At 43.2% G+C, this 288,358-nt stretch overlaps 1 protein-coding gene and 2 long non-coding RNA genes across 7 annotated transcripts; 1 reads left to right on the forward strand and 2 right to left on the reverse strand.

Annotated features, from left to right (window-relative positions):
- Nucleotides 1-58,439: 58,439 nt before the first annotated feature.
- LOC146042903 (uncharacterized) lies at nt 58,440-88,007 on the reverse strand. Of its 3 annotated transcripts, none has more exons than XR_014464052.1 (4): nt 87,866-88,007; nt 86,092-86,288; nt 63,037-63,120; nt 58,440-58,541 (listed from the first exon to the last, which is right to left on the reverse strand). It is a non-coding gene; the product is annotated as an uncharacterized LOC146042903 (long non-coding RNA). The 3 variants fall into 3 exon arrangements; XR_014464054.1 differs by having other exon boundaries at nt 63,033-63,120; XR_014464053.1 differs by lacking the exon at nt 87,866-88,007 and adding an exon at nt 87,729-87,858.
- LOC146042901 (uncharacterized) lies at nt 64,487-183,499 on the forward strand. 3 transcript variants are annotated; one of them, XM_083163185.1, is made up of 42 exons: nt 64,487-64,633; nt 72,717-72,892; nt 74,242-74,403; nt 76,496-76,678; nt 78,606-78,723; nt 79,298-79,390; nt 80,457-80,577; nt 83,461-83,623; nt 85,841-86,029; nt 89,889-90,087; nt 94,053-94,189; nt 97,499-97,636; nt 100,083-100,297; nt 103,052-103,209; nt 104,913-105,140; nt 105,319-105,648; nt 110,373-110,783; nt 116,628-116,798; nt 119,758-119,909; nt 120,021-120,161; nt 120,337-120,475; nt 121,729-121,919; nt 122,816-122,941; nt 124,072-124,252; nt 133,434-133,584; nt 139,280-139,427; nt 142,546-142,794; nt 143,708-143,857; nt 144,897-145,124; nt 154,494-154,697; nt 157,182-157,337; nt 158,334-158,465; nt 158,590-158,763; nt 159,253-159,457; nt 160,668-160,757; nt 161,101-161,223; nt 161,449-161,600; nt 164,723-164,809; nt 166,897-167,043; nt 177,994-178,191; nt 180,034-180,146; nt 182,847-183,499. In XM_083163185.1, exons 2-42 carry the CDS (start codon nt 72,791-72,793, stop codon nt 183,082-183,084), a joined length of 6,993 nt encoding a protein of 2,330 aa, XP_083019311.1. In that variant the 5' UTR covers nt 64,487-64,633; nt 72,717-72,790; the 3' UTR covers nt 183,085-183,499. The 3 variants fall into 3 exon arrangements, with proteins under 3 accessions (XP_083019311.1, XP_083019313.1, XP_083019312.1); XM_083163187.1 differs by having other exon boundaries at nt 124,195-124,252; XM_083163186.1 differs by having other exon boundaries at nt 121,732-121,919.
- Nucleotides 183,500-201,478: 17,979 nt separating this feature from the next.
- LOC146042052 (uncharacterized) lies at nt 201,479-202,713 on the reverse strand. Its single transcript, XR_014463723.1, has 3 exons — nt 202,552-202,713; nt 202,280-202,466; nt 201,479-201,586 (listed from the first exon to the last, which is right to left on the reverse strand). It is a non-coding gene; the product is annotated as an uncharacterized LOC146042052 (long non-coding RNA).
- Nucleotides 202,714-288,358: the final 85,645 nt, after the last annotated feature.

Consider the following 288,358-nt stretch of genomic DNA (forward strand, 5'->3'; position numbering starts at 1 on the left):
TTCCTTTGACTATTCTCCTGCCTTATCCCTGTGTACTGCGTATAGTGATCTTCCGTGTATGACCCAGAATTAATTTGGATTTGTCTCCATTTACTTTACTTTGGTACCTGCAGTGTCCATTAGATTCTGACCTGGCGAGATGACTACGAGTTTTCAGACCCCATTTTGTTACCATCAGGGTATACCAGCCTCTAAAGGGGAACCTGAACAGGGGACCACAACCGGCATGTCAGTCACAGCAAAGCCCAAATCCCAGGGGTCACTGGTGAAAACTGCTGATACAGTAAGATTATGCACCCCTGTGCCAGTTCTCTAGTATGAATTTCTTTGGAATTTGGGGAGAGAAAGATGGGACGCTCCTTGGTCTCAGCTGCCTTTCTTATGCACCGGGATCAATCCCTTTGATCCCAGAAAGAAACAATAGATAGGTTGGTGAAGAGGTATGTATACAGGGCGCTGAGAAGGTCAATAGGATGTATACTTATCTTTTGGAAAGACCTTTACTTGCGGATATTCCCTCTCTCCAGTATGTGATGGTAGTTTCCAAATATGAAAAATAAAAATATATCCAACGAATATGAAGTATTGTTTTATGCAATAAATAACTATTGGTATTAGTTTGCTAGTATTCGTACCTAACTTACACATAAGTGTAGTCAGGAACACTTATAAAGGTTTTTTTAAAGGTGTGTTCCCATACTCAAGATGTTAACAGTATATAAACTCCTCAAATGGTATGCACAGACTTCGTCATGTATAAATAAATGTTTAATGGAGAAAATAACAAGTGACCAGCACTGTTATCAGATATTCAATCAAGGATGACCTAACAAATTAGGCACACTGGCCCTTTAAGAATACCTCTAGTGTGGTGCGTGCTCCCACAAGACTCAGAGGAGGCCGGCCGTGCTGCACTTGTCCCCACCGCTCTATGGGACCCCTGGTGCTGCAGGTAGCTACCTGCTCGGACATCACTGCTGCCCAGGATCCCAGTCCTGGGAGAAGCAGACACCGATCCGGTCCCCTGCCGCCATCGCCCGCAGCTCCAGTGCCCTCGGACCCGGTAAGAACACTCTGTGGTCCAAGGTGCTGTGTCACTGGGGCTGTGAAGAATAAAATGCATTTTCATAGCAGAACCACTGACCGTGATGCAAGGTCTTCTGGAGCAAGTTTGGACATCTGGTCTGGACTGAAGGAGCTGCCTACAATTACTGGCGTGTCTACTGTCACTGCATATGATGCTGTCACCATTGAAAGAATGGTTAATGATTATATCAGTGACAGCATCCAAGAAGATATGTCAGACAGTTCGTATCTGGCAGGATAAAGAGGCAATTTGGAGGCCCTTGCACCAACTGGCTTTATATTACTTAAGTTGCCGCCGCTCCAACCCCCCTGCCCCCACCCCCCAACCCCGAGTGTTCAGCGCAGCCGGTAACCTTGTCAGTGATCGGCGGACAGGGCCGGCGACAGGGGGGGTAAGTGTGACGGGCACGGCAATCTGAAGGGCCCCAGAGCCCGGCCGCAGCCCGTCTGTTAGCTGTATGAACCTGTGACCTCCGAGGCCATCTACTGTGCATGCTGCCGTCCCGCCTGTGACTCCTGTCCACCCGTCAGACCTCCCTCTGTGCCGCACTGCTACGCGCCGGGTCCCACCTGCGTGTGTCCAGTGCGGTGCAGGCCGCCACTTAACACTCGTCTGTCTCCTGTCTTCTGCACTGGCACTATGCACAGATGGCCTTACTGCGCATCTGTGATCTTCTCCAATATGCACCTGCCTTCTCGCCACAGGCGCAAAGCAGGAGACGGAGGTCACGAGGGGGGGGGGAGACTAACACAGTAGCAGTTGGAGGCTGGAGAAGAGAAGTGACTGTGAATTTTTTAAGTCTCCAGCTGAACAATGGCCTTGGATCCTCGAAAGTATAGGTGAGGTGAGGAGGTCCAGGAGCTCATAGATGTGAGTTTGGGATTCCGTGGGGGGGGGGGGGGGGGCAGAAATGTCAGTGGACAGGGCCTGTTGCCGGCCCTGTCGGCGGATGAGAATACTTGTGGGGTTTTTTTTGTTTCTTTTTTTAAATACAGATCCAAAGACCAACATTTTATTTGTAGACATTTTTTTATTTAATGGATTGTATTGATCATTGTTCTTCTCATGGGTAACTCTCGGTAATCGCAAATACTGTGGTTAAGTGACATGGGCCATATTTGCTAGAGGCCTAGAAAAACCTCTTTCTGTTTAATCCTTTTAGCAGCAAAAAAAAGTATAAATCAATTTACGGGGGAAATTTACAGCAATATGTCAAACAGGCTTGTATTGTCAGGCTGGGGGTCACAGTGTATGTATATGGGTTACAAAGCAACACCTGATTGCAAGTATCATTAAACAACTTACACGTTTCTTCTAGTCAATCATTACTTTCTTCCATTTTTTACTGTAGTTAAAGTCTCATCTAACAATTGAAACTACAAATAGTCTCTCTTATACTTTATTGTGGTGCCACCTAGGGGATAAATTAGGCTTTGCTACAAAGCATTTTTCCAGTTTCACTGTAAATGGAAATCTGTGGATGTTATAGTTTTTCGAACAACTAGATTCAGAGGGGTGATTCCGACCTGTATGTTCAGGTCCGAATTCGCTCCCTGTCCAATGGTGGGGATCTGCACATGTGCAGACCCCCACAGAGAGTGCCTTCAATGATATTTTCAGTTGCCAGGGTGCTCGCTGCCTGCATGACAAGCAGGGTGCGTTCCAGGGAGATCACCCGGCATTTCAGGGGCGTAGCCACAAAAACGTTGGGCACACCCTTAGGAGCGCGGCGGGCTCCAGGGAATGCAGGCGTTCACTTGACGTCAGCGCCTGCTCCCAATTTGCAGAAGACAGTGCAGCTGTAAAGTGCAGCTGTAAATCTCGGCTTCCTATTGCATACCTCCCAACTTTCAGGGAGACGGAGGAGGGACAGAATGTTGCGCGCTGGAAATTTTTGGGAGACGTGGCCTATGCTCGCGGCTCCCCTGCGAGGCCACGCCCCCATTTTGATGCTATGGTGGCATGGCCCAGAGGCTCTGTGAGCGTCTAGCCATACCCCCTGCCCCCTGGCTGCAGGAATAGAGACAGTGTTTATTCACCACTGCTGAGCAGCCGAAAGGGGGGACTCCCAACAGCCCCCCCCCCCCCCCCTCGCCACAGGACGCTGCCAGCTGCGGGAGGGACGCAGGAAAGTCCCCGAAAACCGGGACATTCCTGCGGTTTTCGGGACTGTTGGGAGGTATGCTATTGGGTGTGAGCAATTACGAGCGAATGTGTAAGCATCCACTTCACTGACACTGGTGCGAGCGGTCGAAGTTCATAACAGTTTTGATTACATTTTTGCTAAATCGGATGTTGCTGGCTTTCTAATACTGCAGGGAGGGAGCCGGAGAAGGCAGGGAAGGAGCCGGGGGCCTGCTGGGGGAGTGCTGGGCCTGCCCCAGGAGTGACAAAAATGGGTCTCATTGCGCTAGATCCTGTCCCCTCTGCTCAAGGTCACACCCACTTGGCCAGTACTTCCCCCCTTCTCGGGCCGGCCATGCTGCAGGTCCCGGTTTTAAAGAAGTTAAAGTTGGGAGGTATGATTACGTTATAGTTAGGAAGTTACTGTAAATCACATCATATGCCTTGTGGAACCGTACAGTATATGTAAAAGTTAATAATAATATAGCAGCCATGGCCAGTTGAAGTCAGTACCTTAGGTATTAAATTAAATTGAATACATACAGTACATGGGTCATTTTCTAAGATTCATGTTTTCACACGCTCGGAATCTTCGGTGTGTGCGGGCATTTTTGCAAACACAGAAATTTACCATAGACAAAAAACACGTGTGTGCTGCATCGAACAGAGCTTCAAAACAAGGATACACATTTGAATATGATGAAATACGTCAGTGGCTAAACTCTGAAGTACTTTCCATAGACAACACAGAAACATGGGAATTTACAGTCGCACTTGCAAACACCGGTGAAACACGGGTGCAAATGAGTCAAACTTGGTCCAAAATAGAAGAATATAATACACCAAAATTTCAAAGATTTTCACATATGTCACCTCTCTTTTTTGCACTGTGAGTAGAGGGGCCAATCCTGGGATTTGGCTCCAAAATTGCCAGGATTTTAATCCCAGGATTGGAGTTTCCAATCCAGGGATTTCAGAATTATATTGCGCATGCAGTCTAATGCCGGGCAGCACGTGAGCACCCACTTAGACTCTGCCGGCTTCTTCCGTCCCTGGCTGTGCGGCTCGGCGCAGCGTGACGCGGTCAGAGGTCACGCTGCGCAGGTCACACTGCTCACAGCCCGCCTCACTCCCGGATGTACTGTATGGCTCCCGGCTGCACCGTCCACCCAGCTCCCGGCCACACACCACCCAGCTCCCGGCCGCATCCGCTCATGTAAGTAAATATGTGGCACTTCTTTTATTAGGGAGATTCGCATCCCTAACTGTATTTCTACCAAAACAAAAAACAACATATTTCAACAATAACAGATTTAAAAAATAGTAACATACAAAAATGTTGTTTTCAAGTTTTTACTGCTTCAGAATTTACAATTAAACAACTAAAGAACAGACACTGAAGCATTTCAGCCATGCAAATATTGACCCTGTAAGTATGTCTGTAAAAATGATAACAAAAGGCAGATTTATCACTGTCTGCATCCTTAGATGAGGATGTTGGGGGTTATTCGAATTAGAGGTGTCTCAGATCTGCGAGCGCTGAAAAAATCATTCGATGGTCACCAACCATCAAAATATTTCTCCCACACACCCTAGACTGTGAATGGATGATTATGCAAATCAGCCATTTGCATGTCTGCAGGGGTTCGGAGGGGTGGGCTGCTGTGTGTGCGGTATCTGGAGGACTTGCAAGATCAACCAGAATAAGGACCGTTATGTGATAATATCAGCCAGATTTGCAATGTGTGGATTGCATTGCATGGATGTATCAATCAGAGGCAGATGTACCAGTAGGTGACAAAACGGTTGTTTAGGTCTGGGGGTCCCAGGGGCATGCTGACAAAATGGTCGATGCTTACTGGTTGAGGGGGTGGCACCAATATGTCCCTGCAGGAGGGGAGGGGAACTGGCTGCTGCCACAATCACGAACTCAGTGCGTGTCCAGTATCCGGCTTTTAGTTAACTCTAATCTCGCTGCGCTCACTTCGCCACGCTTTGGGCTCGGTGGCTCGCTGAGCTCGCCACACTTTATAAAATCAACTCCACGCCAATGTGGATAGTGGGGGTATGAACAGGTCAGGAGGACGCGTACCGCGTGCGCTCACCACCCTTCGAGCTGACGTGGATAGTGGGAGTTTGAAATGGAGGCATTTGCCCGTATGTAATATGGAGCACTGGCAAATGCGTCCTTTATTGTGCATGAGACGCACTTGCGCACCGCACACACACCCCCCCCACACACACACTTTGTGCATGAGACGCACATGCTACCGAACTCCTAACCCAGACCATCTCCCTGAAGCGGACACGGGCAGGGTTGCCATACCCTGCAGCAAGAATTACTGAGACGTACAAGCGTATGAGACTCTCGTGCGTCTCAGGCAGATGGAGCGCCTCTCTGCCGGCATCCACCACCGCAGGGGATCTGGTGGTTACCCGAGCTGTGTGAGAGGCGCTCACTAGGCTTGCCAGGGATGCCGGGGACAGAGCTGCAGCTCGTGGGGACAGTACGGTGACTACGCCGCCTGATGGGGACACTACGCAGGGCTGCCGCGGGGACACTACGCTAGGCTGCCGCTGGGCTATGCTGACAGTGTAGCATGCCGCCGTGAAACCACACAAGTACCATTTTTTTTCATAAAGGAATTTCAATATGGATGAATGCAATCATAACTTAAGAGAGAAGTCTAAGTAGAGAGGATTTTGTCCCTCCTGGTAAGGGTTTAACATACTGTACATGCAATGTTGTACTGTATGTGATATGGATCTTATTCTGGTCCGTTCTCAGCCACATATCATTTCTGCACATGTGCATAAGCCGGGAGCGTTTCATGGGCGTTCCCTTGTAAATGCTGGGCTTTCCCATGATAATTGAGCCGTGATGTTGGTGGGCAACTGACTTCACTGCCCGTCGGCTGCCCGTCCACTTCCTCCCAAGGGTGCAGGTAAATCTAAGTGACCTGACCTTAGATATGCGTACACGTTCCACATCATTCGATAGTCGCCGACCATCGAATGATGTGTGTGTTCACCCACAGGCTGCGAACGGATGTTTACGTTAAACATCTATTCGCAGGCCCTGCATGAAACACATGTTGTCAGCGGACGAGCATACCACCATTTGCAGGATGGGTACTGGTTGACTGGCAAGGGCGCGAATTCGCATCCGGGCTAATCAACCAGAATAACCCCCTATATGTATTTCCAGGGAACAGCAGCCGCTGAAGCATGCAGCATTCGGCTTCACTTGTCCTTCTAAGCCCGCCCCTAGACTCCCATTGACTACTTTGCAGGAGTCAGGGTGGGCTTAGAAAAGCAGCTGGATGCTGGGTTATTGATGCTGTTGCGGCTCTGATGCACAGTGCTGCCAAGCACATACTGTATATTATATACAGGGCAAGTCAGCCAGCCCATATATTATATACAATACAACATTGCATGTATGTTTATGTACTGACACCCTTTATATGTGTTGTTTCTTGGGGTTACACCCTAGTAATCTCATTTAGAATATAATTTTAACAAGAGTCATGAAGCAATGTTATTTGGCCCAGCCTTTTGCATTATTAGCAATGACTATTTGGAAACTGGTTATTAGGGTTATATTTAAGTTGTTTTGACTTATTTGTTTCCTTTTATGCAAATTTAAAATAGCCTTTGCCATCACTAATCATCTTTGTAATTTTTAGGGTACTTCCAGATGGTCATTTTCTTATATTTAGTTATTATATCTGATGAGAAATACCCTTCTTAAACACCTCTCCAATGATTGTCATATCCATGCCAAAGTAAAGGAATGGACATGAAGATTACTCTGTTTTTAATACTATTGTACACAGCAGCAGTGGAAGCCATTGCCATGGACAACTCAAGTTTGCTGGAAATACCCTAAAAGTTAGTCTGTGTTAACATATCTGATAATCTGATGTATGCAGCTTATTCGATTATAGTCACGACCCTGATTGATTGCTTTGTCCTGTGAATAGTACATAAGGCCCCACAACTCCCGGGGTCCAACAACTCTAGGGGCATTTGAGCAATGGTGGGTGCTGGTCACACACTGAGCCTGATTCTGGTTGGTTCGCAAAACTCCTTCTTTAATGGACAAAACCATGTTGCACTGCATGTGGGGCAGATGTAACATGCGCAGAGAGTTAGATTTGGGTGAGTTATTTTGTTTATGTGCAAGGTAAATACTGGCTTCTTAATTCGTACACTGCAATATAGATTTCAGCTTGAACATACCCCGCCCAAATCCAACTCTTTCTCCACAAGTTACATCTGCCCCACCTGCAGTGCACATGGGCCCTTATTCTGGTTGGTGCGGTAATATCCGCGTGCGTTCGTGCCGCCGAGGTTTGGTGTCTGCGCATGTGCAGAGGCGTCTCTGCGCATGTGCGAGCGGGGCATACGGCCAAATTCCGCATGAAATGTGTACACTACGAACAGGGGGTGGAGAGGGGTGTGAAGGGCTGTTTGGCCTCATTACCATATGTTTACACCCCGCGTTTCATGGGCGTTCCCATGAAAACGCTGGGCGTACGTATGGTAAAGCGGCCGTGACGCACGTGTAGGGGGTGGACATATGACATTGCCGGATGTCAGCTGCCCGGCCAGATCCCTGCTTTTGCACGGTGAAATGCCCGTGTGATCCCAGGTTGCGGGATCTGCCTGGCCACTCGGCCCTGCCAGGTTCCCTGAGATGGAGGAGGTGTATTCATGAGAAATACACGTGCGGTCCGTTCGGACAGCTTCTTACCGCGTTCGGACGGAGTTGGCGATCCGTATGGAAGGCGGGGTTTAGGACGCACGGTCCTGGCCGCATATTCGGATCCGGCCGCACCGATCAGAATAAGGCCCATGGTTTTGTCCATTAAAGAAGGAGTTTGATTTTGCAATCCAACCAGAATTAGGCCCAAGAAGAGCCGCTAGGCCGCATTCTCTACCTGCCTCCTGTTTGGGTCAACAACATAAAGTAGTGATCTCAGAAAGTAAAATTAGGTATTATATATACAGTATGTATATAAGTTAAAGAAAGCCTAATTGTACTTACTTAATAACCACAGCAGAGACAGAAGAAGAAAATGACTTTGAATGCAGTCCACAAAATAAATGCTGAACTATGGACCTGATTTACAGTCATAACGTGACTGTGTGCCCCCCCACACACACACATTATTGCCACTACTGCTGTAGCCATAGATACAGAGACCATGGGTCTTATTCTGATTGACTCGCAAGGCTGCGAATGGATGATTTACATAATCATCCATTCGCAGATCAGGAGAAATCATTCGATGGTCGCCGACTATCAAATGATTTCTCCCATGCACGCAGTTCAGAGTGACCTATACACTCTAAACAGCTTTGGGAGTCCACCAAACGCCGCTAACAGGCACATTAGCATGGGAACGCCCTTGAAATGCTCTGTGTTCCCCTGGAGGCAGTCCATCGCTGTCACACCCCCAGCCCGCACTGCTAGGTGCGAACGGGACGGCGATCAAGCAGTTCGCCACGCCCGCTCCCGCCAAGCATCTTCATATGCGCATAAATGCGCATGCACAGACACCAAACATCGCTCAAACAATCTAGAATAACCCCCTATATGTCCAGAAAAAAACAATTGGTACTTGTGAGTTATCTGGGCGCCCGATTTTTGATCGTGTACGCATCGGATCGCATCGCGTCGCATCGTGTGTTAACCAAATTGCATGCGATGCGACGCGACGAGATCACCACCCGAACCCGATTTTACATCGGGTACCATCTAATCTGATCACGTCGCATCGCATGTTAACCACATGGCATGCGATGCGATGCGACACCCGATTTTAGCAGGGCAAAACCCCCAAAAAGTGACACAATGTAAATCCCATCCCCATTGTTAACGCCACTCCACTATCAACGTAAACCCGAAGCGTGGCGATCGCAGCGAGCCCGCGAGGGGCGGCGGTATGCGTCCTCCGACCTTTTCATGCCCTACTATCCACTAGGGCGTGGAGTGAGAATAGAATAGTGTGGCGAGCGCAGCGAGCCACCGAGGCCCGAAGCGTGGCGAGCGCAGCGAGCCCCGCGAGGGGACACGGATACCTTCACAGGTGAGCGCATACCTTCGTGGGCTTCACAGGTATCCGTGTCCCCTCGCGGGGCTCGCTGCGCTCGCCACGCTTCGGGCCTCGCTGCGCTCGCCACGCTTCGGGCCTCGGTGGCTCGCTGCGCTCGCCACACTATTCTATTCTCACTCCACGCCCTAGTGGATAGTAGGGCATGAAAAGGTCGGAGGACGCGTACCGCCGCCCCTCGCGGGCTCGCTGCGCTCGCCACGCTTCGGGTTCACGTTGATAGTGGAGTGGTTGTGAACATCCAATATCATTCATCAATATCATTCATATCTGACACATTAAGGACAACTGAATTTAAGGAATAACTGTAATTAGATATCTCAGAAATAAATTATAATAACAAGCAACACATAGCACACAATAATTAATCAGCGTAATTATTTATCTAGCAAACTGAGCGCATGTAGTATGCGGTTAAATGGGCTGTCTCCCGCCAGGCACTTTCGCCACACAAACTCCTGCATATAAGAGTCCAGGTGATGGCGGGCTGTGCCCCGCTGGCGTTTGTTGCGCCATTTTGCACATCCCCACAGTCTTTTGATGTTTTGGGTGTGTGCACCAGTGTCCGGGTCAACAAAATTGTAGCGATGGTTGACTCTCAAGTGACTGTAACCAGCCCGCTCCAATTCAGCAGTTTTGTATGCCCGCCAGCAATCGCTGACAATTGTGCTTCCAGGCGCGATGTGCTCCACAATTGCATTAATCAGAGTTGGCACATCTCGCTTCTCCACTGGTAGCATAAAACAGTCCCCTGTTTCACGGCACACTCCTCCAAACACCCACTGCTGTGGGAGAACTCTGTCGACATTGGCTTGTCTTTTCGCAAAGAGTGTCTCATCCACTTCCACTATTTTCCCTGGTCCACCAATCTGGCGTTGAGGCTGGGACATCAGGTCGCATTGACATGCCTCCCGCATCAATGCATTATAAAAGATCGTACTTTTATTACAGATTTTCAAATTTTTTGTGCAAAACTCTATAGTAGTGAGTTCATCACACCAACAGTAAATGAAGCGCAGTATTGTCATAAACGGCAGCCTGCATCCGGGATAAAATAGCGAAGCCCACAGACTCTGCTTTTTCTGACAACTTTTTATGTAGCAGCGCCATTTGCGCTCTTTTATAGACAGGCGCATAGGGTGGCCATTTAGACATGTAGCTGTAGATGGAAGCAGCCCATTGTCCTGCAGGAATTGTACTGTATCCTCTTCAGTTTTAGGGAGGCTGAAGATACCATCCACCAAAGCCATATTGGGAAATAGGGTGTAAGGGGCAAAATGGGGCAATATTGGGGCAAATGTCAGAAATTTCACCTCACAAATAGTCTGCGACACACCAACACTGTAAATCACTTCTTTTCTCCTGTCAAAACTACCTCACACTGATTTTCTGCCAGATGTGGCAGAGGGCGGGTTTAAAAATGGGCGGGAAGTGTTAAAATCGCGTCGCATCGCATCCCATTGTATACCATACAATAAGCATACGATGCGACGCGATACGACGCGATGGAAAAATCGCGTCGCATCGCATGCTTATTGTAATGACATTCAATTACCACATCGGGCGCCCGGATAACTCACAAGTACCAAACAATTATTTTGGGCCAGTGACATTGGGCTAGAGTTCACTCTTTCTGACAAAATCCTTCTTAGATGGACAAAACCATGTGCACTGCAGAATAGACATTTCTCCAGCACTCCTTCTGGCCTGTGTAAATAACGCTGCCACCATACTTTGTGCACTTACTAAGTAATCAAAAGCCGAGTATGTTATTGCTTGTCACCTATGGCGCTTTGTGTTACTTAACAGTCCTGTACCCATAGGCATGCGCAGCACATTTTATTAGGGTGTGCACCGTCAAAGGGGTGTGTCTAACACCACCAATCATGCGTGTCTACCATCATCTATTGGCACTCACTAAAATATGAACATCTCTCAGCCACACCATTATATCCATAATCTCCTGCCTATTTCTGTTTTAATCTTCTAATTACTCTGTGTAACAGTACATGCAAATACAGTCATAAACATATATGGATGACACAGATATGTAGTGATATGACAATGGTGAAATACAATTAACAATGCAAGCACACATAATTGATTGATGGGTGCTTCTTTAAATTGAATACAGTTCTAAAAAGCAAAAGTCTTTGGTTAAAGGTATTGCTGGTATTGCTAGCGGCAGAGGTGTTCATAAGGGTGGGCACAGCATTAGGGGGTGCCTGTGCACCCCTAACACTCAATGTGCGCACACCTATGCCTGTACATGACTCCAGACTTACTTGGGGTTGGACTGGAGTCATGATGGAATGCATGATCGCTAGTCTGAAATGCTACCGGACTTGCTGAGATGGTACTTGTGTAGTTTCACGGTGCCACCTAATGCTACGCTGTCAGTGTAGCCCAACGGCAGCCTAGCGTAGTTAGCGTAGTGTCCCAGTGGCAGCCCTGTGTAGTCAGGGTAGTATTCCCGTCAGGCAGCGTAGTCACCGTACTGTCCGCGCGAGCTGCAGCTCTGTCCCCGGCAAGTCTAATGAGCTCCTCTCACACAGCTCCTCTCACACAGCGCCCGTAACGCCAGATCCCCTGTGCTGGCGAACACCTGCGAGGAGGCGATCATACATTACTGCGTCTCAGTAATTTGTGTGGCCCGTGTCCGCTTCAGGGAGACGGGCAGGGTTAGGGGTTCAATGGCGCATGCGTCCTGTGCACAAAGGGGGGTGCGGGCGCAAGTGCGTCTCATGCACAATAAAGGATACTGGCAAATGTCTTCTATTCAAACCCCCATTATCCACTCCAGTCCGAAGCGTGGTGAGCGCAGAAAGCCCCGCGAGGGGACACTATGCGTCCTCCCTTTCATACCCCCACTATCCATGTCGGTGTGGAGTTGATCTTATAAAGTGTGGCAAGTGCAGGGGGCCACCGAGGCCAAAGCATGGTGAGCGCAGCAAGGGGACTCAGAAAATGAGCCCGAAGCGTAGCGAGGCCCGCGAGGGGACGTGCAATACACGTCAAGTAATCCATGTGCGGGCTCATTTTACACGTCCCGTTACGGGGCTCGCTGCACTCGCCACGCTTCGGGCTCGGTGGCTTGCTGCGCTCACCACACTTTATAAAATCAAATCCACTCCGACGTGGATAGTGGGGGTATGAACAGTTCGGGAGGACGCGTACTGCGTCCACCCGCCACGCTTTGGGCTGACGTGGATAGTGGGGGTGTTTCAAGAACACATACACACCTGTCATGTCAGGCAGGTTAAAAATGGTCAATGGTTCTCACATAATGTAAAAAGAGCTCACAAAATGTTGATTGACTACGCTAACTGCGTAAGCTCCTGTTAGGCGCGAACGTACACACAGTCGCAGACACAAGCTGACTACGCTGGCTGTGGGAACACAATGCTGATACTGACAGGGACGCTGGCCACAGGAACACTACGCTGATGCTGACAGGGACACTACGCTAACTACGTAAGTAGCACCGTGAAACTACACAAGTACCGCTGAGGTTTCCATAATGGGGGGGGTTTATTACCTCTTGGCACAATTCATTACTTGACGACAGAGAAGGACAAAACCAGTAGTGATAAGTTGAACATGAATTATGTTTCTAACTGTATGATTGAGAATGGTAAGCTATGGTAAGCCAAGTGCATCGGTAGAGGAGCGAGCCATGCAAGGGGGCGTAGTACAATAATTAGGGGTCTATGGGCTAAAAGTTGAAAATCGACCCCTCTAAAATCGAAAAAATAATAATAATGTCGGCCTTTAAATGTGTCGACCAATTTTATGTTGACCTGGCGCATGTCACTTTTTGGGGTCGATCTAGACACAGTCAACCATTTACTGTCAAATGGATGAACCATGCCCTTGTATTTATAGTATGTTGTTTTTCTGTGTGTGTAATAAATTGATCTTGTATCTGTGATTATAACAAGCACTGTTGTTTATTTGTTGGTACAGTAGCAGTGTTATTAGATTATTATTACATTCAGAGGATAGACCATACAGATTCTGGAATCTCAAATATATGTAGTGATCTGTATTTTATGTTTAACTTGAACAAATAATACTTTAAATAATGGATACTACAAGACGGCCTTTCTGTAGTATGAGCACATTTTCCTAAATACACTTGGCAGTAGACCTTCTTATTCTCTGCATCCTATGTAGAAGCTTTAGCTTGAACAAATTGTATGCATGGTAACTTTGGCGGCGGAACATGTATTCTCATCACTGCACAAAAGAGTTTGCCAATGTACACATACTGATAAACAATGGGCAGAAAGGGCAGACTGCTGCTGGTACATCTTCATACAGAAGATAAACATCTGTTTTACTTTGCATAAGACATTTTTCTGAAGTACACCACCTGCAGCAGGTAAATTCCATAGTAAAACACACCCAAAGTAAAGTCACAATATATATATTATATTCTATATAAACAAAAGGTATGAAACATCTTCAGTGTCTCAGGAAACAGGCTACCTAAACAATTCATATATTATCATGTTTTTCATTGTTTTATTTTCTACTACTACTACCACTGCTACCACCACTACTTCTACCACCACCACTACTACCACCACCACCATTACTACTTCTTCTACCACTACTACTACCACCACCACAACTACTACTACCACCACTAGCACTAATACTACTACCGCCACCACTACTACTACTACTAGCGGTGCTTTCCATACAGCGCATCTGCACTGTGGGTGCACCGCTGGCACACACCTAGTCTGCAGAGCAGGGAGACGCCTGTCAGGAGAGGCGCTCTCCCCTCTCTGCATCATGTTGCTGCAGGGGACTTGGCAGGTGGAAGAGCTACACTGGACTATATGGGGCAGAGCTAATGGGAATCAGATAGATAGAGCACAGGTGGCTGGGATTGCATCAGTGTGATAGAGCATAGGCCGCAGGGTGAGGGAGTGCTTTAGTTTGATATAGCGCAGGCCGAAGGGTGAGGGAGCGCGTCAGGGTGATAGAGTGAAGGCCGTAGGGTGAGGGATTGCATCAGTGTGATAAAGAGCAGGACGGACAGTGAGTGAATATTTCAGTATGATAGAGTGCAAGCCACAGAGTGAGGGAGCACATCAGTATGATAGAGCGCAGGTTGCAAGGTGAGGGAGTACGTTAATGTGCTAGAGTGCAGGCCGCAGGGTGGAGAAGTGTATCAGTGTGATAAAACACAGGGTATGGGGTGAGGGAGCGAGTCAGTGTTATAGAGCGCAGGTTAGATGGTGAGGGAGTGTGTCATTGTGATAGATACCTGGCCATGGGGTAAATAACCAACACTACTGTGTGGTATTATATGAATTGGTACTATTATGTGACCATGCCCCTTCCTCATGGAAGAACGCCCCTAAATTTCTGCCTCGCCTCTGCATCGCACACTGTCCCTGTTTTAAGTATGGGGGTGTAATTTCCATTTGTGGCACAGGGCACCAAAATGTCTAGTTATAGCACAATTACCACCACTACTACTACTACTACCACTTCTACCACAACAACCACAAAAAGCACTAATACTACTACCATTACTACTACAACACTCCAACTACCACCACCAGCAGCACTAATACTGCTTCCACCACTACTACTAATAATAATAGTATTATTTTATTATTATAATCGTTTCTTTAGATAGCGCAACAAGGGTTCTGCAGTGCCGAACATAACCTAAAGGAGCAAAAAATTAGAAAACAATTAACTAAGGCAACGGCATCATAGAAATTGCCCTTACGCTATTAATATATATTGAGGCTTTTGGTTTTTGGCTTCTATTCAAGACAGAGGCAGTTGTCTAAAATCCAGAAGCGGCAAGTCTTTATATACAAATACATCCAGTAACAGTATGACAATAGGACGCATCCATGGCAGGCGCAGTCAAAGGGGCCCCAAAGGCTTAGATGTAGACCACAAGAACATACACACAACTCATTTCTTAAAATGTTTTCATAGTTAAGAATACGATGAATGATAAATGCAATGAATGGTTATAGCAAGTGAGTAAATAGCCCTTTGTTCTGTTGTACTACAAGTTCCTATTTTAGCTTCACAAAACCAAACTATCACCTGCAATTTTTTTGTGTGTCAGGGTTTAAAGGGCTTATGCAAAGTAATCTCTAAGGGTCAAATAGAAAAAAGTGATTGCTAAGTATTTAAGCTGAAAGGTGGAAAAAAACACAACCACTTTGGGACGATGCATTAAGGATAAAGGGATCTAGACAAAAGTTCAGTTTTAGCACAATGTGGCCACATCGCAAACTGAACAAGTATGTCTACATCAGTGCTAAGCCATCAGTAGAGAGAGATATCAAGGGCAGATAAAAGTTGTCTGATGAGAGAAGAGTGAAAAAGGGGAACACGTGAAGGGGTGCAAAAGCTGCATGATGGGGGGCACAGAGTGAAAAAGGGGGCACATGGAAGGTTGCAAAAGCTGCATGATGGGGGCACAGTGTGAAAAAGGGGGATACATGAAGGTCAGCAAATGAAGCACAATGGGGCAACAGTTTGTGATCTGGCTTTCACTTGTGTAGGGAAAATTACATCCTGAAAACCATTGACCTCAAGCCAATTCTAAAGCAATTATTTGATCTCTGCTGTACATCATGTTTTTATGTTAAAACACTGATTTGCTGGCACCTATAAATAATGGGCCAAATGTAGTAGGTTTTTAGGATCGTTTCCGAAACACAGCATATCCTTTTACTGTCCAATATTCCCAGCTGAGTATTATTACCTGTATCCTGGTTACTCCAATAAAAATCTCATATGTACAGTAGTAAGTATACTGTATCTTCAGATCAGACAGCAGATTTGCTATAACTTCTAGAACAGACAAGAGGCATGTTATCCATAGCATCCAATCATATTTTAGCTATCATTTCTCTTTCGCATTCCAGGAAATAATAAACAGACTCTGATTGGTTGATATGGCGAACTCTACCACTTCTCTGTTTTATACTTTAGTAAATCTACCCTGAGAAGGTGTAACTATAATACACCCCACCCCACCAAATGCACATACCACCGCTGCCCGAACCCCCACGCTATGCTGCAAGCGGATGTGTACGCTTCCACTCGCATGTGCCCTGCACAGTGGAAAAAAAATCATTTGATGTTTACTTCCCATCAATGATTTTTCCTCTGTTCGCAGGTAAAAGTAAGCCAGGACTTACTTGTAATCTGCACGCTGATGGCGAGTCAGCAACGGGCGATGACATCATCCACCCAAACCTGAGCAGGTTGGGTCACGCCTGCATTGACTGGGGTCCGCCCAGCGTTTCTATGGGTACTCCCACCGTTTGTGTGGGCACGCCCATGAAATGATGGTTGGACACCAGCGACCACCCCCTGCCTGTCACTCAGGCCACGAGCACCTGAGCAAAGAGAAACTTAGCCAAAGACTCTTGTAGTTGGGGCCTGCACATGTGCATTGGTGACAAAGTGCATGGGCAGACCCAAAAACAATCGTAAATTGGTCCGACTTTGGATCTGAACGAACAAGTCTGAATCATCCCAAATGTGATCTGTTTACAAAAAATTGCAGACACATTATAAGAATCTGAGGGGTAGATGTATGAAGCGGTGATAAGGGAGGAGCAGTGAGCCATGGCAACCAATCAGCTGCTCTGTATAATTTAATATTATGCAAATTATAGATGTTACTTCACTGCTGATTGGCTGCCATGTGCCACTTCTCCATTATCACTGCTATATACATCTGCCCCTCAATTATTACAAAAATATAGGACACTGCCATGAAAATTGCAACAGTCAAAAGTCTTGTTGGAACAGGAGGAACACAGCTAATCTGTACTGGCCATAAGTAGACTATTTAGTTAATAGAAAATATGATGCATTAACTGTTTACTGATTTTTATTTTTTAATTGCAAACACAAAATTAAACAATACATTCAGTTAGGAATTAGAGATGTGCGCCGGGGCTGAAGATTTGGATTCATTGCCGGGATTTGGATTTTGCTTTGTAGAGCGGCGGTGAAAGGCTTTGGATTATTTTTTTTTAAATGGTCAAAAAATGCCCAAATAGCGTAATTTTTGCTTTTTTTTTTTGTCCCTAGAGTAATATTAACCTCAATAACATTAATTTCCATTCCTTTCCAGACAATTTTGACCACTTTGTAGCTCACAATGTTGTTTTCATTTAATTTATTTTTAATGCGCAGCTTGTATAATGCTGCGTGAAAGCTGAACAATCACACACGGACCTTCTGACAGTATACTATGGGTGCAGTACACACAAAAAATGAATAAAGAAGAGAAAAATGTATTGGATTTTTTTACTTTCATTATTTTTAATGAGCAGCTTGTGTAAAACTGTATGGACGCACAACAATCACACACGGAACTTATGGTGTATGTTACTATTGGGGTGCAGTATACACCAAAAAAATAAAGAACAGCAACATTTATTTTTATATTGTATTTTATTTTTATGGAGGGGGCTTGTTTAACACTGCGAGGACAGTGGAGGCAAAACAATCACACACGGAACTTGTCCTGACAGTAGTAAATTAAAAATGAAAAGCTGACTGACACTGTGTATTACTGTACCCCACTACACTGACTGACAGCCTGCCTAACACATGACCAGTACAATTACTACAAAATAATTAAGTATATAAATAATATATAACCCAGCACACAAACCCCTCTGCACAGCACAAACCTCTCTGCACTGCACAACACCACTCTAAGTCTGCACAGCACAAACCCCTCTGAAGTCTGCTCAAGCACAACACACCTCTGCACTGCACAGCACTCTACTGCACAACACCCCTCTTGTCTGCACAATGCCCAGACCCCATTGCAGAGCTGTGCCCAGTTGGAAGTGTGACTGTGAAAAGGCGCCATATTCTTGGGACCCAAAGCTTTTATATACTCGCGAGAATCCATTGCCAGATTCCCTCCAGCCGTGCTCGGGTTTCCGAACAAAGCTGGAAACTCGCGGCTGTGTTCGGAGCTGTTCAGATTCCGGAGAATCCAGACTGCTCATCTCTATTAAGAATACAGTTCCAATTTTGCCTTTCTAGAATCTATGGGTACATTCTTATTGACAGATTTTATAATCTAAGAATAAATATTGGATGGTCATGAGAATCAAGTGAATAATTTGTGATACAAGTTTTATAATATCATTCATTCCTATAAAGGAGCAAACGCATTGAATAAATACAAATGTCTCAAGCTCAATATAATTGTTTAAGCAGTATCAGACTGGGGTATGAAGGGTCTACCAGGGAATGCAGTGGTTGGGGCCAAACATCAGAGGGTGTATGGCCAGCCACCACTGAGGGACTTGGCCAATCATTAGAGAGGCCAAATAAAGAACAGAGCCTACAGTATATATAAAGAAGGGGATAAGGGTGTGTCAGGACCACCCACTTTGTCAATGTGCAGACATTAAACAACCACGTAACATTGAGGAATCACCAAAAATCAGCATGTTAAAATCCAAAATTCACTGATACCAATCATTTTTTTGAGTTGGAATCAGCACATTGAAAATGTACAACATGTTGGATTTCACCGATCCAAAAACCAGGTATCAGCAGGTAAAGGAATTCCCCTGATACCTGCATTATATAGAGTATGAATACTTTTATTTAAAATAAAAGATTGTTTCCCTATAGTACCTACATTTCGGACTCGTCTGATTCTTGCTATTACTGAGTTATCTAAGTGAGTATTTTATTATTAGTAGTAGTCGTCATAGTAGTAGTAGTATTACAATGAAACACATGCAGTAAATACAATATAAAAAGGCTCAAATGGACAGTACAAAGGAGAAACCTTAAGATATTGATATGATCGAGTAATAGTAATAGTAGCAATCAATTACCTGTACTATGGGATCAATGGGCAGAAAGGATCATTTAATCTGTGAGAGTAGGGACAAGAGACGTGTATAGTAAAAACCAAGAGGTTAAAAGACACTGCTAATGAGAGCTTACAGTCTTGGTGTGTATGGGGGGGGGGGGGGGGGGGGCATAAATAAAATGTGACTTAAAAAATAGAAGGTCAAAGGGTAGAGGGCTATTTTAACAGAGTCAGGTGGGCTTTAATGAACATGTCATGTTGGAAACCATGTATTGTAGGCTAGAAGACATTCTGTTGGACTGAATGAGTTGGAAGCACGGAAGAAGTCATGGTTAGGGAAGTGGTACAAATTCATTAGTGTGTAGCAACAATCAAAAGAAAAGCAGAGAAGGCAAGAGGCAGTATGGACTGAGATGAGGATGAAGATGTAGGAGGGAAAAGGCATGCTTCGAATGTGAGGAGGAAGAGCTTTAACTGAATTCTGTATGGGAAGTATTAAAGAGGAGGAGAGGTCAAATCATAATAATAATATATGAAGACTCAATGAGTAACATTTAGACCAGAGAAATGGAGGTTGCAAGATTGAAGATAACTAGGGCATGATTATGAATCTTTCATGTTGCGGTAGTTATGGTCTTCTTTATCCTACACATTGCTTACATTGATCCGGTCAGGCTCAATGGATAAGCAATCATTATACACTGCATACTGTGGCACTCTACTGGGGATACTCACAAGGGATGCTGTCCTTGAGATTTAAACAATACAAAAGTCAAAAGACCTACACTTTCTTCTAACATCAACGTATCTCCTCAGCTAGTAGTACTGTACTGATCTCAAGACCATCTTTTAATGCTTTATAGGTTGCTATCATTGTTCTGATTGGTTTCCTGGTACAATAGCACCCTTTTCAAAGTTAAGTATTCAAACTACCACTACTAGTCAGCTATGGACTTCCACTGTTTTCCCGTGCACACCTATGTCTCACTGACAATTATATAACCAGAATGGATGTGTATAGCTTAGTCTTCCTCAAATTGTCTTCTGCCCAATCACTGAAACTCGCTGTATCTTGGTGGACCAACCAATAGTATAAGGATGGCAAAGCTCTTTCAATTCCCTTTACAGAATTGTGCCATTCTCAAACATGCATTAAAGTGGCATAACCTTCATAATTCTGGTACTGAGGCTTCTATACAATCTTTACCATATTGGGTCTTCCTGGTAATCTGGAGAAAGCGCATTCATCTTTGTTTCAATAATTACCTTTTTCCACAATGACCCCCTAGGGTGTGAAGAGCTCCAGATTATACACACTGTTTTTCCTTTTACTTGGTGTCAGTCCAGAACCATGTGCACTGCAGGGGGGGGGGGGGGGGGGGGCAGATGTAACTTGTGCATGGAGAATTAGATTTGGTGAGTTATTTTGTTTCTGTGCAGGGAAAACACTGACTGTGGTATTTCTACACTGCAATATAGATCTCACTTTGAATAAAAACCCCACCCAATCAAATACGACTGCTTTGTAAACCCCGATGTTGTATCCATTCATATTAGTATAGGCAGTCTGCAGTCAGATCCGTGCAGGCTGCATTGTGTAAAAAAAATAGAAAAATAAATAAAAAAAACGGCGTGGGGTCCCCCCCCCCCCACGGCCATAACCAGTCCAGGCTCAAAGAGCCGGGGCTGGTTCTAAAAAATCAGGGGAAAAAATGCATAGGGCTCCGCTGACTTTTTAAAACCAGGCCCAGCAGGGTAATGCCACAGCCAGGGGGGGGGGGGGGGGGGGGGGAGACTTTTTATACAAGTTTCCCCAGCCAAAGCATTAACCCTACCGACCAGTCAGCCTGGCCAGGAGTCATGGGGAAGTGGGGACCCCCCTAATAAAGGGGTACCCCATCCAGGACTTACCTGGCCAGGCTGAAGCCTGGTACTGTCCCCGGTACCCCTGGGCATTGGGTACCGGGCTGATCTTTGTGTAAAAAAATAGAATCAAATACCATTGTCTAAAACTGTGGAACTATGAGTCCCAGCAAGCCTCCCCCACATGCTGAGACTTGGAGAACCACAAGTCCCAGCATGCAAGGCATTAAAGGACTCACTGGCACTTGTAGTTCCACAGTAATAGTTAAAAACACACACACTGACACACATGAAAAATAAAACTTTAATACATACATAGCCCACACATACTGATACTTACATTTCATGAACCCGTAGGTAGCTGTGGGTCCAGGGGTCTGCTGATCCTGGGTCCGGGGGTCTGCTGATCCTGGGTCCAGGGTCCGGCGATCCTGGACCAAAGCGGACTGATCTTCCCCGAGGACCTTGGTGAGTAGGATTTACTTCCACAGGTCCCCCCAAAGAATTTCTACGGACCCTGAACCCAGGATTAGCAGACCCCCGGACCCAGGATCAGCAGACCCTTGAACCCAGGATCAGCAGACCCAGGATCAGCAAACCCCTGGACCCAGGGCTACCTATGGGCTCAAGTATCAGTTTGTGTGGGCTATGTATGTATAAAAGTTTTATTTTTCATGTGTGTCAGTGTGTGTTTTTTTAACTATTACTGTGGGACTACAAGTACCAGCGGGCCATTTAATGCCCTGCATGCTGGGACTTGTGGTTCTTCAAGTCCCAGCATGCGGGGGAGGCTCATCCGCAGTAATGTTCAATACCGCAATACACCTACTCTTGTGTAGTAATATACCTAATTAATGGGTGTACAATCTTACCATCATCTGAACAAACACCTAAGGCATGATACCTTACCAATGCTTCAAGAAGTAAAATCAGGAGATACAGTATTTATTTGATCCATCAGCAGTTCCCAACCCCTCCCTTTACCCGTGTGTCAGCAGGGGGAAGATGATCGCTAATGTCTGAGGGCAGCTCCCATTGGATTGCTGGTTGGGCAAAAGCACAAGGAGATGATGAGGATGCTGCATACAGAACCGGAGGTGACAAAACATGATTAGTCTCCATGGCAATGGGAGCCTTTTTCAGCCTAAAGAAGACTTCTTCCACCATTACCAATATAATTTTCAAGTACTCCCAACTGGTCTGCAGTGAACCCCCAAGTAAAACTCTATTGGTGAAACATGACAAAAAATAGTGAAAAACTGATGCAATTTCAACAAAAATACATGGACCCCCGAGTAATTCACCAATCCATGTGTTTTTTGGGCCGTGTCGGAGTTGAAAATGTATCACTTTAGGGGGCGCGTGGCTTGGACGGGCGTCAGAACATTCGGAGGGTGAGTGGGCTCCATGATACCTTTTCTACATATCCTGCCTGTGTGACCCTGGGGAGCCCCTCACCCACTCACCACTGCTGCGGAGGGTCCCCTGCATCTACTGAGCTGCCCGGCGAGCCAGCTTGGAGTGTCCGGGTCAGGCTTCCTGGCCTGGCGTCTTCTTCTCTGGACGGATCCTGTGCAGGCGCCATCTGGGAATCCTGGTGTGTGGCGTCTTCTGCAGCTGGGGGACCCGTGGGTGCTGATTGGCGGCGGCTGCTCGCTGGAGGGGTCTGGATGCTGGACTTTGTCCCTTGCTGGGGAGGCGGCCTGGAGATCTGTGAGTGATTGTGATTGTGGAGCAATATTGAGCGTGGGCGTGTGCCTGGCGGCCTGGGCTGAAGCGTGAGCGCTGGTGCAGAAGACCTGCTGTGTGCTACACGCAGCTTCAGTACATAGCAATAAGAGCCGTCCCCTATACCTGCTCCAACGATCTCTGCATATTTGCTGAGCGGACAGCCACAAATGTATTTATAACTATACTGCACTTGTCACCTGTACCTTGTACCCGCAGTCTAAGTCAGGGAGCACCTTGGTTATACAACATTTAAAGGCACCCTTGGACTCACTCCGGTGATATCCTCAGCTGCCAGGTGGTTTAGCTGTGTACTACCTTACAAATACAATACCTATTCTGTGTGCCCGTACTCTGCCTGCAGGGCTACCCTGGGCACTATTGGTGCCTCAAGATACCCATTGTTACTGACCAGGCTCTGCAGTCTGCCTGATACCCTCCTTTGGTTGCTGGAATCCCTGTGTGAAGTCGGGATAACTGTTCCTGCTTTTCAAATCTGTTGTGAGGGCGGTGTGTGGTGTGCTAGCCACCACTTATCTGCCATATACCTTAATTATACTACATCAGTGATGTCTGCCTGTTTCCAGCAAGTACTTGAGGCCATTACTCTCTCCACATGGAGGATTCTTGCCATGTTTGGAGATGTGGAGACTGTATCAACAACTCTGGTAACCCATACCGTAGGTGTACTCTACACCTATGGAACCATCCTGCCGTGAGGAGATATCACCTATGTCTCATACTACGGTTAAAGCCCCTGATTTTGGGAACTCCCTCAAGATTGGTCCTATTGTTTCGTTGGCTATGTCATTGTTAGATGGCTCATCATTTACCTATGTCTATTTGGATCCATACCCTTGGATGGATGAGACAACCCTAGTGCTACTGTTCCTGTGCTATCGACTCCTTTATCTGTGTCATAAAGTGTATAAGGGTGGGACTGCTGTCCATATGCCTCCACAGGAGAGGAGAGCTTGGCCGGACTAAACTTTTATCCTGTCTACACTAATGAAAGGTTACGACATCTGGCCGGATTAATATACTGTGTTGTTTTTCTAAAACAAAGGACCTTTCATATGCCTATGTATCTGCAGTCTGATTTTGTTTTCCCTTTTTGTTTTTTAATTTCTACTTACATTATTTGCTGCCATTCCCTATTTCACTAATGTATGTATTATCTATTTGTGACTATATAACAATAAGGTGTGTACAGTTGACCTAGGCGGGAGAGTCACTTATCACAGTTCTGGATCTTTATGTTTTACTTTTTGTTTTTCATACCATCCTATTACATCCTGTTTCTAGAAATTTTTTATCCCATTTCTGCTACTTCACGCCGTAAAATGTAGCCTCTTCTTTATGCCCCTGGTAGTTCTCCTTTCAACATCCTTTATTTTGGTGGGATAGTATGGGTGGGAGGGTATAGTTAGTGGGATAGTCGATAGGTGGGGTAGGGGGGGAGGAGTAAGTTAGGCTTCTTTTTTGGCTAGAGTAGCTGCTTCGTCAGCTAAAGGCCACTAACTTTTTCTCCTCTGTGGTTAATGTTAGTGTAGGATTAGTGGGGGTATGGTTACAGGGAATAAAGAACACCTAAATTGGGGGTGGGTAGTACAGGGTGGGGGGTTTTCTGGGTGGGTTGTTTTGGGCCTTTTGGGAGGTTTTCTTTTATTACTGTTAATTGGTATAATAGGTTTACTTTAGTTCAGACAGTGATATTTTTGATATTTGATTATTTTGAGCTACAGATTTAGGGTGCTTCATGGTTTCTCATGCCTTATGTCCCTTTGATCGTGCCTTCTTACACTTTTTTCTGTGCTCGTCTACTCGGATGGCGCCTCCGAGTGGATGAGTAAATGTGTACCTATCCTTATTATGGAGGGGTGACGTCCATCATACTCATTCCATTATTGTAAGCATGAACTTGTACGTATATTTTTCCATCTGCCTGTATATATCCTAATCTGGTTCTTGTATATCTCCTTTTTTTTATTGTTTTCGTTTTCTTTTGAAAATTAATAAAAAATACTCAATTTTAAAAAAATGTATCACTTTAATTGAATACAGTAGGTGGAATGTAAATTTGACCTAAAAATCGCAAAAAGCTTTGATTTTTCGACTGTCGAAAAGTTTTCTAATAAAGTAGCAGAAAATATGACACAAATAAACAGTCAAAGAGAAATGAGGTAAAGAAATACAGATACTGAAATATAAATTGCAATTTTACCTAAAAAATGTTTAAATATTTAAATATCAGTAAATGAAAGGATGAAGATGGTTAGGACATTTGTGGAGATAAGGAAACATACTCTTTTCATGTGTGTTTACAAAGGACAAAACCATGGGCGAAATGTAATAGGGTGCGATTTTTTAGACTAAAAAAAAATCGCACCAAATCGCACCTTTAAAAATCGCATTTTTTGCCGCGAATTCGCATATGTAATGAGATGCGAATTTGCGGCAAAAAATGCGATTTGCCGCGATTTCGGGCGATTTTTAGTCATGAAAATGTGCGCATTTTCAGTCATGAAAATGTGCGCATTTTCATAAATGCGATTTTGTGCTAAAAAAAAAAGTTTAAAAAAAAACGGCGTGGGGTCCCCCATCCTAAGCATAACCAGCCCCGGGCTCATTGAGCCGGACCTGGTTCCAAAAATACGGGGGACAAAAAATCTGGGGGTCCCCCGTATTTTGAAACCAGCACCGGGCTCCCACAGCCCGCAGTGTCATGCCACAGCCGGGGGACACTTTTTATACAAGGTCCCCCGGCCAAAACATGAGCACCGTGGCTGGTCAGCCTTGGACGGGGTACCTGGAGGAGTGGGGACCCCCCCAATAAAGGGGTCCCCCCCCCCAGGCTTCACCCGTCCAGGGCTGAAGCCCGGGGCTGTCACCGGCGTCCGTGGCCAGTGGACGCCGGCCTGATAGGGTTAAATCGATCATACGTTACATTGCTTTATACCGGAGAACTACAAGTGCCAGCAGACCTCCCCCGCATGCTAGGACTTGGAGAACCACAAGTCCCAGCATGCGGGGCATTAATGGGCCCGCTGGGACTTGTAGTCCACCTGTAAAAAGAATGTTTATAAAAAACACACACACAGAGAAGTAAAAGTTTATTACACACACACCTCACTTTTACACCAGCGTTACTTACCATTCCTGGATCCAGCGCTGGTCTGGCTGCTTCTCCTGGATCCAGCGCTGGTCTGGCTGCTTCACAGCCGGCTCCCCCCGAACTGACAGGCAGCGGGGAGAACCGGCTTTCTCCGTTGCCTCTAACAGCTTCTGTAGCGCTGTTCCAGCGCTACAGAGGCTGAGAGCGCGATTGGCCGATACGTCTCCATGGAGACGCATAGCTCAGTCCTGATTGGCTGAGCTATGCGTCTCCATGGAGACGTATCAGCCAATCGCGCTCTCAGCCTCTGTAGCGCTGGAACAGCGCTACAGAAGCTGTTAGAGGCAACGGAGAAAGCCGGTTCTCCCCGCTGCCTGTCAGTTCGGGGGGAGCCGGCTGTGAAGCAGCCAGACCAGCGCTGGATCCAGGAGAAGCAGCCAGACCAGCGCTGGATCCAGGAATGGTAAGTAACGCTGGTGTAAAAGTGAGGTGTGTGTGTGTGTAATAAACTTTTACTTCTCTGTGTGTGTGTTTTTTATAAACATTCTTTTTACAGGTGGACTACAAGTCCCAGCGGGCCCATTAATGCCCCGCATGCTGGGACTTGCGGTTCTCCAAGTCCCAGCATGCGGGGGAGGTCTGCTGGCACTTGTAGTTCTCCGGTATAAAGCAATGTAACGTATGATCGATTTAACCCTATCAGGCCGGCGTCCACTGGCCACGGACGCCGGTGACAGCCCCGGGCTTCAGCCCTGGACGGGTGAAGCCTGGGGGGGGGACCCCTTTATTGGGGGGGTCCCCACTCCTCCAGGTACCCCGTCCAAGGCTGACCAGCCACGGTGCTCATGTTTTGGCCGGGGGACCTTGTATAAAAAGTGTCCCCCGGCTGTGGCATGACACTGCGGGCTGTGGGAGCCCGGTGCTGGTTTCAAAATACGGGGGACCCCCAGATTTTTTGTCCCCCGTATTTTTGGAACCAGATCCGGCTTAATGAGCCCGGGGCTGGTTATGCTTAGGAGGGGGACCCTACGCCGTTTTTTTTTTTATAAAAACACTTTTACACATTTTTATTAACAGGACCATGCACAGATCTCAATGATCTGTGCATGGTTCTGTCAAATTCGCCTGTCAGAACCTGGTCTATTTTTTTTGCGATTTTTGGTAACATTTACCAAAAATCGCACCCTATTACATTTGCGAGTTGTATACTTTATAATGGGAAAACATCTGGATGCGATTTGAAATGTGACTAAAAATCGCACTTCTAAAAGTGCGATTTCGCGGTAAAAAGTGCGATTTTTTACCGCGATTTTCAACCTATTAAATGTGCGATTTTCGGAAAATGTGCGATTTCGGCCGTTTTTGACCAAAAATCGCACATGTCTAAAAAATCGCACCCTATTACATTTCGCCCAATGTAGGAAATGTTGTGATGAAATAACTCACACATACCGTTAGATATCATTGGTCCAATTTTGAAGGAAATTAATTTACAACCAAACAAAATGAAGATTGATCTAGCAGCTGGCAAGCATTGTGCTCTCCTCCCTGTGCTAATGGAGTTATGTTCAGATATAGCTAAGACATTATTTATTATATTGAAGGAGTCTTTCACTATGAGGTCAGTACAACATGAAATTTATATTAGTAACCTTTTTAATGTTATAATATACTTAAAAGAATGTTAGTTTTGCACCGATGGTAAAATTGCACCTGTAGAAGCAGCCAGAACTAATTAATTATTAAACTCAAAGTATACAGTACTGTAAGGATTTCACTGTATGAAGCAGTTTAACAAATAAGGGGGCCAGTGTGCATCCCTTCCTCTCCCCTACCCCCTTGCAGCCTACCTGACCCCCATTCCTAATTAATTCTGCACCATCTTTGTTACAGTGAGTCCAATGCACCAAGCTTTCAAATTTGATACAGTGGAGAGTGAAAAACAACTAGCCAATCAGCTCTTTTAATTTTTTAAACCCAGCCTCTACTATGGCAGTTAGGAGCTGATTGGCTGGTTGTTTATCACTCTCCAATGTATAACTTTTTGTAGCTTGGTGCATCTAGCCCAGGGCTGGGCAACCCCGGCCCTCCAGATGTTGATGAACTACACATCCCAGCATGCCTTGCATCAGTTTCAGCATGGCCACATAGCAAAACTAATGCAAAGCATCCTGGGATGTGTAGTTCATCAACATCTGGAGGGCCGGTGTTGCCCAGCCCTGATCTAGCCCAATGTCTTTAGAAAGATAGTGCATGTGCTGAAGTCATCAGTAATCCATTAGGGGTTTATTTACTAAGATGGGATGTTGCTATGGGCAACCAATCATAATCTACTTATTATTTATTAAGCACCTTCTTAGAAGATAATAGATTTAATCTGATTGGTTGCCTATAGCAATATTTCATCTTCAACAGAACTCCCATTTTATTGAATAAATGGTACTTGTGGATTATCACGGCTCCCATCGCATGCCATTGCATGCCATATATAGTGGCATGCGATGCGATGCGATTTTTACAGATTTTTGCAGGTTTTTAGTCAAAATCGCATGCAATCGCATCACATGCGATCGCATCGCATGCGATCGCATACGATTTTTCACTGGAAAGCACCCAAATGCATTGGAATTAGTATGAAACATGTTCAATGGCCCCCAAATGGCATTTTTGAGGCTGTACCACCCCCACTATCAACGCGAACCCGAAGCATGGCGAGCGCAGCGAGCCCGTGAGGGGCGGCGGTACGCGTCCTCTGACCTTTTTATACCCCCACTATCCACGTCGGCGTGGAGTTGAGAATAGAAAGTGTGGCGTTAACAGCGAGCCACCGAGCCCGAAGCGTGGCAAGCGCAGCAAGCCCCGCGAGGGGACGCGGACACCTGTGAAGCCCGTGAGGGGACGCATATACCTGTGAAGGTATCCGCGTCCGCTCGCCACGCTTCGGGCTCGGTGGCTCGCTGTGCTCGCCACACTTTCTATTCTCAACTCCACGCCGACGTGGATAGTGGGGGTATGAAAAGGTCGTAGGACGCGTACCGCCGCCCCTCGCGGGCTCGCTGTGGTCGCCACGCTTCGGGGTCGCGTTGATAGTGGGGGTGGTACAGCCTCAAAAATGCCATTTGGGGGCCATTGAACATGTTTCATACTAATTCCAATGCATTTGGGTGCTTTTCAGTGAAAAATCGTATGCGATCGCATGCGATCAAATCGCATGCGATGCGATTTTTTAGCATACGATGGCCATCGTGGGAGCGGTGATAATCCACAAGTACCGAATAAACCTCTCAGTCCTTGCACTCTTTACTAATTATAGATACACCGCTCTAATCGCTAAGAATATTTTTAGTCATTTAGGCCTTATTCTAGTTAACTCTTTCTGACAAAATCCTTCTTAGATGAAAAAAACCATGTGCACTGCAGGGGGCAGATGTAAAATGTGCAGAGAGAATTAGATTTGGGTGAGTTATTTTGTTTCTGTGCAGGGTAAATACTGGCTGCTTTATTTTTACACTGCAATTTAGATCTCACTTTGAGGTAAAACCCCACCCACATCTAATTCTCTCTGCACAAGTTACATCTGCCCCACCTTCAGTGCACATGGTTTTGTCCATCTAAGAAGGATTTTGTCAGAAAGAATGAACTAGAATAAGGCCCTTAGTGTGCAGTGACACATCAATGTTATTTTGTTGTTCATAGGTGAATATCAGCAGGTTATTTAAAGCTGTCATGTTAACGATCAAAGTCCAAAAGACCAACCAAAATGAAGTTTTATAAGCAAGAATGAACCAATCTTTTATGTTCAAAAATAATTCCTGCTATACCACACAGTATGCTTCAGTGACTTATTAAACTAAACCAAGGCAGTAGAGTAAATGTTAGATCCAAGTAGGCTAAATGACCTATGACATCACAATCATGATACGTGCAATGGCATGGGGAGGGGCAAGGTCCGCCAACTATAACTTATTATCCACGTGGATATTTTTTGGGAGTGGTAATTTGCCCAATGTGTGGCGAGAGAAGCAGGCGCACAATGATACACCTTGAGTTGGCCTTGCTTCTCCCCCTGCCATCCCAGATCACGCATAAAGCGTCTGTTCACAGGACACAAAGGCACTGGTGGCCCCCACAATGACGAAACCAGGAGGTGTGGCTACCAACTACATTCATGTGAAGCCACACCCTTTTTGCCAAAGCCAAACACCTTTTTCAGTTACGGACAGCGATCCTGACTCCCTGGTTTAAAATGTTGGGAGTCATGCTTTATATTTCTCCACTTTGTCACTCTCCAAGGCAAGTATATCTGCCCCAAAGAGTGAAGACATGTGACCTTTAGAAATGCTTCCTGGTTGGGTTCTGTAATGTAACTGGGCTGATTCAGCATATGGATGACAACTGTACATCATACTTGCCTACTTTTAAAAATGAGTTTCAGGGAGATTATATTTGGTAGTAGAATTTTGCACAGTGCAGCATTGAGGGGGTGTGTCATGCTCCACCCAAAGGGCGTGGCTAGTTCCATATATGGAGAGATTGTGAAAAGAGATTGTGAACGTGGCACCTAGAAGCGTGGCTGTGTAATGCTACATCTGAGAGGAATCTTTTAAAATGACTTATATCCTAATGTAGATGAGCCCCAAAGCAGTTAGTAAGAGCTACTATACTTGCCAAAGTGCTGGGAAATGGCGCTGATGATACAATGTAAATGTATTTCTCATTCCTTTTTTCCCTAAAAATGTAACAGTGCGATGTGGGCTAGGGGAAATGAGGGAGATTGCTAGACTGATGAGGGAGAGAGGGAGATTGCTGCTATTTCAGGGAGTCTCCTGCAGACTGCAGGAGGGTAGGCAACTATGCTGCACATACATATTATCCATGCACGCAGTGTGGAACAGTACAGTATGTTTCCAGTTTCTGTCCATCTATCCGACAGGCTCTGAGGGCAGACAAAACAAAGAAACACTATCGTCTGTTAAAAAGTTTGTCTTTCAGAAACTTGCCATTTACTTGGAGTAATAATTGAACAGCAAACACTGTACAAGTAGAAGATAGTACACAATACAAATGTTTTGATGACAAATATCTTTCAGCATATGCTTACTAATGCTGGAACTGTTCTTATGAAAAGGTCTGGATTGGTGCCTAACTCTAAAGTGGACTTTGGATATTTCTTTGGAAATAATTAACATACTGTATGGCTCATTGCAGCTGCCTCAGTTACCAAGAATAAATGGCTTAATAGCTCCCCCTAATGGTGCATCGAACATACTGATACATTTGTGCTAGCCTAAGCCTGCCTACGGTAAATTAAAAAAGCATGTTCAATGTATTGTACTGTAATATTTTGTGGAAATGTGCATGATGCAAGTGGTGTGAATCATTAGGCCGACAGTCAATAGCCCGACCACTATTGGTCGACAAAGAATCATGGTCAAAAGGTCAACATAAGGAAAAAGTAAACATAGAAATGGTAGACATGAGTTTTTAATTTGTTTGGAGGGACACATCCATGTTTCTTTGCCTTGTTACATTTGAGGAAGGGAATTAATTACACAATTAAAGGGGTAATGAGTACACTTATTTACAGGTCCCCACCCCTGCCCAAAAACTGTTACTGTCACGTGAAAATCTGGTCAGTTGGGAGGTACGTGTAATGTGTTTTTCAGGAGACCTGGACGGGCAGGGCCGGCGACAGGGGGGGTCAAGGGGGACAAGTGTGACGGGCTCCAGTGATCTGAAGGGCCCCATCTGTGTGTGGCTGAGTCTGACTGACTCACCGTGTGCCACCATACCTCCCAACTTCTGCTGAGCTTGATGCGGGACGCAGCTGCGTGGCCTAAATTCGGGGGCGTGGCCTATACTCGCGGCTCTCCCGCGAGACCACGCCCCCATTTTGCCGCTATGGGGGCATGACCCAGAGGCTCTGTGAGCCTCTAGCCATGCCCCCAGCCCCCTGGCTGCGGGAATAGACGCTGTGCGCATGCGCACAGCGTTTATTCCCCGCTGCTTAGCAGCCGACAGGGGGGACTCCCAACAGCCTCCCCTCACCGCGGGACACTGCCGCCCGCGGGTGGGACAGCGGGACAGGCCCTGATAATCGGGACTGTCCCGCTGAAATCGGGACTGTTGGGAGGTATGTGCCACTGCTGTCTACTGTGTGTGCACCCTGCCGTTCGGTGCTCAGAGCAGTCTACTCTGTGTGTGCACATGGCCTGGGGCCACAGGGGCACAGCCGTACCTGCCGCTGTGGCCTCAGTCTCTGGCCCCTGTACTTTTACTGCGCCTCCACATGTCGTCTGTTCTGCACTCTGCAAATGACCAGCCTTGGCTGCTCGTAGTGCTCGGCATACTATTGTGAAAGTGACAGCCCAACAGCAGCCGGAAGCCAGCAGTAAGCAGGAGCCAGGTCAGCAGGACTTAGAACGAGAGAAGTCTGCACCTGAAAGCAGGCTATGGAGCAGCGAAAGATTAAATGAGGCTCATGCAGAAGAGCATTGTGTGGATTTGGGATTAGGTGAGGGGCCCCAGAAATATTATTGTACAGGGCCCCAAGATTTCTGTTGCCAGCCCTGTGGTTCTGCTCAGATCCTCAATATTTGTCTGGATTCAGATTCCTGGAGAACCGAACCACACATCTCTAGTTAGATAAGGATAAAAATGATAAGGTGTGCGGCTAACTGCAGCTGGTTTAAGGATGGTCAGTCCTTATATAATTAACAATCAAAGAAGAAAAAGGCAACCATAAACATAAAAAACATAGCCAGCACTGGTTGCCTTTTTCTTCCTTAATCTCTAGTTAGATAACTATTCCATAAATTCACGCATTGATACTCTTCTGTGTACACAACAAAACTCATTCTTCCTTTAATTTAATCTAACCTCTCCGCTGGAGGAGATGCCAACGGGAGTGTCATCCGACGCAGAGTTACCGACCTCAGCAGCACAGATGAGATGGACAAGCCTTAAGGTGGCCATATACCTACAGATTTATCTTCAGATTTGGCTGGTTGGAACAAAAATCTGATAATATATGAATGACCAACTGTCATTTGCTCTCATCAATAACCATGTTTTTGTTCCAACCAGCCAGATCTGAAGATAAATCTGTAGGTGTATGACCACCTTAAAGCTTACTCTGAAGGACAATGACTGATAGTCACTATGGTTATTCCAAAAATGCATCCTTGGAAGCAGCACTCAGCCCCATGACGCCAGCACTAGGCATCTTTATCCCTCAGATGCCTCCTGTGACAGTAGCCTAGATTAGTATTACTGTCCATTGCTGAATTGCTCCCTTGTTTCATTACTGGGTTTCTCTGTTAAATCAACATTTCCAAGCTATGAATGATAAAACTGTAGCATAAGTAATCATACTTCTTAGCTGACATTTGAGGTGAGTAAACCGCACAGCCGGTGGCCACACTACTCAACCTCTTATGCTTCAAGGGAAATGTGATCTTTGTTTATGACAAATTATACTTTATAGACTCCCATCCTGGGCCCCCTTTCTGTCTTGGCCCGGGACTGGAGTCCCCGATGGCTGTCCTATGTTCAAAGTTAAAGTTTGAATAAATCTACAATCTATAAATACTTTTGGAATGAATAAAATATATATTTTTCTCCATCTCACTCCGCTTCTAGAACCTGTGTCCCTTCTCCTGGAAACATATTATTGTTCTTATCACAATTCCCAAGTCTGTACTCTTCCTGTGAGTAGGTCTGAAGCCTGAGAGCACAGCCCACAGAATAAGCAATACCAGCACTGAGCCTGTAGAACAAAGGAAGCATTATCGCTACTTGTTTGTGTAATCAGATCAGCAGATGTAATACCGGAGCCTTGGCACGCGTATACCTGGGAAAGCGATTCCTGGTTGTCGGCAAAGCTTTCTCCTACACCCATAGGAAATGCAGATTATTAAACAAAAGACCTTTTGTGAAGGGGGGGGGGGGGGGAGAAGAAATTAAAGGTAACTGGATCAATGTAATGTTTCCCCTGTGGCTGATCAAAAAGTTTTACTGTGTCTTTAAGTCTGTTGCTAAAGCTGTGATTTTAACACCTGTGGCCATGCCAGGATTTCCAAATTGAATTATTCTTTACAGCCTTTTGGCTGAGATAGTGTTATAGAAGACAGGACCCTGAGTGGTCTTATAGTTCAAATGTGAACAATTACAGAACACACGCCTAACTTTGCAGCAGAGACCCTTGTTACCTGGAGGTCTTATAGAGCAGGTGGTCAGGAGGTAATGACCACATTTATTTTGGGAAAGTCCTGCAGATAAAGAATTAACAAACATTTTACATGACTCGTCCATGCCGAGCGTCTTTCTTGCTCAAATTGTGCATGTTATTTGCATAAATAAATAACTAGCAGAAACAAAACTACTTTGCTAGATCGTAGTGGCATAACTATACATATTGCACCCCTCACTGCATGGGAAAGCTTCAGCCCCTCTGCTACCCCCCCCCCCACACACACACACACACACTCACTCTTCAGCCAACAGCCGAGTTGACCCCCCCTGCTCGCCAACCCCCTGCCCCCGCTTGTCATACGACACCCAACCAACCACGAACTGATGCCCGCCAGCCAACCGACAAACCCACTTCATGATACCTGCTTGGTGACAAAAGGATTCCTTCTCACTTCTACCCTGTTAATCCTGTGCCTACAAAAAATGGCTGCTGCACTTCTTTCATCCATATATACTGTCCACTATAAGGCGGTGGACATTTTGGAAGGAACATTTTGAAAGGGGGCAGGCACGACAGGGCCGCAAACCTGTCTGCAATTGCAATCCAGAATCTCTAGTACACTCTAAAGGTGCATACATACTGTACAATGTTTTTGACCAATTTCATTGAAAGACGTTGATGACCAATTTCCCTTGAACCCAGTGTCCTGGGCGAAAGATGTTGATGAAAGACGAAAGATCTAGCTACAGTATATAGGCTTTTTTTGAAAGATATCCAAATTGAGCTGCAACTGGCGGGTATGCGCATCATTATTCATTGTCAGGTGCTTGCACACTGAAAGATATTTTGAATAATATCGTTCAGAAGGGCCAAAATTAAGAAATTGGTCCAAAAAATTGTACAGGTTGTATGGACCTTACGTGGTGTTTTGCTGCATCTGCAATGTGAATAAGATGCTACAGTGTGCTACTCCTCTCGGAGCATCTCAGTCGCACCTTACATACAGTATGGCATATAGGATTTAGATGTAGGAGGACACATCTGTATGACAAGCCTACTCTACTGTACAAAATTTCCAAGTTCAATAAAGGAGTACTGTATGTTTAATGAGGCGTTGTCTTCTATTCTATGAGCTGAGCAGAATCCCAGCTGGCCCAAAGGCTAACCTTGGTGGCTCTAGAGGATGGGGCTGCAGTACACTTCAAAATTCAAATAGGAGAGAAACACCAACTGCCAGTGAGTCTGTTTGGAATGGTAGTTGGTGGCAGTGGGTGTGGCTTCAGTATTTGAATTTTTAACTGTGCTGTAGCCCCCCCCCCCCACTCTGAATCCGCCACTGGACTGGAAAGTAATTTTGGCTATCTTTATCAAGCTAGCCAGCTGATTAAATTTTTCTGAGCAAAAAGTAATTGAGTTTTAATGTTGTCTGCAGAAAAGCCTTATAAACAGCTACCATGTATGGCATTACGATAGATAGAGAAAAGTTTTGCAATATTCAGTTGTTGGACCATTGGGAATGTTTGTATGTTATTAAGAGTTTCCTATCCAAAAGTCACACCACAAACGTAAGTGGGAGAATGTTTATTGAGAACACAAACATTCTGCCAAAATGCACCAACCGTTGTTTGGGGATTAGGGACATTTGGGGTGAGGTTGCCCCACAACCACTCGCACGTATTTGCTGAGGTTAAACAATGTTATCATTTATATTTTGCAATTTTAAGGAATTTTTCCTTCAGCACATATCGGCTTAATATAAAACGTGTCCATGCCGCTGTTATTTATTTAATGGAAGCATTTCAAGAATGCATCATTTCTTATCTAAGATCTTACCGAGAGGTTAAGAAGCAATCTGGTCTTTTTGTAAAGGATATGTCTGCAAAACTGTAAACCTATAGTCCCAGAAGTAACTGAATTTAATTTTATTAATAGAACTGTATTCTTTTTTAAATCATGCACCTACTCTACACATAGAATATATACGTATAACATCTGAGAGATTTTAAAACTTTCACGTGTAAATATTTCATTACTCAAAAACATTCTCTGAACACATATTGGTGAGGGCTCATAGTGATCAAAATGAGCTTTGTGTCACAGGGACGGATGTAATGATGCTTGAGCCTTGCATGATCCCATCTGAACTCGGATGTTTCTGTTAAAGGGGCAATTACTTACAATGCAAAACCATGCCTTGTAAATTACTGGGGAACCCCTACTCATTTTTTCCCCTGTATTTTTAGGACTAGCAGCGGCCCAAAAGCCCGGGGCTGGTTATGCTTAGGAGGGTTGGACCTCACGCCCATTATGAATTTTTTTTTACTTGCACGGATCTGACTAAGCAGTGCATGCTTCTGCGAACTCGAATGACAAACGGCGGTCTGTTTGCCATTCGTGTTTTGAGCTGAATTAACTGCCAACTTTGCTCATACGAACGATTGTAAATGTGTCCTGTTCCTATGTAAAGTCCTGTCGAGTTGGGTTGATGGACTATTGATTCATATGTGTTTTAACTGTGATTTATATTTCTAAAAGTGGAGTTTTTTGCTTTGTAAATTTGCCCTTGAGCGATTCCCAGTCGAGAATTGGTAAGAATGCGCCAGTCGTACCCATTCCATCCTAGTAAATTTCCATTTTTTCCTTTTGTCAATGTCAAACTTTTGACTGACAAGGTTCCCTGAGTCCTGTGCATGCACAGTCAATTCTGGATCAAAGTCAGAGTCTATAGTACTGTAGCCACTGAAAGAAAGAAGGAGGAACACACTGGGCCTGTACAAGGGTCCTCTCCTCTCTCAATTAACTGGATTCTGGATTCAGAGCAGTGGCATAACTCCCCGAGGTAATGGAGACTTTTGCCGGACATTAGCCATCAGGGGGGCACAGAGAGCAGGCACCAGTCCAGGACCACCACTGCGGATAGGGGGGGGGGGGGCTCTGGGGGGTAAGTAGCCCCAGGCCTCTTGCACTGAAAGGGCCCCCACCACTCACTATGGATCGGATATCTATTATGGATCCGATGCGTGCAGCTGCGCTTCCCTATCAGTTCTCTCTGCAGTGCAGCCGCTAGTATGGACAGTTGAGGGACGGCTCAGCTGTCCAATGATATTTGAAACTGCAGCCTGCGGCATCCTGATTGACTGGTGTGCAGGCTGCAGGGAGGAAGGAGGTTGGTTCCCTGCAGCACAGACTCGGCAATGGCGTGCTGCACAGCCGTGAGTGAGTAATGTTGAGGTGAGCAGTACAGGGGGTGAGAGGTGCACAAGTTAGAGGTGAGGGGTATAAAACATTTTTTATTCGATAGTATACAGCGGGGGTGCAAACCGGTCCCCGAGATCTACCAACGGTCCACGTTTTCCAGGTTACCTAGCTGGTGCACAGCTGTATTCATTACTAACTGTCACATTTTAAAACATGCAGCATTCATTCCTACTATAGATCCACAGGTTGCCTGGAAAACATGCACCGTTGGTAGATCTTGAGGACAGGTTTGGCCACCCCTGGTATACAGTATGGTGGCCCCAAATACTGGGGGGGGGGGGGAGACACCACTATCAATGCTGCCTCCGAGCGCGTCATAGAAATGACGCCACTGATTCAGAGGCCCTCCTCCCTCAAACATTACATAGCACCATATTTTTGCTGCTGGTTGCAGGTGGTATCAATAGAGTACCTTGGTACACATGTAAACATCGGTGTTACTTACAAATCTGAATCAGACTCCAGGACTTTTGGAAGTAGGCTGAATACCTGTGTCACATCTAATGTAAACTGACTGCCCCACTACAGTTGATTAAATTATTTTGTGTGTCCAAACATTTTTTTTATCCTATCAAAGAACATCAAAGGGACTTTGGGAATGTGGGCGAGTCATGTGATGTCATGACATCAGGCATAGTCGGGCAATGCTCCTCTAAGATAGTTTTGGACAGCCAAGATATCTTTATGGGACCTGTTGCAGGTGCCTAGATTGCCTTATAAACATTCCACCTATGACTGGATTATGCCATCATTTCAAAGCCGACAAATTTTTACAAGGATATTGCCAGTTAAAACATAGAAGTAGCTATTTGACTTTGTCCTAAAAAAAATGCTGTCGACACCTATCATTGTTTAAGCTCCTATCCTGCCCAAAATCTGCACAAATCTTCTGCAACCTACTATTGTAAAAGTTATGAAAATATGCAAAAATCTTTTTTTTTAAAGGCTGATAGTGAAAAAATCAGGGAGACAAAATGTGTGGTCTCCCCTTGATTTTTCTGGTAGGCAGGTGTGTTCTAATTGGTTCTCGCAGCGCATCTTTATATCAAATCATCATTCAGAAAACAGCTGAGCTTGATTGGCAGGCCCACTGTGTTGTCATCATTACACATGAGATATTAGTGTACAGAGCCCCAAGATTATTCTTGCCGGCCCTCCCTAGCAGAGCCAGATGCTCTGATTCATAGGTGCACATAGTGACGCCTGATTCAGAGGTGCACATAGTGACGCCTGAGTCAGAGGTGCACATAGTGACGCCTGAGTCAGAGGTGCACATAGTGACGCCTGAGTCAGAGGTGCACATAGTGACGCCTGAGTCAGAGATGCACATAGTGATGCCTGATTCAGAGGAGCACATAGTGATGCCTGATTCAGAGGTGCACATAGTGAAACTGATGCAAGACATGCTGGGGCTCTGTACATGAGATATTAGTGTACAGAGCCCCAAGATTATTCTTGCCGGCCCTCCCTAGCAGAGCCAGATGCTCTGATTCATAGGTGCACATAGTGACGCCTGATTCAGAGGTGCACATAGTGACGCCTGAGTCAGAGGTGCACATAGTGATGCCTGAGTCAGAGGTGCACATAGTGACGCCTGAGTCAGAGATGCACATAGTGATGCCTGATTCAGAGGAGCACATAGTGATGCCTGATTCAGAGGTGCACATAGTGAAACTGATGCAAGACATGCTGGAATGTGTAGTTCCTCAACAGCTGGAGGGCCTACTCTACGGTGTGTGTGTGACCCCCCCCCCCTTGATCCCCAATCATCCCTGGTGTATTACCTCCTGCACCCCCTATTACCATGTGTGACACCTTGTCTCCTCATCCCTGGTTTGTGCCCTCTCCCCCCTCATACCACACATCCACTGTGTATGACACCTTCTCCACCCTCTACCTCCTTTTTTACTCTGTGTTTGAACCCCCCGCCATCCCTGGTATGTGACCACTGAACCCCCAATTCTGGCTTATGACACCTTCTCACCCCTTATCCCCAGTGTGCCCCCCTGTATCACCTTCCTTTGTGTGTGACCCCTCACTGTAACCTTGTACCTCCTACATCCTTCTGTGTGTGACCCCTTGCCTCTGACACCATGTACGTTCCAAACATCCCCCTCCCGTATAAGACATGTTGTACCCTTTTATTCCCCGCTACCCGTGTGTGTCACACTGTACAAAGGGGGGGCCCCTTTTCATATTTTGCTATGGGGCCGAGAGAGTTCTAGTTATGGTTTAAGCATACAGTAGCTAGCACATGTTGTATGAAGTTCTGTTTAAGAGGTAGACAGCAAAGAGGAAGTTATGGCCAGTGGCAATGCAGGCTTTAAATGCTGTGCGCAGTGGAGTAACTACTGTAAGGCAGCCCCAGCAACCGCTTGGGGGAGCAAGCAGCAGCAGGGTCTGTGCGTCAGGGTCTCGATGCACCGACATGCTGCTGCCTGCCGCTGCCCACTGACTGAGCACTGGACACGAGTCAGCTGCAGCGCGGGTGGGGCCATGGCAGAGATGACAAATTCCCCCACTGATTCAATTGACTGTACACAGAGCCGGCTATTGGCTACTGTGTACAGGATGGGCAGGTGGATGGGCATGCAGGGTGGCCTGGGATGTGTCGGAGCCAAGGGAAGCAGCAGTGTTTGCTGGCCTCCGTTATGCGTTTGACGTCATCACGTCACACGCTGGGGAAACATGCTGGACAGGAGCCTGGAGGGGGCACACACTTTTTGGCAGGGGGGAGCTAAATTTATAGTTATGCCACTGGCCATTACAAGTGTTCTGTGAATCACTGCAAGAAGCAAAAGGTAATTATAAAGATGTCAGAGGAGCACAAGGTGGCCCTTATGGTTGGTTGTGGTCTCAAATTTCTTGAATACAAGAAGCCAAACATCAATGATCATGAGAGGAATACATTTCATTAAAGTTGGTTACATTTTTTATGTACCTCAGAAATACATGTTGTTCTTAACACAAAATGTGTTTCTACAATCCAATGATTACAAATAGTACATCCTGACTAGCACCACAAAAGCAAACATTGTGGCATTCCACTATGGTAATATAAATATGCTTGAACATGCAAAGTAAATCATTTAATTTAATGAAATGTTATCTTCAAGTTGACTTTCTGTAAAACTCAGACACTGACGCAGCACACACCTACAGTAGGTGTACTCTAAAGTTATGGTTGTAATTAGTTTGGTAGTAGTACAAAAGCATTTTGTCACATCCACCATGGCGTTTGCCCTAAACCTCTGTGTAGTGCTCAGCCCTGGACCCTCTGGGTACGCTAAAACCATGGCGCTCACCTGTGCTCATGTCTCTGGCTTCACAGGGGTACATATGGCCGCGCTGTCATCCCGTGGTGACACCGGCGTGTTGTGCTCCAGTGTCATGCAGGATATAAGTAGCATGCCACCATGTGTGTTTGTGCCTGGTCGGCGTCTGTGTAAAGGCCGGTTCTTGCACAGCTGCGTATCATCAGGGCCAGCTGGAATCTGTCGCCCTCTCTGGCGGGCGCCATCTTCTTGGTTTCCCCAGCCTCTCCTGCACGGCTCCGCCTCACTCCCTGATTGCCTGACCAATCCCGGCACAGCTCACCTGGTAAGTACTGACTGCTCAGGCTAGTCCGGCAGTCAGTACAATGATGTCCTCCCTGCAGCATCATTGCTTCCATCTGGCTCGGTAGCACTCGCTACGCTCCTGAGCTTACTCGCTCCTATCTGGTTCTATAGTCCTCACTACGATCCGAGCTTCTCCCTGAAGAGATCCTGCTGGCCGTTCACTGCTTCACGTACCATCGGAATCTGCTTACCGCCAATGTGGACCATGCAAGGTCAGGGTCTCACCTTGCTACACTTCCGACGGTTACTTCCACGGTTACCTCTGGCAGCAGCCACGGTCTCACACAGCAAAGGACAACTCTTCTTCATCATTCTTCATTTGCCATTATTCTTCAAACAACCATCCAATCCTACAATCATCCAATCCTCCATTCTTCAAGCAACCATCCAATCATCCAATCAGTCATTCTTCAAGCAATCCTCCAATCTTCAACCAATCATCCAATCTCTCAATCTTCAACCAATCATCCAATCTCTCAATCTTCAACCAATCATCCAATCTCTCAATCTTCAACTAATCATCCAATCTCCCAATCTTCAACCAATCTCCCAATCTTCAATCAATCACCCAATCTTCAATCATTCATCCAAACTTCCCATCTGCAATACAATCTTCATTCGTTCTTCAACCCATCCAATCTTCAATTCCTTCAACAAGTATTTAACTTCAGTTTATATTCAGATTCCACTCTTCAATTATATTGCAATATTCTTCAAGGACCAAGCTTCATCATCTATTACAATAACTTACTGGACAATTGACTTTATATTTGCATCTCTGCCATATACCGTTTATACCATCATTATAACTGTTTGCAATATCTTTATTAAACCCATTATATTTGACTCTCATTGTTTACTCTATTCTGTCGTGGATGCAACCTCCATACGTCAAGGCACTCAGCTTACAATATTCTCCAGCTGGTGCTACTCCAGACGTGACACATTTAAATATATGATGTATACCATGTGCAAAATGTTGTAGATAATTGTTTTCCTGACCTGTGTCCCGTTTACGGTGCTCTAAGAGTTGAGGGTGACATTACTACCTGCTCACGGTCTATTGAATAATTGGGTTCAGGATGTTTGTGCAATGCCAGAATTTGAAATACACAGCAGCAGAGCGCAATGTCTGCAGTATCAGAGTTTTTCTGGATTATACAACAATATAATATCAGATGAATCAAGACACCATTACCCCAAGCTCACTGACACAGAAATCATGCATGCCTACTCTAACCTGCAGAAATACTAATGCTATTAATTTCCCACAACTTTCCACCTCCCTGCAACAACAGCTCTCACTAATTTCTACATTTACCTCTACTGACTCCTGTTTTTTCCACCTCTACCAGACTCTTGAAACAGCCCTTGATGAAGTGGCTCCAGCTACCCATTATACCCCACGTAGGCTTAGATGCCAACTGTGGCACTCCAAAACAACAAGACAACTACGAAATCAGTCACATAAAGTAGAACGCCAATGGCGTAAATCTCTTAATACTGTATGACTGAATTCCTCGCATATAAAACTAGCTACCACTCCTACTGCAATGCTTTGGACACTGCCAAACAAACATACTACCAATCTCTCATCTCTTCTCATGCCACCAACCCTAAGCAACTTTTTAACACATTTAAGTCTCTTCTGTACTCTCCCCCTCCTCCCCCCACCGGCTACCATCAGTGCACAAGAACTTGTCTCCTACTTTAAGGACAAGATTGATAACATCCGAGATGAAATGGTTTGCTCTTCCACTACCTCTAACCCACCCTCTTCTCCACCTGAACCCTCTGACACTTTCTCGTCATTTGAGCCCACAAATGAAAAGGAAGTATCCGCACTCTTCTTATCCTCCTACTCTATTACCTCTCCTCTTGATCCTATACCTGCACAAGTCATTAAAAATCTATCTCCTGTGCTTATTCCAACTTTAACTAAAATCTGCAATTTCTCTCTTTCTACTGGTACTTTTCCATCTCTGCTCAAACATACAGTGATTACTCCCATTCTGAAAAAACACAATTCTGACCCTAACGTCCTATCTCTCAGCTCCATTCTATTTAGGTGTCGATCCTATTAACCCTGAAGGGTGCAACTTGCTGTTCGGGTGCCATTTTAATTCTGAAAACAGCACCCGAATTAACCCTAACTCGCACCCTTCGCAGGGTTGAATTAGCTGAAAATTGCTTGCACCCCTATGGAGGTGAGAGCACTTATCAGCTAATTTGGCATGCCGTAAAGAGCGCCCGGTGTTGTCATGATTCGCACCTCGGGTTAATACCCTCAGTGACCTTCAGTCTGCAAGTAACAGTGTATCTTCTACTAAGGGTTCGATCCTATTAACCCTGAATGGTGCGGATGATTCTCCACTTTATGGCATGCCGAATACGCTGAAAAGTGCTCGCACCTCCATAAGGGTGCAGGCACATTTCCGAGGACTCGGCCCTGCGAAGGGTGCAAGTTAAGGCTAATTAACGCTGAAAACGGCACCTGAACGGCAACCCTTCAGGGTTAATAGGATCGAGCCCTACATGACATATCGGGGGAAATTTACCAATATGAAAAACCTAGTTTTTCGTATTGGTATTTCCCCTACGGTTGCATACGACTGTTTAAGTCGTATGCAAAGTCGTGTTCCGGAGGGGAAATTACAAAGCAGTCAGATACGACTGCTTTGTAACCCTCCGATGGTGTAACAATTCGTATTAGCTGGCCATATATACGGCTGCTAATATGAATTATTTGTAGCAGTCTGCACGAATCAGTCAGATCCGTGCAGGCTGCAGAGTGTAAAAAAAAATAGAAAAATAAATAAATTAAAAAAAAAACGGCGTGGGGTCCCCCCCACAGCTGTAACCAGCACCAGGCTGAAGGAGCCGGGGCCGGTAATTAAAAATCAGGACACCCGACAAATAGGGGTTCCCCGATTTTTAACAACCAGCCCCAGGCTCCAGGTCCGGGGCTGGTTCCCAAAATACGGGGGACAAAATGACTAGGGGTCCCCCGTATTTCAAGAACCAGTCCCAGGCACAACCAGCCAGCATTGTAATGTCACAGCCGGGGGACACTTATTATATAAGGTCCTGCGGCCAAAACATTAACCCTACCGACCAGTCAGCCTGGCCAGGGGCCCTGGGGGAGTGGGGTACCCCCCAATGAAGGGGTCCCCCCCCCTCCAGGACTTACCTGACCAGGCTGAAGCCTGGTACTGTCCCCGATGCCCCTGGACGGTGGGCATCGGGCTGATTATGGTGTAAAAAATAGATTAAACTATTGTTTTTTACTGTGGCACTACAAGTGCCAGCAAGCCTCCCCAGCACGCTGGGACTTGGAGAACCACAAGTCCCAGCCTGCTGGGCATTAAAGGGCCCGCTGGCACTTGTAGTTCCACAGTTAAAAAAATAGTGCACAAAACACACTGACACACTTTTAAAATAAAACTTTAATACATACAAAGCCCACACATACTAATACTTACCTATCTTCTTCCCATAGGTCGCCCTGGTCCTGTGTCGTCGTCTTCTGGTCCTGTGTCGTCTTCTGCCTCCATGTCGACCGTCGCTGTCGCCGTCCGGATCCGACGAAATCCATTTGAGAAGCTGTGGAAGGAAACCATACTCACCTGTCCCAGCGCGACGTAGTCCAGGTAAGTGTCTTGGCAAAAAAACAAACCGACAGCCTGAAACCAAGCGGACAGGGAGACGCACGGTGTTTGTTTACATTGTGCGGCTCCGCCCCCGAATGCCGCTATTGGCCGCCTTGCGGCCTAGCGGCCCCTGATTGGCCGCTAGGCCGCAAGGCGGCCAATAGCGGCATTCGGGAGGCGGAGCCGCACGATGTACACAGAGTACCGTGCGTCTCCCTGTCCGGTCTGGTTTCGGGGTGTCGGTTTGTTTTTTTGCCAAGACACTTACCTGGTGCGGGAAGTGTGGCATTTTGCATATACTGCAAAATTAATGGCAAAGTCCATGACAAAGTTCCCACTGTATTTCAGCCCTGCCACATAAAGGCCCAGCTGACATCATGCCAGTGATCTCTCTGCTGATTGAGTTAGAATAAAAGATTGGAAGCTTTAAAAGGAGGATGATGCGTGAAATCATTGTTCTTCCTCTGTTAACCATGGTTACCTCCAAGGAAACATGAGTAGTCATCATTGCTTTGCACAAAAAAGGCTTCACAGGCAAGGATGTTACTGCTAGTAAGATTGCAATCAACCAGGGGGTGTGGCTTGGCCAAGCATGGAGTAGGCAGCAGTTTCTCTGTGCTCCCTCCATCCATCCTGTATTATAATCCTGACAGCCTGACATCAGCAACCTACAGCTACCTAACTGGCGCTGAGACTCCTTCCTGCCTACCTTGTTCCCCCTTTGATGCCTGAATAAGCCTGAGGCTGTGGCTCCTGGGTTCACGCCAGAAGCGGCCTGTCTGCAGTCCGTAGTTTGGGCGGTGCAGAGTTCGGGACTGCACTGCTGTCGGGTCATCTGTGGTGCCCTTCTTTGGATATATTCGCTGGACGCCGCTGTGCCCCGTAGCGGCTCTCCAGTGGCTGCTGCAGTACAGTTAGGCAGCATTATCTGGTGGCTCGTGCTGCATGGAGGTGCCGGCACGATCTTTTCCACATAGCTTCCCGGACTGGGCATCTGCACTCGGTGGCTGTTGCTGGCAGCTATACATATACAGAACCTCTGTCCCTGTTGGTTGTCTATACGTTTTACATTCTCCCTGATGTGTTGTCCGCACTCCGCAGCCATCTTCAAATATCCTGCTTTGTATTAGCTGTGAGTATTGGTGGCGTGCTAGCCGCTGCCATCTTGCAGCTTTTCTACTTTAAGGAAAGTAATTTGGGCTACCTGTTGTGCTGATGCCTTTGCAAAGGGTCACATCTCTTGGGCCATGGGGAGCCGTTTACAACAGATCCTCCATGCCATAACTGCTTCAACTCAGAGGGCAGTATTCAATGAGAATTTTCTCCGTGCACGGCGAGAGGTTTTTTCTCTCGCCATGCATTCGCCGTGTTCTTACGGAGATTCTCCATGTTTGGAGATCTCCGTCACGGGTCTTTATACACTATTCAATGTCGCAGGGGCTCGTTGCCCCTCGCAGCGAATCTTAACCCCTGCAGCGGACGAGCGTCCACTGCATGGAGCCGTGGGACAGTGGCAGGCAGGGAGATTGAAGTCTCCCTGCCTGCCCCAGAACGTATGTGGAGGGGAGGTGGGCTCCCCGGGTCCCAGGCAGCACAGGCTGCCCCCCCCCCAGAGCCAGCAGGGGACCGGGTATATTCACTGCTCCCGATCGTGCATATGTAATGATCTGGTGCAGTGAATATATGAATATCTAATGAGCGGCTCACTGTTCCGGTCCCCTGCTCGCTGTTATGGGTAAAAAAAGCATGCCCCTTCACAGAATAAAATTCCTGATTTTTTTACACCAAAATTAAAAAAAATTTAAAAGTTCACTTGCCTGTATGCACATATGAACTATTAATCCGTTCACCTAGAACATACAGTGATACAGTATAAACCAAGTCATTTAGACTACTGATCCTAGTACTATGTCAACACTGTTTATTTAAAACAGTAATAACTGTCATAAAAAACGATTCTTTTGTCTCTCTCATAAATTTACACCCTGCACTTTCTGTGCATCAGATTACTCGCAAGCAGAGGCTGTATAAACAACTCACTGCTAAACGAGATATTAAGCAGTGAAAAGAAGTGTAACAACACTATTGCAACATTGTATAAAATATCTTTAGAGAAAAAAGCCAGGCTCTGTGCCTAAGAATTCAGAGCAAACTACATGTAATAAAAGCAATTAGCTACAAATTAAATTACATTGGCTTTTCATCTTTTGCACTAAGTGTAACTCACTTAGGCTATTGAACTGAGATCTGACACAGGACTAATACGTGTCATTAGCATACAGCAAATGTGGTAATAGAGAGAAGACCTTTGACACTAGGTGACCAATTAATTTCCACAAAGGTCAATAGGAAGACAGTACTAGAGAATTGTTTAATCTGACTGCTGATTTCAGCAATACAATATAATATTGTCAGAACCAGGTATACATGACCTGTATGTATATATATGAATATTTAAAAATTGTTGGATTCCTGATAAACTGACTTGAAGTGCCCTGAAAGAATATTGTTATATATTAAAACTGATTCTTGAATAAACTGAAATCCTATATAAATCCTGGTACAGTTTACTGCCAATCTAGGCGGAAACCATACATACTGTAAGGATTATATTAACACACTAACGACAGGAGAGGATATATGAACCTTCTGCAAATCTAAAAAACAAAGCAGAGAAATAAAGGTTACATAACTACACAATACTCTCTGGAGAGAGATTAATAAGCCAGGCTCTGTGGTAATAACTCAGAGCGAAATACATGTAATAAAAGCATTTAGCTGAACATTATATTACATCGGCTATTATAAAAAGCCTAACCAACTCTCCATCCGAAATTTAGAATCAGTATAAAATATATACAAACTTTCAATAACCATCTGAAATGCACTGTCAGGATTACTGTGAGTCCAAGTGAAGTGAATATAAAGTAGAATCCACTGTGCAGAATAAAGACTAGAAATTTCTATAAGCCACCCGAGAGGCGATAACAAGCTGGGCTCTGTACTAAACACAGAGCAGCAATACCTAATATAGGCAATAAAAGCCACTAAGAAAGGTTAAAATATACCAGCACTTATCCCAGAAGGTGAAAACCACCAAAAGATTACATTAACAGCCCCAGCTCAGTACCAACCTTTTTAATCCTATTAATCCTATTTTTCTTCACACTAAAATTTCCTTGTCTCACTATATGGTTATGTTGTTAAGTGTATGTCATTTTTAACCTCTATAATTTCACAGTGTCTAAGAATTTACATGTCCTCCAGTTTCACATAATAAAAGAAAAACTTGAAGGACATTTTTAAATAAGAAAATACTCTTTAAAATAACAAAAAAATCTCCCTCACAAAAAAAAGGTGTGCGTCCCAATATACAACTCTTTCCTCCTCTTGTGTGCCCATATAAGTTTACTTAGTTGTAAGGACAGCACCCGCACCAAAACCTAAAAATAAAATTGGTGACAAGACCTACATCGATAGGTTGACAAGTAACAAAGTGTGCAGACTTACAACCTTCTTTCTGCCTTGTCCCTTCACAGAATAAAATTCCTGATTTTTTTACACCAAAATTAAAAAAAATTTAAAAGTTCACATACCACTTCTCAATGAAAAGATGGAGAATTGCTACATGGAGAGACACAGCGAAAATCACTTAGAAAGATGGCAAAAATATCACATTGAATAGGGTGGTTATCTTTTTGAGACCAAAATTCTCCGTCCATTGCGAAAAAAGCACAAATTCTTTCATAAAGCACAGAGAATTTTTCTCATTGAATACTGCCCAGAGGCTTCTCAAAATATTTGATGATGCACCAGTGCATAGTACAGTGATGGGGTTCTGCAGGATTTATACCTGACATCAGCCTCTGTAGACCTTAAAACATCAGTGCAGGGCCGGTGCAAGGCACCGGAGCGCCCCAGGCGAGTCGGGTTGGGGGCACCCCGGTGCCCGGGGGTGGTACCTGTATTGCCCGTCCCTGCAGTGCTGGAGCGGGCAGGGGTGTCCTGCGGCGCTGTCACTGTGATAAAGCTGCTGCTTTCGGCGGCGGGATCCCTGGAGTGTCCGTGCGGCGCTGTCCTGTGTAAAGCTGCTGCTGGCGGCGGCGGGATCCCTGGGGTGTCCGTGCGGCGCTGTCCTGTGTAAAGCTGCTGCTGGCGGCGGCGGGATCCATGGAGTGTCCGTGCGGCGCTATCCTGTGTAAAGCTGCTGCTGGCGGCGGCGGGATCCCTGGAGTGTCCGTGCGGCGCTATCCTGTGTAAAGCTGCTGCTGGCGGCAGCGGGATCCATGGAGTGTCCGTGCGGCGCTGTCCTGTGTAAAGCTGCTGCTGGCGGCGGCGGGATCCATGGAGTGTCCGTGCGGCGCTGTCCTGTGTAAAGCTGCTGCTGGCGGCGGCGGGATCCCTGGAGTGTCCGTGCCGCAGGGGTACCTGCGGCGCTGTCCTGTGTATAAAGCTGCCGCAGCTTTATACACAGGACAGCGCCGCAGGTACCCCCACGGCACGGACACCCCGGCCAGCTATATGCACATGGGGGTCAGATGAGGGGCGAACTGCCGCCCTCCAGGTGCCGGCGCCCTAGGCAAATGCCTAGAGCTGCCTAGTGGTGGCACCGGCCCTGCATCAGTGACTGATCATGCTCTACTTCCTTTGTTGTCTGTGCCTATGCTCAGAGCTGAAGATTTTTGCTACCATACTTCTGGATGTTTGGTTGTGGATTCAGTCCCATTCAAAACTACTACAATACCTTTATTAGTTGCACCAAGTCTGCACAATATGCTCACTATATATGCTGGATGTGCCCCTGTTTATACCTGTGCAAATTGGGCCAGTACTAACTTTATGACATTCTGTTTCAGTGATGCGGAATATTGGCCAGATTACGTATATTCTATTATGCCTTGTTATCTTGGATGACATTCCTATCATTTTATAACCTTTTTCTGTTTCTCACTTCCTTTTTTCACTCTGCAATTGTACCTTTAATTATCCTGTTTGCGTAAGTTTTGGATTTGTGTATGGGTTTATACGAAAGAATATATGTCTGCTGTGGGCTGTTTATTATATTTTCTTTTCTCTGGAGGAGAGATGTCTGTAAATCCTGCCCTTGGGTCTTGGAGTACTCTGATCCTGTTTTTTTATTTTTTTATTTATTTTTATTTTTGCCCATGTCAGTCATCTGTTTTCTTATCCTTTATATGGGTGGGTAGGGGGAGGGGTTAAGGTAGATACTGTAGTGTAGAGATGGGGGTGAGTTTGGGATCCAAAGTATGCCTAGGTTGGGGGTAGGGGTACTTGTGAGTTATCCGGGCGCCCGATTTCTAAATCGGGTCGGATCGGGACATCGCATCGCATGCGACCATCGGATGCGATGCGATGCGATGACCCGATTTTTCCATAGGAATCAATGTTAAAATGGACTGAGTCCATTTTAACATGGAATTCAATGGGAAAAAGGGGTCCTTTTCATACCCCTACTATCCAAGTGGGCATGGAGTTGGATATAAACCTGTGGCGAGCGTAGCGAGCCCCGCGAGGGGACACGGAATACCATCCCCTCGCGGGGCTCGCTTCGCTCGCCACGCTTCGGGCTCGGTGGCTCGCTACGCTCGCCACAGGTTTATATCCAACTCCATGCCCACTTGGATAGTAGGGGTATGAAAAGGACCCCTTTTTCCCATTGAATTCCTATGGAAAATAATAATTTAATTTATTTCATTTAAGAACTGTGACATATAAAAACAATTACCATAGAGGTAGAAAGATAGAAGAATTTATTTTAAAAAGGGGATAAATATCCTCTTATGGTGAACCCCAATGTCAAATTGCCCTGTAATAATATTAGTAGGTGTGTCTTATAATGTGTATCCGCTAATTGCGGGAGACTTTATAAAGTAATAACTGTCAATATACAGTCCTTTGCTAATAGCAAAGGTTATTGGTATGTGTCTCCTACTTGGGCAGTTTTAAAAGTCAAGCTGACTTGTATTGGAAAAAGAATCATATACTGTCTAGAAAACTGCTCCAATTAGAGGCAGTGGGAAGCACAGCAAGCGGTTGTATGTAATACATTTCAGCAAAGTGTTTGAGGATTGCAGTCAAATATAACTGTAGCCGCATGTATCAATATATGACTCCTATAACAACTATTCTCCTGGGCAGAAGGGAACACCGGCTAATTTCTTATTGCCGTGTTTCTGCCTCCAATTTGTCTGCACAAGTGACGGCGTCTGAGGGGTAACTCCGCGACTCTCACTCTATCAGGACCGTCTTGTGTCACACTTGCTGCTTCCCAACTGTGTCAGCAGGCGCCGGAGTTTGAAGGGGAATCGTGGTCAGTATGTGACGCTACGATTCTTACCCTGTCAGACCCATGCTGCGCTCCGTTGCAAAGTCGCTCCACAGAGGGAGAGCGCTAGTGTAGCTGTGCCTGCACTCTCGTGCTGCGCTCACAAGGCTGTACAGAGTTCGTGGTCAGGGTCTGACCCCACGACTCCAGCCTAGTGCCTCTGTGTGCGGATACCACACATGACAGTCTTTTCTTTCCATGCAATATTGTCCAATTCCTGTCTTAGTGGCAGCACACCCCACAAGAATTATCTCATAACAGATTATTTGTAATATAGGGGTGATAGAAAATTTTCCTCCTGTGCGATTGGCTACAATCTCCCTTTTTTTTTGTCTCCATACAGGGTGGGGGGTTATGGGGAGGTTTGTTTTAGGTAGTTTTGTTCTGTTTATTTTATTACTAGCTGACCCGCCCGGTGTTGCCCGGGAAAACCTTGGTTTTATTTTTAATTTCTAGAATTGCTGTAAAATGTCATCTTATGCTGTACCAGAGGCCCAAGATTGTAAATTTGTTAAAACCTCCAACATAATGTTAGAATGTGTTTGCATTGATACTCAATGCCAGCAATGAAATCAGGTGTGGTATTGTTGTTGTTTGAAACGCACCACTCCTGACTTGATAGCTTGTTTGTGTTGATGAATTCCACATCCACTCCTGAGATTTAGCATCTATTATGCATATTTTTGTGTGTGTTTTTGTGTGTTGTACTGTTTTTGTGTGTGTTGTAGTATATGTGGGTGTGTGTACTGTGTGTGTTGTGTGTATCTGTCAAATGTGTAAGTGTGTGAGGTGCGCTATAAGTGTGTGTGCAGTGGTCGAGGTGGAAATTTTGAAGTGGGGGTATGGGAAATTGAAGGCTGAAGTTATGTGCACACTCCAAAAAAAGAGGGTGCTGCCACTCAAAAGGGGGCATGTCCTTGAGTGCAGTGTACCATGCCATATGCCCCTTATACACATTATGCAAAACAGTAATAGACCCCCTAACACTTGCCCCTTAAACATTATGCCACGCGGAAAGAGGCAAAATTATCCTTATGTGACACAGAATGAGCAAAAAAATTCACATGGAATGAGCCAAAATTCACATTATACCACCCGGATTGAGCCAAAATTCATGTTATATAAAACTGAAAGAGCCAAAATTCACGTTATGCTACGTAAATTGAGCCAAAATTCACATTATGCAACATGGATTGAGGCAAAATTCACATCATTCCACCCGGATTGAGCCCAAATTCACATCATGCCACCTGGAATAAGCCCAAATTCACATCATGCCTCCCAGATTGAGCCAAAATTCACATTATGCCATACTGAAAGAGCCAAAATTTACTTTATGCCACACGGATTGAGCAAAAATTCACATAATGCAACCCGGATTGATCCAAAATTCACATTATGCCACATGGTGGGGTGACGCATGAACAAAGACGGTGGGGTGACACAGGGACAGAGACAGCGGGATGATGCAGGGACAGAGATGGTGGGGTGGCGCATGGACATGCACCTCTATTTCACACTACATGTCACATTCCTCCCACCTGCTACCTGTTACATTCATCTGACCCGGCTCCTGTTTACATCAATAGTGGGAAGCCCAACCTCCGGACCGTAGCGTCCTGCGGTCGGTATGGCGGTTGGGCTGCTGTACTCTGCAGACTGCAACGAAGGCAGGGAGGAGATGAATGGATGCCTGTGTGCAGCATCCATTCACCTTGTGGACGTGGGCTGGGGGGGTGCAGGGGGGCTGGGGGCAGCCCAGCAGCTTACCTTGGTGCTGGGCTTGCCCCCAGCGCGATGATCGGCAGTCCCATCAGGGGTGATCGCGGTCCCAGTGCTTGAAGATGATGTCATCTTCAAGCGCCACCTCCGTCTACACTCCAGGAAGGCACCACTGTGTAAACGGTGCAAATCCCGGGTCCGACCTGGCTTGGATCTGTATTCCAAATGCTGGGATGGATCCGGGATTTTTGGTGTAAAAGGGGTATAAGTGTGTGTGTTATGTGTTTGTGTGTGTTGTAATGTTTTGGGTGTGTTGTAGTGTATATGGGTGTGTGTTGTACTGCTTGTGGTGTGTTATGTATGTGTGTGTGTTGTGTGTATCTCTCCAATGTGTTAAGTGTTTGAGGTGTGCTACGTATATATATATATGTGTGTGTAGTGTGCTGTGTGTGCATATATGGTGTACTGTGTGTGTGCAATGTGTACGTGTGTGTGATGTGTGGTCTATGTATTTCCCTTACAATTATTCCCAATTGTTGAAAGCCTCCACCATAATGCTAGAATGTGTTTGCATTCATACTCAATGACAGCAATGTCAGGGGCCAAATGTAATAGGGTGAGAGTTTCAGAAAGTGAGAGATTTTGGGAGAGTTTTCCCATGTTTTTTAAAGCAGCAATCAATTACATGGCAAAATCAACCTGGTTTTGCAGTGTAATTGATTTGGGAAAACTCTCCCAAAATCTCGCACTTTCTGAAACTCTCACCCTATTACATTTGGCCCCAGGTGTGGTGTTGTTCCTTTGTCTTCAGTTTCCCAGATTGTCGATCTTTTTTCCAGATTATCAATTAAGGCAAATTAAACCTTGGTGTTTTTTACATTTCTAAGTGAAACTTACCAAAAACGGCTTCGAGGTGCACACCACCAGGTCCAGAGGTACATTGTTGCCAAATTTGACGGCTCTGAGTGCCACGGTGTGCCCGCAATGCGCAACAGACACACACACACACTCTTCAACTTATTATATAGATTATATATTTTTCTTTTGATAGTTAGACGTTACAGATGGAGCCAGTCTCTTCATTACAGGGGCTGGCGAAAGTATCTCCAGCCCCTGCCAGCGGCCGGTTCCCGCCAGGGGGCACGCGCGCACGAGGCGCTCGTGCACCCAGTGGCAATGGAGCTTGCCCCAGGTCCCCGCTGCCTCCCCTGCCATCGCCGCCGGGCCCCCTCGCCGCCCGACCCCCCCCCCCCCCTAACCCTGCCCAGCTCCCTGAAGCGGAGACGGGCAGGGACTCGCAGCGCCGCCGCGAGATGCACGCTCGTCCCAGTTCAGTGTAGCCCCTGTCTGCCGGCGTTCGCCAGAGGGGAGGCTCTGGCGAGCCCTGGCCAAGGATGACAGGGGCTACATCTGTATTATTTGGTTGTGCTGCTGGAACTTCATTCAATATGTACCTGTTCTGTGCAGTATTAGTGCAGGTTGATACTCTATAATATACTATGCAAATAATGTTCCATTGGACAATGCTGTTTACCTCTATTTTGAGATACCCGAATGGTGTCTTCGGGTATTATGTTACTGGAACTTTGTCATAGGGAAAACCTAACTATACTGTTTGCCATAACTGTCCTGTCACTATCCGTATATACTGATACATGTTACCCGATTGTTACATTTCGCATATGTCTAATAAGTTTACATTAGTCTTTGTTTTACTTATGTTTTTATGGGTGATATGCAAAAATAAATAAAAATTACTGAATTTAAAAAAAAATTGCAATAAACCATTTATTGGATTATCAAGAACTTCAAGGGGATACAATAGTTGTGAGGAAGGCTTCAGGATGAGCAGTAACTTCCTGCAAGTGCCAGTACCTAAAGATCAACTGTGGGATCAGGGCATCTCTAGTAAAGTGCTTGGTCAGGAATGGCTGCCGGCAGGTGTGAGTGCATCTGCAAGCACAGTGAGGTGAAGACTTTTGAAGGATGGCCTGGGGTCAAGAAAGGCAGCAAAGAATCCAGTACTTTTCAGGAAAAACATCAGGGACAGACTGATATTCTGCAAAAGGTACAGGGATTGGATTGCTGAGGCCTGGGGTAAAGTAATTTTCTCTAATGAATCCCCTTTTAGATTTTTTGGTACATCTGGAAAAACACTTGTCCGGAGAAGGAAATGTGGGCATCAGTCCTGTGTCATGACAAAAATAAAGCATCCTGAGACCATTCATGTGTGGGTCAGTCAAGAGTACAAACATGAATAAAGAATGGTACCAAAACATCTTCCAAGAGCAAATTTTCCCAACCATCAAGAACCCCCAGGGAAAATGGCTGGGCAGAGGAAAACCCATACCTCCCAACTGTCACGATTACAGCGGGACAGTCCCGATTTTCGGGTCCTGTCCCGCTGTCCCACCCGCGGCAGGCATTGTCCCGCTGCGGGGGGTGGCAGTTGGGAGACCCCCCAATCTAATAGAATAGACGCTGTGCGCACGCGCACAGCGTCTATTCTCAGATGAAAATGAGGTTGCGGCTAATTAGCATAAGCCGCGCCCTCATTTGCATACGCCTGCCCCCTTTACGGCCGTGCGAGTGTCCCTATTTCATCATCACATAAGTTGGGAGGTATGGAAACCCACTCAGTGTGTATGTACTGAGCGTTATACAGCCAAGCTATTTTCCCCATCATCGTGCACCATTCACACTGGGCATAATTGCAAAAACTTCTGATACAAACTAGAACACAAACAAAAACCTGTCTAGACATGCAGACCTTTCCGTGTGAAAATGCCCTTTGTATCAACACTTTGCTAAAAGACAAGGGTAGGGAGTGTCACATGGTAGTGACACTGGTGGGAACAAGACACTTTGGGCCCAATTCAGGTTGACTCTGTGAACATCAAAGCTTACCTAAGACGCCTTGTTCTCAAGATGCCAAAATTAGCAGAAAGTGTGCAACTTGAATCATATTCATAATCATTTATTGTGAATTAGTTGTGAACAGTTATCTGGAATTTGAACAGGGGCGGATTGGGAATTAAAACCAGCCCGGGAAATATCTTGAAGCAGCCTCAATGCGGGTGTGTGTTGTTGCGCGCCAGAGGCGCGCCCGTTTTTTGACGGGGCGTGGCCTATCAATATGGGGTGTGGCCTATTTCAATGAGGCCACGCCCGATTTTGCCGCTGAGTTAAAAAAAAGCTAAAGTTCACATAATGCAACGGAATGAGAAGACGCAGGGTAAGAGGGATTGGTAATGAAGGGTGACGAGGGGTGAGAGTAGAGTGGCAGGGTGGAAGAGGAGGGAGGGGGGAGGGAGTGTAAGGGGGGCATGGTGGCACAGGATGCAGGGTAGGAGGGGGAATGCAGAGTATGCAGGGAGGGGAGTCAATAAGTGGTGGAGGATGCAGGGAGGGGAGACAGTGATGCCCATTATACATATGCCGCACACCGTGATGTCCATTATACATATGCTGCACACCGTATGCCCATTATACATATGCCGCACACAGTATGCCCATTATACATATGCCGCACACCATGATGCCCATTATACATATGCCACACACCGTGATGCCCATTACATATGCCGCACACCCTGATGCCCATTATACATATGCCGCACACCCTGATGCCCATTATACATATGCCGCACACCCTGATGCCCATTATACATATGCCGCACACCCTGATGCCCATTATACATATGCCGCACAACCTGATGCCCATTATACATATGCCGCACACCCTGATGCCCATTATACATATGCCACACACCATGATGCCCATTATACATATGCCACACACCTTGATGCTCATTATACATATGCCGCACACCGTGATGCCCATTATACATATGGCGCACACCGTGATGCTCCATTATACATATGCCGCACACCGTGATGCCCATTATACATATGCCGCACACCGTGATGCCCATTATACATATGCCACACACCGTGATGCCCATTATACATATGCCGCACACCCTGATGCCCATTATACATATGCCGCACACCGTGATGCCCATTATACATATGGCACACACCGTGATACCCATTATACATATGCCACACACCGTGATGCTCCATTATACTTATGCCACACACCGTGATGCCCGTTATACATATGCCACACACCGTAATGCCCATTATACATATGCCACACACCGTGATGCCCATTATACATATGCCACACACCGTGATGCCCATTATACATATGCCACACACCGTGATGCCCATTGTACATATGCCTCACACCGTGATGCCCATTATACATATGCCGCACACCCTGATGCCCATTATACATATGCCGCACACCCTGATGCCATTATATATATATAAAAAGTAAAAAAGACTGTGCAGCTCCCACTCACAAGTAGATAGGCTACTGTAGGTCAGAAATAAAAAAAAGTACAAATTTATTTCTAAATATACAGAAATAAAGTGTATTAATGTGCGGAAGATTGCGCTCACTACGGATGAGGTAAAGACTCATGGTGAGGCCTGTATGTCTGCACCGGGTCGAAGTCCTGCTGTTGCTGCGGGAGACCGAGCTGCTGCTGCTGTCTGCCACTGGGGACGAGCTGGGGTCCTGGGGCGCCGCCGCCCGCAGGTTGCTGAGGACCCACAGCCTGGTTCATGGGCGCCGCCATTGTAACACCAGCGTTCCGTACGGCAGCGGCTGGCCGGGAGGAGGACCAACTAGTGACCCCGTCGGAAGTAGGGGGGCGGGGATACCAGCTCCCGTGGCCATTTTGACTGTGGTCTGTGGAACAACTAGAGGCCGGCCGCGGCCTTCTTTAAACAGGGCAAAATACACGGAGATGCCGCGGCCGGCCCTGTTAAGCAGGGAGGCAGCCCTTTACTCTAAAAATATGCCAGCCCACAGGGAAACAGCCTGGTTTCCAGGTGGGCCAATCCGCCCCTGAATTTGAATTACCAATTGTTCTCCTGCTTCAGAAATAAACCCTTCCCCTAAAGGTGGCCATACACTACTGTGATTTCTCGCAGAAGAACAGCCATCTGATCCCCCTTGAGCCGTCTTGGACCTGCCTGGGCAGCAGGATCCTGTGCAATATACTGCATGTAGTCCTTTTGCATGTTATGTATCACATACGACCCTGTTACCCGCCATCGGGAGGGGGTCCATTCGGAGGTCGGATGTGCAAGCAGGTCCCACCTCTGGATCCGATCCAATGCGCACAGGGCCTTGCCACGGATTGGATGTGATGTCAAACACATGAGATTTTGGCCGATTTCAACGTGATTACTCAACCCGATCTGTCAGAATCTGGTGACATCAGCCCAAATCACATAAGTCTATGGGGGGCTTTGCTCCTATGCTATACTCCAAACTGTGGGAATATAACATTTTATTTTTCTTACTATAAATAGGCAAAACTTTTTTATTTTATTAACAATAGTTAGAGAGAAAGCTGAGAAATAGTTGAATTAAAGGAAATAGATTGCAACACTTTTGCATAAAGTACATTGGCAAGACCTCTTTTCAGATACTGAATTTCGGAAAGAGATTGCAACACTGTTGTATAAAGTACATTGGGGAGACCTCTTTGCAGAAATATTTTAAATTATTTAAAAAAAAAAAAAACTTTCTTAAACTTATGAGCCTCTTTTCTGCCTTCCGCACATCCTCCAGCATTCCTGAAATATTTTAGTTGCAGTACATACTTTTTACTTTGATTCCAAATTGATTTAAATCAAATAAAATTGAATAAATCTGACTAAGTTCAGAGATCAGAAGATAGAATAATGTTGTATTGGAACACTCTTTTTTTCCACAAGCTTTGATAAGAGCCAGACTTTGAAGGCATTATCGCCACCTTGTGAAACATTTCTGATCTGCAATAAAAATCAATGTGCATATATTAATATACAATCAATCAAATTAATATATGGAGACATTCAGATTAAATATATATTAATATTTAAGGGACACAGTTCCTAACTCCAGTTGTCAATTACCACCAACAGATCATGTTTTGTGGCTTTCTTTAACCCTTTGAGTGCCCACGTTGCTGGGAGCGATCCTCAAGATATCCGCTAAAAATGTGACTGTTATTTTGGTATAAATAAATACAAATACAGCAAAGTCAATTAATTGAAGTTTAGTTAAATATTGCACCCAAAAAAGTACAGTCGCTGTGAGCGGCACTGGAATTTTTAGCGTATATTTGGAGGATCTCTGGCCTCCTTAAGGCCCCCATACACTAGCCGATTTTGGTCAGATTTCGGCCAGATCAGTCAGATCTGGCCGAAATCGGACCAAAATCGTCTAGTTTTGATGTCCCCTCAGATCCGATGCACGGTCCTGTGCGCATCGGATCTGCGTCGGGTGGTCGGACCTGCTGCACGTCCAACCACCCGACTTGGGACCTAGTGGGGCGGCGCGGCGGTGGAGAAAGCAGGGGGGCTGCGGGGGACACAGGCGGCATAGCCATAGAGCCGGGCAGGGGGAGCCGGGAGGTGTCAGTACTGAATTTAATAAAAAGCCCATACAATGAATGGGCAGCCTGTGATTGGCTGAGCGCTCTCTCAGCCAGTCAGCAATTGGCTGAGAGAGCGCTCAGTCAATCACAGGCTGCCCATTCATTGTATAGGCTTTTTTTCTAGCACTGACAGCTACCGGCTCCCTCTGCCCGGCTCTATGCCGCCTGTGTCCCCCGCAGCATCCCCAGCCCCCCCTGCTCCCACCAGCAGCCCTGCTCTGTAGCCCCCCTGCTCCCCGGGTTTTTTACATGTGATAAATCGAGACGATTTATCACATGTAAAAAATGGCACATCAAGTGCCAATCTAATCAAGCTCCCCCGGCAGTGGCGTAGCTACCGCTCCGCAGCCCCAGCGGTAGCGGGGGGGAGCCGGCACCTCCGGGGCGCATGGTCACGGTTCTCCAGTCTCACTGAGGCTGCCTGTGTGACAGCCCGGAGCTGCGGGCTGTCACACAGGCAGCCTCAGTGCGACTGGAGGCACTGTATTTCCCACGATTCCTTCTATCAGCCCTGCCGCCCACCCGGTATTAATTCCTCACACAGGGAGGGGAGATCCGTCTCTCCCCAGCCGGTGAGCTAGCCAGACAACCCACCTGCTTTCCCCATCGGCTGCCTTGCTCCAAATTCTTCCAGCACGCTCAGAGCGTGTGCGCCCAGGGGAGAGCAGTCGCCCACCGATCCCCGCTCATCTGCAGGCAGAAAGCTCCGTCCGCACCACCAGCAGACAAACAAGCGGCAAGCTCCCTGCACCCTCAGTCACCATCACCCGCCTGTGACACCGCCAACATGGACTTCAACTTGAAGAAGCTGGCGGCAGATGTCATGTTCCTGAGCCGCGCAGTGCAGGTACGGGGGGGGGGGGCGCAGAATTATCGTGGCAGGGGGGAGCGGATTTTCTAGTTACGCCTCTGTCCCCCGGGGAGCAGCTGGGGAAGCTCAGGGGGAAGTTGGGGGCGACTTGTCCTAAGGACAAGTCGCCCTAGTGTATGGGGGCCTTAACACTTGTAAAATTTTGTCAGATTTTACCAAATTCAGATGGATTGGGCCAATTTATCTGACAAAATCTGATGTGCCTGTCTGACAAAATCTGATGTGTAGGACCCGATACAGGTTCCCATGTGCATTGGATCTAACCAAGAGATTGATCCTCCTGTACATAGGATCAAGTCAATCAGGTCCAACTTGTCCCTGCCCCACAAGTTGGACTAGTGTAAGGGGGCCTTAACAGCAATGTTGGTACTCAAAGTGTAAATAAAGATCTGCTTGCCAATTTTCACACCTATATTGACAAAATCCCTTGGAATTCAAAGGGTTGATCATGCACAGATGAGTTAATCTATGTTTCTGGGTCAGTAATAAGAATCCAAACTGATTCTGCAGACAGAAATCCTCCAAACACATGACCTGTTGGAGAACTTGAGGGTTAAGAACCACTGTTGTATTGTATAGTTCTTTTAAAAGATAGTACTAGCGATGTAGATTTCAAATAAATACATAATTACAGTTTTATACTGTAAGGACCTAATTTGTATTGTCGCTCCTATGTACAGCTGCCAAGGAAATCTATTATAAAATGTGGCTGTGTTCCTGTGTCTACCGTCAGCTCAGGGCTTAAAGTGGTCCAGGAAAGTTGGTGGAACTCATTTCCTCTGCCACTGACCCCCACCCCATTAGGCAAGCTCAGGCAAATTATAGGGTTTTGACAACCTTTGGCAAACTATACATTTGTGCCCTACATCCCATACTTTATAAAGGGATCATGGTCACACAATAGTACTCCCAATTTAAATTACTCCTCACAGTAGCACAATCTCATTCACATTACACAGCATGTAGTGACACTGATTCATATTATGCCACATAGTAGTGCCCCTTACTCTCATTATGACACACAGTAGTGCGCTACTTAGCAGTACTTGTGTACATGTATGCGACACAGTAGTGTTGCTTATACACAATGCCCAGAGTAGTATTGCCCCTTACACATAGGGGGTCATTCTGGTTGCCTCGCTAAGCAGTAGCCTTTAAATGCCGCCCGCCAGCCGTGCAAATGACCACCCCCCACCTCCCAGCAAATATACCAGCCGCAACGTGAATAGATGATTTGCATATACATCTATCCCCATGCTAGCATGTGGGCCCAAAATCATTCAAGGGTTGCCGACCATCAAATGATTTCTCTCCTGCTCACAAATCTAAGTCAGTCTCTGCTGAGTTGTGGTGTCCTGCTCGGAGAACTGGGCGAGGGGCTGACGTCCTGTGACATCAGCCGTCCACCCCCGGCGGGCAGGTTGCCACCTGCCTTCATATGGGGACACTCAGTGTTTTCCTGGGTGCATCCGGCGTTTTGGTGGGTACACCTAGGAAACACCCCCTGCCTGTCTCCTTCACGCCCCACCCCCACCCCTGTGCGAGCGCCATGGAGACTATGCAAGTCTCCGAAGGTGCCTGCACAGAAGATCAGTCCCCCATGCGAACATGCTTCACCTAAGAATTTGCACACTTCACCTAAGAATTTGCACACTTCGCCTATGAATTTGCACACTTCACCAAAGAATGTGCATACTTTGTATTTGAATTTGCACACTTAACCTATGAATTTGCATACTTTGTCTGTAAATTTGCATACTTCGTCTATGAATTTGCACACTCCTAAGAATTTGCTTACTTTGTCTGTAAATTTGCACACTTCTATGAATTTGCACACTTTGCATATGAATTTGCTCAATTCGCCATCATGCGTGCACTCGAGATTTACACAATTCACCTAATAATTACAATTTGCACTACTCCTTGGGTGCTTAAACTAATAAAAAATCTTATTTTGGTGTACTCTGAGGCATATATTTCACCCTAAATTTTATATGTAATTATTGGCCTTATTACTCAGTGTGTGTAATTGCAATGAATTTGCCTTGTGGGACCACACTAGCATCTAAATAAAATACTCCCTAAAAATCTTAAGCAGGACTGATTATTGCAAAAAGTGAATGCCCATTGTGCAATTCTCCTACTAGCTCCATACAAAGGGGAGTGTTTCTTGAGTAATCGGAGATTTATTAAGCCTGGTGAAGTGATAAAGTGGTTGGTGATAACGCACCAGCCAATCAGTTCCTAACTGTCAAATTAGAGGCTGGATTTTAAAAATGACAGTTAGGAGCTGATTGGCTGGCATGTTATCACTTGTCACTTCATCACTTCACTAGGGTTCTTAAATCTGCCCCTTTGTAAACCCATCTTTGTCTCGGGATACGGTCACTAGGTCAACAAGCATTAGGTCGACCACTGAAGGTCGACATGACTGAAGGTCGACAGGGACATTTTTAAGATGACATGTGCCGACAGGCGGTATTTCATGACCTACCATCCACTAGGGCGTGGTGAGAGAATAAACTAGTGTGCCAAACGAAGCGAGGCACCGCGCCCGAGCCATGTGCGGGGACATGGTGCATTTTTTTAGTATCCATGTTGACTCTGTCGACATTCGGGTAAACAAAGTAAAAATCCCCATGTAGACCCTTTGACTGTTGACCTTCCCCATGTCCACCTAATGCTTGTGTCGACCCAACGACACTGTCGATTTTACGCATGTCGACCTTCAGTCATGTAATGCTTGTAGACCTATTGTCTGCCTATCCAATGATCCATACCCCATTGCCTATCATAACAAACCATGTGGTGCATTCCCTCAGAGATCACTTATAAATCCTCCTCCTATATTAAGGCAATGCATTCCTCCAGTTACCCTTATGATGTAAGAAATCGTTTATTGCATAATAGAGATAGCTATCTGCAATAGGCTCCATTTAATACTAAAGTAAGATAATAATCTAATTAGAGTACTTGCAGGCTCTCTTTGGCGGTCCATTCGCATTGCTGTCGTTTGCATGTTAAACTGTATTCTGATCAAGGGCGCTCTTCTGTTTCCTTCCTGAAACAAGAGATTATACTGTAAGGCTCGGTTACTGTGTCGCTGATGTTCTGTTAAGTCACTCTTAGAGAAAGGGGCATTAATGCTCTTGGAATAATATATGTTAAATCTGGAGTACACTGAAAGGGGATGCAGTCAGCAGGTCAACAATAATAAGGTCGGCAGTGAATAGGTTGCCCACTATTGGTCTACCTGCCATAGGTTGAAAAATAAAAAGGATCAATATACCATATGTCGACATGGTCACACAATCAGTAGAGTTGAGCACCGCTCAACTAGCTCCACGGGGGGGGGGGGGGGGGGGGGGCAGCAGGCGCAAGTGCCTAGAGCTGCCTAGTGGTGGCTCCGGCTCTGCTCAGGATTATACCACAACAGTCAAATCGAGAGCCTATAAGTGTGTAGCCAGATCTACCTACATCCTAGTGGGGTGTCACAGCAGCGGCCTCCTTCTCCCCATGGCTTTTGCTTAGCCAAGTGGGTTCTGGCTCACTCAGCGCTGCAAGCAAGGAGAAAATCTTTCGATGGTGAATGATTTTCCTCCTGTGGCAGAGAAATGTGGGGGGCCTGAATTCAGTGGGGTCAGGGCTGCCATTAGGAATTTTGGGGCCCGGGACTCACTTCCAGTCTGGCCCCGGGCCCCCACTTCCTCACTTGACTTACCATAACCCAGCTCCTGCTCCCTTATCTCCACTTCCACTGAGCTGCAGCCCGGAGGGTCCCGGAGCGCAGGCTTCTTCAACTCAGGATGCTGGTAGACATGCAGGATGCGGCACCAGCTGGTGAACCAATCAGAGCTTGTGTATCTAAAGCTGCTCTGATTGGCTGCCTGTACAGGAGCTCTGATTGGCTTTAAAGCCAGTGCAGCAGTTAATTGGCCGCCGGCATCCTGCGCTCAGGGACTTGCTTTGTTCAGTGCAGCGCAGCTGAGGCAATTGGGGGGGGGGGGGTTTGCAGTGGGCAAAATGAGCTGCCTGGGCCCTTCCAGAGGCCGGGCCCTGGGACAGCTGTACCCACAGCACCCCCCTATTGGTGGCCCTGACGTGCATGACTATAGCAAACACAGGCGTTCCCAGAGCTACTTACTCATCATTTCCCATTCATCAGTGATTTTCGGTTCCATGGCTTAGGCATACATGCTACAATATCCTTGTGTTTCCCTATACAATCAGATACTGTACTTTCCATTTAATGTAATTGTATAATAAATCCCATGTTCCTGGTAATAATATTTTGTAACTACTTCTCTGTACCTGTCTGCACTATCCATAAACCAGACTAAGTGCAGATGTGTATCTAACAAGTGTACTCTATTTCATTCCTTTTGGCAGGAGCATTGCTGCAGGGTATGACCCCGCTATGAAATAAAGGAGTTTTACAGCCAGCTATAAAGCGACTCCATCAGTACAAGATTCAGCATTGATTTTACACTGTCACAGACCATGGCTCACATAGCACGTACTTCGGGTTGTGTGCTTAAAAATACTAAGCCATCTATATAGCTGTTCAATCTAAGGTAAGTCTAAAAAATGTTCTTTCATTACAAGCTAATCTAGTGGTGTCCAATCAAGGTCAGAAAACATCACCTATAAAGTATATCAGATATTAAGTGCACTGGTAGCTTCTTTCTCAGCAGATGCCAACCAGCACTATCAGTTCTGTAAAGCTTATGTTTATAGGGTGGTTGTAAATGTAATGAAAAAAAATAAATATAACTGAATATTGAACTTTTATTCTAGTGAAGTGAAGTGAAGCTAGATGGGGTGGGAGACAAGTGAAGTGAAGCTAGATGGGGTGGGAGACAAAGAGGGTGTCGAGGAAAGAGAGAAAAAGAGAGAGGTGTGAGGGAGAGAAGGGTGGACAGAGAGAGACAGGGCTTCATAGAAAAGGTGGAAAGAGAGAGGAGTGAGAGAAAGAGGAGTAAGAGTGAATGTTAGGGAGAGGGAGCAAGATGGGAGTAAGAGAGAGTGATAGCGGGGGGGGGGAGAGAGGGGGAGTCAGGAAAAGAGAGAGATAATGAGATAGTGTGTGTCAGAGAAAAATGGGATTTAGATGGAGTGAGAGACAGTGTGAGGGAGAGACAGATAGCACCAGGTAGAGAGAGTGGGGGGAGGGAGAGACTGTCAGAGAGGTAGATGGAGGAAAGAGAGAGGGGAAGCATGAGGAAAAAGGTGGGGAGTAGAGATAAGTGACTAGCTATGGTGACAGGAGACTATGTGGCCCATTTACGAAGGATCTCATTTACAATGTGATCTGGGCGGAATATTACCGCCCAGGATAGTATTGTAAAATGCAATCCCATCGGCAGTGTGTATCACCCGGTGGCGGTGAAGGGGATTGCAGCAGGGATTGAAGATTCCTGCTTTGGTCCCCCTTTGATACATTGGGGTGATACTTAATATTTGCGGCTAACCCCCAAAAACTGGAGTTTGAGGTGAGAGAAAGGTGAGAGGGGTTGCGGTGTCAGGGTGAGGTGATGGGGAGGTGAGGTGAGAGGGGTGAGGTGACAAGGAGAGAAAGGGGGTGATGGGATTAAATGACGGGCTGAGGTGACCACCGGTGAAGTTATAGGGGAGAGATGGGGTAAGTTAACAGGAGGCAAGGTGGGAGAGGCTGAGGTGACAAGAGATGAGATGAAAGAGGGAGGGTTGAGACGAGGTGCGGTGACAGGGAGATAGAGGGGGTGAGGGGACATGGGGTGCGGTGAGGGGGGAGGTAATGTGGCATGGTGGGAGAGGCTGAGATGACGGGGTGAGGTGAGTCAGGGTGCGGTGACGGGGAGATAGAGGAGGTGAGGGGACGGGGTGAGGGGACATGGGGTGCACTGATGGGGGGAGAGAAGGGAGGTAACAGGGGGCATGGTGGGAGAGGCTGAGGTGACAGGCAGGGGAGGATATGACAGGGGGTGAGATTATGGGGAGAGAGGAGGTGCAAATAAAGGGGGTGAAGAGTCAAGATGACACTAGTCTAATTCTCACCAGAAGTCAGCGAGTCTCCATTTCACTAGTCTCTCCTGCTCCCGCTGCTGCTGCATTGAATGGTCTCTGTGCTGGCAGCCGCTGGGTCCCTGCTCCCACCACTGCAAACAGTAAACGGTCTCCGAGACCGCAGCCACAGTTTACCCGGCTCCCACCACAGCCGCCGCAGTAAAGGCATGGTATTCGCAAGGGAAGCTGCTGGGTCTCTGCTCCTGCCGCCTCCAGAGTAAAGGCAGGATCTCCCTTGCTGACAGCTGATGGTTCCCCCCACTGCTGACGGGGGTCACAGGACAACGGTGCAGCCATGGCCAACACTGCACTGTTTTAAAAATCTAAATGTAAAAAAAAAGGCAAAAGGGTGCAGGCGATTGGCTTGGGCCCACCCCCAAGCTGCCGGGCCCCATAGCAGTTGCACCCCCTGCACCCTCTCTAGTTATTCCACTGCTGCACTGGCTTCACTGTGACTGGCAATGACTTCCTATTGGCAGTTTGACCTGCCAGTCACCCAAGGCAATCCCATTGGAAGGTGTTTTGTCTCTCTGGGATGCCTCTATGGGCTGCTATAGCCCATAGAATCCGGGGTCTGCACATGTGCAGTAACAAGGTCGATACTGTCCATGCGCCAGTCCAAGTGCCTGTCACCTGCACTGTACAGGATCCGGGACAGTATTTTAGCTTGTATGGGCTGCTGCCGACAGCCTACTGCTTTGGAAGTGTTAGGCACGCCCCTTGGCATGGTTACACCTACTGTTATATGTACACATTCCTTGGGTTCACATTCCTTCCTTTTAGGATTTCACAATATTGGGAGGTAGGCCTACTAGAGGTACTTGGGCTAGCACTCCACTGCCTCACCAGGGCTATTTTTCACTATAGCAGAGGCAAATGTGGGGAATATAATAGGGTGTGAGAATCCGAAAGTGAGAAAATTACATAACAATGCAAACCATGGTGAGCACATTACACCATCCTGACGTGACACTACTCTGTATCTCACCCCCCTCCCCATCCCCGGTGCTTCAACGTACCACTGCAAGTACCGTACCCATTCCGCTTTGCCCATACCATCACCCACATGCCCCCACCTGTTTTGTGCCCACATTTTTGTGCCCGCATATACCAGGGTTGCCTACTTTTAAAGTTTCCTCTCTGGGAAGCATGGAGAGGAGACTATCAGCAGCACTTCAGGGGGTGGGGGCTGATTCGCGGGTCTTCGAGGAGGGGGTATATATATATATATATATATTTATATCTCACATATAATCAATCCATTTTATGTAATAAATGTACTGACTGCCCGACCTCGGGGATCATCAGCGGCTGCACTTATAACACAGCTTGCAGCTTCATTCTCCTTCCTTAGCCCGCCCCCAGACTCCCATTGGCTAGTTTTGTAACATTACATGTATATTTATATGTGTTAACCGCCGCTATCTCTAACCGCTCAAGTTTGCACTTTTCCAAGTGTTCAGTAAATCTGAAAGAATGGAGGGCAAAAAAATCCAGATCACCTAAAAAAAGAATCCGGATGAATGCATTGCAATCTTGGCCTTTATACGTTCCATGTAACAGAATACATTTACAATACCATGTCCGTGCCAGAAAAATGAAACGTTAGGTACATAAAACAAAGCGACTTCGCCGACAACATGTACACCCGTGGGCATATTATTTTTCACACATACCCACTCAGCATGTTACACTAACGAATGAAAGTTCCCTTTCCCATTACCTTCATCAATATTGTAAAGGTGTGTTTTACCTTTCATTCACAATTAATTATTAAATGGAAGTGTCCGCAGAGCTCATATTGCGTTATTCTTCCCTAGCAGCTTAAAATGAATCAGCTGCTTCACTTAGTAACTGCTTATTTAACATTATCCTGCAACATTGGGCATATTCAGTCTCTCCAGCGGAATCTTAGCTGCCCATATGGAAGTAACTGTGCCAAAGGTTCTACCAGGCAGACCATGTGCCCTCCAGGTAAGCAGCCCTGCAATTGTACATGATATCAGATGCTTGCATGGATTCAACAGGTTTTTCGCTTTCAGTAATAGTAGTAGTATAGTAGTATTAGGACATGTAGTAGGAGTTGTTGCAGTAGTAAATGTTAAATTACTAATCTATTTGTTTTAACAAGTGAAACATAATGTATGGAAGTAGAGCCTATAGAATGTCATTTGAGTTATTTAGAATATTAGCTGAGGTACCCGGCATTACTATGGTCTGGTTGTGCAATTAGCATTACTTGAACTTTATCCTTCTTTTGTTTTAAGCTTAACCACTCGCCATGCCCATGGTGTGACTAGCATACACCTGTCAGTTGTGGGCTCCCAAATCTGAGAATTTTTTTTTCTGAAACCCCATGTCCTCCACACCCTGTATGTTATGCAACTCTGCCATATCTGGCATCTCTGACCACTTGGTAGTGGCCAGACCCCGTCTTTGGGCCCTCGGGACCCCGGTGGTGCCGGGATTGCGGGTGTTAACCTAATCTTGACCCAATCAATGTTCTCTCTGTTCTCTTGCTGCCCTGACACACTTTGTGTAGTGGGCTGACCCCTTTTTGGGCCCCCGGGAACCCCACATGGGTGCTAGGGGTGTAACTGGCACTACTGGGGACATGATATGTAACTGGCACTACTGGGGACATGGTATGTAACTGGCACTACTGGGGACATGATATGTAACTGGCACTACTGGGGACATGATATGTAACTGGCACTACTGTGGGCATGATATTTAACTGGCACTACTATCACCATCTGTAACTGACACTACTAGGAACATGATATGTACAGTAACTGGCACTACTGGGGATATCTGTAACTGGCATTACTGGGGACATGACATGTAACTGGCATTACTGGGGACATGATATGTAACTGGCACTAATGGGGACATGGTATGTAACTGGCACTACTGAGGACATGGTATTTAAATGGCACTACTGGGCACATATGTAACTCACACTACTGGGGACATCTGTTACTGGCACTACTGGGGACATGATATGTAACTGGCACTACTGGGGACATGATATGTACAGTAACTGGCACTACTGTGGACATCTGTAACTGGCCCTACTGGGGATATTATATGTAACTGGCACTACTGGGGACATGGTATGTAACTTACACTACAGGGCACATCTGTAACTGGCACTACTGGGGATATCTGTATATGGCACTACTGGGGACATGATATGTAACTGGCACTACTGTGGGCATGATATGTAACTGGCAATTCTGGCGACATCTGTAACTGACACTACTGGGAACATGATATGTACAGTAACTGTCACTACTGGGGATATCTGTAACTGGCACTACTGGGGACATGGTATGTAACTGGCACTACTGGGGACATGGTATGTAACTGGCACTACTGGGGACATGGTATGTAAATGGCACTACTGGGGACATGATATTTAAATGGCACTACTTGGCACATCTGTAACTTACACTACTGGGCACATCTGTAACTGGCACTACTGGGGACATCTGTATATGGCACTACTGGGGACATGATATGTAACTGGCACTACTGGGGACATGATATGTAACTGGCACTATTGGGGACATGGTATGTAAATGGCACTACTGCGCACATCTGTAACTGGCACTACAGGGGACATGATATGTAACTGGCACTACTGGGGACATGATATGTAACTGGCACTACTGGGGACATGGTATTTAACTGGCACTAAATATGTGCAACAAAATGATTGCTTGGCATACAAATGCAGTGCCTGAGATAGTACACAAACTTTGTTTCTTGTTTTGAAACCTTGTATTGTGTACAAATAAAATGTATTTGTGAGCATTTCATGTATTTGATGTGTTTATTTATACAACATAAATGCATTTTGTGTTCACACGTGGGTCCCGTCCTCATTATACCTCATTGAAATATAAAAATATTCAGAAATACAAAATAATCCGTTATTCATATTGCTTATGGTACCAAGCCTTTTGGATAAGGGATACTTTCCCTGTATGCACATTTAGAATTATTTACTAACACATTTGCAATTATTTACAAACTCTATGACCATACATTAGGAATTTAAGCTCAACACACATATCGTTTGCATTAGGATAGAAGTGTGTGAGTGCATGAAAGTCCATAGAGATGAGACAGCACAAAGAGTCAAATCAATAAGTAATATAACCACAAAATATGCTGATAGGGAAGGGACACAGTCAAGTTAATTTTCTAATTTTTTAAGTTATTATATCAATATCTTTAAGTTATTAAAACTGCATTTACAACAAATGATCTGGGTCTGATCTGAGATTTGGAACATGGTTCCTAACCAAGTCAGATCCAGGACACATGGGTGTAACTACCGCTCTCATCAAAACGGCTCCCATCCGCCACATTGTGATGCCGCCAGCTGGCCCCTGTCTCCACAATTGATGCGTGAGCATGTGAGGTGCTGGCTCATCCACATCTGCGCATGCTGGTAGCAAAGGGGAGAGCGGCTCCATCTGTATAGTGGGTAAAAGGGTTGCCTTTGCTATGGGGTCTTGGACCCAGATTATAAAGTTGCACACCAATTTCTCATATAAGCCTGCTAAGCAAATAGGTCTGATCCCTTGCCCAGCTTGAATTGTGGGACATTACATTATAAGTGAGAGGTGTGTGTAGTAGATGTCATGATGATAAAGGGGCACTGCAATGCGGCATAATTTGAACTGGATGTAACTGTAATGTGTCATAATCTAATCTATTCCTAGTAATGTAGAGAGCACTATAATGTTACATGCTAAGAACAAAAATGTGGCATAAATTGAAATGGAGGCACTATAGTGTGGTATAATATAAACTGGGGCACTGTAATGGGGCATAATTTGAACTGAAAGTAATATACAGATGTAGCCACACTAATTGTTGCCTCTTTTCTGCTGCTCATGCTTATATGACATGTGGAATCACCGTGCTGCCATATTGCCAGTCAGGGCTTTTCTATGAGCCATGGGAGCGAATTAGATGCACGCACGTGGTGAGGGGATTGCACCACTTGCCACAAAAGTTGCACATGGCGATTGGTGACTGGCTACATCTGTAATATGGCACAGTATTAAGAGGAGACACTGTAAAGTATTTCATAACGGGAATTGGGGCTACTGTGTGGTATTATGTGTACTGGCAGCCTTACCATGTCACATAATGTAAGCTAGGGAAATACTATGGTTCATAAAATAAATCAGGGAACTATAATGGGGCTTAATATTAATTATTAGGGTACTACTATGGTCCAGAAAATGTATTAGGGAACTATTATGGGACATAAACTGCTGCGGAGAGGTGCCACTCAAGAATTATTGGGACCCTTCAATAACTACGCTATGGGGCCTACAAAGTCTTGGACACGCTACTCCTCAGGCAGACTGTTTTCACACCGCAGTGCCAACCAGGATAATCAAAGGTCATCGCCATTGACACTACACTGCAGTCCTGGTGCCCTAAGCGGCAGCCTAAACAGCCTCTTGGTTGATCAGGTACTGGAGACCAGCATTGTCTGCATATGGTAGGGCTGGACAGGTCAGATTTTACATGGGGGTTCAGGGTAGGTAGGGCTGGCCATAGTGGGGGGTGGCACAGGGCAGGGAAGGCTGTACCTTAATTGTGGCACAGGTGCTGGGTTTGGAATGGAATAAGCAGGGGTGCCGACAGTTTGGCCGTCCTTAGTAATGAGAGGGGGTGTGGCCACTCCCCCCTCATGTGAAAATAGTGTAAAGTATGTAATATGTGCGGCCACAAAGCATTCGCGCGGTCGGCACAGTGGGCACCAGGAAAGGTACGATGGGGGGTAGGGGTGGAGATATGATTGTTGCCCTCACCTCCCGCACATGCAGGGATAGAGGACTGAATGCTTTTGCAGCTGCCTCTCGCTTGTGTCCTGGTGAAGTGATAAAGTGACCAGTGACAATGCAGCAGCCAATCAGCTCATACTGTAATGGTCATTTTTCAAACTCATCCTGTAACTTGACAGTTAAGAGCTGTTTGGCTACTGTTTTATCACCTTCCACTTTATCACTTCACCAGGCTTAACAGATCTGACCCTAAGTATGTTATTACCTATTACATAAAAAGGTACTAACATTTTTGAGTGTAATACCCTTGCACACCTGGTTATTGCCTGGTTGATAATGTATCAACCCAGGTCGAGGTGTGATGTGAAAGTGCCATTTTCAATTTCCCGGGTCCAGCAACCTGGCATTCTAACCTAGGTTAAAAGAAGGGTTAATCCCGGATGAGACCCGGGTTGCTGTGCAGTCTGAATGGGTACCCTGGGTCGAGTGACCCGGGTCTTGTTCACACTATGGAGGAGGCAGCGCTTGGAGACCGCGTCAGCTCCAAACTCTGCTTCCTTCCCCACTCCCCATGATGCACCACCGCTCTACTCTGCCCCCATCTAATTTCTGCACTGTGGGGGACTAAACATCACAAATGCCACGTTGCTCCCGGGATGGACCCGTGTCCAAATCCTGAATGCGACCTGGCATTTGCGATGTGAAAGGGGTATAATACCTTAAAACTTAAGAATCCTGAGCTTATATATGTGTAATCATTATGATTCTCTTGGAGTAATTCTTCTTCATCCAAAAGGATCTTACAGACCTGGAACAGAACTGGAGGAATCACATCAGTGTCTGAAATGTCCTGTCCATTTCTTTAATCACATGGTGGGACAAAAGGCCTGTTTTTCTTGTGGATCTGAAGCAGCACAGCCGGAGGAAGGTCAGTCCACCTGTATATGCCATGGCGAAGGAAGGCAATTTCAGGTAATATTCCGTTTACATTTCTATTGTCATTATTTAGCTGAAGGAGTAATTAGAGTGCACGCTGTAGTAGTGAGTATAGAGATAGATGTCACTGTGAGGAAGGGATGCGGTTCTAGTTTATCCTCCATTGTCTGTTACTACTCCACACACCTTTATACAGGGCCTCATTATTTAATCACCATGTGAATGTAGGGTTCCTTTGCTTCTCCCACACCATAAACAGGGTTGGGAACCTCTGGACAACATACTTCACAATTGATGAAAGACGTTGGTGCAGTTACAACATACCGAAGATACTAGGTATTTTAGAGTAAATTGTCAGACAGGGCTTTGGGCGAATTCACCTTCGTATCAGCAGTAAATGCCATTGCAAAGGGTCCGGTAGGCACACGTTAGTTGGATGCAACTAACAGGAATAAAACCCAACCTAATCTATTAAGCCTTCAGACAGGGTTGGACTGGCCCACAGGTGTACAGGGGAAACCCCCAATGGGCCCCACTGGCAGGGGGCCCATCTCCTCTTGGGACTATGGCGTATTTCCTGGAGTGCATTTCTGTTATTAATCTGGTACATTATCATGCATGCACTAGCAGTATTTACTATATATATTTATCAAAGGGCCCAGCCCATGCACTCTCTAATGGTTAGTTAAACCTCTGTGACAGTTGGTCACACCCATACTGGAGACTGGCCACACCCCTAAACAAGGGCCCCTATCCCTGCTTTCCCCTGTGGGCCCATCATGCCCCAGTCCGACACTGCCTTCACAAAGTGCAGGTCTCTTGTCCCCTTTTATTCCTATATCGCTATGAGAGGCTAGCCCGCTGTTAGAGACCAGCAGCTATAGAGATACCCCCATTAGGTGAGCGCTAACGATCCTTCCATAGTTGGATGCATGATTGTTGCGGTAGAATTGGATTATATAAGTTTGGGGAGTGCTTCATATACAGGTGGTTTGTACATCGCCTCTCCAAAATCTGACTAAATTAACCCTCCCATTTGGGACTTTGGAATCTCCAGCTAATACTCATTAACCTTTCTAGATGGGACTGTCTATATTGCAATAGTATTATTCTGATTCTGTGTCAGAATGGTATATGTTACAGTGAATATATTTATATCAATGCATTTCTCTTTTGCTTTATTTTAAATGCAATTACTCAAGTTTTTATAGAGAAAATAATTGTAGAAAATGTAAATTGCTCACCCGTCTTAATGCTATTACCCCTGAGAACAGATATGGTTTAATGTGTATTTTCTCTAGAGAGTTTGTCATTACGGAGCCATGTCTCTTTGCTGCTGTCTTTTCTAAACAATGGTCTTATAATACGGCTTTGTTATGCTTCAGCCCAGCGACCGCCAGTGTCCCTGTTCTCCGGGATATCACCTGACAGATGATGGGGTCAGTTGTGTACAGATGGTGCATGACATATGTAGAGATGGAACCAATCGTAACAATGAAAGGAAGTGCTTGACCAAACAAGAATGGACTGACTATTGTTCTAACCAGGTAACCTGTTCCAGGTAGTCTATTGTGTATTGCATGAAGGACATGTGGCGGAATTTTTTTATATAACCACTACCTATAAATAGGGAACAAAGCACTTTAGCGTGTAGTAATTTACAAAAGCACTTAAGTCAGAAGTAAGCGCATTTTCTGTGCTTGATGGTTTGGCCCAACCCTCGACTTAATGCACTTTTCAGCCTCACTGCACTCTTCTGTTGCTACTCTGTCCAGTCCTCATGTTGCAACAGACATGACATGCATGTAAACGTCCTTTCATATGCTAAGCGCCAGTTGAGAAATTGACACTCCAATTCTGACCCTGCATTAACTTAAGGTGTCTATGTAGTAAGCTTTGAAGAGAGACAGAGATAAAGTGCAGCCAATCAGCTCCTAACTGCCCTGCTACAGACAGGAAGTGGGCATACTTCCCTACTTTATTTGGGACCTACAATGGCAGAAGTGGGGCCTGCCTGAAAGGGGCGGGGCCTCTGGAGGGGATGCAGTCAAAATCCCGAATGGGTCAAAATACCGACAAGTACAAGATCCAGACAAGGTCAAAATACCGACATATAGAATGTACAGGTGAAACATGACTTTGTGTCGACAGGTCGCGAGGTCGACATGGTTTTTTTCACTGTTTTATAAAAAATGACAGTAGCTGGTTGGTTGGAACTTTATCTTAGTCCATTTTTCTCTCTCTCTGATTGTCAGGTGTACTAAGCCTTGAAAAATTATAAAGTTGAAACATATAAAGTACCAACCAACAGGCTCCTAACTAATTTTTCAAACACAGCCTGTAACATGGTAGTTAGGAGAAATGATTTGAGATCAGCCAGTATCACGCACCTCCATCAAACTCGGACCCTATTACATATACCCCTAAGGCTTCTAACTGTTCATCTGCCTCAAAGTCTTAAGGCCCCCGACTTGTCCTTAGGAAGACCATTTTGCTCTTGAAAGACCCCGGCAGCTCCTCGGGAGTCTGCTTATGATTTGGCACTTGATGTGCCAAATTATACATGCAATGAATCGCACTACTCACTCAGTTCCCATCTGCCAGATTCGCTGACCAGCGCTGCAGAGGGACCCCGCTGCCCGCACCACGCCACTTCTCAGCCGCCGCTGCCCGCCTCCGCCACCTAACCAGCTGGCTGGACCCTGCAGCCCGCCCCCAACTGCACGCGTAGGAGGTCCCAGGAGGGAATCAGCTTGTTTTGATGTCCTCTCACCCAAACAGGTGGTCGGACCTGCTGGCCATCCGACCACCTGTTTGGGTGAAAGGACATCAAAACAAGCTGATTTGGGACGATTTCAAGGCCAGATTCGTCGCAATTGTCCGAAATCACCCCAATCAGCTCGGTGTATGGGTGTATGTACATTTAGTACAAAGACCCCTAACTTACTTAAAGTCGAAGCCATTCTTCGTGCTTTGAACAGGTAGTAAATGTATGGTTTACTATTAATGACATTAATGACACAATGACATTGTTTACTATTAATGACATTTCATTACTTCAATCTGTATGGTGATTTTTTGGGATTGGAAACCCAGGAAAAGTATGGAGGAATGGGATGGCAGTTTGAACAGATCATCCGTGCTATGGCTCAGACTAACATACTAATCTAATCATAGAGATCTATGGCAGGGAGTTTGAACATTTTCATTTCTCTTTAGTTTCTTGCTCTATAGGAAGGCTTAAATACAATAAAATAATTAAATACATTTACTGTATGAGGCTATTAGTTTTTATGTACTGTGACAAGAATCACAAACACAGGGATTCACATCAAAAAACTTTGTTGTTTATTTTGAACAGCAGATTACACCATCTCAGGTTAATCCATATGTAATCATTATTACAGGCAGTAGCATACAGGCAACCTCAGCATCCCAGGCGCTGCTGATTACACACCTGGGAAAACCTGGTCTGGATCCTATACATTACTTTGTGGGGAGATGCTGTCTCTGCCACAGTACATATAAATATGAATGTGAGAATCTCACTTATACCATGAATACATTGACAATGGGACATAGAATATAATGCTTAGACATACTGTATTCCTGTAGTAGTACATGTTCTATTTTCTGCAGGTCTGTGCTCTCCCAGAACATTACCAAGGTTACGACAAGTTTCTAGGAATTTGCATTTGTCAGACAGAGGAACTTGATAGCATCTGCAACGCTGAGTGTAGGAGAAAGGAAAAGTTCTCACTACAAGTAATCTGTTTAGACGATACTCCTCAGCTTATGGCTACTGATTCAGCTGGAGAAAAGGTACTTTCTATTAATGAGGACTAAGCAAGCAATATGTAATGTATTCAGCATGTTTATCTACTATAATGTAGTCCCATATGTGTAAATATTTCTAAGTGATTGTATTGCTATTAAGAAGATTAGTGCTCCCCAATAGTTGGCTTCTCACCCCAGTCGTCTTCCTCTTGAACAAGCATTAGTCAAAATCAATGTAAGCTGCTGGTGCCAGGATTGGACTAAGCTTTGTGGGGACCTATGGACAAAATCTGGGGGCGATGGGACAACTGAATTTTTGGTACCCTCACATTGTGCATACCCACCCTCCCCCAATATTGCCACATTACATCCTAGACCAGTGCCGGATTTGAGTGCCAGGACACCCTAGGCACCATATCCTTGACATCCCCAGACCTATTTTAAAATAAGGAGAAAGAGAGATAGGGAGAGAGAGAGAGGGAGAGGCTGAGGGAGAGAGACAAGGGGAGAGAAAAGAGCTGAAAGAGAGAGAATGGGATCTTAGCGAGAGAGTACAGAGAGAGCGCATAGAGGGGGTGATTCACGTTGGCTCAGCCAATTGCAAATTCGGTCCTTGGACCGATTGTGCGGCTCTGCGCATGCGTATGGGAAATGTCCAGGGCCCCTGTGTGATCAAACAGAGGGGGGCAGCCAGTGGGCAGACAGGGGGCTGGTGCATGGGGATGCCCAGAAAAAATGTAGGTGTGCCCAGAAAAAATGCTGCGCATCCCCATGCCAACGCAGGTGCGTCAAAGCATGCACGTCAAAGCATGCACGGGGCGGGTGCCTGATGTCACAGTACGTCAGCACCCACCCTGTTCTCTGACATTTCCAAAGCAAAAAAAGACCGTCCAGACCCAGTGCAAGGGAGCACAGAGAGAGGGGGCACAGAGAGGGGACACAGAGAGAGGGGACACAGAGAGAGGGGACACAGAGAGAGAGGACACAGTGCAAAGGAGCACAGAGAAAGGGGGCACAGAGAGAGGGGACCCAGTGCAAGGGAGCACAGAGAAATTGAGCACAGAGAGAGGGGGCGCAGAGAGAGGGGGTGCAGAGAGAGGGGGCACAGAGAGAGGGGACACAGAGAGAGGGGACGCAGAGAGAGAAGACACAGAGAGAGGGCGCAGAGAGAGGGGGCATAGAGAGAGAGGGCACAGTGCAAGGGAGCACAGAGAAAGGGGGCACAGAGAGAGGGGACACAGAGAGAGGGGACCCAGTGCAAGGGAACACAGAGAGAGGGGGCACAGAGAGAGGGGGCGCAGAGAGAGGGGACACAGAGAGAGGGGGCACAGAGAGAGGGGACACAGAGAGAGGGGACACAGAGAGAGGGGACCCAGTGCAAGGGAGCACAGAGAGAGGGGGCGCAGAGAGAGGGGGCACAGAGTGAGGGAGCACAGAGAGAGGGGGCGCAGAGACAAAGTAAGGTCAGAGAGAGAGAGAGAGAGCTCCCTCACCTTCAATTCACTGCACCCTCCCCCACGATTTACGGTCCCCCTCACAATCCCCCCCTCTCACGATTCGAGGTTTCCCCATGCCCCCCACTATTCGTGTTGACCCCCCACACCTATAATTTATGGCTCCCCCATGACCCCCCCTCCGGTGAAAGATGGTCAAATTACCCTGTGGGGGCCCTAGGACATCCAGCCCTGGGGTCCTTTCACTATCATATGCTGCCTTTTATTAGAACTCATAATGTGTAAATTCACAATTGTGGTGAACCCAGTTCACCTTATGCAATGCAGTAACCCCAGGTCACATGTGACAGACCCTCAGTGAGCAGGACCACTGACAGGACCACAGACAGCAGAAGTGGTCCAGGGGTATCCCCTGACAGCGAGCAGGTACCAAGGGGGAGAGAGGATGGCGGGTGCCATGGGGTAACCTGAAAGTTTCCACAGTGCAACACAACATACATTACAGTCTTGCCTTTCAGGTGCCTATAAGAAGGGAGGACACAGATGGGGTTATTACTTTTGACAATCCGTTGGAGAAATTGTCTTGTTCCTCCAAGCCTAGCGGTGTTTTCTCAGTGTATGTAGTCAAATCCACAGGTAAGCATTTTCACCTTTAATTAACTACCCATTAATGTAACTACAGCAAAAACATGGGCTGCATATTGGCATTAAATATAAAATACAAGTTAATAAATTACATGAATGAGGTAAGTTTTCCCTTAACCATATCACCCAACTATCCTGATTTTTTTGTTAGCACAGCGTCTATTCACTGGTACAGAGGGACAAGGGGCATGCCAAGAGCACTGGCCATGCTCCCTCAGTGTTGAAAACTGCACAATCACAGATTCATCCTTCCTAGGCAAGGCAGCCAATATCTATAATTGTGTGTCTACACTCTACACCTCCTTCAGTGCTGCTAGTAAGACTCTGTCCATGCCTGCAGGGGTTAAAGTACAGTCCCTCTACCCATGGGACACAATGTTGCACACAGCATTCACCCCATCCAATAATAATGGTACATGTGTGGTATTGACTGATAAAGTGACATCACATGGTTTTTATATACAGTATACTGTATATATAAAATGCTTCTAGAACTGTGCACTCACAATAAATAAGTGGGAAACTTTAGATTTATAGTATAATAACGATTCTGATTTCCTTACAGAACAAGGATTTTGGGGTGTTTACAATAGTGACCCAACAGAAATAAAACACCTGTTGAGCAGGAACGCCAATTTATCACTTTCTAATGTCTCAGGTAAGAATTATGCTTGGCCATTAGAACAGCTATATACCATTCTGACCATAGATTGTAATAGAATGGAACTACTTGAAAAACTGTATGGAAGGGCTACCATGGCTGTTGTGATCAGGGCTGGCATCATTTTCAGCTGATGTTGTATAATTTTGTGTCTCCAAACAAGGCAGTTGGCTTGTTGTATTGTTATTTGTGGCACTGCACTCACTGGCGTGGTATCTATAATGGATGCAGGGTGTGCGGTCCGAGTTACAGCCATTGAATATTCTTACCTTCTTAGACCAGTGTAGAAATCACTGGGAACAAGAAGGCAGGTATATGGCTCTGACACAGTGCAAGAGTTTTCACAGCACAGTGCCGGAACGAGTTATGGTCCCCCAGAGAGAGTGCACATCCTCCCTCTGGTAAAGTGGGCCGAGAGTCGGGATTCCGACAGGTACTATACCAACATCGCAATCTGCTGTCGGGACTCCAACAGGGGGGTCAAGCGTATCGAGGCCTCTTTCAGGCTTGCTGCGCTCGCCACACTACAGGCTTAGGTTCTATTGGGGGGAGACAGATTAAGGTTTGAGTTGACCCCAGACAACTAACTTGTAAGATCCGTACATGAAGCCTTTAGATGGTGTCCAGTTTCACAGTCAGTGCAGTAATCTCCCTTCTGATTGGGTTGGTACACAGGGAGGTCCTAAGTAGAGATGTGTGGCTACCAATAGCTGTGGCCTGACTAGCAGCTCTGTGATAGCTGGGCTGTTATTTACCTGCCCCCACAGCTGTAGAATGACTTACTGTTGAGTGTGTTATCGATGCCCCTTGAAGACTGGCAGCAAGACTGCCACTATCTCCTGGAAGATGCCTCCTCTTGTTTCAGCTGTCCGGCCATCTTCCTGCAGATATGTGGCTCACATCAGAGGTGACAGGTGTGCTTGTGTGTGTGTGCTCATTTGTGTGTGCTCGTGTGTGTGTGTGTGCGTGCGTTTTTGTTTTGTGGCTAAGAAATATCATTTTCTCTATATACAGTATGTTATTTTAAATGACATTATCTACACAGTAAGTATTTTTTCCACAGGAGAGGATATACCATACAGGTCCGATAAGATCGGTGGCATCCTGAACCCTACCGCATGTATACATGTTAATGACTTCATCCTGTTTATAGTCTCCCAGAATAACTATCCCGTGTATGATGTGTAAGTACTGTTTGGTTTTACAAAAAAAAAAAAATTACAAATCTTTCATATTGTAAACCCATTGCCCATTGCTTCTTAATGCCATAACATTTATTAATAACTAATATTAAATGCTCTCATTTGCCTTCACTAAAGTTAAATCACTGGCACTGATGTCCATTGTGTACTGCACTAGTTGGCTAAAGGCCTCTATCTGTACATGTAGGTCACTGGCAGGGCCGGTGCAAGGCACCAGAGCGCCCCAGGCGAGTCGGGGTGGGGGCGCCCCGGTGCCGGGGGGGGGGTACCTGTCCTGCGGCGCTGTGTATTTAAATCTGGCGGCGGAGGCAGCGGGGGTCCCTGCAGTCCATTAGAAATCACGAGCGCTATCCGCCGGGCTATGCGGAAGCGCTTCTAGTGTGAAAACACTGGCAGCACGCTGATTGGCTGAGATCAGCGTGCGCCGTGCTGCCAGAGTTTTCACACTAGAAGCGCTTCCGCATAGCCCGGCGGATAGCGCTCGTGATTTTTAATGGACTGCAGGGACCCCCGCTGCCTCCGCCGCCAGATTTAAATACACAGCGCCGTAGGACAGGTAACCGGGTGGCACAAAATGCCGCCCTCCAGTGGCCGGCGCCCTAGGCAAATGCCTAGATTTGCCTAGTGGTGGCGCCGGCCCTGGTCACTGGGTACATACTGTATGACATGGGAAGGTTTTCCTTCTTACAGGCTTTGTTAGTTTAATCAGTGCATACTGTAGGAGGACTTACTGGTTGAATGAGGAGTGCAAATGGAAAGGTCACAGAAATCAATAACTCAGATCCCCATCATGCCCTTACTCTACATGAGATTTATAAGTCAGTCCCTCAACATGACCCTTTATTTTCCTCAGAGCCCCATCATGCCCATTCATATGCCAACTGCTGTACGTGCACCTTTTATGTCAGAGCCCTATAATACCTTTTGTATGCTTCAAAGACCCTCATGCCCCCTTATATGGATTTAGAGCCCCCTCATGCCCTCTTATATGTCTCAGAAGTCCCACATGAACTTATATGCAAGGCCAGATTTAACTCATTCCCCTTTGGTTCATTCATCTGTATCCTGCACTACACACTGTACTACATCATTTAGCTCTCCATATTCTGTATATACACTGCAGTACATCCTCAACCATCCTTAGTCATTACTACATCCCCACTACAAGACCCCATCTAAAGACTTACATCACTGATCCTCTATACCCCACACTACATCGCTGACCCTCTATACCCTGCACTACATCACTGACCCTCTATACCAGTGGTTCTCAACCTCGGTCCTCAGGACCCCCCAACAGTGCACGTTTCCAAGGTTACCCAGCAGGTGCACAGATGCACTTATTATTCACTGACACATTTTAAAAGATCACAGGTGGGGCTAGTTATTTTACCTGTGATTCTGTGCGGAGATCTGGAAAACGTGCACTGTTGGGGGGTCCTGAGGACCGAGGTTGAGAACCACTTCTCTATACCCTACACTACATCACTGACCCCTCTGTACCCTACACTACATCACTGACCCCTCTATACCCTACACTACATCTCTGACCCCTCTATATCCTACACTACATCTCTGACCCCTCTATACCCTACACTACATCATTGACCCCGCTATACCCTACATCTCTGACCCCCCCCATACCCTACACTACATCACTGACCCTTCTATACCCTACACTACATCACTGACCCCTCTATACCTCACACAACATCACTGACCCCTCTATACCCCACACAACTTCACTGATCCTCTATACCCCGCTCTACATCGGTGACCCCTCTATACCCTACACTACATCACTGACCCCTCTATACCCTACACTACATCACTGATCCCTCTATACCCTACACTACATCACTGATCCCTCTATACCCTACACTACATCACTGATCCCTCTATACCCTACACTACATCACTGACCCCTCTATACCCTACACTACATCACTGATCCCTCTATACCCTACACTACATCTCTGACCCCTCTATACCCTACACTACATCTCTGACCCCTCTATATCCTACACTACATCTCTGACCCCTCTATACCCTACACTACATCATTGACCCCGCTATACCCTACATCTCTGACCCCCCCCCATACCCTACACTACATCACTGACCCCTCTATACCTCACACAACATCACTGACCCCTCTATATCCCACACAACTTCACTGATCCTCTATACCCCACACTACATCGGTGACCCCTCTATACCCTACACTACATCACTGACCCCTCTATACCCTTCACTACATCACTGACCCCTCTATACCCTACAATACATCACGACCCCTCTAAAGCCTACACTACATCGCTAACTCCTCTATTCCCCACACTTCATCATTGACCCCTTTATACCCCACACTACATCACCGACACCTCTATAGCCTGCACCACATCACTGACCCCTCTATAGCCTGCACTACATCACTGACCTCTCAATACTTTGTAATTCAACACTGACCGTCAATACCTGGCTGCAGATAGGTCTTCTGATATCTGGATTGTCATCCCAGTCAGTAGCCAATAGAGCTACTAATCACCATCATCAAATCATCATTAGCAACAATCTGACAATTTATTATAGCTATCTTTACATTTTATTGCCATTATATAAGCTAAATCATGGAGAGCTGCGCTTATTGTTACACTTATTGTTCTGTACACTGGAGGGTGCTTCATTCCTTACAATACACCCATTTCCTAATGAACACTGCATGATGACATCATCACTTACGGATTAGAATTGATGGCATTAATCTTATCTGGTTATTCAGATGTACACAGGAGTGGCTACACAGTTATTGCTATAGGTTGGTCAGGTGCTTTCTATTAATCTACATTGTTTGTTCATGTCCAGGAACAATTTGTACAACACCAACCCTGGATTTGACTGGGGGCCATTCCGGGCCCTAGCAGAGGAAGTATGGCTGTCCTCAAAGCCCCTGTTTTCATTTTTGTTCCAGTTTGAGGATCCAGGAGTCTATGTCCTGAGGCTAAGCAGTAACCATTATAAAAAGATGGTAAGTACTGCTCCTGTCCAATCCTAGCAAGCAGAGAAATGGCTGATCCAGGTGCTGAGTATCAAAGAGCTGCAGGCACCATGCTCAGGGAGTGGCACTAGCATCCAACTGGGGGGGTGGGGGAATATGTCCTTCCTCTGGGGAAATAACTAGTGACGCTTCATGGTACTGATATATAGTACTGATATACCATCAACAATAGCACTGGCCAAGGAAATATATTTACAGTATCCACATTACTAATGTAACAAACTAAAAGTAGTCAAAATTAAATAAAAAACACCAAAAACAAAAATTATAAGTAACACTTGTTGCAATGTATCATACTAATGGGGTTATACAGACCTGATCACAGTGGAGAGATTTAGCAGAGCCCTGCGATTAGGGGTGTGGTACAGGATTCCGACAGTCGGGATCCCGACAGTCATTATCCCGATGCTGGGATCCCGACTGGCTGGACTCAGACAGCGTGGCAAGTGCAACAAAGCCCCTCGGGGCCAAAGCTGACGTCACACACCTGCCACGCCTGCAGTTTTTCCTGACACTCGTCCGGTTACCACCCACAAACACCGGCTTCCTGTCAATCAACAGGAAGCCGACGATTATATAAATTGCTGGATTTTTTCACTGAATGGCATTGCGCATGTGCGCTACAATCCATATGCATGTGCACTAGATTGATGATCATCCGCCTTGGGAAATCGCAGGGCTGCGGTCAGGGCTGAATAGCCCCCTTTATCCTTATTGCGAATAGAATGCAATTAAAACCTTATGCAGCTGAGTGGAAAGTGTCTGTACCAGTAAACGGTAAATAAGATGTCTGATAGAAGCAGGGGAACATAAAGGTTAATCATAAATATTTCAGATCCCACGGTTGAAAAGAGGAAAGAGTTCAAGTTAACCTGAGGTCAGTGTTTCTCCAGATATGAAATGGTGATATAAATGGGAAAGTGTTGGTTCCAGCTGGGGAGAGTTATGTCAGCAATAATCAGTGCTCACATCCACGATGTTAGCAAATAACATCTAACCGTCCTTCTGCCAGTGGGATAGAGGAGTGATAAAGGCAGAGATTCTTCCTGTTCATATATGTCCAGATCAATGACCAAAGCAGAGTATCCAAGGATATATTCCAGAACTTAGACAAAGAGCTGGGCAATGCCATCTTTAGATAACATTACCAAATAGAAGCCTAAAGGGTGCTTACAATGTTAAATGCACCCCCACGCCACCCTCCCACTATAAACGTGAACCCGAAGCGCGGCGGTACGCGTCCTCAGACCTTTTCATACCCCGACTATCCACGTCGGTGTGGAGTTGAGAATAGAAAGTGTGGCGAGCGCAGCGAGCCACCAAGCCCGAAGCGTAGCGAGCCCCGCGAGGGGACGCGGATACCTTCACAGGTATCGGAGTCCCCTCGCGGCCTTCACAGGTATCCGCGTCCCCTCGCGGGGCTCGCTGCGCTCGCCACGCTTCGGGCTTTCTATTCTCAACTCCACGCCGACGTGGATAGAGGGGAAAATTGCGCGGGCTCGCTGCGCTCGCCACGCTTCGGGTTCACGTTTATAGTGGGGGGGTGCATTTAACATTGTAAGCACCCATTAGGGTGCTTATACAATGTTTAATCACATCGCATCGCATTGTATGGCATTGTATGCCATATACAATGTCATACAATTTAAAAATTGTATGGCATTGTACAATATAGCGCGATATTGCGTCGCATCACATACCATCGTATGCCTTATGGTATGCGATGGGCGCCGCCAAACTACACAAGTACCGGTGAAGATATATTGGTGCAGTTCTCAATGTTTTCACTTGAACGCTTTCAACTTGGCAATATATTCAGATAGAGCTACATGCACGACCAACCTGAAGAGCAAGGTACGACTAACAGGAGTGCGCAATAATGTGTACACACTGGACAATGTAAAGTCCCAATGCATCGGAATTGGGCACAGCATTAAAAGAAATCATCTAATGTGTACCCAGCTTTACTGTGACCCTTTTTTATACATGTTTAACTTCCATTTAACTTCAAACTCTACTGTAAACTAAACTGACCACACGGTGGCGATGCAGCATCATAATTCACAATTGATATCGCTTTTATCCATTCATGGTCAGAGAGCAGAGAGAACTTTTACAAACAATTGTAATGACTGTTTTAACGCTTTATCTTGTTCTCATTATCCCTCTTTGATATTTATTGTCTAGTACATTAGGGTAATGCTTGTTGGGGGCCAATGCTATCAAGATGGACCATTTTTCCCTACAACTCCCAGGCATGTCATCCGCAATGGAATTGCACAGATGCCTCCTCTACTTCTAAAGCCAGACTGGCCGGCTGTTGTTGGCATTATAACAGGACTAGCGTTGATCCTGATCACCTGCATTTTGTCACTGGTAATTAATTGATCATTTTAATTTTGTTTTCTTTATTAATAGCAGTTTCACATGCTTTTTACCTTGTGTTAAAGGAGCATTCCTTAGTACCTACTGTAGCTAATTATTCCAAATACTTATTTTTATGTTTTGGGGGATACATCTGAATCATCTGCCAGAAAGGAGTATTTCCATTGTTCTTGGATGCAAAATCAAGTTGCTATTGAGGCACACTTGTATCCCAATGCTGAGCGCACTAGTTGAATAGTACAGCTGGTACCTAGTAAAAAAAAAAAAAATCATGATGATTTGTTCAAGTACTGTAGCAGGAAAGAAAAAAAGAAAGTTTAAGAAACCTGTCAATCACAGTGCCGAAGGTCAGCAGTGAAAAGCCATCCCTGGCTTTCATCACATGATGGCCTAAGGCAGTGGTCTCCAACCTTTTTTGGGTCGGGAGCTACTCGCGACAAAATAAACCGCCCGAAGAGCTACTAAAATAAAAAATGTAAAAAAATCTGCATAATATAAAAAAAAAACACACTGCAATGCCCCAGACATAATATGGCACACACTGCAATGTCCAATATGTCACAAATATACCTCTCAACACTGTAGGTAGAGGAGAAGAGACATCTGCGCGTGCCGAAGGCACGCGCCAAAAATTAGAGGGTTCAGCTACTACCGTGGAACTCCTGCGAGGCTACATCCCCCATTTTTTCCGCTATGGGGGCATGGTCAGCTCTCTAAGAGCTGTAGCCACATGGGGTGCGGCCATGGAAAATGGGGGTGTGATACACATATGCCCTCAATAGAGCAGTGCCAGATACACATGACCCCAATAGTGCAGTCCGTGATACCCATTATAAATATGCCCCACACCGTGATGCTCCATTATACAAATGCCCCACACCGTGATGCTCATTATACATATGCCACACCGTGATGCCCATTATACATATGCCCCACACCGTGATGCTCCATTATACATATGCCACAATGTGAAGCTCCATTATACAAATGCCCCACAGCGTGATGCTCCATTATACATATGCCACACACACAATGCCCATTATACATATGCCCAACAACGTGATACTCCGTTATACAAATGCCCCACACCGTGATGCTCCATTATACATATGCCACACCGTGATGCTCCATTAATCATATGCCACACACCGTGATGCACCATTATACATATGCCACACCGTGATGCTCCATTAATCATATGCCACACACCGTGATGCTCCATTAATCATATACCACACACCGTGATGCACCATGATACATATGCCCCACACCGTGATGCTCCATTATACATATGCCACACAATGTGATGCTCATTAAACATATGCCACACAAATGATGCCCATTACACATATGCCCCACACCTTGATGCTCATTAATTAATAATCATCAAGGTATCTGGGGCATATGCCACACACATGATGCCCATTATACAAATGCCCCACAGCCAGCGTGAAGCTCATTATTAATGAGCATCAAGTGTGTGGCATCATGTGTGTGGCATATGCCCCACACACATTGATGATTATTAATTAATGAGTATCAAGGTGTGGGGCATATGTTTAATGGGCATTATTTGTGTGGCATATGTTTAATGACTCATTAAACATATGCCATACACATGATGCCCATTATACCTGCCAGGGCCTGACTGAGGGAACATGTCAGAGACTCAGCATCACGCTGTACCTACTTGTAGAACTCAAACAAGACCCCCTCAGTCACGTAGCGACAGCCAGGCCTGACACCGATCCCCGCCGCCGCCCAGTGGGAGACGTGACCGCGGGTAACCCGGGGACAAACAGTGCGCGGTGACAGGCAGGAACTCACTCAGGTCCGTGCGGCTGCGCTGCTGGGGAAACCTCTCCCTTCGCTCCCGTTCAGGGGCTGCTGCTGCGCCCGTGCCGCTTGATCGCTATAGAGGCGGTCGCGCTCACCCAGTCACCGCCATTACACGAGCGGCAGCGGGGAGTCCCCGAGCTACTCTAAATCACCCGGCGAGCTACCCGTCGCTCGCGAGCGACGGGTTGGCGAACGCTGGCCTAAGGCATGCACACAAGGATCCATCCACATGCGCAGATATTTAATCATTACTTGTGCAGTGTAAAGGTCTGAATCAGGCATGTAGTTGCAACCCACAAGCAGGAGCAGATTGGGAACGGAAAGTGGCCCTGAAAATTTTTGTAAAAGAGTCCTGACATGGGCAGCACCAGAGGTGTAATGTGCGATGTACAGTCGCCATGGCAGCATCACTGGATGGCAGAGTTACTGTACTGAAACAGAATGAATGGGCACAGTGCAGTGTAATGAGTACAGTGGGCAGTCTGCGGGTGGTGGGACCACATGCCGGTAAACAAAACAGGCATTGGATATATGTCAGCCCACCAGGAATCTTTCCGATGGGACATATGGCTTCCACAAGTCAGGCAGCTCTGTGCTATTATGCTGTCCCCAACCCAAAACACCCAAACACACAGAAAGATGAATCCGGCCAAGTTCTGTACCACTCGTAATTGAAAAGACATACACAAAGGTGCATAAATTGGCTTCTGTACATGCCCTCTATAAAATAACTCACCATTTGTGTCCCTGAACCGATGATAGGCATGTGTAACCTTTATGCACCGCCAAACTGGAATATCAGTTGTTAAACTAGGGGAGGTGGGGCAGGAAGGCATTGGTGTCAGCAGGCACTCCAATCAAGCACTGCCACGTCATCAGATGGCCACCAGGAATTAAAAGAGTATGAGTGGCAGTAATGAAATTTTGAACTGAACAAGCTCATGATGATGAGTACCGTTAATAAGCCTATGAGCAATAACCAGGAATAGTAATAAACTTTAACCAATATGCAAAAGCATTGTTAATGCCGTGAATAACACAATATGTGCGTTACCCATACTTGCCTACTTTTGAAAACTAGTTTCAGGGAGATTATAGTTGGTAATATAGATTTCCATAGTGCCCCATTGACTGTGCGTGTCATACTCCACCCAAAGGGCATGTCTAGTTCCATATATGGAGAAAAAAGATTGTGAACGTGGCACCTAGAAGTAGGTATGTGCTGCTACATCTGAGAGGAATCTTTTAAAATGACTTCTATCCAATTTTAGATGAGCCCAAAGCAGTAAGTAAGAGATACTATACTTGCTAAAGTGCTTGGAAATGGTGCTGATGATTCATTGTAAGCGTATCTATCTCTTATTCCTTTTTTTCCTCAAAAATGTAACAGTGTAATGTGGGCTAGGTGAAATGAGGGAGATTGGTAGACTAATCTAGGAGAGAGGCAGATTGCTGTTATTTCAGGGAGTCTCCTGCAGAATGCAGGAGGGTAGGCAACTATGGATTTACCGCAACAGTGAGACCCATCAACTTGTAGATTCTCTACTATTTGTACAGCACTTTTTATGTGCTCCCAACTTAGCATAAGCCCTTTACCATACATAAAAACATTACTGGTTAGTGGTAACTTGAATAATGGATTTCTTCTTATGGGTCCAAACATATCCTAGCCCAGGGGTAAACAACTTAGGCTGCTCCAATTACGGAGGAACTAAACATCCCAACATGACCTATAACAGTTTTAGCAACCAAACTGTGGCAGGGCATGCTGGGATGTGTAGTTTTACAGCAGCAGTAGTGCCACATATTGCCTATCCCTGTCCTAGCCCAATAATTATTGGTGCCACATTTAAGGGGTGATGTTCCACATGTCACAAAAGAATCAATAGGCTTTGACCTTAAAAGGTTTTTGAAATATTTATTTTCTTATAATGATTGTGCAACATACTGTAGTTGTAGTTGTTATCGTTGTGGTTGTTGTGTTGTTACTAATACTTGCCATGTGTTACAGGTTTGGTTCCGAGGCTTGGGCTGGGCGCCAAAGAGTGTTAGTTGGCCAAAGTTCCGAAACTTGCAGCTGAAATTTAACATGAGTAGTTACTCATCTAAAGGATCAACCGTAATGACCAGTAAGAAGCTTCATCCTAAAATGAGAATTAAAGGGCAGCTGGACAAAACTTGGAATGAGACTGATAGACGGAAATGTCAAAGTAAGTTGCTTTTTAAAGTAGTAGTAGTAGTAGTAGTAGTACGTTTATTTATAAGGTGCCACAAAGTGTCCGCAGCGCCGTACATAGCAAACAAAAAACAAATTACAAGGTAACGTACAGGGTGTGTTGAAAAATACAGTATAAATAGGGGTATAGCTGGTAGAACTAAAATCAGCATCAGTTCAGAAGTAGGTGTCAAAATTGTCGAGGAGACTGAAGATGAAGTAGAGGAAGGGAAGAACAGGACAGTAGCACAGGTGAGGTAAAGAGGTAGGGTGAGTACGTGAGGAAGGAGGGCCCTACTCATAAGAGTTAACATACTAAAAGGAGGTGGGTGGACGAACAAAAACAATAGGATAAGTAGGAACGGATGGGAACGAAGGCAGGATAGGAGGATCAAAAGAGGTTAGGAGGAGGGATAGGCTTGTCGAAAAAAGTGGGTTTTGAGGGAGCGCTTGAAGGAGGTAAGGGAATCAGAAAGCCTGATGGGTGGTGGGCGGTTGTTCCAGTGCAGGGGGGCAGCGCGAGAGAAGTCTTGGACATAGGAGTGGGAGGAGGTGATTAGGTGAGAGGACAGTCGGCGGTCAGCAATGGAGCAAAGAGGACGGGAGGGAGTGTGGATAGAGATCAGTGAAGAGAGGTAAGGAGCGGTGGAGGAGGAGAGAGCCTTGTAGGTGGTGGTGAGGAGTTTAAAGAGAACTCGGAAAGGAATGGGGAGCCAGTGACAGAGACAGACAGAGGGGGGAGGCGGAGGTAGAGCGGCGGGAGAGGAAGATGAGCCTAGCAGCAGCGTTAAGAATGGATTGGAGAGGTGCGAGGCGGGTTAGAGGTAGCCCAGAGAGAAGGATGTTGCAGTAGTCAAGGCGGGAGATGACAAGAGAGTGAATGAGAATTTTGGTTGCGTCAGTGGAGAGGAATGGTCTGATGCGTGAGATGTTGCGTAGGTGAAAGCGGCAAGACTGTGAGAGAGCACGAATGTGGGGGGTGAAAGAGAGGGAGGAGTCAATGATGACACCGAGGCAGCGCGTTTGGTCGGTGGAGGTGATCTCTGTTTCACCAATGCTGATGGAGATAGTGGGAGAAGAGGGGATGTTCGGGGGTTGGAAGATTAGAAGTTTAGTTTTAGCCATGTTTAGTTTCAGGAAGCGTTGGGTCATCCAGGCTGAGATGGCCGTGAGGCATTCGGAGACCTTGGACAGGAGTGATGGGGATAGGTCGGGGGAGGAGAGATAGATTAGGGTATCATCAGCATAAAGGTGGTAATGAAAACCATAGGAGCTGATGAGGGTGCCCAGAGAGGTGGTGTAGAGGGAGAAGAGGAGAGGGCCAAGGAGGGACCCTTGGGGAACACCGACTGGAGAGGAGAGGAGCTCGGAGAGACGGAGAAGGAGCGATCGGAGAGGTATGAGGTGAACCAGGAGAAGACCGTGCCAGTGATGCCAAAGGAGCAGAGGGTGTTGAGCAGGAGAGGGTGGTCAACAGTGTCAAAGGCAGCCGACAGATCAAGCTGGATGAGGATAGAGAAGAGGCCTTTGGATTTAGCCGATAGTATATCGTTAGCGACTTTGGTCAGGGCAGTTTCAGTGGAACATAATGGGCGGAACCCGGATTGGAGGGAGTCTAGAATGGAGTTTGCAGTAAGGTGGCTTAGGTGACGATTATAGGTCAGACGTTCTAGGAGCTTGGAGGCAAAAGGGAGGAGGGAGATGGGCCTGTAGTTGGATGGAGAGTTGGGGTCCAGATTAGTTTTTTTGAGAATTGGGGAGACAAGAGCGTGTTTGAAGGAGGAAGGGAAGATCACAGAGGATAGGGAAAGATTAAAGAGGTGAGCCAGGTGAGAGGAGACTGACGGACTGAGACGACGGATAATATTGGAGGGGATAGGATCGAGCGGGCAGGTGGAGGGAGAAGCGGATTGAAGAATAGAGTGGACTTCAGCGGCAGTGGTGGGGTAAAATGAGGACAGGGGTTGGAAGGAGGGGAGTGGAGATGTAGGAGGGGAGGCGGGAGAGGGTGAGGCCATGGCAGCAGTGATGGCAGTCCTGAGAGAGGAGATTTTGGTTGAAAAGAAGTAGGTAGCAAAATCAGCGGCTACGATGGAGGACGGAAGAGCTGGAGGAGGGGGGGGGGAAAGCAAGGAGTTGAAGGTGGTGAAGACCCTGCGGGGATTGGATGATTGGGAAAGGATAAGGGACTTAAAGTAGGATTCCTTGGCCAGAGCAAGGGCAGAGCCGAAGGAGGAAAGAATGAATTTGAAATGGAGATAATCCGCGAGGGGAGTGTGATTTCTTCCAGAAGCGCTCAGCAGTGCGAGAGCACTTTTTAAGAAATCGGGTGATAGGCGAGTGCCACGGTTGGGGGTTGGAGCATCGAAGGGGGATAGAGGAGGGAGGGCAGGCAGAGTCCAATGCCGAAGATAGGGTGTCATTATAGAGGGAGGCGGCGAGGTTCGGGCAGGACATGACGGCGATTGGGGCGAGAAGAGGACACAGCGTGTTTGAGAAGGCAGCAAGATCAAGTGTGTTGACGTTATGCCGTGAGACAATGCGCTTGGGAGGGGGGGTGGGAGAGGGGGAAGCAGTGAGGGAGAAGGAGATGAGGTGATGGTCAGAAAGAGGAAAAGCCAAGATAGTGTAGTCAGTAAGGGAACAAGAGCGAGAGAAGACGAGATCGAGGGAGTGTCCTTGGATGTGGGTGGGAGAGGTCCATACACACTGGCCGATTTTGCCCAGTGTGTACGGACAGTGATGATGTGAACATCACTGGCCTGAAAATTGCTCAGTCATTTTTGCCCTCCTGATAATGTTTTACAGGAGGTGGATGACGTTCCATAGCAGTTCGCTACTGAAAGCCTTCCACCCCATCACTCATCTACTGGTAATACCAGCAGATGAGCGGCGGTGGCCGGCGTTGATGCGGTACAGATGGGGCAGGTCCCATCTTGGCAGGGGATGGCGCTGGCGTCGCCAGCCGCCATCCCCGGCCAGCGCCATGGCGATGGTGAGAAGGGGACGCGCGCGCACGAGAGGCGTGCGCGTCCCCTTCCGACGGCGCTTCCATCCGTTCCCCCGGGTCCCCGCCGCCTGCCCGCATCCCCCCCTAACCCCCCCTAACCCTGTCCGTCTCCCTGAGGCGGAGACGGACAGGGTTTCCGTTGCGCTGGCGACGGAGACTGAGACGCGCGTGCGCGTGAGACGCACGTGCGTCTCAGTGTATTCGCTGGCGCGGCTGCTGGCGGGTCGCCAGCGCAGACGTTCTGGCGATCCGCCAGCCAGGATGGGACCTGCCCCATCTGTAGCTCATCAGCGCTCATCGCTGCCCTGTACACACTGGGCGGCTTTTGTGCTGAAAGCGGTTCAACAACAAAACTGAGCCACTTTCAGCTCAAATCGCCCAGTGTGTATGGGCCTTAAGGCTATTATGATGTATGTATAAGAGTATATAACACAAATGATGGTAATGTATAAACTCTTGTAATTTAGAACTGTAAAGCACATAGTGGTAATGGTAGCATTTAGGGGTCTACTTATGTAAAATACAATGGCTGAACACAAAAATGAATGTTTGATATCACTAATAAGAACATAAGGCCATTATTGCGTCATGGGTTCCAATGAGAGTCTGTCTTTGCAATGAGAAGGGGCTGGTCGCTTACAGTATGTATTCTTTTTAATTCCTGGTTTGGGCCAGCTTATGGGCCATCATCATGTCAGGTATCAGGAACCTTTGGCACTCCAGCTGTTGCTGAGCTACGCATCCCAGCATGCCCTGCAACAGTTTTAGTATGTCTAAATAGCAGAACTGTAGCAGGCCATGCTGGGATGTGTAGTTCAACAACAGCTAGAGGGCCAAAAGAGTTCCCCATCCCTAATGTAAGCGGTAGAGTATTAGACAATGTTCTAGAGATGGACAGATGGCTATGGATATTTTATAACGAAAATAATATTTGTACCTATCAAATTTAGAATTTATTGCAGATGATGAGTTTTGGGACTATGAACACCAGATAGACATGGAAAGTTTTAACTCCCACATGTTCTATGATATTTTGCTCAAGCAGTCCTTTCTGGTGACGTCAAAACTTGGTCAACTAAAAGAAGAGGTACGTAAGCAACTAATTATTCTGAATATAATGAATGAGACGAGAAAGCAAGAAATACTCAAGTAAGCATCAAATGCCGTAGTAGATTGGATAACTTGGTGGGACTGCTATGTTATTACCAGTGGTGGCTCGTACCTTTTTGGGGGAGGGGGCTGCCTCTGGCTGCAGCCGGTGCGGAGGTACCATAATGCAGGCACCTCCCCCTCTTTATCGCCGCCGGTCCCTGCAGAGTTTCCGGTGCCTGTGCTATGATGACAGGTGACAGGACTGGCGCATGTGCAGTACAAACATCTGAACACATGCATAATATCGATATAGGTACTGCGCATGCGCAATTGTTGATTTTACGTGGCAGCCCGCAGAAAGGCGTCCCAGAGGGAGGGAACACCTCCCAATGGGACTGCCTTGGTGACTGGCAGGTCGGACATCCAATAGGAAGTCACTGCCAGTCACAGTGAAGCCAGTGCAGTCTTACAGACTGTATCTGGCTTCACTACAGTGGCGGATTTTACCTGGGTGGGCTGCAGCACTGCAACCCATAGGTAATAACCGCCACTGGTTATTACTGGGGCCTGTCCTTGTGTTTCATTCCTATGTCCCTATAGATTGTAAGCTTGTAGCAGGACTCTCTTACCTCCATGTCTGTCTGTTGTTACCCAGTTTGTTTTATGACTGTCTACAATTGTAAAACGCAACAGAATCTGCCGTGCTATATAAGAAACTGTAAATAAATAAATAACAACTGACCTTACATACAGTAATAGTAGTAATTCATTGTGTTTCTATCAGTTATGGTATAAAGGGTCAACAGTCAAAAGGTTGACAGTGTCTAGGTCTGCCCTAATGTTCAACTTAAAAAAAAAAAATTCTACACATGGTGCTGATCTTAATACAACAGAATATAAAAAAAAAAACCAGTGGTATGCAAGGGAAAATTTCCCTAATAAAATCAAGCAGTAGAAAACAGCGATACACCTGTGTATTCTCAAAGAGAACCAACAAAATAACACTAAATTGGAGAATTCTGCACTAATAATTTAGAAACAAGGTCACTACAGGTATAGACAGACGCTACTACAAAATCATTTTTATTTTAAAACATATATGTATTACTAAACAAAGTCACAATTAATATAAAATATGTGTCTATTTGTAGATTTCATAGCTTGGATAAGTGTATGACATTCCATCACTGTAGCTCATCTTGTTCGCCATGCTTCGGTCAAAGTGCAACGCTCCACTAACCTTGGGAACAGCACCGTTCACTGTTCCCAATTGGAGTCTACAAAGTTTTAAAAGTTTAAAAAATAATGCAAATGCAAAAAAGACCTTTTCAGTTGCCGACCATTTTAACATGTCGACCATATGAGGTCAACCTATTGACGGTCAACCTATCAACCAGATTCCATTTCTATCATCTACAGTAAACATCAATCAATATCCATGATTTGTAATCAATGTGAAACATGTCGAATGGAAAGAATTGCAGATGTTCCCTACTTCATTTTATTGCTGGACAAACATTGGTGTGATATGCTAAGCCACTCAAAGTTATATCTAGTTGTATATTTAAAAAAATATTGAATCTAGTAGAATCCACATTGGTACCTTTAAATAAAAATCGTTCTCACCATCCCTTCCTGCGAAGATCGTATCCTTTTCAGTCCTTGTAGCATCTAGGGATCGAAAAACCAAACCTAATACCCAGCTTCAGCGGAACAAGAGGCTGCTTGTTTACACAAGTAGCCCCTCCCCGAGAATGAGGGAACTCTTATATCACCTGGTCTTCCCTCAGTCAATCAGGAGTGGGCTCCTGGTGTGCTCCTTGCCTAATAGGCTCTGTGTGGCTCCATAGAAACCCATGTTATGACTTTAACATGGGCTTCTGTGGTTGGAACCGGCTGACCACAAGGTGACCCCATTGAGGACCCTTGCGGTCAGCCTGAGTTACACGCTCCTGATTGGCTCTGGGAAGATCCAGTGACGGAATTCCCTCATTCTCGGGGAGGGGCTGCTTGTGTAAACAAGCAGCCTCTTGTTCCACGTGAGCCGGGCATTCAGTTTGTTTGTTTTTTCATTCCTGGATGCTACCTGGACCAAAGAGGACACAATCTTCACCGGATGGGATGGTGAGTATGATTTTTATTCACGTACCAATGTGGATTCTACTGGACAAAAGGACAGGCCTACCTTGGACCCGATAGATAGGTCAGTATGTATGTAGTATTGATTCAAGTTTTATTTTTATAGGTGTGTGTGTGTTCTTGGGGTATTGGTTCTGTAATAGGACTACAAGTCCAAGCGGGCCCATTAATGCCCTGCATGCTGGGACTTGAAGTCCCAGCATGTGGGGGAGGCTTGCTGGGCCCTGAGTTCTATTACAGAACCCAATATCTATTTTTAACAATTTTATTTTTATACTTTTTTCAACATCAGCCCGTCACCCACAGCCCAGGGGTGGCAGAGAGAGCCCCAGGGCTGATGCTTTGGCCGAGGGACCTTATGTAAAAAGTGTCCCCTGGCTGTGGTATCACCCTGATCGCTGTTTGAGCCCGGTGCTGTTTTATGAAATACGGGGGACCACTACTCCTTTTGTCCCCCATATTTTGGGAACCAGGACCGGGCCAAAAGCCTTGTGCTGGTTATAGACATACATGGGGACCCCAACAATTTTCCCCTTGTATTCCTGCAATCAACACCAGATCAAAGAGCCCAGGGCTGGTTATGCTTGTAGGGTTCGACCCCACACAGTTTTTTTTTTATTATTATTTATTTATTCAGCTAGAACTCTATGGTCATATTCAGCCAAGTTCTATCAATGGTGTACTCATTCATACAGCCAAATTTGGCTGTTTGTAAATTTGCCGGGCACCAGGTCCCAGTTGTATGTCACATTGAACTTAGTAAACCCATTTGAACTTAGTAAATTTCCCCCATTGATTGAATCAAAGAATTAAAATCCCCACCAATTTTCAAACCCAAGGCGTTATTTATTTTAGGTGTATATTTTGTTTAAAAAAATACGGTCGCGTATGACATTTGAATAAAAAAAACTCTAGTTGAGAAGATGTCACCATCCAATGAAGGTTCTGTTTGCTGCACTTTAGCTGCAATGCCAAGTTATTGCTAGGTCGCACCTTTACCATTACTATAAAAATATACTTGAAAGAGGAAATTACTTCTAGTAAACAGAGACAAACAAAAGCCTTGTCACGGTCACATCTGGTTTCTAGGCCTCTTCAGAAGTAATGTACTACATTTACTTTGATATGCTTGCACCAAGAAAAGGTTTCCATCTTCCTTTTGCAGGTAAAGGTGTTCTATGAAAAACTTGTATATGAAGTGAGCACTTTAAAAGAGACGTTTGTGAAACATCTAAGTATTGCTGGCTACCCGAAGCGATACTCCAGTTCTATAGTGGAAAACTACATTCAAAATAAGCAAGAGGTATTACTTTAACTTGTATATTGAATAATGCATTGAAAACTACTTTTGAAATTAAAATATCAAATGTTTAACTGAATATAAGTGAACATTAATAGAGGTAACACTGGTGCTATGTTAAAGAGCTTCTTGAATAATTATCCATAAATGCTCCAGTCAGATGGACTAAGGCAGGCAGGACCAAAGTCAGGCCCGGGGGCCAATTGCGGCCCGTGCTGTCTTTTCAAGCGGCCCGCAGCCTCCATCTGGAAGCGGGCAGAGCATCAGATGTGGGAAGCACAGCACAGGACACTAAAGGTGGGGCCCCGGCGAGTGCGCCTTTACCTTGCTGTCTGCTGCAGTGAGGAGGTGCCGGCCGCCACAGTCAGATGTGTTTGGCATCCTACCCCTGCTGCTGCAATCGTATATCACCCTACTCCACAATCACAGTGACAGCAGTGTTTGGGGAGGGGGTGCAGCAAGGGGGAAGCTTGCTCCCATAACATGCAGAGCGGAGGAGGGCAGCAGCAGGAGCCCAAGCATCTCCTGTCCTTGCAGTGCCTGCTTTGCCTCTCCTTCCTCTGGCTCACACAAGGGGCGCAGAGTGGGGGACATACAGTGAAGGAGGGTCAGGCTGGGGGACATACAGTGAATGGCGGCAGTGATGGCCATTCAGAGAAGGGGGAGCATGGGCAGGCTGGGGGACATACAGTGAATGGGGGCAGAGTGGGGTACATAGTGAATGGGGGTCATACAGTGAAGGAGGGTCAGGCTTAGGGACATACAATGAATGGAGGCACTGATGGACATTAGGAGAAGGGGTGCAGAGTGGGGAACATACAGTGAATGGGGGACATACAATGAAGGAGGGGCAGTCTGGGGGACATACAGTGAATGAGGGCAGAGTGGGGGACCATTCTGATGTGATTAATGATTCAAAGAATGTCAGGCTGAATGGTCGGCCCCCATACACTTCACCAAATCTGGCCCTCGTCGCAAAAAGTTTGCACACCCCTGGACTAAGGGATCTACTTATGGGTATTGAAGGTTGTCAAATATCTATTCGCTCTGTGGACAGGACACATTCTATACAGTATACAAAAATGCTTTCTTGCACGCCTTGACAAATGGTTGCTTTCCTTTGCACTAAAATTTGACTTTAATAATCACCGTGGAGTGCAGCTGTCTCGATTTCGCTATCATATATAAAAGGGCATAACTACCATAGCTGCAGGAGGTGTAGCTGCTATGGGGCCCAGAGCTGAAGGGGGCCCATCTTTACTGTCTAAGTAATATGTTTTACATATATTTATCACCATCAGTTGCTAAATAGGGGGCCTGTACAAAGTTTTGCTATGGGTCCTACGAATATGAAGTTACGCCCCTGTGTATGTGTATATATATATATATATATATATATATATATATACACAAGGCTCCGACAAGCGGGGGGGGGGGGGGTGGGGGGAGCGGCACTCGGCGGTCTCCAACAGTGGAAATAACAGCAAGCTGATAAACGATCGTTTATCAGCTTGCTGTTATTTCCACTGTTGGAGACCGCCGAGTGCCGCTCCCCCCCCGCGCGCTTGTCGGAGCCTTGTGTATATTGTGGCCACCAGGCCTCTTGGAGGTGGCACCGGGGCACCTATTACATCATGGATTGGAGTGTCTGATCATATCTGCTTGTATATATATATATATATATATATATATATATATATATATAATAGAATAGAATAGAATAAACTTTATTGGCCATGTATGCTTGCGCACACTAGGAATTTTTTGTGGATTACAGTGCAGCATCAAGCATATATATAGAGAGAGAGGGCGCATAGTACTTTACTGTAGATTAATGTACTATATTATTATCACTTGTGATTTTGTAAATCTGTTATTGTCTTAAGAGTGCTAGCAATAGGAAAAAGACCATCATTGGGATATTATGATCCTAAATTCCCACTGCCAGAATTTCTTCTCTTTGGGCTTTAATACATTGGTGTTTCTATAGTTGGTTCAATGGATCCAGGGAGGCCCACACCACATACACTGCAGCTACATTTTATCACTTACCTTTCCGGAGTCCCGCACAAAAATCTGTCTCCTGGACATAGGTGACACCATTTTTCTGGAGACCTCCTCATGGGCAGTAGACTGGGAGACTACTGCACCATGAAGCGGAGGGGGCCCACCTGGAGGCTGCACACGAGCCCGCCTCCTTTGTTCAATTTCCCCTGCTTCAATAGGTGGTATCATTATCAGATAAAAATTCCTTTTAGTGACAAAAAGGCTACAATTGTTATTGTCTTATGTGTAATAAAACTCTGGCAGTACTGACATTAATATCACTTATATACTGAATACAGTACATATGGTCTTAGGACCAGCAACAGGATCTTTTATAGATGGCACCATGGAGTAATACTGCTTATTCATCCTTCTAATACAAGTCTTTACTGTTTGACATTAGGTTGAACTAGAAATAGCTAAGAGAAAGCTGCTGGCTGCAGAGTACGAAGACATCCTAAATAAGCAACTGCACATGTTACAGGAGGACATGAAATCCCAGGAGGAGCATTGTGTTGTCTTTAAGGCATCACTTAGAGAATCTGCCAGATTGTTGGAGGTGATTAAAGAGAACACTTTGGAGTCTGGAGGAGATGAATTTGCAAAAAAATTGCAAAAGTAAGTGAATTTATGGCAAATATATATATATATATATATATATATATATATATATACATATATATATATATATATATATATATATATATATATATATATATATATATATATAAAGCTAAATCCCCCTTCACTTTTTGACATGAAGTACCACCAGTGGCCAATAGAGGCCAGGCAATGGACCAAATTACTCCTTAACAGAAAGTGAAAGCAAAATGATATATTTCGCTGGATATGGACAAAGGTAGGAGCAGATAGGGACTAAGCCATCATTTTGATGGGCCTTTAACTAGTAATATATAATACATCATGATCAATGACAAATCCGGCAGCAATCTCTCATACCTTCTCCCATCCCAGTCACCTTTATCCAAAATGTAAATTTTCTTGTTGTATTAGGTTAAATCTGAGGAAGAACCCAACATAGCCTGTTTTCCTGAACACTTTTATGGGCAAAAGAAAAATTGTCAATGTTTTTTGTCAAGAAGTACCACGGTTCCGTTGGCACTCCATTTTCACAAATGATTTGCCCACTAAGGGCCAGTGTGTATGAGAGATATGAGTCAGGTGCTGCCTACAGTACATGAGTAGAATGGTAGAGTACACCTCAGTACAGGTGGCACTACACTTATTATGTAACTGTTTAACCAAGGCACATACTACATACCATAGTGCCTACAAAAGCTTAATTGACCACATCATTACTTTGATGCTTCTAGTTTTGACTTCAATTGAGCTATAGACCTCATATAATACATAAACAGTAGCCACCTGCTTTTACTTTTAGTAAGACCACATATATATCTACATAATAAGGCTGCCCCATTCTCTCAATAAGCAGTCACCAATGTCTCCTACTGCCTGGGAGACTGAGCATCTATAGGAGAGGAGGACCAGCTGCCAGTGAAAGTATGACAAAGGGAGTGTCACTGGAGGCCATAAGAGGGGATGAGTATGTATGTATACAAGGAAAATGTGAGAGGTCCAAAAATAAAACTTTAGGGGACCTCTAATGGTAGAGGAAATGTGCAGGGAGAGTGGAGTCATAGGAGACTGTCTGCCAGCCTGCAGGATCGCCAGATGTCCTGATCTGGAGCAGGCTGGCGGACAGGAGCACCATCTGACGGGGACGCGCAAGCATCTCACATGCTCACGTGTCCCCGTCAGCTTGGCAGCGGTGGAGTGGAGGCAGCTGGAGGAGACAGGGGAGCAGCGGGCTCCAACAGATCGGGGCACATGAGTGCCTGTCAGATTGTGCCCAGTGGCAATTGGCAATACTATCGTCAGGAGCAGCTCCATTGAGAGCTGCTCCATCTGTACCTGTAGGAGGACAACCAAGAGATGGCAGAATCATTCAGACTGAGGGACTCTAGGATTTCCAAGAGGCGAGGGTGGCTTACTATGTCAAAAGCAGCAGAAAGATCAAGAAGAATGAGCAGAGGGTAGGGGTCCTTGGATTTAACATCGAAGAGGTCATTGCTTACTTAAATGAGGGCATTATCTGAGGAGTGGTGAAGATGAAAGACAGATTTAAAGGGGTTTGTGAACACTTGTGCATGTATCTAGTGCATTTGAAATGCCAAGTAGTAACTTCCAGAACAACAGAGCAGAAGTAAGTGTGGCCTTTTGTAAGGGTAAAGGCTCGGTCTGGGTAGGAGAAGACAATGGAGGAGAGAAATGTGTTGAGCAGGGAAGATAAGGATATGGTGTCAACAGCCTTATGGTTACACTTAGAGACGCAAGCCTGGGAGGCAGAGGTGGAGAAGGAGTGAGGGATAAGTTAATCGAGTGAAGATGGTCAGTGGGAATGGGGAGGGCATCAATATCGTTGGGGTGAGTAAAGGCAAGATCAAGTGAGTGTCCACTCACATGGGAGGGTGAGGAGAGCCATTGAGAAAGACCAATGATCATATGATGATAAGATGTATAAGATGTAGAGATGAGTATGGGCACGATAAGGATACTGATTACATAAGAGAGGACATTTGAAGAAAAATGAGAGGAAGACTTAATGGGAGAGATGTGTATGATATTTTCAGGGTTGCTGTAGCTGAAGGTGAAGGTAAGAATAAAGCGAAGGACAGAGATGAAGCCAGTTTAGTCATGGTGTGGTGTCCTCAGCTAGAAAAGGAAACTGCAGAGCGATAATTTAGTGTGATGCAGACGGAGATGCAGAGAGGAAGAGACGGGAGGGAACAGAGCTTAGTGGTGGGGTAGTAGGACCATAGTGGGGAGAAAGGGGGGGGGGGGTGAAGGGGACTAGGGGAGAAAAATAGAGGCAGGAACAGCAATGAGATCAACTATTCACCTCTTGTCATCTCTTATTATGTTGACACTGTTTTAAAAAAGGTAAATTTATTCTCAATCTGATATAAAGCTTTTCTCGCCTCCTTGAATAATGTGTGGACACCAGTGCTGTTTTTCAGTACTTGTATTGTAGCCTTAACGGAGGCCTAATCAATATTATTTTTTCAAGAAAAACCATTACAATTTTTCTATTCTCAGCACAAAACTATCGTTATAATCCTAATTACATTGCTAAAAAAAAAATTAGTCTAATATTCTTAAAGAGAAGCAAATCAAGTCAGAATTATTTAAAATGTCGATATAATCTAATTAAACATTTCAGTCTCTTTCATATGGTAAGCAGTTTTATTGTTATTGGTTTTCTTAAGTAAATATACTCTCATTTCCAAGATTGTGTTTGCTGTATTTTTTTTTCCATATGAAGTATTAATATGAAGATCTAATTTGCAGGTATGGAGCTCTGTTTGATGCATCTTGCAATACAATGTACAATGCAGTGATGAAGGAGAGCAACAGACTTAAAGCGTGGGGGGTGCTGGGGGAAGAAACTGGAGCATACCTCGTTAACAAGGACAGGACAAGGCTGCTTTCAAAAAGGGATCTTATAGGTAAAGATTCATTCTCAATACTATTTTAATGTGTTTAATTTTGGTAAATATGTCTAGCCCTATGTTGAAGTGTATATCATAAAGCTAATGGTGTAAGCAACATTGCCACTTTCAATGTAAGGGGATGATTCTGGTTCACAACTAGTGAACCAAAGTCAGTTCCTGCTTCAATGGTCGGGGTTTGTGCATGCGCATTTCTGCGCATGTGCAAACCTCCACTGCGATTTACACTGTCGCCAGGCCATTCGCAGCAGGGAGGGAGGGACAGGGGCGGTCAGGTGTTTTGGCGGTGCTGGGCCATGAGAATGCCCAGCATTTTATGGGCATCCCCATGAAAATGTTGGGCGTTCCCATGGGTACATGAGCAGGCCAATGCTGGGGGCGGGTCTCAACTGACTAATATTTGTATCAAGGTGATCACATAGGTGTATAAGGGATAAAAAAACCTTTGGATTTAGAACACCAAAGATGAAGACGAAGACAAAGATAAAATTACTGTAGACAATAGTTTTTGGATTAGGTAGGTAAATAAAAGATGTTCAATGTTTATCGATATACAGTAAAGACGAATTTAAAGGTTAAGGAGCAGTTTGTAAGAGAAGAAGGAACATGAATGTATCTTCAGTGATGGGTTCATATAAGGAGAGGCCACATGATAAAGCAGTCTGTTATCAGGACAGTCATTGCTGTGATATGGTGATAGTTTTTCCAGACTGATAGTGCCATGTTGCCTTTGAAAAGTTTGCCATCTTATCATGTCTGTTGGGTATCTCAAAGTTGTGAATGGTGACACTGAATTTGGTATGGACTTGTTTGTTCAGAGACAGATGTTGTTATATGATCATGGACATAACAGCGATAGACAATAAACCAGGAAGAATATAGCAAGGACAAAGCCATCTATGTGACATAGCAGCAACATTCACAGATTTGAAAGAATGATGTGAAGGCAAAGTTGCCAACTTATAGACTGCTCTCTCCACGAGAGAGCTGTCCAGTTTGCTAAGCTGCGGGACAGAACATGGTGTGATGTATAAAACAGGGGCGTGGTAGAGGTCTAACAATAAATGGAGGTGTACAGGTCCGTGTTGCCCCACACTCAATGTAGCCACACCCCTTGTTTTACAATGGCAGCATTGCAAAGTAGGGGGCATGGCTATGGTAATGCAATTCTGTGAGAATCAAGTCAACTGACACCACTTAATTTGTTAAGCACATGGTTGAGCAGGGAGGTCCTTTTCAAAAATCGAGACACTTGCATGTCCTTTCATGGGACAAGGAGGGATCTTCATGGCCATTCAAAGAGAGTAGACAAGTATGTATCAAATATCAGTTCATCACTTTACTTTGCAGTTCATCTATAAACATATCTGTTTTGCTAATATGGTGTAATACCACCTGCATTTTCCATATCCACAGTGGGCTCTTATAAAAAATATTATTACTGTATATGCAGATAACTTCAAAGAATCAAACATTTCATAAGATAGTTTACTATGTAAGATTTTATTACGGCCAAGATCATGGAACTAAACCCTTATACACTTCACTTCCAGAAAAACAAATTAGTTGTATATTGGATTTTCAGTATTTATACTTAGGACAATTAAACCAGTTTTTTGATGCATTAAAAATAGTAGAGAAGCAGATTAATGAATACACACCACAAAACTTTAACTGTGTTTATTTCTCTCTGTTTTAAGCTCTGGATGGTTCAGTACAGGACAGTGAGTATGTGTCGGTAGACCCTGTACTTGGACTTATCACACCTAAACCGCACTCCACCATGCTGCTGTCCAGTCACTACCTAACGCCTATTCCGAGTGGTTTCTTCCTGCACAGTGAGACAGGGAAGGTTCTTCCTATAGCTGGGAATGTTGGATATGACCCAGCTACCTCTCAGCTGATCTCTACTGTAGACTCAGCATTTGGTAAGAATCATTAACAAGTAAAATAGAGAAAGCACGGTCACAAACTGAACTTTATATACAGGCTGTTTTTTAGAGAAGATTATTTAAATGGGGGTCTGGAGACTTTTACAAGGAATTGCTTAGATATATTATTGTTTATTTACATTTTATGCTACAGCTTCATCTTTTTATATCCTAGGTAAAATTTGGAAGACAGGAGGGCCAATATTGCCGTATGTCAATTACCCTGTAAATCCAGGTACTGGCTTACCAGTGGACTGTAAACTCTCTGATATAAATCAAACTCAATGTGAAAACTTCACAAGAATGGTGGATCCAATATCAGGTCTGGAAGTTCCAATCCTTGCGGTAACGAGACATCCCAAAACACGCCAGTGGCTGGCTGTAGCAGGGACTTATATTCATCCTCTAACAAACATACTGTCACCCATTGAAATTGGAGGTCCTATGGTGGGAGCTAGAGGAAAACTCTATCCAATTCTTGGTGCTGGGATAGATAATAGCACAGGTATATACCATAGTACTGTAACTTGTAGAGCCTTTTTTTTTTACAATTATAAGTGTTTTGAGCTTATTGAAGCAAGAAAATTATGTTTACTATAATTTGTCCTTTTTTATTATATCAGCAAATATAACTTTCTACACTATATATGAAAAAATTGTATACATATTAGTATTGTATAAATCCACAAAATGTTGAACAATGTTGAATGTATCAAAGCATATAATCTTCTATCTACAATGTACCTATTTATTAGAGATGTTTGCAGATCATGTGTTTGATTTTTCTTTGAATTCATCATTGCATTTTGATTCTAATTCATCATCGTGTTTTGGTTCTAATTCATCATTGCGTTTTGGGTTGGGTTCTAATTCATCATTGTGTTTTGGTTCTTATTCATCTTTGCGTTTTGGTTCTAATTCATCTTTGCGTTTTGGTTTTTAATTCATCATCGCATTTTGGTTCTACTTCATCAATGCGTTTTGGGTTGAGTTCTAATTCATTATCGTGTTTTTGTTGTAATTCATCATTGCATTTAGGTTGTTATTCATCATGGTGTTTTGGTTCTAATTTATCATTACGTTTTGGTTGTAATTCATCATCACGTTTTACTTTCGGTTCTAATTCATCATCGCAATTTGGTTCTGATTCCTCATCGCATTTGGTTTTGATTCTAATTCATCATTGAATTTGGTTTTAGTACTAAGTCATCGTTGTGTTTTGGTTCCAATTCATCATCGCATTCTAGTTCTAATTCACCATCGCATTTTGATTGTAATTCATCGTGCCATTTTGGTTCTACTTCATCATTGTGTTTTGGTTCTAATTTATTATCTCATTTCGGTTTTGATGCTAATTCATCATCACGTTTTGGTTCTAATTCATCATCGAATTTTGGTTTAGGTTTTAATTCATAATTTTGTTTTGGTTCTAATTCATCATCGCATTTGGTTTTTGTTCTAATTCATTATCATGTTTTGGTTCTAATGCATTATCACATTTGGTTTTGATTCTAATTCATCATCCTGTTTTGGTTCTAATTCATCATCGCATTTTTGTTGTAATTCATCTTAGCATTTTGGTTTTAATCATCACACTTTGGTTCTACTTCATCAATGAGTTTTGGTTCTAATTCATTATCGTGTTTTGGTACTAATTCATCATCGCATTTTGGTGGAAATTCATCATCGTGTTTTGGTTTTACTTCATCACCTCATTTTTCTTTTAATTCTAATTCATCATCATGTTTTGGTTCTAAATCATCATTGCATTTTAGTTTTGGTTCTAATTCATCATTGTGTCGTGGTTTTAACTACACCACGCTCAAGTGTTTTGGTTCGGATTTTTTTTGGTAATATTTGCAATCCAAACCCCAAATTTAGATTTTAAATCTGAATTCCGAACCTCGTGAAATTAAAAATGGGACTCGGATTGGATCCTGAGGAGATCCAGAATGGACTCAAAATTTAAAAAAGCTTCTAAAAATTGGTGATGGTTGCCCAGAGCAACCAATCAGATTTTGTCTATCATTTTCTAGGATGCAATAGAGAAACAATAGAATATGATTGGTTGCTATGGGAACCTCACTTCTTTTCATTTTAAGAAGCTTTAGTAAACTTACCTCTTAGTGTACATTTGGATTTCTGGAGAACCAAATTGAATGTCTACACTGCACATTTCATTACCCCGCCCTACATCAGGAATAAAGGTTCTGCTGAAAATGGGCTTGGTGACAGATTAGAAATGTAATTAATATATCCATCCTATTACCACTTTAGTATAATTTTTTATCATTGTTGCTAAAAAGTTCTTCAGTAAATTAATCATGAGTGGTGTTTTTGGAGATAACACTATGCCTGACTCCCCTAAATTACAGTGTTTTTTTACATTAGAGTCCCTCTATATGGTGGGCCTAAGCGCAGCTCTGGATTAACAACAAGGCAGTTGTGGTGGTTACCCAGTGGTCCCCACACACAGGGAACCACCACATAAACTTACATCACCAGTGAAGGGGGCAATGTGGCATAATGTGAACTAATGTTTCTGTCTGCCATGTTAACTAGGGGCACAACTGTGTTTTTAATACATTAGTTATTCTAGGAACACTTACACATTATACTAGTTAATAACATCAGCAACCAGTGGTGATTGCTGCCAAGGAACAGCAGCCGCCACTGTCACCAACATATTTTATAGAAAATGTTATTGGTATGGGCCCCGACAAGTTAGCTGCCCTGTAGCCCAACCCTCATCCAGCCTTGCCTGAAAGATGCCTATGCCACTAATTTAATAGACCATGTATAATCTTTTTGAGAAGAAATAAATAGTTTCTAGGCTTTCTAAACAGGGAAAACCCGGTGCACTGTCAAACCCAGTAAACTCATGTGTACCTTGTTCCACAGAGAAGATAGCATTTTGCGACTGTCAAATACATGAGTGAGACTTAGCTTTGCATTTACTTAGCCCAGCCGGGCTGTTTGTGCTTCCACCCATTCAAAGAAGGGGTTACCATGGAGAAAACTCATATTTCTTCAGGGGTTCCCCTGATTAGTGTATACCATTCCCAAATATTGCTCATTATCAGAGAGTACCATTGTTGAACTATTTCTTAGCTTTGGAGGAGCAGCCCTGGAAACTGAGCAATCCTGAGTGTCACCAGTATATTGGTATCTGCCAAAGTAACTCGTGGCGAGTTGGATGCTTAATTAACATAAACCATCAGGGCTTAGTAAATTAAATACAAAAGGGCCAGAAATTACACAGGAAAAATAATTATAAATGATAATGCGTTTATTAACATTGTGCCCTTTTTTTTTTCATAAAGAATGAAGGCTCCTTACATATACCATGAACAAAAGTTACAAAATAGAGATCATATGATTTGGATAAAAATATATAAACTATTAAAATAATACTGAGGTTTAGATTTGTTCCAAATACAGAGACCAGGAATAAATTACTGAAAATATACATACATGTGTGTTTTTAGATATTCATCTATATTATTTGATTTTTATTATAGAAAAAAATGTTAAGCATTAAATGATCATTAATCAAAATTCACTCTATTGTATATGTAACCGCAGGTTACGCTATTAAAGTTACATAGTGCATGATTATGTTATTTTTTGGTATCTCTTGAAGAAAATATTCATTTAATGAGCTTTTAAGGAATTTGTATAATGAAGTGTCATCGTTACCGCTCTTTTATTGATTTTTTAAAGAGTGCCTCGTACTGATTTTGTTTATAAAGTACGTACTCTGCTGTAGAAAAATCATTGCTTGTTCGATTGCCAGAGGAAAGAAGATATTTCAGCATTCTTTATATCTTTTTGCTGCGATCAAGAATTCTGTTCTTATTAACTCCTTGGATACTCAGATTGACCAATAATTCACTGTGTGATATTCATGTAGTTGCTTTCTGATTTTTAGAACATTAGAATGTTCTACTGCACTTTGTCAATGTAATCTTTAACACTCAGAATGCAAATCAGAACTGACTTCTCATAGTATTTTAAGAGCAATGATGTAAACCAATAACAAGTACACAATTACAGCACACTGGCAACAAAACAATATTTAAAAAAAATTATATGTATCCTTAAAAATTCCAAAATATACTTTGATTTGTCAAAATAGGTCATGTGCTGTACATGTAATTTCACTATGAGCAGGGGTTAAAGTGGGCGAGAATGAAGCGGAACTGTATTACGTTATACCTCTGCCCGCGCACAGCACACCAAGAGCAGTGCAGCAGTGGATAGGGAGAAGGCAGCCTAAGCTTCTCTCTGGTCAAGGGGGTGTACTCTGCGCCACAGACACATGTGCCAATAAATGCGATATATCAATGAGTATTTTCAAAATAGAATGACTTTACTAAGAAATAAATGTATGTACATACAATCTAAAAATCTATAATGGGGGGCATATTTATGACATTTGGTTGGGTGTGCTCAATAAAACCATACTCTAATACCGGTATACACACTGGGGTAGGTTTAGACTCTACTCCTAAGGTATTTGTAGTATACCTGTACTCAGCAGCAACAACACTTTGGGTTATAGCGCACACCTCTATCCCCCACCTAAGCTTCTCTCTGCTCTGTGCCACCCTCAGGCTCAACCATGGTCATGCTCAGAACACTGCTCTCTACTCCCTCCCAGCCATGGACCGGAACACTACCGACCCACTCCCTCCATCCCTGGAGAGTACAAGCTCATGGTAGTGTCTGTTATTCACATTACACAGCACAGTAGTATCTACTATACACATTACGCTGCACAGTAGTGTCTATTATTCAGACTACACTGCACGATAGTGTACGTTATTCATATTACAATGTACATTACTACCCCTTATACAAGTTACACCACACAGTAGAGCTGCTTATACACATCATCATTATTCCTCCTTCTCCTTCGCCTCATTGTTCCAACTCCTCATCCCTCATCATAAATCCTCCTAATTCATACACATTCCTCCTCCTCATTATGCCTCCCCCTGTGAATCATGTGAATGCCAGTAAATCATTATAATTCCTTTTTATCATTGCCCTTTCTAATTTTTCCTCCTTCCGCAACCTCTCCTTCCCTCTCTTGGGAGCTACTGTGTTGCTAAAGGTACCTTCCTTGTGCCGGGCCATATAAAGAAACCAAAGACATTGTGTACTGTATATGTAATGACTTGGATTTCTCTCATTAATTTTATCATCTGCTTTATATATTCATAGGACATGTGGTTCCACTGGGAGGTCTGGTGTCTTCCTCAGGCTCTGTATCGGTTTTGGGAGATATCTTCCATGAACCACTGAGTGGAAAGAAGGTTCGATTAAGGGGAGCAGCTGTCCAGCAGGATACGGTGGCACCTCATGCTGGGGGTTACCAGGCCCTGTTAGACTCAAACCAAATGATGGCCCAAATTGCTGTCATTGACACGCTGAAGGCACACAGAGACTTGTTCTCAGAAGAACTACCTGTTGTAAAGGCAGAATTTGAGCATGCTTACACTTCGCTAACTAAAGCATTAGAAAGTATGAAGAAAGCTATTACATTAAGGAACCAACATGTGATGTCCACGTTGCTCAATGTTACTTGCCAGCTGAAAATGGCCATAGACATTAAGTGTCATGGTGGGAACTTGGGTGAGTTATTCAAGACAGCACTTTTCATCCTGTTGCCCCTGTAGTAAAATATTTGCTAGAAACTCCCTACTATATATATATATATATATATATATATATATATATATATTATGTCCCAAATGAAGCAGCACATCCACCGATAAGGATACTTTAAAGGGTGCTCGCCCAGAAGACCAATGGTGGTCCCCAATACAAACGTCCAGACTCGGTGGCACTCCTCAATAAAACGCAATACGCACAGGTATATAGATAACGTTTCGAGGCTTTATTGCCTCGTCATCAGAAACGTTATCTATATACCTGTGCGTATTGCGTTTTATTGAGGAGTGCCACCGAGTCTGGACGTTTATATATATATATATATATATATATTGAACGGATAGGAGAGCAGCAGTCGCGTACAATCGTGCAGCAAATAGCGGGTGCCAGCCAATGTAATCCTCACAGGATACTCTTGAACAGCAAATTCTTGCGGCGGCATACCAAGTAATAAACGACAGAGGCTGTTGTAACTGCAGTTACAACAGCCTCTGTCGTTTATTACTTGGTGTGCCGCCGCAAGAGTTTGCTATATATATATATATATATATATATATATATATATATATATATAATTATCGATGTAGAAACATATACTATTTTGATGTCAACCTTTTTACCTTTTTTAATACCTCAATTATCAGTTACTCCTCTCCCTCTTACCCCCTTCCCTTCCATGCCACTCATGTCTCTCCACATGGGAAAAATGTATGTGGAAAGCAGCTCTGGGAAGGGAGGGGAACACACATGCAAATAGGGTTGTCAATAAAATTTACAATTTCTTAAAACACACAAGAATAATAATATTTTGAAATCATTTTTAAAAAATAAAATATCAGCAAAAAAGTTCCTTAGAACATATTTGTGAATGTCCCCTTAGGCAGTTAACAGTTCTGTGGCAATAATTTGAGTCCCTTTTCCAGAGAAATAGGCAGTATTGATATGGCAATGATTTTTGCAAGGTAGTCTCACCACTTATTGATGGGTATTTTTCCAAACTTGGGTCCTGTTGTCCTCACTATGGTGCGGTTGAGCTCTGATGGTATGATGCCGCTGGAGGAATATCTTAGGCCTTTTACAGTGGTAGTAGTCCTTTTGGTGGTAAAATATGCCAAATGGATATCCTGTCAATATAGGTGGTCAGGGAGTGGGGGGTCCAGTACATTCAAAATCCCATTAGAAGCCACTCATACCAGCGCCTAGGTCTTTTTCCATCATTTTGGTAAAAAAAAAAAACCACAATGTCTGTCCACATACCTGCCCCAACATATTGGAGTACCAGAGAGATCTCATATCAGTAATCTAATATTCACTCATTAAATTAATAATGTAAATTAATTCCAGAATAAAAGCAATTGTTTATCTAGTCACTGAGTCTGGAACCTGCTGAGAAGGGAAGATCACATGGTGTAGATTGTGCTGTATTCCTATAGATGCATGACCGTGTGGTGTGCAGAGTCAGCTGCTCCCATGTCATTCAGTCCCATTTTCTACTGTACACGTTGAGTATCACTGATCTAATATGCTCGGGACCAGAAGCATTTTGGATCATGGATTATTCCATATTTCTGAATATTTTTAAATGTTAATAAGGTATCTTGAGGACATGACTCATGTGTGAACACAAAATGCATTTATGTTGTACTAGTATTAAGGTCCGTCCAGGCGAATGTTTATGCTTATGCAGTTCTTGATCCACCTACCCTTCCCAGCCACAGCAGGGCAGTAGCTGCTGCAGCAGCCATAACAAGTCTCCAACTATTGCACATGGGTTTTTTTGCAGGGTTTTTCCTGGGAATTACACGTGTCCACCATTGTGAACAGGTGTGACCCAGGTTTTTAACAGAGGATGTGAAAATGCAAGCTTATTGGGGAATGAGGTCAGGTTACATGTGGAGGGATGAAGAGGTGCTGGAGCTGCTGGCTGTGAGAGTGGAGGAGGAAATAAAGAAGAAAGTGACTGGCACTGTAAAGGATTCAACAGTGTACTAAAACATATAAAAAATATTGTCTGCCCATGGCATCCATAAAACCCAGCAACAGGTTGTGAACAATCTTAAAGCACTTCATAAGAAGTATTCCAAAGTGCATGATCTCAACCAGAGGAAGAGTGGTGGTGCCCATATGGACAATCAAAGCTGCTCTTTCAACAGCCAATAAAAGCTGCCCTTAGATGCCTCAAACTTGTTGGCAGGGCAGACACAGGAACCAGTGTGAAAGGGGCAGACCCGGGGATTTCCTGGGCCCAAGGTGCAGTGTGAAGGGGATCTGTGAGCTGAGATGATCTGTGCCCCGGCAAAAACCCAGGATCAAAATCCCAGGTTTTTGCAGGGTTGGCAATGAGAACATGGTATGACTGCGAATCGATCTCAAATGGATTTCACAAAGAAATCTACAGTGTTTGATTCACCGATCACTCTGCCAATGAGTCGCTTATGAATTTCAGTTTGTCAAAAGTTTTGTAAAGTAAAAATGTTTTTCATTTAATGAACCCTTATAAGGGTCCACTTAAGGGAGTCTGTTTATTGTGTTGTATTCAGAAAGTCATAAGTTTTCCAATGACATTTCACAATGCATGAAAACAATATAAATAGCATGGACCCTTATGACAACACCCTTAAGGACTCATCCGATTAAACCCATCTTCGAAATTAGATTGTCCCTTAAGATGATAAGGTATTGAGCAAAGTCTGAAGACAATTAGTTAAAGTGTTTGCGAGTTATCGTGAAACATTCACACACACACACACATATCGTTCAATTATACTTATGTAGATAAACACAACAAACACATGAAATACACACAAATATATTTTATTTTTGCATAAAACAAGGTTTCAAAACATGAAATAAAGTTTGTGTACTGTATCAGGCACTGATTTTGAATGCTAAGCATTAATTTTCTTTCCCCAGTAGTGCCAGGTACAGATGTCTCCAGTAGTGCCAGTTACATATCATGTCCTCAGTAGTTCCAGTTACATATCATGTCCCCAGTAGTGCCAATTTCAGATGTCACTAGTAGTGCCAGTTATATATCATCTCCCCAGTAGTGGCAGTTACAGGTGTCCCCAGTAGTGCCCATTACATATCATGTCCCCAGTAGTGCCAGTTACATATCATGTCCCCAGTAGGGCCAGTTACATATCATGTCCCCAGTAGTGCCAGTCAGTTGTGTAGTTAGGTGCCATGGCGCCCAGAGCAAGGGCATGTTTTGCGCCCCCCCTCCCCCCCAATATGTCATAGATGAGGCTCCTGCGCAGTGAAAAGTTGGCACAGACCAACATTATACCACACACCGTAATGCCCATTGCACATTTTAGTGAACTTTGTCATTCCAATTACACATAAGCCCACACATGATGCCCATGACATACTATATAACACTCCGCAATGCCCATGACATACTATATAACACTCCGCAATGCCCATGACATACTATATAACACTCCGCAATGCCCATGACATACTATATAACACACCGCAATGCCCATGACATACTATATAACACACCGCAATGCCCATGACATACTAGATAACACTCCGCAATGCCCATGACATACTATATAACACTCCGCAATGCCCATGACATACTTTATAACACTCCGCAATGCCCATGACATACTATATAACACTCTGCAATGCCCATGACATACTATATAACACTCTGCAATGCCCATTGCATACTATATAGCACACCATATTGCCCATTACACATTTGACACATAAGTGCCACTTACCTAGATGCTCAATGCCAGGGGCTTCATGCTCAATGCCAAGGGGCTTCATGCTCGATGCCAAGGGGGACTGAATTTGCTCGTTGCCCAGGGGTGCAGAACTGTGCAGCGGCCCGCTCCCGGCCGCTGTGCAGCAAGGTGGGAAGATGGGTGCAGCAGGGTGGTAGGGTCGGTGGGTGGGTGCAGCAGGCTGGGAGGGTTGGTTGGTGCCGCAGGGTGAGTGGGTGCAGCAGGGTGGGATGGTTGGTGGGTGCAGCAGGGTGGGTGGGTGTGTGCTTGCAGCAGGGTGGGTGGGTTAGTGCAGCAAGGTGGGTGGGTGCAACAGGGTGGGTGCAGCAGGGTGGGCGGGTTGGTAGGTTGGTGCCACAGGGTGGGTGGGTGCAGCAGGGTGGGACGGTTGGTGGGTGCAGCGGGGTGGGTGGGTGTGTGCTTGCAGCAGGGTGGGTGGGTTTGTGCAGCAGGGCGGGTGGGTGGCTGCTTGCAGCAGGGTGGGTGAGTTTGTGCAGCAGGGTGGGGTTGTGCAGCTGGGTGGGTGGTTGCAGCAGGGTGGGTGGGTGGTTGCAGCAGGGTGGGTTGGTGGGTGGTTGCAGCAGGGTGGGTGGGTGGGTTTGTGCAGCATTTGGGTTTGTGCAGCAGGGTGGGTGGGTGGCTGCTTGCAGCAGGGTGGGTGGGTTTGTGCAGCAGGGTGGGTTTGTGCAGCTGGGTGGGTGGGTGTTTGGTTGCAGTAGGGTGGGTTGGTTTGTGCAGCAGGGTGGGTGGGTGCGCGGGTATTGCAGGGTGGATGCAGCAGGGTGGGAGGGTGCACCTTACCTCACCCCTCCCCCTGCTGTGCTGTGCTGCGTCCACCCCTCCCTCCCCTCCTCCTGGCTCCCCGCTCCCCGCTGTGTCCGGGAGAGAGACGTGCACTGCTGCTATGTAAAATTCATATCTCCCGCTGGACCGCTAGCCAATAGGCGCTCGCGGTCCAGCAGCCATCAGTTGATTGGCTTTTGGACCGCAAGCGCCCATTGGCTAGCGGTCCAGCGTGCGGGAGACGTGTTGTGAATTTTACATAGCCGCCGCAGCAGCACGTCTCTCGCGGGGGAGCGGGCAGGGCAACGGCGGAGGCGGGCGAGCGAGCTGGCGGTGCCGGCACAGCTCCGGCGCCAGGCTAGCTTCCTGCGCCCGGAGCGTGTGCTCCGCCGGCTCCGGGCTCGCTACGCCTCTGGTGCCAGTTACATATCATGTTCTCAGTAGTGCCAGTTACATATCATGTCCCCAGTAGTGCCAGTTACATATCATGTCCCCAGTAGTGCCAGTTACATATCATGTCCCCAGTAGTGCCAGTTACATATCATGTCCCCAGTAGTGCCAGTAACATATCATATCCCCAGTAGTGCCAGTTACATATCATGTCCACAGTAGTGCCAGTTACATATCATGTTCTCAGTAGTGCCAGTTACATATCATGTCCCCAGTATTGCTAGTCACATATCATATCCCCAGTAGTGCCAGTTACAGATGTCCCCAGTAGTGCCCATTACATATCATGTCCCCAGTAGTGCCAGTTACATACGGTATCATGTCCCCAGTAGTGCCCATTACATATCATGACCCCAGTAATGCCAGTTACATATCATGTTCTCAGTAGTGCCAGTTACATATCATGTCCCCAGTAGTGCCAGTTACATATCATGTCCCCAGTAGTGCCAGTTACATACTGTATCATGTCCCCAGTAGTGCCCATTACATATCATGTCCCCAGGAGGGCCAGTTACATATCATGTTCTCAGTAGTGCCAGTTACATATCATGTCCCCAGTAGTTCTGAAAACTATGTTTTTTTTTTTAAATATTTGGATAACAGATATATGGATAAGGGATACTCAATCTGTATTTCAGTCAACATTAAGCTGATAGTCTCATATTAAGGTTTACTGAGCCCCCTTACTCCTGTCACTGATATATACCCCTTAATGTAAGAAGCCATATACTGTAATTATATAAGTGCTATTTGTATTTATGTGATTTTTTTATAATTAAAGTGAAAATAGCCAATTACTGATTGTTTCGTCATGTATTACATGCAATAGGCTTGATAAAGTATCACAAAACCGAGCTGTGGATTCCAGCTGTCCTTGGAACAGAGATCCCAGATCCTGGACCTTCTGATCTGATGGTTCCAATCCTTGGAGTTGAACATGATTTTAGCAAAGGTCACCTAGTTCCACTGGCTGGGACAATGGAAGACTACCAGGGCACAGGTATAAGAAATGGTAACCCACTCAGCGCTGTGTCTATATATCACATTATACAGTATGTATATGTAGTTCAGATCTGCAGGAGGAGAAATGGTAGCAAAAATTGTCTAACTTAAAACATCACTAGTGGTCCCTATGACATCCATTAAGCATTTATTTTGAATATTACAGATTCAATAAACACACACAGTGAACTTGGCTGACTTATATAGGATCCTACTATAGGTACGATCCACAGAAATGTATTTCATGAGGAAGAATTTTATTTAAATCCTAGTCTATGCGACATAGTTACATATATGGACCAGGGATTGCACCAGTTACACTAAATCTGGGTACACACTATTTAGTACAATATTACTAAAAGATTATGCAGATTCAGATGGGTTGGAACAACAAAATCGAAATATTGTCTAGTGTGTATGTACTATATTTCTAATGATGCACACTGCCGCACAGTGTCAGTTGACATCCCCAGTTGGCATACAGGGCTGACACGAAACATTTCATATGATGCCCATGCTTCTGAATGCTGCATGGCCTGCCTCCCCCCACCGTCGCTTGTTGCAGCCAGCATCACCATCCGATCCATCAACCATTGGGCACACATCTTTAATGAAAGGAGTATATTAAACAAACATATTTGTTCTATTAATTGTGGATTACCACTAGACACGTGAGGCACAGGGGGTGGCACTTGCTAGGGGGAAATAGAGTATGATCCCTGGAATGAGATCCCTGCTCATACTTGCCTACCCTCTCGGGAGCTGCAGGATTCTCACTAATTTTGGTGCGGGGGGGGGGGGGGGGGGTGCTGCGAGTTATCATGTATGACCCTTACTGTACATAGGCAGAACAGGTTCTGTGGATGCACAGTTCCCGATCATTGGGATTACATACTAACTTAAATCAGGTTCATTATTTCTGAGCATTTACTGTGACTTAATTTTAGTAAATACATCACTCTAAAGAGTAAAGGGGAGTGGTTGTTATTTTAATAATTGCTAATAATGCCATGTTACATGTATAATTATCTCCAGACAATTTTCACAAGGAACACATTATCCTTACAAAAATCTATCTATCTATCTATCTATCTATCTATCTATCTATCTATCTATCTATCTATCTATCCTGTATGTATATATATATATATGAATTTTTGGTACTTCTGTAGTTTCACGGCGCCGCCGCGCGCACACTCTGGCTCAGAAACTTGGCAGACTGCCAGAGGCTCTGATTAACCGTGCGCGTGCCGCTCTAGCTCAGACAGAGTGTGCTCGCGCCGCTCTAGCTGTACTGACAGCTACATAAACAGCAGCAGCAGCAGCGCGCTGCCCAGGCGCTTGGCAGGTCACTGTGGTACCTGTAGTTCCACAGTGAAATAGGCAGCGTACACGCCTGCAAGCCGCTAAGAAGGAGGGTGGCGCCTGGATTTAGGCGCTGCTAAGAAGGAGGGTGGCGCCTGGATTTAGGGGCAAAAGCCAGGCTCCCTGGGAGCCGCAAAGGTGGTTTAGCATCTAAATTTAGACGCTAAAGCGCCTGGATTTAGTTGGGTGTAGGGGTACATCTAAATTTAGACGCAAAAGCATCTAAATTTAGCTGGGTTTAGGGGTACACTATTAAAGCCCATCCACAGTGGCAGTAGTCGACGCAACAGCTGTCGACCGTGTAAATCCCACTATCCACGCCCACCCGAAGCGTGGCGAGCGGCGGCGGTACGCGTCCTATGACCTTTTCATACCCCCACTATCCACGTCGGCGTGGAGTTGAGAATAGAATAGTGTGGCGAGCGCAGCGAGCCACCGAGCCCGAAGCGTGGCGTGCGCAGCGAGCCCCGCGAGGGGATGCGGATACCTTCACAGGTAAACGCGTCCCTTTGCGGGCTTTACAGGTGTCCGCGTCGCCACGGACACCTGTGAAGCCCGCGAGGGAACGCGTATAACTGTGAAGGTATCCGCGTCCCCTCGCGGGGCTCGCTGCGCTCGGCACGCTTCGGGCTCGGTGGCTCGCTGCGCTCGCCACACTATTCTATTCTCAACTCCACGCCGACGTGGATAGTGGGGGTATGAAAAGGTCGTAGGACGCGTACCGCCCCCCCTCGCGGGGCTCGCTGCGCTCGCCACGCTTCGGGTGGGCGTGGATAGTGGGATTTACACGGTCGACAGCTGTTGCGTCGACTACTGCCACTGTGGACGGGCTTTAATAGTGTACCCCTAAACCCAGCTAAATTTAGATGCTTTTGCGTCTAAATTTAGATGTACCCCTACACCCAACTAAATCCAGGCGCTTTAGCGTCTAAATTTAGATGCTAAACCACCTTTGCGGCTCCCAGGGAGCCTGGATTTTGCGCCTAAATCCAGGCACCACTCTCCTTCTTAGCGGCTCTAAATTTAGATGCTAATCCACCTTTGCGGCTCCCAGGGAGCCTGGCTTTTGCGCCTAAATCCAGGCGCCACCCTCCTTCTTAGCGGCGCCTAAATCCAGGCGCCACCCTCCTTCTTAGCGGCTTGCAGGCGTGTACGCTGCCTATTTCAATGTGGAACTACAAGTACCACAGTGGCCTGCCAGCGCCTGGGCAGCGCGCTGCTGCTGCTGTTTACGTAGCTGTCAGTACAGCTAGAGCGGCGCGAGCACACTCTGTCTTAATCAGAGCCTCTGGCAGTCTGCCAAGTTTCTGAGCCAGAGTGTGCGCGCGGCGGCGCCGTGAAACTACAGAAGTACCGAATTTTTTTTTTGTAACTAAGTCATTTTTATAATTTTATATATATATATATATATATATATATATATATATATATATATATATATGCACACACACACGCATAGATAGATATAGATATATAATTTTTTTTCAATTTAGTGTTACCTCTACTGTAACATGATATACAGTGATTAGGATCAATACTGTATACGGCGTACAAGTGACAGTGTCTAACATTCATGTTTACATTTTTATAAGGTCTTATTCCCATCAAAATTGGAGCAAGAACAATTGACCCGATCACAGGTTGTAGCTGTCCTGTGTTGGGAGCTCAAATCAACCCCTTGACTGGGGTGATAATGCCAGTGGTGCAAGCGCTGGGGACTTTACAAGATAAAGATTATTATCTGGTGCGTTTTTCTCAACTGGTACATTTCATTCTAGATATTTTGTTATTCAATTATGTTCTACATAAAGGAAATCTATCTGTTTAACCCAATAATCAGCTATGTCTTATTTAGCTGGAAGCCCTCCAGAATGAGTTGACTACAAGAGAGACATTTTGGCAAAACCAAAGGAGCAGAGAAGAGGAGCTTCTAAAAGAGTTGAATGTTCTTACTCTGTATGCGCTTGATGTAGCCAGAGAAGGAAACACTCATAAGGTAAGTTATATTCCATGGTTCTAACATAACTTTCCTGTACTCATGAGGTTGTGCTTTTATAATACACTGATGGCATTAAAATAACTCATTTTATAGTAACTTTTTACAAAAGGCTTTGAAAATCATGTGTGTAAGATAATATCTCATTGGTCCTCTAATCCCGTTTTATGTTTAGATTAGATATAGGGATCGAATTTTATCACTGGACGAATCTTGCCAATCTCTCGAAGAAGAGTCTTTGTGTGAGGCCCAACGAAGAGCCAGCTGTAACCTAAACAACTTGTCCATTAAGTTGAGTCAACTCCCCTTTATAGGTAGGAATAGTTCTTATTCTCTGGTTGATTGTCAGTTTTAGTTATCATTGAGGTAATAAATACATTAAATACATATTTAATGTAGCTACAGTATAGTAGTATCTACAGCTATTTTCTCATTGAGTTATGTGACACTTTCTTCATTGGCATTTAAAAAAATATACAATAAGGAGCAAAGCTGCGTTAAAGCAGTATAAAATATCGTGGGCGCCACTTTCAATGATATGCAGTCAATATATCTACTGTAAATCAAAATCCCGGCTGTCAAAATACCAACAACCATTGACCAACGGTCAAAATACCGTCAAGGTCAAAATACCTACACGGTCAAAATACCGACATTTAAGGTATAGACAGGTCAAAAAGTCAACATGAGTTTTTTATGATTTTTTTCCATTGAAACCGACTTGTTCATACTTTACCATCCCAGTGGACATGGAGGGGGGATATAAGAGTTTACTGAGAGCAGCGAGGCACCGTGCCCAAAACATGGCGAGTGCAGCGAGGGGACATGGTACACAACATACAGACCCAAAAATATGAAAAACTCGTGTCTTCTTTTTGACCTGTCTATATTTTAAATGTCGGTATTTTGATTGTGTCGACATTGTAAATGTCAGTATTTTGACCATGTTGATATTCTGACTTTGTCGATAATTTGACTGTCGGTCAATTGTTGTCAGTATTTTGATTGTAGGTAAATCATACCGAACCCCTTTCAATATTGTTAAAATCCTCAATCACATGATTATACAGGTTGGGTACAAGATGCCGGCAATCAGAAAATTGTCAGTGGCATCCCAATGAGCGAAATCCCTGCTAAATGCTGTGATTTGCAACACTGTGGAGAGGGTGGGGCTAAAATAATGCAAAATTATGCTATTTGTGTGTCATTTTAGCCCTGCCACCTCCCCGGTGAGCTGGGAATGTTGTGGCCAAGGGAGATGTGAGAGGGGATTCTGAGGAGCAAGAGTTAGACTTGCCCACCTTTCCAGGAATCTGGGAGGGCCCCCAATTTTTGGGACGCTCCCGGCCATTCCAGGAAAGGTAGGCAAGTATGTTATAGTCATGTCTTGGAGTATGGTCCATGGTGCCTCATTTAAATAGCACGGGTACCCATGTCATACAGCATTGATGGATCATTGTTTTTTTCAATGTCTCTTAAAGAAACCATCCGGTCTTCCTGGGCCATATTGTGCATGAAGTATTGTCAGTAATGGATGACCTGTTCCTGTGTTACAATTATTTTTTAGCAGGAGATAGTGCAGAAGAAAAGGAACAACAGCTGATATTTTCCCTGGTTGTCAGGAAAACTACAGAGAAATTAATAGAATTCACTGACAGATTGGTGGAGGAGTCGGAGAGGCTGAGCAGCCAGCTGAGAGAGTGGCAGAAGAGCAGGGAACAGACCAGCGAAGACATAGTTCAAGCAAAGCAAGGAAAGGTTAGCTGGTAACTCTGATGCTGATGTTGCATTAGGGTACAATGTTTTCCTCCTCACCATCTCTCTACTCACCAAATCATATGATGGACCAGATGTTCCGATAGTGCTAAACATCATCCCGTGGCCCGTGGTCATATCCCCGCCCTCTTGTTGCATTTTTACGAGATTTGTAGGATTGTGAAGCCAATATGATGTGACTATCATGTCTTCTTTGAGTTCAAATGCTGCTGTATGTATAATATTTATACAGTATAATCATATTTCTATATTACCCCCCAAATAGCTAAACCAGTAAGGTGTCTGTCTCCAGTAAGACAGGAGAGGGGTTCTAGTACATCGTTTTACACTTCCAAAAATGATGTTAGGATGAGGAGTCAGACACAGAAGCGATTTTCAATTAACTGATTCAAACTTGCAGTGGGGGAGAGATGCCCGCTTGAGAGCAGGAGCCCGGTGGCAGCTGTCACCATTGCCTCCCAGAGTTACACTTCTGGGCAACAGACAGAGGGAGAGAGAGAGAGAGAGAGAGACAGAGAGAGAGATTTTCTTAACTTAGTTTTTCTTAACTTTTTTGGAGTTTTAACTTTTAACATTCACATGAACTTTGATTGGGATTTGATTTATTTGTGCACAACCAGCGCCAGTTGGGAAGAGGGATGTCATCCCTGTAAAATGACACATAGTAATAACTATATAACACTAGGGCTGGTTGAACAAATAAAAATAGATGGTTCATGTTCACAAGTCTTGGAGTGGGGTGGCGTGTAAATATAAAACTATTCTGTTTGTGTCACCAGTAGAGATATATGAGAATATCCAGAGATTAAGCATGCACTGTTAGATCAGCCTGTACTATTAATAATCATCGTTACTACTATACAATGCTTCTCCGGCAGATCATGCTGCACTTAATTGACGAGTTTGAAGATCATATAATGAAACGGTTAACAGGCGTTGATGTTGCCTATTGCAGGCTGGAATATGTGAGAGAACACTGTAAAATACAAGGACTGTTGGCAAAGGTAAGGAACGGAGTCGTGCGTGCTATTAATATTATTCTGAAAAAAAAGTAAAATTATTTTTTTTTACACAACCACGAGTAGAATATCAGTATAAAAAAGATCAATATGACCAGGAAAATATACAGCTCCAGCATAGCTAATATTTGATTACACCGAGTAGCCATGTAATTAATAATGTAACCTCTCAAACCTTCCTTAATATAATTTATGGATGACTGCCAAGTTTCTTATAAAAGCTACATATATCCAGTAATATAGATAAAATTGCCATTTCCTTAAAATAGTGCACATCACCCACTTAACCCCTGTTACATACAGTACTCAAATTGTAAAGGGGTTTCAATCTAGTTTTGTATAACTTTTTTTTGTTCTTGTGCATGATATACACTTTACAGGGCCAGATAAACACTGAGGTGTATGGGAAATTAGCCCCAGCCACACAAATATAGGCACATCATTGTGACAGCATGATGGCCATATATCATTATTAAAATTGGATTTCTATTTTTTTTTACGTCACAAAGCAACCCAATTTGATACTTTTACACATTTACTGACACTTTGAAGCTGATATTGTAGGGTTTGCATGTGTACAAATGACTCGGGCCACACCCACACACCACTGGCTATACATTCTCAAAGTCTTACAATAGGCCTTTGACCATTGTCAGCCCCAGGCCTGTTGCTCTCAAGGTGCCCATGCACTGAGCCGATTTTGGCCGATTCCCTCAGGTCCGATGCGCGGTCCCGTGTGCATTGGACCTGATCCGGTAGTCGGACCTGCTGTCTGTCCGACCACCCAACCTGGGACCTCACTCCCCGTGCGCCAGGGGCCAGCGTGGTCCGGCCAGCTGGTGGTGGGGGCGGGTAGCGGGATCTGTCCGAGCAGTGGCGGCGGTTGAGAGCTTGTAGCCACATTTTGCAAGGTGGTTGGGCGGGATGCTGAATTCTTTAAAATTAATTCTCTCAGCCAATAAACGTCTGGCCAGTGATTTCAAAATATTCAGCAGCCGCATCCCATCCCGCTACCTGGTTACAAGCTCCCAGCCACCGCCGCTGCTGCTCTGATGGACCCCACTGCCCATTATTACAAGCTGAAGGTTATTGTTAATAGAGATCTTATGTTTTAGTCCTATTTATTAGGGACATCAATCCATTATATTAATCCACAAGCATCATATTGGAATGTCACTGGGAAACAGCGGAGAAATATTGGGGAAATGTTGATTCCAATTTTGAAACATTTGATTCAGGTCATGGAAGAAAATAAAACATCAGTACATTCCTCTGAGACACAGGCTCCAGTGTCAGGTAACACTGTCATGTTAATAATGTTAAGTGTGTATAAAGTAATTTTTTCTAGAAATCAGCTTTTTCACAAGTATTTTTACGTCACATTTAACCCTTTGAGTGCCAAGGGAATTTGTCAAAATAGGCCTGAAAATTGGCCAGCAAACATTTATATTCATCACAATGACATGGAATGTTTACCTTATATAGGAAATATAATATTTTTTACGCAACATTTTTTATTTGAATTTATATATCATTCCTGAGCGACTCTGGCACTTTTTTTTAATATATATATATTTTTTAATTTGTTTTATGATAACACATATATACACCATATAACACAAAACATAAAATACATACATATAGACATGAAGTTATGTAAACAACAGGCGTTTCAATATTTAGTCAATAGTAAGTTTCTCCCTTACTTCACTTACATAATATGCCTTATCCCCGTTGTTCCTGTATCTATAAGTATTTCTTCCTTGCAAACTCCATACACGCATACATATATACATAAGCCAGTGCTGCACCTCCTTTTATATTTATAAATTTTGAAGGCAGGTTTTTGTTTCCATTTATGCTATAGATATGGCTTATTTCTTCCCTTGTGTCAAGCACTCGTCCTTCTCTGGCACTTTTAGTGGATAATCACAGAGATGTTGGCACTCAAAGGGTTAATTAAATTGTAAAGTGCAAACAGCTTAGCTAGCCCATATATATATATATATATATATATATATATATATATATATATATATATACTGTATATATATATATATTTCCCAATTGTATGGCACCCAGAGGCCGGTAGGATCCACCCCCCCACCCAGAAGCCCCCAACCCCCAGCAGGCCGCACTATCTACAGGTGAACTCTGTGGCGGCATCACCCCCCCCCCCCCACTGACTCTCCCCCAGCCTCACTGACTGACTGCTCCACCCCCGCCACCACCCCCCACGCTGGCTCCCTCTACAGGAAGATGGCGCAGCAAATGGCTGCCTAGGAACTGTGCACTCAGCCATATGTAACCTTGTGTCCCCAGTGTGATAACTGTACTGTCCGCTATAATTGTACTGTCTCTGCTCATACTGTTACCTACCTGGCTGCTGCAACGTCCAATGGCGCCACCGATGGCGGCCTAGGCGCTGTGCAGCTTGGCGAGTATGTGTTCCCATGTGATAACTGTACTGTCCCTGCTTATATTGTTACCCACCTGGCTGCTGCAATGACCAGTGGAGCCGCTGATGGCTGCCTAGGCGCTGTGCAGCTCGGCGGCATGTGTCCCCCGCATGCAATGTCTTAATGTAATGTATGTAATTTCCCCCCCCCTCTCCTTCATCCCTGCTTGATGCTGCACTGTAATCCACAAAAAATTCTTAGTGTGCGCAAGCACACATTGCCAATAAAGTTGATTCTATTCTATTGTATTCTATTAATAGGAAACATAAAGTTGTGAGGAGATCTTATAAATTAACTATAATGAAATTAATAATTTGTATTCTGATAGTAAGGAATAAATCTATAAAAAGGAGTAAATATCGGATTACCCATAAACCTAGGGGTTTACGCATGATGATCCGTGTTACATAGCGTTATATACTCAATAAAAAGTACCTTAATAAGGTTTAAACAAAGGTTAATTTAGGCTCAATATAGACATGGGTGGCAGTGGGATAACCAGTGGTGCTCCGATTGCCGTTACTGATCCCCTGATTGCGGCCGGAGTCACCGCTGCATGTGCCTTGTGGAGCCGAAACGTCCGGCTTGCGTTCCACGCTTGCCGGAAGTGCGGTTCAATTGTATTTTGAGTTCCCCTTGGGTTTTCTTATAATTAAATTGGGTCTTTAGTGAATCTACTATATCTTTTATTGTGGATTGTATATTAAAGTAAATGTTTGTATTCATAGATTGTATACACTGTTCCCCTGAAGAAGTCTTTGTAGACGAAACGCGTTGGTTGTTTGTAAAGTTTTTCCTATGACAAATCTAATAAATACATTTTGGATGAACTTTTCATTAACCCCTTCACGACATTTGACGTATATATACGTCATGGCCGGGAAGTACTTCCCGACACATGACGTATATATACGTCATGACTTCAAACTGTCACTGCGTCTAGAGACGCAGTGACAGAGGGACGATGTCTGCTGTCCCTGACAGCAGACATGTCCCTGCATGCCCAGGGGGGGCTGCGATGCCGCCCCCCCGTCGGCGATCGCTGTGATTGGCTGTTCAGTGTGAACAGCCATTCACAGCGTTTTCTGTGTCACCGGCGAATAACGTTCGCCGGTGACACGGGATCGGAGGTGATTGGTGCTGTAAAGTACAGCACCAATCACCGCGGGGTGTAAGGGTGACACTGGTGTCACCCCACCTCACCCCGCCCGCCCCCAAAGGCCGTGATTGGTTCGTCGGACCGACGGACCAATCACAGCCATGGAGGGGGGTTTAAACTAACGGTGACTGCACTGCAGACGCCATTCCGGTCTGGAATAGCGTGCAGTGCGGTCACCGTGCCCAGCTGCCGCCATATACTGACCAGAACCTTGCTCAATACTTACCTGATCACTGCTTGGGATCTTGCTTCATCTTGTGACATCCTGTGCTGTGTTGTGCTGTGTTGTGCTGCTGCAGTGTCATCGAGTTAGAGAGAGAGATAGAGAGAGAGAGATAGAGAGGCCTAGTGACAGAGAGTGCTATATTTTGTGCTGCTGCAGTGTAATAGAGTTATAGATAGAGAGATAGAGAGAGATAGAGAGAGAGAGATAGAGAGATAGTGACAGATTGTGCTATATATTTTTTATATAACTGACTGCTGCCCCCCTTTTGTGCTGATCAGTGTAAATTAACTGATCAGCAACTTTTTGGGGGCGCAGGTTTTTTTTATATATATATATATATATACCTGTCAGTGCTTCTGCTGCAGTGTCATAGAGTGATAGATAGTGAGAGATAGAGAGATAGAGAGAGATAGTGACAGAGAGTGATAGAGACTGCTATATTTTGTGTCTGCTGCCCCCCTTTTGTGCACCCCAGCAACTTTTTGGGGGTGCAGGGGTTATTTTTCATATATATAACTGTCAGTGCTGCTGCTGCAGTGTCATAGAGTGATAGATAGTGAGAGATAGAGAGATAGAGAGAGATAGTGACAGAGAGTGATAGAGAGTGCTAAATTTTGTGTCTGCTGCCCCCGCCTTTTGTGCTGATCACTATATCTGAGGTGATCAGCAACTTTTTGGGGGTGCAGAGGTTTTTTTTTTTATATATACCTGTCAGTTGCTGCCAGTTGCACTGTCAGTTGCACCAAAGGTTGTGCACCTGCTGCCCCTCACTGGTAATCATTGTCGCATCACTGATCACCTTTTTTTTTTTGTGGGTGCTGTGGGGTCTTTTTTTAATTTTTTTTTTACACACACTGTGATTTTGTGGGTGTCCTGTGGCCACTGTGCGCTGATCAGTGACGTACATCACTGATCAGCTTTTTCGGCACAGGGTTGATCTATTTTTTATTTATTTTTTGATCAAATTCCTGTTGCCTTTGAGCGCTGTTCAGTGACGGACGTTACTGACCAACATCTGTGCTCAATTTTTGGCGCAGGACCTTTTTTTTTTTTTTTTAACCCCTTCAATTTTTTTTTTTTTTAACCCCTTCAATTTTTTTTTTTTTTTAACCCATGCTTGCCTCTGACTCTGACACAGCCAGTGAGGCAAGCGGGGAATTTGAAGGATTCGTCTTAAGCTCCTCTTCCTCCTCTGGTGATGAGGGACCCCCTCAAAGACGCCCCCGTAGAGCAGCTGAGACCCCCCCCCCAATAATTGATCTCGTATGGACCCCACCACCAGACAATTTTGAGCCCCAGGTTCCTGAGTTTTTGGCCATGCCAGGAATCCAATTTGATTCCACAGGTCTCAGAGAAATTGACTTTTTCAAATTATTTTTCTCTGATGATTTTATAAATTTAATGGTGGACCAAACTAATTTATATGCCCAGCAGTTTATTGCTCAAAACCCCACGTCATCATTTGCTAGGTGGACCCCTGTAGATGCAGTAGAGATGATGACGTTTTGGGGTCTGGTGTTTCATATGGGCATAGTAAAAAAGCCATAAATTAGGCAATATTGGAGTACAGATGTTCTGTACAGCACCCCATTTTACCGTATGGCCATGACTCGGGCTCGTTTTGAGGCAATCCATAAATTTATACATTACACCGATAATGCACAGTGCCCACCCAGAGATGATCCCACCTTTGACAGGCTATTCAAAGTCAGGCCGGTCATTGATCATTTCAGTGCCAAATTTGCAGAGCTATACATCCCTGATAAATGTATTAGTATCGACGAGTCCCTTATACATTTTAAAGGAAGGGTTAAATTCCGCCAGTACCTTCCCAGTAAGAGGGCAAGGTATGGCATAAAAATGTATAAGCTGTGTGAAAGCACCACAGGGTACACCCACAAGTTTAGGGTATATGAAGGGAAGGATTCAAGAATTGAACCGCCAGAATGCCCCCCCTCCCTCGTAGGTGTTAGTGGAAAAATTGTCTGGGATTTAATGCACCCCTTCCTGGATAAGGGTTATCACCTCTATGTGGATAACTTTTACACCAGCATCCCCCTGTTTAAGGCCCTTGGTTCAAGAGGTACAGCAGCTTGCGGTACTGTGCGCAAGAACCAAAGAGGCCTCCCCAAAACGCACATTGCCCAAGTACTAAGAAGGGGTGAAAGCAGGGGAATATGCACCGAAAATATGTTGTTGGTCAAATATAAGGACAAGAGGGATGTCCTTATACTGACAACAATTCATGGAGACAGTACCACCTCCATCCCTGTACGAGGTACCAGTACCCACACCTCTAAACCAAATTGTATCCTAGATTACAATAAGTACATGGGCGGAGTGGATCTTTCAGATCAGGTACTGAAGCCGTACAGTGCCCTGCGGAAAACAAATATCTGGTACAAGAAGCTGGCCGTGTATATCATCCAGATGGCACTGTATAACGCTTACGTGCTATTCCGTTCTACCGGCCAGAGGGGGACATTTATGCACTTTCAAGAGGAAGTCATAAAGGGCCTAATATTTGGGAACCAGCAGGCAGAGGGCCCCAGTACTTCTAGTACTGGCCCCCGTATTGTACCAGGGCAGCATTTTCCCAACGAAATCCCCTCCACTGCAAGAAAGGGCAGGACACAAAAAAGGTGCAAAGTTTGCTATAAAAAGGGAATAAGAAAGGAAACTATTTTCCACTGTGAAACTTGCCCCGACAAACCCGGCCTATGTATAAAGGAGTGTTTCAAAATATACCACACATCTATGGATTATTAGGTTCATCATTTCACCGTGCTTCGGGGGTCTTGCTAATGCCACATAGCACCCACCATTCATTCCACCAGAATCTGAGCTGCAAAATCCAAAAATCACTCCTTCCCTTCTGAGTCCTGCCATGCACCCAACTGGTATTTTTTGGTCACATGTGAGGCATTGCCGTACTCTGGAGAAATGGGGGCACAGATTTTGGGGTGCTTTGTCTCCTTCATTCCTTGTGAAAATGAAAAATTTTGAGCCAGAAGTACATTTTTGTGTAAAAAAATGTAATTTTTCATTTTCACAGCCCAGTTGTACCAAAATTGGTGAAACCCCTGGGGGTTTGAAATGTACACTATACCCCTAGATGAATTCCCTGAGGGGTGTAGTTTGCAAAATGGGGTCACTTGTGGGGGGGTTCCACTGTATTGGTAATGCAACATAGCACCCACCATTCATTCCACCAAAATCTGTGCTCCAAAATCCAAAAATCACTCCTTCCCTTCTGAGTCCTGCCATGCACCCAACTGGTATTTTTTGGTCACATGTGAGGCATTGCCGTACTCTGGAGAAATGGGGGCACAGATTTTGGGGTGCTTTGTCTCCTTCATTCCTTGTGAAAATGAAAAATTTTGAGCCAGAAGTACAATTTTGTGTAAAAAAATGTAATTTTTCATTTTCACAGCCCAGTTGTACCAAAATTGGTGAAACCCCTGGGGGTTTGAAATGTACACTATACCCCTAGATGAATTCCCTGAGGGGTGTAGTTTGCAAAATGGGGTCACTTGTGGGGGGGTTCCACTGTATTGGTAATGCAACATAGCACCCACCATTCATTCCACCAAAATCTGTGCTCCAAAATCCAAAAATCACTCCTTCCCTTCTGAGTCCTGCCATGCGCCCAACTGGTATTTTTTGGTCACATGTGAGGCATTGCCGTACTCGGGAGAAATTGGGGCACAGACTTTGGGGTGCTTTGTCTCCTTCATTCCTTGTGAAAATGAAAAATCTTGAGCCAGAAGTGCATGTTTGTGTAAAAAAATGTAATTTTTCATTTTCACAGCCCAGTTGTACCAAAATTGGTGAAACCCCTGGGGGTTTGAAATGTACACTATACCCCTAGATGAATTCCCTGAGGGGTGTACTTTGCAAAATGGGGTGACTTGTGGGGGGGTTCCACTGTATTGGTGCTTTGGGAGTCTTGCTAATGCAACATGGCACCCACCATTCATTCCACCAAAATCTGTGCTGCCAAATCCAAAAATCACTCCTTCCCTTCTGAGTCCTGCCATGTGCCCAACTGGTATTTTTTGGTCACATGTGAGGCATTGCCGTACTCGGGAGAAATTGGGGCACAGATTTTGGGGTGCTTTGTCTCCTTCATTCCTTGTGAAAATTAAAAATTTTGAGCCAGAACTGCATTTTTGTGTAAAAAAATGTAATTTTTCATTTTCACTGCCCAGTTGTATCAAAATTGGTGAAACCCCTGGGGGTTTGAAATGTACACTATACCCCTAGATGAATTCCCTGAGGGGTGTACTTTGCAAAATGGGGTGACTTGTGGGGGGGTTCCACTGTATTGGTGCTTTGGGAGTCTTGCTAATGCAACATGGCACCCACCATTCATTCCACCAAAATCTGTGCTGCCAAATCCAAAAATCACTCCTTCCCTTCTGAGTCCTGCCATGCGCCCAACTGGTATTTTTTGGTCACATGTGAGGCATTGCCGTACTCGGGAGAAATTGGGGCACAGATTTTGGGGTGCTTTGTCTCCTTCATTCCTTGTGAAAATGAAAAATTTTGAGCCAGAACTGCATTTTTGTGTAAAAAAATGTATTTTTTCATTTTCACTGCCCAGTTGTATCAAAATTGGTGAAACCCCTGGGGGTTTGAAATGTACACTATACCCCTAGATGAATTCCCTGAGGGGTGTACTTTGCAAAATGGGGTGACTTGTGGGGGGGTTCCACTGTATTGGTGCAACATAGCACCCACCATTCATTCCACCAAAATCTGTGCTGCAAAATCCAAAAATCACTCCTTCCCTTCTGAGTCCTGCCATGCACCCAACTGGTATTTTTTGGTCACATGTGAGGCATTGCCGTACTCGGGAGAAATTGGGGCACAGATTTTGGGGTGCTTTGTCTCCTTCATTTCTTGTGAAAATGAAAAATTTTGAGCCAGAACTGCATGTTTGTGTAAAAAAATGTAATTTTCCATTTTCACATCCCAGTTGTACCAAAATTGGTGAAACCCCTGGGGGTTTGAAATGTACACTATACCCCTAGATGAATTCCCTGAGGGGTGTAGATTGCAAAATGGGGTGACTTGTGGGGGAGGTTCCTAACTTTTAGCACTTATGGTGCCTAGAAACCTACATGGTGCCTAAAAAAAAATCTCATAAAAAGGAGGCTCCAAAATCAAGTAGGTGCTCCTTCTATTATGAAGCCTGTGGTTTGGTCAACGTGCACACTAGGGCCACATATAGGATATTTTTGAAAACAAAAGAATTGGGGGAATCAATTTTTAGTCACATTTCTCTAGTAAAATCTACTGTATTCGTTAGAAAAATGTATTAAAATTGAAACTCTGCAAAAAAAAAAGAAATTTTGAAATTTCACCTACACTTTGTTTTAATTCCTGTGAAACACCTAAAGGGTTAACAAACTTCCAAAATGCTGTTTTGAATACTGTGAGGGGTGCAGTTTTTGAAATGGCATCATTTATGGGGGTGTCTCACATACAAGTCCCTCAAAGTCACATCAGAACTGAACTGGTCCCTAAAAAAATCAGTGTTTGAAATTTTCTTGAAAATTTGAGAATTTGCTAGTCATATTTGAAGCCTCCTAGTGTCCAAAAAAATGAAAAGGAGGTTGAAATAATGATTGCAACATAAAGTAGACATATGGTCTTTGTTAGTTATTAACTATTTTGAGTGGTATGATTATTTGTCTCACAAGCAGAAAATGTGACATTTTGCATATTGCTAAATTTTCCATTTTTTCACGATATTTTGGTATTTTTCACAAAAAAACACAGACTGTATCGACCAAAATTTACCACTAACTTGAAGTACAATGTGTCACGAGAAAACAGTCTCAAAATCACTGGGATAAGTAAAAGCAAAAAAAAGATATCCCCACTTAAGTGAGACATGTCAGATTTGAAAAAAAGGGCTCTGTCATGAAGGCACAAACTGGCTCTGTCATGAAGGGGTTAAAACTCCACACCAATTGTGGTGTGGAGTTTTAAGGCTCCACACCACAATTGGGTATTCTCTTGTTATTTGTATTGATTCCCTAATGCTCAGGGGACACGGTGGTAAGGCAGCCCACCATTATTTGGTTTATGTACATATAAAGAGCGTGTACTGGAATATTGGGAAATATATACATATATATACAGTAGTAAGCCCACTCGAATCAGAAGCTTTGAAAGCTAGTCTGCTACCTTCTGTGTTTGTGCATATGTGAGAAATAGATGTAGTTTTGGTCTCTGCCAGCAGATGGCAGTGTTTCGGAGACTCATAGACACTAGACATAGACAGTAGACACATTGATAGTCCGGCACTGAATCCCGCTCTTTATCATTCTTGACTCAGCAAGGCAGCTGCTGTTAATGCAAACGTCCCTTCCAGGCTTTTTCAGATTACTTTATGGCTGTCATGATACGAAGAACATAACATTACTCTGTCACGTAATGATATCATGGATAGTGGGTAACTACAGTATTGCTTGATTGCCAAACATAAATGAGCATGAACTGTATTATAATGTATATATATATATATATATATATATATATATATATATATATATATATATCTTTTACACCTAGTATAATGGAATTTGACAAATCTCACTTAAGATCCATTATTTTTTTCAGGTTACTCATCCAGGAGCACTTTAAAGGCATCAGCTGCTAATTCCGACAATTTTCAAGCCTCAGTTAATGCTGCTGACAAACCTAAATCATCAATACATTTTCCTTGGCTAAGTAATGAATTGTTTTATAGACATCAGGGGTATTTGTCCAGGTACGTGAATTTAGACACAATACTACTACAAGTCAACAATACTTATTATCATTTAAAACAGAGCAAATTGTGATTTTTATTTATATATCGGTTTATCTACAGCACAAAACAGGAGTGAATAGGGATGGGATATTGATCGGAAACGTTGGTAGTACAAAAACATTGTTAGTCATAGCCAATGATTCAGAAACATTGATGGTTTCCAATATTTACCAATTTGTTTATTTGTTTGAAGTAAATTACCTACTTAATAAATCTTCAAGCAAAGGTTCTGAACACAAAACCTTCTATTATATTATATTCATACATTTAACTTACTTTACTTAACTTAAGTTGGTACTTGTTTCCTATCTGGGCGTTATTATAATGACATGCGATGCGACCGACGCGATGCCCACGATTTTCCCATAGAGAACAATGTTAAATGCCTCAATTTACCCGCGATGACCGCGATTTACCATAGGAAACCATGTTAAATGGATCAATTTCCCCAAATTATCATAGGGAACAATGGGAAATGGGTCAAAAACACCCCTGAACATAAAAATGTCCCCCCAAAAGTAGTTGACGCCACCCCGCCATCAACCTGAACCCGAAGCGTGGCGAGCGAAGCGTGGCGAGCGCAGCGAGCCCGCGAGGGGCGGCGGTACGCGTCCTCCGACCTTTTCATGCCCTACTATCCACTAGGGCGTGGAGTGAGAACAGAATAGTGTGGCGAGCGCAGCGAGCCACCGAGCCCGAAGCGTGGCGAGCGCAGCGAGCCCCGCGAGGGGACGCGGATACCTTCACAGTTATACGCGTCCCCTCGCGGGCTTCCCAGGTGTCCATGGCGACGCGGACACCTGGGAAGCCCGCGAAGGGACGCGTTTACCTGTGAAGGTATCCGCGTCCCCTCGCGGGGCTCGCTGCGCTCGCCACGCTTCGGGCTCGGTGGCTCGCTGCGCTCGCCACACTATTCTATTCTCACTCCACGCCCTAGTGGATAGTAGGGCATGAAAAGGTCGGAGGACGCGTACCGCCGCCCCTCGCGGGCTCGCTCCGCTCGCCACGCTTCGGGTTCACGTTGATGGCGGGGTGGCGTCAACTACTTTTGGGGGGACATTTTTATGTTTAACATTGTTTCCTATGGTAAATCGCGGTCATCGCGGGTAAATTGAGGCATTTAACATTGTTCTCTATGGGAAAATCGCGGGCATCGCGTCTGGCACATCGCACCCGATTTTTTATCGGCCGCGATGCCCGCGATGGCCCCGATTTTACCCCCGATGCCCGCGATTAAAATCGTGGGCGCCCAGATAGGAAACAAGTACCCTTAAGTTTTCAATAATAGTATGATTTACAGTATGTGACCCTTGTTATACAGTTACATACCCCGGTTTTTAAAGGATGTGGTATGGCGGTCCGACAATCGGAATCCCAATGGTCAGTATACCGACATCAGAATCCTGACCGCCGGGAGAATAGCCCTGTCAGTCGGGATCCCGACGGTCAGGCATTTAAATAGTCGGGATTCCGATGTCGGAGCACTGACCGTTGGAATGTCAACTGTCGGGCAGTCATCCGACACCCGTTTTTAAAATACACTTCTCAAAATGTCAAACCCAGGACTCAAACACATAAGCACATGTACTATGATAAAGCTACATATTCTATAGATCTGCTTAGTTGCAATGACTGAAACTGGTCATTATAACTATGTAAGATATTTGGGGGGGGGTTAGACCTAGGTGGCGCACTGCTGCTGGAGAAAGTTAAATTGCTCCTAAAATGTCACCACATTTTTTAAACAACTATACACATACAACCAATTTGAACAATAGACAAACATCAAGGCCCAAAATACATTAAAGTAATAAAGATAATAAATACTGTACGTCCCTTTTTGAGTTATTTATTCTCCATTTTTCCAACTGTGTTTGGATGAGCTTCAAGGTGCTGTAGTGCTTTTATGTGGGGGCATCATGTGGAGAAATGAAACAAAAACAACCAATGTGATATATCATTTAGAAATTGCTAAAATATTTCTTGAATAACTGGAATGGCATATCGATCTCAAACAAAAAGTGGAGCAGAGACACCTATCTTGGTTTATTTTTTTATCCTTGTTAAGTGGGGATAGTGCAGATTAGAATTGTGAGCCAAAATTTACAGTTTTGTGAGTTTAAGTTAGGTCCATAAAGGTTTCTTTGTGAAGCTTCTTTATTCCACTCCAATATTCATCAATTCGATGACGTGCTCCAATGTGATGTGAAAATATATATATATATATATATAGAATGTAGAGACGAGCCGGCACTCTGGTATCCGTAGTAGATGATGCCCCGGGTGCCAACGAGAAGGAGTTGGATATGTAGGAGAATGAACGTGTCACTCCAGGGGTCTTAGTTCAAAGATTTATTAGCAAATAAGCAAAAGCTGGTTACATGTCCAGGTCAACGTTTCGGTACTCGCAGGTACCGTTGTCAAGACAGCATGAACCAAGCATAACAGTATAAGCCCGCACGGCGGCGGGACCACATATATATAGCAAGAAAGATAACTTACTGATTCCATGTGTTTCAGACCAGAAGCCGGGTGCAGCGCGCACACCCCCTGTCACTGAGGCAGGAGCGCGCACCGCTGACGTCACCCCCGCCCTCTGCATAGCAACGCATCGGGGTTGGGGTAGCGTCCCCAGCAACCAGTCAGAAACCCCATAAGCCAGGACGGTCTCATGAACAGTAAAACGCTGCGTATACATCGCAACAGACCAGCGCTGAAGGACCAAGCAATGCACGGGGAACACACGACAGGCACATACACGAATCAATAAAGAAAACACTGCAGGAGGATAGTGCTGCGTGCGCAGAGTTAAATGTGTGCGAAGGGGAATCGCAGGTTACAGTCACAAAGTAGCACCTGTTGCATATTGCACCTACTTTGTGACTGTAACCTGCGATTCCCCTTCGCACACATTTAACTCTGCGCACGCAGCACTATCCTCCTGCAGTGTTTTCTTTATTGATTCGTGTATGTGCCTGTCGTGTGTTCCCCGTGCATTGCTTGGTCCTTCAGCGCTGGTCTGTTGCGATGTATACGCAGCGTTTTACTGTTCATGAGACCGTCCTGGCTTATGGGGTTTCTGACTGGTTGCTGGGGACGCTACCCCAACCCCGATGCGTTGCTATGCAGAGGGCGGGGGTGACGTCAGCGGTGCGCGCTCCTGCCTCAGTGACAGGGGGTGTGCGCGCTGCACCCGGCTTCTGGTCTGAAACACATGGAATCAGTAAGTTATCTTTCTTGCTATATATATGTGGTCCCGCCGCCGTGCGGGCTTATACTGTTATGCTTGGTTCATGCTGTCTTGACAACGGTACCTGCGAGTACCGAAACGTTGACCTGGACATGTAACCAGCTTTTGCTTATTTGCTAATAAATCTTTGAACTAAGACCCCTGGAGTGACACGTTCATTCTCCTACATATATATATATATATATATATATATATATATATATATATATGTGTAGAATTGTTCAAGTAGATTAAAAGAAAGGACACCTTTGTGAAGCAGCCAGAAACTAGGCAGTGGTTGGGCACACCTTCAATCACACAGGGTATGGTTGGGTGAAAGTATATAAAGGTTTCTTTTCTATGACAGAAGAGCAGCCTTCACCTTCTCAGAAGAACACCTGAATTTAATAGGCATACTTAATTTACAGAAAGAAAGCTCCAAGAAAATATATAATGGTTTCTTTAATCGCAGGAGAATATGCTCTGTGTACCCAACCCAACATAACAGGAGACTTATTCAAAATGCATCAAGGTATCTTTATGGGGGTCACTTTAGTAGTGAATTTCATCCTTCAACTCATTCAAACTCATTCATGCAAAAAAAGGTTATTCCCTCAATTAGGATGGTAAAAATTAGTTTTCATTTTATTTGTATGTAAAAAAGAGATGAGAGAGTCCTGAACAGCACAGGGTTGAACAAAAAGTAATACAGTTCACTTGGCATCAAGATAAAACATTTTATATAAAAAGTCCAAAAAATTCCAAAATAAAGGAATACAATAATAAAAAAATATATGTCATATGTATGATGCAGGGTTGTAAGATCCTGATGCAAAAGGCGGTACTTATGTAATATCTTTGCTCCTGTTTTTCTTATGAGACCAGCATCCCCTCGGGGGGCTCGCTGCACTTGCCATGCTTCGGGCACGGTGTCTCGCTGCGCTCGCCACACTATATAAAATCAACTCCATGCGTAGTTGGATAGTAGGGGTATGAAAAAATGGGGTGCATTTAACATGGGAGCCCAGATAATACATAAGTACCCAAAAGGCTGTTCGGTACTTGTGTATTATCACGGCGCCCATCGCATACCATCGCATACCACTAATTAAGGTATGCGATGGGACCTGATTTTCGATTCCAAAGACCCGCACTGTACAATAAAATATTGCATCGCATGCCATTAAAATGGCATTCGATGTGATGCGATTTTTAATTGTACAAGCACCCTGATGGGTGATTACTATGTTAAATGCACCCCCATTGTTAACGCCACCCCCACTATCAACGCCAACTCAAAGCGTGGCGAGTGGCGGTGGTACGCGTCCTCCGACCTTTTCATACCCCCACTATCCACATCGGCGTGGAGTCGATTTTAGATAGTGTGACGAGCGCAGCGAGCCACCGAGCCCAAAGCATGGCGAGCGCAGCGAGCCTCGCGAGGGGACACGGAATACATGTGAAGTAATCCGCGCCCCCACGCGGGGCGCGCTGCGCTCGCCACGCTTCGGGCTTGGTGGCTCCCTGCGCTCGCCACACTATCTACAATCAACTCCATGCCAACGTGGATAGTGGGGGTATGAAAAGGTCGGAGGACGCGTACCTCCGACCGCATGCGATGCGGGGCAATCAATACGATGACCTACGATGGAGATCTTGGGCGCCGTGATAATACACAAGTACCGGCTGTTCACTACTCTGACCCTGCGATGACTTGTGTCCAGTATAAAACTCATTTGACGGTGAGCCTGTAATGATGGGTTTTGAACATATTCACTCAGCTGCAAATTGATTTGTGGCAGTACACATCCATTCACACAGCAATCACTATAATATGCACCTTTAAGGTGACAGCCGAGGATTAAAATGAAGGCCTAATACATTAGGAATACATTCCATGCTTGCTAGCTATCACCCGTCCGGATGTACTGTGGGGAGTAAAGTTCTTAAGGAGACTGCCAGATGGCTGTACCAATGTAACTTACTTTATGTACATTGTGCTACAGCGCAAGCTGGGCATCCTACAGCCAAAGTCTAACCAGCCAGAAGCATTATATCATACATGGCAGTTGTATACCCTTCGTCATACCATGCATGAGCAGTATGACTGGTGAGTTCCTAAACGTTCATACACGTATGTTTAGCAGCATTACAAGGGGAGCTACAGGTGTATAAGCCTAGGGCACCTGGAACCTTTAATTGAGTTCCACATTTACTTAAATGATTTTGTTGTGTGTATAGAATCTGCTTTGTTGTCAATATGATTAAATGCACATTTGTATTCAACACAATTTGCAACAATTCAGTTGGTGTGTGATACATAGTAGCACATAATGGGCATCTGTTACTGGAAAAATACCCATTTGGTATGTATTATTGTGTGTTCTGTCACCCAGTATTTGTCTTCCTTCTGAATGTGTTTAGGTTTCTCATTGAGAACCAAGCCACCGAACTTGTCCATCTAGAACGTATTTTACTGGCTGAAGAAATAGGCAGGATATGGAGCTTCTGCGAATCCTACAAAGGCAGCGCAAACTTATGGGGTCTGGTCTCTCAAGATAAAGATAAGCAGGTTATTACTGTACATCTACTGTTTGTCTGTATGAGTAGAGTCTCAGTTACTGTAGGTTACTGCTGAAATAAAATGATGTCTCATTCACAACAGGTTGACATTGTACAAATATATGTGTAGGTTTTAGTGCCTACTTACAGTATGTACTGCTCCGTCCCACCCCCACACACCCCCATCCCAAAACTGATGCTGGAAATGAATAGAGATGTGCAGATCCAGCATTAACCAGATTTACCCGGATCTTAAAACGGGATCTTATTGGCTCAAAAACATGTGACAGCTGGATAGCCAATAAGATCAAGTTTTGAGATCCGGGTAAATGTGAACCTGTATATCTCTGGTAATTAAGTGGTTTTACATTATTACTCTTCTTGCTAACACCAAACATAACCTTAATGTGTTACCAGATCGTAGTCAGGCGCCTGCTATGATGGTAGCTTCTATTGCCTACACCTCACCCTTGTATTTTCTCTAGAGCTGTCGGGATTCCTATAGTCAGTAGTCTGACATCGGAATCCCGACTGCCGATACTCAGACAGTGGGGTGAGCACAAAGCAGCCCCTTATGGACCTCCACGAGGGATAATAGCCCCTGTAAGTTGGGATCCTGATTGTCAGACTTTTAATAGTCGGGATTCCAACGTCGGGATGACGACTGTCGGGAGGTTATCCACGACCCTTGCACAAAAGCGGCTTTCTCCTCGCGGTCCAAATTCTCACATCAGCGATCCATGCCGAATTAGGACATGTACTCATTCAAGTTCATGTACAAGGTCACTGGTGCTCTGCAGGGCCTCAGCTGCATGAAGAACAGGAATACCAATCACATAACCCTAGTATAACACATAGCTTAGTTCAGGCGATTGGTTCAAAATCTGGCAATCCTCCCATCAAATGTGTTGTGATGGTACCATGAAAAGAAAATTTTTCAATATAGTGAAGTACGTTTAACAACACTTTAATACATATAATCCCTGGTAGATCCCACTTGGATCTTCAGTGTAAACACTACATAAAAATAAACAGACAGAGTTTTCACACAGGGTAATTCCTGACAACAGCAGGATTTGCTAAAATATCCAGGTGTGTATATGGAGGGTAAGGTCACAATTACCGGATTGGGGAAGAACTGGTATCAGCAGTTCTTATGCGCATTAGTGAAATTGTCCCGGGGCAAGTCACTCTCAGCAATCTTCCACTTTCCGGTACTGCGGAAGATTGCTGAGAGTGACTTGCCCCGGGACAATTTCACTAATGCGCATAAGAACTGCTGATACCAGTTCTTCCCCAATCCGGTAATTGTGACCTTACCCTCCATATACACACCTGGATATTTTAGCAAATTCTGCTGTTGTCAGGAATTACCCTGTGTGAAAACTCTGTCTGTTTATTTTTATGTAGTGTTTACACTGAAGATCCAAGTGGGATCTACCAGTGATTATATGTATTAAAGTGTTGTTAAACGTACTTCACTATATTGAAAAATTTTCTTTTCATGGTACCATCACAACACATTTGATGGGAGGATTGCCAGATTTTGAACCAATCGCCTGAACTAAGCTATGTATAAATTCTTGTTCTGCACTGTTGTTTTGTAAGGGTTAAGGGAACACCCTATATATACTTAGCAAGGAAGGCTGCTGTGCGCACTGGTGGAGGAACACACTCTTTGTCTACATTTGCCTAGTATAACACAATCCCAAACAGTGGAGAAGACCATAGAGGAATAATATTGCAATTTACCCTGAGGATATCAAATGACCATGAATATTCTATTTGACTCTTTTACAACATAGTGTGAGTCATCAATGCACACTGCAACTCCAAACTGTTTTTACTGTAGCCTTTATTAAGTGATCTGCAATGCGGATTGTACTTTCTTCATTTTGCTTTTCTGTATTCCAAATCATGGATGAAAAGGTGATTAAGAGTCCCAAGGTGGGTTTAAAGCATCCAGATTACTGCACTAGAACTGGGGAGTACTAAGGTGGCCATGATAAGATCAGTGGCATAACTATCATGCCGCAGACCCCGCCGTGGCTTGGGGGAGCCAGTGCCGACGGGGTCTGTGGGGCGCGTTGAGATTTCCAGAAAGTGAAGCACATATAAGGGAGGCTGCAGGTGTTATGTCCCCAGCCTGTGTGCCCGGATCCCTCAGATGTGGGTACAGGGGAAGACGCCCCTTGTGCTGCCCGCCGCATTCGTACTACACCTGGGACCGGGTGGTAAGAGGCCTATGCAGGACGTCGGGTTCCCCATGCAAGAACTGGGGATAACTGGTGCTGCACGGCGTCGTCCACATGGGGGGTGTCTCCCCAGCACCCACCATCCGGCAGGCTCCCTGTTCCCTCCCATGCAGGGGGATCTGGAGCTGCTTCTGCGTTTCGGAGCCGGTGAGCAGGCATGTGACTCTGCGTTCTTTCCCTGCTCTTCCGCCTCATGCTTCCGCCATCCTCAGGCTGCTGTTCTGCTCCTGCCAAAAGTTTCCACCTGGCACTCTAGGTCCCAGATCTGCAGCAGAGATTACTCCCTGCTTCTTGGTGCTACCCTTCACCTTCTTCTATTTGGGCGGCATTGTATGATACCCCATGCCCGGGACTGCCAGCCGTCCTGTTAAGCAGCGGTAGAGAGCTAGGAGGTGGCTGCCAGAGCCCTGGAGACCACCGCAGTACAACTTCAGGGAGACCGCCCCACTCATCATACTCAAGGTACCTGGTCAGGCTGGCAGAGGGAGTGTGCTGGGCTGCAGCAGGGGGGCTTGGGGGGTCCACTATGGTTATGATGGATCACAGGAGAGGAGTCACTATTGTTATGTTATGGGGGAATCACAGGAGAGGGGTTCATTATTGTTACGAGAGGTCATAGGAGAGGGGTCACTATGGTTATGGGGGGGTCACAGTAAAAGGGGTGTAACGTGTAAGGGGCTTTGCAGTGTGTGGTGTAATGGGCATTATGGGGGGGGGGGGGGGCTCCAGGAACTTTTTTGGCAGGGGGGAGCTAAGTTTATAGTTACCCCACTGGATAAGATTCATTACCTAGACAACTGGTGAGAACTGAGGTGGCCATGATAGGATTCATTACCTAGACAACTTCATGATTTTCATTTTGTTTTATCACAGAGTCACCTGGGAAGGGACCAGAATATAAACTTTGAATGGGACAAGCTCATAAAAGAGCTGACAGATGTACACAAAACTGCTCTGCATGCACTGTATGAGAAACATCAAGAGGAAGCAAAGAGAATGGGGCTGGACCCAGATACTGTCATACCTGCAAACTACTTCAACAGAGATGTTAAGGCTGCCATAGAGGAAGTGGCGGTGAAAATGCAGACAGTATATCAGCAGCTGCACTGTGACAAGTCTCAGGTACACTGAGAATACACTGGTGGAAGAGGCGTACACACGTACACTGATACACAGTTGAAATAACGGGGCCAATTCTGGTTCACTCGCTGTGAACCGAATCACCCCCTGCCCCAATGGTCGGGGTGTGCGCATTTGTGCACATGAGCAAACCCCGAGTGCGAGATGCCTCTGTGATTTACACTGTTGCCAGGCCATTCGGGAGGGAAGGGACAGGGACAGTGGTGGTGCTGGGACATGGGAGCGCCCAGCATTTCATGGGCATCCCTATGAAAACACTGGGCGTTCCCATTTAAAGCCTAGGAGAAATCATTGGATGGTTGCTGTCCACCGAATGATTTATCCTGCTACGGGCACATGAGAGGGGATGTGTTTTAATAACACATCCCCTTGCATGGTTGTTAGGGGATACAGTGGCGGGGGGGGGTGGCGGTTTATTGCCGGTGCGGGCACTCTAGGGCTCAGTAAGCTGTGAGCTTCACAGCTTACAGAGTCAACCAGAATCAGGCCCATAATGTCTGCTAACGTGCTATTGGTCCACTTTCTGTACCGACTTACACTGGCTATTTTCCCTCGTGGAGGTCCGCGACTCCCATAGACGGAAAATAGAATTGGTGGCAAGTGTAGCACGCCACCGAGCCTGCAAGGGGCTTGAATGCACTCGAGCCCCTGTTGGATCCTGATGGTCGGGTTTCCGGTGTCAGAGAAATGACTGTCAGAATCCCGACTGACGGAAACTCATACCGTACCTGTTGCTTATGACCTAACGGTTCTAGTCTAAATTTCAGTGAATGTGCCTCATGCATTTCTCCTTGTAAATGGTCTGTAAAAAAACGGATTTTGCCACAAAATCAATGGCTGATGCCGGATTGTGTAGATTTCTGTTGCTGAACGATGTACATTTTGCACTTGGCAGGACATGTCTTCAGCAGAAGCTAAATTATTTACATCGGATAAAGATTCCCAAAGTGTGCGTTTCCGGACTGTAGCTGCTAAGTTTGTAAGGCAAGAGCTGCTCATACAGATCCATGTGTACAATATACTTGATGCCTACAATGGAGTTCAGGTGAATATATTCCATGAACATAACTTTTCAGTTATGTTTAAACTATCAGATATTGTATAAATGTATGTAGATTGCATATCTCTGCATTATATATATATATATATATATATATAAGTCTGCATTATTATTTGTGCCACAAAGCAGACAAAAAGATGAAACAATATCTGTACCCTTAGCTCATGGTCATAATTTAGGGAGCTCGCCTAGCTGCAGTACTGCTGAGACAGTTATACCCCTTTCCCATCGCACAAAATTACCAGGTTCATGCCGGTTTCTTGCCGGTTCGACCTGGTAATTCGTGTGATATGAAAGGGGGTACTGGTTACAGCTAACCGGTTGCAATACTTCAATTCGAACCAGGTAAGAAGAAGTGTTCTTATCGGTTTGTTGCTGTGCAGTGTGAACGTGTTAAGCGGGTGAAGCGTCCCATTTCCCAATCACACTATGGAGGAGGCAGCGCTTGGAGCAGCACCAGCTCTAAGCGCTGCCTCCTCCACCACCCCCAATGGTGCACCGACGTGCCCCCACATGATGTCAACGAATCGGCAATATTGCCAGTTTCCTGATGCGATCTGAAGAGGCTGCACCGTTTCAAAGTCCTGGTGCGATCCTGCATTTGCGGTCTGAAAGCAGTAATAGGAGAAAGTGACCTCTAACAAAGTTCCACTAACCAGTATCTGATTCTGGGAAATACCACAAGGCGAGGGGATGTGTTCACATACATCCCCTCACATGTTACGGGGGGGCATTCAGCTGGGCGGCAGTCAGCCTTAACAAATGCTGCTTAGGGAGCGGTCCTGAATCACACCATTGTTCAAATTAACCAGCAGCCAATACTAGTAGATTATACAGTAGATCATACATTTTGGCAGATTATCACTGGTAAATACAGTGGCACCCCCCCCCCCCCCCTGCACATCCCACAGAACCTGTAAATCTCCTGCATCCTGATTTTACAACAATTGTTATCTTTTACAGTGCTACATATTATTTTGGTCATGTATGTGCAAATAACTGTGAGTATGTGCATTGTATGCAGGCTGATAATTGTGGTAAGGAGGTCCAGAAGATATTGAGCAAGTTATTTTGCATGTCTTATTATGGAAAATCAGCTGCAGAAGAAGCGGCAAACATCATGGAGCAGCAGTATGTAGAGAAGCTGATACAATTGTTAAAGAAATCTTACAAAGAACAACAGAGTCAGCTGCCATTGGGTGACATGCAGTCTCAGCTGAAGGAGGAACATTGTGCACTGACAGAACAACTGGTAATCCCTCTATGTGGAGCCTACTTTAATGCAGATCCCTATTTTATTATTTTTTTCCCTCTTAAGATGCCGGGACACAGAGCATAGCTCCACCCCCAATACCCATGGAGCCCCGTAACCAGGTTCTGATTGGCCCACAAGGCATTTAGTCAAAGAAAAGTGATGACCATTGATGGTCATCCATTGCATATTATGCTGCCATCGATGGCCACTTGCACCACACCGATGGCAATCTCTAATTTATAGTGGAATTAAGAAGAAGGCTCCAAACATTATTCTTCTGTAGAAAGATATTTATCATTGCTATTGCTTCTTCCCAAGTAAACCAGGTTTATTCAAGAATACAGAAAATACATAACAGCGGGTTTAGTATATAACTGCCAGGCTGTACTGTATCATGCATTGCATAGTGCATTCAATACCTCCTGACACTCAGCATAGCAGCAGTTATTACTGCCATAGGCATGAATAATTACACATAAAAACTAGGGGTGAGCAGGTTCGGTTTTACTCGGATTAACTTGGTATCACAATTTCGGATTTTTCCGATTGGCTATCGGATGTCACGTGTTTTGGATAGCAAATACGATCCCGCTTTGAGATCCAAGTAAATCCGATAAAAACCGAATTCGCTCACCCCTAATAAAAACACCAAGGACAACTTCCGATAAGTGCTTCACTTAGCATTGTGATAATCACATCTCCTGAGTCCTGCTGCACATGTACATGCCACAGGGTGTAAGTGGGGTATCAGAGAAGGCTGATTCATATCGCCCTATGAGACATAGGCTTCTATAGACAATACATCATACCCTGAATATTGAATGGATGTTTGGAGAAAGCAGCTCACTGAGGTTTCTATGTTTCTATGGCCCTTATTCTGATTGACGCGTACTTTACCGCATACTTTCGGATGGCGTCTTTACGGCGTCTGCGCATGCGTGGAGAACGCAACGCGCATGTGCCAGGCCTTGACTCCGTACCAGTTCGGCCAAATCCCGTCCCAAACTGTTCCCCGCAATCAGTCGGGAAATATGGGCGTATTATGGGCGTCATGCGGAATGACACATGGGCGTAGTTTCAAAGTGGGCAAAACGGGGCGGAAACATGGGCGGACACGGGGGAGTACACTTATGTTGGGGGGCGTACATTCGGATACCACTCCGAATGCACGCGATCAAAAAGGGAAGAAATGTGCGGTGTCCACAAGTGTACTATTGCTTTGCGGACACCACTCGTTCATGCGGTAGGCGAACGTACGCCTAATGACTACAAGCATTAACACCTGAACCCAATAGAATCGACTCCTTTACTCATTACTCACTAATAGGACGCTTGTCAGTGCTTTAATTGAAACCATTGCTGCTTCAAGGAAACCGTACTAATCCCCCACATATGCTGTACTTGTCACACACTTTAAAACTGCTAACAATGGACATGACTGAATATTAATACTAGCAATACACATGTGTATTCGACATGTACTCATGAAACCACACATTTTTGGTAAAGTAAACAAATTTATTTCTATACATGTCACAGTCAATGCCACTGTGATGCAATGACCAAAAAATAAAAAATCCCAAACAAAAACAACATGGCAGGAATGTACAAAAATAAATAAGAATACAAAACAAATATAATTGCACACAGATGGACTCCAGCACCTCCTATGTGCCACTGCACATGCAGCCAGTGGGAAATGAGGAGGCTGCTGGCCCTTCGACAGCAGGCCAACCTGCACCTGACCATTCTACAGCAGGGCAACCTACACCTGGCCCTTCTGCAGCAGGCCAACCTGCAGCTGGCTCATATGCACCATCAGCAGAATCATTTGGAACACAACCGGGGACTTAGCAACATCACTTCAAGTACAGCTGACAGTAATGGCAGGCAAAAGAGGGCAACAGGGGAACCAAAAAGGACATATGAAGCAAGGGCTCATCTGGTTACCCTCAGCACGTGATTGGACACAAGAAGCTGACACACACAGCACAATGGAAGATTTGGGAACACATAACGGTGGAGATTAATGCAGCCACAAGTTCATTTGCGACCACGTTTGGCCTTGGTAGGCTCCTTGGCCTGTGCAGCAGCTCTTCGGCCACGGACAGATGCTGGGGCAGGTGGAGCAGATGATGTAGAGGGGTTGGCTGGTCTACCCCTCCTGCCAGCAGGGAGTGTTGCCGGTGGTAATGCACCAGAAACGGATGACATTAGGACCCTGTTGCTGGTAACCAGCTCCACCATAAGCTCATTATGGTGGAGGAGGAGATCATTTTGGCGGGTGGCTTGCTCGGCCAGCACCTGAGCACTTGCAGCCATGGCCTGCATGCTCGCAGCGATGGCCTGCTGGGTGCTGACCAAGCTCGCCATGATCTCCTCGGTCCTACGCATCCGTTCTGATGCCAACTCTCCCTGCTGGTTGATGTCCCCAAGCATGTTGGCCAAGGTGGCAAAATCGGCTTGGGCCGATGGCTGCTGCTGCACAGGCCTACCACTGGGGCCAGGTGGCACGGACTCCTCCACCTCCTGAGCAGAGTCGTCACCAAGCGGTGGGGTGTCTGTGGAAAATGATAAACACAATTAGGACACATTCTAAGATAATTACTTGCACAAGTTTATGGCATGACCAATATTTACCTTCCAGAAAAGACGCAAACACTTCAGCTGGGGCCTCGCTATCCATCGTGCTCACCCCCCTGACCTCCTCAACTGATATACAGCACTCGGCCATCAACTCCAGGGGGGTGAGCTCTAGCCCTGATGGCATGGGCCCGGCCCCAGATGTCTGGCTGTGTTGCCACCGCTTGGTCATCTTCCTCTTCAGGTTGGTTTTGAAGTCCTGCCACCTGCAATGTAAGTTGACATATTAATACCTGTCACTCCAGATGTTAGCTGTTGCAGCCATTGCTCTGTGCTACATATTATGACATGTGGTTAATGTCCCAAAGATAACATTACATGCAACTATGATCTCAACCGTTACAATACACATTCACAATCACCGTACTCTAACTCTCAACTAAATAACATGGCAATAATGTCTGTGTATCGTAACAACTTCACAGGCCATTTGCAAAATCCATCTAAGCATGAATTCAATCATTACTTGCCTATTACTGGGCACATGTATCACAAAACAACTTGCCTCTTCTTCACATGGTCCGTCTCACGAACTTGTGGCGCAACTTCATTAATCTCTGCCGTTATCTGTTCCCAAATCTTCCATCTGCGTGTGTGTGTCAGCTTCTCCGATGGACACTCAATCCAATCACGTGCTCGGGGAACCAGGATGGCAAGCTCCTGTGCTTCATATGCCTTATTTCTTGTAGTTGGTTCCTCTGTTGCCCTCGCTGTCCCCTTGCCACGTCCATGGCCACGCCCCCTGGCACGTGTCGCTGCACTTGAAGTGCTGGCCATGGTACTACCTTGTGAAGTCCCCGGTTGTGTTCCAAACGATTCTGCTGATGGTGCATATGAGCCAGCTGCAGGTTGGCCTGCTGCAGAAGGGCCAGGTGTAGGTTGCCCTGCTGTAGAATGGTCAGGTGCAGGTTGCCCTGCTGTAGAAGGGCCAGCAGCCTCCTCATTACCCACTGGCCGCATGTGCAGTGGCACATAGGTGGTGCTGGAGTCCATCTGGTCAAATAGTTGCTGCAGGTCTGGGTCCACCTCTGGTTGTGATCCAGACATGTTAGCAACAACATTGTCACCTTCTAATACACCTTTATATACTGTTTGTGTATCCTGTTTGGCGGACATCAGCGGCAGCTGCGTTCCGTGCGTGTGCGTACGTCGCTGTTTTTTCGCGCCGCATACGGTGGCGGAAATTCCATTGTGTAAAACCTGGCGAAACTTCGACATGAAATACTGGTTACCAATTCTAACATTGCATAGAATCTTCTGATACACCTGTGACTATTGCACAATACACATGCTATTTGCTAGCATGACATGACATTTGGTTCATGACTACTGTGGTATTGTGGAGTTTGATTGCAAGCTAAAAGTAGCCCAATCCCTTAGAAAATCCAGGCCACAAATCATGCAATACTCATCACTACTGTTATAGACCACACATGTGAGAGGCCTATAAATAGTGAGTTGCTGCTAGAATCATTTGTCAGCAGATCTGGACTTGTCAGGGTCTAAGGTAAGCTCTTCCATGGTCCATGTAGATATGCTATCCATTAACAATGTAAGTGTATGAATGTATGCACCATTGCCTCACTGACTACAGATTGTTGGGCCAGCAAAGTGCTTGTAGCATTATTGCAACATGTCACATGTTCACTATTTCACTCACAGGTCTTAAACCTGTGTGGGTTCATCTATTGCAGGACAACATGTCCCAGCAATAGATGAAATGTCTCATAGTACATGATGTCGGCAAAAAATGCTGACACCTTTATCTGTGTGTTTAGGACGGTGTGTATTGAGTTCATATTATTGTTACATCATTATAGGGTCAAATGGATCTTCGGGATTTCACGGGGCGGCCATCTATTGTACGTATTGAAGCCTACAAATCTATTTGTAGTGGGATATGGCCATTATGTGCATAGGTGCATCAGTATTTATGTTAATTTCTTTATAGGTTGCTGAAGCAATGATGCGCTACATGGAAAGGAGGCTAAGGGCACTTGCGGCTCTCCCCACTCGTCGCCCAAGGAGGCCAGGACGTGCTAGAATCTATCGCACACGGGTGACTCTGTTTGCTATGCCCGATGATGAGGTACTTACTAGGTACCGGTTACCGCCACATGTAATTCTGGATCTGCTCACGTTAATTGAGAGCGATCTGGAACCTCTACACGGGATCACGACAGCAATTCCGCCTCACACACAGCTGCTGGCGGTGTTGCATTTCTGCGCCTCAGGATCATTCCAACAAGTAGTGGCAGTACTTGCTGGAATATCTCAGCCGGCCTTCTGCCGAATCCTGAGGCGTGTGACGTCGGCCATGTTCAGGCGCAAGGGGCACTTCATGGCCATGACATTTGCCACCGAGACCCTGCGCAGAAGCCAGCAGGCCTTCCATCAAATTGCTGGCTTCCCTAATGTGATAGGGGCTGTGGATGGCACCCATGTACCATTTGTGCCTCCATCTCGAAGTGAGAAGATATATAGGAACCGCAAATTGTTCCACTCACTGAACGTGATGGTGGTATGTGGCCCATCCATGGAGATTCTCGCCTTCAACTCGAAGTTTCCCGGAAGTGCCCATGACTCTCATGTCATCTGACAAACCGGGATATGGCAAAGACTACAAGAGCTGGAAGGCCGTGATGCGTGGGTTCTGGGTGACTCCGGTTACCCATGTACGCCCTGGCTACTTACGCCGTACAGCTACCCAGCACCGGGCCCACAGGAGGCATTCAATGGGGCGCATGTTGCCACCAGGCAAGTGGTGGAGCGCTCAATTGGCCTTTTAAAGGGTCGATTTAGAGTGCTCCACCGCACTGGTGGTGACTTACAGTATGCGCCTCAAATGGTGTCGAGGATCGTGGGCCTGTGTATATTTTTCCACAACATTGCTGTGCGGCGTGAGATACCCTTTGATGAGTGGGAGGTACCATCTGAGCCGCAAGATCCGCCCATGCGCCCATCCCGCGCCCCTGAATGCCGGAGGGGATACCAGCTGCGGGACTCTGTGGCGCAAAGATACTTCAGGTACATTTTATCTAGTTGACCAGAACACACCAATTCTTGTAAAAATCACCCCTTCAAATAAGTACAGTGTGGTAGTTGTCAGTGTTACCAAACGACAATTATCCAGCCTGCCCTCCTAATGGCAAAGAAATAGTAGATATTTATCATATGTGCTTAGTTTTGGGGGAAGTACAATATAGGTGCTCATTATTATACCTTCTACAAGGGATCTTATGTGTTTGTTATATCTTCATTATTGTAGTTGATACTATCCCTGATGACTGGTGAGTACATTGATTTATTCTCTAATGTGTTGGGGATTTTTTCCTGTGTTGATGTATGATTTGTTTGCAGATATATATATATATATATATATATATATATATGATATTTGAATTTATTAACATGTTTAAACATTTCAAGGAGCAGGCAGGCAGGCAGGCAGGCACCCAGGCAGGCAGCCAGGCAGCCAGCGCTGGTGTATAATGCTGGACTCAGGATACCTGCAAGTATGTGTATGTGTCTTTTAAACATAAATGTACGCATACACATAGATGCATAGAGTAAGTAATGCTAAGTACAGCTATGCGTTGCTAAGCTATAGCACGCGTTGCTTGGCGGAGCGAGGCGTCATTGGATTTGCTAAGTGCATACACACTGTGTTTTATATATATCAGATTTGTTCATTGCCATACATCAGCACTACTGTTTTGAAGGCATGCGAATTTGTCACCATTTGTGTTGGCGCAGAGACGCTGCTCATGTAAAGATGAACAATAAAGTTATTAACACAAATAACTGTGATAAACCAATGCCACCACCTGATTGGTTGATTGATGCCATTGTTAACATGGCGGAGACACGAAGGGCAGACCCGTTTTCTCCTGCGGAGCTGAGGGTTCTTGTCTCCGTCATGGAGACAAGGCTGGGCCGTGCTGGGCCCTTTATCAGCAACCGGCATAAACGCCGGGCCTATGCTGCGGCAGGGCGCAGGATTTACGCCCGCACTCGGGTGCGGAGGAGCATCGGGCAGCTCGAGAGGCGCTGGTCGGACCTCCGCAGGCGCCAGCCCCAGCTGTTACAGCAAATTAGGGGCGAAATAGCTGCTTGTGAGTATTTTAGCTATGAAATTTCGCACTTACAACATAGCATATAGAAACAATAAAATGTGTCTCATGATAAGTGGGTGTCCATGGGTTTAAAAGTCCATAGACTGTTATGTGTGCTTCTTCCTGGTTAACATGCAGTCATGTGGCTTTTATATGTAATGACATAGCATTGATGATTCTGATGCATACAATGTGCCAGATCTAATATGTGTTACACATTGATAAATGCCAGGGTTGTAATGTTTGAACAAATTACTAACAATCACATAATATTTTAAATGTCACATTTTGGAGTCCATTAACAGTAAGGAGCTACTTTCCAGCATTGTTTGCCATCATTATCACCCTTCCATGTATGTCTTGTTATGGATTAATACATGTGCCCCAATGACCCGACATTGACCATGATTTTTTTTTTCTACCACACAGCACGAGCCCGAGCCCGACAGCCACGTGAAGAGGCCGAGGCAGCCCTGGCCGAGGAGGAGGGGCAAGAGCCTGAGGAGGAGGTGGCGGCAAGGGTGGAGGAGGAGCAAGTGGAGGAGGAGGAGGAAATGTTGGAGGAGCAAGTGGAGGAGATGGTGGAGGAGATGGTGGAGGAGGTGGTGGAGGAGGAGGAGGTGCCTGAGGAGGTGGTGGTGGAGGAGGTGGAAGAGGAGTTGGTGGCAGAGGAGGAGGTGTTGGTGGCGGAGGAGGAGGTGGAGGAGGAGGTGGTGGTGGTGGAGGAGGAGGTGGAGGAGGAGGTGGTGGTGGTGGAGGAGTTGGTTGTGGCGGAGGAGGTGGACGAGGTGATGGTGGCGGAGGAGCTGGCGGAGGAGGGGGCTGAGGAGGCCACGGTTGCCCCAGAGGTGTCCGATTCCGAGGGGGAGGAGGCATGTCAGGCCCCGGAGTCACATCTGATCGGTATGTTTACATAATGCATCATTCATGAAGTAGTTGTACTGGTATTTGTTATGTAGCACTGGTGATGATAAATGTTGTTACAATACTATTAATACAGACCCCAAAGTGGGTAGCTACAGATACAGGTACGGGTTAGATGGGGTGTCCAAGGCATCCCTTTCATCCAGGACACCTCTGAATTACACAGGTTTGTGGGATGGCTTGGAGCTCCATTTTGACTGCCACATAACCGTTGTAGTTAAACAGGATCCTGGAGTAAAGGGATGAGTGGATCATTTGTGGATTAAATTCACCTGCTGCAAGCGTTGATTATGACCCATCAAATAGTGGAATCTATATTGTTGGTGAATGTTATTTCTAAACTATAGGATGTATGCTATAAATGGAGTATGGGCCGGCCTACCTTGGAATGGAGTCACAAGTTGCCAGTGTCCCAGGAGCCTCCTCTACCTAAACACCCCCTGTAGTTCAGATTGTTTTTTTGCCGTCACAGAATTGTAGGTTGGTTTAGACAGAATTATGATTTGGAGGATGTGTACTGTGCATTCCTGACATTTGCATAACTCCCATGCCACGAACCATCACTGAACTTAGACTGAGGAGATTGTGACAAGTTCTTATTGACGGAGGCCATGACATGCTTGTCATTGGTTAGTCATGGGTGGGTTGTGACTGAGAAGAAACACTATGACTGTTATGTCTTCTGCAGAGTAAAGGGTAGAGGGACAAAAACACAGTATGTAGTAAATAAGTGTGTATGTATGTAGATATGTATGTGTCATATCTATTTATCTATGTGTGTCTCTATCTCTCTACATAGATATATATATATACACATGTCACCTAGCATTTGTGCAATTTATGTAGCAGTATGTGAAATGTATGCATGAATATCATGACTAATTTTTGCCCCTTTGACATGCCCACAGATGACACCACACCGGCAGATGAGGGAGTTATTGGGGCCCTCCTGCGGGCGGAGCACCATTTGAGGCTCTTACTAGCAGATCTGCAGGACCTTCGCGATCTCCTGATATAATTTATAATTTTATATTTTGTGATTGACATGTTAATTTTGGTTTATAATAAATGTTTTATGCAAGTTCACAGTTGTTGGTTTTCTTTGCACATTAAACAGTATATGTGTAGATTGTTTATAATCTTTTACACAGGGTCTAATAGAAACCATTGCACTTCAATTGCTGTAAGGGTTAATGTGTGCAATGCATGTGTTAGGCATGCTTGTAAGGATATATTGGCATCTAATTGATTCCAATTCAAAATAAGCAGTTTTTTATGAGGATAGGTAATTGAATAAGTGGGTCATGTGATGTATTGCAGAAGATACATAATAGTGGGTTGTTTGGCGTAAATACTCCGCTTACGGGCGGTAGCACCGCTTGGCTCCCGTTCGGATGCGGTATTCCCGAGCATAATCTGTAATACTCTGTAATACCGTGCAGAATCTGAGTGTTTCTCCCGCACACGCATGGTTTGTATGTCGTCCGTAAACACGCCCTGTTCTTAAAGAGTGAGTCCGTCCGAATGCGGAGGACCCGTGGGCGTTTCTACGGACGATGGCCGCACGCGGCAGAACACCGTGGCGTGCGGACCGCTCCGTAAGAATGCGGGAATATCCGCACCGATCAGAATAAGGGCCTATGTTTGAGGTTGTAACTTTAGTATTTTTCATTTATAATCTTAGTTGCAGGCAAAAGACACCTTATCATTGCAAGAGATGGCAAGTTGTTCAGAAATGAGGAACTACATGGACCTCATTGTGGGCTTTGTGCTAACTCAGAGGCATCTGCGCCAAGCCGTTATGCTTCTACAGGAGGGGTTCAGGACCCAAAAACAAGATAAGGAAAAAGTGTTAAGAAAATGGGATGTGTATGACTGTGCTGTCACTGTAAGTATTGATAATCAAAGCATTTTTGTTGTTGTTATTATTATTATTATTGTTTTAAATGTTAGTTCAGCAGTGCAAGGATTGAGCTTTTGTGATAGGTTAGCGAGTCTCCCCATTAAAATTAATAGTAACAATGTTGTATTGACAGGGACGGTGCATGGTTATTCGGCACCCTAGGCAAAACGGGTGCTGGATGAGTGACTAACAGTCGGAATTCCGACGGTAGTTTCTCCGACATTGGAATCCTGACTTACACGGGCTATTTTCCCTCGTGGGGGTCTACGAGCCCCATAGAGGGAGCATAGAATAGGTGGTGAGCACAGCGTGGTGAGCACAACAAGCCAGCAAGGGGCTTCAATGCACTCACCCCCCTGTCAGGCTCCTGACAGTTGGGATTCCGATGTCAGAGAAATGACCATCAGAATCCCGACTGTCGGGGAATTATACCTTACCCAAAACTTCAGCTTACTGCTCCCACCACCACCCCCCACACACCAATTTGGACTTTCCAGAACCTCAAGTGAATGTGTGGAGGTCACACCTTAGGAATTCAATAGGGGAAATGTAGTAATATCAGCTATCATGGCTGATCCCGTATATAAATGAGTACGAACAGGATTGGCCATGATCGGACGGGAAAAACGGCATGAGAACTCGGCTAATTTACTAAGCTTCAGAGTTCTCAGGATTCGTATTTGCCGATGTCATGCGTATTTGGCTGCCAGGAAGTCAGACCACCCTGAAGCATAGCACAGATCAATCAGATGTGTAAAAAAATATAAAATAATAAATAATTTTAAAAAACTGTGTGGGGTCCCTCCATAAGTATAACCAGCCCTGGGCTCTTTGAGCCAGTGCTAGTTGCAGAAATAACGGGGACAAAATGAATAGGAGTCCCCTGTATTTATATAACCAGCACCGGGCTCTTGGCCCGGTCCTGGATACAAAAACACGAGGGACAAAAAGTTGGTATTTTTAAAACCAACTTCGGTCTCAAACAGCCAGTGGTGTTATGCCACAGCTGGGGAAAACTTTTAACATAAATTACCCTGATGGACACCCTAGCTGGTCAGCCTGGCTGGGTACTGGAAATTATTTTTTCTTCTTTTTACACAGAGAAGCCTGGATGGATCTGCTTGAGGCATTTTATATTCATAGTAAATTTGGCCATCAGATAGAGTTACATCGATGGTTTACTCATTCATACACCCAATTCGGTGGAGTTTGCCATACCTAAATACAGTAAACCAGCCGAATATGACTGAATGTAAATTTGTCAGATGCTGGGTCCCGGACCTAGAGTCAACCTTTATTTTGTACTTGTAAACGCAGGGCCCCCCGCAGATTCTAAAGCCCCTAGGCAGCTGCCTGAAGTTGCTTAATGGTAGAGCTGGACCTGTGTCTTCAAAATATAAAAATGCAACAAAGTGCATTCTAATACAACACATTGTATCAAGGTTGACATGGCCTCACCGACTAGAAATAGAGTTAAATGCACAAAGAGGGCACACAGCATTAAATTTAATTTCGGCGAGGCAAGTTTATAGTTAAGCAAAAGTATACAGTTAGAAGTTTTAGGGGCAGATGCATAGGCAATGGTTGCCCAGAAACCCCCCTCATCTTAGCAAGTGCCTTAAATTGTGACAACAATACCACTGGTACCAGCTTCTTCTACCACATTTACTGTATGTGTTGATCTGTATGTGTGGAACATTGCAATGCACCAGAGAGTAGCTTCCAGGAGGTAGAGACAGGAGCCTTACTATTAAGGTGGAGATTGTGAGCTTAGAAAGTGCAGTACTGTTTCTCTTGTTTGTGTATTTATTTATTTATTACATGTTTAACCTTTTTCTGACCACTTATCTTATTTAAATATTTGAAAGAGCCTATACTGTTAATAATCAATACTGTATCCCATACAATATTCAGTGTATAAAAAGACCAATTTTTGGGGCTGTTTACACTCCCCAGACTCGCGTACTTAATCTAATTCCTTGCAGAGTGGATTACATTTGGATACCCCCTCTAAAAATCCTACGTTTGTCACTGAGATGTATCAAACCTTGAGAGATTGGACATACATATCAATCTGCTTCAATTTATCATTCTATAGACTGTGCTAGATAAATAATAGCTGGTAGCTGATTGGATGCAAAGGGAAGTTACACAGGAGGCCTGGATGAGAGTGGTGTGGATTAGTGCTCGGCTGCCAACTGGTTACATCTGGTGCACCGGCAGGAAACCACGGCCATGTAGAGACCGCTCTGGTGGCATTTTGAATCTTGCACTGGGTGGAAGCCAATCAGATCTTGCAGACAACAGCCAATCAGAAGCACTGTGGTTGGAAGCTAATTGGATAGTACTTTATCTATTCCAAGCTTTGATTCATCTCTCCTACAGTGTGAAACAAAGACCTATTACTAAGAACTACTTTTTACTAAAAAATAATGGGAGAAATTTTTAACAGTAATTAATTTTCTTAAGGGAAATTGTCACGAAGAAATATTGAATCTATTCAACAACAAAGCAGAAGCTAAACTATTGCTAATGGACATGCAACATACCATAAGAAGGATCCAGTTAAGGGAGCGCCATCTTGGGGAAATTGCAAAAGGACTGAAAGAATACTGTTCTGATAAGGTATTTTTTATCCGCTGGTATTTCTAAGTAAATGCATTGGTCAATACTTCAGTGGTTTTCTGTAAACTGTTTTTGAAACTAGCCTAACAATGGCACACAGATACTGGTGTCCCAATTCAAAAAGTTTAAGCACTGCTGTTATATGTTCCATATATTTCCATTCAGTAAGTTCCAGAACATACCCAATAGATAGATGTAGATAGATATAATTCCTTCTATTCGTCTCACATGGAGATGGAAATTTCAATTGTTACAGCAAGGTTCAAGTACAGATAAGAGTAATAGCATAATAATAAGAACACACAAAATAAGATAAGATCCAAACAATATAACTCAAACAATATAACTCAATGGGATGGTCTACAAGTATGGGCCAAAGGCTAAACCCCTTTTGTGGGGCATTCTTATTTTAATTGTGTACATTTTAAAACATAGCTTTTAACGGTTTTATGTAAAAAATTTAAAAAGCACAATATATAAAATATATAACAATAAAATGTAATATATGTGGTAAACTTCCTATATTTGGTAACGCCAAGCTCACATGGGTTCATTTTCCCAAGCGATGGATATAAAGGATTTTTTATTCATCTCCAATGATATCTCAGGTTTTCATAAGCTCATATAATAGAGTATGTAACATTCAATTGGTCTCCCAAAGAGCTCCATAGATTAGAATATAAAAAAGTGTAAAATAAAATATACCTAATAAATATCTCTTAAAATAAAAGAATCCCTAGCCTTATGACAGAAGCCACTTCTGCTGTTAACATGTGTGCTGGATCAGCAGTGAACAGGGTAATGAGAGAGTGAGACACAGCAATTTATCCAAAAAAGAACAATGTCACTGGTATTCAATATATAAATACAGTATATACTTTCTTCCTTATCAACTGATCATAAAACTGATTTATTTTCATATTAAGTTCCTGTTTATGTGGTTATCTCAGGATGTCTGTTTCTCACATGAAATACCTTTATGTCACTCATTTACAGGTTCACATTCTTACATATGTAGAGGAAGCTCATTACCTGGAAAATGAATTGCAAGCCTTTGTACAACAGCGACTGAAACACCTAAAGGAAGAACTAACAGAGTTATCAAAAAGCTTAAATTCCAGTGAGGAGGTAAAACATGTCATGCACTAAAGTTCACTGCTGATTTCATTTTGGTGTAGCAAACTGATTAGGTAGAATATTTGGCCATTTAACTGTAGACTATTTGAAATTAAACTATCTCGCACTTTATTAGATGTTGGGTTCAGAAAAAATGAAAGAGACATTTCCAGATGAAAAAGAATTTCTAAAGCATTTGCAAGAAAAGCAAGCAGAGGTGGAACAAGCCCATAGAAGGCAAATTTCAGAAGAACGTCTGAAACTCCAAGACCAGCTAGAACGTGGAGAACTGAATGGTTTCATGAAACAGGTGATCTTCATTATGTTTTATACAGAAAATTAAATTCTGTTGAGTTCACTTCTGCAGGTCTAAGGTCCGTACACACTGTACGAGATGCGGAACCGGCGACATTGTTAACGATATTGGTGCAGCTTGCACAAATATCGGACAAACTTCCTTAGCAAATGCTGGCTAACTATAATTATGGGACAGATGGATTTACACCAACGCTGCTTTCCTTAACGCGTTTCTCCGCTTATTGGATTCTCAGCGGTTTCCTCATCGGCTCTGTTCCCTTTTTTTTATAAGACAGAGAACATTCATGTGATTTTATCTTAAGACTAACATGGTGTAATATAAATTGCAACAAATTCTGTAAAGTTCTGAATTGTTTAAAGCTCCTTGAGTCCTGCTGGAGAAAGAGCTCTATATAAATAAAATTATTATTATTCATTTTGTTTTTATGCTGTATGACTGTTAAGACCTTATCCAAGATGAATCTATTCATTCACATTGTAGAAGCTGATTAAGGAACATGATGAAACAATTGCTTTCCTAGAGAAGACTCTCCAACGGGACATTGAGAAGCTGACTGTGAAACTACAAGCCGAGCTGAGTAGAGGGAAGGGACCGCACACGACCAGCCATCGGAATGTGGATGCACCAATGGGGAAGACCAATTCACAAAGCACTGACCAGAAAATTCTGTCTTTGCTGGCAGACAGTATGTGACTATTGTATAGCTAAGGCATTTGTTCCCAGTTTCATAACAGCCACTCACCTTAAATGAAGAGCCGTAACTGGGGTGTGTGAACAGTGCTGCCCATGGGTGCATGGCCATGGGGGGAGCACTTTTTCTGCCCCATGACATCTGCATTTCGTATGCAGGGTTCTTGAAATGTCACCCAACAGCCAATGGAGCTTCTTTCTACCTGAAGAATATATCTAAGGGCTGCCCTGGACATGTACCCTGCAGCATCTACAGCTCCTGACAGTGCACTTCCTAGTGTGATTCCCTGCCACCTCCGCATGTTGTCATGACATCACATGTTTGGGGGTGGGGTGTCACAGGGTAGAAATTACTTTGGTACAGCAATGCTTGCTTGATTACAAAACAATGCATCATATGATGAAACACCTTCAGTTTCATATGACCCCTTTAAGGGTCATGCACAGGTCGTCTTGTCTGTTCTTCTATGACTTGGGTGTGGCACTGTATTTAGTTTCCCATGGGATATAATTGACTTTGACAGTCACATAACAATATTTAATGCTACCTGAAGCTGCATCATCTTTATCTGACTCAGATTACAAACTCATACAATGGTTAATGTCCCTGAGTCAATTGGGGAAATAGGGGAAATAGCTAATATTAGCCAGTCCATATGTAGTATTTTTTTTGTGGGGGGGGGGGGGGGGGTTAAATTGTTTTTCACACATTTATTTTAATACAAATATTGCCCCCCAAATGGGTCTTCTACTGTATTTCACTACGCTTCCAGTAATTGTGCGCCTACAAGTCCAGATGTGAATATAGTCTGGCTTAGGCAGTTCCCAGAGTCAGGTGTTTGTATGTGGGGGGTCGCTACCGCTCTAGTGAAACCAGTCACATGCTAATGCATTGTAATCCTTGTCATTGTGAGCTGATATAGGTTTGTCTTTAACCCTTTGTGTGCCAAGTGAATTTGTCAAAATAGGTGTAAAAAGTTGCCAAGCAAACATTTTATTCATCATAATGACCTGTAATGTTAATTTATATAGCAAATATAATCTTTTTTACAAAATTTTTATCTGAATTTATATAACAAATGTGAGCGACGCTGGCATATTTAGGGGATAGTTTGCCCTTCTCTCACTGAGATGTCGGCAAAGGGTTAATATGTAATTTAATAATACGGATAATCTCTTGTTATGTTTATGTTTGTATTGTGCAGATATAAGTATATTCCAGCAAGCAGAGCAAATTGCAGCTGCAAGAATAACACTTTTGGGCAGCCATTTGGACACCACCATTCTTCCACCAGGTATGGCATTTAAATTGAACTTTTTTATTGTACAGGTGGAGCAGAGTGTATTGCAAAGAATGATGCACAGGTGCACAAAATGTATTTAACTATCACTAATACCTTTAGTAATTCAAAGCTAAAATAATGAAAGATCTGTCACAAGATGAACCTGACGCTTCGCTCTCCCATCAGCTCTGGCTCCACATTTGCTGCAAAAGTCTTGGCTTCATTGATAGGTTATAGAAATTGATTAGTATTGGGTTATAGTGTATTTGTCTTATGCGCAGCTGATTATTTTGTATCAGATAGTACAATAGTGCCTTCAGCGGCATCATTGCTAATGCTGTTTGCTCTCTCACAGCTGATGGAGATGCCAGCAACATTGTGGAGTCCTCCCCCATGCTCACGCTTCTGAAGGAGGTGGATAGTCAGCTGCGTGCCAGTGCCCAGAGTGCTAAACTGATTCAGAGCAGCAATAACCTAGGTACAGTATAAGAGGAATGCTATTTACTACTGTACCCTGTTCCCTGTTTACTTCTAATACAGTCATAGCCACACAACAAAATAAACCAAATTGCACAAATTAATCACACTGTAAAATAATTTACAAAAAAATAATTTAAAAGATTGCTGACTCATGAATGTTATATGTTACTAGCTCGGAGCCTTCGCTCCTGTTTGTTCTAACATGTGCTTATGTTTTATATAGATCAAAGGAATACATTTACAGACGTGCACGATTTACAGTCACCCTGCAAAGGTGATCTATCACCTGTACGCTCCGAGGACCTTTCTGCCAGAGAGTCTGTGATATATCAGTATGGGATTTACATCCTGCAGCTGCTGAGGTCACATATTCATGTAGGTGCCTGGATGTTCTGTATGTTAAATGATCAGAGATATGCATGGGTGGTGTCATTGCTAATAAAACTATATCAGTATTTAATTTGCACCAGAGATTGGAAAAAAAACACAATGACACCATTAAGTACTCAGTATGTCTCATGTATGCAGTGCTTGAAGTGGTCTTAGAGAGATGGCCTTCAACATTTCCCAGTGCCACCACCCTCCTATTAGGTGGACCATAGTTGTGCCCCCTACCTAACATTACAGCACACAGAAGTTCCCCTTATTCACTTTACACTAGTATGTCTTATACATGTTACCCCACACATTAGCGCCCCTAATATGCATTGCCCACAATAATAGTGTCCCTTACACATAATACCCACAGTAGTGCCCCTTACACACATAATGCCATCAGAAATAATGCATCTTATACACATAACATCCACAGAAGTACAGTAGTGCCCCTCACCCACATAATGTTACAGTAGTAGCGTGCCTTTCATCCATAATACCCACAGTAGCAGTGCCGCTGGTACATAATGCCCACAGTAGTAGTGCCGCTGATACATAATGCCCACAGTAGTAGTGCTGCTGATACATAATGCCCACAGTAGTAGTGCTGCTGATAAATAATACCCACAGTAGCAGTGCAGCTTACACACATAACACCCACAATAATGCCGCTTTTACACAGTTCTCCCCCTTACATAGTTCACAACTCACACAGCTGGGAGTTGTACTAATTACTTTAAAAGTGATACAAGTAATAACTGTACTTCCAAAAGACCTAGAGCCTGATTCAGATTTGTTTGCAATGCCGATGTTCACACAGCTATCGGTAGACACAGCTATCGGTAGACTGTGCATGTGCCAAGGTACTCTATCAATGCTGCCTGTAATCAGCATAAAAAATATAGTGCTACAGGTATGGATTGTTTGAGGAGGGCACCAAACCGATATCTTACGTAGGTACCCATGAGGTCAAATCCACCTCTGCCACGATAAACAGGCTGCTTTGGATGGCTGCTACGCTGCCAGATAATGAAGAGGACATACTCAGACTCTGTAAGTCCTTAATTATCCAGGAGAACTACAGCTGCTTGCTGCAACTTGTATTCTTGGCGGCCAGGCAAAGTGAGCAGGAAGGGCCTGACTGAGACAGGACAGCACTCCAAGTAGTGGCTTTGTGTGCAGCTTCCTGTAATAGATGTTGTGGGTGGTGGGACAGCCATAGAAAAGGCTCTGATCCTCCTTACTAGTTGCTGCTGCAGCCATTCAAGGTGGGTGGAAGAGGAGGAGTAGTACCATATCTAGACATTTTGGTGCCCTTTGTCAGAAATGAAAAATGCATCAAAATTTATTGGCGTGACTTCATAAGGAAGAGGCATGGTCACATAATTGTTCCAATTGACATTACAGTACACAGGTGCTAGGTCCCATGAGTTTCTGCCCTGTCCCTATTCCCCTCACTATCAGCCCTTTTTCCCATTCCTCACAGTGTCAACTGTATCCCCTTCCACCAGTGCCAGCCCTGTCCCCCTTCCTCAAAGCCACCTGTGTCAGCCATGTGACATCGTCCCCACTTTCCCTGTGTCACATACCATTTATCAGGGCTGCCAGAGGCAATGCTGCTCCTGCTGCTCTGCATCCATTACCCTGCCAAAGCCAGTGACAGCGTGTCCCCTCCTTACAGCACTGTGTTCCCCAGCAGGTGGACCCTCAGTTAGTCAATCACAGAGCAGCCTGCTGAGCAGAGCGCCATATCTAGGACACAGAGGGGGAGCACCAATCACTTTCAGCACAGCGCTCCCCCCTCTGTGTCCTAGACTCAGTGTTCTGCACAGTGCAGACGGGACACACTGTCACTGGCTGTACCGGCGAGAGTCGGGGACAAGGTTTGTGCCGGCAGATGCACCGTTACACCTACTGTCAGTGGCGTACGTTCGCCCCAGTTACCCAGAGGCAAGATAAATATTGGTATCCCCCAGATTCCCAGATTACAACTTGTGGCCTGTCTCACTGGAGGCAAACACCTTACTGATTTGCTCCTGCACTGTAAGTATGCAGATTCTGATTATGTAAAATTGTGAGTTCAAAACCATTACTATTAGGCAGAGCTATGTAGTGCAGTATCTTCATATAGCTACAATTTGCATGCTTCCTATGCAGGAGAAAATATCTCAATCAGTAAGGAATCGGGACATCTGTCAGAATGAACTTAGGTCTACAGTCATTAGGTCGACCCCACTAGGTCGACTGGCAGGAAGGTCGACCTGACTTAAGGTCGACATGGGCCAAGGTCGACATGACTTAAGGTCGAATTTGCATAAAGGTCGACATGAGGAAGGTCGACTGGTCATAAGGTCGACATGGGTTTTTCACTGTTTTTGATCCGAATGTCGACACAGTCAACATGGACACAGTTGGCAATGAGAATCGGACCCTCGCATCGCTCGCTTCGCTCGCGATGCTTCGGGCACGGTGCCTCGCTGCGCTCGGCACACTATTTTATTCACCCACCACGCCCTAGTGGATGGTAGTGCATGAAATACCGCCTGTCGGCACATGTCGGCTCAAAAAACAGTGAAAAACCCATGTCGACCTTATGACCAGTCGACCTTCCTCATGTCGACCTTTATGCAAATTCGACCTTAAGTCATGTCGACCTTGGCCCATGTCGACCTTAAGTCAGGTCGACCTTCCTGCCAGTCGACCTAGTGGGGTTGACCTAATGACTGTAGACCTAAGTTCATTCTAATAGATGACCGCATCCCATCAGTAAGGTGTCTACATCTAGTGGAACAGGTAGGTCATGGGTTCTAATACAGAATGCGGCACTTGCAAAAATGATGTTAAGAATAAAGAGAGTATGATGCATATTGTCCTGCTAGGAGGGGGAGTCAGCAACAGAAGCGATATCAATTAACTGATTCAAACTAGCAGGGGAGGAGAGGTGCCCCTTGGGAGCAGGAGCCCGGCGGCAGATGCCTCCATTGCCTCCCAGAGTTACGCCTCTGCCTACTGTAGTTACTTCCCTGGGGAGGAGTATCGGCTTTGGAGTTCCTTTGCCTGTAAGCCTGTGCTTCTCACATGTAGCGTTGAATTTCTTGAAGTGTTGTTATTGTCTTTTTCAGATTGGAAAACTTGATTTGCATGTTGCATCTTGTTTGTCTGGAAATAGCTACAAAGGGAATGCATTCTCTCGCTCGTTCTTCTACCAGGTAAACCAATAATATAGTTAATAGTAACTATGATTATTCATAATTATTGCACATCTTTATGCATTGCAAATATGGATTAACACATAATGCTTCAGACCTGTTTGCTAGGCTGCATACAGTATGTTGCATTTGCATGCAAGGGGATGTCTACGCTTACACGTCCCCTCGCACGCGGACGCAAAGAATTATTAGATGATCGCCAACCTTGTGGCATGTGAAGGAGACTTTGACTTTTGGGTGCCCAGCTGGCACTGTAGCACAATGTATATAAAGTAATGGTTCCATCAGTAGTTCCATCAGCACAGCCATCTGGCAGTCACCTTAAGAACATTACCCCCATAGTACATTATTCCAAGCATGGAATAAATAGGCCTTCAATTTATTCCTCGTCTGTCACCTAAAATCCCCCCCCCCCCCCCCCCGTCCCAGCGCCCTAATCTGCAGCCTAATCAGCCTATTGGTTAATCAGGTACTTGTGAGCAGTAAGACTGTTGCCAGATGCTCATGACAACAGTCCCTCCTATACTTTACGTACCATAGATTGGTGTCACCACTGTAGCCAAATGGGTTATATGGCCCAATTCACGTTGGTTCGGTAAGCTGCGAACATCACAGCTTACTGACCGCCTGAGACACCGCACATCCAAACAAGGTACCCCCAGTATAAATATAAAAGTTCCTTATTTAGAAATGTAGTATATTTTTTTTCAGTTCAGTAATTTGTATTTATAGGTCACCATGGGATGCAGTTAATTTGCCGGCGGTCGGGATCCCGGCGGTCGGGATCCCGGCGGTCGGAATCCCGACACTGGAATCCCGACCGCCGAAATCCCGAAACTTTCTCCCTCTGTGGGTGTCCACGACACCCATAGAGGGAGAATAAAATAGCGTGCCGAGCGTAGCGAGGCACCGGGCCCGCTGCGTGGCGAGCGCAGCGAGCCCGCAAGGGGGGGGGGGCGATCCATGTCCCCCCCTTGTCGGGATTTCGGCGGTCGGGATTCCAGTGTCGGGATTCCAACCGCCGGGATCCCGACCGCCGGCAAATCGTATCGGATCCGTCACCATTAGGGTCAGTTATGTGATGATGATGGATGTTCTGTTTGTTCACATAGTTTATGATTGGCAGCCACCAGCACTGGTTTTAGCTATAAATAATTTACCTAGGTCCTGGACCACCAACCTGAGGCACCGCTGCAAGGGATCTGAGGCACCCCAGGGTGCCTAGGCACACAGTTTGGGAACCATTGGTATAAGGTGTATCTGTAGCATAAATATGTTCTCTGCAGAGATATATGAAAATCTCATTATGGTATACACATATTCCAAAATACATAAAATCTGATATCCAAAACACTTCTGGTCCCAAGCATTTTTGTTATGGGAGATTCAACCTGTATTAAAAGTTGGCTTGGAGCGCGTTATTGGATGCTAAATCCCAATTTTCAGGGGCAGTGTACCAATTATGAAACATAGGGCCTTATTTTGGTTCACTCTTTCTGACAAAATCCTTCTTAGATGGACAAAACCATGTGCACTGCAGGGGGGCAGATGTAACATGTGCAGAGAGAATTAGATTTGGGTGGGGTTTTATTTCAAAGTGAGATCTATATTGAAGTGTAAAAATAAAGCAGCCAGTATTTTCCCTGCACAGAAACAAAATTACTCACCAAAATCTAATTCTCTCTGCACATGATACATCTGCCCCCCTGCAGTGCACATGGTTTTGTCCATCTAAGAAGTATTTTGTCAGAAAGAGTGAACCAAAATAAGGCCCTTAGTCTTCACCAGGTGAAAAAAAAACAGCAACAATTTTTGGGTGAATCATCATAGGTGAAAATGGCAGCAAAAAATGGGAAAAAATTGCCACAAATTTCCCAAACCACATGAATTTGCAGCAATCTCACAGATTTACGGAGATGCACGGGGATTAAATAGGACTAGCCGGATTCACCTTTAAAAACTGTAGAAAAGTGCGTTAATATGTGTCTGCTTTTTATGAGTCTTTCTTACTAATGGACATGTTGTATGTCAGACTCCATATTATTAATAGCCAAATGTGGATTGATGCGTGAAACATTTATTTACAGAGTTCTGAGAATAAGCTGTTTGTTTCTCGGGGATATCTGCAGTCTGCTGGAAGCTTTATTCTCCTGATCATCCACTGCACTTGTCACATTGCTTCTGGAGGGTTCAATGATGATTCTGACCCAGTCTTCCTGAGGAATTTCTATCAGGTAGTACACATGCTGCACAAAATGCTTCCTGGTTAATTGTTCTATGCTGTATGTCTGATTCCTGATTCAATGATGAGTTTAGAGGATGACACAAAGTAAGTCTTTCATTTATAGGACATATTTGTATATACTGTATGGCTATTCTAAGACATTGGCACCTAGTTGGCATCACATGAAAATAATAGCCAGCACACAATTTACAAGACCTTTGGATGGATATGTTGTGTTGTTTATACGGGGATGCTGTAAGTTCAAATACAATAGTGCCGCATGTTCTCTTTTGTGAACAATTACATATTTGCCTGCCATACATGACATCCAAACCAGGGGTGGTTTGGGAAAGGAGCCGTCAGAGTGCTGAGGGGTAGATTTACGAAGTGGCGTTGAAGTGTAAATGCGCTATCCCCGTGCGCTGAAGCAGGGGATAGCGCATCGCCTAATCTATCACACCCGCCGAGCGTTTACTCTAACGCCGGCGGTGTGGGGCAGGAGGCATAGCGCAGGGGCGATATTTTGCACTGCGCCCCTGCCTCCTGCCAGATTTATGAACGGTCAGCATCGCTGACCGTTCCGCCGCCTGCAGCTGTCGACTTCGCCAGCTGCAGGCGGCGATGTTCTATACCTGACAGCAGGGACAGCTCTGTCCCTGCTGCTGGCGCTGAGCTGCGCTGGGATCTCGCGAGACTAGCGAGATCCCGTGCATGCGCAGTCAGCCGGCCGGGGGGGAAGGAGACGGCGCATCAGTATTAACTGATGCGCTGTCTCCAGGAGGGACATCGCCGGAGGGGGGAGTTAGCGCTCCCCCACTCTGGCGGCAAGATCTTAATAGATCTTGTCGGTGTCCCCTCCTGCTTCGCCTCGCTAATGAGGCGAAGCAGGATCTGTTATAGCGGCGCGATAGGCGCCGCTATAATATATCTACCCCTATGTGTCTGATCGGATGTCATGTCCTGACAGGGCAAACTGTAATAGGGTGTGAATTTAAAGAATAATACAGGAATCATTTTTTAGGGATGGAGCGATTTTTTTAAATAAAGAAAGTGTGCATTTTGTTATAATATCCGTCCGGGAGGGGGGAAAATTAACCAGCCCCAGGCTCTTTGTGCCAGTCCTGTTTGTAAAAATAAAGGGGGGCAAAAGATGTAGGGGTCCACCATATTTTTAAAATCAGCATCAGATTCCTAAAGTCAGTAAGGTAATGCCACAGCCAGGGGACACTATTATATAAGTTCCCAAGGGTGTGTCATTGTCGCCCCAACTGGTCAGCCCTGGCCAGGGTCCCAGCCCATCCAGGCCACCCAATGGCCCGGGGCTATCCCTGGCAGCCCTGGGCATTGGGTGCCGGGTTGATAAGTTTTGAGTAGTCATATACTGCATACAATATATATATATATATATATATATATATATATATATATTTGGTGGTAAAACTTCTGCGCCTTCAGTGTTGACAAGGAATAAATCTGTGACAATCCTTAATAAATTTTCTATGTGCGTACCGCAAATAATAAGCAATTTCGCGTGTAGTGGTGTCTTTCACTCCCAGATATTCATCCTTTTTCTCCTTCCAGAATCCGCTGGAGGCGTGGAGATGTTCATGCGTTTATATGAAAGGATGATATCAGGGTTTCAGTGAAAAAATATATAAATCTGTGCAAAAGTGCTGTTTTTCTCTAAAGTGCTTAGTGCATGAGAAAATACTTAAAAAGGTGAACAACGCCACCTTGTGGCTGTTATTATTATCACACGTGTAATCACCCTGTGATAAAAAAGAGGGTTTTAAAAAGAGATGGACTCACACTGGGATTAGCTCTGTCCAGGTGTGGTTCCCATCAGGCTTGGTATAAAGGCCCTTATTCTGATTCGGACGGTACGGCCCGCGTGCGGCCGTACCGCCGATGTTTTTATTCTGCACATGCGCAGAGGTCAATCTGCGCATGTGCAGCCCCCTTCGCCGCAGACGTATTTCGTCCGCCGCAAAGGGGGCGTATAGGGGCGTGAGGGGCTTCATACCCTCATTTCCCTATGTGTACGCCCCGCGTTTCATGGGCGTTCCCATGCAAACGCGGGGCGTATGCATGGTAATGAGGGTATGACGCAACTCATGGGGGCGGAAAGCTGACGTCGCCGGATGTCAGCTCTCAGCCCCCATACAAGCTAGCACACGGACGATTGTCCGTGTGGTCTCAGCTTGCGGGAGCTGCTGGGGCGTGCGGACCTGCCTTCGATGGTCGACGACCATCGAATGCAGGGGGCAGCTCCCACCATGGTGGAGGCGTACGCCTCCACCATTTTTATGCGGATCGCCAGCCGTCCGTGTACGGACGGCCGTGGCGATCCGTCTCGTGGGCGGGGATTGGTTTGTGCGGCCGGAGCACCGTGTGCGGCTCCGGCCGCACCAACCAGAATAAGGGCCAAAGGCCCTTAAAACCAAAGAACTCCCAACAAAGGGGAAAACTGATAGCGTAATATTGTTTTTATAAAACACATTTATTTCAGAACAATACGCATAATAAATAAAAACAGAAACAGTGGATGGACCCATACATTTGACATAAAAACATAAGCTTATCTGATTATAGTCATCGGGAACGGAGAGGTATGTATAGCCCGACCGGTTTCGTCCCTTTCCTGTATGCTGGGACTTCCTCAGGGGCTAAACTATAATCAGATAAGCTTATGTTTTTATGTCAAATGTACGGGTCCATCCACTGTATACTTAGCGCACCCCTATCCTTTCTCTCTTTCCATCCTATCCAACCTGTACCTTTATTGACAGCGAGGTATGATAGAGGTGCTGCTCTTTGAAGCGCATTATTGGGGCCACAACCTTCTGTTGTTCCAATGTTCCAAGTCTGCCGGTACTCAGTGAAAACAATGAAGCAACGGGCCCCGGTGCCCAAATGATAGTCAGTACACACACTCCAAAAGAATGGCACTCCAGAGGCAGGAAGATTTCAGCACATAAAAGCGTCTATTGAAAAACCAAGCTTTCGGGATTTGATCCCCTTCGTCAGGAGGCTGTAGTGTATCCTGACGAAGGGGATCAAACAGTCAATACACGCTTTTATGTGCTGAAATCTTCCTGCCTCTGGAGTGCCATTATTTTGGAGTGTGTGTGTATATATATATATATATATATATATATATATATATATAGCGTGGGAATGAAGGAGGCACTCTTCAGACTTGTTTGATGCAAATTAAAAAGCCTTTATTATCCGACGGCGTTTCGGGCTGACACCCGTTTTCAAGGACATACAAAGTTACACTGATACACATTTACATTTATAGACAAAGCAGAATCCGCCCCCACAATAATCAGCACACAGCTGAACTTACCCGGTCCTCCGGCGTGCAGGCGCCATGTCCGGATTACGGAAGTGCGTTCCTCCTCACTGCCTTCCCCCCGGCAACTGAGACCATCGATCACAGTCCCTGCTGCCCGGAAGTAGCATGTACTGGCAGTAAACACCTCCATTTTGCCGGCAAATGCACAGCCTTCACCCAAGTCCCGGGGCTTACACTGTGTTGCTTAGCAACCACCACATATTTAAAAGAACTGTAATGAAACAAATACATAACAAGCATTTAACATCACATTTAAAAATTGTTGCAATGAAAATAGCCATTGCACAATAATAACATACATTAAAAATGTATTATACTGTGCTATTTAGGAGTTCACTGCGGCATTATATGTTTATGCCTATTAAAGTATCTTAACATTATGTGCAGTTTAAGAGTGCAAAAACTCTCCCATTATAGGCTATAATTTAATGAAGCTAGCATTGATGTAAGCATACAATCGAGTTATGTCAAATAAGTTTTATTTTGTTTATCAACACAGCCTATTTGTTTTGTTTTTAATTATTAATGTTCAAGTGATCAAGTAGATTAGAGAGGGATAATGGGAGGATTAAATGAAACACTGAAGGCCCAGATTTTAATTTAGGCCTTTAGGTGCGATGGTCTGTAAAAAGAATGTCCATCTACTCTCCTTTTGTAATAATTTTTTGTTTCTATTTCCCCCTCTTAAGGACAACGGAACCTGATCAATAATCATTGATCTGATGCTGGCCACGCTATGCCCGAATTTAATACAATGTCGGGCAACTGGCTGATCACTGTGGCCACTAATCAAGCCCTGGTGGATCCCTGACCTATGTAGGGCCATCCGCTCCTTAAAGGTGCGCTGGGTCTTCCCCACATAGGTCAATCCACAGGGGCAGGTCAGGGTATAGATAACGTATGTAGAATGACAGGAAAGTGGGAATTTTATTGTCATTTTCTTCCCGGAATGTGGGTGGTTAAAAAATGCCCCTGCTGCCATGGAGCAACATGTGTACCCCAGGCAGCGGTAGCACCCGTTCTTTCTACCCAGGAATGATGTAGTTGTTTTAATTTTATCCCATCCTGAAATATCGTACTTCACTACTTGATCTTTTATATTCTTCTCTCTTGTATAGCTAGGTAATAGCTGGGTATTAAGTAGTAGGGGCAGATCTTTATCAGTAGCCACTGCTGGCCAGAATTGTTTAGCTCTAGTGCTATTGTTCTTGCTTGAAGTACTGAATCTATTAACCCATGGGATTTTATGTTTTGTCTTATCCCCTATCTCTCTCTCACACTATTCAATAGACTTGAGCGTGGAATTTTTGATACTTTTTCTTTCAGAGTGTTCAGTTCCTTCTGTGGGTACCCTATTTCAATAAATTTATTCACCATGGCAGTTAATGCCGGTTCCACCTGTTCTTCTTTGGATGTTATCCTCCTCACACGCAACATTTGCGTGTAGGGGAGCCCCTTGCGGGTAGCTACAGGATGGAAACTTTCATTCCTCAGGACCGTATTTCGGTCTGTTTCTTTTACATATAGTGAGGTATTGATCATTTGATGACTTATCTCAGTTTTTACATCCAAGAACTGGACTGTAGACACATCAATATTATATGTAAATTTAACCACACTAGAGGAGTTATTATGATCATGAAGCAGATCATGCAGTTGACTGGCGCCCCCTCTCCAGAAAATCAATAAATCGTCTATGTAGCGACGATAAAATAAAACTTCAGGTTTTAACGTCTTATTAATAAAAAATAAATTTTGTTCAATGTGATGCATGAAAATATTGGCATATGCCGGGGCCACAGGGGACCCCATTGCACAGCCAGCTTCCTGTAAAAAATTTTTACTATCAAAAATAAAGTAATTTCTGGTTAGTATCAAAGCCAGCAACTGCACGATCAGCGCCACAGGTGGACCATTGTAGCTGTCTTTTGACAGGATGAATTGATGTACTGCAGGTGTAGAGGCTAGTAACATCAGCAGTACAAACACAATTCAATTCAGGCAAGGCTATATTTGTTTGCAATAGCTCAAATTCTTTTAGCAATTAAGTGGTATCTTTCAGATATCCTCCATCTTTTGTACCAGTGGATTGAGGATGCTATCCAGATAAATGGCAATGGGATGAAATAAAGATCCCCGGGCAGAAATTATAGGGCGGCCCGGGGGATGCTTGCTATCCTTATAGAACCGGCATTAACTGCCATGGTGAATAATTTTTTTTAAAGAGGGTACCCACAGAAGGAACTGAACACTCTGAAAGAAAAAGTATCAAAAATTCCACGCTCAAGTCTATTGAATAGTGAGAGAGAGATAGGGGATAAGACAAAACATAAAATCCCATGGGTTAATAGATTCAATCAAGAACAATACCACTAGAGCTAAACAATTCTGGCTACTGATAAAGATCTGCCCCTACTACTTAATACCCAGCTATTACCTAGCTATACAAGAGAGAAGAATATAAAAAATCAAGTAGTGAAGTACGATATTTCAGGATGGGATAAAATTAAAACAACTACATCATTCCTGGGTAGAATGAACGGGTGCTACCGCTGCCTGGGGTGTACCACATGTCGCTCCATGGCAGCAGGGGCATTTTTTAACCACCCATATTCCGGGAAGAAAATTACAATACAATTCCCACTTTCCTGTCATTCTACATACTTTATCTATACCCTGACCTGCCCCTGTGGATTGACCTATGTGGGGAAGACCCAGCGCAACTTTAAGGAGCGGATGGCCCTACATAGGTCAGGGATCCACCAGGGCTTGATTAGTGGACACAGTGATCAGCCAGTTGCCCGACATTGTATTAAATTCTGGCATACCGTGGCCAGCATCAGATCAATGATTATTGATCAGGTTCCGTTGTCCTTAAGAGGGGGAAATAGAAACAAAAAATTATTACAAAAGGAGAGTAGATGGATATTCTTTTTACAGACCATCGCACCTAAAGGCCTAAATGAAAATCTGGGCCTTCAGTGTTATCTTTAATACTCCCATTATCCCTCTCTAATCTACTTGATCACTTGAACATTAATAATTAAAAACAAAACAAATAGGCTGTGTTGGTAAACAAAATAAAACTTATTTGACATAACTCAATTGTATGCTTACATCGGGATACGGTCATTTGGTCTACTGCATTATGGTCGACAGTCATTAGGTCGAATCCATTAGGTCGACATGCTAAAAGGTCGACATGACTCTAGGTCGACATGGGAAAAGGTCGACATGATTCTAGTTCGAAAGGTCATTAGTTCGACAGATCATTAGTTCGACAAGGTCATTAGTTCGACATTGTCTATGTCGACATTCACAAGGTCGACATGGAGTTTTTCACTGTTTTTTGAGCCAACATGTGCCGACAGGCGGTATTTCATGCCCTACCATCCACTAGGGCGTGGTGGGAGAATAAAATAGTGTGCCGAGCGTAGCGAGGCACCGTGCCCGACACATCGCGAGCGCAGCGAGCGATGCGAGGGGATGCAGTGCACTTTAAACTGTGTCCATGTCGACTGTGTTGACATTCAGGTAAAAAAACAGTGAAAAACCCCATGTCGACCTTGTGAATGTCGACATAGACAATGTCGAACTAATGACCTTTTCGAACTAATGACCTGTCGAACTAATGACCTTTCGACCTAGAATCATGTCGACCTTTTCCCATGTCGACCTAGAGTCATGTCGACCTTTTAGCATGTCGACCTAATGGATTCGACCTAATGACTTTCGACCATAATGCAATAGACCAAATGATCCCAACCCCTTACATCAATGGTAGCTTCATTAAATTATAGCCTATAATGGGAGAGTTTTTGCACTCTTAAACTGCACATAATGTTAAGATACTTTAATAGGCATAAACATATAATGCCGCAGTGAACTCCTAAATAGCACAGTATAGGATTAATACATTTTTAATGTATGTTATTATTGTGCAATGGCTATTTTCATTGCAACAATTTTTAAATGTGATGTTTAATGCTTGTTATGTATTTGTTTCGTTACAGTTCTTTTAAATATGTGGTGGTTGCTAAGCAACACAGTGTAAGCCCCGGGACTTGGGTGAAGGCTGTGCATTTGCCGGCAAAACGGAGGTGTTTACTGCCAGTACATGCTACTTTCGGGCGGCAGGGACTGTGATCGATGGTCTCAGTTGCCGGGGGGAAGGCAGTAAGGAGGAACGCACTTCCGGAATCCGGACATGGCGCCTGCACGCCGGAGGACCGGGTAAGTTCAGCTGTATGCTGATTAATGTGGGGGCGGATTCTGCTTTGTCTATAAATGTAAATGTGTATCAGTGTAACTTTGTATGTCCTTGAAAACAGGTGTCAGCCCGAAACGCCGTCGGATAATAAAGACTTTTTAATTTGCATCAAACAAGTCTGATGAGTGCCTCCTTCATTCCCACGCTACATATTGGACCTAGTATCCTGGGGAAGGCGCCGCAGCACTACTCCATTGAAAAAGCGAGTGCCGGACCACACACCCTGATGACCTATATATATATTGTCCCAGTATTGGCGCGGCACTCCAACAATACATCAAGGCAGTGGGTAAAATAAACTTCTCTTTATTGGCTGCAACGTTTCGATGCTACGCAGGCATCGTTTTCAAGCAGAGTAACACACAAATGACAAATACACATACCTTATATACACACCCTGTGTTTTCGGCACCAGCCGGGCCAGGAGGCTCCGTGCAAGTGGCGCAGGTCTGTGACGTCAGCGGCATCCGCCGTCCTGACGATCAGGCCTCTGATAGGTGGTGCTCCCGTCACTATGACAAAGTATAAACAAAACAAAAACAAACACATCTACTGACAGGTCACAGTAACAAGGATCAAAAATATATAATGCATTAGATGAAATCACGGACGTTAGCACCATAAGATCTGAATGTAAGTAACAAAAGAAAACACAAGAAAGCAATACTCGTATCTCTGGTTATAGCAATGATGAGATGCCCGTGTATTCATTCAGGCCGTGAGGTGCGACAGTACCCAGTCGAATGATCCACCTAGCCTCACACCTCAAGAGGGCCGCTCCCCTATCACCTCCCCTCAGGGTTTGAGGTATGTGGTCGATCATTCTGTATCGGATGAAAATGACACTGTGTTTGCACGTAACAAAATGGCGTGCAACGGGTTGGTCGCTTGAACCCACAGATAGAGCCTTCTTTATCGCAGATCTGTGGGCTGCCATCCGCTCCTTAAAGGGGCGTTCGGTCTTGCCGATATATGACAGCCCACATGGGCAGATGATCTGATAGACAGTGTGTGTAGTGTTACAAGACAGAGTGTGGCGAATATATAATTTCTGGCCCGTCCTTGGGTGGCAGAAGGTGGGGCCTGGTATCATGTATTGACACGTTACACATGAGCACCGTATACAGCCCATTTTGCGGGTAGTGCGGGACAATTTAGCAGGTGCAGCATCCGATTTTACCAGGATATCTTTTAAGTTCCTGGAGCGTTTGTAGCTAGTCAGGAGCCTGGAATTCTGTACACCTACATCGGGATCAGTCTGTACCAGGGGCCAATGGGCTCTGGTAATTTGTCTGATATTGGGGCTCATATGATTATAGGTGGTGACCCAGGGTAGCAGTTCTGAGGAGTCTGCAGACAGAATGAATACACGGGCATCTCATCATTGCTATAACCAGAGATACGAGTATTGCTTTCTTGTGTTTTCTTTTGTTACTTACATTCAGATCTTATGGTGCTAACGTCCGTGATTTCATCTAATGCATTATATATTTGATCCTTGTTACTGTGACCTGTCAGTAGATGTGTTTGTTTTGTTTATACTTTGTCATGGTGACGGGAGCACCACCTATCAGAGGCCTGATCGTCAGGACGGCGGATGCCGCTGACGTCACAGACCTGCGCCACTTGCACGGAGCCTCCTGGCCCGGCTGGCGCCGAAAACACAGGGTGTGTATATAAGGTATGTGTATTTGTCATTTGTGTGTTACTCTGCTTGAAAACTATGCCTGCGTAGCATCGAAACGTTGCAGCCAATAAAGAGAAGTTTCTTTTACCCACTGCCTTGATGTATTGTTGGAGTGCCGCGCCAATACTGGGACTATACATGCTATCATAGTGCACGCACCCAGAACTTTCAGACGTAAGGAGGCTGTGCCGGGCATTCGGCTATATATATATATATATATATATATATATATATATATATATAAAAATAATCCAGGGTCCGGCACTCCCAATGACCATGTAACCCTTAGCGACGGGTCCCGGTGCCTTCACTTGTAAACAAATATAACCTTCTGATGTGCGGCACTCGGAATTGAAGTAAAGAACGCAGGGTAATCAGCAACGTTTCAGTTTATTTAAAACTGTTTTCAAGCCAATGTGTATACAAAAAGTGACTTACCTAAATACCATAGTTTGCCGCCATGCCCGACGAAGGAGCCCGCCTCCGGAGCGCGTTGTCTGTCGGAGTCGCAGCCGCCACTGCCGATGACGTCACCCCGTTAGCCCGGCTTCCTCGTCTGGTGCGGTGATCCAGTTGCTAAGCAACTGGACGCTGCAAGTACAGAATACATGTAAACATACCAAGAACCATAAAAGTGCATAAAACAAAATACAAGCAATCAAAAATATGATGATAGCGCTGAATCTACAATCTAAATAGTACTAAATGGCAACAATAAAGTACATGATGTTATTTATATATTTATATGGTTGCTTCTTATAAATAACATCATGTACTTTATTGTTGCCATTTAGTACTATTTAGATTGTAGATTCAGCGCTATCATCATATTTTTGATTGCTTGTATTTTGCTTTATGCACTTTTATGGTTCTTGGTATGTTTACATGTATTCTGTACTTGCAGCGTCCAGTTGCTTAGCAACTGGATCACCGCGCCAGACGAGGAAGCCGGGCTAACGGGGTGACGTCATCGGCAGTGGCGGCTGCGACTCCGACAGACAACGCGCTCCGGAGGCGGGCTCCTTCGTCGGGCATGGCGGCAAACTATGGTATTTAGGTAAGTCACTTTTTGTATACACATTGGCTTGAAAACAGTTTTAAATAAACTGAAACGTTGCTGATTACCCTGCGTTCTTTACTTCAATTCCGAGTGCCGCACATCAGAAGGTTATATATATATATATATATATATATATATATATATATATATATATATATATATATATTATTGGGTTTGGCTGTGGAACTAAAAGTCCCGGCAAGCTTCCCATGCAGGACATTTAAGGGCCCATTGGCACTTGTAGTTCTACAGTCAAACCAATACTAAAATAAAAACCCACACACATCATGAAAGTATAATTTTATTAAACATAAATGTACACTATGTTGACAGAAATGCAATAGGGACCAGTGTAATGCAAATAAATAAAAAAAAATGGTCACTTAAATCCAGTGCAGATTGGTCCTCTTCGGTCCAAAGGGTTAAAATAAGATAAAATGCAGTACCTGGCACAAGTCAGCATTTGTTTGTTTGCATCTGGTTGTTTGTTGTGGAGTACAGTGCAATATATATATATGTATATATATATATATATTTACATGGTATTATATTATACCCTATTTATCTCATTGTATATCACAGGCAGTAAAGATCTGCTTGAATGAGGACTTTATTACAACATTCCAGTTATCATCTGTATCACATGGTCATAATAACTCAAAGCCAGCAAATGACATTATTCTGTCACAAGAAGAGATGTTTTCTAAGGACACCGATTTCATTTCAAAACTTATGTCAATGAAATTTGAATCTTCAAATGGAAAAGCTTTTTTTAAACCGGTATGTAGAGAATATGATTCAAGAAACATTTTTACTCTTTTAAACAATTGGGAAACACTGGAACCAGGGCTGGACAATTATTTAATCTTCCTAAGGTGTTCAGGTCTTTTTTGACCCATACTGTATCAAATGCCCAAGTCTCATCCTAGGACGGTTAACACCCTAGGAAGGTTAAGCTGTGGAGGCCACTTTGTATTGAACATTCAATGCCCAGTATGCATGCGCGACACAATTACTACCAGGGTCCTTTGGGGCATCTACATAATTTCAAATAAGTCACATGGGACAGCTGTGCTAGAAACTGCCTGAAAGGTGGAATGGTAAGTGTAACAAACATCAGAAACTTTTTTTTTGCACTTTTACCACCATTATAATGCGGCACTGATATTTCCAGAGAGGTTCTTGGGATTCAACTGAACATTCGGGTAAGCTTTTTGATATGGGGAATGTGATTAACACTGAGTACTGTTGCTGCTTTCACACACATTACAATCTATATAAAACTCTGTAACTGTTCACTGTTATATTTCCTTTATTTGATGCCCTGGATGGGTTTTGGCTGGACTGGTTTGGGGTGCCCTGCGCCCAAGACGTGAACCCCAGAGTGTTAGGGACCTGCTTGAAAGAGGTGGGCAGATTCATATCTTTGGTAAAATATATACAATCTCTTATATGATAATTAAATATAATAATAAGTAATGATATGCCCCAAGTCTTAGTACCTAGAACCCTTAATACATAGACCCTTTAGTACATAGACAACTACCTCTACTAGGGCCCCCTGCACATGGCTATGCACGGCTGTCGGGGGGGTAAAAAAAAATAATATTTGAATTATTAAAAAAAAAACCACGGTTTTTGGAATAATTTGGATACGGGATTCCCGGATACGGGATACTCAACCTGTAGTACGTCAATTCTAACCAGAAGCTGATTGATTGGTAATTATTGACAACTTCTTTGCTTTTCCACTCAAGGTGGTTTGATTTATTTTCCTCTTAGTTTGAGGTATTCACAAATTCAACCCCCTTTCTCTGCTCCCATCATGGAAGTTACTTTTTAACTAGGAGCACTGGACAGAGGTATCCCTAGAGCAATGGTTCCCAACCTTTTTTCTATCCTGTACCCCTTGATTAGGCTTTTCATTTTTGAGTACCCCCTCCTTTCAATTTGAAATATCCACAGTACTTACAAGTGGAAGTGAGCGTTATGCGTGTCCTTATATTAAGTAGTAATGAAAGAGTATGCGGTCAGGAATTGTGTCCCTGTGTGTATGGCCACAGGCTGTGGACTGTCTCCAGAGGTACCACTAACATCTGTAGGATTAATGCTGCTGCTTTTTCTACCCATGTCAGCGTGGAGCAGAAGATCACTGATGTCTGAGTTCACTGATGATGCAGCAGATGGAACCAGAATGACGCAACGTGGTTCATCTTCATGGCAATGGGAGATTTCTTCTACCATCAGGAGACTTCTTCCGCCATTACCAATATTATTTACAAGTCCCCCTAACTGGTCTGCAGAGTACCCCTAGGGGTACTAGTACCCCAGGTTGGGAACCACTGCCCTAGAGGGATGAAGGAGGCGTTGAGCTGAGGGGTGGCACCAAGATGCCAGCTCCTCCTCACTGATTGGGTGCTGTACTGTCACATTGTCATTCAGCAACTGGTTCCTGTCACAGAGTGGGAGCTGGCAGTGCATGGAGAGTCTCTGTGGGAAGCCCAGCATCTCTAGGAATGCTGGACATGTCTCAACATCACCCATTTTAATTTTTAGTGCTTATAGTAAATTTACCCCAATATTGTTTTACTTCTACAGATTTTTTTTATTTTACCATTACAGATTCTGAAGAAAAGTGAAGAAACAATGTCTCAATATGAAATTGAGACAATACTAAAGAACAAACTGGCTCAAAGTAAAAGAGAATTCTTTAACCCAAATTACAGACACATCTGGTAATGTCATGTGGAAGCCCTTACTATGTAAACTGCCTTTACAATGGCCCAGTAGATTTGATTGTGAATGAACAGAGGATGTCTGCCGAATGTGCTTAATAGTGCAAATATTGGGCCTAATTCAGTTTTATGCTAATGCAATTGCATTTAGGCTAGGGTTGCCTACTTTTAAAGTCTACTCTTAAGGAAAGCCCAAGAGGAGACTGTCAGCAGCACTTCGGGGGGCAGGGCCTGAGAAAAGCCCAAGAGGAGACTGTCAGCAGCACTTTGGGGGGCAGGGCCTGAGAAAAGCCCAAGAGGAGACTGTCAGCAGCACTTCGGGGGGCGGGGCCTGATGTAGTCATCATCAAGCCCCCCCCAAAAGGCAAATCCCGCAATTCGCGGGTCTTCAAGGAGGGGGTGGGGCTAAATTATGTGGTTTGCATCTTTAGCCCCGTCCCCTCCCCCCTGAAAGCCACGAATCGCGGGAAATTAAAGCTGCTGCGGGGGAGATGCGGCAGGTCGCCGGTATCAGGAAGGGTTGCCCACCTTTCCGGGTGGCCAGGAGGGGAACCCAATTTTCGGGAACCTCCCACCCATTTCGGGAGGGTAGGCAACTCTGAGTTAGGCTATGGAACTGCTAATGATAGCAAGTGTAGTCACTATCCAGGAGCCATAGAGCCATGGAAGCTCATTCGTAAAATACACATTCGCAGTCTATATGCAACAACAGGGAACATTGACTGCTCATGTACAGTAGGTCTGTAGCTATGCAGACTGGACGCGGCAGTAGCAATGCAGGCACCATGTTTCTCTGCATGTTAATGTTCACAGCTGATGTCAGATACACACCCTGTAAATGGCAACAACATTCCTAAGTTTTTTCCACTACCCCTTTAACTCCATTTTTAGAGTAATTTAGGGGGATTACTGTCAATCACTCTGGGGGTATATCCTCTTTCGGAGAAACATGCGCAGTGTGATCGTTGCTCATGCACAATCTGCAGATAATCGCTCAATATAGAACACATTAGCATAGCATACAACTCTGAATTGGGCCCATTGTATGTAATCAATGTTCTGAGCATTGAAAGCACCTAACATTATATGATGTAACTTAGCTAGGTGATAAGTAAGCTATATAAGAAGTGAATTGTGTCGTTGGGAATTAGCACATCATTATACTGTACAGTAAACTAGTCAGCCTTGCATGCATGGAAAATGTTTTGCCAAATTGTCTTTTTCCTCTGTAATGCCACTGCTCCTAACTGAATGTCTCCTTCCTCCGTACTACCACTGATCCTAACTCACTGCCGCCTCCTTCTGTACTACCGCTGCTCCTAACTCACCGTCTCCTTCCTCTATACTGCCGCTGCTCCTAACTCACCGTCTCCTTCCTCTATACTGCCGCTGCTCCTAACTCACCGTCTCCTTCCTCTATACTGCCACTGCTTCTAACTCTCCGTTTCCTTCCTCTATACTGCCGCTGCTGATAACTCACCGTCTCTTTCCTCTATACTGCCGCTGCTTCTAACTCACCGTCTCCTTCCTCTATACTGCCGCTGCTCCTAACTCTCCGTTTCCTTCCTCTATACTGCCGCTGCTGATAACTCACCGTCTCCTTCCTCTATACTGCCGCTGCTTCTAACTCACCGTCTCCTTCCTCTATACTGCTGCTGCTCCTAACTCTCCACCTTTCCTCTATACTGCCACTGCTTGTAACTCACCGTCTCCTTCCTCTATACTTCCACTGCTCCTAACTCTCTGCCTTTCCTCTACACTGACGCTGCTTCTAACTCACCGTCTCCATCCTCTATACTGCCACTGCTCCTAACTCTCCGCCTTTCCTCTATACTGCCGCTGCTTCTAACTCACCATCTCCTTCCTCTATACTTCCACTGCTCCTAACTCTCCGCCTTTCCTCTATACTGCCGCTGCTTCTAACTCACCATCTCCTTCCTCTATACTTCCACTGCTCCTAACTCTCCGCCTTTCCTCTATACTGCCGCTGCTTGTAACTCATAGGCCAAAATTTACTAAGATTAAATGGGTATGAATGCACCCATTCATACCTATTGGATCTATGCGGCTGATGTTAAATGTGTAAAATATAAAAATAAAATGATTGGGTTTTGATGTAGAACAACAAGTCCTAGTAAGCCTCCCCGCATGCATTTACTTGGCGAATAACAAGTTCCAGCATATGGGGCATAATTGGGCCTGCTGCTCCTACAGTATATCACTGTCTCCTTCCTCTATGCTACCACTGCTCCTATCTCACTGTCTTTTCCCTCTGTACTGCAGCTGCTCCTTACTCACTGCCTCCTTCCTCCTGCTCCTAACTCACTGCCACCTTCCTCTGTACTACCGCTGCTCCTAACTCACTGCATCCTTCCTCTATACTCCAGCTACTCCTAATTCACTACCTCCTTCCTCTATACTGCTGCTGCTCCTAACTCACTGCATCCTTCCTCTATACTCCAGCTATTCCTAATTCAATACCTCCTTCCTCTATACTGCAGCTGCTCCTAACTCCCCGCCTCCTTCCTCTATACTGCAGCTGCTCCTAACTCCCCGCCTCCTTCCTCTATATTGCCGCTGCACCTTATTGTAATGGGTAGTCCCTTTTTTCCATTGTAAATTTATAACATTTAATTATTAACCTGTTGAGTGTTTATATATCTAGCATAAGTATTCAGTATGTCTATCCTTTTCATTTAGCACACCCAAGGAAGAAGACAATGATCTGATTACAGCAGACCAACTCCAGGAGACACTTGACGCACTCAATGCGGAACTGATGAAAGTCTTGCAGAAAGAGATTGAATTACAAAGGAATATAATGGATAAAGACAAACAGTTTTATCATTTACAAATTCTATCTCTTGAAAAAGAGTGTTTAAGAAAAAAGATTGTGGTTTTGGAAGAAAAGATCTCTTTTCAAAACAGTCTAGTGTAAATCTGTTCATGTACATTATGTACTAACTGCTGTATAAAATAGGAAGTTTATGTTTCTGTGTTCATTTGTATTGATTTCTCCTTGGTAGATATTTTTAAATGATAATATGATATAATTACTAGTTGGACATTTTTGGTAATTACATTTTAAGTAATATATGCTTAACATAACTCATATAGATATTTATTATTTCATATGTGTTTATTTACCTTAATATAGTACACCTTAATATACTACAGGTTCTCAAAGTCGGTCCTCGGGACCCCACACAGTACATGTTTTACAGGTCTCCTCAAAGAATCAAGTGAAATAATTAGCTCCACCTGTGGATCTTTCAAAATGTCTCAGTGAGTAATGAGTACACCTGTCGGGTGACCTGGAAAATGTGAACTGTGTGGGGTCCTGAGGACCGAGTTTAAGGCCCACTGGAATATACAATTGCCTGGAATTATATATGGCAATAATGCATACTACTGCAATATTTATCATGGAATTCCTCAATAAATTTTCTTATGTACTATATAAAATGTTTATATTGAGAGTACTAAGGGCCTTATTTTGGTTCATTCTTTCTGTCAAAATCCTTCTTAGATGGGCAAAACCATGTGCACTGCAGGTGGGGCAGATGTAACATGTGCAGAGAGAATTAGATTTGGGTGGGGTTTTACTTCAAAGTGAGATCTATATTGCAGTGTAAAAATAAAGCAGTCAGTATTTTCCCTGCACAGAAACAAAATTACTCACCCAAATCTAATTCTCTCTGCACATGTTACATCTGCCCCCCCTGCAGTGCACATGGTTTTGTCCATCTAAGAAGGATTTTGTCAGAAAGAATGAACCAAAATAAGGCCCTAAGAGACTCGCAATGCAGATGGGCATCACAAAATGGGTACCATATGGTCACAAACCATTGCTCCGAGTATATAATCTTTAGGTGTCAGGATCCTGAGCTATGTCACCACTTGCCAGTACTACAGTATCCATTCGGTTCTGGCGCATGGAAATGGTTGCTGATGTTTTTAAAGTGTATAGTGTCAGGAACCCCGGTTCTCACACCACTCGCATGCGCCCCTTACCGGCACGCTGGGGTAATATTCTCTGTAGATCAGCTGCCGGCACAGTCGGCAATCCCTGGCGTGATGTCCCTTGCTTCCAAGTCGCCCCTGCGTCACTGTGAACTCCAGGTGTATTCCCTAATCAAACTGCGGGTCACATGATCCAGGTAAGCTCCAACTCACTTCCTGGTCTGTGTGCTGCTGCTGCGGCTAATCCCATCACCTGCGTCTGATTCCCTAATCACCTGGAGGGATAAAAGCCCAGCTCACAGTCTCCTCCTGGTCTTGAACAACTCGTCAGTTTACCTGTGAGTTCTCCAGCGTCAGCTCCTGTCAAGACTTCCCACTTGCTCCAGAGGTCCGGTTTCCTGAGTCCGCTGTCACCTGTGTTGCTCTCAGCGTCCTGGTCATTCCACTCCTGCCAGAAGTCTCCACGAGTACCATCTGCTGTGTGATCCTGTCTTCTTGTGCAGCCCAGGTTATCTACTCAGCGTCCGGATATCAGTGGGTTCCGTGCCCGTCTCCCTTCGGCTCTCAGGCCGCTCCAGCGATCCCCAGTGATCTCCAGTATCGGCTCCCTAGCCGCTCCAGCGATCCCCAGTGATCACCAGTATCGGCTCCCTAGCCGCTCCAGCGATCCCCAGTGATCTCCAGCTTCTTCCTGTGTTACCCTTGTGTCATCCCCGGCTTCCAGACCGCATCTCACGGTACTCAGTTCCCCAATACTGTGTACTCCCTGCTATTCACATTCCTCAGTGCCCTCCGTGTTGCTGTATAGCATTCAGTGCCATCGATCACCATCGATGGTTTAAGTACCCCACAAAAGACTCTTGTGTTTCAAACCCTGCCAAAGCCACAGGGGAACCTGGGCAGAGGGCCGCGACCTGGTCGGCAGTTGCAGCAAAGTCCATATCCCCTTGCGGGGGTCCCTGGTGAATACCACTGTCTGCTTAGACCCCGCGCCTCTGCTTTAGGTCTCAGCCAATCCTCTGTGTCCCCGGCAGGTCATCTTCCTCCATCCTCCGTGCATGAGCTCCAGCTACCTCAAGCCTCCTCGCTTCCAGTTCCCTGCGTCCTCCACTGGCGCACCCAGGTCAGTGCCGGGAACACAGACAGTCCAGGCCGTGACATATAGTGTCTATCTGTGTAGTGAAAAGGCACAGAACTAGATCCAAGGATCCACAACTAGTGCAATGCAGAAATAGAACCAAGGAGCCACAACTGGTGCAATGCAGAACTAGAACCAAGGACCCACAACTTGTGCAATGCAGAACTGGAACCAAGAAGCCACAACTTATGCGATGCACAACTAGAACCAAGTAGCCACAACTCATGCGATGCACAACTAGAACCAAGTAGCCACAACTAGTGCAATGCAGAACTAGAACCAAGGAGCCACAACTCGTGCAATGCAGAACTAGAACCAATGAGCCACAACTCATGCAATGCAGAACTAGAACCAATGAGCCACAACTCATGCATTGCAGAACTGGAACTAGGAAGCTACAACTCGTGCGATGCACAACTAGAACCAAGTAGCCACAACTCGTGCAATGCAGAACTAGAACCAAGGAGCCACAACTCGTGCAATGCAGAACTAGAACCAATGAGCCACAACTCGTGCAATGCAGAACTAGAACCAATGAGCCACAACTCGTGCAATGCAGAACTAGAACCAATGAGCCACAACTCGTGCAATGCAGAACTGGAACTAAGAAGCTACAACTCGTGCCATGCACAACTAGAACCAAGTAGCCACAACTCGTGCAATGCAGAACTAGAACCAAGGAGCCACAACTCGTGCAATGCAGAACTAGAACCAATGAGCCACAACTCATGCAATGCAGAACTAGAACCATCGAGCCACAACTCATGCATTGCAGAACTGGAACTAGGAAGCTACAACTCGTGCGATGCACAACTAGAACCAAGTAGCCACAACTCGTGCAATGCAGAACTAGAACCAAGGAGCCACAACTCGTGCAATGCAGAACTAGAACCAATGAGCCACAACTCGTGCAATGCAGAACTAGAACCAATGAGCCACAACTCGTGCAATGCAGAACTAGAACCAATGAGCCACAACTCGTGCAATGCAGAACTAGAACCAATGAGCCACAACTCGTGCAATGCAGAACTGGAACTAAGAAGCTACAACTCGTGCCATGCACAACTAGAACCAAGTAGCCACAACTCGTGCAATGCAGAACTAGAACCAAGGAGCCACAACTCGTGCAATGCAGAACTAGAACCAATGAGCCACAACTCGTGCAATGCAGAACTAGAACCAATGAGCCACAACTCATGCAATGCAGAACTAGAACCAATGAGCCACAACTCATGCATTGCAGAACTGGAACTAGGAAGCTACAACTCGTGCGATGCACAACTAGAACCAAGTGGCCACAACTCGTGCAATGCAGAACTAGAACCAAGGAGCCACAACTCGTGCAATGCAGAACTAGAACCAATGAGCCACAACTCGTGCAATGCAGAACTAGAACCAATGAGCCACAACTCGTGCAATGCAGAACTAGAACCAATGAGCCACAACTCGTGCAATGCAGAACTAGAACCAATGAGCCACAACTCGTGCAATGCAGAACTGGAACTAAGAAGCTACAACTCGTGCCATGAACAACTAGAACCAAGTAGCCACAACTCGTGCAATGCAGAACTAGAACCAAGGAGCCACAACTCGTGCAATGCAGAACTAGAACCAATGAGCCACAACTCGTGCAATGCAGAACTAGAACCAATGAGCCACAACTCATGCAATGCAGAACTGGAACCAAGGAGCTACAACTCGTGCAATACAGAACTAGAACCAAGGAGCCACAACTCGTGCAATGCAGAACTAGAACCAAGGAGCCACAACTCATGCAATGCAGAACTAAAATCAAGGAGCCACAACTCGTGTGCAATGCAGAACTAGAACCAAGGAGCCACAACTCGTGCAATGCAGAACTAGAACCAGTGAGCCACAATTAATGCAAAGCAGAACTAGAATCAAGGAGCCACAACTCGTGCAATGCAGAACTAGAACCAAGGAGCCACAACTCTTGCAATGCAAAACTAGAACCAAGGAGCCACAACTCATGGAAAGCAGAACTAGAATCAAGAAGCCACAACTTGTGTGCAATGCAGAACTAGAACCAAGGAGCCACAACTCGTGCAAAGCAGAACTAGAACCAAGGAGTCACACCTCATGCATATGTTATATATATTTTTAATGAATTTTATGTGTTGTGTTATGTGTTGTATGTCTTGTGTGTTGATGCATTAATGTAACTATGAATTATTGTTTTTGCTTAATAAAATAAAGGGGGAATTAAATAATAATTGCTAAAAGAGTATAGTTGCACCTTCCATTCATATTGCCACCCAACCCATACAATGCAGAACTAGAACCAAGGAGCCACAACTCGTGCAATGCAGAAATATAATGAAGGAGCCACAAATCATGCAATGCAGAACTAAAACCAAGGAGACACAACTCGTTCAATGCAGAACTAAAACCAAGGTGCAACAACTTGTGCAATGCAGAACTAGAACCAAGGAGCCACAACTCATGCAATGCAGAACTAGAACCAAGTAGCCACAACTCGTGCAATGCAGAACTAGAACCAATGAGCCACAACTCGTGCAATGCAGAACTAGAACCAATGAACCACAACTCATGCAATGCAGAACTGGAACCAAGGAGCTACAACTCGTGCAATACAGAACTAGAACCAAGGAGCCACAACTCGTGCAATGCAGAACTAGAACCAAGGAGCCACAACTCATGCAATGCAGAACTAAAATCAAGGAGCCACAACTCGTGTGCAATGCAGAACTAGAACCAAGGAGCCACAACTCGTGCAATGCAGAACTAGACCCAATGAGCCACAATTAATGCAAAGCAGAACTAGAATCAAGGAGCCACAACTCATGTGCAATGCAGAACTAGAACCAAGGAGCCACAACTCTTGCAATGCAAAACTAGAACCAAGGAGCCACAACTCATGGAAAGCAGAACTAGAATCAAGAAGCCACAACTCGTGTGCAATGCAGAACTAGAACCAAGGAGCCACAACTCGTGCAAAGCAGAACTCGAACCAAGGAGTCACACCTCATGCATATGTCCATTGACCCATTTAACATTGTTCCCTATGGAAAATCGCGGTAATCGCGTTGGTCGCATCGCATGCGTTTTTTTGGCCGAATGCGATGCGACCGACGCGATTTCCATTTTTAACATGGTTTTCAATGGGAAATCGCGGGCATCGCGTCGGTCGCATCGCAAATGGCATGCGATGTGCATGCGATGCCCGCGATGGGCGCCGTGCTAGGTAAAGAGTACCGAATCAGTCACTGCAATAGTCTGGCACAGACATTGTTACAACGTATGAGATGTCTGTCAAGGCAACATTGTAGCATTATTATTGAGACTCAATTCATACAGCCACGGTGCTGAGATTAATAAAAGTGATTATTTCTGTTGAGTCACAATATTTTTTGTGCTCGCTCAGGCAGTATTATAACGTGTGTGCTAGAGCTCAAAACTTTAATCATAGAGCCACGGTGCTGAGATTACTAGGAGATTTTCTTCCCACGCTTTCCTGCTGAGCCACACATAGCAGTGTGTCCTTACATACACACTGCTGACCTAGATCTCATTTAATACCCATCTTACTTTTAATTTAAACCACCAAAAAGCATAACAGTTCTACACACATCTCCATATACATGAGATTGGGAGTTTGTTTTTGTGTTTTGATAAGTGGGTAATTCTAGGGTGAATTGTGACTATACTCCTTGCAGTCCTGAGGCTGCCACAACAGTTACGGTCTCCTAGATACTTTATTGATACAGAAACTCTATAAAACTTAACAAAACATTGTATCTATTTCCACATTAGTGGACACGAGCACAGCAGTTAAGAGGCAGTTTAAACAATATAATAGAAATTTATGCACAGGAAATTCTCTCTCCAAGTGCTAAGAGCATCAGAACCTGTGGTACGATATAATATAATATGCATTTAACCATACCAGTCGTCAGTGCGTTGCCAAGAAGCCACGTCTTTTTAACACACTTATTCAATCTTTTGTCTGTCACCTCCACTGTGTTCTATGTGTGGCAGCTGCAACTATGACAGGAGGTGGGATCTCAGCCTGTAGTTCCGCTCTACCACTGAAAAGCGCGAGCAGTGAGGTGCGGCAGGCTGGCAGTGCAAGTGTGACAGTCTCGGACAGTGGGGCAGATGTATCATAGCAGCGCTTATCGCGCCGCTATGATACTTCCTGCTTCGCCTCAATAGCGAGGCGAAGCAGGAAGGGACATCGACAAGATGTATTAACATCTTGGGCGGGATGTATTAAAATACATCGCCGCCCTTCGCGCCCCCCCCCCACCGCGATGCCGCCGCATATGTACTAACATATGCGGCTGGCATCGCGATGCGGTGACGGAGGCCCCCCGCGATACCTGTACTGTGGTCTGCGGGGGGTCTCCGTCACCTCCCAGCCGGCTTCTGCAGCTTTCACGCCGGGGACAGCTAAGCAAGCTGTCCCCGGCGCTTCCTCCTTCCCCTGCAGCCGGAAGGACGTCCGGCTGCGTTGCTAGGGGGAGGAAGGGCTTACCTTCCGGGGTCCAGGAGGACCTGCAAGAAGGTAAGCCCAAGGGAGGGCGGAAAGGGGGGGTCGGCGAGGTGGCGGGTTGCGGCGACGCGGCGGGCGGCGAAAAGAAGCCCATAGGCTTCTATAGGGTATCGCCACCCAAAGGTGGCGATACCCTGCCCTGCGAAACGGCTGCGAACGGGTTTTAGTACATAGGAAAATGCGGTAAAACGGGGGTTTTACCGCATTTTCCCTTTAGTACATCTCGCCCCTTGTCTGCCGAAGCGGGGGAGCGTTAACTCCCCCCTCCGGCGATGTCCCTTTCTGGAGATAGCGCATCAGTTAATACTGATGCGCTATCTCCTGTCCCCCGGCCGGCCGCACTGGGCATGCGCGGGATCTCGCTGTTCACGCGAGATCCCCAGCGCAGCCCACAGCTGACAGCAGGGACAGCGCTGTCCCTGCTGTTTAGATAGGGCTTCGCCAGCCTGATGCTGACCGTTCATACATTCGGCCTGCTATCATTTTGATAGCAGCGCCGATATGGACAGGGGCGCATAGCGCCTCTGTCATATACCGCACGCTGGCTGCTTCATACATGGGGGAGAAGCGGTATCAGTGCACATAACGTGCGCTAATACCCCTTCTCCCCCATATCGACGGATCATACATCTGCCCCAGTGTCCTGTGACTGTCTGAGGACTCCGGCGGCCACCGCTGCTATGCACCATTTATTCATCATCCTCCTCCTCCTTTCCACAGTGTCCTGGCTCCAGACTCCAGTGACAGTCCAGCAGTCCAGACAGCGAATCAAAATGAAAAGTAAGCTGCTGGACATACTTTATTTCTCAGCAAAAAAAAATACACACATATACAGTGTGTATATGTATATATATATACAGTATATATATATATATATATATATATATATATATATATATACAGTGTGTGTATATATATATATATATATGCAGTGTGTATATATATATATATATATATATATACTGTGTGTGTGTGTATATATATATATATATATATATATATATATATGTATACATATGTGTGTGTGTGGATGATAATACATGCCTCTGTATTTAGTTGCTATAGATTTAGATCACCATATTAATACAATAAGTGATGCTGACTATGGCACTTGGGGAAATTTACTAAAGGAAATCTGTAAAAAATAGGTGTATTTGTATCCAGAAATACAATTATTTTTTTACATTTACTATCCTGAAAATACGGCAATTCGTATTGATAGCACATCAATACGCATACGAATTGCCGTATTTTCGGGATAGTAAATGTCAAAAATAAGTGTATTTCTGGATACAAATACACCTATTTTTTTTTTACAAATTTCCTTTAGTAAATTTCCCCCTATATGTCTGTTTTGTCCTCTATGCTTATCCGGATCACCATCAGTACAGTCTGATCCCAAAGTATTTTGTAAAAAAATCATGCAAATGGTTTTGGGTGCTTGGTGCGCTGTTATGCGCCTTAGAAACTATTTTGATGTTGGGCCAGTGGCGTAACTATAGTCCCGCAGCCCCCGCGGTGGCGGGGAGGCGCTGAGAGGGTGTGGGCGCCGGGGGGGCTGCGGGGCTATTGTTGCGCACTGCCTTCTGCAGCCAGCGCTTCTGTCTTCGCCAGGTCCCGGCTCTCACGGCTAATGCTGCAGCGCTGCTAATACAAAAAAGTGACACTTGAAAAATGGCTGCCCCCGTATTGCAGACATTTTCCGAGTGTTACTTTTTTTGTATTAACAGCGCTGCAGCAGTAGCAGGGGGCTGCGCGACGCCTGCTGAGGGCTTGCCCTGTGCTGCTAGGGAGTACACTTACAGCGCGGGGACCGGGCTCTGACTTCTCCTTGCTGCAGGGGAGTGTGAGGAGCCTGCTGCTGGCATGCGGGGAGCTTGAGACCACCCCCGGGCTGTGTGTCATCTGGCTCGGAACATACACGAACAGAGAGCTAAGAAATTAATACAGTCCTGGGGGAGCAGAAGCTGGGACTGCATGCACTGCAGCAGCACTGTGAGTCTGTGAGTACACGCTCCCCTTATTACTGCTTCTATAGCAGCTAAGCCCGGAATGGGGGGGGGGGGGCGCCCCCCTGCATTTTCGGCAGGGGGGGGCTCAGAATTTATAGTTACGCCACTGTGTTGGGCCTTTTGGGCTAGGTTGGTTGGGATTAGGACCCGTAGTATGACTCTGCCCTTGTATTCAACTGTGTTTACCCCACACCAATTAGTACCTAAACCGGCTGGGAGATGACGGCTCACAGGGGTTCACTGTCGCGGCACAGTGAGGGTATTTGGGGAGGTATGGGGGCCCCAGAGATATAAGTGTATGGGGCCCCAAGATTTCTATTGCCGGCCCTGCTAGTAACCACAAAAACTACTTAGAGGCACAGCTGTGCTCAATCACACAAATACCAATAGGGATGTATGAATATATAAAAATTTATTAAAACATAATAATTAACAGAAAATTCATAATAATCTCAAAGTGCACTTTGTATTAACATACAGACAGACAAGACTAACAACATGTAACAATTAAAAGTCACTGGCTTCAATGGCTATGGCTATGAGGCTAAGAATGGCTCATATTTCTTTAGGCATAAATGTGCAGATTTGTTGAGGTAAAACACCTTATAATTACCAGTCCCACTCTTGATGGATACTCCTAGGCAATATTTATAATCCTTGGATGGAGAGGGCGTGGCCTCACAACCCGAACCCTCATGTTCATCACTGCGGGGACTGTTGTTCCCACCAGGCTGCAAAACTTGGATCAGACCAGACAAGCACATTACACCCAGGATGTCAGATGGTGAGGATGTCACAACTCCCTCTTGTCTGAGAACCACCCTAAGACCACCTATCTAGCTGTGACTCTATGACCCTTTTGTAACAATATAATGTACTGTAGTATAATAATGAGAATAGAGATGAGATACATCTTTATTGTCATCTATACATATTTCTTGTCATCACCCTAATTAAAGTAGACTAAGTAGAGTAGACAAAACAAGTTGATTTTTATTCATCGAATGGTATTAAAATAAATCAGAATCACTTAGAAATTGCTACACTATTGAAAAATATACCAAAACCACTTTGTTTTACAAATTGCAGTCACACCTAATAATATAGATTTTGTAAGACTATATACTGTACAGAACTGTGCAGAGGCTTTAGTCAAGTGTGGGATAAAGTAAAGTAAAGCAAAGTAAGAATGCTTTCAAAAATCAAAGTGTTAATACTGTAGTTTACACTTGCGCAAAGTCAGGGATTTTGTAGGATTAACCAACCACCAGAAACAGGTGATAATGATCATCATTTTCATATACTACTATGATTAGACGCAGCTTAGTTACCACTAGCGGTCTAGTTATCCATACCATTGTTCTTCAGAGAGGCACAGAGGCGGTACATCTTATACAAGATCACACTGGAGAACACCATGGCAGCCCCCAACAAAGAAGCAATAATGAGCGCAACGATGAGAACCGTCAATGTTACCTTCAGCTTTTTTGCTTCAGAGTCATCTGGGAGAAGAGACAACAGTTGTTATCTTTTTAAATGATGGCAGACATTTATGGAATTTACTGCTCGACCGCCGTGACCCTGTCCCTGACCGAGTCCCAGACCCGTTCTCGGTCAGCTCGACCGAGAACATGCAGGCGGGATTCAATGTTCCGCCTGCTGGGGAGTGAGAAGGGGGCGTGGCCGTGAGTTGCAGTTGGGAAGAGGCGAGCTGCAGCTGGCAACTTGCCACTTCCCGGCAGAACGAGCCCTACAGCTAGTGAAGTCGGGCTCGTTCTGCCGAGAAACCCTGCTCAATGCTGTTGGGGAAGACAGCATTGAGAAGGGCCCGGCGGGCATCTCCCCCATGAGGAGATGGTCGCCAGCGATTGAATACCCCCCATAGAGAAGAGATGATTTGATCATTTAAAAAAGAAAAATCTTTTTATTGAAACTTTACTTATGTCATAAATCAAACAAAAAAAAAAGTATATCAGAAAAGACAATGACATCAACCAACAAAACAGTGTCATAGCATGAAATAGGCAAGTATAATAATAACATGCAGAAAAATATCAAAGAAGAAGAATGTCTCCATGGGGGAATAATCAAAATGCATTCAGATCATAGGAACATATTCATTTGTAAACGTTTATAAAAAAGAAAGAAAAAGATGTGTCTCTGAAACCCACCACCATCCCCTTCATTGGAGCTGATCCAATGCTGGTATTAAAAGTTACATCTCCTACTCAAAATAAGAGACTCTCCTGCTATTTCACAGGTTCAAAACCAAGAATTGTACCAAAAACTTGTATATTTAATTTGTATCTTTAATTTCAGGTTGTCAATGTTGAAAAACTTTTCTGTTTTACACTCTTTAGCAATGTTATATGGGTGTATGATAAAATCAACCCAATACGTAATTTGATAATTGATTATATAACTTGAAAGTTCAATAATCGCATACGCAGGGACAGAGCTTTTTCAGCTCTGTCCCTGCGAATGCTTTCCACAGCCTTATTGGGATATTTTTGGAAAGCATTCGCAGGGACAGAGCTTTTTCAGCTCTGTCCCTGCGAATGCTTTCCACAGCCTTATTGGGATATTTTTTGCACTGCATATGTGCCACCACCACTAATATCACCGACGCTACCACCACTCTGGTCAGGCACCCCCTTACTCACCTAAACCCACTTTTTGCACCAGAGGTCACGCAACAGTGCAGGGGGAGGCAGCCCTCACTGGATCACCAATCAGCCTACCGTAATTCAGCATGAATCACTAATTAGAGAATTTGCAATACCCACATAATCTCGACTACCTGCGCAACATGCCTGAGTGGCTGCAATTAGCGAATAAATACCCGCCTGCATAGCAGTCGCATAGAAGCTGCAGTTTGATTGTCAGGATGCCAGAATTTAGGGTTGAAAGCATGGGGTTTTCTGGATGTGCCAAAAGAGCTTTTTGGGTGGGTCTCTGACGTCAGTCATGACCACTTCTAGCCAGGTCCTTTAGCAGATAAGTGGAAGCCTTTGACTTATTCAGATGGGAAAAAAAAACTGTTTAATGGTTCACTTTTTGCAAATGGATCTGGGAATGCATTGCAAATGTAGCAATGGATGGTCATTCTTTCTGTCTGGGTGGTGACTATTTGATCTCAGGCAACTATCTTTTCTCTAACTAGCAATCCATGCTGAATTAGGCCCACTGATCCCTGGGAGTAGGTATGCTTTATTCTTTCACTTTTTTTTCTTTTTATCACAGTGGTCAGCCTGTGTGTCAATCATAGCTAATCACATTGAGCAGAGACCAGAAAAAGTTTGTCTGTCAGCAGCCAGAGAAAGCGGCGCAGCAGGCACGCACGATTCAGTGAGTCCTGTGTGATTATGCTATCTGAATATAGCATTATTATCACAAAGCTCACTGCAGAGTTTTTTTCCTTTTCTTATTTTTTTTTGTACATTTGGAGCCAGATTGCATTTCCCATTATAAGCATAAAAAATGCAATATGATTATTACATTATTTAAAAAGAAGCAAACGAAAGGGGTTGGAGCAGTTTTTAATGAAAACGGTTCCACAAGACCTGTAATATATGTCAGGCGGTCAGGTGACACTTAAATCATGTCGAAAGGGTGTGAAAACAACCCTTTTCACATTATTTTATAAATTTATATTTGTAATAAATATTCCCCTATGTGTTTTTTTAGGTTTGTTTGTCTTGGTTCATATATGTACTTTAGAAGTTTTTAATCAGCAAATAAAATAAAATAAAAAGAGTTATTTTGTAGTTTTCAACTCTATATAAATAACTTTGGTACTTGTGTATTATCACGGCGCTGACGATAATTAGTCGCACGATTTTTCATCGCATCGCATGCCATACATCGATGGCATGTGATGCGATTAAAAACCCCTATGCGATTTTAAATTGTATAAGCACCCTAATGGGTGCTTTCAATCTTAAAAGCACACCCACGCCAACCCCCATTATTAACGTGAACCTGAAGTGTGGCGAGCGCAGCAAGCCCGCGAGGGGCGGCGGTACGCGTTCTACGACCTTTTCATACCCCCACTATCCATGTCGGCGTGGAATTGATCTTATAAAGTGTGGCGAGTGCAGCGAGCCACCGAGCCCGAAGCGCTCGCCATGCTTCGGGTTGACGTTAATACTGGGGGGTGCTTTTAAGATTGTAAGCACCCATTAGGATGCTTATACAACTTTTAATCGCATCGCATTGTATGGCATTGTATGCCATACACAAAGCCATACAATTTTAACATTGTATGCCATTGCGGGACATCGCGCAATATCGCATCGCATACCATCACATGCCTAATGGTCTGCGATGCGATGGGCGCCGTGATAATACACAAGTACCATAACTTTTTATACTCTATCTAAAAGACTAAAGGTATACCAAATACAGGTTACGGTCCATACACACTGGGCGAAGTTGCCTGGCGTGTATGCTGACTGATGATGGGGAAATGGGCTGGAAAATACCCAGTGCATGGAACAGTCAGGGCATGAAATACAGCCTGCTGCCACATGTTGGATCAACAACAAAAGTGAAAAACTCATGTCGACATTTTGAATGTCGACCTTGTCGTTGTCGACCTAATGCTTGTGTCGACCTTCCAGCCATGTCGACCTATTTAAGGTGTCAACTTAAGGCATGTTGACCTTCAGTGGTCGATCCAATGCAAGTCGACCTAATGACCGTGTCCCTTGAAGGCAACCACTTCATACACTAAGCCTTACCTGTATGTGTGGTGTATATAGGACCAGATGAGACAGTGACACGTTCTGTGGTCCCATCATTAGCTGCAAGTGCTACGTCTCTCCTTCTTCTTACTGACATAGAACTGACAGTATTGCAAGCCTATTTGATAAAAAAGTATATAGTAACCTGCACAGGCATAAGGACATTACGGTTAGCATGCCTGCCTCACAGTGCTGGGGTCCTGGTTTCCTACAATGTTCCTATGTGTGGGGTTTATAGGATGCCATGGAAAACTGTCCACACCCTGGCTCATCTTTTGGGAATACCAGCAGATGAACATCCGTGCCATTGACGATGCGGGAGTGCGCATCAGCGCTCATCACTGGACCCCATCATCCTTCACTTACCGCCTGACTCAGCACGTCCTGAAGCACAGCGTGGCTTCTTCAATACAGGACGCCAGCGGCCAAATAAAATGCAGCACCAGCAGGTGAGCCAATCAGAGCTCGTGTACCGGCAGCTGCTCTGATTGGCTAATGGTACACAACCTCTGATTGGCTCAAAAGCCAAGGCTGCAATTTAATTGGCTGCTGCCTTCCTGTATTGAAGAAGACAGGCTGTGCTGAGGACCTGCTGAGGACCGAGTTCAGCGCAGGCAGCACACAGGGGATTGCTGTTGTAGTTAAAACGAGCTTCCCAGGCCCTTCCAGAGGCTGGGGCCTGGGACAGCTGTACCCACAGCACCCCCCTGTTGGTGGCCCTGCAGCAGCAGCCTGTGCTCTCTCCCTGAGCAATCCCACCCACACCAGCATCTATGCAAAGGTTTTTCTATAGCCACACGCCCTCACTTTTACTTCTTGGTTCGGAACCAGTGGAGATACTGGGCATGTGTGAACTTTTGACTATTTATGGGCAAATACTGTAGGACATTGCTGGTGAGGTATTTGCAGTATTCTGAGGATGTTCTGAATACTGCAGGATGGATGTCAAATGCAATCTTCTTGAGAAATGTCTTTAATCTTGCAAAACAACAAGATCATTTTGCGATTCCACGTTCTCTTGTATCAGTTTAACGGTACTTATGTAGTATCTGGGCTGCCGATTTTTTGATTGTATGCCTTAAGTTAAGGCATACAATCAGATGCGATGCGATGCGATATCGCATCGCATCGCATCGCATACGATGCGATGCGATGCGATGCGATGACCCGATTTTTCCATAGGATTCAATGTTAAAATGGACTGAGTCCATTTTAACATGAAATTCAATGGGAAAAAGGGGTCCTTTTCATACCCCTACTATCCAAGTGGGCATGGAGTTGGATATAAACCTGTGGCGAGCGTAGCGAGCCACCGAGCCCGAAGCGTGGCGAGCGAAGCGAGCCCCGCGAGGGGACGGTATTCTGTGTCCCCTCACGGGGCTCGCTACGCTCGCCACGCTTCGGGCTCGGTGGCTCGCTACGCTCGCCACAGGTTTATATCCAACTCCATGCCCACTTGGATAGTAGGGGTATGAAAAGGACCCCTTTTTCCCATTGAATTCCATGTTAAAATGGACTCAGTCCATTTTAACATTGAATCCTATGGAAAAATCGGGTCCATCGCATCGCATCGCATCGCATCGCATGCGATTTGGTCGGGTGCGATGCGATGCGATGGACCCGATTTCAAAATCGGCAGCCCAGTTACTACATAAGTACCAGTTTAACTAACTAGTTGAAATAATGTTTATAAAAATTGATTCAACCACCAAGTAACAGAAACGGTTTGAAAAAATAATTTGGTCTCCAGAAGGTTCTTACTTGGAACTCTCTGAACACAAATCTTGTTTTTTCAAACCATTTCTGCTGTAGCTGTGGTTTATTGTGAACACTACACGTGTTAACACCTACCGTACCTGCAGCAATATCTTGCATGTGTCAGGCTGGCAGAGTCTTGTGACGCAGTGAAGGTAGATGGTTGATGTTTGTTGATTGCTGTATTGCAAGAACCGGAATGTATCAAACACACACTCTGCTGATTTTCCAACCCCATTTAAAAGTACTGTAGTCCTGTTTGCAGTAGTACACATGTACAAAAGCAAAATGAGCACATATCAAACAACTAGGTGATTCATCGCGCCCTCCGGGCGCTCTTCACACCGTTGTGAGGGGCTTCGCCCCATCAGAAGTAGAAATATATGTGAGTGTGTGGTTGACGATGTAGTTGGTGTGTAAGTGTTCCAACGTTGTAAAGTGTGAGTTTGTAAGGGTCATGTAAGGAAATGGAAATATTTGAACACATAAATTGAAGTGTGTGAAAGTTTCTGAGTTATGAAATGTTTAAGGGAGTGCAGTTTGGTTAGAAGAGATGTTGTTAGTGCAGTGGTATGGGGTGGTTGTGATTATGGTAGTCATGGATGGGTGTATGAGTGTGGACTTGTGAGTATTGTAGGCATGGATGTGTGTGTGTGGAGTCATAGCTGTGAGTGTTTGTGACAATCACGGTGGTGTATTAGTGGGCAAACGTAGTAAAGGGTGCTGTGATTATTGGCGGCATGGATGGGTGTTTGTGTGTGTGTAGTTGTGAGTTTTGGATGCTGGGATGGGTGTGTGGTTGTGTGTACTTGGATGTTTGTGTGTGTTTATTTGTGAGTATTACAGGCATGGAGGTGTGTGTGTGTGTGTGTTTTGTTGGTAGTATTGGAGGTATGGATGGGTGTGTTGTGAGTATGGTGTGCTGGGTGCCACGAAGCAGGTACTGGCCTGAAATGGAAGGTAGCTGTGTGTGTAGATTAGTTGTTAGTGTAGTGGTATGGGGTGTTATATAGTACTTACAGATGGGTGCGGTACAGTTGTGTTTTGCGGCAGGCGTCAGTTGAATTTGGCAGGAGGCGGCAGCAGGTTGTACAGGGTGTGTTTTTTTAGCAGCAGGTTGTTGAAGTTGTTGAAGGAACCTTAAAGGCAAAGAAATTATTAGAAGACACAAATAGGGGTTGTTGTGAGTATTGGAGGCATGGATGGGTGTGTGTGGAGGTATACATGTGAGTTTGACAATGACGTTGGTGCATCAGTGGGCAAACGTAGTAAAGTGTGCTGTGTTACAGTGTGTGTTTTGAAGGGAGCTGAAATGCAAAAGTAGTTGTAAGTATAGGCGGCATGGATGGGTGTGTGTTTATGTGTGTGTATATGTGTGTGTAGGTGTGAGTATTATAGCTATGGATGTGTGTGTTGTGAGTATGGGGTGCTGGGTGGCACGCAGCAGGAACTGGGCTGAAATGGAAGTTAGCTGTGTTTGTCGATAACTTAGAGGTGTAGTGGTATGTGGTGTTAGGTAGTACTTACCGATGGGTGGGGTCGAGTTGTGTTCTGTGGCAGGCGTCACGTCAAATGTGCAGTAGGCGGCAGCAGGTCGTAGAGGGTGGGGTTGTAGGTGGTAGAGGGTGGTGCTTTTAGCCAGCAGGTTGTGGAGTTTCTTGAGGGGACCTTAAAGCAAAATCAAATATTAGAAGACACGAATAGAAGTGTGCAAAAGTAGTAAAGGCTGCAGCTACCTGCGTGAGATGCATTAATGTGTGTGTGTGTGTAGGTGTGAGTTTTGGAGGCATGGATGGGTGTATGTAAGTGTAAGTGTATCAAGCATATGTGTGTGTGTAGCTGTGATTTTTGGAGGCATTCATTGGTGCATGAGTGTCCAGATATAGGTTAGTGTACTGTGTTAGACTGTGATGGGTGAAAGGGGCAGATGTGTGGTACAGTTGTAAAGCCTGCAGGGCCGTACCTGATATGGGAGGTGTGTGATGAGAGGTGTGTTTGAAGTGGTGTAGTGGGGTGGTGGTTGGCTGGGGTGAACTGGAAGTGAGCTAGGTTTGTTTTTTTGTGTGATGTATTAGTATTGGGTGGTGGTTAGTACTTACAGATGGGTGAAGAAAAGATGTTGTGTGTCACTGGGAGTTTGGGAAAGTAGAGTTGTGCGGCATCAGGTCCTGGAGAGTGTTGCTTGTTGGCATCAGATTGTGGTGGGTGTTGTTTCGCATCAGATCCTGGCGGGTGTTGTTCGTCTGCTGCAGGTTTGAGAGAATGGAAATAAATGTGTGAAGGGGGTTTGTGGGGGGTGGGGGGTTTGGGGTGTGGGTGTTGGGTGGGGATGGTGTTATTTTGCTGAGGTGCACAGTGGGCTTCAAGATGGGTGTGTTTGAGATGTGGTGTGGCACTGGTGGTGTGGTAAAGTTGAGTTGTGTGGCATCAGTTCCTAGAGGGTGTTGCTTGTTGGCATCAGATGCTGGTGTGTGTTGTTCGGCTGCTGCAGGTTTGAGAGAATGGAAAGCGAAGTGTGAAGGTGGTTTGTGGGGGGAGGGGTGTTGTTTAATTTGGCTGAGGTGGACAGTGGACTTCCCTGGCCTTGTCCCCGTGGCCCCCGCTGCCACTGGCAGCCTCTATGATGGTGTTAGAAGACATGAATTGAAGTGTGCAAACTGAATAAAGGCTGCAGCTACAGCCGTGAGATGCATTGATGGGTGTGGTTGTTTTGGTGTGAGTTTTGGAGGCATGGATGTGTGTGTGTGTGTTTATTGGAGACATAAGTTGGTGCATGAGTGGGCAGACATAGGTGAGTGTAGTGTGTTATACCGTGATGTGTGAAAGTGCATGAAGTGTGTAAAAGTCGTAAAAGTGGTGTACTGGGGTGCTGGGTGGCTGGGGTGAACTGGAATGGAGCTGTGTTTGGAGTTGTTGTATTGGTATGGGGTGGTGGTTAGTACTTACAGAGGGCTGTGGTCGAGATGTGGTGTGGCACAGGTGGTTAGGGAAATTGGAGTTGTGCAGGCTCAGGTCCTGTAGGTTGTTGCTTGTTGGCATCAGATGCTGGTGGGTGTTGTTCGGTTGCTGCAGGTTTGAGAGAGTGGAAAACAAAAAGTGTGAAAGGGGTTGTGGGGGTGGGGGGGTTGGTGGGGTTGTGGTTATTTTGTAGAGGTGCACAGTGGACTTGTGGATGGGTGTGGTAGCGATGTGGTGAGGTACAGGTGGTCTTGTAAAGTTGAGTTTTGTGGCATCAGTTCCAGGAGGGTGTTGGTTGTTGGCATCAGATTCTGTTGGGTGGTGTTTTGCAGCTGCAGGTTTGAAAAAAAAGAAATTAAATGTGGCATTGGGGGGATGTAGGGAAATCTGTGTTAGGTGGGAGCGTGTGCCCCGGGAGCCCTTGCTGTAAGAATAAATTGTGGTGTGTGTGTGTGTTTCAGCTAGGAGCGGACAGCTTTAGCTGGGAGTGTGAGGCAGCGGCAACCCTGGGAAGGCTTGGTGAGAGTTGTAGGCAGCGGTGGGTGGCTGGGAGGCAGCGTGTGTGTCTTAGGTAGGAGCGGACCGCTTTTGCTGGGAGGGTGAGGCAGCGGGTCCCCTGGGAGGCCTTGCTGAGAGTGGCAGGCAGCGGTGGGTGGCTGGGAGGCAGCGTGTGTGTTGAGGGGGGGGTGTGTGTTGGACTTGCGTTGTGTAGACGTGGGGGTGACTGTGTGGGGCAGGTGGTGGGGAGGGGTGTTCGTCTGGGAGCCAGCGTTTGAGTATGACGTGGGAGTGGAGAGCGTTAGCTGGGAGCGTGAGGCTGTGGCTCCCCTGTGCGGCAGGTAGAGTTGGGGGTGTTGGGTGGGGTGGCTGTGCGTTGTGTAGACATGGGGCTGGCTGGGTTGGGCGGCTGGTGGGGAGGGGGGTTGTGCGTTGTTTTTCCGTGCATATGCGTGAGGCAGTGGGTCCCCTGGGAGGCCTTGGTGAGAGCGGCAGGCAGCGGGTGGGAGTCTGCGTTTGTGTCTTACCTGGGAGCGGACAGAGTTCCGTGTGAGCGTCAGGCAGCGGGTCCCCTGGGCGGCAGGTAGCGGTGTCTGGCTGGAAGTTAGCTGGGAGCGTTAGGCAGCGTGTCCCCTGGGCGGCAGGTATCGGTGTCTGGGTGGGATCCTTCTGGGTGCGTCAGCAGCGGGTCCCTTGGGCGGCAGGTAGCGGTGTCTGGGTGGGAGGCAGGTGGGAGCGTCAGGCAGCATGTCACTTGGGCGACAGGTATTGTTGGTATGGGGTGGTGGGTAGTACTTACAGATGGCTGTGGTGGAGATGTGGTGTGTCCCAGGTGCTCAGGGAAATTTGAGTTGTGGGGGCTCCGGTTATGTAGGTTGTTGCTTGTTGGCATCAGATGCTGGTGGGTGTTGTTCGGTTGCTGCAGGTTTGAGAGACTGAAAAACAAAAAGTGCAAAAGGGGTTGTGGTTATTTTGTAGAGGTGCACAGTGGACTTGTAGATGTTTGTGGTAGCGATGTGGTGTGGTACAGGTGGTCTTGGAAATGCGAGTTCTGTGGCATCAGTTCCAGGAGGGTGTTGGTTGTTGGCATCAGATCCTGGTGGGTGGTGTTTAGCGGCTGGAGGTTTGAAAAAATTAAATTAAAGGTGGTAGTGGGGGGGTGTAGGGAAATCTGTGTTAGGTGGGAGCGTGTGCCCCGGGAGCCCTTGCTCTAAGGATAAATTGTGGTGTGTGTGTGTCTCAGCTAGGAGCGGAGAGCTTTTGCTGGGAGGGTGTGGCAGCGTGTCCCCTGGGAGGCCTTGCTGAGAGTGGCAGGCAGCGGTGGGTGGCTGGGAGGCAGCGTGTGTGTTGAGGGGGGTGGGGGGTTTGGCCTTGCGTTGTGTAGACGTGGGGCTGGCTGTGTGGGGCAGGTGGTGGTGAGGGGTGTTCGTCTGGGAGGCAGCGTTTGAGTATGACCTCGGAGTGGACAGCGTTAGCTGGGAGCGAGAGGCTGTGGCTCCCCTGTGCGGCAGGTAGGATTGGGGGGGTTGGGTGGGGTGGCTGTGCGTTGTGTAGACATGGGGCTGGCTGGGTTGGGTGGCTGGTGGGGAAGGGGTTTGCGCGCTGCTTTTCCGTGGATATGCGTGAGGCAGTGGGTCCCATGGGAGGCCTTGCTGAGAGCGGCAGGCAGCGGGTGGGAGTGAGCATTTGTGTCTTACCTGGGAGCGGACAGAGTTCAGTGTGAGCGTCAGGCAGCGGGTCCCCTGGGCGGCAGTTAGCGATGTCTGGGTGGGATCCTTCTGGGAGCGTCAGGCAGCGGGTCCCTTGGTCGGCAGGTAGCGGTGTCTGGGTGGGAGGCAGGTGGGAGCGTCAGGCAGCGTGTCCCCTGGGCGGCAGGTATCGGTGTCTGGGTGGGATCCTTCTGGGAGCGTCAGGCAGCGGGTTCCTTGGTCGGCAGGTAGCGGTGTCTGGGTGGGAGGCAGGTGGGAGCGTCAGGCAGCGGGTCCCATGGGCGGCAGGTAGTGTTGTCTGGGTGTGAGTCAGCTTGGAGCGTCAGGCCGCGGGTCCCCTGGGCGTCAGGTAGTATTGTCTGGCTGGGAGGCAACTGTGATCCTTAGGCAGCGGGTCCCCTGGGTGGCAGGTAGGGGTGTCTGGCTAGAAGGATGAGTCTGCGTCTCAGCTGGGCGACAGGCAGCTTCTGTTAGGCAGGCAGCGTGGCTGTAGATCCGTGCAGGTGTGTGACCTGAGTGGGAGAATGGTGGGAAGGGGAGGTGACGTTGGGAGGTGGGGCACTGTGCGCATCCCCCTTGGTGGTGGGCAGGCGCTAGGTTTTGTTTGTTTGCAGGGGGGGTCTTGCGGACTATACTACTGTCCTCCCCCCTCCTTACAGCAACAGCCTGTAGCGTGCCCCGGCTCCGTCACCAACATGAACCCGGCCCCCTTCTGACATAAACCCAACACGCAGATTTGTGTTTGGTGACGGGCGGTAGCTGGTAATATAATAACAGACCCTCGGAAAATGGCTGCCCCCATAATGCTGTATGGGGGCAGCCATTTTCCGACTGTGTGTTATTATTGGTGCCGGAGCCGGGTACCGTCCCCGACACTGATCAGCGTGTCTGGGGGGCGGGTTTTGTTTATCTGGCTTTGGCAGGGAGCGCTGTGGCAGGTAATGTGCCGCAGCGCCCCAGATCATCGTGTCTGGGGGCGGGGTGGTTTTGCTGAAGGGGGGGCCTGGTAATGTCGCTGCCGGGGAGCGCTGTGGCAGCGCAGCGCCATAGATGGCTTTGGCAGGGAGCGCTGTGGCAGGTAATGTGCCGCAGCGCCCCAGATCAGCGCATCGCCCCAGATGGCTTTGGCAGGGAGCGCTGTGGCAGGTAATGTGCCGCAGCGCCCCAGATCAACGCATCGCCCCAGATGGCTTTGGCAGGGAGCGCTGTGGCAGGTAATGTGCCGCAGCCCCCCAGATCATCGTGTCGGGGGGCAGGGTTAGGCGGGGAGCGGTTTTGCTGAAGGGGGGGCCTGGTAATGTCGCTGCCGGGGAGCGCTGTGGCAGCGCAGCGCCCCAGATCAGCGTGTCGGGGTGCGGGGTTAGGCGGTGACCAGTTTCTCGCTGCATGTGTGAGGCAGCAGGTGTGCAGCCGAACTGTTGGGGGTGGGGGGTGGGATAATGATGCGTTGTGCCGCAGGCGTGGTCCAGCCATCGCCCGACCCAGAGCAGCGTGTCGGGGGGCGGGGACCGCTGTGGCAGAAGGGGGGGGGTGTGAATGGTGAAGGGGGGCGGGTGAAATGTCCGGTGGGGCGTATATGGGGGGGGGGCTGGGCGCGCGGAGTGTAGATGCCTTATGGGCGGGCAGGGAATGAGTGTGTTAGGGGAGGGGTTGTGGGTGGTGAGCAGGCATGGATGTAGTTGGTGGGCAGGCATGGGGAGTGGTGTGCGAGGAGGGGTGTGTGCTTGTGGAGAACAGTAGGACGGAGGTGCCTTACTTTTGCAGTGTGGCTGACGGTGGATGGGCCTGTCAATCACCCGTGAAACCCCGCCCACCGTTTGCCACACTGCTTGACTGACAGATCTGGCTAAATATATAAGAGATATTACCTGCAACAGCCAGCACAGCTACAGTATTGCAACATTCATACCCAGAATGGTTCAGAACAATTCTATTTTTCACCCAGAAAGCTGTCCTCTTTCAGTGTTTTCTTAATCCAGAGCAAATGGTCAATGTCAAAAATGTATTGCATATCATTAAAAAAAAAACATTGAATGATTTATTTTGCCTTCGGAAATCCGTCGGTGTCTGCCTAAGAGGGGGTGGGCGCTGTGTCCTGTGACCCCTGGGAATGCCCATAAAACAATGGCAGTTCCCCTGATTCGGGCCCCTGCACGTCCCTCTCCTTCCCCTATCCCTACGACGCCTCAGCAACTGATAGCCACCGAAGGCATTCATAGAGCGAACCCAGCAGATGCGCAAACAACACACACCATCGGTCCCCAGCGCGAGTACAATGGGGAACGTTCAGTGCAGAATCAGGTCCTTTGAGTGTAGCCATTAATGTGGTGGTCTTTTTGGATTGAAAGAAGTCATGTTTTTAGTAAACATTTCGTGTAAGGCATACCTGTCCAGGAGACTAAACTTGTCACTAGCGGTAGTGGTCATCAGTGGCAATGGAGTAGCAAAGCATTCATCCAGGAGCACATTGAAACTAAAAATAGAAACAAATGATAACTTAATAAACAGTTGATTATTTGTTATATCTTGTGTTCCTGCTATTTGTCTGTATGTGGGTGGATTTATGAGTGCTGTTTCCGTTACACATCCAAGTGTAGTGCACTTAAACCGAGGGATGTCCATTGTAAGATAATTGCCTATAGGTCTACACATAATAATATTTTATTTGCCCAATTCAACTAATTTGGATCAACCATTGTAAAAAGTTTGGCCTTCTTAAAAAATCTAAGTAGAATTAACACGTGTAATCATACATGTAATATATGTGCTGGCAGCCTTATCTTGCAGATCGGCAGCATGGATTCAGACCTATTCCCTAGGCTACGTGTAATCGCACAGCGGGTTTGCATAATATTCAGGCATGTGCAGACCCTCCACCATCGAATACAATGCAGAATTCGGAACCGGACGGACCGTTCTGAATTGGCCAGTGTGTTTATTACAGCCACCATTGCAACTAGGACCCAGCATTTGGATTCACTTCTCCTTACTATATAAACCCACCACCAGACTCCCACTGGCTAGTTTCCTATGAGTTCCTATGAAACTGTAGGGATTTTGAGAATGTATGTAAAATCAATTTTTACTTCCTTCTGAATCAGTAAATGTTAAATCAACAAACTCTGCCACAAGATTATAGGCATTTTACAGCAGAGGGTGTGGCTAAAATCACATGATTCATATCATCAGCCACCTGGACAACCTATTTTGCTTGGTAAGTTGGTGGCTTGGTGGCCTGTCCCACCCGATCCAGGAGACATGCACACACTCATTTATTTTATTAGATTTGAGTAAGGAAGCTATTTAGTATTATATCAAAATCATGAGTTATGTTCTTACTTAGCAGTGAGGTTGGTGGCTATCACCTCAACGTACACCTTCTGTTTCAGCTGAAGAGCACTTTCATTCAATTGCAGTGGCATCGTTAAGTTTTGATCCTTTAAGAAAACAAATAAATGAACATGTAAATTAGGGGTAGATGTATGAAGCAGTGATAAGGGAGGAGAAGTGAGGAAGAGGAGAAGTGGCCCATGGCAACCAATCAGCACTGAAGTAACATCTATAGTTTGCATAATATAAAATTATCCAGAGCAGCTGATTGGTTGCCATAGGCAACCTCCCTTATCACCGCTTCATACATCTACTCCTTAATTAGTGACGTTACTGAATTTGTTTACTTTTTTCTTTACAAAGATGGAGATTTATCAAAGCTGGGAGATAAAGTAGAGAGAGATATAATTTTGCTAACTTAAAATAACAATCTTTTCCTACTGTGCACCTGATCTGGGGCTGCGAGAAAAAAGTTGTGTTAAAAGCCATAAAAATTACCACGGCTATAATTTCCGATTGAGTAAAAAAAACACAGCACGGTCAGCCAAAATTTCTCACGCTATAGGAACAAAAGCTTTACCATTTGAATACAGTATGTAACTTTACGATTTAGTAATATCAAGTTGGATTCAGTGCATTACTAATCAGAGTAATCGTTTTTTTAAACTATTGGAGTCTTTAGGGCTCATTTATCCACAAGTGATAACTCATAATGGGGCAGATGTATTAAGCCTGGAGATAAAGTGGAAGGAGATAACGCACCAGCCAATCAGCTGTATTTGAAATATGACAGTTGGGAGTTGATTGGCTGATGTGTTCTCCTTCCACTTTATCTCTTCTCCAGGCTTAATACATCTGACCCTGTGAATGATAAATCTTGTTGATGATAAATGGTTGTCCAGCTTATCAAATTTTGGGCCAGATGCACTAAGCTTCAAAAAGTGATAAAATGGAGAGTGATAAACCACCAGCCAATCAGCTCCTACCTGCCATGTCACGGGCTGTGTTTGAAAAATGTCAGATATGAGCTGATTGGTTGGTTGTTTATCACTCTACATTTCATCACTTTTTGAAGCTTAGTGCATCTGGCCCTCTAACTGTAATGTGTTTGAAATATGATAGTTGGAAGTTGATTGGCTGAAGCACCATTTATCATATGCAACAAGATTTATCATCCGTACTATCTGCCCATGTGTCCCTAGGAGATACATACGGATGACCGGTGGTTAGGATGACGGCATCGGCATCCAGAAGTAAGGAATCCCAACAGGGGTCAGGTTAGGTAAGTATATTTACCCTCCCTTGCAGCAGCCTCCACGTAGCCTAACCCTAAGCCTAACAACTGCACTCCAATGCCTAAACCTAACCCCCCTGCACCCCACCCTAATCCTAACCCCTCCTTGTACATGCCTAAACTTAACCACCTCCTCACAGCCTAACCCTTACCTTTTCCTACCAGCAGCCTAACAATAAGTTCCCCCACTAGTGCCTGAACCTAACCCCGCCTTTCATGACTTGACCTTAATGGGGCCCAGATACAAATCGATTACGATTCTGTCTGTCAGCATTCTGTTGTCGGCATCCTAATGCTTTAGATGTTCTGGTACCGGTCTTCTGAAGGCAGTCGGGATGCTGGCGTCGGTATACAGAATGCTGGCATCCGGACTGCCGGGAAGCGGACTGCATCCAGTTCCTAGGACTGCCGGGAAGCTGAATGCATCCAGTTCCTAGGACTGCCAGGAAGCTGACTGCATCCAGTTCCTAGGACTGCCAGGAAGCTGACTGCATCCAGTTCCTATGACTGCCGGGAAGCTGACTGCATCCAGTTCCTAAGACCCAATAAGTGTATAGAGCCCTGATGCACACAACTGAAGCAACTATGATTATGATGATCCTGCTTGTGACCAGGGACCCAGGTCATTTTTGTAACTGTATCACACAATTTAGAATGCTATAATACTTACAATAAATAACTGCATACTCAAGGTACTGATGAAACTATCATTGTTTGTGTTGACAGCAACATTCGCTGAGGACCTGGAGAAAAATAATGATATTGTTAGTTTGAAGTGTACAGTATTTGCTAGATCTACAGTATAGGATGGTTTTTGGGGGGGTTTGGTCGCACAAGACCTCCGGTCAAGGAGAGGTGGACCCCCTTATGCAGATATTAATTACAATAATGAGCTGCTGGGGGTGTGCTACCTTAGGACATGGAGATTGATACAGAAAAGAGAAAGAGAAGATGTCCTGTTTTTGGTGCACCAAAATTAGAGATAAAATTTAACTTTTATTATTTCGATAGTTAAGAACTGCGAGATAAAAAATGACAACATATAACATAAACAAGGGTGGGGTTCACACAATTTTTTAAAACCAAGGTGGCAGGCAGATGTTGCAGGGTTGTTATATAGTGTTTTTACTGGATAGTGTGCGTCTGATCTGTCTAGATTTGAGATCTGACAGATCACTCGGCGTGTCTGAGCAGAGGTTTAAATGGCCTCTTGCTCAAAGGCCGAATTGGTCAGTGCAGAAAAGTGGGATTGATATCCTCAATGAACCCTCTATCGGGTGCACTGTTAACAGTAGGAGATCACCCTGTATATGTTGAAGATCCGGCGTGGAAACGCTCCAGGATCAGTTAGGATGACTAGGCACCCCAGGGTGTCTCAGCTGCGTTCGTTCAGGTGGAGCCGCCTCCTGGAGTTTACACGTATGTAACAGTCAGCACGGTTGCGGGGACTGTCATAGTGTCTCACTCGCTCCTGAAAAATTCGCTCTCTCTTGTCCCACTGCGATAATTACTCTGCATCAATTTGCAGATCGCCCGGTGTGTATGGTATTAGGGTCTGGAAAAACGTTCCAGTACAGGACCTGGGTAGGGACACCACCGGTGGGGCAGGCTGTGTCAGAACACTTGGAGCCGCCTCCAGAGTGTTTGCACAGAGTGAGAGACTCGATACTAGCGCAGCTCAAGGACTACACACAAATCAAAATACATTCATATGAAAAATAACAAAAGTTGCAAACATCTGCCTGCGCACCGCTAGCCGGCACGCGCTTCGCAAATGATAGCTTCCTCAGGGCCTGAGGAAGCTATCATTTGCGAAGCGCGTGCCGGCTAGCGGTGCGCAGGCAGATGTTTGCAACTTTTGTTATTTTTCATATGAATGTATTTTGATTTGTGTGTAGTCCTTGAGCTGCGCTAGTATCGAGTCTCTCACTCTGTGCAAACACTCTGGAGGCGGCTCCAAGTGTTCTGACACAGCCTGCCCCACCGGTGGTGTCCCTACCCAGGTCCTGTACTGGAACGTTTTTCCAGACCCTAATACCATACACACCGGGCGATCTGCAAATTGATGCAGAGTAATTATCGCAGTGGGACAAGAGAGAGCGAATTTTTCAGGAGCGAGTGAGACACTATGACAGTCCCCGCAACCGTGCTGACTGTTACATACGTGTAAACTCCAGGAGGCGGCTCCACCTGAACGAACGCAGCTGAGACACCCTGGGGTGCCTAGTCATCCTAACTGATCCTGGAGCGTTTCCACGCCGGATCTTCAACATATACAGGGTGATCTCCTACTGTTATCAGTGCACCCGATAGAGGGTTCATTGAGGATATCAATCCCACTTTTCTGCACTGACCAATTCGGCCTTTGAGCAAGAGGCCATTTAAACCTCTGCTCAGACACGCCGAGTGATCTGTCAGATCTCAAATCTAGACAGATCAGACGCACACTATCCAGTAAAAACACTATATAACAACCCTGCAACATCTGCCTGCCACCTTGGTTTTAAAAAATTGTGTGAACCCCACCCTTGTTTATGTTATATGTTGTCATTTTTTATCTCGCAGTTCTTAACTATCGAAATAATAAAAGTTAAATTTTATCTCTAATTTTGGTGCACCAAAAACAGGACATCTTCTCTTTCTCTTTTCTAGATCTACAGTATATGCAGCAGTGCCATGTATACTGACACAGTGGAGTGTGTTCTGTAACATACTGTAACATTCCCAGTTTTAATGGCCCTTATTCTGATCGGTGCGGATATTCCCGCTTGCGTACGGCCCGCCGATGTTTATCGTCTGCGCATGTGCAGAGGTAACTCTGCGCATGTGCAGGCGATTTCGCCGCATGGATTCTTTATACGCCGCACAGGGGGCGTAGAGGGGCGTGAGGGGCTACTTAGCCTCATTACCCTATGCATACGCCCCCCGTTTCATGGGCGTTCCCATGCAAACGCGGGGCGTATGCATGGTAATGAGGCCGTGACGCGTGGGTACGGGGCGGGCATCTGACATCGCCGGATGTCAGCTGCCCGCCCCCATACATGATTTCACACGGACAAGTGTCCGTGTGGTCTTGTGTTGCGGGACCTGGTGGAGCGTGCGGCCCTGCATTCGATGTTCGACGACCATCGAATGCAGGGGCAGCTCCCAAGACGGAGGAGGCGTATCCCCGTCCAATTTCATGCGGATCGCCACATATCCGCGTACGGACGGCAGGTGGCGATCCGTATGGAAGGCTGGGATTCACCTGCACGGTTGCGGCCGCATATTCTGATCGGGCCGCACCGATCAGAATAAGGTCCAATGTGACAGCCCCGATTTGATGAGACTGCCATTGTGTGCTCAGCACATTTCCCCCAATTTGTGGGAAATTGGGATGTGTTTCAACTGCTACCCACAGAGAAAGAAGGTGCCTCCCATGTATGTGGTAATATAATAGGGTTTTCATGGTAAGCTGTATTTCATGTCCTGGCCAAGCAGTTATATTATGTTGAACACCTTCGTCTGGGTCGACACTGTCTAGATCCGGCATGTCCAATCTGAGGCCCTCCTGCTGTTGTGAAACTAAACATCCCAACATGCCTTGCCGTAGTTTTAGCATTCCCTAATATCAAAACTGTGGCAAGGCATGATGGGATGTGTAGTTTCACAACAGCTGGAGGGCCGCAGGTTGGACATGCCTGGTCTAGATCAACAGTTACAGGATCAACCACTCTTGGTGAAAGGAGTCTAGTTAGACAAAAGATAGTCAACAGTGTTTAGAGCAACAGTGATGAGAGGGAGGCGCAAGTGGGAGATCGAAGGTCTGCAGTCACCACATCGGCACAAGTTTGACTTTTTTTTGGTACAGATGGTTCGTACTTTGCAATCCAAAAGGAAATAGAATTAGATTATAACCGTATGCAGAGCGCAGTGAGGCACCGTGCCTGTGCGTGGGGACACTGTGCACATATACAGGGACCCGTGTGACATTAAGCACCAAAAAAGCTGAATACCTTGTGTAGACGTAGTGACTGTCGAACTCATTTCCGGCAATCTACCGCTTGCGTCTAACTCCCATCTCTAGACCCCAGTACCATCTTTTGGCTTCTAACTAGACACCTTCGACCCCATAACGGTCGATCTAAACAGGGTCGATAGCCTATACCGTAACCATATTATGTTATACAAGCACTCCTCTTTTCACTCACTGCAGGATGGACAAAAACCTTTTATAGTTTAGTTTATCCCTGTATCCGACAATGATAAAATAGAGCAGTGACATGTGTAGGGGCAGCTATTTAAAAACATCTTCAGTCCCATTATTGGCTTCTATCATATATGGATTTTTCATTGAGTGACAATGCTCACACAGCATCAGGGATCTGAGCAGGATGTGTGCTGTGAATTAAATAAACTCTAGTAATGATTCTGCCACTCCTCTCTTGGGTCTCTATGTACTAACCCTTGGAGTGAGATAAAATGGCCAGTACCAGCCAATCATCTCCAAGGCTTAGTACATAGAAACCTTGATTTCTCATGTAGCCTGCCCACAGTTTCAGGCATGCATCCAATGGATGAATATCATGGTTAACAACCATTGATGGTTTTGCCATTGAAGATGGCTGTCTGATGGATTTTGGGCATCGATGGTAGAGATGTAGAGAGTGTCTGCACTGATGGTTTCTTGATATTTATTTCAACAAATTCGGCAAAGACCTTTTATGGTAAACCCATTGATGGCCACCAGAACTGCCGCCAACCAATATGCAAAATAGCTAAAGTGTGAACAATTTAAATGACTGTACAACAGAAACAATCTCACAGTTTTATAACGGGTAAATAAAACATCAAAACATAAATTTTTGGTACTTATGTATTTTCACGGCGCCCAAGTTTCTTACGTACGGCACCGTAGGAAAATCACTTCGCATTGCATAGGCCATTATAACGGCCGTGTGATGCGATCCGATTTTCCTATGTAATGTATTCAGTGCTCTTTTATTTATATTGTATAGGGTGTACAATATATATGTATGTATATATTGTGGCAAGTGCAGCAAGCCACCGTGCCCGAAATGTGGCGAGTACAGCGGATTACATTACATGTATTCCACGTCTGCTCACCACATTTTGGGCTCGGTGTCTCGCTGCCCTCGCCACACTATATATATATAATCAACTCCACACCAACGTGGATAGTAGGGATATGAAAAGGTCGTAGGACGCATTCTGCTGCCCTTCGCGGGGCTCGCCACACTTCGGGGTGGCGTGGATACTGGGGGGATGCCTAAAACCTCATTGTATGTCATTATTGTATACCTAATGGCATTGTACACCCTATACAATATAAATAAAAGAGCACTGAATACATTACATAGGAAAATCAGATCGCACGGCACTTACAATGGCCCATGTGATGCGATGCAATGCGATTTCCCTACGCAGAATAGCCCACTAAGCAATTAGCTTAGTGGGGGATGGGGGGAATTACTATAGCACCGCAGCCCCCCCGGCGCCCCCATATGCACAGCGCCCCCCCCCGCGACTGCGGGGGCTGCGGTGCTATAGTTATGCCACTGCCCCCAATCATGTCACCTCTGCAGCCATTTGTGTACTGATTTTGTAACAGCGCTGCATTTATCATCCCCGTGGCGCCAAGGGGAGGGGACATTGGTCAAATCTTTTTGCATGCAGTAATACTATCGAGATTTTATAGAAACCACAAAAATTAAGTTCAACGTTTAAAACTTATATAATATAGTATTTTTTGTACCCGTTTAAAAACCATGCACCAGAATAAACCTATAGTTTAAAAAAAAAAAACAGGAACTTTTGACATTTTCCTTTTTTGGACAAAACACCTGGTGCGTTAAATTTTTTTCGGTACTCTTTACCTAGAAGGGCGCCCACGATTTTGATCATAGGCATTGCAAGGTAAAAAATTGCGTCGGTCGCATCGCATGCGACCAACAAATCGCATGCGATGCGACCGACGCGATTACCGCGATTTTACATAGGGAACAATGTTAAATGGGTCAATTGACCCAATTTAACATAGGGAACAATGTTAAATGGCCCACAGACCCCAAATAGCCACCCTGGGCCCCCCAATTGTTAACGCCACCCCATGATTAACGTGAACCCGAAGCATGGCGAGTGCAGCGAGCCTGCGAGGGGCGGCGGTACACGTCCTCCGACCTTTTCATTCCCCCACTATCCACGTCGGCGTGGAGTTGAGAATAGAAAGTGTGGCGAGCCCGAAACATGGTGAGCGGACGCGGATACCTGTGAAGCAAGCGAGGGGAGGGGGATACCTGTGAAGGTATCCGTCTCCCCTCGCGGGGCTCGCTGCGCTCGCCACGCTTTGGGTTCGGTGGCTCGCTGCGCTTGCCACACTTTCTATTCTAAACTCATCGCCGACGTGGATAGTGGGGGTATGAAAAGGTCGGAGGACGCGTACCGTCGCTGCGCTCGCCATGCTTCGGGTTCACGTTGATCGTGGGGTGGCGTTAACACTTGGGGGGGCCAAGGGTGGGCCATTTACATTGTTCCCTATGTCAAATCGGGTCAATTGACCCATTTAACATTGTTCGCTATGTAAAATCGCGGTAATCGCGTCGGTCGAATCGCATGCGATTTTCTGGTCGCATGCGATGCGACCGACGCGATTTACATTTTTAAATGCATTTCTATGTAAAATCGCGGGCATCGCATCGGTCGCATCGCATGCCATTATAATGGCATGCGATGTACATGCGATGCCCGCGATGGGCGCCCTTCTAGGTAAAGAGTACCGAATTTTCATGTTTTGACCAAAACGACAGCCCCGGGGGTTATAAAAATGTTGATATGGATGTGATTTTTTTCTGACTGCGGTTTCAAAACCATGCACCAGAATCCACTTCTTTCAACTCAGTAATACATTTTGGATGTGTACCTAGAGTTTAAAGCAGAAAAACAGGAACTTTTAGAATTTTCATTTTTTGACCAAAACGACAGCCCCGGGGGTTATAAAAATGTTGATATGGAAGTGATTTTTTTTCTGACTGCGGTTTCAAAACCATGCACCAGAATCCACTTCTTTCAACTCAGTAATACATTTTGGATGTGTACCTAGAGTTTAAAGCAGAAAAATAGGAACTTTTAAAATTTAAATTTTTTGACCAAAACGACAGCCCCGGGGGTTGTAAAAATGTTGATATGGATGTGATTTTTTTTCTGACTGCGGTTTCAAAACCATGCACCAGAATCCACTTCTTTGTACTCAGTAATCCATTTTGGATGTGTACCTAGAGTTTAAAGTAGAAAAACCAGAACTTTTAGAATTTTAATTTTTTGACCAAAACGACAGCCCCGGGGGTTATAAAAATGTTGATATGGATGTGATTTTTTTTCTGACTGCGGTTTCAAAACCATGCACCAGAATCCACTTCTTTCAACTCAGTAATACATTTTGGATGTGTACCTAGAGTTTAAAGCAGAAAAACAGGAACTTTTAAAATTTAAATTTTTTGACCAAAACGACAGCCCCGGGGGTTGTAAAAATGTTGATATGGATGTGATTTTTTTTCTGACTGCGGTTTCAAAACCATGCACCAGAATCCACTTCTTTCAACTCAGTAATACATTTTGGATGTGTACCTAGAGTTTAGAGCAGAAAAACAGGAACTTTTAGAATTTTCATTTTTTGACCAAAACGATAGCCCCGGGGGTTATAAAGATGTTGATATGGATGTGATTTTTTTTCTGACTGCGGTTTCAAAACCATGCACCAGAATCCACTTCTTTCAACTCAGTAATACATTTTGGATGTGTACCTAGAGTTTAAAGCAGAAAAACAGGAACTTTTAGAATTTTCATTTTTTGACCAAAACGACAGCCCCGGGGGTTATAAAAATGTTGATATGGATGTGATTTTTTTTCTGACTGCGGTTTCAAAACCATGCACCAGAATCCACTTCTTTCAACTCAGTAATACATTTTGGATGTGTACCTAGAGTTTAAAGCAGAAAAACAGGAACTTTTAGAATTTTCATATTTTGACCAAAACGACAGCCCCGGGGGTTATAAAAATGTTGATATGGATGTGATTTTTTTTCTGACTGCGGTTTCAAAACCATGCACCAGAATCCACTTCTTTCAACTCAGTAATCCAGTTTGGATGTGTACCTAGAGTTTAAAGTAGAAAAACCGGAACTTTTAGAATTTTCATTTTTTGACCAAAACGACAGCCCCGGGGGTTATAAAAATGTTGATATGGATGTGATTTTTTTTCTGACTGCGGTTTCAAAACCATGCACCAGAATCCACTTCTTTCAACTCAGTAATACATTTTGGATGTTTACCTAGAGTTTAAAGCAGAAAAACATGAACTTTTAGAATTTTCATTTTTTGACCAAAACGACAGCTCCGGGGGTTATAAAAATGTTGATATGGATGTGATTTTTTTTCTGACTGCGGTTTCAAAACCATGCACCAGAATCCACTTCTTTCAACTCAGTAATACATTTTGGATGTGTACCTAGAGTTTAAAGCAGAAAAACAGGAAATTTTAGAATTTTCATTTTTTGACCAAAACGACAGCCCCGGGGGTTATAAAAATGTTGATATGGATGTGATTTTTTTTCTGACTGCGGTTTCAAAGCCATGCACCAGAATCCACTTCTTTCAACTCAGTAATACATTTTGAAAGTGTACCTAGAGTTTAAAGCAGAAAAATCTGAACTTTTAGAATTTAAATTTTTTGACCAAAACGACAGCCCCGGGGGTTATAAAAATGTTGATATGGATGTGATTTTTTTTCTGACTGCGGTTTCAAAACCATGCACCAGAATCCACTTCTTTCAACTCAGTAATACATTTTGGATGTGTACCTAGAGTTTAGAGCAGAAAAACAGGAACTTTTAGAATTTTCATTTTTTGACCAAAACGATAGCCCCGGGGGTTATAAAGATGTTGATATGGATGTGATTTTTTTTCTGACTGCGGTTTCAAAACCATGCACCAGAATCCACTTCTTTCAACTCAGTAATACATTTTGGATGTGTACCTAGAGTTTAAAGCAGAAAAACAGGAACTTTTAGAATTTTCATTTTTTGACCAAAACGACAGCCCCGGGGGTTATAAAAATGTTGATATGGATGTGATTTTTTTTCTGACTGCGGTTTCAAAACCATGCACCAGAATCCACTTCTTTCAACTCAGTAATACATTTTGGATGTGTACCTAGAGTTTAAAGCAGAAAAACAGGAACTTTTAGAATTTTCATATTTTGACCAAAACGACAGCCCCGGGGGTTATAAAAATGTTGATATGGATGTGATTTTTTTTCTGACTGCGGTTTCAAAACCATGCACCAGAATCCACTTCTTTCAACTCAGTAATCCAGTTTGGATGTGTACCTAGAGTTTAAAGCAGAAAAACCGGAACTTTTAGAATTTTCATTTTTTGACCAAAACGACAGCCCCGGGGGTTATAAAAATGTTGATATGGATGTGATTTTTTTTCTGACTGCAGTTTCAAAACCATGCACCAGAATCCACTTCTTTCAACTCAGTAATACATTTTGGATGTTTACCTAGAGTTTAAAGCAGAAAAACATGAACTTTTAGAATTTTCATTTTTTGACCAAAACGACAGCTCCGGGGGTTATAAAAATGTTGATATGGATGTGATTTTTTTTCTGACTGCGGTTTCAAAACCATGCACCAGAATCCACTTCTTTCAACTCAGTAATACATTTTGGATGTTAACCTAGAGTTTAAAGCAGAAAAACAGGAAATTTTAGAATTTTCATTTTTTGACCAAAACGACAGCCCCGGGGGTTATAAAAATGTTGATATGGATGTGATTTTTTTTCTGACTGCGGTTTCAAAGCCATGCACCAGAATCCACTTCTTTCAACTCAGTAATACATTTTGAAAGTGTACCTAGAGTTTAAAGCAGAAAAATCTGAACTTTTAGAATTTAAATTTTTTGACCAAAACGACAGCCCCGGGGGTTATAAAAATGTTGATATGGATGTGATTTTTTTTCTGACTGCAGATTCAAAACCATGCACCAGAATCCACTTCTTTCAACTCAGTAATACATTTTTTATGTGTACCTAGAGTTTAAAGCAGAAAAACAGGAACTTTTAGAATTTTCATTTTTTGACCAAAACGACAGCCCCGGGGGTTATAAAAATGTTTATATGGATGTTATTTTTTTTCTGACTGCGGTTTCAAAACCATGCACCAGAATCCACTTCTTTCAACTCAGTAATACATTTTGGATGTGTACCTTGAGTTTAAAGCAGAAAAACAGGAACTTTTAGAATTTTAATTTTTTGACCAAAACGACAGCCCCGGGGGTTATAAAAATGTCGATATGGATGTGATTTTTTTCTGACTTCGTTTTCAAAACCATGCACCAGAATCCACTTCTTTCAACTCAGTAATACATTTTGGATGTGTACCTAGAGTTTAAAGCAGAAAAACAGGAACTTTTAGAATTTTAATTTTTTGACCAAAACGACAGCCCCGGGGGTTATAAAAATGTTGATATGGATGTGATTTTTTTTCTGACTGCGGTTTCAAAGCCATGCACCAGAATCCACTTCTTTCAACTTAGTAATACATTTTGGATGTGTACCTTGGCCCTTATTCTGATCGGTGCGGCCCGATCAGAATATGCGGCCAGGACCGAGCAGGCGAATCCCCGCCTTCCATATGGATCGCCACCTCCGTCCGTACGTGGATATGTGGCGGTCCGCATGAAAGTGGACAGGGATACGCCTCCTCCATCTTGGGAGCAGCCCCTGCATTCGATGGTCGCCGAACATCGAATGCAGGTCCGCACACTCCACCAGGTCCCGCCACCCAAGACCACACGGACACTTGTCCGTGTGAAATCATGTATGGGGGCGGGCAGCTGACATCCGGCGATGTCAGATGCCCGCCCCCTACACACGCGTCACGGCTTCATTACCATGCATACGCCCCACGTTTGCATGGGAATGCCCATGAAACGCGGGGCGTATGCATAGGGTAATGAGGGTATGTAGCCCCTTACGCCCCTCTACGCCCCCTGTGCGGCGTGTAACGAATACGTGCGGCGAAATCGCCTGCACATGCGCAGAGTGACCTCTGCACATGCGCAGACGATAACCATCGGCGGGATGACCGCATGCGGAGAAATCCGCACCGATCAGAATAAGGCCCCTAGAGTTTAAATCAGAAAACAGGAACTTTTAGAATTTTCATTTTGTGACCAAAACGACAGCCACGGGGGTTATAAAAATGTTGATATGGATGTGATTTTTTTTTTCTGAATGCGGTTTCAAAACCATGCACCAGAATCCACTTCTTTCAACTCAGTAATACATTTTGGATGTGTACCTAAAGGTTAAAGCAGAAAAACAGGAACTTTTAGAATTTTCATTTTGTGACCAAAACGACAGCCACGGGGGTTATAAAAATGTTGATATGGATGTGATTTTTTTTCTGACTGCGGTTTCAAAACCATGCACCAGAATCCACTTCTTTCAACTCAGTAATACATTTTGGATGTTTACCTAGAGTTTAAAGCAGAAAAACATGAACTTTTAGAATTTTCATTTTTTGACCAAAACGACAGCTCCGGGGGGTTATAAAAATGTGTATATGGATGTGATTTTTTTTCTGACTGCGGTATCAAAACCATGCACCAGAATCCACTTCTTTCAACTCAGTAATACATTTTGGATGTGTACGTAGAGTTCAAAGCAGAAAAATCTGAACTTTTAGAATTTTCATTTTTTGACCAAAACGACAGCCCCGGGGATTATAAAAATGTTGATATGGATGTGATTTTTTTTCTGACTGCGGTTTCAAAACCATGCACCAGAATCCACTTCTTTCAACTCAGTAATACATTTTGGATGTGTACCTAGAGTTTAAAGCAGAAAAACAGGAACTTTTAGAATTTTCATTTTTTGACCAAAACGACAGCCCCGGGGGTTATAAAAATGTTGATATGGATGTGATTTTTTTTCTGACTGCGGTTTCAAAACCATGCACCAGAATCCACTTCTTTCAACTCAGTAATACATTTTGGATGTTTACCTAGAGTTTAAAGCAGAAAAACATGAACTTTTAGAATTTTCATTTTTTGACCAAAACGACAGCTCCGGGGGTTATAAAAATGTTGATATGGATGTGATTTTTTTTCTGACTGCGGTTTCAAAACCATGCACCAGAATCCACTTCTTTCAACTCAGTAATACATTTTGGATGTGTACCTAGAGTTTAAAGCAGAAAAACAGGAAATTTTAGAATTTTCATTTTTTGACCAAAACGACAGCCCCGGGGGTTATAAAAATGTTGATATGGATGTGATTTTTTTTCTGACTGCGGTTTCAAAGCCATGCACCAGAATCCACTTCTTTCAACTCAGTAATACATTTTGAAAGTGTACCTAGAGTTTAAAGCAGAAAAATCTGAACTTTTAGAATTTAAATTTTTTGACCAAAACGACAGCCCCGGGGGTTATAAAAATGTTGATATGGATGTGATTTTTTTTCTGACTGCAGATTCAAAACCATGCACCAGAATCCACTTCTTTCAACTCAGTAATACATTTTTTATGTGTACCTAGAGTTTAAAGCAGAAAAACAGGAACTTTTAGAATTTTCATTTTTTTACCAAAACGACAGCCCCGGGGGTTATAAAAATGTTTATATGGATGTGATTTTTTTTTCTGACTGCGGTTTCAAAACCATGCACCAGAATCCACTTCTTTCAATTCAGTAATACATTTTGGATGTGTACCTTGAGTTTAAAGCAGAAAAACAGGAACTTTTAGAATTTTCATTTTTTGACCAAAACGACAGCCCCGGGGGTTATAAAAATGTCGATCAGGATGTGATTTTTTTCTGACTTCGTTTTCAAAACCATGCACCAGAATCCACTTCTTTCAACTCAGTAATACATTTTGGATGTGTACCTAGAGTTTAAAGCAGAAAAACAGGAACTTTTAGAATTTTCATTTTTTGACCAAAACGACAGCCCCGGGGGTTATAAAAATGTTGATATGGATGTGATTTTTTTTCTGACTGCGGTTTCAAAGCCATGCACCAGAATCCACTTCTTTCAACTTAGTAATACATTTTGGATGTGTACCTTGGCCCTTATTCTGATCGGTGCGGCCCGATCAGAATATGCGGCCAGGACCGAGCAGGCGAATCCCCGCCTTCCATACGGATCGCCACCTCCGTCCGTACGTGGATATGTGGCGGTCCGCATGAAAGTGGACAGGGATACGCCTCCTCCATCTTGGGAGCAGCCCCTGCATTCGATGGTCGCCGAACATCGAATGCAGGTCCGCACACTCCACCAGGTCCCGCCACCCAAGACCACACGGACACTTGTCCGTGTGAAATCATGTATGGGGGCGGGCAGCTGACATCCGGCGATGTCAGATGCCCGCCCCCTACACACGCGTCACGGCTTCATTACCATGCATACGCCCCACGTTTGCATGGGAATGCCCATGAAACGCGGGGCGTATGCATAGGGTAATGAGGGTATGTAGCCCCTTACGCCCCTCTACGCCCCCTGTGCGGCGTGTAACGAATACGTGCGGCGAAATCGCCTGCACATGCGCAGAGTGACCTCTGCACATGCGCAGACGATAACCATCGGCGGGATGACCGCATGCGGAGAAATCCGCACCGATCAGAATAAGGCCCCTAGAGTTTAAAGCAGAAAACAGGAACTTTTAGAATTTTCATTTTGTGACCAAAACGACAGCCACGGGGGTTATAAAAATGTTGATATGGATGTGATTTTTTTTTCTGAATGCGGTTTCAAAACCATGCACCAGAATCCACTTCTTTTAACTCAGTAATACATTTTGGATGTGTACCTAAAGGTTAAAGCAGAAAAACAGGAACTTTTAGAATTTTCATTTTGTGACCAAAACGACAGCCACGGGGGTTATAAAAATGTTGATATGGATGTGATTTTTTTTCTGACTGCGGTTTCAAAACCATGCACCAGAATCCACTTCTTTCAACTCAGTAATACATTTTGGATGTTTACCTAGAGTTTAAAGCAGAAAAACATGAACTTTTAGAATTTTCATTTTTTGACCAAAACGACAGCTCCGGGGGGTTATAAAAATGTGTATATGGATGTGATTTTTTTTCTGACTGCGGTTTCAAAACCATGCACCAGAATCCACTTCTTTCAAATCAGTAATACATTTTGGATGTGTACGTAGAGTTTAAAGCAGAAAAATCGGAACTTTTAGAATTTTCATTTTTTGACCAAAACGACAGCCCCAGGGGTTATAAAAATGTTGATATGGATGTGATTTTTTTTCTGACTGCGGTTTCAAAACCATGCACCAGAATCCACTTCTTTCAACTCAGTAATACATTTTGGATGTGTACCTAGAGTTTAAAGCAGAAAAACAGGAACTTTTAGAATTTTCATTTTTTGACCAAAACGACAGCCCCGGGGGTTATAAAAATGTTGATATGGATGTGATTTTTTTTCTGACTGCGGTTTCAAAACCATGCACCAGAATCCACTTCTTTCAACTCAGTATTACATTTTGGATGTGTACCTAGAGTTTAAAGCAGAAAAACAGGAACTTTTAGAATTTTCATTTTGTGACCATAACGACCGCCACGGGGTTTATAAAAATGTTGATATGGATGTGATTTTTTTTCTGACTGCGGTTTCAAAACTATGCACCAGAATCCACTTCTTTCAACTCAGTAATACATTTTGGATGTGTACCTAGAGTTTAAAGCAGAAAAACAGGAACTTTTAGAATTTTCATTTTGTCACCAAAACGACAGCCCCGGGGCTTATAAAAATGTTGATATGGATTTGATTTTTTTTCTGACTGCGGTTTCAAAGCCATGCACCAGAATCCACTTCTTTCAACTCAGTAATACATTTTGGATGTTTACCTAGAGTTTAAAGCAGAAAAACATGAACTTTTAGAATTTTCATTTTTTGACCAAAACGACAGCTCCGGGGGTTATAAAAATGTTGATATGGATGTGATTTTTTTTCTGACTGCGGTTTCAAAACCATGCACCAGAATCCACTTCTTTCAACTCAGTAATACATTTTGGATGTGTACCTAGAGTTTAAAGTAGAAAAATCGGAACTTTTAGAATTTTCATTTTTTGACAAAACCACAGCCCCGGGGGTTATAAAAATGTTGATATGGATGTGATTTTTTTTCTGACTGCGGTTTCAAAACCATGCACCAGAATCCACTTCTTTCAACTCAGTAATACATTTTGGATGTTTACCTAGAGTTTAAAGCAGAAAAACATGAACTTTTAGAATTTTCATTTTTTGACCAAAACGACAGCTCCGGGGGTTATAAAAATGTTGATATGGATGTGATTTTTTTTCTGACTGCGGTTTCAAAACCATGCACCAGAATCCACTTCTTTCAACTCAGTAATACATTTTGGATGTGTACCTAGAGTTTAAAGTAGAAAAATCGGAACTTTTAGAATTTTCATTTTTTGACCAAAACCACAGCCCCGGGGGTTATAAAAATGTTGATATGGATGTGATTTTTTTTCTGACTGCGGTTTCAAAACCATGCACCAGAATCCACTTATTTCAACTCAGTAATACATTTTGGATGTGTACCTAGAGTTTAAAGCAGAAAAACAGGAACTTTTAGAATTTTCATTTTGTGACCAAAACGACAGCCACGGGGTTATAAAAATGTTGATATGGATGTGATTTTTTTTCTGACTGCAGTTTCAAAACCATGCACCAGAATCCACTTCTTTCAACTCAGTAATACATTTTGGATGTGTACCTAGAGTTTAAAGCAGAAAAACAGGAACTTTTAGAATTTTCATTTTTTGACCAAAACGACAGCCCCGGGGGTTATAAAAATGTTGATATGGATGTGATTTTTTTTCTGACTGCGGTTTCAAAACCATGCACCAGAATCCACTTCTTTCAACTCAGTAATACATTTTGGATGTGTACCTAGAGTTTAAAGCAGAAAAACAGGAACTTTTAGAATTTTCATTTTGTGACCAAAACGACAGCCATGGGGGTTATAAAAATGTTGATATGGATGTGATTTTTTTCTGAATGCGGTTTTAAAACCATGCACCAGAATCCACTTCTTTCAACTCAGTAATACATTTTGGATGTGTACCTTGAGTTTAAAGCAGAAATACAGGAACTTTTAGAATTTTCATTTTGTGACCAAAACGACAGCCCCGGGGGTTATAAAAATGTTGATATGGATGTGATTTTTTTTCTGACTGCAGTTTCAAAACCATGCACCAGAATCCACTTCTTTCAACTCAGTAATACATTTTGGATGTTTACCTAGAGTTTAAAGCAGAAAAACATGAACTTTTAGAATTTTCATTTTTTGACCAAAACGACAGCTCCGGGGGTTATAAAAATGTTGATATGGATGTGATTTTTTTTCTGACTGCGGTTTCAAAACCATGCACCAGAATCCACTTCTTTCAACTCAGTAATACATTTTGGATGTTAACCTAGAGTTTAAAGCAGAAAAACAGGAAATTTTAGAATTTTCATTTTTTGACCAAAACGACAGCCCCGGGGGTTATAAAAATGTTGATATGGATGTGATTTTTTTTCTGACTGCGGTTTCAAAGCCATGCACCAGAATCCACTTCTTTCAACTCAGTAATACATTTTGAAAGTGTACCTAGAGTTTAAAGCAGAAAAATCTGAACTTTTAGAATTTAAATTTTTTGACCAAAACGACAGCCCCGGGGGTTATAAAAATGTTGATATGGATGTGATTTTTTTTCTGACTGCAGATTCAAAACCATGCACCAGAATCCACTTCTTTCAACTCAGTAATACATTTTTTATGTGTACCTAGAGTTTAAAGCAGAAAAACAGGAACTTTTAAAATTTTCATTTTTTGACCAAAACGACAGCCCCGGGGGTTATAAAAATGTTTATATGGATGTTATTTTTTTTCTGACTGCGGTTTCAAAACCATGCACCAGAATCCACTTCTTTCAACTCAGTAATACATTTTGGATGTGTACCTTGAGTTTAAAGCAGAAAAACAGGAACTTTTAGAATTTTAATTTTTTGACCAAAACGACAGCCCCGGGGGTTATAAAAATGTCGATATGGATGTGATTTTTTTCTGACTTCGTTTTCAAAACCATGCACCAGAATCCACTTCTTTCAACTCAGTAATACATTTTGGATGTGTACCTAGAGTTTAAAGCAGAAAAACAGGAACTTTTAGAATTTTAATTTTTTGACCAAAACGACAGCCCCGGGGGTTATAAAAATGTTGATATGGATGTGATTTTTTTTCTGACTGCGGTTTCAAAGCCATGCACCAGAATCCACTTCTTTCAACTTAGTAATACATTTTGGATGTGTACCTTGGCCCTTATTCTGATCGGTGCGGCCCGATCAGAATATGCGGCCAGGACCGAGCAGGCGAATCCCCGCCTTCCATATGGATCGCCACCTCCGTCCGTACGTGGATATGTGGCGGTCCGCATGAAAGTGGACAGGGATACGCCTCCTCCATCTTGGGAGCAGCCCCTGCATTCGATGGTCGCCGAACATCGAATGCAGGTCCGCACACTCCACCAGGTCCCGCCACCCAAGACCACACGGACACTTGTCCGTGTGAAATCATGTATGGGGGCGGGCAGCTGACATCCGGCGATGTCAGATGCCCGCCCCCTACACACGCGTCACGGCTTCATTACCATGCATACGCCCCACGTTTGCATGGGAATGCCCATGAAACGCGGGGCGTATGCATAGGGTAATGAGGGTATGTAGCCCCTTACGCCCCTCTACGCCCCCTGTGCGGCGTGTAACGAATACGTGCGGCGAAATCGCCTGCACATGCGCAGAGTGACCTCTGCACATGCGCAGACGATAACCATCGGCGGGATGACCGCATGCGGAGAAATCCGCACCGATCAGAATAAGGCCCCTAGAGTTTAAATCAGAAAACAGGAACTTTTAGAATTTTCATTTTGTGACCAAAACGACAGCCACGGGGGTTATAAAAATGTTGATATGGATGTGATTTTTTTTTTCTGAATGCGGTTTCAAAACCATGCACCAGAATCCACTTCTTTCAACTCAGTAATACATTTTGGATGTGTACCTAAAGGTTAAAGCAGAAAAACAGGAACTTTTAGAATTTTCATTTTGTGACCAAAACGACAGCCACGGGGGTTATAAAAATGTTGATATGGATGTGATTTTTTTTCTGACTGCGGTTTCAAAACCATGCACCAGAATCCACTTCTTTCAACTCAGTAATACATTTTGGATGTTTACCTAGAGTTTAAAGCAGAAAAACATGAACTTTTAGAATTTTCATTTTTTGACCAAAACGACAGCTCCGGGGGGTTATAAAAATGTGTATATGGATGTGATTTTTTTTCTGACTGCGGTATCAAAACCATGCACCAGAATCCACTTCTTTCAACTCAGTAATACATTTTGGATGTGTACGTAGAGTTCAAAGCAGAAAAATCGGAACTTTTAGAATTTTCATTTTTTGACCAAAACGACAGCCCCGGGGATTATAAAAATGTTGATATGGATGTGATTTTTTTTCTGACTGCGGTTTCAAAACCATGCACCAGAATCCACTTCTTTCAACTCAGTAATACATTTTGGATGTGTACCTAGAGTTTAAAGCAGAAAAACAGGAACTTTTAGAATTTTCATTTTTTGACCAAAACGACAGCCCCGGGGGTTATAAAAATGTTGATATGGATGTGATTTTTTTTCTGACTGCGGTTTCAAAACCATGCACCAGAATCCACTTCTTTCAACTCAGTAATACATTTTGGATGTTTACCTAGAGTTTAAAGCAGAAAAACATGAACTTTTAGAATTTTCATTTTTTGACCAAAACGACAGCTCCGGGGGTTATAAAAATGTTGATATGGATGTGATTTTTTTTCTGACTGCGGTTTCAAAACCATGCACCAGAATCCACTTCTTTCAACTCAGTAATACATTTTGGATGTGTACCTAGAGTTTAAAGCAGAAAAACAGGAAATTTTAGAATTTTCATTTTTTGACCAAAACGACAGCCCCGGGGGTTATAAAAATGTTGATATGGATGTGATTTTTTTTCTGACTGCGGTTTCAAAGCCATGCACCAGAATCCACTTCTTTCAACTCAGTAATACATTTTGAAAGTGTACCTAGAGTTTAAAGCAGAAAAATCTGAACTTTTAGAATTTAAATTTTTTGACCAAAACGACAGCCCCGGGGGTTATAAAAATGTTGATATGGATGTGATTTTTTTTCTGACTGCAGATTCAAAACCATGCACCAGAATCCACTTCTTTCAACTCAGTAATACATTTTTTATGTGTACCTAGAGTTTAAAGCAGAAAAACAGGAACTTTTAGAATTTTCATTTTTTTACCAAAACGACAGCCCCGGGGGTTATAAAAATGTTTATATGGATGTGATTTTTTTTTCTGACTGCGGTTTCAAAACCATGCACCAGAATCCACTTCTTTCAATTCAGTAATACATTTTGGATGTGTACCTTGAGTTTAAAGCAGAAAAACAGGAACTTTTAGAATTTTCATTTTTTGACCAAAACGACAGCCCCGGGGGTTATAAAAATGTCGATCAGGATGTGATTTTTTTCTGACTTCGTTTTCAAAACCATGCACCAGAATCCACTTCTTTCAACTCAGTAATACATTTTGGATGTGTACCTAGAGTTTAAAGCAGAAAAACAGGAACTTTTAGAATTTTCATTTTTTGACCAAAACGACAGCCCCGGGGGTTATAAAAATGTTGATATGGATGTGATTTTTTTTCTGACTGCGGTTTCAAAGCCATGCACCAGAATCCACTTCTTTCAACTTAGTAATACATTTTGGATGTGTACCTTGGCCCTTATTCTGATCGGTGCGGCCCGATCAGAATATGCGGCCAGGACCGAGCAGGCGAATCCCCGCCTTCCATACGGATCGCCACCTCCGTCCGTACGTGGATATGTGGCGGTCCGCATGAAAGTGGACAGGGATACGCCTCCTCCATCTTGGGAGCAGCCCCTGCATTCGATGGTCGCCGAACATCGAATGCAGGTCCGCACACTCCACCAGGTCCCGCCACCCAAGACCACACGGACACTTGTCCGTGTGAAATCATGTATGGGGGCGGGCAGCTGACATCCGGCGATGTCAGATGCCCGCCCCCTACACACGCGTCACGGCTTCATTACCATGCATACGCCCCACGTTTGCATGGGAATGCCCATGAAACGCGGGGCGTATGCATAGGGTAATGAGGGTATGTAGCCCCTTACGCCCCTCTACGCCCCCTGTGCGGCGTGTAACGAATACGTGCGGCAAAATCGCCTGCACATGCGCAGAGTGACCTCTGCACATGCGCAGACGATAACCATCGGCGGGATGACCGCATGCGGAGAAATCCGCACCGATCAGAATAAGGCCCCTAGAGTTTAAAGCAGAAAACAGGAACTTTTAGAATTTTCATTTTGTGACCAAAACGACAGCCACGGGGGTTATAAAAATGTTGATATGGATGTGATTTTTTTTTCTGAATGCGGTTTCAAAACCATGCACCAGAATCCACTTCTTTTAACTCAGTAATACATTTTGGATGTGTACCTAAAGGTTAAAGCAGAAAAACAGGAACTTTTAGAATTTTCATTTTGTGACCAAAACGACAGCCACGGGGGTTATAAAAATGTTGATATGGATGTGATTTTTTTTCTGACTGCGGTTTCAAAACCATGCACCAGAATCCACTTCTTTCAACTCAGTAATACATTTTGGATGTTTACCTAGAGTTTAAAGCAGAAAAACATGAACTTTTAGAATTTTCATTTTTTGACCAAAACGACAGCTCCGGGGGGTTATAAAAATGTGTATATGGATGTGATTTTTTTTCTGACTGCGGTTTCAAAACCATGCACCAGAATCCACTTCTTTCAAATCAGTAATACATTTTGGATGTGTACGTAGAGTTTAAAGCAGAAAAATCGGAACTTTTAGAATTTTCATTTTTTGACCAAAACGACAGCCCCAGGAGTTATAAAAATGTTGATATGGATGTGATTTTTTTTCTGACTGCGGTTTCAAAACCATGCACCAGAATCCACTTCTTTCAACTCAGTAATACATTTTGGATGTGTACCTAGAGTTTAAAGCAGAAAAACAGGAACTTTTAGAATTTTCATTTTTTGACCAAAACGACAGCCCCGGGGGTTATAAAAATGTTGATATGGATGTGATTTTTTTTCTGACTGCGGTTTCAAAACCATGCACCAGAATCCACTTCTTTCAACTCAGTATTACATTTTGGATGTGTACCTAGAGTTTAAAGCAGAAAAACAGGAACTTTTAGAATTTTCATTTTGTGACCATAACGACCGCCACGGGGTTTATAAAAATGTTGATATGGATGTGATTTTTTTTCTGACTGCGGTTTCAAAACTATGCACCAGAATCCACTTCTTTCAACTCAGTAATACATTTTGGATGTGTACCTAGAGTTTAAAGCAGAAAAACAGGAACTTTTAGAATTTTCATTTTGTCACCAAAACGACAGCCCCGGGGCTTATAAAAATGTTGATATGGATTTGATTTTTTTTCTGACTGCGGTTTCAAAGCCATGCACCAGAATCCACTTCTTTCAACTCAGTAATACATTTTGGATGTTTACCTAGAGTTTAAAGCAGAAAAACATGAACTTTTAGAATTTTCATTTTTTGACCAAAACGACAGCTCCGGGGGTTATAAAAATGTTGATATGGATGTGATTTTTTTTCTGACTGCGGTTTCAAAACCATGCACCAGAATCCACTTCTTTCAACTCAGTAATACATTTTGGATGTGTACCTAGAGTTTAAAGTAGAAAAATCGGAACTTTTAGAATTTTCATTTTTTGACAAAACCACAGCCCCGGGGGTTATAAAAATGTTGATATGGATGTGATTTTTTTTCTGACTGCGGTTTCAAAACCATGCACCAGAATCCACTTCTTTCAACTCAGTAATACATTTTGGATGTTTACCTAGAGTTTAAAGCAGAAAAACATGAACTTTTAGAATTTTCATTTTTTGACCAAAACGACAGCTCCGGGGGTTATAAAAATGTTGATATGGATGTGATTTTTTTTCTGACTGCGGTTTCAAAACCATGCACCAGAATCCACTTCTTTCAACTCAGTAATACATTTTGGATGTGTACCTAGAGTTTAAAGTAGAAAAATCGGAACTTTTAGAATTTTCATTTTTTGACCAAAACCACAGCCCCGGGGGTTATAAAAATGTTGATATGGATGTGATTTTTTTTCTGACTGCGGTTTCAAAACCATGCACCAGAATCCACTTATTTCAACTCAGTAATACATTTTGGATGTGTACCTAGAGTTTAAAGCAGAAAAACAGGAACTTTTAGAATTTTCATTTTGTGACCAAAACGACAGCCACGGGGTTATAAAAATGTTGATATGGATGTGATTTTTTTTCTGACTGCAGTTTCAAAACCATGCACCAGAATCCACTTCTTTCAACTCAGTAATACATTTTGGATGTGTACCTAGAGTTTAAAGCAGAAAAACAGGAACTTTTAGAATTTTCATTTTTTGACCAAAACGACAGCCCCGGGGGTTATAAAAATGTTGATATGGATGTGATTTTTTTTCTGACTGCGGTTTCAAAACCATGCACCAGAATCCACTTCTTTCAACTCAGTAATACATTTTGGATGTGTACCTAGAGTTTAAAGCAGAAAAACAGGAACTTTTAGAATTTTCATTTTGTGACCAAAACGACAGCCATGGGGGTTATAAAAATGTTGATATGGATGTGATTTTTTTCTGAATGCGGTTTTAAAACCATGCACCAGAATCCACTTCTTTCAACTCAGTAATACATTTTGGATGTGTACCTTGAGTTTAAAGCAGAAATACAGGAACTTTTAGAATTTTCATTTTGTGACCAAAACGACAGCCCCGGGGGTTATAAAAATGTTGATATGGATGTGATTTTTTTTCTGACTGCAGTTTCAAAACCATGCACCAGAATCCACTTCTTTCAACTCAGTAATACATTTTGGATGTTTACCTAGAGTTTAAAGCAGAAAAACATGAACTTTTAGAATTTTCATTTTTTGACCAAAACGACAGCTCCGGGGGTTATAAAAATGTTGATATGGATGTGATTTTTTTTCTGACTGCGGTTTCAAAACCATGCACCAGAATCCACTTCTTTCAACTCAGTAATACATTTTGGATGTTAACCTAGAGTTTAAAGCAGAAAAACAGGAAATTTTAGAATTTTCATTTTTTGACCAAAACGACAGCCCCGGGGGTTATAAAAATGTTGATATGGATGTGATTTTTTTTCTGACTGCGGTTTCAAAGCCATGCACCAGAATCCACTTCTTTCAACTCAGTAATACATTTTGAAAGTGTACCTAGAGTTTAAAGCAGAAAAATCTGAACTTTTAGAATTTAAATTTTTTGACCAAAACGACAGCCCCGGGGGTTATAAAAATGTTGATATGGATGTGATTTTTTTTCTGACTGCAGATTCAAAACCATGCACCAGAATCCACTTCTTTCAACTCAGTAATACATTTTTTATGTGTACCTAGAGTTTAAAGCAGAAAAACAGGAACTTTTAGAATTTTCATTTTTTGACCAAAACGACAGCCCCGGGGGTTATAAAAATGTTTATATGGATGTTATTTTTTTTCTGACTGCGGTTTCAAAACCATGCACCAGAATCCACTTCTTTCAACTCAGTAATACATTTTGGATGTGTACCTTGAGTTTAAAGCAGAAAAACAGGAACTTTTAGAATTTTAATTTTTTGACCAAAACGACAGCCCCGGGGGTTATAAAAATGTCGATATGGATGTGATTTTTTTCTGACTTCGTTTTCAAAACCATGCACCAGAATCCACTTCTTTCAACTCAGTAATACATTTTGGATGTGTACCTAGAGTTTAAAGCAGAAAAACAGGAACTTTTAGAATTTTAATTTTTTGACCAAAACGACAGCCCCGGGGGTTATAAAAATGTTGATATGGATGTGATTTTTTTTCTGACTGCGGTTTCAAAGCCATGCACCAGAATCCACTTCTTTCAACTTAGTAATACATTTTGGATGTGTACCTTGGCCCTTATTCTGATCGGTGCGGCCCGATCAGAATATGCGGCCAGGACCGAGCAGGCGAATCCCCGCCTTCCATATGGATCGCCACCTCCGTCCGTACGTGGATATGTGGCGGTCCGCATGAAAGTGGACAGGGATACGCCTCCTCCATCTTGGGAGCAGCCCCTGCATTCGATGGTCGCCGAACATCGAATGCAGGTCCGCACACTCCACCAGGTCCCGCCACCCAAGACCACACGGACACTTGTCCGTGTGAAATCATGTATGGGGGCGGGCAGCTGACATCCGGCGATGTCAGATGCCCGCCCCCTACACACGCGTCACGGCTTCATTACCATGCATACGCCCCACGTTTGCATGGGAATGCCCATGAAACGCGGGGCGTATGCATAGGGTAATGAGGGTATGTAGCCCCTTACGCCCCTCTACGCCCCCTGTGCGGCGTGTAACGAATACGTGCGGCGAAATCGCCTGCACATGCGCAGAGTGACCTCTGCACATGCGCAGACGATAACCATCGGCGGGATGACCGCATGCGGAGAAATCCGCACCGATCAGAATAAGGCCCCTAGAGTTTAAATCAGAAAACAGGAACTTTTAGAATTTTCATTTTGTGACCAAAACGACAGCCACGGGGGTTATAAAAATGTTGATATGGATGTGATTTTTTTTTTCTGAATGCGGTTTCAAAACCATGCACCAGAATCCACTTCTTTCAACTCAGTAATACATTTTGGATGTGTACCTAAAGGTTAAAGCAGAAAAACAGGAACTTTTAGAATTTTCATTTTGTGACCAAAACGACAGCCACGGGGGTTATAAAAATGTTGATATGGATGTGATTTTTTTTCTGACTGCGGTTTCAAAACCATGCACCAGAATCCACTTCTTTCAACTCAGTAATACATTTTGGATGTTTACCTAGAGTTTAAAGCAGAAAAACATGAACTTTTAGAATTTTCATTTTTTGACCAAAACGACAGCTCCGGGGGGTTATAAAAATGTGTATATGGATGTGATTTTTTTTCTGACTGCGGTATCAAAACCATGCACCAGAATCCACTTCTTTCAACTCAGTAATACATTTTGGATGTGTACGTAGAGTTCAAAGCAGAAAAATCGGAACTTTTAGAATTTTCATTTTTTGACCAAAACGACAGCCCCGGGGATTATAAAAATGTTGATATGGATGTGATTTTTTTTCTGACTGCGGTTTCAAAACCATGCACCAGAATCCACTTCTTTCAACTCAGTAATACATTTTGGATGTGTACCTAGAGTTTAAAGCAGAAAAACAGGAACTTTTAGAATTTTCATTTTTTGACCAAAACGACAGCCCCGGGGGTTATAAAAATGTTGATATGGATGTGATTTTTTTTCTGACTGCGGTTTCAAAACCATGCACCAGAATCCACTTCTTTCAACTCAGTAATACATTTTGGATGTTTACCTAGAGTTTAAAGCAGAAAAACATGAACTTTTAGAATTTTCATTTTTTGACCAAAACGACAGCTCCGGGGGTTATAAAAATGTTGATATGGATGTGATTTTTTTTCTGACTGCGGTTTCAAAACCATGCACCAGAATCCACTTCTTTCAACTCAGTAATACATTTTGGATGTGTACCTAGAGTTTAAAGCAGAAAAACAGGAAATTTTAGAATTTTCATTTTTTGACCAAAACGACAGCCCCGGGGGTTATAAAAATGTTGATATGGATGTGATTTTTTTTCTGACTGCGGTTTCAAAGCCATGCACCAGAATCCACTTCTTTCAACTCAGTAATACATTTTGAAAGTGTACCTAGAGTTTAAAGCAGAAAAATCTGAACTTTTAGAATTTAAATTTTTTGACCAAAACGACAGCCCCGGGGGTTATAAAAATGTTGATATGGATGTGATTTTTTTTCTGACTGCAGATTCAAAACCATGCACCAGAATCCACTTCTTTCAACTCAGTAATACATTTTTTATGTGTACCTAGAGTTTAAAGCAGAAAAACAGGAACTTTTAGAATTTTCATTTTTTTACCAAAACGACAGCCCCGGGGGTTATAAAAATGTTTATATGGATGTGATTTTTTTTTCTGACTGCGGTTTCAAAACCATGCACCAGAATCCACTTCTTTCAATTCAGTAATACATTTTGGATGTGTACCTTGAGTTTAAAGCAGAAAAACAGGAACTTTTAGAATTTTCATTTTTTGACCAAAACGACAGCCCCGGGGGTTATAAAAATGTCGATCAGGATGTGATTTTTTTCTGACTTCGTTTTCAAAACCATGCACCAGAATCCACTTCTTTCAACTCAGTAATACATTTTGGATGTGTACCTAGAGTTTAAAGCAGAAAAACAGGAACTTTTAGAATTTTCATTTTTTGACCAAAACGACAGCCCCGGGGGTTATAAAAATGTTGATATGGATGTGATTTTTTTTCTGACTGCGGTTTCAAAGCCATGCACCAGAATCCACTTCTTTCAACTTAGTAATACATTTTGGATGTGTACCTTGGCCCTTATTCTGATCGGTGCGGCCCGATCAGAATATGCGGCCAGGACCGAGCAGGCGAATCCCCGCCTTCCATACGGATCGCCACCTCCGTCCGTACGTGGATATGTGGCGGTCCGCATGAAAGTGGACAGGGATACGCCTCCTCCATCTTGGGAGCAGCCCCTGCATTCGATGGTCGCCGAACATCGAATGCAGGTCCGCACACTCCACCAGGTCCCGCCACCCAAGACCACACGGACACTTGTCCGTGTGAAATCATGTATGGGGGCGGGCAGCTGACATCCGGCGATGTCAGATGCCCGCCCCCTACACACGCGTCACGGCTTCATTACCATGCATACGCCCCACGTTTGCATGGGAATGCCCATGAAACGCGGGGCGTATGCATAGGGTAATGAGGGTATGTAGCCCCTTACGCCCCTCTACGCCCCCTGTGCGGCGTGTAACGAATACGTGCGGCGAAATCGCCTGCACATGCGCAGAGTGACCTCTGCACATGCGCAGACGATAACCATCGGCGGGATGACCGCATGCGGAGAAATCCGCACCGATCAGAATAAGGCCCCTAGAGTTTAAAGCAGAAAACAGGAACTTTTAGAATTTTCATTTTGTGACCAAAACGACAGCCACGGGGGTTATAAAAATGTTGATATGGATGTGATTTTTTTTTCTGAATGCGGTTTCAAAACCATGCACCAGAATCCACTTCTTTTAACTCAGTAATACATTTTGGATGTGTACCTAAAGGTTAAAGCAGAAAAACAGGAACTTTTAGAATTTTCATTTTGTGACCAAAACGACAGCCACGGGGGTTATAAAAATGTTGATATGGATGTGATTTTTTTTCTGACTGCGGTTTCAAAACCATGCACCAGAATCCACTTCTTTCAACTCAGTAATACATTTTGGATGTTTACCTAGAGTTTAAAGCAGAAAAACATGAACTTTTAGAATTTTCATTTTTTGACCAAAACGACAGCTCCGGGGGGTTATAAAAATGTGTATATGGATGTGATTTTTTTTCTGACTGCGGTTTCAAAACCATGCACCAGAATCCACTTCTTTCAAATCAGTAATACATTTTGGATGTGTACGTAGAGTTTAAAGCAGAAAAATCGGAACTTTTAGAATTTTCATTTTTTGACCAAAACGACAGCCCCAGGGGTTATAAAAATGTTGATATGGATGTGATTTTTTTTCTGACTGCGGTTTCAAAACCATGCACCAGAATCCACTTCTTTCAACTCAGTAATACATTTTGGATGTGTACCTAGAGTTTAAAGCAGAAAAACAGGAACTTTTAGAATTTTCATTTTTTGACCAAAACGACAGCCCCGGGGGTTATAAAAATGTTGATATGGATGTGATTTTTTTTCTGACTGCGGTTTCAAAACCATGCACCAGAATCCACTTCTTTCAACTCAGTATTACATTTTGGATGTGTACCTAGAGTTTAAAGCAGAAAAACAGGAACTTTTAGAATTTTCATTTTGTGACCATAACGACCGCCACGGGGTTTATAAAAATGTTGATATGGATGTGATTTTTTTTCTGACTGCGGTTTCAAAACTATGCACCAGAATCCACTTCTTTCAACTCAGTAATACATTTTGGATGTGTACCTAGAGTTTAAAGCAGAAAAACAGGAACTTTTAGAATTTTCATTTTGTCACCAAAACGACAGCCCCGGGGCTTATAAAAATGTTGATATGGATTTGATTTTTTTTCTGACTGCGGTTTCAAAGCCATGCACCAGAATCCACTTCTTTCAACTCAGTAATACATTTTGGATGTTTACCTAGAGTTTAAAGCAGAAAAACATGAACTTTTAGAATTTTCATTTTTTGACCAAAACGACAGCTCCGGGGGTTATAAAAATGTTGATATGGATGTGATTTTTTTTCTGACTGCGGTTTCAAAACCATGCACCAGAATCCACTTCTTTCAACTCAGTAATACATTTTGGATGTGTACCTAGAGTTTAAAGTAGAAAAATCGGAACTTTTAGAATTTTCATTTTTTGACAAAACCACAGCCCCGGGGGTTATAAAAATGTTGATATGGATGTGATTTTTTTTCTGACTGCGGTTTCAAAACCATGCACCAGAATCCACTTCTTTCAACTCAGTAATACATTTTGGATGTTTACCTAGAGTTTAAAGCAGAAAAACATGAACTTTTAGAATTTTCATTTTTTGACCAAAACGACAGCTCCGGGGGTTATAAAAATGTTGATATGGATGTGATTTTTTTTCTGACTGCGGTTTCAAAACCATGCACCAGAATCCACTTCTTTCAACTCAGTAATACATTTTGGATGTGTACCTAGAGTTTAAAGTAGAAAAATCGGAACTTTTAGAATTTTCATTTTTTGACCAAAACCACAGCCCCGGGGGTTATAAAAATGTTGATATGGATGTGATTTTTTTTCTGACTGCGGTTTCAAAACCATGCACCAGAATCCACTTATTTCAACTCAGTAATACATTTTGGATGTGTACCTAGAGTTTAAAGCAGAAAAACAGGAACTTTTAGAATTTTCATTTTGTGACCAAAACGACAGCCACGGGGTTATAAAAATGTTGATATGGATGTGATTTTTTTTCTGACTGCAGTTTCAAAACCATGCACCAGAATCCACTTCTTTCAACTCAGTAATACATTTTGGATGTGTACCTAGAGTTTAAAGCAGAAAAACAGGAACTTTTAGAATTTTCATTTTTTGACCAAAACGACAGCCCCGGGGGTTATAAAAATGTTGATATGGATGTGATTTTTTTTCTGACTGCGGTTTCAAAACCATGCACCAGAATCCACTTCTTTCAACTCAGTAATACATTTTGGATGTGTACCTAGAGTTTAAAGCAGAAAAACAGGAACTTTTAGAATTTTCATTTTGTGACCAAAACGACAGCCATGGGGGTTATAAAAATGTTGATATGGATGTGATTTTTTTCTGAATGCGGTTTTAAAACCATGCACCAGAATCCACTTCTTTCAACTCAGTAATACATTTTGGATGTGTACCTTGAGTTTAAAGCAGAAATACAGGAACTTTTAGAATTTTCATTTTGTGACCAAAACGACAGCCCCGGGGGTTATTAAAATGTTGATATGGATGTGATTTTTTTTCTGACTGCGGTTTCAAAGCCATTCACCAGAATCCACTTCTTTCAACTCAGTAATACATTTTGGATGTGTACCTAGAGTTTAAAGCAGAAAAACAGGAACTTTTAGAATTTTCATTTTTTGACCAAAACGACAGCTACGGGGGATATAAAAATGTTGATATGGATGTGATTTTTTTTCTGACTGCGGTTTCAAAACCATGCACCAGAATCCACTTCTTTCAACTCAGTAATACATTTTGGATGTGTACCTAGAGTTTAAAGCAGAAAAACAGGAACTTTTAGAATTTTCATTTTGTGACCAAAACGACAGCCATGGGGGTTATAAAAATGTTGATATGGATGTGATTTTTTTTCTGAATGCGGTTTTAAAACCATGCACCAGAATCCACTTCTTTCAACTCAGTAATACATTTTGGATGTGTACCTAGAGTTTAAAGCAGAAATACAGGAACTTTTAGAATTTTCATTTTGTGACCAAAACGACAGCCCCGGGGGTTATAAAAATGTTGATATGGATGTGATTTTTTTTCTGACTGCGGTTTCAAAGCCATTCACCAGAATCCACTTCTTTCAACTCAGTAATACATTTTGGATGTGTACCTAGAGTTTAAAGCAGAAAAACAGGAACTTTTAGAATTTTCATTTTTTGACCAAAACGACAGCCCCGGGGGTTATAAAAATGTTGATATGGATGTGATTTTTTTTCTGACTGCGGTTTCAAAACCATGCACCAGAATCCACTTCTTTCAACTCAGTAATACATTTTGGATGTGTACCTAGAGTTTAAAGCAGAAAAACAGGAACTTTTAGAATTTTCATTTTTTGACCAAAACGACAGCTCCGGGGGTTATAAAAATGTTGATATGGATGTGATTTTTTTTCTGACTACGGTTTCAAAGCCATGCACCAGAATCCACTTCTTTCAACTCAGTAATACATTTTGGATGTTTACCTAGAGTTTAAAGCAGAAAAACAGGAACTTTTAGAATTTTCATTTTTTGACCAAAACCACAGCCCCGAGGGTTATAAAAATGTTGATATGGATGTGATTTTTTTTCTGACTGCGGTTTCAAAACCATGTACCAGAATCCACTTCTTTCAACTCAGTAATACATTTTGGATGTTTACCTAGAGTTTAAAGCAGAAAAACATGAACTTTTAGAATTTTCATTTTTTGACCAAAACGACAGCTCGGGGGTTATAAAAATGTTGATATGGATGTGATTTTTTTTCTGACTGCGGTTTCAAAACCATGCACCAGAATCCACTTCTTTCAACTCAGTAATACATTTTGGATGTGTACCTAGAGTTTAAAGTAGAAAAATCTGAACTTTTAGAATTTTCATTTTTTGACCAAAACCACAGCCCCGGGGGTTATAAAAATGTTGATATGGATGTGATTTTTTTTCTGACTGCGGTTTCAAAACCATGCACCAGAATCCACTTCTTTCAACTCAGTAATACATTTTGGATGTGTACCTAGAGTTTAAAGCAGAAAAACAGGAACTTTTAGAATTTTCATTTTTTGACCAAAACGACAGCCCCGGGGGTTATAAAAATGTTGATATGGATGTGATTTTTTTTCTGACTGCGGTTTCAAAACCATGCACCAGAATCCACTTCTTTCAACTCAGTAATCCATTTTGGATGTGTACCTAGAGTTTAAAGTAGAAAAACCAGAACTTTTAGAATTTCCATTTTGTGACCAAAACGACAGCCCTGGGGGTTATAAAAATGTTGATATGGATGTGATTTTTTTCTGACTGCGGTTTCAAAACCATGCACCAGAATCCACTTCTTTCAACTCAGTAATACATTTTGGATGTGTACCTAGAGTTTAAAGCAGAAAAACAGGAACTTTTAGAATTTTCATTTTTTGACCAAAACGACAGCCCCGGGGGTTATAAAAATGTTGATATGGAAGTGATTTTTTTTCTGACTGCGGTTTCAAAACCATGCACCAGAATCCACTTCTTTCAACTCAGTAATACATTTTGGATGTGTACCTAGAGTTTAAAGCAGAAAAACAGGAACTTTTAAAATTTAAATTTTTTGACCAAAACGACAGCCCCGGGGGTTGTAAAAATGTTGATATGGATGTGATTTTTTTTCTGACTGCGGTTTCAAAACCATGCACCAGAATCCACTTCTTTGTACTCAGTAATCCATTTTGGATGTGTACCTAGAGTTTAAAGTAGAAAAACCAGAACTTTTAGAATTTTAATTTTTTGACCAAAACGACAGCCCCGGGGGTTATAAAAATGTTGATATGGATGTGATTTTTTTTCTGACTGCGGTTTCAAAACCATGCACCAGAATCCACTTCTTTCAACTCAGTAATACATTTTGGATGTGTACCTAGAGTTTAAAGCAGAAAAACAGGAACTTTTAAAATTTAAATTTTTTGACCAAAACGACAGCCCCGGGGGTTGTAAAAATGTTGATATGGATGTGATTTTTTTTCTGACTGCGGTTTCAAAACCATGCACCAGAATCCACTTCTTTCAACTCAGTAATACATTTTGGATGTGTACCTAGAGTTTAGAGCAGAAAAACAGGAACTTTTAGAATTTTCATTTTTTGACCAAAACGATAGCCCCGGGGGTTATAAAGATGTTGATATGGATGTGATTTTTTTTCTGACTGCGGTTTCAAAACCATGCACCAGAATCCACTTCTTTCAACTCAGTAATACATTTTGGATGTGTACCTAGAGTTTAAAGCAGAAAAACAGGAACTTTTAGAATTTTCATTTTTTGACCAAAACGACAGCCCCGGGGGTTATAAAAATGTTGATATGGATGTGATTTTTTTTCTGACTGCGGTTTCAAAACCATGCACCAGAATCCACTTCTTTCAACTCAGTAATACATTTTGGATGTGTACCTAGAGTTTAAAGCAGAAAAACAGGAACTTTTAGAATTTTCATATTTTGACCAAAACGACAGCCCCGGGGGTTATAAAAATGTTGATATGGATGTGATTTTTTTTCTGACTGCGGTTTCAAAACCATGCACCAGAATCCACTTCTTTCAACTCAGTAATCCAGTTTGGATGTGTACCTAGAGTTTAAAGTAGAAAAACCGGAACTTTTAGAATTTTCATTTTTTGACCAAAACGACAGCCCCGGGGGTTATAAAAATGTTGATATGGATGTGATTTTTTTTCTGACTGCGGTTTCAAAACCATGCACCAGAATCCACTTCTTTCAACTCAGTAATACATTTTGGATGTTTACCTAGAGTTTAAAGCAGAAAAACATGAACTTTTAGAATTTTCATTTTTTGACCAAAACGACAGCTCCGGGGGTTATAAAAATGTTGATATGGATGTGATTTTTTTTCTGACTGCGGTTTCAAAACCATGCACCAGAATCCACTTCTTTCAACTCAGTAATACATTTTGGATGTGTACCTAGAGTTTAAAGCAGAAAAACAGGAAATTTTAGAATTTTCATTTTTTGACCAAAACGACAGCCCCGGGGGTTATAAAAATGTTGATATGGATGTGATTTTTTTTCTGACTGCGGTTTCAAAGCCATGCACCAGAATCCACTTCTTTCAACTCAGTAATACATTTTGAAAGTGTACCTAGAGTTTAAAGCAGAAAAATCTGAACTTTTAGAATTTAAATTTTTTGACCAAAACGACAGCCCCGGGGGTTATAAAAATGTTGATATGGATGTGATTTTTTTTCTGACTGCGGTTTCAAAACCATGCACCAGAATCCACTTCTTTCAACTCAGTAATACATTTTGGATGTGTACCTAGAGTTTAGAGCAGAAAAACAGGAACTTTTAGAATTTTCATTTTTTGACCAAAACGATAGCCCCGGGGGTTATAAAGATGTTGATATGGATGTGATTTTTTTTCTGACTGCGGTTTCAAAACCATGCACCAGAATCCACTTCTTTCAACTCAGTAATACATTTTGGATGTGTACCTAGAGTTTAAAGCAGAAAAACAGGAACTTTTAGAATTTTCATTTTTTGACCAAAACGACAGCCCCGGGGGTTATAAAAATGTTGATATGGATGTGATTTTTTTTCTGACTGCGGTTTCAAAACCATGCACCAGAATCCACTTCTTTCAACTCAGTAATACATTTTGGATGTGTACCTAGAGTTTAAAGCAGAAAAACAGGAACTTTTAGAATTTTCATATTTTGACCAAAACGACAGCCCCGGGGGTTATAAAAATGTTGATATGGATGTGATTTTTTTTCTGACTGCGGTTTCAAAACCATGCACCAGAATCCACTTCTTTCAACTCAGTAATCCAGTTTGGATGTGTACCTAGAGTTTAAAGCAGAAAAACCGGAACTTTTAGAATTTTCATTTTTTGACCAAAACGACAGCCCCGGGGGTTATAAAAATGTTGATATGGATGTGATTTTTTTTCTGACTGCAGTTTCAAAACCATGCACCAGAATCCACTTCTTTCAACTCAGTAATACATTTTGGATGTTTACCTAGAGTTTAAAGCAGAAAAACATGAACTTTTAGAATTTTCATTTTTTGACCAAAACGACAGCTCCGGGGGTTATAAAAATGTTGATATGGATGTGATTTTTTTTCTGACTGCGGTTTCAAAACCATGCACCAGAATCCACTTCTTTCAACTCAGTAATACATTTTGGATGTTAACCTAGAGTTTAAAGCAGAAAAACAGGAAATTTTAGAATTTTCATTTTTTGACCAAAACGACAGCCCCGGGGGTTATAAAAATGTTGATATGGATGTGATTTTTTTTCTGACTGCGGTTTCAAAGCCATGCACCAGAATCCACTTCTTTCAACTCAGTAATACATTTTGAAAGTGTACCTAGAGTTTAAAGCAGAAAAATCTGAACTTTTAGAATTTAAATTTTTTGACCAAAACGACAGCCCCGGGGGTTATAAAAATGTTGATATGGATGTGATTTTTTTTCTGACTGCAGATTCAAAACCATGCACCAGAATCCACTTCTTTCAACTCAGTAATACATTTTTTATGTGTACCTAGAGTTTAAAGCAGAAAAACAGGAACTTTTAGAATTTTCATTTTTTGACCAAAACGACAGCCCCGGGGGTTATAAAAATGTTTATATGGATGTTATTTTTTTTCTGACTGCGGTTTCAAAACCATGCACCAGAATCCACTTCTTTCAACTCAGTAATACATTTTGGATGTGTACCTTGAGTTTAAAGCAGAAAAACAGGAACTTTTAGAATTTTAATTTTTTGACCAAAACGACAGCCCCGGGGGTTATAAAAATGTCGATATGGATGTGATTTTTTTCTGACTTCGTTTTCAAAACCATGCACCAGAATCCACTTCTTTCAACTCAGTAATACATTTTGGATGTGTACCTAGAGTTTAAAGCAGAAAAACAGGAACTTTTAGAATTTTCATTTTTTGACCAAAACGACAGCCCCGGGGGTTATAAAAATGTTGATATGGATGTGATTTTTTTTCTGACTGCGGTTTCAAAGCCATGCACCAGAATCCACTTCTTTCAACTTAGTAATACATTTTGGATGTGTACCTTGGCCCTTATTCTGATCGGTGCGGCCCGATCAGAATATGCGGCCAGGACCGAGCAGGCGAATCCCCGCCTTCCATATGGATCGCCACCTCCGTCCGTATGTGGATATGTGGCGGTCCGCATGAAAGTGGACAGGGATACGCCTCCTCCATCTTGGGAGCAGCCCCTGCATTCGATGGTCGCCGAACATCGAATGCAGGTCCGCACACTCCACCAGGTCCCGCCACCCAAGACCACACGGACACTTGTCCGTGTGAAATCATGTATGGGGGCGGGCAGCTGACATCCGGCGATGTCAGATGCCCGCCCCCTACACACGCGTCACGGCTTCATTACCATGCATACGCCCCACGTTTGCATGGGAATGCCCATGAAACGCGGGGCGTATGCATAGGGTAATGAGGGTATGTAGCCCCTTACGCCCCTCTACGCCCCCTGTGCGGCGTGTAACGAATACGTGCGGCGAAATCGCCTGCACATGCGCAGAGTGACCTCTGCACATGCGCAGACGATAACCATCGGCGGGATGACCGCATGCGGAGAAATCCGCACCGATCAGAATAAGGCCCCTAGAGTTTAAATCAGAAAACAGGAACTTTTAGAATTTTCATTTTGTGACCAAAACGACAGCCACGGGGGTTATAAAAATGTTGATATGGATGTGATTTTTTTTTTCTGAATGCGGTTTCAAAACCATGCACCAGAATCCACTTCTTTCAACTCAGTAATACATTTTGGATGTGTACCTAAAGGTTAAAGCAGAAAAACAGGAACTTTTAGAATTTTCATTTTGTGACCAAAACGACAGCCACGGGGGTTATAAAAATGTTGATATGGATGTGATTTTTTTTCTGACTGCGGTTTCAAAACCATGCACCAGAATCCACTTCTTTCAACTCAGTAATACATTTTGGATGTTTACCTAGAGTTTAAAGCAGAAAAACATGAACTTTTAGAATTTTCATTTTTTGACCAAAACGACAGCTCCGGGGGGTTATAAAAATGTGTATATGGATGTGATTTTTTTTCTGACTGCGGTTTCAAAACCATGCACCAGAATCCACTTCTTTCAACTCAGTAATACATTTTGGATGTGTACCTAGAGTTTAAAGCAGAAAAACAGGAACTTTTAGAATTTTCATATTTTGACCAAAACGACAGCCCCGGGGGTTATAAAAATGTTGATATGGATGTGATTTTTTTTCTGACTGCGGTTTCAAAACCATGCACCAGAATCCACTTCTTTCAACTCAGTAATCCAGTTTGGATGTGTACCTAGAGTTTAAAGCAGAAAAACCGGAACTTTTAGAATTTTCATTTTTTGACCAAAACGACAGCCCCGGGGGTTATAAAAATGTTGATATGGATGTGATTTTTTTTCTGACTGCGGTTTCAAAACCATGCACCAGAATCCACTTCTTTCAACTCAGTAATACATTTTGGATGTTTACCTAGAGTTTAAAGCAGAAAAACATGAACTTTTAGAATTTTCATTTTTTGACCAAAACGACAGCTCCGGGGGTTATAAAAATGTTGATATGGATGTGATTTTTTTTCTGACTGCGGTTTCAAAACCATGCACCAGAATCCACTTCTTTCAACTCAGTAATACATTTTAGATGTTAACCTAGAGTTTAAAGCAGAAAAACAGGAAATTTTAGAATTTTCATTTTTTGACCAAAACGACAGCCCCGGGGGTTATAAAAATGTTGATATGGATGTGATTTTTTTTCTGACTGCGGTTTCAAAGCCATGCACCAGAATCCACTTCTTTCAACTCAGTAATACATTTTGAAAGTGTACCTAGAGTTTAAAGCAGAAAAATCTGAACTTTTAGAATTTAAATTTTTTGACCAAAACGACAGCCCCGGGGGTTATAAAAATGTTGATATGGATGTGATTTTTTTTCTGACTGCAGATTCAAAACCATGCACCAGAATCCACTTCTTTCAACTCAGTAATACATTTTTTATGTGTACCTAGAGTTTAAAGCAGAAAAACAGGAACTTTTAGAATTTTCATTTTTTGACCAAAACGACAGCCCCGGGGGTTATAAAAATGTTTATATGGATGTTATTTTTTTTCTGACTGCGGTTTCAAAACCATGCACCAGAATCCACTTCTTTCAACTCAGTAATACATTTTGGATGTGTACCTTGAGTTTAAAGCAGAAAAACAGGAACTTTTAGAATTTTAATTTTTTGACCAAAACGACAGCCCCGGGGGTTATAAAAATGTCGATATGGATGTGATTTTTTTCTGACTTCGTTTTCAAAACCATGCACCAGAATCCACTTCTTTCAACTCAGTAATACATTTTGGATGTGTACCTAGAGTTTAAAGCAGAAAAACAGGAACTTTTAGAATTTTCATTTTTTGACCAAAACGACAGCCCCGGGGGTTATAAAAATGTTGATATGGATGTGATTTTTTTTCTGACTGCGGTTTCAAAGCCATGCACCAGAATCCACTTCTTTCAACTTAGTAATACATTTTGGATGTGTACCTTGGCCCTTATTCTGATCGGTGCGGCCCGATCAGAATATGCGGCCAGGACCGAGCAGGCGAATCCCCGCCTTCCATATGGATCGCCACCTCCGTCCGTATGTGGATATGTGGCGGTCCGCATGAAAGTGGACAGGGATACGCCTCCTCCATCTTGGGAGCAGCCCCTGCATTCGATGGTCGCCGAACATCGAATGCAGGTCCGCACACTCCACCAGGTCCCGCCACCCAAGACCACACGGACACTTGTCCGTGTGAAATCATGTATGGGGGCGGGCAGCTGACATCCGGCGATGTCAGATGCCCGCCCCCTACACACGCGTCACGGCTTCATTACCATGCATACGCCCCACGTTTGCATGGGAATGCCCATGAAACGCGGGGCGTATGCATAGGGTAATGAGGGTATGTAGCCCCTTACGCCCCTCTACGCCCCCTGTGCGGCGTGTAACGAATACGTGCGGCGAAATCGCCTGCACATGCGCAGAGTGACCTCTGCACATGCGCAGACGATAACCATCGGCGGGATGACCGCATGCGGAGAAATCCGCACCGATCAGAATAAGGCCCCTAGAGTTTAAATCAGAAAACAGGAACTTTTAGAATTTTCATTTTGTGACCAAAACGACAGCCACGGGGGTTATAAAAATGTTGATATGGATGTGATTTTTTTTTTCTGAATGCGGTTTCAAAACCATGCACCAGAATCCACTTCTTTCAACTCAGTAATACATTTTGGATGTGTACCTAAAGGTTAAAGCAGAAAAACAGGAACTTTTAGAATTTTCATTTTGTGACCAAAACGACAGCCACGGGGGTTATAAAAATGTTGATATGGATGTGATTTTTTTTCTGACTGCGGTTTCAAAACCATGCACCAGAATCCACTTCTTTCAACTCAGTAATACATTTTGGATGTTTACCTAGAGTTTAAAGCAGAAAAACATGAACTTTTAGAATTTTCATTTTTTGACCAAAACGACAGCTCCGGGGGGTTATAAAAATGTGTATATGGATGTGATTTTTTTTCTGACTGCGGTATCAAAACCATGCACCAGAATCCACTTCTTTCAACTCAGTAATACATTTTGGATGTGTACGTAGAGTTCAAAGCAGAAAAATCGGAACTTTTAGAATTTTCATTTTTTGACCAAAACGACAGCCCCGGGGTTTATAAAAATGTTGATATGGATGTGATTTTTTTTCTGACTGCGGTTTCAAAACCATGCACCAGAATCCACTTCTTTCAACTCAGTAATACATTTTGGATGTGTACCTAGAGTTTAAAGCAGAAAAACAGGAACTTTTAGAATTTTCATTTTTTGACCAAAACGACAGCCCCGGGGGTTATAAAAATGTTGATATGGATGTGATTTTTTTTCTGACTGCGGTTTCAAAACCATGCACCAGAATCCACTTCTTTCAACTCAGTAATACATTTTGGATGTTTACCTAGAGTTTAAAGCAGAAAAACATGAACTTTTAGAATTTTCATTTTTTGACCAAAACGACAGCTCCGGGGGTTATAAAAATGTTGATATGGATGTGATTTTTTTTCTGACTGCGGTTTCAAAACCATGCACCAGAATCCACTTCTTTCAACTCAGTAATACATTTTGGATGTGTACCTAGAGTTTAAAGCAGAAAAACAGGAAATTTTAGAATTTTCATTTTTTGACCAAAACGACAGCCCCGGGGGTTATAAAAATGTTGATATGGATGTGATTTTTTTTCTGACTGCGGTTTCAAAGCCATGCACCAGAATCCACTTCTTTCAACTCAGTAATACATTTTGAAAGTGTACCTAGAGTTTAAAGCAGAAAAATCTGAACTTTTAGAATTTAAATTTTTTGACCAAAACGACAGCCCCGGGGGTTATAAAAATGTTGATATGGATGTGATTTTTTTTCTGACTGCAGATTCAAAACCATGCACCAGAATCCACTTCTTTCAACTCAGTAATACATTTTTTATGTGTACCTAGAGTTTAAAGCAGAAAAACAGGAACTTTTAGAATTTTCATTTTTTTACCAAAACGACAGCCCCGGGGGTTATAAAAATGTTTATATGGATGTGATTTTTTTTTCTGACTGCGGTTTCAAAACCATGCACCAGAATCCACTTCTTTCAATTCAGTAATACATTTTGGATGTGTACCTTGAGTTTAAAGCAGAAAAACAGGAACTTTTAGAATTTTCATTTTTTGACCAAAACGACAGCCCCGGGGGTTATAAAAATGTCGATCAGGATGTGATTTTTTTCTGACTTCGTTTTCAAAACCATGCACCAGAATCCACTTCTTTCAACTCAGTAATACATTTTGGATGTGTACCTAGAGTTTAAAGCAGAAAAACAGGAACTTTTAGAATTTTCATTTTTTGACCAAAACGACAGCCCTGGGGGTTATAAAAATGTTGATATGGATGTGATTTTTTTTCTGACTGCGGTTTCAAAGCCATGCACCAGAATCCACTTCTTTCAACTTAGTAATACATTTTGGATGTGTACCTTGGCCCTTATTCTGATCGGTGCGGCCCGATCAGAATATGCGGCCAGGACCGAGCAGGCGAATCCCCGCCTTCCATACGGATCGCCACCTCCGTCCGTACGTGGATATGTGGCGGTCCGCATGAAAGTGGACAGGGATACGCCTCCTCCATCTTGGGAGCAGCCCCTGCATTCGATGGTCGCCGAACATCGAATGCAGGTCCGCACACTCCACCAGGTCCCGCCACCCAAGACCACACGGACACTTGTCCGTGTGAAATCATGTATGGGGGCGGGCAGCTGACATCCGGCGATGTCAGATGCCCGCCCCCTACACACGCGTCACGGCTTCATTACCATGCATACGCCCCACGTTTGCATGGGAATGCCCATGAAACGCGGGGCGTATGCATAGGGTAATGAGGGTATGTAGCCCCTTACGCCCCTCTACGCCCCCTGTGCGGCGTGTAACGAATACGTGCGGCGAAATCGCCTGCACATGCGCAGAGTGACCTCTGCACATGCGCAGACGATAACCATCGGCGGGATGACCGCATGCGGAGAAATCCGCACCGATCAGAATAAGGCCCCTAGAGTTTAAAGCAGAAAACAGGAACTTTTAGAATTTTCATTTTGTGACCAAAACGACAGCCACGGGGGTTATAAAAATGTTGATATGGATGTGATTTTTTTTTCTGAATGCGGTTTCAAAACCATGCACCAGAATCCACTTCTTTCAACTCAGTAATACATTTTGGATGTGTACCTAAAGGTTAAAGCAGAAAAACAGGAACTTTTAGAATTTTCACTTTGTGACCAAAACGACAGCCACGGGGGTTATAAAAATGTTGATATGGATGTGATTTTTTTTCTGACTGCGGTTTCAAAGCCATGCACCAGAATCCACTTCTTTCAACTCAGTAATACATTTTGGATGTTTACCTAGAGTTTAAAGCAGAAAAACATGAACTTTTAGAATTTTCATTTTTTGACCAAAACGACAGCTCCGGGGGGTTATAAAAATGTGTATATGGATGTGATTTTTTTTCTGACTGCGGTTTCAAAACCATGCACCAGAATCCACTTCTTTCAAATCAGTAATACATTTTGGATGTGTACGTAGAGTTTAAAGCAGAGAAATCGGAACTTTTAGAATTTTCATTTTTTGACCAAAACGACAGCCCCAGGGGTTATAAAAATGTTGATATGGATGTGATTTTTTTTCTGACTGCGGTTTCAAAACCATGCACCAGAATCCACTTCTTTCAACTCAGTAATACATTTTGGATGTGTACCTAGAGTTTAAAGCAGAAAAACAGGAACTTTTAGAATTTTCATTTTTTGACCAAAACGACAGCCCCGGGGGTTATAAAAATGTTGATATGGATGTGATTTTTTTTCTGACTGCGGTTTCAAAACCATGCACCAGAATCCACTTCTTTCAACTCAGTAATACATTTTGGATGTGTACCTAGAGTTTAAAGCAGAAAAACAGGAACTTTTAGAATTTTCATTTTGTGACCAAAACGACAGCCACGGGGGTTATAAAAATGTTGATATGGATGTGATTTTTTTTCTGACTGCGGTTTCAAAGCCATGCACCAGAATCCACTTCTTTCAACTCAGTAATACATTTTGGATGTTTACCTAGAGTTTAAAGCAGAAAAACATGAACCTTTAGAATTTTCATTTTTTGACCAAAACGACAGCTCCGGGGGTTATAAAAATGTTGATATGGATGTGATTTTTTTTCTGACTGCGGTTTCAAAACCATGCACCAGAATCCACTTCTTTCAACTCAGTAATACATTTTGGATGTGTACCTAGAGTTTAAAGTAGAAAAATCGGAACTTTTAGAATTTTCATTTTTTGACCAAAACCACAGCCCCGGGGGTTATAAAAATGTTGATATGGATGTGATTTTTTTTCTGACTGCGGTTTCAAAACCATGCACCAGAATCCACTTATTTCAACTCAGTAATACATTTTGGATGTGTACCTAGAGTTTAAAGCAGAAAAACAGGAACTTTTAGAATTTTCATTTTTTGACCAAAACGACAGCTCCGGGGGTTATAAAAATGTTGATATGGATGTGATTTTTTTTCTGACTGCGGTTTCAAAACCATGCACCAGAATCCACTTCTTTCAACTCAGTATTACATTTTGGATGTGTACCTAGAGTTTAAAGCAGAAAAACAGGAACTTTTAGAATTTTCATTTTGTGACCATAACGACCGCCACAGGGTTTATAAAAATGTTGATATGGATGTGATTTTTTTTCTGACTGCGGTTTCAAAACTATGCACCAGAATCCACTTCTTTCAACTCAGTAATACATTTTGGATGTGTACCTAGAGTTTAAAGCAGAAAAACAGGAACTTTTAGAATTTTCATTTTGTCACCAAAACGACAGCCCCGGGGGTTATAAAAATGTTGATATGGATGTGATTTTTTTTCTGACTGCGGTTTCAAAGCCATGCACCAGAATCCACTTCTTTCAACTCAGTAATACATTTTGGATGTTTACCTAGAGTTTAAAGCAGAAAAACATGAACTTTTAGAATTTTCATTTTTTGACCAAAACGACAGCTCCGGGGGGTTATAAAAATGTGTATATGGATGTGATTTTTTTTCTGACTGCGGTTTCAAAACCATGCACCAGAATCCACTTCTTTCAAATCAGTAATACATTTTGGATGTGTACGTAGAGTTTAAAGCAGAGAAATCGGAACTTTTAGAATTTTCATTTTTTGACCAAAACGACAGCCCCAGGGGTTATAAAAATGTTGATATGGATGTGATTTTTTTTCTGACTGCGGTTTCAAAACCATGCACCAGAATCCACTTCTTTCAACTCAGTAATACATTTTGGATGTGTACCTAGAGTTTAAAGCAGAAAAACAGGAACTTTTAGAATTTTCATTTTTTGACCAAAACGACAGCCCCGGGGGTTATAAAAATGTTGATATGGATGTGATTTTTTTTCTGACTGCGGTTTCAAAACCATGCACCAGAATCCACTTCTTTCAACTCAGTAATACATTTTGGATGTGTACCTAGAGTTTAAAGCAGAAAAACAGGAACTTTTAGAATTTTCATTTTGTGACCAAAACGACAGCCACGGGGGTTATAAAAATGTTGATATGGATGTGATTTTTTTTCTGACTGCGGTTTCAAAGCCATGCACCAGAATCCACTTCTTTCAACTCAGTAATACATTTTGGATGTTTACCTAGAGTTTAAAGCAGAAAAACATGAACCTTTAGAATTTTCATTTTTTGACCAAAACGACAGCTCCGGGGGTTATAAAAATGTTGATATGGATGTGATTTTTTTTCTGACTGCGGTTTCAAAACCATGCACCAGAATCCACTTCTTTCAACTCAGTAATACATTTTGGATGTGTACCTAGAGTTTAAAGTAGAAAAATCGGAACTTTTAGAATTTTCATTTTTTGACCAAAACCACAGCCCCGGGGGTTATAAAAATGTTGATATGGATGTGATTTTTTTTCTGACTGCGGTTTCAAAACCATGCACCAGAATCCACTTATTTCAACTCAGTAATACATTTTGGATGTGTACCTAGAGTTTAAAGCAGAAAAACAGGAACTTTTAGAATTTTCATTTTTTGACCAAAACGACAGCTCCGGGGGTTATAAAAATGTTGATATGGATGTGATTTTTTTTCTGACTGCGGTTTCAAAACCATGCACCAGAATCCACTTCTTTCAACTCAGTATTACATTTTGGATGTGTACCTAGAGTTTAAAGCAGAAAAACAGGAACTTTTAGAATTTTCATTTTGTGACCATAACGACCGCCACGGGGTTTATAAAAATGTTGATATGGATGTGATTTTTTTTCTGACTGCGGTTTCAAAACTATGCACCAGAATCCACTTCTTTCAACTCAGTAATACATTTTGGATGTGTACCTAGAGTTTAAAGCAGAAAAACAGGAACTTTTAGAATTTTCATTTTGTCACCAAAACGACAGCCCCGGGGGTTATAAAAATGTTGATATGGATGTGATTTTTTTTCTGACTGCGGTTTCAAAGCCATGCACCAGAATCCACTTCTTTCAACTCAGTAATACATTTTGGATGTTTACCTAGAGTTTAAAGCAGAAAAACATGAACTTTTAGAATTTTCATTTTTTGACCAAAACGACAGCTCCGGGGGTTATAAAAATGTTGATATGGATGTGATTTTTTTTCTGACTGCGGTTTCAAAACCATGCACCAGAATCCACTTCTTTCAACTCAGTAATACATTTTGGATGTGTACCTAGAGTTTAAAGTAGAAAAATCGGAACTTTTAGAATTTTCATTTTTTGACAAAACCACAGCCCCGGGGGTTATAAAAATGTTGATATGGATGTGATTTTTTTTCTGACTGCGGTTTCAAAACCATGCACCAGAATCCACTTCTTTCAACTCAGTAATACATTTTGGATGTTTACCTAGAGTTTAAAGCAGAAAAACATGAACTTTTAGAATTTTCATTTTTTGACCAAAACGACAGCTCCGGGGGTTATAAAAATGTTGATATGGATGTGATTTTTTTTCTGACTGCGGTTTCAAAACCATGCACCAGAATCCACTTCTTTCAACTCAGTAATACATTTTGGATGTGTACCTAGAGTTTAAAGTAGAAAAATCGGAACTTTTAGAATTTTCATTTTTTGACCAAAACCACAGCCCCGGGGGTTATAAAAATGTTGATATGGATGTGATTTTTTTTCTGACTGCGGTTTCAAAACCATGCACCAGAATCCACTTATTTCAACTCAGTAATACATTTTGGATGTGTACCTAGAGTTTAAAGCAGAAAAACAGGAACTTTTAGAATTTTCATTTTGTGACCAAAACGACAGCCACGGGGTTATAAAAATGTTGATATGGATGTGATTTTTTTTCTGACTGCAGTTTCAAAACCATGCACCAGAATCCACTTCTTTCAACTCAGTAATACATTTTGGATGTGTACCTAGAGTTTAAAGCAGAAAAACAGGAACTTTTAGAATTTTCATTTTTTGACCAAAACGACAGCCCCGGGGGTTATAAAAATGTTGATATGGATGTGATTTTTTTTCTGACTGCGGTTTCAAAACCATGCACCAGAATCCACTTCTTTCAACTCAGTAATACATTTTGGATGTGTACCTAGAGTTTAAAGCAGAAAAACAGGAACTTTTAGAATTTTCATTTTGTGACCAAAACGACAGCCATGGGGGTTATAAAAATGTTGATATGGATGTGATTTTTTTCTGAATGCGGTTTTAAAACCATGCACCAGAATCCACTTCTTTCAACTCAGTAATACATTTTGGATGTGTACCTTGAGTTTAAAGCAGAAATACAGGAACTTTTAGAATTTTCATTTTGTGACCAAAACGACAGCCCCGGGGGTTATTAAAATGTTGATATGGATGTGATTTTTTTTCTGACTGCGGTTTCAAAGCCATTCACCAGAATCCACTTCTTTCAACTCAGTAATACATTTTGGATGTGTACCTAGAGTTTAAAGCAGAAAAACAGGAACTTTTAGAATTTTCATTTTTTGACCAAAACGACAGCTACGGGGGTTATAAAAATGTTGATATGGATGTGATTTTTTTTCTGACTGCGGTTTCAAAACCATGCACCAGAATCCACTTCTTTCAACTCAGTAATACATTTTGGATGTGTACCTAGAGTTTAAAGCAGAAAAACAGGAACTTTTAGAATTTTCATTTTGTGACCAAAACGACAGCCATGGGGGTTATAAAAATGTTGATATGGATGTGATTTTTTTTCTGAATGCGGTTTTAAAACCATGCACCAGAATCCACTTCTTTCAACTCAGTAATACATTTTGGATGTGTACCTAGAGTTTAAAGCAGAAATACAGGAACTTTTAGAATTTTCATTTTGTGACCAAAACGACAGCCCCGGGGGTTATAAAAATGTTGATATGGATGTGATTTTTTTTCTGACTGCGGTTTCAAAGCCATTCACCAGAATCCACTTCTTTCAACTCAGTAATACATTTTGGATGTGTACCTAGAGTTTAAAGCAGAAAAACAGGAACTTTTAGAATTTTCATTTTTTGACCAAAACGACAGCCCCGGGGGTTATAAAAATGTTGATATGGATGTGATTTTTTTTCTGACTGCGGTTTCAAAACCATGCACCAGAATCCACTTCTTTCAACTCAGTAATACATTATGGATGTGTACCTAGAGTTTAAAGCAGAAAAACAGGAACTTTTAGAATTTTCATTTTTTGACCAAAACGACAGCTCCGGGGGTTATAAAAATGTTGATATGGATGTGATTTTTTTTCTGACTACGGTTTCAAAGCCATGCACCAGAATCCACTTCTTTCAACTCAGTAATACATTTTGGATGTTTACCTAGAGTTTAAAGCAGAAAAACAGGAACTTTTAGAATTTTCATTTTTTGACCAAAACCACAGCCCCGAGGGTTATAAAAATGTTGATATGGATGTGATTTTTTTTCTGACTGCGGTTTCAAAACCATGTACCAGAATCCACTTCTTTCAACTCAGTAATACATTTTGGATGTTTACCTAGAGTTTAAAGCAGAAAAACATGAACTTTTAGAATTTTCATTTTTTGACCAAAACGACAGCTCGGGGGTTATAAAAATGTTGATATGGATGTGATTTTTTTTCTGACTGCGGTTTCAAAACCATGCACCAGAATCCACTTCTTTCAACTCAGTAATACATTTTGGATGTGTACCTAGAGTTTAAAGTAGAAAAATCTGAACTTTTAGAATTTTAATTTTTTTACCAAAACCACAGCCCCGGGGGTTATAAAAATGTTGATATGGATGTGATTTTTTTTCTGACTGCGGTTTCAAAACCATGCACCAGAATCCACTTCTTTCAACTCAGTAATACATTTTGGATGTGTACCTAGAGTTTAAAGCAGAAAAACAGGAACTTTTAGAATTTTCATTTTTTGACCAAAACGACAGCCCCGGGGGTTATAAAAATGTTGATATGGATGTGATTTTTTTTCTGACTGCGGTTTCAAAACCATGCACCAGAATCCACTTCTTTCAACTCAGTAATCCATTTTGGATGTGTACCTAGAGTTTAAAGTAGAAAAACCAGAACTTTTAGAATTTCCATTTTGTGACCAAAACGACAGCCCTGGGGGTTATAAAAATGTTGATATGGATGTGATTTTTTTTCTGACTGCGGTTTCAAAACCATGCACCAGAATCCACTTCTTTCAACTCAGTAATACATTTTGGATGTTTACCTAGAGTTTAAAGCAGAAAAACATGAACTTTTAGAATTTTCATTTTTTGACCAAAACGACAGCTCCGGGGGTTATAAAAATGTTGATATGGATGTGATTTTTTTTCTGACTGCGGTTTCAAAACCATGCACCAGAATCCACTTCTTTCAACTCAGTAATACATTTTGGATGTGTACCTAGAGTTTAAAGTAGAAAAATCGGAACTTTTAGAATTTTCATTTTTTGACCAAAACCACAGCCCCGGGGGTTATAAAAATGTTGATATGGATGTGATTTTTTTTCTGACTGCGGTTTCAAAACCATGCACCAGAATCCACTTATTTCAACTCAGTAATACATTTTGGATGTGTACCTAGAGTTTAAAGCAGAAAAACAGGAACTTTTAGAATTTTCATTTTGTGACCAAAACGACAGCCACGGGGTTATAAAAATGTTGATATGGATGTGATTTTTTTTCTGACTGCAGTTTCAAAACCATGCACCAGAATCCACTTCTTTCAACTCAGTAATACATTTTGGATGTGTACCTAGAGTTTAAAGCAGAAATACAGGAACTTTTAGAATTTTCATTTTTTGACCAAAACGACAGCCCCGGGGGTTATAAAAATGTTGATATGGATGTGATTTTTTTCTGACTGCGGTTTCAAAGCCATTCACCAGAATCCACTTCTTTCAACTCAGTAATACATTTTGGATGTGTACCTAGAGTTTAAAGCTGAAAAACAGGAACTTTTAGAATTTTCATTTTTTGACCAAAACGACAGCCCCGGGGGTTATAAAAATGTTGATATGGATGTGATTTTTTTTCTGACTGCGGTTTCAAAACCATGCACCAGAATCCACTTCTTTCAACTCAGTAATACATTTTGGATGTGTACCTAGAGTTTAAAGCAGAAAAACAGGAACTTTTAGAATTTTCATTTTTTGACCAAAACGACAGCCCCGGGGGTTATAAAAATGTTGATATGGATGTGATTTTTTTTCTGACTGCGGTTTCAAAACCATGCACCAGAATCCACTTCTTTCAACTCAGTAATCCATTTTGGATGTGTACCTAGAGTTTAAAGTAGAAAAACCAGAACTTTTAGAATTTCCATTTTGTGACCAAAACGACAGCCCTGGGGGTTATAAAAATGTTGATATGGATGTGATTTTTTTTCTGACTGCGGTTTCAAAACCATGCACCAAAATCTACTTCTTTCAACTCAGTAATACATTTTGGATGTTTACCTAGAGTTTAAAGCAGAAAAACATGAACTTTTAGAATTTTCATTTTTTGACCAAAACGACAGCTCTGGGGGTTATACAAATGTTGATATGGATGTGATTTTTTTTCTGACTGCGGTTTCAAAACCATGCACCAGAATCCACTTCTTTCAACTCAGTAATACATTTTGGATGTGTACGTAGAGTTTAAAGCAGAAAAATCTGAACTTTTAGAATTTTAATTTTTTTGACCAAAAACACAGCCCCGGGGGTTATAAAAATGTTGATATGGATGTGATTTTTTTTCTGACTGCGGTTTCAAAACCATGCACGAGAATCCACTTCTTTCAACTCAGTAATACATTTTGGATGTGTACCTAGAGTTTAAAGCAGAAAAACAGGAACTTTTAGAATTTTCATTTTGTGACCAAAACGACAGCCATGGGGGTTATAAAAATGTTGATATGGATGTGATTTTTTTTCTGAATGCGGTTTTAAATCCTTGCACCAGAATCCACTTCTTTCAAATCAGTAATACATTTTGGATGTGTACCTAGAGTTTAAAGCAGAAATACAGGAACTTTTAGAATTTTCATTTTGTGACCAAAACGACAGCCCCGGGGGTTATAAAAATGTTGATATGGATGTGATTTTTTTTCTGACTGCGGTTTCAAAGCCATTCACCAGAATCCACTTCTTTCAACTCAGTAATACATTTTGGATGTGTACCTAGAGTTTAAAGCAGAAAAACAGGAACTTTTAGAATTTTCATTTTTTGACCAAAACGAAAGCCCCGGGGGTTATAAAAATGTTGATATGGATGTGATTTTTTTTCTGACTGCGGTTTCAAAACCATGCACCAGAATCCACTTCTTTCAACTCAGTAATACATTTTGGATGTGTACGTAGAGTTTAAAGCAGAAAAATCGGAACTTTTAGAATTTTCATTTTTTGACCAAAAACACAGCCCCGGGGGTTATAAAAATGTTGATATGGAAGTGATTTTTTTTCTGACTGCGGTTTAAAAACCATGCACCAGAATCCACTTCTTTCAACTCAGTAATACATTTTGGATGTGTACCTAGAGTTTAAAGCAGAAAAACAGGAACTTTTAGAATTTTCATTTTGTGATCAAAACGACAGCCATGGGGGTTATAAAAATGTTGATATGGATGTGATTTTTTTTCTGAATGCGGTTTTAAAACCTTGCACCAGAATCCACTTCTTTTAACTCAGTAATACATTTTGGATGTGTACCTAGAGTTTAAAGCAGAAATACAGGAACTTTTAGAATTTTCATTTTGTGACCAAAACGACAGCCCCGGGGGTTATAAAAATGTTGATATGGATGTGATTTTTTTTCTGACTGCGGTTTCAAAGCCATTCACCAGAATCCACTTCTTTCAACTCAGTAATACATTTTGGATGTGTACCTAGAGTTTAAAGCAGAAAAACAGGAACTTTTAGAATTTTCATTTTGTGACCAAAACGACAGCCACGGGGGTTATAAAAATGTTGATATGGATGTGATTTTTTTTCTGAATGCGGTTTTAAAACCTTGCACCAGAATCCACTTCTTTCAACTCAGTAATACATTTTGAAATGTGTACCTAGAGTTTAAAGCAGAAATACAGGAACTTTTAGAATTTTCATTTTGTGACCAAAACGACAGCCCCGGGGGTTATAAAAATGTTGATATGGATGTGATTTTTTTTCTGACTGCGGTTTCAAAGCCATTCACCAGAATCCACTTCTTTCAACTCAGTAATACATTTTGGATGTGTACCTAGAGTTTAAAGCAGAAAAACAGGAACTTTTAGAATTTTCATTTTTTGACCAAAACGACAGCCCCGGGGGTTATAAAAATGTTCATATGGATGTGATTTTTTTTCTGACTGCGATTTCAAAACCATTCACCAGAATTCACTTCTTTTAACTCAGTAATGCATTTTGGATGTGTACCTAGAGTTTAAAGCAGAAAAAGAGGAACTTTTAGAATTTTAATTTTTTTACCAAAACGACAGGTTCAGAGCTGATAAAAATGTTGATATGGATGTGATTTTTTTTCTGACTGCGGTTTCAAAGCCATTCACCAGAATCCACTTCTTTCAACTCAGTAATACATTTTGGATGTGTACCTAGAGTTTAAAGCAGAAAAACAGGAACTTTTAGAATTTTCATTTTTTGACCAAAACGACAGCCCCGGGGGTTATAAAAATGTTCATATGGATGTGATTTTTTTTCTGACTGCGGTTTCAAAACCATGCACCAGAATCCACTTCTTTCAACTCAGTAATACATTTTGGATGTGTACCTAGAGTTTAAAGCAGAAAAACAGGAACTTTTAGAATTTTCATTTTGTGACAAAAAAGACAGCCATGGGGGTTATAAAAATGTTGATATGGATGTCATTTTTTTTCTGACTGCGGTTTCAAAACCATGCACCAGAATCAACTTCTTTCAACTCAGAAATGCATTTTGGATGTGTACCTAGAGTTGAAAGCAGAAAAATAGGAACTTTTAGAATTTTCATTTTTTGACCAAAACGACAGCCCCGGGGGTTATAAAAATGTTGATATGGATGTTATTTTTTTTCTGACTGCGATTTCAAAACCATTCACCAGAATTCACTTCTTTTAACTCAGTAATGCATTTTGGATGTGTACCTAGAGTTTAAAGCAGAAAAAGAGGAACTTTTAGAATTTTAATTTTTTTACCAAAACGACAGGTTCAGAGCTGATAAAAATGTTGATATGGATGTGATTTTTTTTCTGACTGCGGTTTCAAAACCATGCACCAGAATCCACTTCTTTCAACTCAGTAATACATTTTGGATGTGTACCTAGAGTTTAAAGTAGAAAAATCGGAACTTTTAGAATTTTCATTTTGTGACCAAAACGACAGCCCCGGGGGTTATAAAAATGTTGATATGGATGTGATTTTTTTTCTGACTGCGGTTTCAAAACCATGCACCAGAATCCACTTATTTCAACTCAGTAATACATTTTGGATGTGTACCTAGAGTTTAAAGCAGAAAAACAGGAACTTTTAGAATTTTCATTTTGTGACCAAAACGACAGCCACGGGGATATAAAATTGTTGATATGGATGTGATTTTTTTTCTGACTGCGGTTTCAAAACCATGCACCAGAATCCACTTCTTTCAACTCAGTAATACATTTTGGATGTGTACCTAGAGTTTAAAGCAGAAAAACAGGAACTTTTAGAATTTTCATTTTTTGACCAAAACGACAGCCCCGGGGGTTATAAAAATGTTGATATGGATGTGATTTTTTTTCTGACTGCGGTTTCAAAACCATTCACCAGAATCCACTTCTTTCAACTCAGTAATACATTTTGGATGTGTACCTAGAGTTTAAAGCAGAAAAACAGGAACTTTTAGAATTTTCATTTTGTGACCAAAACGACAGCCATGGGGGTTATAAAAATGTTGATATGGATGTGATTTTTTTTCTGAATGCGGTTTTAAAACCATGCACCAGAATCCACTTCTTTCAACTCAGTAATACATTTTGGATGTGTACCTAGAGTTTAAAGCAGAAATACAGGAACTTTTAGAATTTTCATTTTGTGACCAAAACGACAGCCCCGGGGGTTATAAAAATGTTGATATGGATGTGATTTTTTTTCTGACTGCGGTTTCAAAGCCATTCACCAGAATCCACTTCTTTCAACTCAGTAATACATTTTGGATGTGTACCTAGAGTTTAAAGCAGAAAAACAGGAACTTTTAGAATTTTCATTTTTTGACCAAAACGACAGCCCCGGGGGTTATAAAAATGTTGATATGGATGTGATTTTTTTTCTGACTGCGGTTTCAAAACCATGCACCAGAATCCACTTCTTTCAACTCAGTAATACATTTTGGATGTGTACCTAGAGTTTAAAGCAGAAAAACAGGAACTTTTAGAATTTTCATTTTTTGACCAAAACGACAGCTCCGGGGGTTATAAAAATGTTGATATGGATGTGATTTTTTTTCTGACTACGGTTTCAAAGCCATGCACCAGAATCCACTTCTTTCAACTCAGTAATACATTTTGGATGTTTACCTAGAGTTTAAAGCAGAAAAACAGGAACTTTTAGAATTTTCATTTTTTGACCAAAACCACAGCCCCGAGGGTTATAAAAATGTTGATATGGATGTGATTTTTTTTCTGACTGCGGTTTCAAAACCATGTACCAGAATCCACTTCTTTCAACTCAGTAATACATTTTGGATGTTTACCTAGAGTTTAAAGCAGAAAAACATGAACTTTTAGAATTTTCATTTTTTGACCAAAACGACAGCTCGGGGGTTATAAAAATGTTGATATGGATGTGATTTTTTTTCTGACTGCGGTTTCAAAACCATGCACCAGAATCCACTTCTTTCAACTCAGTAATACATTTTGGATGTGTACCTAGAGTTTAAAGTAGAAAAATCTGAACTTTTAGAATTTTCATTTTTTGACCAAAACCACAGCCCCGGGGGTTATAAAAATGTTGATATGGATGTGATTTTTTTTCTGACTGCGGTTTCAAAACCATGCACCAGAATCCACTTCTTTCAACTCAGTAATACATTTTGGATGTGTACCTAGAGTTTAAAGCAGAAAAACAGGAACTTTTAGAATTTTCATTTTTTGACCAAAACGACAGCCCCGGGGGTTATAAAAATGTTGATATGGATGTGATTTTTTTTCTGACTGCGGTTTCAAAACCATGCACCAGAATCCACTTCTTTCAACTCAGTAATCCATTTTGGATGTGTACCTAGAGTTTAAAGTAGAAAAACCAGAACTTTTAGAATTTCCATTTTGTGACCAAAACGACAGCCCTGGGGGTTATAAAAATGTTGATATGGATGTGATTTTTTTCTGACTGCGGTTTCAAAACCATGCACCAGAATCCACTTCTTTCAACTCAGTAATACATTTTGGATGTGTACCTAGAGTTTAAAGCAGAAAAACAGGAACTTTTAGAATTTTCATTTTTTGACCAAAACGACAGCCCCGGGGGTTATAAAAATGTTGATATGGAAGTGATTTTTTTTCTGACTGCGGTTTCAAAACCATGCACCAGAATCCACTTCTTTCAACTCAGTAATACATTTTGGATGTGTACCTAGAGTTTAAAGCAGAAAAACAGGAACTTTTAAAATTTAAATTTTTTGACCAAAACGACAGCCCCGGGGGTTGTAAAAATGTTGATATGGATGTGATTTTTTTTCTGACTGCGGTTTCAAAACCATGCACCAGAATCCACTTCTTTGTACTCAGTAATCCATTTTGGATGTGTACCTAGAGTTTAAAGTAGAAAAACCAGAACTTTTAGAATTTTAATTTTTTGACCAAAACGACAGCCCCGGGGGTTATAAAAATGTTGATATGGATGTGATTTTTTTTCTGACTGCGGTTTCAAAACCATGCACCAGAATCCACTTCTTTCAACTCAGTAATACATTTTGGATGTGTACCTAGAGTTTAAAGCAGAAAAACAGGAACTTTTAAAATTTAAATTTTTTGACCAAAACGACAGCCCCGGGGGTTGTAAAAATGTTGATATGGATGTGATTTTTTTTCTGACTGCGGTTTCAAAACCATGCACCAGAATCCACTTCTTTCAACTCAGTAATACATTTTGGATGTGTACCTAGAGTTTAGAGCAGAAAAACAGGAACTTTTAGAATTTTCATTTTTTGACCAAAACGATAGCCCCGGGGGTTATAAAGATGTTGATATGGATGTGATTTTTTTTCTGACTGCGGTTTCAAAACCATGCACCAGAATCCACTTCTTTCAACTCAGTAATACATTTTGGATGTGTACCTAGAGTTTAAAGCAGAAAAACAGGAACTTTTAGAATTTTCATTTTTTGACCAAAACGACAGCCCCGGGGGTTATAAAAATGTTGATATGGATGTGATTTTTTTTCTGACTGCGGTTTCAAAACCATGCACCAGAATCCACTTCTTTCAACTCAGTAATACATTTTGGATGTGTACCTAGAGTTTAAAGCAGAAAAACAGGAACTTTTAGAATTTTCATATTTTGACCAAAACGACAGCCCCGGGGGTTATAAAAATGTTGATATGGATGTGATTTTTTTTCTGACTGCGGTTTCAAAACCATGCACCAGAATCCACTTCTTTCAACTCAGTAATCCAGTTTGGATGTGTACCTAGAGTTTAAAGTAGAAAAACCGGAACTTTTAGAATTTTCATTTTTTGACCAAAACGACAGCCCCGGGGGTTATAAAAATGTTGATATGGATGTGATTTTTTTTCTGACTGCGGTTTCAAAACCATGCACCAGAATCCACTTCTTTCAACTCAGTAATACATTTTGGATGTTTACCTAGAGTTTAAAGCAGAAAAACATGAACTTTTAGAATTTTCATTTTTTGACCAAAACGACAGCTCCGGGGGTTATAAAAATGTTGATATGGATGTGATTTTTTTTCTGACTGCGGTTTCAAAACCATGCACCAGAATCCACTTCTTTCAACTCAGTAATACATTTTGGATGTGTACCTAGAGTTTAAAGCAGAAAAACAGGAAATTTTAGAATTTTCATTTTTTGACCAAAACGACAGCCCCGGGGGTTATAAAAATGTTGATATGGATGTGATTTTTTTTCTGACTGCGGTTTCAAAGCCATGCACCAGAATCCACTTCTTTCAACTCAGTAATACATTTTGAAAGTGTACCTAGAGTTTAAAGCAGAAAAATCTGAACTTTTAGAATTTAAATTTTTTGACCAAAACGACAGCCCCGGGGGTTATAAAAATGTTGATATGGATGTGATTTTTTTTCTGACTGCGGTTTCAAAACCATGCACCAGAATCCACTTCTTTCAACTCAGTAATACATTTTGGATGTGTACCTAGAGTTTAGAGCAGAAAAACAGGAACTTTTAGAATTTTCATTTTTTGACCAAAACGATAGCCCCGGGGGTTATAAAGATGTTGATATGGATGTGATTTTTTTTCTGACTGCGGTTTCAAAACCATGCACCAGAATCCACTTCTTTCAACTCAGTAATACATTTTGGATGTGTACCTAGAGTTTAAAGCAGAAAAACAGGAACTTTTAGAATTTTCATTTTTTGACCAAAACGACAGCCCCGGGGGTTATAAAAATGTTGATATGGATGTGATTTTTTTTCTGACTGCGGTTTCAAAACCATGCACCAGAATCCACTTCTTTCAACTCAGTAATACATTTTGGATGTGTACCTAGAGTTTAAAGCAGAAAAACAGGAACTTTTAGAATTTTCATATTTTGACCAAAACGACAGCCCCGGGGGTTATAAAAATGTTGATATGGATGTGATTTTTTTTCTGACTGCGGTTTCAACACCATGCACCAGAATCCACTTCTTTCAACTCAGTAATCCAGTTTGGATGTGTACCTAGAGTTTAAAGCAGAAAAACCGGAACTTTTAGAATTTTCATTTTTTGACCAAAACGACAGCCCCGGGGGTTATAAAAATGTTGATATGGATGTGATTTTTTTTCTGACTGCAGTTTCAAAACCATGCACCAGAATCCACTTCTTTCAACTCAGTAATACATTTTGGATGTTTACCTAGAGTTTAAAGCAGAAAAACATGAACTTTTAGAATTTTCATTTTTTGACCAAAACGACAGCTCCGGGGGTTATAAAAATGTTGATATGGATGTGATTTTTTTTCTGACTGCGGTTTCAAAACCATGCACCAGAATCCACTTCTTTCAACTCAGTAATACATTTTGGATGTTAACCTAGAGTTTAAAGCAGAAAAACAGGAAATTTTAGAATTTTCATTTTTTGACCAAAACGACAGCCCCGGGGGTTATAAAAATGTTGATATGGATGTGATTTTTTTTCTGACTGCGGTTTCAAAGCCATGCACCAGAATCCACTTCTTTCAACTCAGTAATACATTTTGAAAGTGTACCTAGAGTTTAAAGCAGAAAAATCTGAACTTTTAGAATTTAAATTTTTTGACCAAAACGACAGCCCCGGGGGTTATAAAAATGTTGATATGGATGTGATTTTTTTTCTGACTGCAGATTCAAAACCATGCACCAGAATCCACTTCTTTCAACTCAGTAATACATTTTTTATGTGTACCTAGAGTTTAAAGCAGAAAAACAGGAACTTTTAGAATTTTCATTTTTTGACCAAAACGACAGCCCCGGGGGTTATAAAAATGTTTATATGGATGTTATTTTTTTTCTGACTGCGGTTTCAAAACCATGCACCAGAATCCACTTCTTTCAACTCAGTAATACATTTTGGATGTGTACCTTGAGTTTAAAGCAGAAAAACAGGAACTTTTAGAATTTTAATTTTTTGACCAAAACGACAGCCCCGGGGGTTATAAAAATGTCGATATGGATGTGATTTTTTTCTGACTTCGTTTTCAAAACCATGCACCAGAATCCACTTCTTTCAACTCAGTAATACATTTTGGATGTGTACCTAGAGTTTAAAGCAGAAAAACAGGAACTTTTAGAATTTTCATTTTTTGACCAAAACGACAGCCCCGGGGGTTATAAAAATGTTGATATGGATGTGATTTTTTTTCTGACTGCGGTTTCAAAGCCATGCACCAGAATCCACTTCTTTCAACTTAGTAATACATTTTGGATGTGTACCTTGGCCCTTATTCTGATCGGTGCGGCCCGATCAGAATATGCGGCCAGGACCGAGCAGGCGAATCCCCGCCTTCCATATGGATCGCCACCTCCGTCCGTATGTGGATATGTGGCGGTCCGCATGAAAGTGGACAGGGATACGCCTCCTCCATCTTGGGAGCAGCCCCTGCATTCGATGGTCGCCGAACATCGAATGCAGGTCCGCACACTCCACCAGGTCCCGCCACCCAAGACCACACGGACACTTGTCCGTGTGAAATCATGTATGGGGGCGGGCAGCTGACATCCGGCGATGTCAGATGCCCGCCCCCTACACACGCGTCACGGCTTCATTACCATGCATACGCCCCACGTTTGCATGGGAATGCCCATGAAACGCGGGGCGTATGCATAGGGTAATGAGGGTATGTAGCCCCTTACGCCCCTCTACGCCCCCTGTGCGGCGTGTAACGAATACGTGCGGCGAAATCGCCTGCACATGCGCAGAGTGACCTCTGCACATGCGCAGACGATAACCATCGGCGGGATGACCGCATGCGGAGAAATCCGCACCGATCAGAATAAGGCCCCTAGAGTTTAAATCAGAAAACAGGAACTTTTTGAATTTTCATTTTGTGACCAAAACGACAGCCACGGGGGTTATAAAAATGTTGATATGGATGTGATTTTTTTTTTCTGAATGCGGTTTCAAAACCATGCACCAGAATCCACTTCTTTCAACTCAGTAATACATTTTGGATGTGTACCTAAAGGTTAAAGCAGAAAAACAGGAACTTTTAGAATTTTCATTTTGTGACCAAAACGACAGCCACGGGGGTTATAAAAATGTTGATATGGATGTGATTTTTTTTCTGACTGCGGTTTCAAAACCATGCACCAGAATCCACTTCTTTCAACTCAGTAATACATTTTGGATGTTTACCTAGAGTTTAAAGCAGAAAAACATGAACTTTTAGAATTTTCATTTTTTGACCAAAACGACAGCTCCGGGGGGTTATAAAAATGTGTATATGGATGTGATTTTTTTTCTGACTGCGGTATCAAAACCATGCACCAGAATCCACTTCTTTCAACTCAGTAATACATTTTGGATGTGTACGTAGAGTTCAAAGCAGAAAAATCGGAACTTTTAGAATTTTCATTTTTTGACCAAAACGACAGCCCCGGGGATTATAAAAATGTTGATATGGATGTGATTTTTTTTCTGACTGCGGTTTCAAAACCATGCACCAGAATCCACTTCTTTCAACTCAGTAATACATTTTGGATGTGTACCTAGAGTTTAAAGCAGAAAAACAGGAACTTTTAGAATTTTCATTTTTTGACCAAAACGACAGCCCCGGGGGTTATAAAAATGTTGATATGGATGTGATTTTTTTTCTGACTGCGGTTTCAAAACCATGCACCAGAATCCACTTCTTTCAACTCAGTAATACATTTTGGATGTTTACCTAGAGTTTAAAGCAGAAAAACATGAACTTTTAGAATTTTCATTTTTTGACCAAAACGACAGCTCCGGGGGTTATAAAAATGTTGATATGGATGTGATTTTTTTTCTGACTGCGGTTTCAAAACCATGCACCAGAATCCACTTCTTTCAACTCAGTAATACATTTTGGATGTGTACCTAGAGTTTAAAGCAGAAAAACAGGAAATTTTAGAATTTTCATTTTTTGACCAAAACGACAGCCCCGGGGGTTATAAAAATGTTGATATGGATGTGATTTTTTTTCTGACTGCGGTTTCAAAGCCATGCACCAGAATCCACTTCTTTCAACTCAGTAATACATTTTGAAAGTGTACCTAGAGTTTAAAGCAGAAAAATCTGAACTTTTAGAATTTAAATTTTTTGACCAAAACGACAGCCCCGGGGGTTATAAAAATGTTGATATGGATGTGATTTTTTTTCTGACTGCAGATTCAAAACCATGCACCAGAATCCACTTCTTTCAACTCAGTAATACATTTTTTATGTGTACCTAGAGTTTAAAGCAGAAAAACAGGAACTTTTAGAATTTTCATTTTTTTACAAAAACGACAGCCCCGGGGGTTATAAAAATGTTTATATGGATGTGATTTTTTTTTCTGACTGCGGTTTCAAAACCATGCACCAGAATCCACTTCTTTCAATTCAGTAATACATTTTGGATGTGTACCTTGAGTTTAAAGCAGAAAAACAGGAACTTTTAGAATTTTCATTTTTTGACCAAAACGACAGCCCCGGGGGTTATAAAAATGTCGATCAGGATGTGATTTTTTTCTGACTTCGTTTTCAAAACCATGCACCAGAATCCACTTCTTTCAACTCAGTAATACATTTTGGATGTGTACCTAGAGTTTAAAGCAGAAAAACAGGAACTTTTAGAATTTTCATTTTTTGACCAAAACGACAGCCCTGGGGGTTATAAAAATGTTGATATGGATGTGATTTTTTTTCTGACTGCGGTTTCAAAGCCATGCACCAGAATCCACTTCTTTCAACTTAGTAATACATTTTGGATGTGTACCTTGGCCCTTATTCTGATCGGTGCGGCCCGATCAGAATATGCGGCCAGGACCGAGCAGGCGAATCCCCGCCTTCCATACGGATCGCCACCTCCGTCCGTACGTGGATATGTGGCGGTCCGCATGAAAGTGGACAGGGATACGCCTCCTCCATCTTGGGAGCAGCCCCTGCATTCGATGGTCGCCGAACATCGAATGCAGGTCCGCACACTCCACCAGGTCCCGCCACCCAAGACCACACGGACACTTGTCCGTGTGAAATCATGTATGGGGGCGGGCAGCTGACATCCGGCGATGTCAGATGCCCGCCCCCTACACACGCGTCACGGCTTCATTACCATGCATACGCCCCACGTTTGCATGGGAATGCCCATGAAACGCGGGGCGTATGCATAGGGTAATGAGGGTATGTAGCCCCTTACGCCCCTCTACGCCCCCTGTGCGGCGTGTAACGAATACGTGCGGCGAAATCGCCTGCACATGCGCAGAGTGACCTCTGCACATGCGCAGACGATAACCATCGGCGGGATGACCGCATGCGGAGAAATCCGCACCGATCAGAATAAGGCCCCTAGAGTTTAAAGCAGAAAACAGGAACTTTTAGAATTTTCATTTTGTGACCAAAACGACAGCCACGGGGGTTATAAAAATGTTGATATGGATGTGATTTTTTTTTCTGAATGCGGTTTCAAAACCATGCACCAGAATCCACTTCTTTCAACTCAGTAATACATTTTGGATGTGTACCTAAAGGTTAAAGCAGAAAAACAGGAACTTTTAGAATTTTCACTTTGTGACCAAAACGACAGCCACGGGGGTTATAAAAATGTTGATATGGATGTGATTTTTTTTCTGACTGCGGTTTCAAAGCCATGCACCAGAATCCACTTCTTTCAACTCAGTAATACATTTTGGATGTTTACCTAGAGTTTAAAGCAGAAAAACATGAACTTTTAGAATTTTCATTTTTTGACCAAAACGACAGCTCCGGGGGGTTATAAAAATGTGTATATGGATGTGATTTTTTTTCTGACTGCGGTTTCAAAACCATGCACCAGAATCCACTTCTTTCAAATCAGTAATACATTTTGGATGTGTACGTAGAGTTTAAAGCAGAGAAATCGGAACTTTTAGAATTTTCATTTTTTGACCAAAACGACAGCCCCAGGGGTTATAAAAATGTTGATATGGATGTGATTTTTTTTCTGACTGCGGTTTCAAAACCATGCACCAGAATCCACTTCTTTCAACTCAGTAATACATTTTGGATGTGTACCTAGAGTTTAAAGCAGAAAAACAGGAACTTTTAGAATTTTCATTTTTTGACCAAAACGACAGCCCCGGGGGTTATAAAAATGTTGATATGGATGTGATTTTTTTTCTGACTGCGGTTTCAAAACCATGCACCAGAATCCACTTCTTTCAACTCAGTAATACATTTTGGATGTGTACCTAGAGTTTAAAGCAGAAAAACAGGAACTTTTAGAATTTTCATTTTGTGACCAAAACGACAGCCACGGGGGTTATAAAAATGTTGATATGGATGTGATTTTTTTTCTGACTGCGGTTTCAAAGCCATGCACCAGAATCCACTTCTTTCAACTCAGTAATACATTTTGGATGTTTACCTAGAGTTTAAAGCAGAAAAACATGAACCTTTAGAATTTTCATTTTTTGACCAAAACGACAGCTCCGGGGGTTATAAAAATGTTGATATGGATGTGATTTTTTTTCTGACTGCGGTTTCAAAACCATGCACCAGAATCCACTTCTTTCAACTCAGTAATACATTTTGGATGTGTACCTAGAGTTTAAAGTAGAAAAATCGGAACTTTTAGAATTTTCATTTTTTGACCAAAACCACAGCCCCGGGGGTTATAAAAATGTTGATATGGATGTGATTTTTTTTCTGACTGCGGTTTCAAAACCATGCACCAGAATCCACTTATTTCAACTCAGTAATACATTTTGGATGTGTACCTAGAGTTTAAAGCAGAAAAACAGGAACTTTTAGAATTTTCATTTTTTGACCAAAACGACAGCTCCGGGGGTTATAAAAATGTTGATATGGATGTGATTTTTTTTCTGACTGCGGTTTCAAAACCATGCACCAGAATCCACTTCTTTCAACTCAGTATTACATTTTGGATGTGTACCTAGAGTTTAAAGCAGAAAAACAGGAACTTTTAGAATTTTCATTTTGTGACCATAACGACCGCCACGGGGTTTATAAAAATGTTGATATGGATGTGATTTTTTTTCTGACTGCGGTTTCAAAACTATGCACCAGAATCCACTTCTTTCAACTCAGTAATACATTTTGGATGTGTACCTAGAGTTTAAAGCAGAAAAACAGGAACTTTTAGAATTTTCATTTTGTCACCAAAACGACAGCCCCGGGGGTTATAAAAATGTTGATATGGATGTGATTTTTTTTCTGACTGCGGTTTCAAAGCCATGCACCAGAATCCACTTCTTTCAACTCAGTAATACATTTTGGATGTTTACCTAGAGTTTAAAGCAGAAAAACATGAACTTTTAGAATTTTCATTTTTTGACCAAAACGACAGCTCCGGGGGTTATAAAAATGTTGATATGGATGTGATTTTTTTTCTGACTGCGGTTTCAAAACCATGCACCAGAATCCACTTCTTTCAACTCAGTAATACATTTTGGATGTGTACCTAGAGTTTAAAGTAGAAAAATCGGAACTTTTAGAATTTTCATTTTTTGACAAAACCACAGCCCCGGGGGTTATAAAAATGTTGATATGGATGTGATTTTTTTTCTGACTGCGGTTTCAAAACCATGCACCAGAATCCACTTCTTTCAACTCAGTAATACATTTTGGATGTTTACCTAGAGTTTAAAGCAGAAAAACATGAACTTTTAGAATTTTCATTTTTTGACCAAAACGACAGCTCCGGGGGTTATAAAAATGTTGATATGGATGTGATTTTTTTTCTGACTGCGGTTTCAAAACCATGCACCAGAATCCACTTCTTTCAACTCAGTAATACATTTTGGATGTGTACCTAGAGTTTAAAGTAGAAAAATCGGAACTTTTAGAATTTTCATTTTTTGACCAAAACCACAGCCCCGGGGGTTATAAAAATGTTGATATGGATGTGATTTTTTTTCTGACTGCGGTTTCAAAACCATGCACCAGAATCCACTTATTTCAACTCAGTAATACATTTTGGATGTGTACCTAGAGTTTAAAGCAGAAAAACAGGAACTTTTAGAATTTTCATTTTGTGACCAAAACGACAGCCACGGGGTTATAAAAATGTTGATATGGATGTGATTTTTTTTCTGACTGCAGTTTCAAAACCATGCACCAGAATCCACTTCTTTCAACTCAGTAATACATTTTGGATGTGTACCTAGAGTTTAAAGCAGAAAAACAGGAACTTTTAGAATTTTCATTTTTTGACCAAAACGACAGCCCCGGGGGTTATAAAAATGTTGATATGGATGTGATTTTTTTTCTGACTGCGGTTTCAAAACCATGCACCAGAATCCACTTCTTTCAACTCAGTAATACATTTTGGATGTGTACCTAGAGTTTAAAGCAGAAAAACAGGAACTTTTAGAATTTTCATTTTGTGACCAAAACGACAGCCATGGGGGTTATAAAAATGTTGATATGGATGTGATTTTTTTCTGAATGCGGTTTTAAAACCATGCACCAGAATCCACTTCTTTCAACTCAGTAATACATTTTGGATGTGTACCTTGAGTTTAAAGCAGAAATACAGGAACTTTTAGAATTTTCATTTTGTGACCAAAACGACAGCCCCGGGGGTTATTAAAATGTTGATATGGATGTGATTTTTTTTCTGACTGCGGTTTCAAAGCCATTCACCAGAATCCACTTCTTTCAACTCAGTAATACATTTTGGATGTGTACCTAGAGTTTAAAGCAGAAAAACAGGAACTTTTAGAATTTTCATTTTTTGACCAAAACGACAGCTACGGGGGTTATAAAAATGTTGATATGGATGTGATTTTTTTTCTGACTGCGGTTTCAAAACCATGCACCAGAATCCACTTCTTTCAACTCAGTAATACATTTTGGATGTGTACCTAGAGTTTAAAGCAGAAAAACAGGAACTTTTAGAATTTTCATTTTGTGACCAAAACGACAGCCATGGGGGTTATAAAAATGTTGATATGGATGTGATTTTTTTTCTGAATGCGGTTTTAAAACCATGCACCAGAATCCACTTCTTTCAACTCAGTAATACATTTTGGATGTGTACCTAGAGTTTAAAGCAGAAATACAGGAACTTTTAGAATTTTCATTTTGTGACCAAAACGACAGCCCCGGGGGTTATAAAAATGTTGATATGGATGTGATTTTTTTTCTGACTGCGGTTTCAAAGCCATGCACCAGAATCCACTTCTTTCAACTCAGTAATACATTTTGGATGTTTACCTAGAGTTTAAAGCAGAAAAACATGAACTTTTAGAATTTTCATTTTTTGACCAAAACGACAGCTCCGGGGGGTTATAAAAATGTGTATATGGATGTGATTTTTTTTCTGACTGCGGTTTCAAAACCATGCACCAGAATCCACTTCTTTCAAATCAGTAATACATTTTGGATGTGTACGTAGAGTTTAAAGCAGAGAAATCGGAACTTTTAGAATTTTCATTTTTTGACCAAAACGACAGCCCCAGGGGTTATAAAAATGTTGATATGGATGTGATTTTTTTTCTGACTGCGGTTTCAAAACCATGCACCAGAATCCACTTCTTTCAACTCAGTAATACATTTTGGATGTGTACCTAGAGTTTAAAGCAGAAAAACAGGAACTTTTAGAATTTTCATTTTTTGACCAAAACGACAGCCCCGGGGGTTATAAAAATGTTGATATGGATGTGATTTTTTTTCTGACTGCGGTTTCAAAACCATGCACCAGAATCCACTTCTTTCAACTCAGTAATACATTTTGGATGTGTACCTAGAGTTTAAAGCAGAAAAACAGGAACTTTTAGAATTTTCATTTTGTGACCAAAACGACAGCCACGGGGGTTATAAAAATGTTGATATGGATGTGATTTTTTTTCTGACTGCGGTTTCAAAGCCATGCACCAGAATCCACTTCTTTCAACTCAGTAATACATTTTGGATGTTTACCTAGAGTTTAAAGCAGAAAAACATGAACCTTTAGAATTTTCATTTTTTGACCAAAACGACAGCTCCGGGGGTTATAAAAATGTTGATATGGATGTGATTTTTTTTCTGACTGCGGTTTCAAAACCATGCACCAGAATCCACTTCTTTCAACTCAGTAATACATTTTGGATGTGTACCTAGAGTTTAAAGTAGAAAAATCGGAACTTTTAGAATTTTCATTTTTTGACCAAAACCACAGCCCCGGGGGTTATAAAAATGTTGATATGGATGTGATTTTTTTTCTGACTGCGGTTTCAAAACCATGCACCAGAATCCACTTATTTTAACTCAGTAATACATTTTGGATGTGTACCTAGAGTTTAAAGCAGAAAAACAGGAACTTTTAGAATTTTCATTTTTTGACCAAAACGACAGCTCCGGGGGTTATAAAAATGTTGATATGGATGTGATTTTTTTTCTGACTGCGGTTTCAAAACCATGCACCAGAATCCACTTCTTTCAACTCAGTATTACATTTTGGATGTGTACCTAGAGTTTAAAGCAGAAAAACAGGAACTTTTAGAATTTTCATTTTGTGACCATAACGACCGCCACGGGGTTTATAAAAATGTTGATATGGATGTGATTTTTTTTCTGACTGCGGTTTCAAAACTATGCACCAGAATCCACTTCTTTCAACTCAGTAATACATTTTGGATGTGTACCTAGAGTTTAAAGCAGAAAAACAGGAACTTTTAGAATTTTCATTTTGTCACCAAAACGACAGCCCCGGGGGTTATAAAAATGTTGATATGGATGTGATTTTTTTTCTGACTGCGGTTTCAAAGCCATGCACCAGAATCCACTTCTTTCAACTCAGTAATACATTTTGGATGTTTACCTAGAGTTTAAAGCAGAAAAACATGAACTTTTAGAATTTTCATTTTTTGACCAAAACGACAGCTCCGGGGGTTATAAAAATGTTGATATGGATGTGATTTTTTTTCTGACTGCGGTTTCAAAACCATGCACCAGAATCCACTTCTTTCAACTCAGTAATACATTTTGGATGTGTACCTAGAGTTTAAAGTAGAAAAATCGGAACTTTTAGAATTTTCATTTTTTGACAAAACCACAGCCCCGGGGGTTATAAAAATGTTGATATGGATGTGATTTTTTTTCTGACTGCGGTTTCAAAACCATGCACCAGAATCCACTTCTTTCAACTCAGTAATACATTTTGGATGTTTACCTAGAGTTTAAAGCAGAAAAACATGAACTTTTAGAATTTTCATTTTTTGACCAAAACGACAGCTCCGGGGGTTATAAAAATGTTGATATGGATGTGATTTTTTTTCTGACTGCGGTTTCAAAACCATGCACCAGAATCCACTTCTTTCAACTCAGTAATACATTTTGGATGTGTACCTAGAGTTTAAAGTAGAAAAATCGGAACTTTTAGAATTTTCATTTTTTGACCAAAACCACAGCCCCGGGGGTTATAAAAATGTTGATATGGATGTGATTTTTTTTCTGACTGCGGTTTCAAAACCATGCACCAGAATCCACTTATTTCAACTCAGTAATACATTTTGGATGTGTACCTAGAGTTTAAAGCAGAAAAACAGGAACTTTTAGAATTTTCATTTTGTGACCAAAACGACAGCCACGGGGTTATAAAAATGTTGATATGGATGTGATTTTTTTTCTGACTGCAGTTTCAAAACCATGCACCAGAATCCACTTCTTTCAACTCAGTAATACATTTTGGATGTGTACCTAGAGTTTAAAGCAGAAAAACAGGAACTTTTAGAATTTTCATTTTTTGACCAAAACGACAGCCCCGGGGGTTATAAAAATGTTGATATGGATGTGATTTTTTTTCTGACTGCGGTTTCAAAACCATGCACCAGAATCCACTTCTTTCAACTCAGTAATACATTTTGGATGTGTACCTAGAGTTTAAAGCAGAAAAACAGGAACTTTTAGAATTTTCATTTTGTGACCAAAACGACAGCCATGGGGGTTATAAAAATGTTGATATGGATGTGATTTTTTTCTGAATGCGGTTTTAAAACCATGCACCAGAATCCACTTCTTTCAACTCAGTAATACATTTTGGATGTGTACCTTGAGTTTAAAGCAGAAATACAGGAACTTTTAGAATTTTCATTTTGTGACCAAAACGACAGCCCCGGGGGTTATTAAAATGTTGATATGGATGTGATTTTTTTTCTGACTGCGGTTTCAAAGCCATTCACCAGAATCCACTTCTTTCAACTCAGTAATACATTTTGGATGTGTACCTAGAGTTTAAAGCAGAAAAACAGGAACTTTTAGAATTTTCATTTTTTGACCAAAACGACAGCTACGGGGGTTATAAAAATGTTGATATGGATGTGATTTTTTTTCTGACTGCGGTTTCAAAACCATGCACCAGAATCCACTTCTTTCAACTCAGTAATACATTTTGGATGTGTACCTAGAGTTTAAAGCAGAAAAACAGGAACTTTTAGAATTTTCATTTTGTGACCAAAACGACAGCCATGGGGGTTATAAAAATGTTGATATGGATGTGATTTTTTTTCTGAATGCGGTTTTAAAACCATGCACCAGAATCCACTTCTTTCAACTCAGTAATACATTTTGGATGTGTACCTAGAGTTTAAAGCAGAAATACAGGAACTTTTAGAATTTTCATTTTGTGACCAAAACGACAGCCCCGGGGGTTATAAAAATGTTGATATGGATGTGATTTTTTTTCTGACTGCGGTTTCAAAGCCATTCACCAGAATCCACTTCTTTCAACTCAGTAATACATTTTGGATGTGTACCTAGAGTTTAAAGCAGAAAAACAGGAACTTTTAGAATTTTCATTTTTTGACCAAAACGACAGCCCCGGGGGTTATAAAAATGTTGATATGGATGTGATTTTTTTTCTGACTGCGGTTTCAAAACCATGCACCAGAATCCACTTCTTTCAACTCAGTAATACATTATGGATGTGTACCTAGAGTTTAAAGCAGAAAAACAGGAACTTTTAGAATTTTCATTTTTTGACCAAAACGACAGCTCCGGGGGTTATAAAAATGTTGATATGGATGTGATTTTTTTTCTGACTACGGTTTCAAAGCCATGCACCAGAATCCACTTCTTTCAACTCAGTAATACATTTTGGATGTTTACCTAGAGTTTAAAGCAGAAAAACAGGAACTTTTAGAATTTTCATTTTTTGACCAAAACCACAGCCCCGAGGGTTATAAAAATGTTGATATGGATGTGATTTTTTTTCTGACTGCGGTTTCAAAACCATGTACCAGAATCCACTTCTTTCAACTCAGTAATACATTTTGGATGTTTACCTAGAGTTTAAAGCAGAAAAACATGAACTTTTAGAATTTTCATTTTTTGACCAAAACGACAGCTCGGGGGTTATAAAAATGTTGATATGGATGTGATTTTTTTTCTGACTGCGGTTTCAAAACCATGCACCAGAATCCACTTCTTTCAACTCAGTAATACATTTTGGATGTGTACCTAGAGTTTAAAGTAGAAAAATCTGAACTTTTAGAATTTTCATTTTTTTACCAAAACCACAGCCCCGGGGGTTATAAAAATGTTGATATGGATGTGATTTTTTTTCTGACTGCGGTTTCAAAACCATGCACCAGAATCCACTTCTTTCAACTCAGTAATACATTTTGGATGTGTACCTAGAGTTTAAAGCAGAAAAACAGGAACTTTTAGAATTTTCATTTTTTGACCAAAACGACAGCCCCGGGGGTTATAAAAATGTTGATATGGATGTGATTTTTTTTCTGACTGCGGTTTCAAAACCATGCACCAGAATCCACTTCTTTCAACTCAGTAATCCATTTTGGATGTGTACCTAGAGTTTAAAGTAGAAAAACCAGAACTTTTAGAATTTCCATTTTGTGACCAAAACGACAGCCCTGGGGGTTATAAAAATGTTGATATGGATGTGATTTTTTTTCTGACTGCGGTTTCAAAACCATGCACCAGAATCCACTTCTTTCAACTCAGTAATACATTTTGGATGTTTACCTAGAGTTTAAAGCAGAAAAACATGAACTTTTAGAATTTTCATTTTTTGACCAAAACGACAGCTCCGGGGGTTATAAAAATGTTGATATGGATGTGATTTTTTTTCTGACTGCGGTTTCAAAACCATGCACCAGAATCCACTTCTTTCAACTCAGTAATACATTTTGGATGTGTACCTAGAGTTTAAAGTAGAAAAATCGGAACTTTTAGAATTTTCATTTTTTGACCAAAACCACAGCCCCGGGGGTTATAAAAATGTTGATATGGATGTGATTTTTTTTCTGACTGCGGTTTCAAAACCATGCACCAGAATCCACTTATTTCAACTCAGTAATACATTTTGGATGTGTACCTAGAGTTTAAAGCAGAAAAACAGGAACTTTTAGAATTTTCATTTTGTGACCAAAACGACAGCCACGGGGTTATAAAAATGTTGATATGGATGTGATTTTTTTTCTGACTGCAGTTTCAAAACCATGCACCAGAATCCACTTCTTTCAACTCAGTAATACATTTTGGATGTGTACCTAGAGTTTAAAGCAGAAATACAGGAACTTTTAGAATTTTCATTTTTTGACCAAAACGACAGCCCCGGGGGTTATAAAAATGTTGATATGGATGTGATTTTTTTCTGACTGCGGTTTCAAAGCCATTCCCCAGAATCCACTTCTTTCAACTCAGTAATACATTTTGGATGTGTACCTAGAGTTTAAAGCTGAAAAACAGGAACTTTTAGAATTTTCATTTTTTGACCAAAACGACAGCCCCGGGGGTTATAAAAATGTTGATATGGATGTGATTTTTTTTCTGACTGCGGTTTCAAAACCATGCACCAGAATCCACTTCTTTCAACTCAGTAATACATTTTGGATGTGTACCTAGAGTTTAAAGCAGAAAAACAGGAACTTTTAGAATTTTCATTTTTTGACCAAAACGACAGCCCCGGGGGTTATAAAAATGTTGATATGGATGTGATTTTTTTTCTGACTGCGGTTTCAAAACCATGCACCAGAATCCACTTCTTTCAACTCAGTAATCCATTTTGGATGTGTACCTAGAGTTTAAAGTAGAAAAACCAGAACTTTTAGAATTTCCATTTTGTGACCAAAACGACAGCCCTGGGGGTTATAAAAATGTTGATATGGATGTGATTTTTTTTCTGACTGCGGTTTCAAAACCATGCACCAAAATCTACTTCTTTCAACTCAGTAATACATTTTGGATGTTTACCTAGAGTTTAAAGCAGAAAAACATGAACTTTTAGAATTTTCATTTTTTGACCAAAACGACAGCTCTGGGGGTTATACAAATGTTGATATGGATGTGATTTTTTTTCTGACTGCGGTTTCAAAACCATGCACCAGAATCCACTTCTTTCAACTCAGTAATACATTTTGGATGTGTACGTAGAGTTTAAAGCAGAAAAATCTGAACTTTTAGAATTTTAATTTTTTGACCAAAAACACAGCCCCGGGGGTTATAAAAATGTTGATATGGATGTGATTTTTTTTTCTGACTGCGGTTTCAAAACCATGCACGAGAATCCACTTCTTTCAACTCAGTAATACATTTTGGATGTGTACCTAGAGTTTAAAGCAGAAAAACAGGAACTTTTAGAATTTTCATTTTGTGACCAAAACGACAGCCATGGGGGTTATAAAAATGTTGATATGGATGTGATTTTTTTTCTGAATGCGGTTTTAAATCCTTGCACCAGAATCCACTTCTTTCAAATCAGTAATACATTTTGGATGTGTACCTAGAGTTTAAAGCAGAAATACAGGAACTTTTAGAATTTTCATTTTGTGACCAAAACGACAGCCCCGGGGGTTATAAAAATGTTGATATGGATGTGATTTTTTTTCTGACTGCGGTTTCAAAGCCATTCACCAGAATCCACTTCTTTCAACTCAGTAATACATTTTGGATGTGTACCTAGAGTTTAAAGCAGAAAAACAGGAACTTTTAGAATTTTCATTTTTTGACCAAAACGAAAGCCCCGGGGGTTATAAAAATGTTGATATGGATGTGATTTTTTTTCTGACTGCGGTTTCAAAACCATGCACCAGAATCCACTTCTTTCAACTCAGTAATACATTTTGGATGTGTACGTAGAGTTTAAAGCAGAAAAATCGGAACTTTTAGAATTTTCATTTTTTGACCAAAAACACAGCCCCGGGGGTTATAAAAATGTTGATATGGAAGTGATTTTTTTTCTGACTGCGGTTTAAAAACCATGCACCAGAATCCACTTCTTTCAACTCAGTAATACATTTTGGATGTGTACCTAGAGTTTAAAGCAGAAAAACAGGAACTTTTAGAATTTTCATTTTGTGATCAAAACGACAGCCATGGGGGTTATAAAAATGTTGATATGGATGTGATTTTTTTTCTGAATGCGGTTTTAAAACCTTGCACCAGAATCCACTTCTTTCAACTCAGTAATACATTTTGGATGTGTACCTAGAGTTTAAAGCAGAAATACAGGAACTTTTAGAATTTTCATTTTGTGACCAAAACGACAGCCCCGGGGGTTATAAAAATGTTGATATGGATGTGATTTTTTTTCTGACTGCGGTTTCAAAGCCATTCACCAGAATCCACTTCTTTCAACTCAGTAATACATTTTGGATGTGTACCTAGAGTTTAAAGCAGAAAAACAGGAACTTTTAGAATTTTCATTTTGTGACCAAAACGACAGCCACGGGGGTTATAAAAATGTTGATATGGATGTGATTTTTTTTCTGAATGCGGTTTTAAAACCTTGCACCAGAATCCACTTCTTTCAACTCAGTAATACATTTTGAAATGTGTACCTAGAGTTTAAAGCAGAAATACAGGAACTTTTAGAATTTTCATTTTGTGACCAAAACGACAGCCCCGGGGGTTATAAAAATGTTGATATGGATGTGATTTTTTTTCTGACTGCGGTTTCAAAGCCATTCACCAGAATCCACTTCTTTCAACTCAGTAATACATTTTGGATGTGTACCTAGAGTTTAAAGCAGAAAAACAGGAACTTTTAGAATTTTCATTTTTTGACCAAAACGACAGCCCCGGGGGTTATAAAAATGTTCATATGGATGTGATTTTTTTTCTGACTGCGATTTCAAAACCATTCACCAGAATTCACTTCTTTTAACTCAGTAATGCATTTTGGATGTGTACCTAGAGTTTAAAGCAGAAAAAGAGGAACTTTTAGAATTTTAATTTTTTTACCAAAACGACAGGTTCAGAGCTGATAAAAATGTTGATATGGATGTGATTTTTTTTCTGACTGCGGTTTCAAAGCCATTCACCAGAATCCACTTCTTTCAACTCAGTAATACATTTTGGATGTGTACCTAGAGTTTAAAGCAGAAAAACAGGAACTTTTAGAATTTTCATTTTTTGACCAAAACGACAGCCCCGGGGGTTATAAAAATGTTCATATGGATGTGATTTTTTTTCTGACTGCGGTTTCAAAACCATGCACCAGAATCCACTTCTTTCAACTCAGTAATACATTTTGGATGTGTACCTAGAGTTTAAAGCAGAAAAACAGGAACTTTTAGAATTTTCATTTTGTGACAAAAAAGACAGCCATGGGGGTTATAAAAATGTTGATATGGATGTCATTTTTTTTCTGACTGCGGTTTCAAAACCATGCACCAGAATCAACTTCTTTCAACTCAGAAATGCATTTTGGATGTGTACCTAGAGTTGAAAGCAGAAAAATAGGAACTTTTAGAATTTTCATTTTTTGACCAAAACGACAGCCCCGGGGGTTATAAAAATGTTGATATGGATGTTATTTTTTTTCTGACTGCGATTTCAAAACCATTCACCAGAATTCACTTCTTTTAACTCAGTAATGCATTTTGGATGTGTACCTAGAGTTTAAAGCAGAAAAAGAGGAACTTTTAGAATTTTAATTTTTTTACCAAAACGACAGGTTCAGAGCTGATAAAAATGTTGATATGGATGTGATTTTTTTTCTGACTGCGGTTTCAAAACCATGCACCAGAATCCACTTCTTTCAACTCAGTAATACATTTTGGATGTGTACCTAGAGTTTAAAGTAGAAAAATCGGAACTTTTAGAATTTTCATTTTGTGACCAAAACGACAGCCCCGGGGGTTATAAAAATGTTGATATGGATGTGATTTTTTTTCTGACTGCGGTTTCAAAACCATGCACCAGAATCCACTTATTTCAACTCAGTAATACATTTTGGATGTGTACCTAGAGTTTAAAGCAGAAAAACAGGAACTTTTAGAATTTTCATTTTGTGACCAAAACGACAGCCACGGGGATATAAAATTGTTGATATGGATGTGATTTTTTTTCTGACTGCGGTTTCAAAACCATGCACCAGAATCCACTTCTTTCAACTCAGTAATACATTTTGGATGTGTACCTAGAGTTTAAAGCAGAAAAACAGGAACTTTTAGAATTTTCATTTTTTGACCAAAACGACAGCCCCGGGGGTTATAAAAATGTTGATATGGATGTGATTTTTTTTCTGACTGCGGTTTCAAAACCATTCACCAGAATCCACTTCTTTCAACTCAGTAATACATTTTGGATGTGTACCTAGAGTTTAAAGCAGAAAAACAGGAACTTTTAGAATTTTCATTTTGTGACCAAAACGACAGCCATGGGGGTTATAAAAATGTTGATATGGATGTGATTTTTTTTCTGAATGCGGTTTTAAAACCATGCACCAGAATCCACTTCTTTCAACTCAGTAATACATTTTGGATGTGTACCTAGAGTTTAAAGCAGAAATACAGGAACTTTTAGAATTTTCATTTTGTGACCAAAACGACAGCCCCGGGGGTTATAAAAATGTTGATATGGATGTGATTTTTTTTCTGACTGCGGTTTCAAAGCCATTCACCAGAATCCACTTCTTTCAACTCAGTAATACATTTTGGATGTGTACCTAGAGTTTAAAGCAGAAAAACAGGAACTTTTAGAATTTTCATTTTTTTACCAAAACGACAGCCCCGGGGGTTATAAAAATGTTGATATGGATGTGATTTTTTTTCTGACTGCGGTTTCAAAACCATGCACCAGAATCCACTTCTTTCAACTCAGTAATACATTTTGGATGTGTACCTAGAGTTTAAAGCAGAAAAACAGGAACTTTTAGAATTTTCATTTTTTGACCAAAACGACAGCTCCGGGGGTTATAAAAATGTTGATATGGATGTGATTTTTTTTCTGACTACGGTTTCAAAGCCATGCACCAGAATCCACTTCTTTCAACTCAGTAATACATTTTGGATGTTTACCTAGAGTTTAAAGCAGAAAAACAGGAACTTTTAGAATTTTCATTTTTTGACCAAAACCACAGCCCCGAGGGTTATAAAAATGTTGATATGGATGTGATTTTTTTTCTGACTGCGGTTTCAAAACCATGCACCAGAATCCACTTCTTTCAACTCAGTAATACATTTTGGATGTTTACCTAGAGTTTAAAGCAGAAAAACATGAACTTTTAGAATTTTCATTTTTTTGACCAAAACGACAGCTCCGGGGGTTATAAAAATGTTGATATGGATGTGATTTTTTTTCTGACTACGGTTTCAAAGCCATGCACCAGAATCCACTTCTTTCAACTCAGTAATACATTTTGGATGTTTACCTAGAGTTTAAAGCAGAAAAACAGGAACTTTTAGAATTTTCATTTTTTGACCAAAACCACAGCCCCGAGGGTTATAAAAATGTTGATATGGATGTGATTTTTTTTCTGACTGCGGTTTCAAAACCATGCACCAGAATCCACTTCTTTCAACTCAGTAATACATTTTGGATGTTTACCTAGAGTTTAAAGCAGAAAAACATGAACTTTTAGAATTTTCATTTTTTGACCAAAACGACAGCTCGGGGGTTATAAAAATGTTGATATGGATGTGATTTTTTTTCTGACTGCGGTTTCAAAACCATGCACCAGAATCCACTTCTTTCAACTCAGTAATACATTTTGGATGTGTACCTAGAGTTTAAAGTAGAAAAATCTGAACTTTTAGAATTTTCATTTTTTGACCAAAACCACAGCCCCGGGGGTTATAAAAATGTTGATATGGATGTGATTTTTTTTCTGACTGCGGTTTCAAAACCATGCACCAGAATCCACTTCTTTCAACTCAGTAATACATTTTGGATGTGTACCTAGAGTTTAAAGCAGAAAAACAGGAACTTTTAGAATTTTCATTTTTTGAACCAAAACGACAGCCCCGGGGGTTATAAAAATGTTGATATGGATGTGATTTTTTTTCTGACTGCGGTTTCAAAACCATGCACCAGAATCCACTTCTTTCAACTCAGTAATCCATTTTGGATGTGTACCTAGAGTTTAAAGTAGAAAAACCAGAACTTTTAGAATTTCCATTTTGTGACCAAAACGACAGCCCTGGGGGTTATAAAAATGTTGATATGGATGTGATTTTTTTTCTGACTGCGGTTTCAAAACCATGCACCAGAATCCACTTCTTTCAACTCAGTAATACATTTTGGATGTTTACCTAGAGTTTAAAGCAGAAAAACATGAACTTTTAGAATTTTCATTTTTTGACCAAAACGACAGCTCCGGGGGTTATAAAAATGTTGATATGGATGTGATTTTTTTTCTGACTGCGGTTTCAAAACCATGCACCAGAATCCACTTCTTTCAACTCAGTAATACATTTTGGATGTGTACCTAGAGTTTAAAGCAGAAAAACAGGAACTTTTAGAATTTTCATTTTGTGACCAAAACGACAGCCATGGGGGTTATAAAAATGTTGATATGGATGTGATTTTTTTTCTGAATGCGGTTTTAAAACCTTGCACCAGAATCCACTTCTTTCAACTCAGTAATACATTTTGGATGTGTACCTAGAGTTTAAAGCAGAAATACAGGAACTTTTAGAATTTTCATTTTGTGACCAAAACGACAGCCCCGGGGGTTATAAAAATGTTGATATGGATGTGATTTTTTTCTGACTGCGGTTTCAAAGCCATTCACCAGAATCCACTTCTTTCAACTCAGTAATACATTTTGGATGTGTACCTAGAGTTTAAAGCAGAAAAACAGGAACTTTTAGAATTTTCATTTTTTGACCAAAACGACAGCTCCGGGGGTTATAAAAATGTTGATATGGATGTGATTTTTTTTCTGACTGCGGTTTCAAAACCATGCACCAGAATCCACTTCTTTCAACTCAGTAATACATTTTGGATGTGTACGTAGAGTTTAAAGCAGAAAAATCGGAACTTTTAGAATTTTAATTTTTTGACCAAAAACACAGCCCCGGGGGTTATAAAAATGTTGATATGGATGTGATTTTTTTTCTGACTGCGGTTTCAAAACCATGCACCAGAATCCACTTCTTTCAACTCAGTAATACATTTTGGATGTGTACCTAGAGTTTAAAGCAGAAAAACAGGAACTTTTAGAATTTTCATTTTGTGACCAAAACGACAGCCATGGGGGTTATAAAAATGTTGATATGGATGTGATTTTTTTCTGAATGCGGTTTTAAAACCTTGCACCAGAATCCACTTCTTTCAACTCAGTAATACATTTTGGATGTGTACCTAGAGTTTAAAGCAGAAATACAGGAACTTTTAGAATTTTCATTTTGTGACCAAAACGACAGCCCCGGGGGTTATAAAAATGTTGATATGGATGTGATTTTTTTCTGACTGCGGTTTCAAAGCCATTCACCAGAATCCACTTCTTTCAACTCAGTAATACATTTTGGATGTGTACCTAGAGTTTAAAGCTGAAAAACAGGAACTTTTAGAATTTTCATTTTTTGACCAAAACGACAGCCCCGGGGGTTATAAAAATGTTGATATGGATGTGATTTTTTTTCTGACTGCGGTTTCAAAACCATGCACCAGAATCCACTTCTTTCAACTCAGTAATACATTTTGGATGTGTACCTAGAGTTTAAAGCAGAAAAACAGGAACTTTTAGAATTTTCATTTTTTGACCAAAACGACAGCCCCGGGGGTTATAAAAATGTTGATATGGATGTGATTTTTTTTCTGACTGCGGTTTCAAAATCATGCACCAGAATCCACTTCTTTCAACTCAGTAATCCATTTTGGATGTGTACCTAGAGTTTAAAGTAGAAAAACCAGAACTTTTAGAATTTCCATTTTGTGACCAAAACGACAGCCCTGGGGGTTATAAAAATGTTGATATGGATGTGATTTTTTTTCTGACTGCGGTTTCAAAACCATGCACCAAAATCCACTTCTTTCAACTCAGTAATACATTTTGGATGTTTACCTAGAGTTTAAAGCAGAAAAACATGAACTTTTAGAATTTTCATTTTTTGACCAAAACGACAGCTCCGGGGGTATAAAAATGTTGATATGGATGTGATTTTTTTTCTGACTGCGGTTTCAAAACCATGCACCAGAATCCACTTCTTTCAACTCAGTAATACATTTTGGATGTGTACGTAGAGTTTAAAGCAGAAAAATCGGAACTTTTAGAATTTTAATTTTTTGACCAAAAACTAAGCCCCGGGGGTTATAAAAATGTTGATATGGATGTGATTTTTTTTCTGACTGCGGTTTCAAAACCATGCACCAGAATCCACTTCTTTCAACTCAGTAATACATTTTGGATGTGTACCTAGAGTTTAAAGCAGAAAAACAGGAACTTTTAGAATTTTCATTTTGTGACCAAAACGACAGCCATGGGGGTTATAAAAATGTTGATATGGATGTGATTTTTTTTCTGAATGCGGTTTTAAATCCTTGCACCAGAATCCACTTCTTTCAACTCAGTAATACATTTTGGATGTGTACCTAGAGTTTAAAGCAGAAATACAGGAACTTTTAGAATTTTCATTTTGTGACCAAAACGACAGCCCCGGGGGTTATAAAAATGTTGATATGGATGTGATTTTTTTTCTGACTGCGGTTTCAAAGCCATTCACCAGAATCCACTTCTTTCAACTCAGTAATACATTTTGGATGTGTACCTAGAGTTTAAAGCAGAAAAACAGGAACTTTTAGAATTTTCATTTTGTGACCAAAACGACAGCCACGGGGGTTATAAAAATGTTGATATGGATGTGATTTTTTTTCTGAATGCGGTTTTAAAACCTTGCACCAGAATCCACTTCTTTCAACTCAGTAATACATTTTGAAATGTGTACCTAGAGTTTAAAGCAGAAATACAGGAACTTTTAGAATTTTCATTTTGTGACCAAAACGACAGCCCCGGGGGTTATAAAAATGTTGATATGGATGTGATTTTTTTTCTGACTGCGGTTTCAAAGCCATTCACCAGAATCCACTTCTTTCAACTCAGTAATACATTTTGGATGTGTACCTAGAGTTTAAAGCAGAAAAACAGGAACTTTTAGAATTTTCATTTTTTGACCAAAACGACAGCCCCGGGGGTTATAAAAATGTTGATATGGATGTGATTTTTTTTCTGACTGCGGTTTCAAAACCATGCACCAGAATCCACTTCTTTCAACTCAGTAATACATTTTGGATGTGTACCTAGAGTTTAAAGCAGAAAAACAGGAACTTTTAGAATTTTCATTTTGTGACAAAAAAGACAGCCATGGGGGTTATAAAAATGTTGATATGGATGTCATTTTTTTTCTGACTGCGGTTTCAAAACCATGCACCAGAATCAACTTCTTTCAACTCAGAAATGCATTTTGGATGTGTACCTAGAGTTGAAAGCAGAAAAATAGGAACTTTTAGAATTTTCATTTTTTGACCAAAACGACAGCCCCGGGGGTTATAAAAATGTTGATATGGATGTTATTTTTTTTCTGACTGCGATTTCAAAACCATTCACCAGAATTCACTTCTTTTAACTCAGTAATGCATTTTGGATGTGTACCTAGAGTTTAAAGCAGAAAAAGAGGAACTTTTAGAATTTTAATTTTTTGACCAAAACGACAGGTTCAGAGCTGATAAAAATGTTGATATGGATGTAATTTTTTTTCTGACTGCGGTTTCAAAACCATGCACCAGAATCAACTTCTTTCAACTCAGTAATACATTTTGGATGTGTACCTAGAGTTTAAAGCAGAAAAACAGGAACTTTTAGAATTTTCATTTTTTGACCAAAACGACAGGACTGGAGCTGATAAACATGTTGATATGGATGTAATTTTTTTTCTGACTGCGGTTTCAAAACCATGCACCAGAATCAACTTCTTTCAACTCAGTAATGCATTTTGGATGTGTACCTAGAGTTTAAAGCAGAAAAACAGGAACTTTTAGAATTTTCATTTTTTGACCAAAACGACAGGACCGGAGCTGATAAAAATGTTGATATGGATGTTATTTTTTTTCTGACTGAGATTTCAAAACCATGCACCAGAATTCACTTTTTTCAACTCAGTAATGCATTTTGGATGTGTACCTAGAGTTTAAAGCAAAAAAACAGGAACTTTTAGAATGTTCAATTTTTGACCAAAACGACAGGTCCGGAGCTGATAAAAATGTTGATATGGATGTAATTTTTTTTCTGACTGCGGTTTCAAAACCATGCACCAGAATCAACTTCTTTCAACTCAGTAATACATTTTGGATGTGTACCTAGAGTTTAAAGCAGAAAAACAGGAACTTTTAGAATTTTCATTTTTTGACCAAAACGACAGGACCGGAGCTGATAAAAATGTTGATATGGATGTAATTTTTTTTCTGACTGCGGTTTCAAAACCATGCACCAGAATCAACTTCTTTCAACTCAGTAATACATTTTGGATGTGTACCTAGAGTTTAAAGCAGAAAAACAGGAACTTTTAGAATTTTCATTTTTTGACCAAAACGACAGGACTGGAGCTGATAAACATGTTGATATGGATGTAATTTTTTTTCTGACTGCGGTTTCAAAACCATGCACCAGAATCAACTTCTTTCAACTCAGTAATGCATTTTGGATGTGTACCTAGAGTTTAAAGCAGAAAAACAGGAACTTTTAGAATTTTCATTTTTTGACCAAAACGACAGGACCGGAGCTGATAAAAATGTTGATATGGATGTTATTTTTTTTTCTGACTGTGATTTCAAAACCATGCACCAGAATCAACTTCTTTCAACTCAGTAATACATTTTGGATGTGTACCTAGAGTTTAAAGCAGAAAAACAGGAACTTTTAGAATTTTCATTTTTTGACCA

This window comes from Crinia signifera, chromosome 19, assembly GCF_055691185.1.
Source record: "Crinia signifera chromosome 19, ASM5569118v1, whole genome shotgun sequence".
NCBI classification, from domain to species: Eukaryota; Metazoa; Chordata; class Amphibia; order Anura; family Myobatrachidae; genus Crinia; species Crinia signifera.

What these genes read in the sequence shown, in the direction of transcription:
- LOC146042901 (XM_083163185.1), top strand. Translation starts at nt 72,791, where the DNA reads ATGGTGGGACAAAAGGCCTGTTTTTCTTGTGGATCTGAAGCAGCACAG. An exon ending in GCGAAGGAAGGCAATTTCAG is followed by an intron (nt 72,893 to 74,241) that starts GTAATATTCCGT and finishes GTTATGCTTCAG; the next exon opens with CCCAGCGACCGCCAGTGTCC. An exon ending in TTTGCAAAAAAATTGCAAAA is followed by an intron (nt 100,298 to 103,051) that starts GTAAGTGAATTT and finishes TCTAATTTGCAG; the next exon opens with GTATGGAGCTCTGTTTGATG.